This window comes from Culex pipiens, chromosome 3, assembly GCF_016801865.2.
Source record: "Culex pipiens pallens isolate TS chromosome 3, TS_CPP_V2, whole genome shotgun sequence".
In the NCBI taxonomy this organism is placed as follows: Eukaryota; Metazoa; Arthropoda; class Insecta; order Diptera; family Culicidae; genus Culex; species Culex pipiens.
This window is the reverse complement of record NC_068939.1, coordinates 105,882,133-106,146,269: the sequence shown is the minus strand read 5'-3', so window position 1 is coordinate 106,146,269 and position 264,137 is coordinate 105,882,133. Positions and strand designations below refer to the sequence as shown.

General features: G+C 38.8%; 3 protein-coding genes and 2 long non-coding RNA genes across 6 annotated transcripts; 2 read left to right on the top strand and 3 right to left on the bottom strand.

The window, feature by feature from the left end:
• Positions 1 to 57,943: 57,943 nt before the first annotated feature.
• Positions 57,944 to 58,964, bottom strand: LOC120420868 (uncharacterized). The gene is made up of 4 exons (XM_039583990.2): positions 58,712 to 58,964; positions 58,511 to 58,657; positions 58,280 to 58,450; positions 57,944 to 58,194 (listed from the first exon to the last, which is right to left on the bottom strand). The coding sequence occupies exons 1-4, from the start codon at positions 58,757 to 58,759 to the stop codon at positions 58,030 to 58,032; spliced, it is 531 nt and encodes a 176-aa protein (XP_039439924.1). The 5' UTR covers positions 58,760 to 58,964; the 3' UTR covers positions 57,944 to 58,029.
• A 2,185-nt stretch (positions 58,965 to 61,149) lies between these two features.
• Positions 61,150 to 61,796, bottom strand: LOC120421787 (uncharacterized). Its single transcript, XR_005606022.1, has 3 exons — positions 61,699 to 61,796; positions 61,481 to 61,626; positions 61,150 to 61,403 (listed from the first exon to the last, which is right to left on the bottom strand). It is a non-coding gene; the product is annotated as an uncharacterized LOC120421787 (long non-coding RNA).
• Positions 61,797 to 63,929: 2,133 nt separating this feature from the next.
• Positions 63,930 to 65,598, top strand: LOC120421793 (uncharacterized). The gene is made up of 3 exons (XR_005606024.2): positions 63,930 to 64,137; positions 64,208 to 64,581; positions 64,640 to 65,598. It is a non-coding gene; the product is annotated as an uncharacterized LOC120421793 (long non-coding RNA).
• Positions 65,599 to 78,275: 12,677 nt separating this feature from the next.
• Positions 78,276 to 258,352, top strand: LOC120421927 (hemicentin-2). Of its 2 annotated transcripts, none has more exons than XM_039585239.2 (13): positions 78,276 to 79,190; positions 96,201 to 97,148; positions 146,355 to 146,687; positions 150,709 to 150,852; positions 172,243 to 172,437; positions 172,512 to 172,772; positions 172,856 to 172,976; positions 176,509 to 176,840; positions 176,963 to 177,136; positions 187,697 to 187,813; positions 187,962 to 187,995; positions 207,629 to 207,755; positions 256,004 to 258,352. In XM_039585239.2, the coding sequence occupies exons 2-13, from the start codon at positions 97,097 to 97,099 to the stop codon at positions 257,456 to 257,458; spliced, it is 3,345 nt and encodes a 1,114-aa protein (XP_039441173.1). In that variant the 5' UTR covers positions 78,276 to 79,190; positions 96,201 to 97,096; the 3' UTR covers positions 257,459 to 258,352. The 2 variants fall into 2 exon arrangements, with proteins under 2 accessions (XP_039441173.1, XP_039441164.1); XM_039585230.2 differs by lacking the exon at positions 256,004 to 258,352 and adding an exon at positions 238,647 to 241,640.
• A 3,450-nt stretch (positions 258,353 to 261,802) lies between these two features.
• On the bottom strand, positions 261,803 to 263,891 carry LOC120421429 (acyl-coenzyme A thioesterase 9, mitochondrial-like). The gene is made up of 6 exons (XM_039584641.2): positions 263,734 to 263,891; positions 263,528 to 263,677; positions 263,369 to 263,442; positions 263,018 to 263,263; positions 262,621 to 262,959; positions 261,803 to 262,566 (listed from the first exon to the last, which is right to left on the bottom strand). Exons 2-6 carry the CDS (start codon positions 263,674 to 263,676, stop codon positions 261,938 to 261,940), a joined length of 1,437 nt encoding a protein of 478 aa, XP_039440575.1. The 5' UTR covers position 263,677; positions 263,734 to 263,891; the 3' UTR covers positions 261,803 to 261,937.
• Between the last annotated feature and the right edge of the window lie 246 nt (positions 263,892 to 264,137).

Genomic DNA, 264,137 nt, shown 5'->3' with positions numbered 1-264,137 from the left:
CCGACACAATCCCGACGGCGACCTACGAGCTGCTGCACCGCCGCAGCCCACGGCATGTTGGACATCGGGATGCACGACCCAAAGTACCGAGGAAGCCCCGACTCTCTCCGGCACAGTCGCGCAGTCCGCAGCCAGCGTTCATCTTAGTCATCCCGATCCTGCTGTCGGAAGTAGAGTCGGGGTCTTCCAGTCGTCACAGTCAGGCAAGTACGCACACCGTCTGAGCCCTTCCCCTCCTGATGCATATCCAGTTTCCAGTGCCACTCCCTTAAGGCGTCCGGGACGAGGCCAAAAGTCGCGATTGCCGTGTAACGAGTCGCTGAACATCTACTACCAGAACGTCGGTGGCATGAACACACGAGCTCTGGAGTACTGTCTCGCATGCTCCGCCGTCTCATATGATGTTATCGCAGTAACGGAGACCTGGTTAAAGGCCAGCACACTGTCTACTCAAGTTTTCGGGAACGGCTACGAGGTCTTCAGGGGTGATCGCGAGCAGTTCGTCAACAGCCAGAAGAGAGATGGCGGGGGCGTTGCTATCGCGGTTCGTCACGGACTTCGAGCGCGAATTGTTGTGTCCGATGAATGGAAGTGTGCCGAGCAAGTATGGGTCGCCATCGATCTCGATGACCATACTGTCTTCATCTGCGCTGCGTACATCCCCCCCGATCAAACCAGCAGTGCAAATGTGTTTGAAATCAACGCAGCTTCTGTTTTGGCCGTCTCTTCCATGGCCCGCCCCTACGATGAACTCATCGTCCTCGGAGATTTCAACCTGCCAGGATTGATCTGGCGTCCCAGCGGCGATGGTTTTCTGTATGCCGACTCTGCGCTTTCAACCCAGGCCGCGCACGTGACGGAGTTTCTGGACAGCTATTCCAGCTCCTTGCTTCAACAGATCAACTCTTTCCCGAACGAAAACAACGTGGTGTTGGACCTCTGCTTTGTCAGCTGCCCAGATACCGCACCCTCGCTAGTCATCGCTCCGGCACCGCTAGTTAAGGATGTCCGGCATCATCCGCCGCTGCTGCTGTCCCTGCCGGTCCGTTTGGCCACCGAGCACACGCCAGTTGTTTGTGAAGTCCGCTATGACTATCGCAATTTAGACGTTCCCAGCATGTTAGAGCTCCTGCAAAGCATTGATTGGGAGAACACACTTGACAAGGATAATCTCGACGAGGCCGTACAGACCTTTACCAACATTCTTAGCTACGCCATCGACAGGCACGTACCGAAGAAACCTGTTACGAACGCTCGTGTTCCATGGCAAACTAGCGAGCTCAGGAGAGTCAAAGCTGCAAAGAGGTCGGCACTGAAAAAATTCTCCAAACATCGGACGTTACCTTTGCACAACTATTACGTGCGACTCAACAGCTGCTACAAAAGGATGAGTAGACAGTGTCATGCCGATCACGAAGTACGTACCCAGAAGAAACTCAAGTCCAACCCGAAAGGATTTTGGAAGTACATCAACGAGCAGCGGAAAGAAATCGGGTTACCGTCATCTATGTTCCTAGGAGACGAAACAGCATCGAATACGGAGGAGATCTGCCAGCTGTTCGCCGAGAAATTTTCGAGCGTGTTTACGCTAGAGGACCTGCAACCAGAACAAGTCACCGCCGCCGCCAGCAACGTCCCAACAAACGGTCTGGGTCTGAACAGCATTAGAATCGATCGCTCCAAGATTCTGGAAGCCGTAGCCAAGCTCAAGATATCCAACACGACAGGCCCGGACGGAGTTCCATCGATTGTCCTGAAAAAATGCATCGACGGGCTCCTGGAGCCTCTCTATCTCCTCTTCAATCTATCCCTCTCTATTGGATCATTTCCGAAGCTCTGGAAGCACGCCTTCATGTTTCCGGTACACAAGAAAGGTGATAAACGGAACGTGGACAACTATCGTGGAATATCAGCACTGTGCGCCGTCTCGAAACTTTTCGAGCTAGCGGTCATGGCTCCAGTTTTCTTCTTCTGCAAAAACCTGATCAGCGAGGACCAGCACGGGTTTATGCCATCGCGGTCAACAACGACGAATCTACTCACGTTTACGACGTTCGTGACCGACAGCTTCACCGCCAGATCGCAAACCGACGCGGTGTACACCGACCTGTCGGCAGCGTTCGACAAGCTGAATCACGCTATTGCGATCGCAAAACTGGAAAGGATGGGAATCGGCGGGACTCTCCTCTGTTGGTTCCAGTCCTATCTGGCTGACCGGAAAATCAACGTCAAGATTGGAGACTGCTTGTCGGCTGCCTTGATGGCCTTTTCAGGTATCGCACAGGGAAGTCATCTCGGGCCACTCGTCTTCCTTCTATACTACAACGACTGCAACCACTCCCTCTCTGGACCGCGTCTGTCCTACGCAGACGACATGAAGATCTACTGTCAAGTGAATAATGCAGCCGACGCTCAAGCCCTCCAACAGGATCTGAACATCTTCGCGGACTGGTGTGAAACAAATCGAATGGTCGTCAACCCCACCAAGTGCTCTGTCATCACCTTCTCCAAGAAACGCAACCCAATCAAGTTTGACTACCAGATCTGCGGCACATTAATTCCCCGGGAGAACTGTGTCAAGGACCTCGGCGTGCTTCTTGACACGGAACTCACATACAAGCAGCACATATCATTCATGATTTCCAAAGCCTCGCGACAGCTCGGCTTCATCTTCCGTGCAGCAAAAGGTTTTACAGATGTCTACTGTTTGAAGGCTCTGTACTGCGCTTTGGTCCGTTCAACGCTGGAGTATTGTTCTGCCGTATGGAGCCCCTACTACGAAAACAGTGCGGGGCGGATTGAGAGTGTGCAGCGAAGATTTATCCGGTTCGCGCTCCGTCGACTCCCCTGGCGGGATCCATTTCATCTGCCTAGTTACGAAAGCCGCTGTAAACTGATCAACCTTGACACCTTAGCAGTGCGTAGAAATGTCAGCCGTGCACTCGTAATCTCCGACGCTCTGACTTCTAGATTGCAGTGCCCAGCCATTCTTCGAGGACTAGACATTATGGCCCCGCTTCGAACGCTTCGTAACACTCCGTTCTTGCGTGTTCCTGTTCGCCGGACGAACTATGCTATGCATAGCGCGTTGACGGGACTACACAGAGCATTCAATTTTGTAGCTTCTTTGTTCGATTTTAATCTGTCCCGTGACGTCATCAAAAATAAGTTTTTATTGTTTTTTAGGCGATAATTTGTGTACATGTACTTAGTTTTAAGCACACCATTTGGGCATGTGGTGCCTGTTGGTGTTAAACAAATAAACAAATAAACAAATAAACAAACAAACAATTCATGGAACGATATAACTGTTCGCCAAACGCTTAGGATTATTTGAAACAGGTATTGTATGATTGAGCCAATTGAACTACAGCAAAAAAATCCTAAGTCCGAATAATTCAAATAATACTTTAACAATTCATGGAACGATATACCTGAATTCAGCGAAAATTTTCCTAAGTCCCAACAATTCAAACCATTGTTCAACAATTCATGGAACGATATACCTGTTTGCCATATAGTTTGTATGTAAAGCTAATTTATTTTCGTGATAATTTTTATAAGTCCAAATAATTTAATCAATTGATTGACCATTATCAGAACGATAACTGTTCGCCATGTGATTGGTCTATAATTTATTTGTATGGTTCTACCATACATGTTACGATGTATTTATGATAAATTTTGAGGCCACATTTCATAATAAAATGCATTTTAAACCGCCAAACGTAATGTAACTGAGATAGCTCAATTAGATAAGGCGGCAGCACCACGGAAGAATCAACAGGAGACATCATCATCAAGCGGTAACAAATCCCGGACATTACAAAAAAAAAACGCTCACCATTAATAATCATATACTTACCATTCCCGTTAAATCCATAGTTCCCAGAACATTTGTAAAGTTTATTTTTGGCTCCTCCCTTTTCAAATGGTGTCGGTAAGTGTCGGTAAAGCAGTTCACCATTTAAAATCATATTTTATTAATTTGTGGTACGGTTCACATAAAATAAGAATTGAACAGTTTGGGGTAGGGTATGACTATGATCCACGAAAAAAATCCCTAGTAAAAATGTATTGTAACATTACCTAACGACCTATTTAATAAATTGTAGGATTGTTTGGGGAATGGAAAATGTACGGTTGCACCCTATTTGGTGTATTATTAAGATCATTTAGGAAAAATCATTCGACAAATGGTGACTGTATGGTTGTTGACTATAGTATATGCGGGAAGCCCTATGTCAATTTTTATGCACAACCTCGTTTCTAGGCCTAGTGAAAAAATATTATTGTGGACAGCAACACTGCGCTGAGTGGAGTTCAATCCGCACACTCACAACGCCGCCGGGCTCTCAGCTGACAGCAAGGCTGTCTGTTTTGTGGCGCTGTCAAGCGCATCAATAGAGCTATCTAAGCCCGATCTCACACACACTAGCACACCATTTGTTTTGCTGGCTGGTACAAAATTTAACCTCACTTTTTTTCGTGTACGTACACGCAATACATGCGCACGTAGATAACTCTATAGAGTTATCTACGTGCGCATGTATTGCGTGTACGTACATGAAGGATTTTTAGGTTAAAATTTGTACCCGCCAGCAAAAACAAATGGTAAGCTAGTGTGCGTGAGATCGGGCTTAGATAGCTCTATGTCATTTTAGGGAGCGTTCTTTTATTACGTAACGCGAAAAATTGGACTTTTAGACCCCCTCCCCCCCTCGTAACACAATTTCCATACAAATTTTAAAAATTTTGTATGGAGCGTAACACGGCCTCCGACCCCCCCTCCCCCCCTACTGCGTTACGTAATAAAAGAACGATCCCTTAATATGTTGTTCAATTTGTTTATCTTGTTCGTTTCGTCAATAAAGTAAGCCGCATGTGTTTTAGCTCGTAGTAATTATGATGTTTTTATTGTGTTTCGTGTGGAATTGTCCGTCCGATTGAGTGGGACGTGGTCCGGAGTGGACCGCACATCAGGACACAAAAGTGGCGACGATTCTGGCTGGTGAAATTGTGCGGTGAAAGGCACGATTCCGGCACCCATGCGACAAGGAGGAGGAACAGTTTGGCAATGGCGGAAAGCGGCAAACCGGAAGTCGGGCACGATGGCCACCAGCAACAGCAAATGGATGCAGCCGGTGGAGTGTCATCGCATCAGAAGTTTGTTTTTCCGGAACTGCAACGGTGGTTCTCTCCTCTCCCGGCCGTGGCACCATCTACCGACCAGGTGCTTGTGCAGATGATGGCCATAGTTCAGCAGCAAAATCAGTTGGCAGTGCAGATACAAAATCAGCAGTACGAGGCGCAGCAGCTTGATCTCACTCAACAGCAGATGGCAGTTCAAATTTCGCTGCTGTTGAAGCAGCAACATGACTTCTTCAAAGTGGATTCGTCAAGTGGAGTGGAAAAGGCCCAAGGTGACGGCGGCAAGGTCGTCGATTGCGCGGTAGACGCCTCCAGTTGTGACGACACGGTGATTGAAGAAGAAGGTGGAAAAAGGAAGATCGATTTTGAGCGGCATCTCGGTACGACGTATGACGACGAAAAGATCGTGTTTCCCTCAACCTGGATGAAAACGGCCCGCGACTGCGTTACGGGTGATCAGACGAAGAGCGGAATGGAGTCGTTTCAGGTCGAGAGGGGGAGGAAGGAGGAAAATGTAGAGTTGCTGGAGTACAAGGAATGGAGATCGACGCAGGTCGAAATCGGTAAAGGATCTCGACAACTAGCGGTGGACAACTCCTGTGAATCCCTGAAAAGCCACGAACCCGGGATGGAAATCAATTTTTCATCAATGTCGTCTTTTGCCAGAAGAAAGTCGTTGATTGAGGACGATTTTTGCAGCACCACAAGCGGAAGTACACACCAAAGCCTGTTCCTGTTGTACAGCTTCAAAGAACAGGAGATGAGGGCTAAGCAACGGAAACTATTCCGTTCCCATCGCTGTCGTCTGCGGGACTTTATTGAGCGCTGTCGTACGTCATCGGAAGGATCACCACATTACTCTTCCATAATCTGAAGAGCACCAGTTGGGTGGAACCTGTCCTCCGGAAATTTGCGGGGAGATATTGTGGACAGCAACACTGCGCTGAGTGGAGTTCAATCCGCACACTCACAACGCCGCTGGGCTCTCAGCTGACAGCAAGGCTGTCTGTTTTGTGACGCTGTCAAGCGCATCAATGTCATTTTAATATGTTGTTCAATTTGTTTATCTTGTTCGTTTTCGTCAATAAAGTAAGCCGCATGTGTTTTAGCGCGTAGTAATTATGATGTTTTTATTGTGTTCCGTGTGGAATTGTCCGTCCAAGTGAGTGGGACGTGGTCCGGAGTGGACCGCACATCAGGACACAAAAAATATAATTCAACCCGAAAATGACGAACTTCTCGGCACAGTGCACAGTGGGAAACAGTGCACAAGTGGGCCCAAAAAAATACCGCTACATGACTTCGCGCAAACCATCCATTGCTATACACCAAAAGCTTCGTTTTTGCACCAGGAACAATAATCAGGTTAAAAATCGCACTGCACGGACCGGTGGCCGGAGTACAGGCCACCGGAAGATCCGGATTTTTGGAAAAAGTATTTGGTCTATCCAATTGTGAACTGATACGCTTTCTTTTATCATAACTAGTCATGCTAAACAATCATAGAAACATATTAAACACCATAGGACCCATCGGAACCGGTTCCACCGATCTCCGGTGGCCACATTCGGAACCGCAGTGTATAACAGCATAAACTAGTCAACCGATGTATCAAACTTCTTGATTTTGGATGGGGACATGAGTTATACACTCCTCTTTTAAAAACATGATGTTTGATATGTCGCAAGAGTGGTTTATATGATCTTCGGATGTGGCCACCGAAGAACCTGGGAACCGGTCAAGGAGGCAAAAATACATCTTAAAAATACTCTCCATCCAAAATCAAGAAGTTTGATTCAAAATACAAAAATACAAAAATACAAAAATACAAAAATACAACAATACAAAAATACAAAAATACAAAAATACAAAAATACAAAAATACAAAAATACAAAAATACAAAAATACAAAAATACAAAAATACAAAAATACAAAAATACAAAAATACAAAAATACAAAAATACAAAAATACAAAAATACAAAAATACAAAAATACAAAAATACAAAAATACAAAAATACAAAAATACAAAAATACAAAAATACAAAAATACAAAAATACAAAAATACAAAAATACAAAAATACAAAAATACAAAAATACAACAATACAAAAATACAAAAATACAAAAATACAAAAATACAAAAATACAAAAATACAAAAATACAAAAATACAAAAATACAAAAATACAAAAATACAAAAATACAAAAATACAAAAATACAAAAATACAAAAATACAAAAATACAAAAATACAAAAATACAAAAATACAAAAATACAAAAATACAAAAATACAAAAATACAAAAATACAAAAATACAAAAATACAAAAATACAAAAATACAAAAATACAAAAATACAGAAATACAAAAATACAAAAATACAAAAATACAAAAATTCAAAAATACAAAAATACAAAAATACAAAAATACAAAAATACAAAAATACAAAAATACAAAAATACAAAAATACAAAAATACAAAAATACAAAAATACAAAAATACAAAAATACAAAAATACAAAAATACAAAAATACAAAAATACAAAAATACAAAAATACAAAAATACAAAAATAAATTTTGGCTGATTTTCATGTTCATAAATCAATGATTGAACTTAATGATTTGCCTTTACCTTCATTTGAAAGCTTTTCCTGTGATCTTTCGAATGCTGTATCGAACAACTTCAAATTTTAACTTTTATATCAAGTTTTTGAAAAAAAACTTTGACCTTTGAAATCCACGAATTCGGAACACTTTTTTCTTACGGATGTAAACAAACTTTGGTTCTCTCCATGAGTACATATTTTTTTACAAAATAATGACTTCAGGCACTAAGACCAACGAAACTCATGCTTAGTTATGTTTTATGAATGGTCTGATAACTTTTTTTTGTAAAAATATCAGTGAAATTCAGGTGTTCCACAATTGTGAGAGGCACAATAACATTCCACAATTATGATACTGGCAATTTGGGAGCGTTCTTTTATTACGTAACGCAGTAGGGGGGGAGGGGGGGTCGGAGGCTGTGTTACGCTCCATACAAAATTTTTAAAATTTGTATGGAAATTTTGTTACGAGGGGGGGGGAGGGGGTCTAAAAGTCCGATTTTTCGCGTTACGTAATAAAAGAACGCTCCCTTTGGAGGCAGTGTTTTGCTGCTCTGGATAAAATAGTCTTGAAAAGAGGTTATTTATTCAAAAAGTACTACTTTTACCCTTGAAATAGCAAGAGAATGTCCAAATGAAGGTGCTAAAAATAGTAGGGTCAACAGAAAAGCTGCATTTGGCATGTTATTGACAAATTACCACAAAAGTGTTCCGAATTTGTGGGTGTTCCGAATATGTGGGATGACTATCGAGAAATTAAAAGTGAGAGTGTGTGCAACATGGAGTTAAACTTTCTGTGCAGTTGCTGTGAAGGTTCCCATGGCACTTTGAAAAGTTTAACTCCATGTTGCACGCACACACTCTCACTTTTAATTTCTCGATACTCTTTTTTCAGTTTACTTTATGCGTTCAATTTTATTTGTAAATTAGGTCCTAACATTAATTTTTAATTTGTGATATTATTGTTCACAACGATAAAGCTCGTTTTTTCTGAGTACAATGACTCTTTGGAAGATTTTTTTTTTCGTCAGTGACATTTTGCCAGACCTTCGGATAATCGAGTCTGAACTGTATTAAAAACATGTATTGAAACTTCAACGGTCTCCTTTTGAAAACGATGTAGATAATTCTAGATTTTATAATAAAGAGCAAATACTGCTCGAGTCAATTCCAATTTGGTTGCCAAAATTGCCCATTAAGCTTTTTACAAATTTCCATTTTACTGCACAAACTTTTTCCATCAACTTATAAAACATTCAGCTTGTGTTTGGCTCAGGATAATGCAGTGAATAATAAGCTTGCTGGAAAAGTTGGCTGCCTTCCACCACCACCAGCAGCAGCAGCGGAGAGCATCTTTCCCAGTGCATTAAGGCGAGACATTGTGGGAGGCAGGCGCGAGTGTCGTCTCTGGTCAGAAAATTTGATCCGTGGCACAAATTGAGCGAATCTTCACGTCATCCGTCGGGGGGCACTGTTTTCCTCCCTGTTGATGGTGTGACAAACAAATGATTGCGCATTTCTCGAGAAGCAATTGTTTCTGTATTGTTGCGCGAAAGTGGCGGGAAATATCCAAAGGAAGAAGCAAAACCATAATTTGTGATTTATTTCTATTTTATGGAAATTTGAGTTTGTAGAAAGTGGTTTTCTCGTCCAGTCTGGGGAATGTTTTTGTTCTGTAGCAATTTATTTGAGTAAATGTTTATTGATGAGACCTCTTTGGTGCGGTTAGCGAGGCGCAGAGCCGTACCTAGGGTCCACGGCGCCCTTGGCGAAGCATCAATTTGGCGCCCCTCCAAATTTTTCATCATTTTGATATGTTTACTTAAATTTTCAGCGATTGCTTCAAAGAGTTTTAATAATATAATGGTAATTGATTGAATAAATATAACAGCTAAAAAATCCAACCACAATTTCATTCTTTGAAGAATATTCAAATTAATGTTTTATTATTTTTAAACCATTTCAATCGATTTATATCTTTCCAATACAGATAGGTTGTAACGAAAAGGTGCTTTAGGATTGATGTTGACTGAAAATAGCAGAGTGTTGTTTTATCGTTTTGAACAGAATTTGATCTGACCTAGCTAAACTTTCATTTTCAATTTGTTTTTTGAAAATTCATAGCTTCAAACAAAGGCAATTAGTTTTTACCTTTTTAACACATTGAAATTTTTTGTGTTTATTTTTCGACATCTAAAGTTTCTTAAAATTTTGTATAAAAACCATTACACTCAAATAGAGGGTGACGAGCGGGAATTCCCGGGAAATCGACCATTTTTGGACCTCTCGATTCCCGGGAAATTTGGTCGAAGCAAAATTATATAAACAAATAAAAAAAAAATTGAAGATTCGAAATTGTTCAGAACATTGGGTGTTCAATGTAAGATGTTCAAGTTCGAATGAACCAATGCTTCTCTTATCTTCTAATTCAGAAAGTGTAAATTTTAACTTATTTAAAATTCCAATAACTATAATTGGGAAAACTTAAAATAATGTGGACCCCAAAATTAACCTTAAAGCATACTTAGCAGTTAGCCACAAGAAGAAAGTCTAATTTTTTTATATTTTTGTTTATTATTTCTAAGAGTATAATTTTCATATCCTCTTTCAAGCATAGCAATTCTTATAATCCATTTTGTTTTATTCTTATTATTTTAATTTCGCTGTATCAAGGTAATTTCCTTTTTTGATGTCATGGAGTAATTTTGTGTTTCGCTTAAACCTCAATATTAAATTATATCTTAGAAAAAAAAACTCTGGAAATCTTTGTAAAGTCCGCCAAATGTGAACATTCGGGTTTTCCGGATCACTATTTCTTCAATGCATATTTACAGTTTTAAAAAAGAAAAAAAAATAAAAAAAAATGTTGTTTTGAGTCGCTATTTATTATATTGTAAAAATCCCGTTACTGGGAAATTATATATTAGCTATTTTGTTATTTCACAAAAATCTAATAACAAGTTCATACAACAAGTTGTATTGCAGATTCAGAAAAAAATCAAGAAGTAGATCATAGTTCCCAAAAATAATGAGGCTACTAATTAACGTTTCATTAAATAAGCATGAATAATTCGTAACTGAATTCATTGAAAAGAAACACATTTATAACTTTTCTTTATACATTACTGGCACTATTGGCATAGTTATAAACACTACCAGGTCCCGGGAATTCCCGGGAAATTTCCAAATTCAACTCTCGATTCCCGGGAAATTGAAAATCTCGAGAATAGTCACCCTCTACACACAAAGCTTTTAGAACCGTTTGTGTAAATGTGAAAATTTAGGCGAAATTACACTGGATAGCCCAACACATGGAATCCATGAAATAAAAAAAATGTATGTGAAAGATAAGCAACTTTATCCATTATAACAAAACAAAAATTTTCAAAAAAAATGTTACTAACATTCTTCAAATTATTGACCCTAGAAGCAAAATTAAGTGGAACTTTGTGTTTTCCCAAAAAATATTGCTGTTTTTGGAGTTGGAATTTTGCTTTGGTTTAAAATCTAATGGGTCCGCGATAATGGTGTTTCTGCAAAACAAAATTATACAAGAAATTGTATAATATTTTACTTTTACGACCAAAAAGTTGGTAGGCATGCCAATCTATGCAACTTTGTCGAAGACACCCAAATTTTACTTTTTCACTCTTGCTACAAGCAATTGAATACAAGCAGCAGAATATAATATATTTAGAGCAATTTATGTGCTCTTAAAAAACCAACATTTTTATGTTGAAAAAAAAATATTTTGCTAGAAATTTAACAAAAGTCAAAGCATTTTTTGTGTTAGAAATATTCAATTTAAACACTTCAGTATTTCGAAAACGTAGGCTAATCTAAACGCAACGTTTGCATTTAAAACGATAAAAATATCTCAAATGCCATTTTCTTTAAACTTGAAATGTCTTATTCTTTTTATTTCAGATTTGTGTAAATTTCAATTAAATAGCTGATTATATAAAAAAAATACTTCAAAACATAAAAAAAGCTTGATGGTTCCTGATGCTGGAAAAAATGGTGAAATTTAAATTGAATTTTATATACTGTAGTTGAAATATAAAATCTCTAGCTATTTCAAAGAATTGTTATAAAACCCTGAAATTTTTGCCACTTGAGCGCCCCCTTTGATAAATGAATTGAGAGAATTTAATTTTAAATTTAATTCTGGTACAATTATTGAAATAGTTGATTTTGGCGCCCCAAGTGTATTTGTAATATTCCGACCAAGATTATCGAGTTATTTTGTAGTCCTACTTTAAAATTTGGCGCCCCTTTTGTTCTGAATACCTTTCAAGGATTTTATAATAACATGACAAATTTGTACAATCATCGTTTTCGGCGCCCCCCAAGGGCTGGCGCCCTTGGCGGTCGCCAACTGCGCCAACCCCTAGGTACGGCGCTGGCGAGGCGTTTGTCTGGCAAAAGGTTTCAATACCGCCATCAGGAGTAACCCATGATGACATGATAGTTATAGTTATAAGATGGATTTTAAACATCAAACCATATCTATTACAGAGCATGATGCATCTTTAGTTACCATGCGCCTCCCTAAAACAATATATTGTCCCTAATTGTATGGTTGAGAATATGAGAGCACTTTAAAAAAATCTTTAATTTTTACAATATAGATGCATGTTTTCGTTTTTCTTTAACATACATAAAATATTTTATCTCGGACTCGTATGTAAATCCCAAAATCATCAATCACTTTCTGTTTAACTATGTAGAATGTAAATTAACATCAGACATGCAACAATTCAAAAATTATAAATTTCAACAGATATGTTCTTTAATGAGAAGTTTAAATTTGTTTTAAAAAGGTCAAAATAAATATTATTTCAAAATGTTGCATGAATCTATACTTTTAGTTCTAGGAGTAATTAAAGAGCAGCAAATCTTTTCAAAATAATTAATGCGAAACGAAGATCAAGTTTATTTGCACTAATTTTGACCTCGTTGTGCTCTCGGTACCACTTAGTTAGCATAACACGGGATTCCGGAGAAGCCGCACCTCCCGCGGGGTTTGATGGCTTCTTGCAAACATAGGCAAAACCGCGCAAATAAAAGTGGGGGAAGAATATGCATGAACGTAAAAATTTCATAACGGTTAAGATGATGTTTTAATGAACCGCGCGCTACGCCTGTTTGCATGCCTCTCTCCTTTGACACTTGGCGTCACGTCACGTCCTAAGCAGCCGTGAAAATTCCGATTTTACACTCACCACGATGGTTTCACCAAAATTCAAATTTCGTTCCCAGCCCGCGCACTGAGCTGGTGCAAATGTTGCCAGCAAAGGTGGAAGCTAATTTATTTCGCAAATATTAAGTTTCACGTCTCACTTACTTTGCCATAACTTTTTTTTTGCTTCAATTTGGTTATGAGCTTTTTTTTTCTCCCAGCTGGGAAACCACATTTCACTCAGCTTTCCACATTTGCCGCCCACAACCGCCACGGGGTCGTTTGGTTGGCAAGCCAATCCGTTTTCCTTATATTGTTCACGGTTCATCTGATATGGCCAGAAGCGTCATAATCTCGCAGTGCTTTCTGCTTTCTCGTTCCACGGAGCATAATCTACTCTCAAGGGATGTAGAGTGAAGTGGCGCACTTAACTTATCTCGAGAATGAACATTTGATTTCAAACCATCGTTGAGATGTTTGCTGGGTTATGCAAAAATAACTTCTGAGTACTTATTTCAAAAGTTTTAGGTAAACTTTGCACTACCAATTTCAATTGGTAAAAGTGACAATTCGTTCCTAAAGTTAAGCTTAAATTTGTGATATGTATTATTGTTTACAACGATAAAGCTTTTATTCTGAGTACAATGACTCTTTGTACGACAGCAAATGATTTAAAATGGACTTCTTGACAGAAAAGGTCCTACTTGACAGCTCGTTCCAAGGGGAGCATAGTTGATCCATTTAAAAAAAGTTGTCTTGTCAATTTATTTGTTTGTATTAAAAATGAAAAAAGTTATCAGAAATGGGTTGTAATCGTTTTTTAACCGTTGAACATTAAAATTGACATAGGGTTTAAGGAACCTATTATATTTGAAGTTAATGTCGATTCAAAGAAACTTGCATCAACTTAGGTGACAAACGAAACCTGTTGCGGCGAATAACGAGAAAAACCAAGTTTTTTTTTTGAAAATTATGCTCGAGTTTTATGAATGGTCTAATCGGTGAACATAATTTCATCAAACATTAAAAAAAAAAATCAAAAAATGTAAATTTATTTTCTTTTTCTTCAGCTTTCCAAACAATTAAAATTCGTTTCACAGTCCCCACTGTTACCGTTTCACAGTTCGCTTATCTATTTTTTTCTGTACACAAAACAACTCCATTTATCTTCGTCCTTTGGTTTTTGGGCCGTTGGCAGAGGATAAATTGTGGCTTCACATCGCATTAGCGACACCATGTGGCCAATGTGGTTTTTGTCGATCCCCACGGTAGTATGGTGACACCCTTCCGACATATTTGTCACAAAATTCAATTAAAATTTTTATTTTGTCCCAGCCGCTCCACACTATATACCAGTTTTAAGAGCTTCTTTTTTATCATCCCACCTCACTTGAAATCAAAATTTTTTGAACAAGCTCAAATTTGGCGTGACTGTTCAGCAAAAATCGGACCGCCCCCCTTTGTTGAGACAACACCCTACAGTTTCGATTTTTTTGCACAAAAATGTTAAAACCACATCCGATGGCTTTGGCAAAATGTATTTCCAGATAATCGAATAACGATAAAAAATTTCGTTGTCTTATTTTATATTGTCAAGCTTAGGTATAACCCCTAATTTAGGTAAAAAAAATAATTTAATTTTTTTTTGTTTTGAATTTTAATATCCAAGATGGCGGGGATTGCCGGGACCCGTGGTGTAGGGGTAAGCGTGGTTGCCTCTCACCCAGTCGGCCCGGGTTTGATCCCAGAAGGTCCCGGTGGCATTTTTCGAGACGAGATTTGTCTGATCACCGGATCATGTGCGTATAGCATCAGTGCATTTGGTAGACTACTATATGAATGTGTTGGGATGACCATGGTCATCCAAGGGCTCCCTGGAGTTATGATCTACGAGTCTACTGCTGTAACAAGCATAAAATAAAATTTTAGTAAACAAATAAATAAAAAAAAAAAAAGTTTTTTCAATACATTAATTATAAACTTTTAATATTTATTTTTTATAGCCGTACAAAAAATGCTAGCAGTGGACCCCCCGAGAACTTGACAACTTTTTTATGCATTTGTATTGGTTGTTTCCGTTGTGCTTAAAGGAAATGGCTATGCACCAGGCGCTTCCATATTCTTGTAGATGGCTCATATAATTGGGAGGAGACGCATGGTTTTTTCTTTAAATTGTTCGATTTTTTATGTTAAAAAAATTACCAACTTCGCGTCAGTCCGCGTGGACATAAAATCAAATTCTGTCGATTGCATCGGATTCGGGGAAGCATTTTCTCTGAGGAACCGATGAGATTTTCGGATAATTGAGTCTGGACTGTATTTTGATATAATGGTCGGTATCGGTTAGAACAAACACAGAACACGTGAAGGTGAACAAGTGAATATTTTTCCAAATAGTAAAAGTTAACAAAACTACTGTCCCTATTCAGACTGTAGTCCCGATTCACCTTAATTGACGGTACCTATGTTTCACTAAGAAAACTACTTTATTTTTTTTTAAATATTTTTTGCTTACAATATAACAGAATACAATGTAACTTTGTCAGTTTAAGTTTGCTTTTCATTTTATGATCAATATTGATATCCAAAACAGTAGTGACAGACATTTCGTTTGTGAACCCCCATACCCTTCCAGTTATATTTTGATAGTTATTTCAGCTCCTGGTTGGGTTGGGAGGTGATATCATATTTGCGTTTGATTTCCAATCCAACATCAAATAAATTTTCATCATGCAATTGCTTGCTTCCTCGAACTACGGTATTGATTGAGTATCTCAGAATAACCTGGTACAGAAAGCGGAAACAGAACGAATATGCGAGAAAATATTTATTCATTTTTCGATTTCGCTTTCAACCTTCCGACAGTTTTGTTTGTCTTGTAAATTAGAAATTTTATTTTCCTTGACTTCAGGTACGACTGGGGATGGCTGGGGAAAGTCATGAATGCAAAAATATCGGTTGTTTCGGCAACAGTAAATAATTTAAAGTTATTAAACATTGTTTGAATAAAGATAATTTATACAAATTACTAGCATATCCCTTGAAATTAGCTACCAAGTTTGAATACGTCACAGAATATTAGTCAATTATGTAACCCGAATTGATTTGCATCAGATAAATTGGTGGTACAAATAAAATGTTTCGTAGGCATTACAATGAAGCCACTTGGTTTCTTATATATTTTTAAATTTAAATCTGTCGATTGAATTCTTAACTTTCAATTTGTGCAGAGGTGTTGTTAATAAGAATAAAAAGTGTTTGTGAATCTGATGCAAAAGCAATACAAACAAGTGATGCGTTACTCAAATGATGATAAAATAATCATTAAAATAACCAAATGCTACTTCTTCATAAAAATGTCGTTATATTATTACAAGGAAGGTGCTCAGAACTTTTGCTGAGGCAAACCAACATCATAATCTGGAATCCCATCGGCTACATAAACAAACTTTCTCGGCATATCTTTGTGGTACACCACATGCAAAGCCTCGCTCTCCATTCTACCTCCCGGGGAAAAACAAACGGGCTTCGCCAAGCGATATGCCAAGTAATACACGTGTTGTGGGAGGAACATTATCACTATATGGGTAAAGCAGAATTACCACACTCGGATTTGGGCTGGCAGGGAAACATTCCATTCAGCTTACACAATAATACCGCACGTTGGAGTATGTAACTGAGGTTTCGGTGGGTTTATCATTTTGGTTTTGACTTTTGGGCTTTCGATTGAGAAACACTACCTCACACCTTTACTTTAACTGAAATCGAGTTTTTTTTAAAGAACAGCATAACTTGTGTTCAATTCTTTTAAATAAAATCTCATGAGATGGATATGAAATGAGCATAAGTAAGTACATAATAATTTCATGCTTTTATCATTCAACCCCAAAGTTTCAGTGGCACTTGATTCAACAACATAAACACGTACTTTCGTCCTGATGAAATTGGGGAATTGCGAGGGGTAAGCATCGAGTTTGTCTGCAGGAATCTACCCCGAAGTAAAAACCTCTGCGAGACGTTGCAGGAATAACTGAGGCTTGGGTTGAAGGTACCTTCATTTCAAATCATGATTTTATTGCTTTTGATGTCACTGTTGTTGCTCAGGCTCCGTCGGCATCGTTTCACTCTTCATGTGGAGTCTGCACACCGGTTTCACCAACTGAGCGACCGCAAGAGTCCTTAGGCCAAGTGGCACATAAAAGTGGTTCAGAAGGAAGCACACACGAGCACGTCTGGCTGGATCCACATTCGCCTAACAAACGGTGACTAGCGGTTAGAATCATTGAAAAAATCGTTTTCAATGAAAAGTATGGAAAATAGAAGCACATTATTCAAAAGCTCAATGATGTGAAATGATTTTTTAAATTTGCAATGCTTTCTCAAGAATTAAAAAATAAAATTGGAAAACATTAAATTCAAAATTAATCATGATTACATGATTGGATTGACCGGTTCATGCCATGGCAGTGGATTTTCCGACAGTAGTTCCATAGTTATAAAACCATTCTATCTTCTTGAAGGTCCGCAAAAAATCGGGTTTCGGTACATTAATTGAACTTGAATCACCATGCGTATCCAGCAAATGTACTTGGAACTAATTTAATGGAGAAGCATGGTACTTTAAGCTAATTTAATACACCGAAATTAGATTTTTCCCAAAAATAATATCTCAGAAACCTGATAATAGATGTATGAATCAACCTGGTCGGTACCCTTATAACCTCGAGGACCTCGAGAAGTTTGTTAGTAAACATCTATCTAGAATGCGCAGAGATCTCTACGCCACCTAGTTGTTTAGATGTTTGTAGGGAGGTTTTGGACTCAATGTTAGTAAATTGAATGTTTATTTTAATTAACACCATCACCACCAAAAACAATTCCATCACCACAAAGAACCATGCTAGATTTTAACACAAATAGATTACAAAACGTACACGACAATAAAAGTATCTTCCCGGCACTGCTGCTCACACGATACTGACGCGCAATAATATTCATTAGCAGTCAAAGGGACTTGAATTAGACGCCCAATTTATTGGCGTACTCAGAATTCTGAAAAAAACGTATTTTCATCGAAAAAAACACTAAACAAGTTTTAAAAATTCTCCCATTTTTCGTTATTCGACTGTAAAACATTTTGAAACATGCCATTTTAAGGGAAATTTAATGAACTTTTCGAATCTTCATTGACCCAGAAGGGTCATTTTTTCATTTAAAACAAAAAAAATCATTTAAGGTGAAATCGGGCCAAATCTATTTTGGGCTTCTTATTCTTATTCTTGTTTTTCTCATCCATCATTGAAATCATTAATCATTTGCAATATATTTGTGTTGGTAAAATCAGCACACACCACTACTAACAGAGTTTGTTTACTAACTGAAATCAAACATAGTTTTGATAGTAAAAATTTCTTGTAAATGTTTACTGGAAATAATTCGTTAAATATGGCACATACAACTTGTTAGAATATTTTAATCCCAGTTGGGGTGTAATCCCGACTAACAAAAACAAACCATCCACTTTAACGACCCACAGGTGGTCTCTATTGCAAGTTTCTGCTCGAACCTTGGAGTCCGAAGGCTTGATTGGGGAGGGCACCCAAACCTCTTTCTACTCCAAGGAACCATCCACCCCGGAGTTTAACTCACAACCATTGGATTGCGAGTCCAACCGCCGCCAGCGATTCCACCGGAGCAGGCTAGGTTTGGTGTGTTGATTGTCCTTATACGGGGGAGACGACTCCTACACCTGAAATGACTTAACGGCCTAACAACAACTTAGGCCGGGACGTTTTACTTCCCCATCCGATAGAAGGCTGTAACGGGCGGGAATTGGATAGGAGATTTTGGGGTACAACTTCCACTTCTGCGCTAGGCCGGAAGGGCCGTGGAAGTGCTGGTATGCGATGCCCGACCCGGTCATGAGACCTCAAGGCAGGCCATACCAAGGCAACTCGCCACCGAGTCACCGTCAGATCCCAACAACAAGAAACTTCGAGCTGGACAGGCTAAAATGCGGGATTCCCGACAAGGGTTACCCCTCTTAGTTCTCCCGCTTCTACAACGACCCTCCGACGCACTAAATCTACTTGCGGACCGATCTAAAAAGTCGCAACTATCTCTACAATGCGCCGCAGCGCTTTTAATTTTCATTTTAACGTCTAGGTGTATGTTTATATAAGAGTGTAATTGAGTTTTTACATCTAATTTTAAGTTAAAAGTAGCTTCTCACTCTTGACCGTTCGCCGACGGTTTGCGCAGCTTCCATCACGAACACGCGAGGTGCACGGCTGTGCAACGGGACTGTCAGGGTCGATCGCTCGACTCACCTGAGCTCGAATGTGGGACCAATCAGGTCGACCAGCGTTTAAGGAATCGCGCTCAGGGGTTGTCGAGGGCATTCAGGCTAACCGGAAATCGCAGGGCAAGTTCGCGGGAGCGGCCGATTGCCGAGGTAGCCATCCCCAGTCCGCGCTCACGTACGCGGGACCAACCAGGTCGACCTGCGTCTCAAGGCCAGCGCTCAAAGGGGACGTCGTCGTCGGATGTCACCGAGCTGGGTAGGGTGAACCTTAGGTGTGGCAGGGCGGATCCGAGAGGTGCTGGACACACGCAGCTAAAAGAATTCACGCCCAACCAAGGGAGGGGGGGTGTGTAGAACCGGAACACGGCCGCGGCTAACTAGCCTCCGAGCGGTTGATCGGGCGGTTTTCATCAGCGGGGCCCGTCAGGGTCAATCAGCTGGCAGAGACGTGCGTTCGTGGCAGTTGTGGGTGGCGATTTCTTGGCTCGGAGGGTTGATGGACCTCCTACAAACCGGCCACAGTTCAAGATGTCTCGATCACGGCCACAACCGGGTCCAGTGGCTCAGGAACCCGGGTTCAGGGTTCCCTACGGACCAGATGAACGGTCGTGAGCTACGCTGGAAGCCGGACCAGGATCGGGGCAGTGCCTCGTCGACCAGAGCGCTCGTGGCTTAGATTCGCGCACTTTTCTTTCTCACTCTAGGCAGCGAATGACAAATATTGTTAAAGCTGCCTGAAATAAATTAACCACCACCTTTCTCACTCTACTAACGCTTGTTGTTGTTCTCGTTGCTGCTGTGGGTTGGCTGGTGTTGTGGGTGATGCGCGGGAGTTTATGGTCGTTGCGACCCGCAGTCGCCGGCGTCGTTTTTACACCCGTCTGACTTGGTCACCTGGGGTAGATCGCGGGCCAGGCCAGGTGGTGTAGGTTGGAACTCCTTATAGATTCACTTTCTCTGACCGTCGGCAAAGATCCTCTCCCGGACCTCTTCTTCCCTCCACTATCATCTCACTCCGAATCCTGATCCGTCCGTTCCGTCCAACGCATTCTTGGTCACATACTACAAATCTGCAGGCGACGTTTTTCACGGATGACCCGGAAACGGTTCCGGCAGGCTGCACTGATACGGGAATGACACCAGTCGTCAATTGTAATTGTAATTGTAATTGTAATTGATTGTTTATTTGTGACGAGAGCCTGTTAGTTTACAACTTTTTATCAGGTTAAGGAGGTAACTTTAAGATAGAAAACGGAGATAAATAAACCAACCAAATGGTTCCAAATAAAGCTAAAAATCCAAGTTAGATGCGGAAGGCTTAAACTAGTTGTTTAACACAGCTTTTAAACGAAAATAGGGTTGTTTTTGTCTTTGCCTCGATCGGCAATCCGTTCCAGCAAGTGGCTCCGTACACCAGTACACTTTTCCCACTGGAAGTAGTGTGTCTGGGGATGATGAAACAGCGCGCTCGTTCCAGTTGTCCTCGCTGCACGTGCTGCTGGATGTACTCGGGAAGGCTGCCGTGGTACGCTTGCCGCATGAAGCAGCAGATCCTTAGGCGTTGATTGGACGGCAAATCTACTCCCAGGATGTTGTCGCGAACAGCCGCTGTTGTGTCTCGTCGTCGGAGGCCGTAGACGAACCGTACGGCCGACTTGAAGCAGCGATGCAGCTGTCCTTTCAGTGCAGCTGACAGGCCCGGAGTGTAGATGATATCGCCGTAGGAGAAGATCGGCATCACCACCGCTTGCACCAACTTGAGTCTAGTCTGCGTTGACAGTACCGAGCCAAACCGGCGGAAAGTTCGTAGCACATTGTACGTTTTCATCACCACATCGTTCACTTGAGGCTTCCACGTCAGGTTCCGATCCAATTTGAGCCCAAGGTTGACTACGGTCTCCGACAGCGGAACAGTTTGTCCACAGAAGGTGATGTTTGTTTGTGGTTCGACGATCCCGGTCTTGCAAAAAACGATCGCCTGGGTTTTTTTCGGGTTGGGCGCAAGCCAGTTTGCGTCTGCCCAGCGCGCTATCGCCTCAAGATCTTCGTTGATGGCCCGTACAAGTGTGTCGACATCAGAAGATGGACCGGAAGTGTAAACTTGTAGGTCATCGGCGTAAAGATGATAGCTGCATTTTAGGGTCGATGGGAGGCTGTTAATGTATAAGCTAAACAGCAACGCGCTGAGGCAGGAACCCTGCGGTGTGCCGTCGGGGACATCGCGCTCTCCTGACAATGTGTCTGCGAGCCGAACCGATTGTTTCCTTCGCGCAAGGAAGGACGATATCAGATCGCACGCCGCTCGAGAGAATCGGAATTCGCTTTGCAGCTTCGTTCTTATTTTTTGGTGCTTAACGCAATTGAACGCGAGGGAGAAATCCACGAGAACCATTACGGTGCAGCGACCGTTGTCAAGATTCTCGTATAGGTCGTGGGTTACCTTGGCTAGTGCGGTGGTTGTGCTGTGTCCTTTCCGGTAACCAGATTGTTGTCCAGCCAACAGAGGAGCGTTGGGGTTGTCGAGGTGTTCAGCGATCTGCGACAGCAATATTTTCTCCAACACTTTTGAAACCGCTGGCAGAACGCTGATCGGCCGGAAATCCTTCGGCTGGGCTGGGTTCGACTGCTTCGGAATGGGGGTGATGATGGCCTTTTTCCAGCACTCCGGGAACACTTTGGTCATAACAATTTCGTTGAACAGATGCGTAAGGATGGGAAGCACAAATGGACACAACAGCTTGATGAAAGAAATCGGGATATCGTCCGGGCCGGTAGCGTTTGTCTGGATTTCGTAGATTTTCCGGCAGATTTCTTCGCCGGATGTGGCTCGAAAAGTGAATTCATCTGCACCGTGGTCGATTTCTGTTCTGTGCGCGGGTTCGGCTGGATTCTCTTGGCGTGCTCCTAGCAGCTGACGATGACCGTCACTGAAGAACTTGTTCAGTTCGTCGGCGTCAGTTCCTTCGGCAGCTTGGTTCTTCTTGGCGTTGTTGTGAATACCTTCTCTCCGCAGATTACACCACAATGTTTTAGCTGGCAGGTTGGCGTCGAAATGTTGATCAGCGTAGCGTTTCTTGGCGGCAAAGATGAGGGAGTTCGCACGATCACGTTTCTGGATGTAGTCTTGCCACTGGTTATCACCTCTGACTCGGTTGGGGTTACGGGAGTAGAGCGCAAACGCCAGGTCTCGCAGTGCCACAGCTTGCTTGATGGACTCGGAGATCCAGGGGGTTCGTTTATCGCGAACAACGATGGTTCGCTCTGGGGCGTGCTGCTGCAGCAGATCCGTTAGTACACCGTTCAGCAGAACTGCTTTCGCGGACGTGTCCTCGACTTCGAGGATAGGTTGGAGATTTCTGGCTTGAAAGTCCATTTGCAGCCGCATCGGGTCGATGGCACGTAGGTTACGAGTGCGCACAGTCTGCGGGGCAGATCGCGGCATCCTGACGTTCGAAAGCAGGTACACAACCTCGTGGTCCGAGATAGCATTGCCGGTGCAGGTCTTCGATTTGATCACCGATCCGGGAGAGTCGGTTATCAACAAGTCGATAGTGGTTGATGTGGTCTCGGTGATTCGTGTCGGTCCGGTTGGGAGGACTGTGAGATTGAATGCGGCGTTGATCCGGGAAAGCGCAGCCAGATTAACGCTTTGTTGAGGTGCAGCCACATTGATATTGAAATCGCCGACTAAGAATAGTCGGTCAAATCCAAAGTCGAGAAGGTCGATAAGAAGTTTTTCGTAGGCTTGAGCAAAGTGTGGGTTCGTGCAGACGGGGTTGTACAACACCACCACGCAGATGTTGAGGTCGTTAATTTTAGCTTGTACGGCAAGAAACTCAAATCTCTGGCTGATGGGAATAGCTGGGTCATGTAAGGATCTAAGGATTGGAGTGGCTTTGATCCCTTTCTGCACGTACAGCCCAACACCACCGCACGTACGCGCACCACGCCCACGGCCAGTCGGCAGTGAGTGTTTGATAAAATTATAGGCTGGGACACGGATTGGACCAGCTGGTGAAGATTGTTTAAGTTTGGATTCCGTGACACCGAAGAAGTGGTACTGCGCCTTGTCCAGAAGCAGCTTTACTCCATCGATGCTGTGCTCAAGCCCACGGACGTTTAGGTGACCGATACGGAGATTAGGCAAATTTGTTCGAGACATTGTTCGGGGGATCGTCAGCGTCGAGTGGAAAATCAGCAACGGGAGGAAGATGACACGTCCAACGAGCGAGCGTCAAAGAACACCGATGACTCATCTGCTTGGTGGTCGTGTCCCAGGAGCTCGAGGAGATGCTCTGGACTGTTGACAGGGGTGTACCTTTGTTTACCTGGGAGCAGAACAGAGATACTGTCGTTCCGGACGAAGACTGAGCGGATGGCTTTCCGTTGCTTGTACCGCAGGGCCAGGTTTCGAATGCGGAAAGCATGCACTGACAACATCTCGTTGATTGTGAACCGGTACTCGAGGTCGGGAGCGTGCTTGAGATGACACAACTTGGCATCTTTGTGCTTTTCGAAGTACCTTCTGAGCACTCGTTCACGTGACTCCCGGTTGTCAAACACTGCTACTATCGTCGGAGTAAGTGAACGGTCCGACCACTTCGACGGTTTCACTTCGAGCCGGAAACAGCTCGTGATGTGTGACATCTCTTGAGGGACGCCAAGGAAGTTGATCACACTTTCGACGATACCGCGCAGATTCTCACCTTCCCGTGCGGGGATCTTGTTGATGGCGAGGCGGCAGCTATTGACCGATTGCGAGCACGTACTTGCGAGCCTCGCACCTGCTTCGATGATCTCCAGCTTTTGCTCGATGTTGTTGATTAGTGCGCTTTGAGCAGCGCACTGGCCATCGCGTTGATCAGCACTGTTGAGCTTGCTCTGTAGTCGGTCATGTTGTTTCTTGCTTGTCGTCCGGACGGAATCCACTTCAGCTTGAATCTTCACTAGCTGGGCAGCAAGGTCGCTAATAGTCTGCTTCAGTTGCTCGATCTCTTGGATACTAGGGCCAGCAGGACCGGCAGGGCTAGCAGGAGCAGGATGTGCAGGTTTCGATACGAGGCTTCCGCGCAGAGGGCATTTTTCGCAGAAGTAGTAATACTCGTTCATGTTACCCAACAGCGCTTCGTTAACACGGACACACACGGAGTGGTACCATGCTGAACATCCATCGCATTCGATCCAATCGATTTTTGGTTTGTTTACATTTTTGTTTTTGGCACTTTTCCTTCCCCTTTTTCCAGGTGGGTCCACCTTGTTGCACTGATTACACCTTATTTCCTCCATCGGTGATACAACCACAACGACGCTGACAGTTCCAATTTACAAACACATTTAAACAACAACACACGTCACAAACGATAAAACGATAAGTCACTTGGAGTGTAAGTTCCTTGTGTTTTTCGGAAATTTGGAAACGGATTTTCACAGGTTGGAAAGTAGGAAAGCTTTGGCAAACACCAAAAAACTGTTTTATGACCACTAGTTTGAGTTTTGCACTTTATTTTGTTTGCAGATTTGATAAAAAACAGCGTAAAAAAGCGGTTTGAGGGAGCGCGGTTTTCTTTGCTGCTGTGGCCTAGCAGTGTTGCCAATTTGTCAATTGTAATTTGCTGAAAAAAATATAATGAAAATCGAATCGAAATCGAAACCGCACCTTGGTGCGATGCAATTCTGCTTCCCCGAGGCTACCACCGACTTCGGCCAAAACTCCACCACCGATTGGCCAGATCCGGTATTTTGCCAAATTTGTGTTCCGGAAAAGAACCCAGAAAAATTCGCTCCGCCAGAACCACTTCAACAAAATCAACAAACAAAGCAACAACAACAACTTGTCAGAAAGATCACGACTACTGATTGGCTGAAATAAGCAGTGATGCCAGGTCAAGGGCGACCAAAATTATATCAAATTAGATTGTTCTGAATTTGGTTGAAATTTTTGCTCCAAGTGACTTTTTTACTCAATATATTCTGTGTTTTATTGAATAAATAAATTCTGCTGCTTTTCAGTGGATTTTAACAGAACAAATTAAATAATTTTCGTATTATTGTACATTTAAAAGCTGAACGCTGCTGGCAACCCTTTATGCCGTGATCAAAGAACGTTTGGAAATGGCTTGTACAAAGGAAATTAAAGCAGTTGACTAGGTTTTAGGTACGACTTTTCAAAATATTTGTAAAGAAATGATGATTTTCAGCTTGCTGTGCAAGAACAGAGAAGAAGAAAACGAAAATTTGCTCGGTTCGGAGGCTCGGGTTTCGGAAGTTTCGGCAAATTACGAGGAAAATAAAGTTTTTTAAGTATCCAAAATTACTGTTCCTGCAAGTTTTCGCCAAAATAGGACTTGCTTAGTGGTATGAAGTGCATTAAGTGAGAGGTTATCGGAGTTTTCAGTGAAATAATGAAAAGCCCAATTTTTGTGAAGAAGACGGCAATTTTTTTTGGGAAGAAGAAGCCAGCGATTGAAAATTTGTACTGGCCCAATATTTCAGGACTTTCCAACGTTTTTAAGTGAGTAATCTTAACAAAATATCCTGCATTCGATCATTGGTGAACATATGGTCCTGGAGTTTTCATTTGGTAAAGGTAGGTGGAAAATAGTGCTTAAAAACCCATTATTCTGGCCAAGGTTGTTCTCAGGCAGTCGAGGCTAAGGTTATGTTTGTAATCATTGATTGAAATTAAGGTCAAAAGACGGCAGCCTTTTCGGCCATTTTTCTGATCCTTTAAAATTTCACCTTAAAATACCGTGTTTTTTTTCTAATTTTGCTGGGTTATTTTTTAGAGTGTAGAGTAGTAGTTTGTTGTTTTGAAAACGATGCTTTGACGTTTAGCGTTGATTCAACAAAAGTCATGATTTTCAAATCAACAAAACGTTTTGTTGATTCTAATATGCCTTATTTTTCTGCGTGTATCAATTTTTTGTAATTGTCTGCTCTACAAATTTGTAGAACATTATTACACTATAAAAAAATAATCCTGCAAAGTTAGAAAAATCACGGAACTTTAAAATGAAAAAAAAAAAATGTTTTAAATGAAAAAATGACCCTTCTGGGTACATTAAATTTCCCTTAAAATGACATGTTCCAAATTTTTTTTCAGTCGAGTAACGGAGAATGGGAGAAGTTTTAAAACTTTTTTAAGTGTTTTTTTTTCGATGAAAAATTCGTTTTTTCGAAAATCTGAGTACGCCATCAAATCGGACGTCTAGTTTTACATAAAAGTCTCTTTGACACCAATTTTCTATCTCATCACCGTTTCAGGCTGCAAATTATTGAAAAACCCCTCTTTTTTCGCATATTCAAAAATGAAATGGGTCGTACTGCCCCTCCGTCACGAGATATCAAAAAACGGACCTCGGATTCGTGATCAGGAGCAAAAGTTACCCCTTATGACAAAGTTTCACGCAAATCGAAGAGGGGTCGGGGCAACTTTTCCCGATTTCGTGTGAGTTGGTAGAGAATTACCCAAAAAGTAAACAATCTTGGTTTTGACGATCAGGAAAAAAACAATGTTAAACAAAATTTAGCTTTTTCATTTTTTAACTGGTTATGAGTTTCAAAATAATATGTAAGCCAGAAAATGATCAAATATTTCGGCGTCACAAACTGTTAAATAAGTAGTTAGGAGCCTTATTCGTCCACTTTAGTTTTTGATCGCGTTATTGGTGATTATAAGTTATCGTGAAATCAGTTATTCGGATTTGTAATTTTCCTTCTGTGATATCTTTCCTTAGAATGGCACCCCTGATGAAGGAACGTGAAACATTCTGAAAATTCATGCAAACATATTTTCTGCTGAAGGCTTTATTTTGTGGCTAGCTTAAATTAGTTCAACAGTTTCAGAGTAAGGTTTTTTTTTGAAAAAATGCGGAAAATGTCCACCATGATCGTCAAACAAAAAAAGGTGCAGGTGGTTATGTTACACATGACCAGTATGACAAAGAACTTTGCAAGATGATTGTTGAAATTTTCGATTAGAATGTCCGGTCCAAATTCCCCCCTTATAATAACCGTCCTATCGAACTAAGGGGACGGAAATTGCAAGTGGAGCTGAAATAGAAATCGAAATGAAATCAATTTACTTTCCTTCAACGCTTGAAAGTTACCAAGATGCGGGAATGTTTTTGCAAGGCTGTTGCAAGCAATCGGCGGCGGTAAAGGAAATTTGAACAGCAGTTCGCTTTCAACGGTCCAAGCGTGCAGTCGCATTGCGACAATCAGTGCGCGAACGATCGAGTGCCTTTGTAAAGTTTAACAAAAGTAAAGTGAGTGGTGACCTTGAGTCCATGTAAGACAATGGACCCTCAAAGCGTCCACATCAACAGTGTTAGGGTCCAATTTGGGACCAACTCAAAGATGCCGACAGACAAAGAAATATTTGCCTTCTTCCGGAAGTGCAAATGGGCACCAGAGACGCTGGTCGCGATGTTCCGAGCGCCGAGGGAATATTGCGTTTACATCAAGTTTCAGACTGAGGAAATTATGAAAAATGTGCTATTGCAATGTCCCACCAGTGAAACGTTCAAGTACGACAATAACGAAACAGTCAAAGTCACATTCGCCTCAGCCCGAGGAGACTTCAAATACGTGCGACTCTTTGGTCTACCTATTGAGGTTGAGGATAAGCACGTGGCCGCGGTGTTGGGAAGGTATGGGAAAATCCATCAAACAACACGCGAGAGATACGGTCCGGACACTGGTTTCCCTATCCTGAATGGAGTACGAGGTGCCCATATAGAGTTGTCCAAAGCTATTCCGGATGTAGTACACGTGCAACACTTCCAGGCACGTGTGGCTTATGAAGGGATGCCGACAAGATGCTTTTTCTGCAGCAGTCTTGACCATGTCAAAGCTGACTGTCCAAAGCGAGCGTCAGTTCAAGGTCGCCTGAAACAAAAGAACAACAGCTCAACGTCCTACGCTGAGGCTCTAACTGGTGGGACACAGTTGTCCTCTGCATCGGGTGCAGATGAACTCAGAACGGAGCAAATCGAACAACAAGTAGCCAGTTCAGGATCTGTTTCAGCAGCAGCCGAAGAAGAAACCAACACAAGCGAAAACTCCAACCCATTTGAGGAGATGGCGTTTGGAGGTGAAAGGGAAGCAACGGAGCAGAACGAAACAACAGAAAATAATGGAGAACAGCAATCAATGGATGAAGACGCAACTTGGACAGCAGCAAGACTTCGTGACCGTGCTAAGCGACGCAAAGCACAAGCAGCAGAGTCTCCGAATGGATCGGACTCATCAGAACCAGAACGAAGAAAAGTACCTCTCCTAGGGCTGGCAGAAGCACAATCAATGGCAAACCGAGCAAGAATTGAACTTAATGCAAAGAATAGCAAAAATAGATTGAACTAGTGTAATTATAAGATAATTTTTATAAAAAAAAAAAAAAAAAAAAAAAAAAAAAAAAAAAAAAAAAAAAAAAAAAAAAAAAAAAAAAAACAGCAGACATTAAAAACTACCCTTTACAGGGCTCTTAATGATTACGAGATAGTTATTCTAAATTTCCAGAAACAGATTTTCACAGTGGCACAAAAAAAATGTGCATCGCAGTAGTCTATTTATTACTTCCTGCCTAATAAGCAATATATTTTAACTGCTTAATTTCAGATAATGGCCAAATGCAACTTTTTATGTCCAGTATCAAAAATCATTAAGTTTGATACCCATATTGCCCCAACTTTTACGGTCCAGCAAATGTCCCCTTATCGGAACATCCCCGGGGCCTCCGGCCACTCCAGGTGGTGGCCACTACTGCCAAAATGTCAAATTTCATGTCCAGTATCAAAAACCATAAAGTTTGATACCCATATTGCCCCAACTCTTACGGTTCGGCAAATGTCCCCCCATCGGAACATCCGCGGGGCCTCCGGCCACTCCGGATTGTGGCCGCTGTGGAGTCTCGGCGTACGGAGGCAGCTCGATAGCTGCCGGTCATCCTCCCAACCGCCCTCTGACCTGGTGTCCGTTGCCGATCCTCCGCCGGTCGCTCCGGATCGTCTCCCGGCGCCTCTCGAACCACTCGCGTCACTCTCCCCGACCAGACTGACTTTCTCGCTCCTCTCCATTCTCGCGCCTACCGTCGTTCCTCTCACACTGTCACACTTGTTGTGCCAAAGGGCGGAACACTCGGAAAGCGTTAGACCCTACAATCCCCCCTTGGTTTTATTTTGAAATATGTGCTTGTTGTTCATACTTTAGCAAGACAACATTTTTTCGATGGATCAACTATGGTCCCCTTGGAACGAGCTGTCAAGTAGGAGCGAGGTTAATTTCTCAAAATTGATTTAAAAATCCATTTAAAGCTCTTTATGGTCGTACAAAGGGTCATTGTACTCAGCAAAATAAGCTTTATCGCTGTGAACATATATCAGCAATCTAAGCTTCATTTTAGGATCCAATTGAAGTTGGTCTCTCCTAGATAAATTAGAACTAGAGCCTATTTACTCTATAAACAACTGATTTTTCAAAGCCTCTACATAAAGTAACTTGCTCACCTCCTACTAAGCTACTTATCAGTACATTTCAGTTCTAAACGCCTTTCAAGAGAGTCAAAGTGCTGATATGCCAAAATTAGGGCAGGATGGAATCACATGTTGTTCCCCTATACAATCTTATATAAATTGATCAAATCCTTTAACACATAAATCTCTAAAGAATAAAATAACTACTCCTCTGATCGATTATCCTTAGTCTCAAAATGATTTACAATATTGAACATAACTCGCATTGCGGTAATTTGAGACAAACTCAAAGATATCATTTTACCGATTACACTTAGCAGAACAATATTCAACAACAATATTTAGCTTCGATAACCCTTCTCCCGCTTCTTTTTTTTTTTTTTTTTTCCACATGAAACTAAGTCTAACTTCTTTTAGTTTTTTTTTTTACAAGAAATCTATCCTGTTACCTTATTTCAATATCAATTTAATATGCTCACCCGAATCTTAAATTCATCTTCTCAACTTGTTGTCTTAGAGTATTTTAAACCCAACAAATTAGCTATAAGCGACTTACTTGCTATTTACATTCAGCTACACAACAATAAAGAGAAAAAGCTAGTATAATAAGAATTCCTTTATATTGTTACAAACAAAGACACAATCTAATTGATAGCAGTTTAGATATTACTTAACAATAAAGTCAAAAAGACCTTATGCATTCCTTTTTATCTAATGTAGTGTACATAAGTGAAGTTTCAAATATATTAAAATAATTAAAACTGATCTCAAAATAAGATTGCTATAAACAGAACATTTGCATGAGTTAGTTTCACAACCCCTTAATAATTTAGTCTATAAATTAAACGTAACTTCCTGAAGCAATATACATGAATCCAACTCAAATGTAGAACGTCTATTAATTAGCTAATTTTCGACCTAACTATACGATTTATTCTGTGAACAATCTTTAAGAAAAGTAATCTAACAAAAATAAAATAAGGTAAAACTATTGCAAACTACAAGAATGTCTTACTTCCAAACTACCGCGATATAATGCAACAGAATTATGTGTAAAGCAAATCCACAACGTATAGCAGCTTCGCCCCTTAAATTTTGTAAATGGTTACTACCAAACTAAATAATACTTTCGCATTAAATGCGACGGTACAATTCAAATTACACTTTTACACCAAATCCTTTATGATTAACTCTTCTAGAAATATGGCTACCATAAACTTCTCAAAATCGTAGATGATGGCATTCACTCTTGGAGCAATAATTGTCATTATTATTGATAGTATTAAATTCAGGGTCCAGTTGTATTCTGAAACAAAATTTTAATGTTTTTCCTGATACAACGAACGAAACTATTGGCACTACGCCCCCCGGGGCATGGCCTTCCTCTAACGTGGGATTTCTGCTCCAGCGCCTCTGACGAGACAGGAGAAACCGGGACCGACAGTTTTACTTCACCATCCGATAGAAGCTCAGTGGATAAGGCGGGAATCGAACCCGCGTCTCATAGCATCATCGGGATCGGCAGCCAAAGCCGCTACCCCTGCGCCACGAGACCCACCTGATACAATATATCCGCCAAATGGTCGACTTAGATTGGTACCTTTCAGAGCTTCAAAATTCATTAATTGTTAACAAAAGGACGGATCTGCTGGATACCCAACTAGCATATTGATGTGTACCAATAATTAATAATCAAGAAAATATAGCATTGCCTAACACCAGTTTAAACTTAACATGTAAGTTGTTTAAATAAATAGCAAATTATCATAAAACATAAAAGATGCATGAATAACAGGAATTATTGACACTCTCTTCTTTTAAAACCACTATCATGCTTGCCAGTAGTAAGAATGATTACTGGATACTATTGATCCTCAGTTCAACTCAATTCGAATGAATTCAATATACATATAAAACAGCCTGCAACGACATATTTCAAATTCCATTAATTTTTACTCAATCCTACAACCTCAAATAGATCATGTATGTCAATAGACAACCAAAGACTAAACCAATCCATGATCCACCCTATCCATTTTATAAGAACCATCAAGGTATAGTCCAATCGAATATTTTACCTTCGAGAAGTTGGGTATTTGGCCAAGGTGTGTACAAAGTACACTCACACAACTGCTGGTATTTTATCCAGTGTGACTCAACATCGTCTAATAACATCCAAATAATCCAAGATAAACCAACGAACGCACTCAACCCTCTTAAGCAACAGATTCGTTTGACTAACTTGCCTTTCCAAATCTCTCACTTCGCTCCAAACTTATTTGACATATCATTCCATGTGTTACTCTACTCAACAATAAACATTCAATAACCAATTCGCTAACTACGACCACTATCTATTTATTAACATTGGCTCAAAAGAGATGCATTCACACATACTAAAATCAATCAAAACTATACGTCTGAGCCACATGATCAAATTTTAAATGAAATAATTGCTAGATAGCGATGACCCAACTGTGACTCATTCCGTCTATAAAAACTCTACTATGTCCTGTTCCGCCTGTTACGCTAAAATTCACTGCTCTTGCGACAACACTCTTAACGAGAACTAAATCAACCTTTACCCATTCACCCCTTTAACAACTGTTCAAAAGAAATATATTCTGATATATAAACACCATCCTTCACAACAACAACAAATTCTATCGGATACAAATCCAAGCCTCAAATTTTATCAAGAACTCTAGAATCGTTATCGAATCAACAGTTTCACATACACCCGAGAACAATCTCATAGTTTAAATATTTACAGAGACATTATCAATCGAACTCGTGAGCCGCTACATAACTGAACACCTTCCGTATCAACAGATGCAGGGACGGTCTATTCCATCCGTACACGGCTACAAAACTGAAAATTTAAATCTGAACTTAACCTGTTTACCATCGTTAACAACAACAACAGGAACAATTAAATCTCTATTTGTGAACAGCTAGACAATTGAACACTTTACCTGTGAACATCTCTTATTTGTTCACCACCTATAACAATAGTTACAGGGACAACTCAACAGCTCATGAACAGCTAGACAACTGAACACTCAACCCGTGAACATCTCTTATGTTTGTTCACCACCTATAACAACAGTTACAGGGACAGTACAACTTCCATTCGTGAACAGCTAGACAACTGAACACTTAACCCGTGAACATCTCTTATGTTTGTTCACCACCTATAACAATAGTTACAGGGACAGTACAACTTCCATTCGTGAACAGCTAGACAACTGAACACTTAACCCGTGAACATCTCTTATGTTTGTTCACCACCTATAACAACAGTTACAGGGACAGTACAACTTCCATTCGTGAACAGCTAGACAACTGAACAATTAACCCGTAAACACTTATTTCATCCATACCTACAACAATAGTTACAAGAACAATTTATTAGAAAAAAACAAAATAAATAAACATTTACCCATGAACATTCTTTATGTTTACCACCTGTAAAAATCACAAATTACCTCTTTCTTTTTTTTTACCTAGAGAATAAAAACTTTACCCGTGAACATTATTTTGTTCACCACCTGTAAAAACAGGGACATTAATTTGTGAACAACATTTTGTTCGCCACCTGTAACAACAGGGACAATCACCCGTGAACAACCTTTTGTTCACCACCTGTAACAACAGGGACATTAACCCGTGAACAACTTCTTGTTCACCACCTGTAACAACAGGGACATTTCACCCGTGAACAACCTCTTGTTCACCACCTGTAAAAACAGGGACATTTCACCCGTGAACAACCTCTTGTTCACCACCTGTAACAACAGGGACATTTTACCCGTGAACAACCTTTTGTCCACCACCTGTAACAACAGGGACATTTCACCCGTGAACAACCTCTCGTTCACCACCTGTAACAACAGGGACATTTCACCTGAAAACAACCCCTTGTTTACTTCTTGCATTGACATCTGTTGGAATCTGAAATATGTTAAGGTATATTAGTTTTTTTTTTAAATACACAAAAGTAGTTCTCGAAGCATCAACTAAAAAATGATTTAAGTTAATTGTAGGTCCTCCAATCAGCTCAACTTTACACAATTTAAATTCGTTTTGTAGTATTGAAGAATACAACTCAATGATGTAGATACGCAACTTGTCTTATTATCCTTCGTAACATTTTTTTTAACTCAAAAGTTGATAAATCATCCTTCAATTCAAATTATGAATTTTAAACTTGTCTTACGTCATATTGTTGAAATTCTTTGTCAAAACCGTTTGGAAACTTAACATCAAATAAATTGATTTACTACATTTCAAACTTATCCTACGTCATACGACCGAAGTCCTACGTCAACATTATTTGACTTATCGTTTTATTTTGGATCACTAAACGCACCCATGTTTTGTTTGACGTTTCGCCTTTCTCAAACGACGATCAAACGGTCGAAAGAAGACGACCAACAACTCCTCACAGTATCTCTCCTCCTCCTTTTCTGAGTGCACTCACACTCATTTGAAAACAAAAAAAAACATCTTCAAACAATGGCCTGCTTAGCCCTATATTCTATGACACAAAAAAAAAATACACTGTTACCTGTGCTTCATCCTCGTCGCCAGTTTTGTGGAGTCTCGGCGCAACGGAGGCAGCTCGATAGCTGCCGGTCATCCTCCCAACCGCCCTCTGACCTGGTGTCCGTTGCCGATCCTCCGCCGGTCGCTCCGGATCGTCTCCCGGCGCCTCTCGAACCACTCGCGTCACTCTCCCCGACCAGACTGACCTTCTCGCTCCTCTCCATTCTCGCGCCTACCGTCGTTCCTCTCACACTGTCACACTTGTTGTGCCAAAGGGCGGAACACTCGGAAAGCGTTAGACCCTACAGCCGCTACTGCCGAAATGTCAAATTTCATGCCCAGTATCAAAAACCCTAAAGTTTGATAACCATATTGCCCCAACTCTTACGGTCCGGCAAATGTCCCCCCATCGGAACATCCCCGGGGCCTCCGGACACTCCAGGTGGTGGCCACTACTGCCAAAATGTCAAATTTCATGTCCAGTATCAAAAACCATAAAGTTTGATACCCATATTGCCCCAACTCTTACGGTTCGGCAAATGTCCCCCCATCGGAACATCCGCGGGGCCTCCGGCCACTCCGGATTGTGGCCGCTACTGCCGAAATGTCAAATTTCATGCCCAGTATCAAAAACCCTAAAGTTTGATAACCATATTGCCCCAACTCTTACGGTCCGGCAAATGCCCCCCCATCGGAACATCCCCGGGGCCTCCGGACACTCCAGGTGGTGGCCACTACTGCCAAAATGTCAAATTTCATGTCCAGTATCAAAAACCATAAAGTTTGATACCCATATTGCCCCAACTCTTACGGTCCGGCAAATGTCCCCCCATCGGAACATCCCCGGGGCCTCCGGACACTCCAGGTGGTGGCCACTACTGCCAAAATGTCAAATTTCATGTCCAGTATCAAAATCCCTAAAGTTTGATACCCATATTGCCCCAACTCTTACGGTTCGGCAAATGTCCCCCCATTGGAACATCCGCGGGGCCTCCAGCCACTCCGGATTGTGGTCACTACTGCCGAAACGTCAAATTTCATGTCCAGTATCAAAATCCCTAAAGTTTGATACCCATACTACCCCAACTCTTATGGTTCCGCAAATGTCCCCTTATCGGAACATCCCCGGGGCCTCCGGCCACTCCAGGTGGTGGCCACTACTGCCAAAATGTCAAATTTCATGTCCAGTATCAAAATCCCTAAAGTTTGATACCCATATTGCCCCAACTCTTACGGTTCGGCAAATGTCCCCCCATCGGAACATCCCCGGGGCCTCCGGCCACTCCGGATTGTGGTCACTACTGCCGAAACGTCAAATTTCATGTCCAGTATCAAAATCCCTAAAGTTTGATACCCATACTACCCCAACTCTTATGGTTCCGCAAATGTCCCCTTATCGGAACATCCCCGGGGCCTCCGGCCACTCCAGGTGGTGGCCACTACTGCCAAAATGTCAAATTTCATGTCCAGTATCAAAAACCATAAAGTTTGATACCCATATTGCTCCAACTCTTACGGTCCGGCAAATGTCCCCCCATCGGAACATCCGTGGGGCCTCCGGCCACTCCGGATTGTGGCCACTACTGCCAAAATGTCAAATTTCATGTCCGGTATCAAAAACCATAAAGTTTGATAGGGACCATCCATAAACCACGTGGACACTTTAGGGGGGGGGGGGGGGGTGGGGGGGGGGTTGGCGATTGTCCACGATCCATACAAAAAAGATTTTTTTTGTATGAAAAATTGTCCACGAGAGGGGGGGGGGGGGGGGTAACAGATTCCCAGAAAAGTGTCCACGTGGTTTATGGATGGTCCCATACCCATATTGCCACAACTCTTACGGTCCGGAAAATGTCCCCCCATCGGAACATCCGCGGGGCCTCCGGCCACTCCAGGTGGTGGCCAGTTCCAATGATCGACTCCCGCGACTGGCATGTCTTAGCTGGTCCTTGCCTCCAAGCCATCTGCTCCCGGACCTCCAGGCCGTCTGCTACCGGGCCACCAGGCCATCTGCTTCTGATGTGTCCTCGTCGACGTCCAGCAATAGAATGAATTTTCGGGACCGACCGAGCCGAGTTTTGTTGGCTCGTCGACGATCCGAAAATTATGAGGTGGAGTGGGGGAGATTTTAGATACATCAATCTCACGTCTCTCGATCGACTGATTGGGAAACGTTCGTTCATCCAACCAGCGTGCACCAAAAAGAGGGGAAATTTGCCGAGAGGGGAATTCGTCACGTAACGTTTTCGCTTCGCGAAAATTTTGGATTGACACCACGTATAGAAACCTTAGGACAAAGTTCTTTGTCAAAAAAAAAAAAAAAAAAAACGGGACTTATTATTTTGGCTACGAAACTGTTATGCTAAATTTGAGCCAAATCGAATATTCATTTCAATTCCAACTCTCTTGGATGCATTAGAAAAGTATTTTGAAGCACTTTAAAATGTGCTATATACATCCCGGATTTGCTTGACATTATCTCAAAGCTTTTGCAAATTACTGCTGAAAATTGATTTTTTTTAATCTTAATAACTTTTTGCAACAGCCTCCAACACCCATTCTCTAATAGGTCAAAAGTTAGGGAATTTCATGAACTATAAACCTACGGTATTAACTTTTTGACCAATTGCAGTTTTTCTCATAGTTTTACGATTTTTCTATAACAATCATTTTACAACGGAGCAATTCTCTACGAAATCGGTATTTTTTCTTCAATTTTAATTTTTGTATTTTTTAGTCCGGCTGAAACTATTTTGGTGCCTTCGGTATGCCCAAAGAAGCCATTTTGCATCATTAGTTCGTCCATATAATTTTCCATACAAATTTGACAGCTCTCCATACAAAAATGATGTATGAAAATTCAAAAATCTGTATCTTTTGATGGAATTTTATGATCGATTTGGTGTCTTCGGCAAAGTTGTAGGTATGGATACGGACTACACTGGAGAAAATGATACACGGTAAAAAAAAATTTGGTTATTTTTTATTTAACTTTTTGTCACTTGTTCCGGAGCTATGATTTTTTAAAAAATATGCTTTTTGCGAAAATCGACGAAAAATGAAATTTTTTGGACCACCCTATTTTGGATAGGAGCAAATACGGGTCTAATGGTTTGGGTCGAAGAAATCGGAGCACTTTTGATTTGGAGATTTCCTGTTTGACGTGGAATGGCTGTATAGATAATGTTAAGAGTTATGTTTTCTTTGGACAAAAGATAAAGATAAAAGTTAATAAATCGTCGCCGTCGTGCTAACTTGTCGTTCGTGCATTTTGGACCAAATTGAGTTAAGAACGCCAACGTAGCTCTCAATGCCTCATCTGTTGACCTTCACAGATCCCCAAAATTCGATTTCAATCCTGAGATATTTAATGAAAACCACAAAAGCTTCGAAATTTTTTGTCACTTTTCATATGAAAGTTGTAACGATTCCGAGAGAGCGGAATCGGTGTGTTTATCATTACCGCAATACGTACCCTGACCAGTTTATCCGACTGCTCCTAGCACCTTTATCGGAGACAGAGACGGAGAGATCAGCGGGTGATGATGAACCAAATTTTGACCCTCACGAACCTATCCCATCCTTTGTTAGTCCTTATTACCGTCGACTCAGCCATGCTGACCTGCGGTATCGGTCACCCTATCCCACCCAATACAGCTCGCCGTAGTGGTTTGGCTCTCCGCGGACCTGACCCCTCGTTGACAGTAGGTTGGCAACAATATTCGCCCGCTGTCAAATCGGCCACGGCCGCTTCGCCCGCCTCGGCGGCGAAGGGACCGTTCCAGCTAAGGCCAAGGAATCGTTTCTTTCTTCTTGTGTGAGCTGTGAGCGAGTCAACACCGTTTCTTTTAATTTGTGCTAAAGGAGTGGTTTATTTAAGCTTGCCCGCGAGTGCCTGAACGTGTCTGGGGGACACCGGAGGACAGGGAGGCTTCAAATCCGCCGTTGACCGCAACCCGTTATAGCAGCCCACCGGAAGTGATCGTGGTCGGTCGCCGCGGATAATCGCCAAGGAGCCAGCGGTGAACCACGAGCCAGAGGCAGCATCCTGTCCGGACAAATCCTGCGCCGCCGGGAGTTGTCGGAGGAGGTGAGTCTGATCCTTGTTGTGATCCGAGTCCGCGTCTTCGCTAAACGTGCGAAGAGCGACTGGATTTGCCCAGTAGGGGGGCGTATTGTGCGAACGTATTCCATCGTTTTCTCTCTCTTTGTTTCGTTGCAGACCCACCCTAACCTCATAGCTCTACCGACGCCACGAGTCTGCCCGGTCAAAGAGAGGGCATCGCACGAACGCATGTGCATGTAGTATTAATTTTAAGATTATTGAACTTTCTGTTCCCAATAAAAGACCCGGAAGCTCCCGGGATTTACTGGTCAAAAAATCCAGTTACATTGGCGCCCAACCAGTGGGATTTTGAGAACGTTACACCGATAACGAACAACGCGGATTTCGGCAGCTCGTCACGTCTAGGCTATTGAGGTTTGGAGTGGGTTTGTGCGTGAAAACCGTAGTAAGTAGAGTTGATCGGTTTAGATGATTTGAGCTCATTTTGGTAACGTTCTTGGATCATACTGGGAGTTTGTTGGGATATTGGGTTGGGTTCAGCGATTCAGTTCAATTAGAACACCTGTAAGTGCAATTAAACTAATTAAAAGACAAGTAAAACACAAATATTTAAATTTTATTTATACCATTCATACAAATCGTTCTTTTTCGATTCTAAACCGATTTTGCCATATTTAACGTCAATCCCGCCCTAATCTGAAAATAAAATGGATCCAAATTTATTATTTGAAGATGAGTTGGCATACGAACTCGAAATTCGAAACATTGTATTATCTAAAGGTAGGAAACGTGCACTAAAGGGGGCCCTCGCGCAGGAAAGTGAAGGTACGGAAATTACCCCTACTGAATCACAACATGACCCCGCTAAGGAAATTGTTACGTGTAACGAAAAATTAGGTCAAATTGAACTTCAACTAGGTAAAACTTCTACTCACAAAAACCTAAGCGATCTTTTGACTCTAGAAACGCGGTTGAAGCACCTTCTTGGCCGACTAGAACGAATTTTCACGCGAAGCGAATCGATTCAAAAAGAAAAAAACAAATTAGTGACGCGGTGTAAAACTGTTGAAGCAATGGTTTCAACATCTAAAACGGCACTAAAACCAGGAATATCACCTAAACCTACCCCTGAACACTCTTCTACTGATTCTAGCTCAGAAGATGAAACTAAAAAGAAAGGAAAAGGCGCGATCCCCAAAATTCCCAAAATCGACGTAAACCTAATAAACAAATCAATTGAACAATCAATACACACAGCGAATTCTCTCCAAACTTTCGTTCAGCAGCAGGAGAACTTTAACAACCAACTCATGAACATGCAACAACAAATGGCGACACTTTTGTCCACCTTAACGAGTCAAGCCCAAAACAACCTGAGAATAACACCCCCTCCACCTTTTCCTAACCCACCACCCCCAATTAATCCTCAAACCCATCATCCCCCTCCTCACAAAAGAATATCACCTGTTTCAAAATGGGACCTCCAGAAATTCTCAGGTGATAGGAGATTCCCAAGTGTTAACGAGTTCATTTCTATGGTGGAGATGTTCGCCGCAGGTGACCAATTAACAAACGCAGAACTTGGACAGTCAGCCGTACACCTGTTTGAGGGAACTGCTCTCCACTGGTACAGTGGATTACACAGGGAGCTTAACAACATTCCCGTAGATGATAAGTGGAAAGAAATCAAACGCAATTTGAGGATAGATTTTCTGCCAGTGGATTACGACGATCGCCTAACAACTCAGATAGAGAACCGCCTCCAGGGACCAGACGAACCTTTCAGCGTATATTCGGCCTCGATGCAGTTTCTGTTCGCACAGAAAGCTGTACCCCTTCAGGAAGGAGAAAAACTGCAACTGATCAAGAAAAACATGAGCCCTTCATACTTATCTAAACTAACATTTGAAGAGGTCACAACGCTGGAAATTCTTAAAAGTAAGTGCCGAGAGGTTGATAAAACCGAAGCCCTAGTCAAGAGACACACCAAGATGTTCCCTGTTCCATACGCGGAACCATCGTTCCAGTACCGGAAACCACGCTCATTCACCAACCGACATGTTGATGAAGTCGAAGAATGCAGCGTTCAAACGGACCGCAGTGACATAGACGACGACGAAGCAGTTGACGCCATCTCTCCAGCTCTAAAGGACGAGGCCAGCAACGGAAGGGAGAGAAAACGAGTAAAGCCGAAGAAGAGGGAATGTTTCAACTGTTCTGAAGAGGGACATTTCTTCAAAGACTGTCCCCAGAAGCGGAAGGAGTTTTGCCAGAGATGCGGGTGCCCCGGAGTCAAAGCGGTAAATTGCCAGAAGTGTCGCACCCCTTTGGGAAACTAGATCATGGATTCGAGGACGTGAGTCAACTCGAATCCAAGTCAGCAAATAACCAGACTCCCAAACAAATCCCATCGCCACATTCCTGTTTCTGTCTTGACATATGGTCAGAGATCCCTCTTGCCCAATTTCAAACCTATTTTGACCAAATTATTTCCGAAATTGTCCATTTTCAAGATGATCCGCGCTATTTTTCTGAAGTCGTGATCAACAACAAAATTGCCCGGGGATTGGTTGATTCCGGAGCAACTTGCACACTGATCGGTAAAGGCTATGAACAGTTAGTCGGTCCACCAACGGTAATCAACCCCCTAAATAGAAGCATACGCACTGCAGATAACACATCCCACAAGATCTTAGGGTATTGCTTAATACCAGTAACTTTCAAAGATAACACTCACATTATGCCTGTACTAGTAGTCCCGTCTATCCCCAAACCACTAATACTTGGAGTAGATTTCGTCAAAAGATTTAGTTTGATGCCGAGTTTGGAGGTCTCAAGCGTGGAAATCGAAGAGAAGTGTAATGCCACCGAACACGAGCTGACCGACCAACAAAGACAACAGCTGATCGAAGCAGTCAAACTCTTCAAAGTGGCAGATGGAGCCACCCTAGAACAAACCATCGTTGATGAACATTCGATTAACACCGGAGACGCGAAGCCGGTCAAACAACGTCATCATCCGATCTCACCGTACGTCCAGAAGAAGGTTAATGCAGAACTCGACAGAATGCTCCGGCTTAGGGTAGTGGAACCGTGCCATTCACCTTGGAACTCACCAGTTGTGGCAGTGAAGAAGGACGAAGAAAGAGTTCGACTCTGTTTGGACAGCCGGAAATTGAACAGCGTCACGGTTTCTGACGCTTATCCACTCAATCACATCGGGCGCATTTTAGGCAGGTTCTCATCAACGAAATTCCTTAGCACCATTGACCTCCGCGACGCGTTTTGGCAAATTAATCTTGAATCAAGTTCAAGACCGAAAACGGCTTTTTCAATAGCTGGTCGAGGTCAATTTCAATTCCGTGTCATGCCTTTTGGACTCAACAATAGCGCACAAACACTAGTCAGAATAATGGACCAAATTCTAGGCCCGGATTTAGAACCGTCAGTATTTGTTTACCTCGATGATATCGTTGTGGCCACCGATACTTTCGAAGAGCATATCAAAGTTCTGTCTGAAGTGGCAAATAGACTTCGCGACGCCAACTTCTCAATCGGACTTTCAAAATCAAATTTCTGTAAAAAATCAATAAAATTTCTAGGGCACATTATCAGCGACAAAGGTCTTTCCGTTGACCCGGAGAAGACCCAATGCGTAAGAGATTACCCGGTTCCAAAATCCCACACCGAAATCCGCCGATTTATAGGCATGGTTTCGTGGTACTCAAGATTCATCGAAAATTTCTCAAATTACACTGCTCCTATCAATGATTTATTAAAACTCAAAAAGTTTCAATGGACACCTGAAGCAGATCAAGCTTTTGAACAGCTAAAACTAAAGTTAGTCACACCTCCTATCCTAGGAATCCCAGACTACAACAAACAGTTCATTATTCACTGTGACGCCTCAGACCGCGCGGTTGGTAGTGTACTAGTTCAAGGAGAAGACGAAGATATGGTAACTATCGCGTACTTTAGTAAGAAACTATCACCTACAGAACGGAACTACTCATCTACAGAACGAGAATGTCTAGCAGTGATCCTATCGATTGATAAATTTCGTCCGTACATCGAAGGCAGCGAGTTCAAAGTCTACACCGATCACGCGTCGTTGCTGTGGCTTAAAAACGTGAAACACTCTAATGGCAAACTAGCCCGCTGGGCGATGCGACTTCTTGAAAACAAAGCGGAACTCTTCCATCGAAAAGGAAAGTTGCATGTGGTACCTGACGCGTTATCCAGGGCGGTGGTTGAACAGCTGCAGGTGTGCACGTTGGACTCCACCGATGCTTGGTATACCGACATGGTCCAAAACATCAAAGATGTCCCCGCGCAGTTCCCGAAGTTCAAGCTCGTGGACAACAAACTGCTGAAGTTGTGCAACGTCAAGGACGACTTAAAGCAATCATCAGTCGAGTGGAGAATTGTCGTACCCCAGAATCTGGTCGAAGACGTGCTGAAGGAGCACCACGACCTTCCGGTCTCTGGTCATCTGGGAGTTCCGAAGACAACTGCAAGGATAAAAACTTTTTACTACTGGCCAAGAATGGACGCCGACATCAAACGTTACGTTTCAAACTGTGAAGTATGCAAGACCAGCAAAGACTCAAACCGGAACTCAGTTGCACCCATGACGCAGCAGATTGAAATCTCACGCAAGTGGGAAACGATCGCCATTGACTTCAGCGGTCCTTATCCCCGTACACGTTCTGGCAACACGGTTATCTTCGTCGTTGTGGACGTTTTCACGAAGTTCTGTCTCATATTCCCGATGAAACAGGCCGAAGCTTCCCGCATGGTGAAAATCTTGAAGGACGAAATCTTCCACGTGTACGGCACTCCGAAGCGCATAGTCTCCGATAACGGTACTCAATTTCTCAGCAGGGAGTACAAAAAGTTACTCGACGACTTCTCAATAGAAGCTTTCAGGACGCCCAAATATCATGCGCAGGCCAACATGGCCGAACGGTATAACCGCGTGATTGGCCAGTCTATACGGGCCTATTTAGGGGAAGACCACACCAAGTGGGACGAACTCCTGCCTGAGATCGGCTGCGCCATCCGCTCCGCCGTGAACGATTCCACGAAGTACAGCCCGTACTTCTTGAATTTCGGCGTCGAGATGATGAAGGATGGCAAGCAGTATTCGCAGCATGAAACCATTCAGGCGGCCAGTGGAAACTCGAACATCGTACAGCAAGAACCTGAAAGGAAGTTAATAGAAAACATTAATAAAATGCCAAAAATCACCGAAATCGTCAAAAGTAACCTCAAAAAAGCCTTCGAACATCAAGCAAAATATTACAACCTAAGATCATCAAACAAACTATCTGATTTCGAACCTGGCGAAACAGTGTTTACTAAAAATTTCGTCCTTTCCGACAAAGCAAAGAAGTTTAACGCTAAATTCGCGAAACGGAAAATTAAGGCTGTCGTCGTTCGAAAAGAAGGCTTGAACAACTACATTCTCAAAGACATGAATGGGAAAGAACTCGGCTTGGTGAATGCGAAGTACATCTCACGGTAAAAGCTGAACTTTCTCACCTGTTAATTTCCACAGCTATGGCTTTCGGCTCGCGAAAGTACTAAGAGTGAGTCTTTTTGATTCCTTTTCACGTAAAGCATATCCGCGCCAAACTGCCCAACACATCTCATCTACGGCAGACACAGGAGCGCCATCGGGTGATGACCCAACGAGCTATGGACCAGCCCTCACCGGCTGTTCGCTAAGAGGAAGCCTCGACGACAGTTTCCTTTGCAGAGTAAGAAGATCATCCGTCGCAGCCGCAGCAGCAGCGACCGGCGTCGTCACTAGGATTAAGAAAAACAACATTAGCATTGAATAAACACAGAACAAAAGTCAGCAGTGGCCAACAGTAACCCGGCACCAGCGACAAGGCCGGCAGCAGCCCGGCCCAAGCAGGACAACCAAGTTGGTTCTTCGCGGACTCTACAGCATTCTCATGGGATTGTTGAGCGAGCTCCAATTCATGGGACTCTCCTGTAGCCACCGCAAGAGCGAACACCATTCACCACCCCCTAAATTCATAATCACAACATAAACACAACACTTACACAACGCAGGTTTGTCGAGTTATCCAAACTGTTTACACAAACACACGGCGCAACCCTGAACACAACACACTAACACAACAGAACACAACATAAACACACACATAAACACAGTAGGTTCGTTGAGTCATCCGAGCTGCTGCGTTTCACAACATACACCACACAATCAAACAACATGGACCGTCACTCGCCAGTGCGAATGATAAGCTACACACATATGCAGCAAGAGTTCGTGTTACACACATAAATGCGAGGAAATTTTAGCAGCGATCTGCGCGTTCCCCAAGGTCATTTAAGAAATGACGAGCCGGAACCGAAAGATTTCACCGCACCGCTGGGTAAAGTCGCAGAAACGGAAACTCTAGAATCGGATCTAGATTCACGGAGGGTTCCACCAGATTCCCGGAGAACTACTTCTGGAACCAAGCTTGACAACACTCCTAGGCAGCTGAGGGATCTACTCAAGAGGCTGAAGAGTTTGGACGGCACCGTTTAGCGTTTTAACCATAATTAATAGTTTTCCCATAGCCTTATCCATTCCCCTCACTCCCACGCAATATTTGGGTTTCATTTTACCTAAAATAGAAACAAAAATTAGTTAAACCTACCTGCTGCTGACGGACGACCTCCTCGCGATTTAGAACGTGCTTTTTTTCGCGAACCAGACGAGATCGACATTGAACTGAAACCGTCCGATACGATTTCCGCGAATTGACAGTTAACCGAGGGATTCGCCGGTAGAAAAGAGCGTACTAGATTGAACGTCAAAAATGGCTGAGTACTTCGCGCGCGTTTGGAACATCGTTCTGCTAGGGTAAAAGGATCGATTCTCAACAGCGGTTGGAAAGGAATTGGAACGATTAGAATAGAATTCTTTCTCTACTGGAATCCATTAGTTTTTTTATTAAATGTAGCACCTTTAGATTATTTTCAATTATAGTTCTAATAGCATTCAGATTTGAACGAGCTTAGACCTACCTCGCTGGAGACCAGAGTCGAATAGACGGTGAAGGTCAGTAATGGGATTCGTTCCCGGAAACAGCGCTGAGTCTCTGACGATGACGCCTTATGACCCCGAGGGTTAACGAGTAATCGATGGTCGACGCTCGAACAAATCCTCCTTCATAGAAAAAAAAAATTGTTTCTTTTTCCCTTTATAAATAGCTAGCATAAGCAAAAGTTGAATTGTACCTATACAGGTAATTATTGTATTGTTTAACTGAATCACCCATATCAAACAAATTCACAGAGTGGGATTGGATTAGATTTACTTCTCTTTGACAGAAAATTTTAAAAGGCATCATAGAAACCGTTTCAAATTTTCTTACCCCGCGCCGAGGGCATGTGTAACGATTCCGAGAGAGCGGAATCGGTGTGTTTATCATTACCGCAATACGTACCCTGACCAGTTTATCCGACTGCTCCTAGCACCTTTATCGGAGACAGAGACGGAGAGATCAGCGGGTGATGATGAACCAAATTTTGACCCTCACGAACCTATCCCATCCTTTGTTAGTCCTTATTACCGTCGACTCAGCCATGCTGACCTGCGGTATCGGTCACCCTATCCCACCCAATACAGCTCGCCGTAGTGGTTTGGCTCTCCGCGGACCTGACCCCTCGTTGACAGTAGGTTGGCAACAATATTCGCCCGCTGTCAAATCGGCCACGGCCGCTTCGCCCGCCTCGGCGGCGAAGGGACCGTTCCAGCTAAGGCCAAGGAATCGTTTCTTTCTTCTTGTGTGAGCTGTGAGCGAGTCAACACCGTTTCTTTTAATTTGTGCTAAAGGAGTGGTTTATTTAAGCTTGCCCGCGAGTGCCTGAACGTGTCTGGGGGACACCGGAGGACAGGGAGGCTTCAAATCCGCCGTTGACCGCAACCCGTTATAGCAGCCCACCGGAAGTGATCGTGGTCGGTCGCCGCGGATAATCGCCAAGGAGCCAGCGGTGAACCACGAGCCAGAGGCAGCATCCTGTCCGGACAAATCCTGCGCCGCCGGGAGTTGTCGGAGGAGGTGAGTCTGATCCTTGTTGTGATCCGAGTCCGCGTCTTCGCTAAACGTGCGAAGAGCGACTGGATTTGCCCAGTAGGGGGGCGTATTGTGCGAACGTATTCCATCGTTTTCTCTCTCTTTGTTTCGTTGCAGACCCACCCTAACCTCATAGCTCTACCGACGCCACGAGTCTGCCCGGTCAAAGAGAGGGCATCGCACGAACGCATGTGCATGTAGTATTAATTTTAAGATTATTGAACTTTCTGTTCCCAATAAAAGACCCGGAAGCTCCCGGGATTTACTGGTCAAAAAATCCAGTTACAAAGTAGTTTCAATCTTGTCGTGCTATCTTGTCACTCCCTGAAAATTGATGTAAGTGCGACTACTGGCGAAAGGGATTTCAGGTCAGAACGTGTTTGACGCACGTACAGGTTAGACTACCGTAAATATTTGTAGTTTAAACTCGGGACTCCAGCAACCAACTTCAACCAAACTTCGGGACAATGCACATAATGGTCAGCCAAACAAAACGTGTTTGTTATTGTTTACATTGCGTGCTTTCGTTTTTGTTTACTCAAGGTCAAGCATTAAAACGCGTTTTTCTCGGAACGTTGAGATAGCATGACGACGTCGAAATAATCTTCTGAAGACTATAGAACTTAATTAATATTGGTCGTTTAAATATTTCTGGTGCACAAGAACCGAAAAATAACTTGGAAACCCTAAAATGCAGAAATTTGTTTACCAACACATTCCGAAAGCAATATTAGATTATACCCTCTTATGAAAAGATCACATCGCTCCTCCATCCATGAAATTTTCTTTCCGATGTTATTGAAACATCGCCACTCTCTTTTTCTTCTGATGTTTCCCCAGCACATTATGATCCTAGCGAAACGAACCGACTAAATGCCATGCAAAACAGCTGCAGCACCACACTTTGCTTACAGTAGTCTCGTGCCACCCCCGTATTGAACTTCAACCCCTGATGGTCCACAGCCATTGAAGCTTCCGCCCCAAGCACTCGGTCTGGTGTAGTAGTGAGAGAGTGGCAAATCCGAGCTTTCATTGGGTAGCATGAAATATGAATAAACACAAAAGTTTCACACAAACCAGACCAGAAAGTTAGCCAAGCCAATATTGAAAATTGAAATTTATTGATTTCGCCAGATCAAATTATTAAACTTTTGTTTCGTAAGCATCCGGGATGCAACTTTTTTTTTCACGGCGACTGGGATCGACATGATCCCTCTGTTGCACTTTTTTTTATCCTGCTGGCTCCATGCACCACCAGTAGAGAGTAAATAAATTATGATTACGTTTGCACTCTGTAGTTATGACGGGCAACTTTTTATTCGAAATCTGATTAAAAGCAGACTTGTTCTTTTTTTGCGGAATCGCAACAAATACGATTATATTTGAACTATTTCAACCCGGCAATTTCGCTGAAGCGTTCTAAACAATAAAGTAAATCAATTCAACCATCAAATATGTGTTTCCTCTTTGGAGCGATTGCATTGCCGAGCTAGAGCTGTGAGAGTTTTATAGCTTCATAAAAGCGAGGATGCTACAAACTACGATCACAATATATCAGATGTAACTGCTCAGGGACAATGATTGATTGATTGATTTTCCATCAGACTCACAACGTTCGCAATATTGGAGTGTTGCGACTAGCGATACATGGTGGAGAAAGGTTGAAGTGAGAACAAATAAATCTGACCATTGGAAGATACTGCAAAGTTGGGAAAGTGATTTAATCTTGTTAGAATTTATGTTTATGTTAAGACTTATAGCTTGTGTATGTTTTGTGTTGAGTGTATGATGTTTGCTAACAGCTTATGGATACACAATCTCACAGCTAGTTAATTTAATTTTAAACGTAAATTTGCCAGAATGGCAGCCTTGAAAAAGTTTGCCAATTATTATCCAGCCTGTCGTCGCCCATAAACTTACCAACCTCCAAATATGCATTGAAACATCATTGCTCGTACTCTCTCGTGATACATTACGTTCATAGGTTACGTCACGGTGAGGGTGATGAAAGACGAACCAAATAAAAAGCTCGCCCAGAACCGCCAGAATTTATTGCGTTATGGTTTTATGTTTTAATAAACAACATCATAAATTCATTTCAATGTGGCTGATTTTCTGCCACGAGGGAGAAAATGTCTTCCTTCCGGCGAAAGGCTTTTCAGCTCTGGATATGCGAAGCGGAAACACAGTGCAGGGAGAATGTTTTATGTCGATTTGGTGTGTAAACTTAGCATCAGACAAATGTTTCCATTACTTATGTATGGCTCTTGCTGGATTTAATGGGTTAAAACTCACTTATTAATTTTGCAATTTTTAACTGATATTTTTAAACAATTCTGTTGACATCCATTTATAGCTGCACTTTCCGGAAAATAAAGACCATAAGCGCATAAGAGCAGAGTAGTACATCTACATGCACACACCTATTGCATGTGTGTAAATAAATTGCTGGTATGTGCGGTTAATGTGGCATATAACACAGATCCATAGATATACGACAGCATCAATACAGCCGGCAAAAGGGTTTATTTGCGTTGCAGTTTTCTCCGTTTATTTACGACCAGTAAGTCGACACTTTCTCCGTACAGGACATTTTTGCTCAGCAGGGTCGTATTAGTAGTATAAAATAGTTATGCAAAGTACGTCAGATGATTTTTTTAGAAGTTATAACTTTAAAAAGCTTTGTGCCTTTGGGGTTGTTTGTACATTCAACCATTTTTCTATTGAGTGAACAACTTGGCAAAGATATTTTTTTCAAGTTGGGCTAATGATTTCCAACACGTTGGGTAGAGTGGGGAGACTTGATTTAATTTTGTATCGCGCACAACTCTCTCAATTTAGTACAAAACTTCAAGTGATGCCAAGCGTTTGAAACTATTTTTAAAATGAGTTCTACAAAGTTGTTTTTTGTATTAAAACCTCTAAGAAACCTAAAGATAGGTAAATTTAATAGGGTTTTCGAAAATTTTCTCTAAGATGTAAAGAGTTACAATTTTTCATTAGGGTGGTCCAAATCCAGGCTGTCTAGGGGCTACTCCCTGAAATCAAAAATTGACCCATTACTAGACTAAATTCCAAGTTCCCTCCCTTTAATCGCTTGAAGTTTATATGGGAAAAATTGTCAAAATGTATGGAGAAAGGCAACTGTTCCAGTTGTGGAGGGCGTAATAGTCGTCCAATCTTTATCTTCTCTGTAGATTGATGTAGAACCTTAATTAAATTTTGAACAACTTTCCTGAAGGCACCATATTTTTAAGAATGTTTCGCTGAAAATTTATTAGCTTCCGAAAAAAATGGTTTTTGCGCAGACTCAAATCTGGAATTAAGCCTATTTATGCCCCGAGAAAGCCCGGATTTGAACAACCCTACCCTAGTAAAAATTTTAAACTTACAGGTTTTATCATGGTTCTGAAAACCCTCATACGGCCTAAATAGGCTTTTATGGCCTACTTAAAACCTAAAATGCTACTAGGGTATTCTCCATAGTAAATTGATTGAAGTTTCACACTAATTCAGATCAATACTGGAGCAACCAAAGCTTAAAGAAATAAGCTCAAATTTTCAGGCTAACTTTTGGGATACATTTTTTTGGATACATAGTACTTTAAAATCCCGGTTGAAATTAAACAATTTTGCCATTTCCATATATCCGTGAACCACGCTCATAAATAATAAAAAAATAAAAAAAAATATTTTCATACCAAATGTCAACGATATAGAACCAATTAAACATGTCAGCAAAAAGTATATTTCACAAGTTTTTTTTAAAGCTAAATATGTTTTTTGTTTTGCGCTAACTACAACCTGCACGTTTTGTTTCAATGTATTTACTTCAGTGGGTTGGCAATCCTGGTTGCATGAATTATATCGGTTATAGTTCACCACAAATGTGGCCTCACCATGCACCCTCTTATGCAAACGTGTGAATTTCTGCAACCGAAACATATTATCTGTTTTGATCCATTAGCCATTATGTTGCACACAGTGACCGTATTAGCACTAGACATGGAGCATCATCGGATTGGTGTGATTTAAGAGTGGCACCAGGTAATTGCATCCCACCCAGAGATACTAATGAGAAACACTTGTTCCCGGCACAGGTTGGTAGCGGTTGGCGTTCAAAAATATTTCGCATTTGCAGCAATTACAGTCATTGCCGTCGATGGAAAATATTCGAACCGGTTCGTAAATTGGATTAAACCGAGATTGAGTTGCGCCAAATTGATGGTTCGGTTGGATTCAATTTTAATCGCACCATTTTCGCGGATGAGCTCCGTTGAGAACACTCATCCTTTCCTACGAGATGTGTGCACTCACTCACACTTTCGCACTCAGCACATATCGTGTTAGCATCTGATCCTTATGCGAGTCCTTGTCAGAGTTCAGCACCAATTAGACTTTTATTAATAGCATTTCTATGGTGGCACATTGTGTTTGAGGAAATCGCATCCCTGTCGATCTGGCCATGCAGAGGATGAGTAGCAGCAGTTGATGTTTGGCGGGATGAATCATAGATAATTATTGAAGACATTTCAAAGTTTGCTCTAATACCTTCATGGAAATCTAGCATAATAGTTTACCATATTTTATCGAAATGCTTGTTTTTTTTTTGTATTTCAGAGTTTGTGATTGAAGTGGATCTATGCATGATAGTTAGCAACATATCAAAGTGCGAAATTCGAGTCGAGAGGCATCGCGTCGTGATCATCAGAACGTGCAGCGAGAATAGGATTGAAAGTTCACAACCGCCCTGAACTAATGAGAACTCATTAAAATATGCAAATTATGTGTCAATCTTTATCAGAGCCATTATGCGTCATGTCGCTCGTAAGCGAGAACAAGTACACACTCGAGCCTTGCTGATGCATCAGACAGGACGCCGTCGTCCTGTCGTTGAAATGTGATCATGAGTGTGTGTGTGTGTATGAGTGCATCACAGTCATAACAGACATGACTTGAAGTGCCATCATTTGTGCTCCAACACTCTCCACTTTCGCATTGATTTAAACAATGTTTGTTTCTCTTGTCTTTCGCACCACCGTCACATCCATCCATAATCGGAACTCCCACATGAGTTTGAATTTAGGTTGTGGAAATTAAATCGTTCTACTCCCCTGGTGAATGAGCTGCACAGATTGAACCTTTTGTCTGAGGAACAGTCTGCCACCGGCACGTACGGTATCTTGAAGCGAGGACGACAAATTTGCATACTTTTAGGGATCGAATTGGCAGAGTCTCTGGAGGGAAGATGGTCAAATGGAAAACAATTTCAAAGATTTTCAAAGGCATAGAATGTTGTTTCATAGCAGGATTTAAATTAATCCTTCGGCATGATGTACAAAAGTATTGAAATTATCACTTCTATCGATATTTGTACAACTACCACCTCGAATGGCAAATGGTCCACTCCAACAAGGCACATGCGATGCATGTTGTGGTTTCGAAAGCGTTGATAGGAAACTGTCTTCCATAATGTTGAAAATTGAACCGCTGGCAAAACAAGAAACAATTATACACTAATGCTTTGTGCTTTCAAAGAGCAAGACGCAATTTAATTAGTCTTGTGAGATGGTCTTTGATCTTGCAGGAGATAAGTGAAAGTATTATGTTGTTTCCAATCAATTGCAGCGATTCTTGATAGTTCAATTATCTTGTACGTACTGGTGTTTAATTAAAGACGACAGAGAAAAAATAATTATCCCCTTCTTGCGGTATTGTCATCTTGGGTAAATTGAGACTACAGTCTGGATAGGGACAGCAGTGTTTAGAACACTTGAAAGTTTTAAATATGGAATTGGTTGTACACATTTTGTTGGTTTGAGTCTGGTCTTACCGAAACAAATTAGAAATTCAAAATATATTTGAAATTGCTGTCCCATTTCGTCCCATGTGTTCCTATTCGCCCCAGTTGACGGTACAACACATTAAACCAGTTTGTCGTATTTGAATATTATAAATATCGGGAAATATTTACGTGGCGGTTCAGCTGTTGACGATAAAAACATTTCACTCTTAGACAACAAAAATTTAGTTCTACTTGGTTTCTTAGACAGAAAATAATTTTTAGATATTTTAAACAAACAATCTAATTGTTTTCTCATATTGTCCATAGACTGTGAAGAACTTGAAGAATAATTGGAACAAATAATATACACCGGTACGAATACTTAAAAATAGAAACAGAAATCACGATGACTATCACGTATGACTTTGAAGAGTTTATCATCGCTCCGACCCTAATCCTTTCGATGGGTGCACTTTGCAAAACGATCGGAAATGGTGTTTACCTCTGAATGGTTGTGCTGATCCCGTGCTCAATTATCCGGGCAATTCAGATCCTTTATCAGATAGAGGTTCACCTTGTTTCAAGCCCTGATTTATTAGATCCTTACCTTAAATAAATATGTATACGGGACTGTTGGTAGTTCTAGCCTTGCCCGGATGGGCCTTTCCTGCTATTCTCCTGAGTTTCCCTTCGTTTACACGATAACCGTAAGTGGAGCTATTTCTGCCAACCAAAAGCTCCCCCATTTTGCCCGTATAGCTGTGTTAGAACAGTAAATAAGCAGTACAATACGATATCAGGTGATTCACGTTCTACGGCTTGTTCCAGAGGGCTTTCTCGTCAGGCTTTTGTTATCGGTGAGAGGTTTAACAAATTGTATAAAGGTCCATTCTTGGTTTGCAGTTTTGATTAAGCAACCAGCCGCCGTTGGCTTTTCCCCTGGTAGTTTTATTTTGGGTCGTTTCGGAGAGGAAACGAGCTCGGTACGGTCTGGATGTATTTCCATCAGTGCTTGCGTGTAAGCAAACAGTATTATGGTTTAACTAATTAACATGTTTTGGAGAAAGACAGCCCCATCAAGTAGCAACATCCTGATGAATAATTTATAAGGTTTATTTTTACCAGAGGCTACGAAATCAATTAGCTTTATACATGTCGAGTAGAATTCGTTTGTGATAATGGCACAGACTTAAATAAAACCGCATCAGCTTTACTTTTATTTCCATTCCCAAATCTGGCAAGTTCATTCATCTTGCTTGGAAAACTCTTTGATCTCTGGAAGGAATGATGCGGATACTTGCTCGTGCTGAACATAGTCGTTACGTTGATTCTGTGGAATAATCATACCTGCGAGGCGGCTTATTGTGACTCTGTTTTCCGTTTTAGTCCTTGGGCAGGCTTATCCCTGTCATTCTGCCGCTGGTACAGGACAAAACCGCGGCATGCCAGCTTCCACCGTTTGATATCACAACATTAGCATAATGAAGCATGGCTTTTGTGCAAGGTTCACTTGTTTCATGTTTGTAGTATTAGCATCTCCTTCTGGAATCTCTTCTTCTTCAGCTTTATAATCTGCTGCCTGAAAGGTTGCGTCAGTGTGACTCTAGCACCTTCTCATTTAGTAGTATACTGTCGCAGCTAATAATGTTAGAGGTTGCTACTGTTAAGTTTCATGCAGCTGAACTAGAGGTGTTTTAGAAAGGCGTTGAGAGTGAAACAGGGCGTGGCATTTGAATATAATTCAGTGACTTGTATCAGACGAACAGTTCTTTAAAATAATTCTACACATCTACATAAAACAGAAATAAAATAATCAAAAAAGTCATGAAAGATAAAAAATGAAAGATTAACAGAGCACGTCAACCAGAGTATGGTTGACTTTTTGGAGTTTGTAGTGAGAAATGCATGGATTGTTTAGAAAGATAAAACTTGAGAGCATGACGTACAGACCGTGGTCATTAGTGTTTCCGACAAATGTTAAAATAATTAATTTTTCATCACGTTCCATCATGGCACCATCTCATTTTGACATTACCCTTGGTAAAATAAATTGAACCAGTAACGATCGGAAAACAAAACAGATCCACTTCCAGCGTCACCAGCAGCAGCAGCACCAGTGGCAGTGGCCATGCCCGTGACCAAACTCTCGAACTTCCATGGTCCCGCGTGAACGGAAAAACCCGAAATGAGGCAGTGGCAAATAAATCACTCACTTCTTTTGTCCTTTCGATAGCTGCCATTTCTCGGAGCAATTTTTCTCCGGTCCTCAATTTCTTATCCTGCTTCTGGTGGGAGCAAATGTGCTTCTCTTCTGCTGTTCTGGCCGGTCCCGTCGTCCTGTGGAGCTTTACGGTTCCGTTTCCTTTTACATTTTATCCAGCGGTGGCATTTATTTTGCAATATATCTTGGGTGACGCGTGAAAAAACTGTGTAAAAATGTAATGAAAATAAATTATCGTTTGTAGAACGCCAGTGAAAAATCATGATTGTTTAATTGATTTATGGTACTAATGAGCTGGTTTTGTGTGTTGCGTTGTACTGAACTCAGCTAATTTAATGTAAAACTAGAATAACCGATGAGTTCCCAGTGGAAGTAAAGGGTTTTGTGTTCATAAATCACTGTTGTCTATCTTGTGAATTATGTCATAATTAGGCCCTAGCTACTTAGCTACGCTGGATAGGATGGTTAAAACGTATGATGCTGTGTAAATATTCGACAATTGATATTCGAAATAACAGATACTTTACACCTTAGAAAAAAGATGTTTATGGTTTACACACTTTCTTTCAGCATTATTGCTCGAACAGCTATAAATTTCATCGGCTGCGAACTGAGTGATTTATTTGTGTCTTGCTGTCTGCCGGCTTTGGGTCGCTCAACATTGGTGCGATTTTATTATGATGGATGTGCCTACTCACAGTAATTGAATTTTGCTGGAAAAGTTTTGCGCAAAATTGTGCCTCACTGCCTTGGGGGTGGATAATGAATGAACGCTTTACGTTTTAACTGAAGCACGAAGGAATGAAGCTGGAGAGAGTTTAGAAGTTGATCTGACTTTTTTGCCTTCCTCACTGAGGTAAGGCTATAATCCTGCTCTGAAAATGAACTTTTTATTAAAAGCTCCTAGACCCACCTTCATGTATACATATCTACTCAGAATCGAAAACTGAACAAATGTCTGTGTGTGTGTATGTGTGTGTGTATGTGTGTGTGTATGTATGTATGTGACCAAAATTCTCACTGAGTTTTCTCAGCACTGGCTGAACCGATTTTGATCGAACCAGTTGCATTCGACTTGGTTTAGGGTCCCATACATCGCTATTGAATTGTTTGAAGTTTCGATAAGTAGTTCAAAAGTTATGTATAAAAATGTGTTTTCACAAATACCCGGATCTCAATTATATGCATGTAAACGATGTCCGGATCCATCATCCGACCCATCGTTGATTAGGTAATTGAAAGGCCTTTCCAATGAGTCCAAAACATTGAAGATCTGGCAACCCTGTCTCGAGTTATGACCACTTAAGTGATATTTATGTACTTTTTTGAAGCCGGATCTCACTTAAATGTATGTAAACTATGTCTGGATCCATCATCCGACCCATCGTTGGTTAGGTAATTGAAAGGCCTTTCCAATGAGTCCAAGACATTAAAGATCTGGCAACCCTGTCTCGAGTTATGACCACTTAAGTGATATTTATGTACTTTTTTGAAGCCGGATCTCACTTAAATGTATGTAAACTATGTCTGGATCCATCATCCGACCCATCGTTGGTTAGATAATTGAAAGGCCTTTCCAATGAGTCCAAGACATTGAAGATCTGGCAACCCTATCTTGAGTTATGACCACTTAAAAGATATTTATGTACTTTTTTGAAGCCGGATCTCACTTAAATGTATGTAAACTATGTCCGGATCCATCATCCGACCCATCGTTGGTTAGATAATTGAAAGGCCTTTCCAATGAGTCCAAGACATTGAAGATCTGGCAACCCTGTCTCGAGTTATGACCACTTAAGTGATATTTATGTACTTTTTTGAAGCCGGATCTCACTTAAATGTATGTAAACTATGTCTGGATCCATCATCCGACCCATCGTTGGTTAGGTAATTGAAAGGCCTTTCTAATGAGTCCAAGACATTGAAGATCTGGCAACCCTGTCTCGAGTTATGACCACTTAAGTTATATTTATGTACTTTTTTGAAGCCGGATCTCACTTAAATGTATGTAAACTATGTCCGGATCCATCATCCGACCCATCGTTGGTTAGGTAATTGAAAGGCCTTTCCAAAGAGTCCAAAACATTGAAGATCTGGCAACCCTGTCTCGAGTTATGACCACATTAGTTATACATTGTGTTCTTTTTTTCTGGATCTAAAAAAATGATGAAACCACTCATATACACATTTTTGGTAAAAAGTGAGGAAGGCATCAACCACATAGGTGGATTAAGTTAGTTTTTTTTCTTGAATATGATATTGTAATGTAGAACGGCAAATCCCTAGAAAGCCTGATTTTTTTTTGATATTATTTTCTGACCTGGATTTTCATCCGTTATCAGTTCAAATTGTACGAGTAACAATACATACTTTATTACTTAAGTCACTAAATCTTTTGCTAATGGTAGAAATGTTATACCATGGTACTTATTCAATCAAGAAATCTTCATACCAAATTTTAGGCAAATCGGATCATTTTGATTTTGGTCCTTTTTGATTGATGTGGATGTTATGTATGTATGTATGACTATGTATGGTCCAGCTTTAATTTGATGAACTTTGTAAAACTTCAAAACATGTCTGACTTACTAAAACTAGCTCGTTCAGAGTTCTGTTTTGCTATAATAGTGTGACAAGTCCATTCAGTGTACCTAATACAATCAGCCCTCATCAACGCTAATAGCTATTAAAGGCTTCAGGGAATATTCCACCGGAATGCCCTTTATCATACACACATCTACACGTTGCCCCGTACAATGTATAAAGCTCCCAACGAGGGCCGTTTGAATCCTTCCTGAGCCGTCGATGGCTGACACAAGCATCAACCGAACGGAACGTAGCGATGGCCATAGCCCTGGCAGGACAGGACAGGACAGGGACGGCCCGAGAACATCCAGTCAGTAGTGTTAGCTTTCGACCGGTCGGTCGGTTCCACTCTCTTTTCCCAAACACTATTTCTCCAGGGAAGGTACACTAAAGGCGTAGCGAAAAATTGAAATTGATTGAAATGAAACAGAATTAAATTCAGTGTTTACACGTCCCAAAACAAATAAAATCAATTTAGCTTTGGACAGTATTAAATGGAAAAGTCATTAATAACAGCCGAGAGGACGGGACCCTGATGCTAATGGCATAAGAACTCTCTGAACCGGTGCAGCCCGTATACCTACCGGTTTAAAGTGGAGGAGGAGGATGCTTTCATAGAACGAGCTTCCTCCCTTGCGGGGCCAATAGTACTGATTTTCTCGGTTAAGTGAACATGGCAATCAGGCTGTAGAGTTGGGTGTGAAAGGTGCATACTGTCACAAAAGATGTTTAATTATTTAGTTTCGATGTGATTTTTTCATTCACCTTTCGGACAACTAAAGTCTATGTATTTGGTCGATTTATATTATTATCTAACGTGCGTCCCGATGAAATTTGTGCTGTTGTTTCAAAAGCACGAGTGTTCAGAAAAAAAGGGAACCAGCATTCTTCACAAAAATTTTTGAATAAATTTCACATCACTATAGATTTACACCCATGACTTTATTGCAATGTCATCTATTACCCAACCACCATCTGATCGAAATTCACCGGAAGAGGCGTTGCTCCTACTCGAAATCGGCGTAAAATGACAAGCTCATCACTTTGTTCAGGTCGTTGCTTCCGAAAGATTGATGGTGCGTATTGATGCTCACGTGGTAGCTTCCTTTGGGGATGAAGTTCATCATAGCGTTGTTGTTGTCGATGGTGAAATCATTCACTGTGTAGTGCCCCTTAAGAGAAAGTAAAGTTTATGGAATTAATGCTAAACAAAAATCTGGATCTAGAGTCACAATAATCACTACAGTTGGAACTTACGGGCTCATAAGGACACATCAATCCAAAACTAACAAACTTCTTTGCTTCTGCTGCTATCAAACGAATCACTGGATTTTCCACCAAGGTGGGATCAGTTTTACATGTGTCCAATTTCAAATCGACCAACGGAACATAGCTGTCTTTTATTTTCTTGGAGAAAACGGGCATTACCTATATGTTTGGAACAAAAGTAAGTTTGTTTGAAGTGCCACATTGAATTGTTGTATTAACCCAAAACATTCCATCAATTCGCTTTAACACGTCAGCATTCAATCCAATTGAATACACTTCCTTATCAATTTTAACATTGATTGTTCCTTTTATATATTCCGGATTCAATTCGTAGGAAAGATTGGAGAACCGTACTGTGCACGTCACCTGTAAAAAAAAGAAATTTATATAAATCCCACAACATGTTTAGTAATTAACAACCATTTCCAGAATAGAAAGAGCGATCGCAACTGCTATGTATCTAGCCATTGTTTCTGTTTCACTGTTTGATACACTACTTTTAGAAAAAGCCCTGATGTGCCGAATTTTATACTGTTCTGATTAAGATGTTATCGTACTCATAATGACCGAAATTAGAATAATTTCGGGTTTGTTAGAGCAATCACATCCGGAACCACCGTTTTGTGTTTTATAAACGAGACTGCCTTTTAACATTTGGAGGCTGATTTAAACTGGTTTGTTATTTTAAATACTTATGATGTGTACCAGGGGCGCCGACTCTGGGGGGGCACGGTACTTTTTGCCCCCCTTAAAATTGGGCAGGGGGGGCAGCTCATACATTGTGCCCCCCCAAAAATTTTGGAAGAAAAATATTCTCATTTTAAATATTTAAAAAAAAAATCACAGAAATAATTGAAAATAATATTTAAAACTGAATTGGAATTGGATAGAATTCTTGTAAGCAAATCTGTAAAATAGTTCAAAAACATTTGTTGTTTTCTAAATCGACAACGTTTTATCTACACTACTGCGCTCTCTTATGCTAACTAGGTAGGAAAACCAGCAAGCTTAGTAACGTCATGATTCGAATTCCCGGACGCTTCGAAACCCGGACACCTCATCTTGTTTTATCAATTATTTGGATATAAGTTCGCATTATAAATGTCAAAAATGGGTTATTTGATGAATTCTAACATCAACTTTCATTTAATGTTTGTTTGAACGCTGTAGTTAATGTCAAAACAATTAAATAAAATAAAATTATAAGATTACCAAAAATGCGAAACATTTCACGTGAAATATTTCATAGGCGTCCGAAGCACTGGGAAGGCAAAGCAGAAATTTATGGTTTTGATTTCCTTAAATTCAAGCAAATTTTTATATAAAATATCGATTGTTTTGATGTTAACAGCTTATTTGAGACCTAAAGAATGCCATTCACTAACATTTCAGTCCGAATTTGTGCGATTCATTAGCAAAAAAGAGTGTCCGGAATTCGAAGCAAAAGTGTCCGGATTTCGAATCAGCTTTGAACAGTGTCCGGGATTCGAAGCACAACAAGTCATTTTAATTTTCAAACTCTGATGAAAAATTGTTAGAAAAGACATATTTTGCATACATTCTCTTAAAACTGACTGTTTATACTTCATCCTGATGATATTTCTTCATTTCCAACTTAGTACATGATTTTTTGTCAGCTATTACAAAAATGATATGCTACTAAGTGTCCGGATTTCGAATCATGACGTTATACAAGAGCAAACTTACGCAAACTCTTGCCAAAACAATCATCAAGTTTTCAGACGCAACATTCTGCGATTTGCCATTGTAGATCAGGATTTAACGAAAATGAACTGAAACACTTTTCAAAATGGTCATTTGATGACAGCTTTACATTTAAAAAAATGCTGATAAATTCGATATTGAGCAATTCCATGTCAAATAGGGAATCGGTTGTACCCGACCCTCTCCGATTTCAATGAAACTTTGTAGACATGTTATCCTAGGCATATATAAGCCATTTTTGTGTATATGGAGCCAGTAACACTCGATAATGACATTTTAGAAGGGCGTACGTGTTTTCAATATTTTTGTATTTCGTAATTTAAATATTGCTGTATCTCGAAGCCGATTTTTAAGTTTAAAAGTTAAATTTGAAGGTGAGCCCAAAACAAATCGTGGACTCACCTTCAAATTTAACTTTTAAACTTAAAAATCAAAAAATCTCATAAAAGTAGAGTGTTTTTTTTCTTTCAGTGTATTTTTTTCGGAAAGCCCGTCAAATTTCCTACAAGTTTGTCTTTGACCACTTTTTGATATGATGCAACGGCTTCGAGATACAGCAATATTTAAATTACGAAATACAAAAATATTAAAAACACGTACGCCCTTCTAAAATGTCATTATCGAGTGTTACTGGCTCCATATACACAAAAATGGCTTATATATGCCTCGGATAACATGTCTACAAAGTTTCATTGAAATCGGAGAGGGTCCACGGAAAGGGGATCGATCGCCAAACCAGCGACCGATTTTTGCTGGGTTGGTTTTGCTGATATCAGCGAAATTTTTCTCTAAACCAGCGAAATTTTTCGCTGAAAAAGGTGGATGCGCGAAATCAAATCCAGCAACTTGGTTTCGCTAGTTTGTTATTTCCGAAACGGTTTCTTTTCCAGCGAAAGTTTTCGCTGGTTTGATACACATCCTTCCGACAGCCGTCATAAATGTTTGTTATTGTTCACGTTTGGAAGCGATTTGTGGCAATCGAATTGCTTTAGGGGTTTTTTCAAAACAAAAAAGCATGAAAAAGTTCTGCATCAAGTGTTCAGCATTAAAATACATACTCAACAGGTGATGGTTCTTTTCAATGAAAAGAAGCACGTTTCCATAAAGTTCTCGCAGCAGAAAAATACGGAAGCAGTTTACTGTAAAGTTATACATCTGAAGGGCATGTTTAGATGCAAATTAGTAACATTTTGAACATTGACAAATAAATCGCTATAATTAAAGGTAAGTTGTCAACTAAAAGTTGATTTGTTGCATAATAATATATTGTTAAATAGCTATTCGAAGGTGTGCCAGGTTTAACGTCCAAAAGTTTTTTGCTAGCTGATATCTGTGCTGGTGTTTTCCTTGGCCAGATTTTGAATCCTTTTTCCCGCTTCCGGCGGTTCTTGCAAAATTGCATCGAGTTGTTGGCATTAGGATGGAGAAAGGTTCTTTTAACCGGAACCGACCAGGTCAACTTACCACAGCACGATTTGCTGAGAGAGGGATGAGGCGGCTAATTTTCGTCAAATCCTTCTCCGGGGACGTATTTGATTCGTCAGATCAACATCCATTTCCATAGTCGATGTAGAAGCGATTTACGTCAATTTCTCGAAATAAGATAGTTGCTGAATAAAAAAGTTTGAGGTCAAGTTTATGCGTTAAGGAATATTTTTCTTTTTGGTTCACTTTTTACATACTTTTTAAGCTCAAAAATGCGAAAAAGAAACACAAATTAAAATATACCTAGATTGCAGAAGGAACTTTTTTGTTTACAACGTTTCAAACGCAAAATTCGACGCCAACATTTCAAAAAGCATCATGTACAAATCATGCGTTTTGAGAAAAACGCATTTGAATGTTGAGCATCTATTTTCAATTACCATTTTTATATAAAAGCAAAATAAGAAGTTCTAATGATAACGAACGATGAAAAACGTTGCTTTTATTGATACTTGATCATCCAAATTCAATAAAACAGTATTTCCGTAATTTTATTTGAGAAAAACAAACATAACTCCTTTTGAAATCACCAACGTTTATATCACCCTGCTGGCATTGAGGGGGACGCTTTGTTATGATTCGTTTTTCTTCGCCGAATGTACATGGCGCTTTTTTCATGTTGCTTTTTTTCGTCACGAGGTTTATGTAGCCTTTTGTTTGACAGGTTGACAGGGCTATTTAAACAGGTACTGCTGATGGCAGAGATTTTGTTTATGTTACTTTATTTAAAATCATTACTAAACAGACTTTACTGAAGTAACTTTTGCTCATTTTTGGTGGAGAGGTAGCTTATTAGGAGTACTTTCAGAATATGCAATAACCCAGAAAGTGTCAAAATGTACATGATGTCTTTTGAAATGTTACCGTCGAATTCGTAATCAGAACGTCAAATCATTAGGAGTGTTGTCACACGAATATCTTCAAATACTGAGAATTCGGGTTTATTACAACAGCGATAAGCAGAGTACTCTAATTTACGTTAACTATAGCTTTATGTAAAAGTGTGTATAAGGCTTTCTAGGCCCAGTGAAAAAAATATATTTTAACCCAAAAATGACGAACTTCTCGTCACAGTGTCCTGATGCAAACATTGATCGAGCTCGAGCTGTCACTGCCCTGTGAAGTATGTTTTCTGACATATCGGGCGGCCAGTCAAAAAAACCAGCTAGAAGTCGCCTGACAAAAAACTTTTGCTAGAAAGAGATAGGAAACCTGATGCAAACAAACGTCCAGCTGTAACGTAAACATACTTTGAATGTATTGGTAAATCTCTGACTAGAAAGCCTTATTATGGAACGGATAGTTACCATTGTTATCATTACAGATTGTCAAGGGAAACAAATTGGTCGATGCAAAATAAATCGACACTGGCAACGTATGTTTTTCGCTTGCAACACTGCCAGTTTTGCTGGACGTAAAAGGCGGTTGGTGACTAGCGCGTTTTAACTATCAATTATTGGTCAATCTGTTTCCCTTGACAATCTGGAGTTATCATTACTTTTAAAATTACACTGACGTCATCCGTAACCACGATTTTTTTTTTAATTTAAGGCTCACACAAAATCCAAAGTGAAGAACAGTAGCTGGGCTCCCCTTTCAAAATTTTCAGGTATTGTAAAATAGTTACCTATTGACTTTTAAAAGCACGATTGAAGTTTAAAACCATAAAGCAAAAAAAAAGCAAAAATTAAAAAAAATCCATTAAGAAGAAACAAAACTGCATTTTGCACTTATTAAAGTGATCAGTCTGCATTTGATTATTTTGAAGTTTTCTTTAACTACACGTCAATCAGCAGTTGGCATCGAATTGGGTCCTATAATTAAGCTTAAATTGCTGATATTATTGTTAATAAGGATAAAGTTTATTTTTATCATTTGAATGACATTTTGAAAGATGACATTATACCCTATGTGATTTAAGTGGAGCACCGGATTCGAATGGCAGAAATGACTGTTCTCCCATAAGGAATAAATTGTAAAAAACAAAAAACTTTTCGAATGGAAGTGTTCCATAAGTAATTTTTTTTTTTTGCTTTTTGGGTGGTTGATAGTGCCTTGAGTCAGGGGTTTTTAAATACACCCGAGAAGCAAAATAAATTAAATTTTGTTTATTAGATCTTAAAAAAGACTTTTGTTGTTTTATAATTTGTGCGTTTATTAATGACGAAAACCTGTTAGTTTACAACTTTTTTATCAAGTCAAGGAAAGTTGCTTAGACTTTTAGCGTTGATTAAAAAAAATCATGGTTTTCAAATGAAGAAAACGTTTTGTTGATTCAAATATGTCTTAACTTTCTGCGTGAACGAACTTTTGGACCATATTCAGCGTGTTAGGTTTTATACCATTTTCAATAAGGTAATATTGTTTAACAGTGTAAGATTTTAGCCGATTTTAGCTCAAACCCTCGCATCGTGTATATTTTTATGTATTTGTTTTGATTTTGTTCGCCTGCTGCGATCGCGCAATTTTTTCGTCTTTCAACAACAAAATAGTTTGCCTGAAGTGAGCCACGTCTTTTTAGTTGCCAGCAAGATAATTTCATGCCGGATGTCGTCATCGGATGCAGATGCTGGTTAGCAGGAGAACCGGCTTTCACCTTGTCGGAATTATTGCCGTAGCTGGTGCTGTCGTTATTGGTAAGCAGAAATTAAATCGTATTAATTTCTTATTTAGCATTCATAACAGTTAGCTGAATTCAATTTCTAGGATTTGAAGCACCACGCGCTGTTCGGCTGGAGCCCTAATTCCATCTGTTTTATCGCACGCCACGGGCCATTCTGACCAGGCCTTGAGCCGCAACCAGCGAGAGTCCTAAGCTTAGCTTCAAGTACCGAAGCTGAAATGGCAGCCGGAAGAAAATACCATGAAACGAGGATTTCCGCTAGTGATAACCTGGATTGGGAAATTGACGTTGGTGCGAGGGAAATGTTATTGTTGCAGTTCTCTTGTGGGTTACGTTCGCTGTATTTCCCGGCAGTGTGTCCAGGAATAGCACCGCCAATTTGTCGCAAATAGTAAACGCCGCGAGCCAGAGTTTTTGTTCGATGGTTCTGCGCCTTCACCGTTGGTGACTAAAATTGGTACGATTTCGGAACATTTGTTTTGCCGTAATGCTTCAAAAATATAATTCCTTTACAGTTTGCTGCCAAGACCAACCGAATGCAGCAGAATCGACAAACAGCCAAGAAAAGACATCAAACAAACGGGACCTTCGACTGTGACCTGCAGCCTGCACGAAGCTGTAGCAGTTTAGCAGTTCGATAGCAAAGCGGACTTCATCTTGGTGACCACGAGCGAGTGCGTGATTCCCGAGATGATCAACGCGAGCGGTAGGTTCGCGTGAGGATGTTTTCAAGCAAGCATAATTGACCATACAGGTGAGCTCCCAAAATGTAGGCAACTTCCTCTGGTCAGCGACAAGATCACCGTCAAGCTGATCTTCGCTCATTTTCACTCGGTCAGTCGATGACGTATTAAGTCAAAATGTTCAGCATTTTTGTATTACCCAATCTCACCCCAGACCTAATGTCACCCCTGATGACGGTATACAAAACCTATTCACAATTGACTCTATAAATATATTAAACAGGAAAGGTTTCGCGCTGTTTTCGCAAATTTGCAGTTACCAACTAGATTTCGAGTGGAAACATTCGCTGAACCAGCGGATTTTTCGCCGAAACCAGTAGAATAATCTCCTGGTTGATTTTGGTACGAGCTGCTGCCGCCGGAAAAAAACCCGGACGTCAGCGATAGAAAACGCTGATCCAGCGTAAAAGAACACTGGTCCAGTGAAGAAAACCGCTGGACCAGCGAATTGTTTCCCAAAACCAGTACAATAATCTCCTGGTTGATTTTGGTGCCCTGCCGCTTTTTCCAAACCAGCGAGAAAATTTTCTGATTCTAGCAAAACTGATCCCCCAAACAGCGACATTTTTCACCAAACCAGTGTTTTTTTTCACTGGTTTGGTAGAATTTCATCGGTTTCCAAACCAGCGAAAAAAAATAGCGATTCTAGGTAATTTTTGTGCAGGCTGAGAAATTAGCGACATTTTTCGCTAGTTTTAGCGAACTTTATCGCGATTTGGCGATGGATCCCCTTTCCGTGTCGAGAAAAAAGTACCTAAAAAATCCTGTTTTGGGCTGGAACTGCTCTTCTTGCTTTTTTGGGTAATTTTAGGTAATTTTTATCTTGATTTTATTTAAAAAAATTGCAAATTTTTGGTCGTATCAAATTGTCAAAATGCTTTTTTTTTATTTTATTAAAAACCGTTTGTGTATCTTTTTGGTTATTCTTAAATTCTTAAATTCTTAAATTCTTAAATTCTTAAATTCTTAAATTCTTAAATCCTTAAATTCTTAAATTCTTAAATTCTTAAATTCTTAAATTCTTAAATTCTTAAATTCTTAAATTCTTAAATTCTTAAATTCTTAAATTCTTAAATTCTTAAATTCTTAAATTCTTAAATTCTTAAATTCTTAAATTCTTAAATTCTTAAATTCTTAAATTCTTAAATTCTTAAATTCTTAAATTCTTAAATTCTTAAATTCTTAAATTCTTAAATTCTTAAATTCTTAAATTCTTAAATTCTTAAATTCTTAAATTCTTAAATTCTTAAATTCTTAAATTCTTAAATTCTTAAATTCTTAAATTCTTAAATTCTTAAATTCTTAAATTCTTAAATTCTTAAATTCTTAAATTCTTAAATTCTTAAATTCTTAAATTCTTAAATTCTTAAATTCTTAAATTCTTAAATTCTTAAATTCTTAAATTCTTAAATTCTTAAATTCTTAAATTCTTAAATTCTTAAATTCTTAAATTCTTAAATTCTTAAATTCTTAAATTCTTAAATTCTTAAATTCTTAAATTCTTAAATTCTTAAATTCTTAAATTCTTAAATTCTTAAATTCTTAAATTCTTAAATTCTTAAATTCTTAAATTCTTAAATTCTTAAATTCTTAAATTCTTAAATTCTTAAATTCTTAAATTCTTAAATTCTTAAATTCTTAAATTCTTAAATTCTTAAATTCTTAAATTCTTAAATTCTTAAATTCAAAAATTCAAAAATTCTTAAATTCTTAAATTCTTAAATTCAAAAATTCCTAAATTCTTAAATTCTTTAATTCCAAAATTCCAAAATTCTTTAATTCTTTAATTCTTAAATTCTTAAATTCTAAAATTCTAAAATTCTAAAATTCTTAAATTCTTTAAATTCTTATATTCTTAAATTCTTAACAAATAAATTGATGTTAAGTTTTCGATTTTTTTAAACATTGTTTTTTTTTGTAATTTCCAAATTTCTGATTTTTCAAATTTCTGAATTTCTACTTTTGATTTCTTTAAATTTTTAAGCCATGAGTTTTTTAGCCCTCGAGTTTTTTAAACTTTTTTTAAATTTTGGAATATTAATTTTTTTCTGTTATTTTTTTTCTAAATTGCATATTTGAAAACATGTTGTTTTTTTAATGTGTATTTTCCAATTTCTAAAGTTCTAAATTTTTGCTTTTTACTTTTGTTTTCATTTTTAGAATATTAGTGTTGTTAAATTTTAAATACCTGATCATTTTTATTATTGACTGTTACTTCTGGAAAATAAGTGAGAATATGCCAATTAGAACGAATTCGCCTTCCAAACATATAAAAAATTCCCCCAATAAACATTTCAATCACTTTTTAATAAATAATCTTTTTCAAAAAAAAAAATGGATTCCGAATGAAAAAAACTCGTATCACATCGTAATATTCATATTGGTAAAATTCGTGATATACAATAAACATAAACATCAAATGGCCACTCTCACCTAACGATTTCGGAAAACAACCGTGCCCCCCCCCCCAACATTTTGGACTAGTCGGCGCCTCTGATGTGTACCGTAAACCGGGGTGACTTTAATAGGATTTCAATTTCATTTTGGAATATTTTCCAACAGGTAAAGTTTTTCTCAAAATTATTTTTTTTAAACATTCACTTGAAAAAAAATTTTTTTTTCAATAGTGTTTAGAAAAATAGTTACGTTAAAAACTCTTAGTTTAAATTGCGGGGTGACTTTGTTAGTCATAGTTTTTCTTGTTAAAATCATATTTTAGTTGTTTAAACTTTATTTGTACGTTACATGTACCATCACTAAAGTTACTGATATAGTTTTTACAAAAAAAAAAAACAATTTTTATATTAAGTTAACTAAGTTTATAAGCTTTTTGACAAAATACATATAAATTTAAGGTAAAATTGTTTAAAAGTCGAAATTTTGCCTGAAATTTGTTAAAACTAGTTTTGTTTAGAAAAAATATCGATTTATGTTGCATTTTATACTGAATTCGAAGCACGAATCACAAGTTTTCACATTTTACATGAAATTTGTTCAACTGAAATTGCATATAAATTATAAGATATGCGTCGCACCTTGCAACGCCCGAGATGCCATTTGATTTTGCCGGGCCGATTTTTCCAAACCAAAAAAAAATGCTCAACTTTGAAGGTATTACTGAGCTCCAGAGTGCTCCAAACTTCAATGTTATATATATACAAAAAATGCGCAAGGATCTGGCCTACACGCCAGAGATTTCTTTGGATGGCCAAAGTGCCTCAAAAATAGACATTTTTGAAAAAAAGTATTTTTAAGGGTTAAACCCCTTTTAAAATTAAAGGGCGGAGCGCCAGCTCCTGTTACAGTATGTACACCCCTTGGGCACTATGCACATTTTGTGATGAAACATGTAATCAATTACGTTTTGTTCAAAAACTCATGCCGAACATTTTGCTACAAAAAGCTCATGAAAAGATGATTTCCATAAAAGGTTATATAACAAATTGTTGGGTCGCGGACCCTATAATTAGGTATTTTTAGTTACCCCCCGTCGTACGGGGGGGTGAACCAAAGAAGTAGTGTCAGAGTGACATTTTGACGTTTATTTGTTATTGTTATTGTTTTGACTACTTGTATTGTAATATTGTGAATAAACGTTCTCTTGTGTTTTGACCGCCGTGGAGATTGGATGTCTCCTCGGCAGAAGTAATCATCGTGTGTTTGATTTATTGTATCGTCCTCCGAATGGTGTTCCGTCGTCGTCTTCGCTGTTCTTCGTAGTTGCTGAGGCAACTTGTGTGCTTTCCCAGCCGGCCAGAGAGACACAACGTAGGGAGCTAGCTGATCGGGGCGAACACAAATACTATTACAAAAATCATAAAGGAGCAAAAAAAAAGTTTATACACCTTTCGAAAAATTAACATAAATAAAATTATTTTTTTTTTAAACTTCATCATCCCGGTACGAGAATCGAACTCACGACCTCTGGATTGGAAACCCAGCACGCCGTTAGTCGAAACCCATCCCCTACCGGTCAGTATTCCCAGTGAGTAGAATTACTCTTTGAAGGGATCTGACTTTGCCGAGCCAGACAGGAATCGAACCCATCACCTTCCGCTTGCAAGGCAAAACCCGTAACCTCACGGCCACGGAAGCTCGGCAAATCACCATAAATCCAGTCTTCCAACTCCAAATAGGCATCCTTGACTGATTAAAAAGATAATTTGGATTAAATATAACGTTTACTAACTACGTAGTATAAAAACTTTTCCAAACTTTTAATTGAACTAAATGTCAATATATTACCATAGAATTGCTAAACAAGCATTTTGGAGTTGGTATAACACCGTTTTGGGGGTCTTTGTATCGATAGAATACATTTTTCGTTGGAATTTCGTACCAACCCGAAATTACGTCGTCAGAAAATCCGCCGGCATCCGAACCGGTCCACTATTCACAAGTCAAACTATGTGGCATCGGAAAGGGCATAAAATTTCTGATCTTTTGATACCCATACATCTAGGTGTTCTATAAAACCCACGTTTTTAAATACCTAGGTAAGAACGTTGTTATGGTTTCGTTTGAGCAACCTGTCAAAAATGTATGGACATTCGTAATTTTTGTTCTCGTGGATCAAACTTACTTTTTGCTCAGGTATTTAAAAACGTGGGTTTTTTTAAAAACCTAGATGTATGGGTATCAAAAGATCGGAAATTTAATGCAGTTTCCGATGCCACATAGGTCGATTTGTGAATATTGGAATGGTTCGGATACCGGCGGATTTTCAAACGACGTAATTCCGGGTTGGTACGAAATTCCAACGAAAATTTTATTCTATCGATACAAAGACCCCCAAAACGGTGTTATACCCACTCCAAAATACTTGTTTAGCAATTCTATGGTAATATATTGACATTTTGTTAAATTAAAAGTTTGCAAAATTAAGTTTAGATAAGTTTTATATAGAATTTCCAGAGTAATATAAACTTTTATTTCTGTAAGTTTTTTTAATAGTTTTTTCTTACTCTTGCTAGTGCCTTAGTTAAAGAAATAATTGTTCCTAAATGGATTATGATGCAACACGCAGCTGTAAGGAACTCCAAAACTCTGTTATGCACTTCAAAATAACTCATTGTATCTTGATTATTCACTAATAAAACCGAATTGAATTGAATATAAACTTTTATACTAAATAGTTAGTAAACTTTATATTCAATTCAAATTATCTTTATAATTAGTCAAGGATGCTAATGTTATGGTGATTTGCCAACAAATAACTTTATTTTTGCAATTCCGTCGTGAAACTACTTACTTTTCCTGTCATTCTTGAACGACGAAATAGCCTACTTTTCTGTACCAAAAATAACAGAATCGAATAGCAACACTTTTCAAAATAAATGCTGAAAAGTTCTACTTTTCAGCACTCAAATGGGTGCTGAAAAGTTAAACTTTTCAGCACTTGTTTCGAAAAGTAACACTTTTCAGAATTTTTTGATTTAAACGATTTATTGACAAAATACATGAAAATTTGACATAAAATTTCACTCAGTGTGTGTTTTTTGGAATTGCAAAAAATGTTGTATGGAACTCGTTGCAAAACTTGATTTTTTCAGCACTCTTCGTATTTATCCAACTCGGTGAACCTCGTTGGATAAATGTACGACTCGTGCTGAAAAAATCCTCTTTTTGCAACTTGTTGCATAAACTACTATTATGTTAATTTTTCGAAAGGTGTACAAACTTTTTTTGCACCTTTATTGATTTTTGTAATAGTATTTGTTATATAACTTTTTATGGAAATCATCTTTTCATGAGCTTTTTGTAGCAAAATGTTCGGTTTCTGAACAAAACGTAGTACTAGGTTTCTATCAACATTCAATTGTTAAGATGTTTCATCACAATATGTGCATAGTGCCCAAGGAGTGTAAATACTTTTTTTACAAACTGTACATCCAATCAAGCTCATATTTGGGATTTTTTTTTGTTTTATTATAGAGACTTTACACCATTGTGCATTCATCTCTTCAAGGTGGATAGTGGAAGAGGAAAGGTTACAGAGTTTTAAATCACTTGTCTGGCTATATTTTAATAATTGTTACCATGCCTTTTTTTTCTAAATATTTCTGTCTATGTTTCAAATATTTAGCGGAAAATTTTGATCTTAAATTATCAAGTTCTTCAATTTTATCTTCGTCCTCTTCCTCCAGGGATTTAACAGTTATCTCATAACACTTATTCCTATAATATTTTGCTTTTATGACATCTTCGTCTTCTTCATCTGTTGATTCTTCTTCAGCCATCTCTCTTCGTTTTGTTGTCAATTATTTGGGATTTGGGCTCAGTATGCCCATCGGAACAAACCCCTGAATGCCCGCCAAAAAGTCAATTTTGTTACACTCTAATACATATCGACTCAGAATCAAATTGTGAGCAAATGTATGTGTGTCTGGATGGACGTCGATTTTTTTTTTCTCTCTCACTACTGGCTACACAGATTTTGTCCGGATCTGTGTTTCGATCCGTCTTGAGATCCCCCTTTTTAGAATATCATTAAATTGACATGTTACCATTCAGTTAAGAAATAGCCACTGAATCAATTTGTAAATGCTGCCACGTTACATTTCTTGGGTCATGAAAAATATACTTCATTTACTTTTAAATATAAACTGTTCTAACCTCAAAAGTAAGACAAATTAAACTCATTAAAAGTTTATACTCCAAAAATGAATGTTTCCCATTGTCAGCAAGGTCTCAGATTAAGGTTTTAAAAAAGACGAAGGTCTCAGATTTAGTTCGTAAAAATGATAATTCAGTAAATGTTTGATCAAGCCGTTTACCGCATCTACGATTGTGCATTCAACTTCCGCATGAAAAATGTCAACCTCGTACCGTTTAGTGACAGACTTAACATACCAAATTGGCCCGGAAAAGTTATGAATGCTGCCACTGACCTCGCCATTGAAACACAATAGCCTGCTTGCCAGCCAGTCAGCCCCGACCATTCATTGCTCACATTCCAAGTGGTCAGTTGAACAAAATAAAAATATTTGCAAAGAATGCTCTTCAGCGGCGGCAAGTCTATCCATTCCATGCTGCGATGCCATAAGTATACTTTCAAGCTCAAGTTCTCTTGGAGCACAGCAGCAGGTACCGTTTACAGGTAAATTCAGCCGTACCACGTCGTCTTCCGTCCAAAAGTTACTCACTCTACAGAGACCACGTCATAAAGCGCGTATTGCACAGATTGTTCTCCAAGTCTCTCTTTTGCTTCATCGTCCAGAGACGACCACGACTTTGGACTCTGGAAGTTCGTGAATGGAAGGACGCGACGTTGGTTGGTCGGAAATATGCCAGACAATGGAAGAGGCATTCTTCTTTGTCCATTATTTACCTATACACATGCCATAAATATCGCTGCGTTTTACATTATCTGTTTATTGTTTCCAGATAAAAGGGATTCTTTTCCCGAGGCATTAGCGTTTTGTTTGGTTCGGGAATGTTCACAATTTTAAACTTCACACCGCCTTAGTTGCCTTGCACTTGTTCTTTTTACCTGCTTCCGCCCGCCCGTCCCTCGTTAGGCTGCTGCACACTGACTGGTTGAGTTCTTATCGTATCCTACGGAAGCACGCCGAAAGCGACGAACCTAAGCGCCGGGCGCCCGCCAGGTACGATTTGGTGACAGGAGATTGTAATAAATTTTTAAACCGGTGGCGCCTCATTAAACCCAGCCGTCTGCCGTGGTGGCCTCAGGATGGCTGCCTTTTACGCCTGTGATCGTAAAGTGCGTTGTCCTGGATTGGACGGTAGTAAAGTAAGTCAGATTTTGGAGACAAACACTGCTTTGGTTAATTGCTGTTTTTGCTTGTTTTATGGAATCTTTTGCACTACCGTAATGTCAAAATAGGCAAAAAAAAATTGATTGTACACATTTTACAGATCTGATTAGAAAATTTAAAAAAAATCGTCAATATACACAACAATGTTAAAAAACAAAAAAGAATCGATTTTATGAAGTAAATCACTATCAAATATTAAAGTCGGAGCGCAATACTATGAAAAGAAATCGACTTACATACCGTATAGTATATAAGAAGTATATAAAATTATCTTTTGAAAGGCTTGAGTTGAAAAATCAGTAATTGTGATTGGACACTAGGGTGACAATAAAAAAAATCGACATCAGAGATACCCTCTGACTCGATTCCAAATGCAAACATAAGTATGTATCTGTGCCAATTTTGAGCCAAATCGGTTAAGGCTAAGGGGTCGCTTTTCATCGTTGAAGTTTATATGGGGAAAATCACGAAAATGTATGGGGAAAAACATCGTTTCAGTAATTTTCTGCTAGGTGGCGCAGGTCTTGCCCAAAATTGTCCAAGTGTGAGATTCTTGTAGGAAATTTAATTCACTACCTTCGTCGAAGGGTGCAAAACGATCCGAGTTGATTTTGATTTTTGGTGATTTTTTTAGAAAAAAATATTTTCTTATATACTTCCTATATACCCCTTGCATACTTCCAAGTATATAAGCCGATTTCATTTCATCGCATTGCTAATAACTCATCAGGATCAACTCGGCCTTAGCCTTAACCGACTTGGCTCAAAATTGGCACAGTTACTTGTTTTTGCCTAAATAATCGATTCAGGGGGTATCTCTTGCGATTTTCCGAAATTTTCAATTTTTCTTGTCACCCTATTGGGCACTCAAAAATATGTTGACTGAATGTGGAAATATGTGCAAAAGAGAATCTGAATAAATAAATATCAAAAAAAAAAAAAACCTTTTGCAAGAAATCGAGATGGGGGTGTCTCTAAGGTTGATTATATTTATTATCACCCTAATACTAATTTAAAACAGAAACCTGTTATTCAATGCATTTGAACTTTGCTGTAATAACATGTGTCCAATTCAACTAAACCACAACAAACGAAAATTGGAACGCAGTGCGTTTCATCTCCATTCTTCCGGAGTAAAACCCCCTAAAATCCAACAAAAAGTGTATCGTAATATGCATAAACCGTCAATAATCTACATAAAAATTATTTCGAATGATTTGCATTCCGTCCACGGCGCTCGCCGAAGCAATATGGAAAGTTACAAAAACGTTTAGCTGTTTATTTAGTCACTGTTTTTACCCCCTTTACTTCGCGTCATGTCTCGCTTTCGTGCACTATCTCTCTGATTTCATTGTCCACCTTTCACAATTTTTACTAGATCACATTCGTGGTAGGTACATTAACGGAAAATGGGCACATAGCAAAACAATACAAATCGCCACCGCGCGTAAAATTCGAAGCCGCAAAATGTTGCTCTCTCACCGTAGCGATCGTGCCGTGGCCACCGGTGTCAGGCCAGGCCGGTGGGCAAGGGAGGTAAGGTTGGGAAAGGGATTCCGGTGTGGGAGAGCAGAGTGGAACATGCCGCCGCCGAAGCAAACGGCTGGCAGTAAAGCCGAGTCACCGAATCGGGCACATGGTAATCAGCGAGCGTAACGAAAGTGAGTTCCTTTCCCTCTACTCTGCTCCCTTTGGATTTGTTGGTCTGTTCTGGTGTCGCTTTTTAAAACCTGGAAGCTATTACGGCCCCAGCCGGTTCGTAGATCTGGCTTTTTGGGGTATTAAACACGGGAACTATACTGGACGCTGGTTTTCGGACGGACTTGGACTAATCAATCTAAGTAAAGCAATAGCTTTTATTTGGTTTGGAAACAAGAAAAAGAAACAGATGAGGCAAGAAAATGACAACACACAACATTGTACATTTTATCAACGACATCATGCTTATTGTTAGACATGTTAATTTTAGAAAAATAATAAAATCTTTATCACTAATACAAAATCTAAAAATTATTGTTTTGATTTGATTATTTGTCTAAAATATTCATGGCTTACAATGAATATAATTATTCTGATTTCCTAGATAAATGGCAAGGGTACCTATTGACGAACAAAAATAAAACTAGAAAATTTATGTGTGTATGTTTGTGAGTGTGCCTTCCAATTTCACTATTTTGGTTGCTCTCTGGTTGGTTGGTCAAACCCCTTTCTAATAAAATGCAAGAGATCAATACAGTCCAGACTTGATTAGCCGAAGTCCGCGCACAAATTTCAGCTCAGATTACACCGAAATAATCTTTGGATGATCGAATCAAACAAAATAAGCTTATTCTTAGTCATAGTACTTTGTTTTGATCTTAAATAGTATTTTGTTATTGATCTTAAATATGACCTTGTGCAAAATTGCTTGTTAGTTATTTGGGAATATTAAAATTCTAAATGGCGGAATTTTTAAAATAATCATTTGGTACAATACCTGGGAATCCACCATATGAATTTTACTAACTTTTCGTGATTCGATTATCCGAAGCTTGTATGGGACCACCCATAAACCACGTAAACACCATAGGGAGGGGAGGGAGACTGCAATTGTCCACGCTCCATACAAAAAAGATTTGTTTGGAAAATGTCCACGAAAGGGGGAGGGAGTGGGTCGGAGCTTTCAAAAAAGTGTCCACGTGGTTTATGGATGGTCCCATACAAGCTTCAGATAATTTTGATAATTGAACTTTGGATAATTGAGGCTTCAGATAATCGAGTCTGTACTTTAAAACGCGTTTTTTCATTGTTGCGCTAACATTGGTTGTGTTCTACCAATCAACGAACATTTTCAGCTAGCTGAATTTCGATTTTTTTGAATTTATTTATTGATTTTATTAGGGGAACTTTAACCCAATGAGACATTCGCTCCCGAGTTTCAAGTTGGGCTATCTTTATTTCTGAATCAGAAAAAAGAATATGTGATTATCCAATTCAGTGACTACGAAATTCAAATCTCATCATTTTTGAAAAAGACCCTCACCCCGTGTGTCAAAATTTTCATACAAAGAATATTTCATTACAAGTTGTTTAATACAGTGGTCAACTCCCTCCCCCTAATTTAGTTACGGAATAGTTATCGAACCATTAGCGTTATAATGATATTTTTGATGTTTCTTTATGTTAAATCTTTGTAAATTGAAAATAATATGTTCAGATCCATCATGCGACCCTCGTTAGATGGGTAATAGGGTGGTTCAAATTTAACTTTACACCGATTGAATTGTATGAGTTTACTGAGACTAAATTCAAAATATGACCAGTAGGAAGGCGCCAATTAAAAATAAAAAAAAAACAATGTTAATATTAAGCATTGAAGGTCTTTACAGACTTAAAAAAAAACGAAACTATTGGCACTACGCCCCCGGGGCATGGCCTTCCTCTAACGTGGGATTTCTGCTCCAGCGCCTCTGACGAGACAGGAGAAACCGGGACCGACGTTTTACTTCACCATCCGATAGAAGCTCAGTGGATAAGGCGGGAATCGAACCCGCGTCTCATAGCATCATCGGGATCGGCAGCCGAAGCCGCTACCCCTGCGCCACGAGACCCACAGACTTATTTTGCCTCAAAAATCGTCTTCAAAAAATATAATCTATTAACTGGTCAGATCCAAATTAAAATTCAAAGGCTACTGTTATACTCAATCAAGCTCAAATTTGATATTTCAGCTCAGTTTACCCACAAATAAAAAAAGTACTAATCCAAAGGCGTGTAATAGTACACCTAAAAATATGTAACCCATCAGTATGGCAAACTTACCTGATCGAAAAGTTAAGCTTATATAGGCGTTTATCGTTCTTCACGGATCTGACGGTCGAGCTGGCTAAGGCGCACCTCCAGTCGTCCTCTCTGTAAGTGCTAACTATGAATCTCAACAGTTGCATTTTTTTGTGTGTTTTAGAAAAAACTGTACATGCAGTGCACTGGCGGTACCAGGGAGAGGAGGGCTTGGGGGTCCCGTGCCCCCCTTTCGACAGAAATTTGTTCTAAATTTGTCCGAGGGGTCATCAACAAACACCGTAATCAAAATATTTCCTATGCGTGTGCCCCCCCCCCCCTTTTAAGAGCCTGGTCACGCTTATGATACAGTGTGATTTTTCTTACTAAAGTGATGTGTATGCGATTTTACCTTCGGATCTTATGAAGTAATTTTTGTTGCGCTCTAATATTTTAGCTGTAGTGATTATGTTTTATGATAACCTTTGATGACTAAATATTTTAGCATCAGGACAGAATAAACTCGGACACATGTTTTTCGATTTACAACATTCTACAGAGTTATTTCTTCCGAGAGTTATATGGATGACTCTGTAGGAATAAGTTGTCTCTATACATTTACTGTGCGTTTAGCTTAGTACTTGTACAGAGCCAAATTAGAAGGCTAAAAGACTTGATCACACACACGTTCTTCCTCAAATGGCCCTTCGCTGACTTAGTTTTCAGTCCTTTATATCTTTTTCTATGACTCTTAGTCGACCTATCCACCTCAAATTTTGTCATCTTTCTTCTAAAATGTGTGTCAGTTTTCACCGAAAAAGTCCGATTAAAATTAAATTAGCTTCATTTCTCGGTGACCAAAACAATATGGGAATAAAAGAGTTATTTCTTATGTTATTTTGTCCATTTTGACTATATTTTGTTCATTACACTCAGCATTCAACATATTTGCTGGTGTTTTTTTTTGTAATGTGTAAAATTAAAGGCCAGTAATAACATCCAAACAAATTGTATTAAATTTTTTTTTTCAGACAGAAGGAATATATTTTCTAAAAACGAGATTTGCGGAAAAATATCATAATAATTTAAAAGGAAATTGGAATATACAACCGACAACAGTATCACTAAAAACGCGTCAAAAAAACATAGACACAAACAACAACTTTTTTTTCTCAGCACCATCAGAACCATCAGTCACAGTCGAGCGTGTAGTTACTTGGCACGAGACAAAACAATGCTCACCTTTTAATGGTACGGACGCGCACTTCCGTTGATGCAACCGTTCGTCGTCGTTGAAGAACATCGCGCGCGCCATCAGCCAGTGAACGAAGTGAATCATGAATGAATTTTCCGAGCGGAGAGCGCATTTCCGAGGAAAACAAGCTGATTTTGTTTACGTTTTCGGAGGTGGATTCGGAGGTGGGCTTGCAGAATCCACCTTTGCCGAATTGATCGTCGTCGGCGAGCCCTCTCTCTTTTAGTGGTTTGGTTATGCGTTATGCTCTGCTGAGTCGATCCAAATGTGAACGACCAAATTCGCCTGGCCCAAACACCCACCCGCCGGCGTCGTCGTAGACTGCCCAAGCTCGTGGCACAACCGTAAACGAGTCTCGCAGTATGATTCCGTTCCACATGCTTGCCTTCGCAACTCCTCTCGCAGTGGGTTCTCTCTCTCTCTCTCAGTGAGTTGTGTTGTGCTTTATGCTTTGCCCCTTTCCGTACCGAGGGAGAACATTATGGGCTATTGTTGAACTGAATCGCTCTCCAAGTTCGTATACCAACATTCTTCCACATCGTGTGATGCATTGACAATTTTCCCTGCCTTTGCCGTCGTTCGATGTTGCAGACGCGTTTCAGTTGACTTCTCACGGTCGATGTGCGTGGACGTTGGAACGTTGTCTCCAGCTAAAAACGTGGCATGGTGACATACCGCGCGTAGAGTGTTACAAGTGTGTTTCACAACATAACTCAGTGTGACTCGAAGTGATGAGATGCACGAGAGCGAGAGGAATCGTGCGCGTCCTGTGAGAAGATTTCCATGAGAGAGTAGAGGAGTCGTGCCGGATCTTCGTTAGCCGTTGCCGTTGCAGGCTGGTCGAGGCAGGTCCTTGCGATTGCATTACGTTCAGAACATCTCTGACGCTGATAAATGATAAGTGGAAAATGAGTGAAGCTGTCGTGACCCGCCAGCGTTGATATTTTATGTGCGGAATTTTGTGGATACACCACTCGAAAAGTGGATGCCTTCCTGGTAAGACACCAAGGAGAAGAAAAATTAATATGTTTAGCTGACAAAAAAAAATAATACACAAAAGCCGTTGTGAAGTGTTGCTCACGTGGCGGTACATGAGAGTAACGGAAACGGAAAATTGCTACTTGTGGCAAAGTGATGTGAGAATTTCAACGTAAATCTAAAAAAAAAGGATCTGTGCACTTGAAAGGGCCAACCAGACCCCGAAGAATAACGAGTGAAGTGCAAGCAATTTGGCGCTCGGTAATTATGAATTGGAAAAAGATAAAAAAGCTGAGCCTTTTCCGAGCGATAATTAGTGAGCATTAAAAATTGTGCAAAACGAGTGTTTGAGTGGGGAAATCAAAAGCGAGCAAAACGACACCTACAAGCAAGGAAAAAAGGAAAAAACCACCCGACGGCGGAAAGTGTAACTGAACGCGCAAAAAAAAGAAAGAAAAGAAGAACACGTGAACCAGTTGGATTTACCAAAAAGGAGCAGCATCGAATAAATCACTCGCAATGACAACGATTGTGAAAGGATAAAAGAACAAAAGTTAGTATAACTGGTGGCTATAAAACGCGAAGATTGGGATTCGTTGGAGGGAAATGATCGTAATTAACGATAATAATTGCTGTGAGTTAAAGCTATTTGCAGTGAACGGACTTGGAAATTTAAACAGAATTGAATAGTTTAAATTTAGTATTGTTGTACGTAACAAACAATAATAGAAACAAATTTCTCAAACAAATGAACACATTTCGACCATCGATCATTGCACGGTAGTGTAGATTGCAGAAACAAGTAGATTTTATTTTCAAAAATTGTGCTTTATTTTTGACATTTTATGTCTTTGAGTACTAGGGTGGTTCACATTTTGGTAATGTTTTATCACAAAACCTCTTTGTATGATTTTCAATGTCTTTGAATTAAAATTTTAGAGAAATTAAAAAAAAAATCTGAAATGGACATACACGAAAAAGTAAGAAAAAATAATCTATTTTTAGCCTGAACTAACTATCAAATTACTTTAACATGAAAATGAAGAATTTTTTAATTCAAAAATGTTTAAAGGTTATCTACATCAGGGTGGCTTGATGTGCATAAGAGCCATTTTCTGGCTATAATCAGGCCTCAAACAACCCCCTAAAATGCTCAAAACTGGTCTAAAAAGTAAAATTCATGTATTAGATCAGCTTTGTGAAAGCTTTGTTATTGCCAGAAACAAGACCTTACTTTTTTCAAAAAAGTTTTAAAATATTCACGTAATTTCAACACTATTGAGTAACTCTCTACGAAATCGGCCGATTTCAACCATTTTTATTTTTTATATTTTTTTATTTGGTTCAAACTTTGTGGAGGCCTTCCCTATGACCAAATAAGCTTTTTTTGCGTCATTGGTTCACCCATACAAGTCTCCATACAATTTTGGCTGCTGTCCATACAAAAATGGTATGTTAATGTTCAAACAGCAGTAACTTTTGAGTGAATTTTCTGATCAATTTGGTGTCTTTGGCAAAGTTTTAGGTATTGTTGAGTACTATTAAGAAAAAGTAGGTACACGAAAAAAAATAGCAGATTTTTTTTTCAAGGGCCAAACATTGAATATTACGCCCATTTAAAATATTTATTTCGAAAAGATCGAAAAATTTCACGCTTTTTTCATGTTTTAACATTAAAAATCGGACCATTAGTTGCTGAGATATCGACATTAGAAAATGGTGGGTTGTTTTGGTGAGAAACCAGCAGCCAGCAGCCATATGGTTGAACCAATGACACAAAATAGCTTCTTTGGTGATAGGGAAGGCCCCACAAAGTTTGAGCCAAATCAAAAAATACAAATAAAACCCATTTCCGGTTTTGGTAGAGAATTGCTCTATTGGGCCATTTGTGTCTTACCGGTCCAAAAAATCTTAACTGTAATTTTTAGTGCAACTAGCGTAAAACAATCGAAAGTGCATTCCTCTATGTTCATGATCATTTTTAACATTTTCAGTTAATTCAAAAATACAGGTTGTGTTCCGCCAAAACAATATATTTTGTTTTAAAACTTTTTTAAAAAATAATGTTTGCAAACCGACTCTGTTAAAAAAATATTTTTTTGTTGCTCTTAAATGAGGTATTGGGAATATTGGGATCGTTTTCAACTCCATATTTTCAAAAACCATGAAAAAACCTCGTTGACAACCAAACTTCATTAATTTGTACTAAAATGATAGCTAAGGATGTTCCTTTTTCGAAATCGACCAGGAAGCTTCAAAGAGTCAATTTTCAGACCCCTATTTTAGTTGGATTTGGTTCCATGCATCTGGGACATCGACAATTTATTTTTAAGTGTTTTTTACGTGTGGCATTGAAGCCATTAAACTGCCAGAAAGGGTAACATTTGGACGAAGAGAACTTTTACGAAGTTTAGGTTTGTAAAGTTTAGCATAAAATTAATTCTGGAAAAATCACGACTAATTGGACGAATGCTGGCCATACAAAATATAAAGGAATGGGATTTTACGGGTCCAAAATTCCAATTATTGCGTAAAATGTCGATTTTTGATCATATTTTGACATTACGTAAAATAATCATTAGTCAATGACTTTTGCCCTTTTTTCAATATTTGGCTTTAAAATTGTTTGAAGTTACAGACAATGTATCGTTTTTTGACCCATAATCACCTCCACTGACGGGATGGAATGGTGACAGATTATGTGTAAATAAGTGTAATTTTACACCAGGAACTGGTTCTGAAGAATTTCACATTTTTACACATTATTTTTAGTAAAATTACTCAAAAAAGAGGTAATATTCAACCAACCAAGTTTTTAACTGTCAACCAAAATTGCACTTTATTTTATAAAACTCATTGTTTCACGCATTCGGACACATAGTTTAGATTAGGAATCTTGATATAGAAACCGCCAAAGTTTTGCAGCTTGATATGGTTTCCATGCAATTTCTTAAATGGCCTCAATTAAACTATACCCGCTAAGCCATAACAGAAGCAGCTGAGCTTCTTCTAGGAATAGGGTAAACGTAGTTGCTACAAAGTATTATCGCCAAATTTCTAAGAATTCTAAAGCGATTTGTTTGCTTTGAATCGATATGACTTACGACCAGTACGTGGAATTAATAAATTATTTATCACGTTGCAGACTGCAAGGCACCCATCAGCTATTGCAATGCTGAATTGTCTCCCCCCCAGTCTGTGATGATAATAGCATTGTGAGTTCAGCTTTATTGCGTTTTAGTGGATTACCGTAATGGATGCTAGCTCTTTTTGCAGCTTTCGATTATAAACATATTGTGTGGTAGAGTAGTTAATAAGCCAAGCAAAACAGCTGTGGTGTAATCAATTATGTAAGCGGGGGAAAATTCAATCAAACACTGCTGTCAGCTATATAGATTGAAAGTGACAGATAGCGACGACGTGGAACCGTGTCACGTTATATCTAACCAAGAAGACAACCAGTCAGTCATCAGGGCGAAACTTTCCGAGGTGGTGGTTATAAGGATGAATGACGCTGCCAGAATTATTGTCATTTGGGAAAGTCTGGCCTGGGTTCGGGTCTGATGTCCTACGCTTTTTTGCTCCAACTTGGCAAATCTTCGACTATTCTGAGAGTTGTCCAGCGCGCTTGAGTGTAGTATGGGCAGGAATAAAAGGCAAGTTTTCTCATTAAGGCAAAGTTTTGGCGCTTTCGGAGCAAACTTTGCCAGACTATATCGGAAATCGGGAATGAGCGCGTAACGCGTTTCCATCCGAGAAAGAGAATAAAAATGGAATTAAATTAACCTACCACGTGTTTGAGGGATGCTACACCGACTGGGGTGGCATGTGCTGAGGAAAAGCTTTCCGTCGACTTGATGTAGCGGAAGACCCCGGCTGTCATGAAAAGAATCTGGGAGCTTGTGGGAGGACCGAAACTGCTAAAGAGGCTTATGCGAGTCAGGAAACACGATTCAAGCTGCGCGTCTTGTCTCGAATGAATACATGCTAAGAGGGGCAAGAAAATACATAAAACAGCACTTTGGTTTAGTCCTGGAGGATTTCCCGTATATGTTGTTCAGGACTTGCAACGTTGAGGAAATTTAATTTTCTGCAAATCATTCATAATCCCTGTCGGCTTGTTTTCGGGTCCTGTCAAGGTCGTTTATTCAAAGTGTGCTAATTTTTCTCGCGTCACTATCTTTCGGGTTTCGGAGGCAAAATTTCGTCACCCAACTTTGACCGTTGGAGCACTCAATTGCCGTAATCCGGTGCTCCAAGCGACTAGGTCATTAATCAAAATAAGCCACCGGGTAATCTTCTATCCTTCCATCCTTCCTTCCAGATTCGGTTAAAGAGCCAGGATCGGTGGAAAATTTTCGAGATTTTTGCGAGTTGGTTTGAGCTACAAGAAGTTATATTAGCTCTGGTCTACGATGTTCCCCACCAACTCGAATCAAATTTGAATTTGTGTAAAAAACGTTCAATCATTCGAAATTGAATTTCAACTTTGAGAGTACAATTCAAATTTCGTTGCGTGTCGGATAACCAGGCCAGCTGGGTGAATAACCGCGTTCGGTGAAAGAAGCTTCCTCGGGCTAGAAAACATTCACTCAATCATCCATTTTTCGCTGGTGGCGGGGAAAACATTTGCTCAGCTTTATTTCGGTTGTTTTCTGGCAGAGCCTGGTGGATTTTCGCGACGCTTTCCACCGTTTTCGTGTTGTGATTTCCCAACCGCGTTCTTCCTTTCTACCTTTAGCCTTTTTGGCTAACGGCAAAAGTGGGAAAATTAGTTTATGCTTATCATGCCATCAGGTGACAGGTTCAATTGTGTTGTTAAATACATTCTCGTTAAATTATTCGTGCCACGTCAGGCACCGCCGAGTGGGTGCCGAAGAAAGAGCTACTTGCAGCAGTCTCGCCTGCGCGTTGAAGCTCTTGCAAACATGTTTGTTTTCCAAAATTGGGGGATTCACTGCATAGCTGACGCGGTACGTACTAGGTTTGAGCAGAGTGTTTTGCCTTACTCACTAAGGAAAGGGTGTAAAATCACTTAAAAAATAAATAAAAAACTGCTTGATTGTCGTCAAGGTATGAAGATTTGGGCTCCCTGAACATGCTCTAACTGACAGATAGCATTTTACTGAATTTCCTGTCAATAAATTAAATCAAAACTAACTTAATCCACCTATGTGGTTGATGCCTTCCTCATTTTTAATATAAGTGGTTTGCCAGCTATTTTTTTTTAGATCCAGAAAAATAAGTACACAAATATAACTTAAGTGGTCATAACTCGAGACAGGGTTGCCAGATCTTCAATGTTGTGGACTCGTTGGAAAGGTCTCTCGATTACCTAACCAACGATTGGTCGGATGATGGATCCGGACATCGTTTACATACATTTAATTGAGATCCGTCTTCAAAAATGTATATGAATATCACTTAAATGATCATAACTCGAGACAGGGTTGCCAGATCTTCAATGTTGTGGACTCGTTGGAAAAGTCTCTCGATTACCTAACCAACGATGAATTGGATGATGGATCCGGACATCGTTTACATACATTTAAGTGAGATCCGGCTTCAAAAAAGTACATAAATATCACTTAAGTGGTCATAACTCGAGACAGGGTTGCCAGATCTTCAATGTTGTGGACTCGTTGGAAAGTTCTCTTGATTACCTAACCAACGATGGGTCGGATGATGGATCCGGACATCGTTTACATGCATATAAATGAGATCCGGATATATGTGAAAACACATTTTTATACATAACTTTTGAACTAGTTATCGAAACTTCAAACAATTCAATAGCGATGTATGGGACCATGAACCAATTCAAATGCAACCGGTTTGATCAAAATCGGTTCAGCCAGTGCTGAGAAAACTCAGTGAGAATTTTGGTCACATACATACATACACACACACATACACACACACATACACACACACATACATTTGTTCAGTTTTCGATTCTGAGTCGATATGTATACATGAAGGTGGGTTTTGAGCTTTTAATAAAAAGTTCATGTTTAGAGCAGGATTATAGCCTTACCTCAGTGAGGAAGACAAAAATGTTGGTTTAAATGCATAAACGGCATAAACACATTCCAGCGAAATTTTTCACTTTTTTCGAAATATGTCTCGTATGATATCAAAATCATTCCAAAACATTAATATTATTACAGATTCTGTTTAGAAATTGAATTTTCTAACACGCCAAACTAATTTTAAGTCGAACTTTGTAATTGCCTTTTTGATTACTCCGTGACGTTGCAACGGAATGCGAAATAGTAAAATTTCGACCGTTTTTGGTTTTATACAAATTATTCACTCATGGTCAGTGATGGAATAATCATCATCAAAAGAAAATCATTGGACGTTCATCAAGAGAAAAAAATCCTAGGGGAGCATGGCTCTCCTCTCTCGCGCAAGAAAGATCGGTAAATAGAATCTAAAATAATCATCATCTTGATTATTCGGCGGAACATCTTTTTCATCACTACACTTGCAGTGAGACGTCACACATCGAAAAATGTCCTGTCACATTTTGTAGATGGGCAATGTGTGTAAATAAAGTGAAATAAATATTATTAAGTGGTGCTGACAAGGAAATTCACAAAAATCATCAGCAGATTGATTTTTTTGGGGAAGTTCGGGAGCGATTTTCTTTTGCGTGATTTGCCTCCTCTCTCTTTCGTGGGTGAAGAAAGTTCGCTGGAGAAAATGATTTTTTTGCGATTATTCCATCCCTGCTCATGGTTTACTTATTTTAAACATTTGTTAACAATGACTGTGATTGATTATTGTACCAATAAGAAACCAAATAAATATTTAAAATGGTCGATCTTTCAGCGCTGAATTGTTGATACTTCGTGTTTTGGTCGTGACTGGCAAGGGAAGAATGTCACTTTTAAGCATAAATTAGAAAATTGTTCCATTTATGTGAAAATTATTTTCTCAACTAACATGAAAGAAGTTTATAAATATATGGTAACATTTCAGTAGAACGTAACGTTGCTTAAAAACAAAAAATCTGGCTTTTTGTTAGAATATCTTATTAAAAAAAACATTAAAAAATATCTGCGCTAACATAATATTGGATTTTTTTCAAATCCATCCCGATCCGAATCGGTCATGAAATCATGATATAAAACGCGTCAACATTATTTCCGCTGTGTACGTTTATGGTGAAAATGCGAGAAAAGGCAGTGGGGGAAAACACTGAAACCTCTCATCCCTATTTCCTGCCATTTTCATCCATTTCCTTTCAGCATTTATATGATTTAATGTTTTCGTCCCACGCTTCCTCTTGCCATGCTGGGAGGTTTATTTTTTCATTCGGCTTGCGGAACTAATGTGGATTGTGTGTATGTTGGTTGATATGAATCACACTGGAAGTTATGTTTGTTATTTATTTGGCCAGTTTAAATCAATCGATGTAACGATGTGATTCGATTTATGTTTTACTGTATCTTACTAGTAGCAAAAATGTCTTCAGTAGTTTAGGTAAACAAGATTAAATTCACCACATTAGAAATATACAATTCTATTGAATCAAGTGATTTAATTTGTTTTTGAATCCTCGAGAGGATTTTTCTTTGTTTGTTTTATCTGGATCGCATGTTACTCGAGAGCCTCTTCAAGCAATTTGCAAGATTGGTGAGGCGATGCGATGAAAAGGGTCTCGAAACAACACGAACATCATATACATTTATTTGCTTAGGACGAATGTATCTCCTTATCGTTCAGATTGGGAATCCTTTTTTCCTGGCAGTGTTTCTCAAGTGTTTTTGTTGTCAAACAGAGAGTTTTGCGTGTTAAGTTTAAGTATTTTTTTGTTCTCAACAAGTAGCTCGCTAAACGTAACTAATCTGAAAACTATTTTCAAAAAGCGGTTTGATTTTAATATAATTTCTATTTGGGGAACCCTGCCACTCTGGCCTGCTAGTAATGTGGTTCAAGTTATTTTTCACTCGAGCTGATAGACGTTTTCTAAAAAAAACCCCATTACTGCGATGGAAAAGGGATCCAAAAGGACTCAGTTGTTAAATAGCTCTCCATATCCTGAAAGGCAAACCTCCTCTTCGTATGTTGATTGATCACAGAGGAGATTATGGTGTGGAATGATTTTTGTTTTACAAATCAGAAAACCGACAGTGTATATCTGTGAATGCTATCTTTTTCAGTCAATTTCAATTCTGATGGGAAGAAGGGCTTCGTTTCATTTGTTTATTTAATCAAACTGTTTTGAAAACATTCAGTCAATTTTGATAAAAAAAAAGTTATACGTGGTACAATTCGAATTTTATCGATTATCTTCATCATCATTCCGAAGAGCTATACAGTATGTTTTTGAAGTCTCGTTTGCCATAATGTACGTGTTCTTATACGATACAATCAATATTCAGCGAACGTACTTTTGGCTTTCCAGATAATGGGTACGACATCCTCCCTCCAAGATACATCAGCTTCGCGTACTTTCCATTTTTTTCCTTTTCCAACATCCATGCTTTGCACGTTGTCGTTGTTCTTGTCGGCTCCAGCTTAAGAAAACATAATCAGAGAATTTATTAAAATTAAATTTAGGATATCGACTCCCAGACGGGAGACAACGGGGCAAATGATGGGGATGGCGACAAGGTCTCCTTAAGTAGCTCTTACAAAGTGGATATGCTTATGGGAAACCTGATCCAAAACATATTTCCCGCCCTACTGGTCCTCATGGCTTTGATCATGGTGGGTCTTTTCTTTTCATTTCGGCTCTGTAGTGAAATAACGAGAGGAATCGGAACAATGACCGCCGTGAAGAACCGTGGATGATGCTTGAGCTAATCGAAACAATGGACGATATCGCAAGATGTTCTGTATTGAGTGTGGTTAGTAGAAAGATCCTAGACAAATAGTCAAACGAATGTCAGTCAACTTTTAAGAGATTTTCAACAGAAAATCTCAAGCTTTGAGTTCTGATAGCTAAGTAGATGTCTTTGAACACTTTGCTCTCAGGATATATTGAGCAATTTCGTGAATATGAATGTAATTCTTTTAAGGACATTCAATGTTTGAAGGATCTGATAAATGTCTGATGAAATTGCGTTTTGGTAATAACGAACGGAACGGAATAATTATTGATTTCATAACCGAAGAGAAAAGAACACAAACCTAAATCAACAATCGCTTCAATAATGCTCTGATGGAAATCATATTATCGTCATCACCGGGACGGCAAATAAATCATCAATAACGGCTGTTTGTTTCCGTTTTCACTGAAGCAATAAGCGAAGGCTCATACGCATTTGTGACGGGCAAAGCCATCTGAAATGGACAGGATGTTGTGAAAAGCTTCCATCACCACCGCGCGCACTCCGAAACGCCGTTTCTGCACGTTTTTTTGGACGCCGTCGGTTGTGGCAACCTGCAGACCTGCCCCGGTACAACATTTTCTTTTCGCAGCAGCTCCGCCGGGTTCCAATCACGTGGTCTTACTTAAATCATCAAGCGAAACTCGATGCGAACTGAAAGTTAAAAATAACAAGCCACGTACCACCGGGTTTTCCCTGAACGAGAAAAGTGCGGAGTACGATATGATGATGGACTTTCGATGAAGGCCTTGGAAGAAGCAGCATTTGGATCCCATCCCGTCCCGGATACCCACGGAATCGGATGGCTCTAGGAAGAGTCCCTGCTCGGAACAGGGTTGGGGAAATTGATTTTTCCGTTTTGTTTGCCTCTATCATCGCGAATTATTTCGAAAGGAACATTTCTTGATGTAGTAGGTGCTGTACCGTCTGTGGCAAGACAAGAGAGTAAGGAGCCTTGGAGAAGCTCGTTTTGTCGAAGGGGATCGCACTCGAGTCAGCTTCCACAGCTCGAAAGCCTGACTTGCATTGATACTTTGACGAAGATTTATTCCGGTGTCGAGTGAGTAAACTTGTAATTTGCTTTCTGTGTTTGATTTTCCAGAATGTCGTGTCTAGTTACGAATTGAATGGAGGTAAAGCAATCTGCTGGATTAAACGGTACAGTGAATAGATAATATGAAATTCGCAGATATACCATGCCATAGAACAAACAACAGCGATGAGCCTGTCAATGTTACGGAAATAAATTAGTTGAGCGAAGAGTAGAACAAACAACCTGAAGGATTGAACTTTGTGCTTCATTTGAGAGTTTCTGTCTACTGCAAGTAAGAATCTTGGATTTCACTTTGCGGGGTTCAGATCAATAGAGCTCTGATTTGATCAAAATTTTGCATGGAAGTGCCTCGTCCAAAATAATTAAACCCGTATTGTTTTTTATTTGGTTATTTTTTTGAGTTCGATTGATAATTCTGTCCCAGAGATCCCGGGACGGACGCAATAACGTCATGATTCGAAATCCGGACACTTAGTACCATATTATTTTTGTTATAGCTGGCAAAAAATCATGTAATAAGTTGGAAATGAAGAAATTTCATCAGGATTTAGTATAAACAGTCAGTTTTAAGAGAATGCATGCAAAATATGTCTTTTCTAACAATTTTTCATCAGAATTTAAAAATAAAAATGACTTGTTGTGCTTCGAATCCCGGACACTGTTAAAACTGATTCGAAATCCGGACACTTTTGCTTCGAATTCCGGACACTCGATTTTGCTTATGAATCGCACAAATTTGGACTTAAATGTTAGTAGATGGCATTCTTCAGGTCTCAAATATGCTGTTAACATCAAAACAATCGATAGTTTATATAAAAAATGGCTAGAATTTAACAAAATCAAAAACATAAATTTCTGCTTTGCCTTCCCGGTGCTTCGGACGCCTATGAAATATTTCCGTTGAAATGTTTCGCATTTTTGGTAAACTTATACTTTTATTTTATTTAATTGTTTTGGCATTATTTACAGCGTTCAAACAAACTTTAAATGAAAGTTGATGTTAGAATTCATCAAATAACACAGTTTTGACATTCATAATGCGAACTTGTATCCAAATAATTGATAAAACAAGTTGAAGTGTCCGGGTTTCGAAGCGTCCGGGAATTCGAATCATGACGTTAACTACACCAAAGCGCGAAAGGAAGAAAGAAAGAACACTTCAACCAGACAACCAGAAAAACACAGCTTTTGTGAAAATTTGATAACCCAGTCCCAAATAAGTATCCGCTTTAGCGAAGGGACTTTACAAAATTATGGATAGGCCGTTACACATTTTTCGAAGTTCAAAAACAAGATTTTTTTACATTCTTCGTATTTATTTAACTCCACAGATGAATACTTAACTTCTATTTCACGTTTCGGTTTTTGTGCTGATTTTTTTCGTGAATGTATTTTGTCTTTAAATTTGGATTTATTGAAAAACACTAATGCAGGTTGTAGTTTAAATTTATTTTACAACGCATTTTTTTTCGTTTTTAACCATGACTTGAAATGCCAATTTTATAAGTTTTCCACCCCCAGCTTCGATTAAGTTCAAGGTTGATGAGGGACATTAACAGGACAGCTATTTGCTGGATCTTTTATTTACTAATGGTAAATACTGAAAGACTCTTTTAGCTTCTTTTAACTTTCAATCAACAACTGATTAAATTAAATTATCAAAAAGCAGAGCTTGCCTTGGAGCTGCTTTAGGGACAAAAATAATGAGGCTCTACATTAAGCTTAAATTTGTACACATCAAATAAAAACAGCACCCGGAGACAAATCATTCTCCGTTTTGCTGAGCACTCTGCTGACAAATAGATATATATTTCTCTGAGGTGAAATTAATCTAATTAGGTGCGTCATTTATTTGCTCTGTCAAGCGGGTCCACCATGGCGGAATTTGGCAGAATTAGAAATTTCTTTACTTTTGCCATTAAAGTGGATGAGCGGCCGTTTGTTGAAATGAAATATTTTTTTTTGTCGCGACTGATAACAAGTGAATTCCTTCAGCAGTTTTTTCTTCTTCAGAAAAAACAACCTTCAAGAGTTTCAAATAACTGACGATATCAAATGATGTGAAAAAGTTCTCAAAACTAAAGTGACATTTTTACTGCAAGAACTGATCGGCAAAATACCCTGGGACCAGATTTCGGCACAAAATGTTTCCCCTTCGATGGCCTAGTTTCCTTTGGTGCTGCATCACCACCGTGGGCCGGTGTCCGGTCCAAAATGGCTTGGCAAATAGTCGTTCCGAGTGCGACGTGAGGAGTCAAAATTTTCCATTTTTATCTGCATCCTTATCCATTTTCCCAGAGAGCCTTTACGCTTTAGGGGCTTTTCTGACTGCGCAAACCGCACACATCTTGGCCGGGAAAATATTGTATATAGAAACCATAAAGATAACTTTCCAGCCTGGACCAACAATGGGGCACCCCCTTTTAAGGAACGGAACATTTTCCACATAAGAATCGTTTGAATCGGAGAATAAGCACCCTGAAAGAAAGTGGTCTATAGGTCAGAAACTGCCACGTTGTCGTGTGAGGTTAGAGTTCTTCAAGATTTAAAGGAACAAACGTTGTCTTGTTGGAATGGATTTGAAGTTCCGATTTTGTGTAACTCAATTTTGATTTTCTGGATCAAGTGCTACAGCTATGCCGTGTCCAGCGGGCTGAACATATTTTGCAGCTTTTCCCGACTTTCCCGGGGCTTCAAAGTAACACCGATGAAAGCCTTTATTGTTTCATTTCCCATAGCGTCAAAGCGATAAACATGTCAAGATCGTGTATCACAATTTGGTATTTCTCACGGTACATTTTTTTATGGGAAGTAAAATCACATGCAAATTAAATGCACCCCTTTTACTTCCGCACAGACAATGGCTTTACGAGCCGGAGTCATGCAAGAGAAGTTACTCATTCTTACCTCCCTGTTCTGGCGTGCTAACCACCCTTACAGAATGGGCAGGTGCAGGTGGTGCTGGCGGGTTTGCATGGGCACGTGAGAAGGTGAAATTTCGTCATATTTCGCTTGACAAAGTCACGAAAGCCGTAAACGTATCCTGCTCCCATTCATTCTTTTCTTCTTCACCGGTGGTCGTGCTGGAGAGATGGCGCAGACTTGACCTGACTATAGCCAAGCCCTTTCCTCCCACTTTTAAGGACATTCCCACCACACAGAAATACGACCAAGTTGATCCTTGACTTGGCAGTAAAAATGTGTGAATGGAAAAGTTCATGTTGGCTCACAGTAATAATTATTCAATAAAAATTCAAATGAAGTTATTAATTATTCATACAGATATTATTTGCCATGTGATAAACGAGAGCAGAGTTGAACTGAAAAATTGGGAGGAATGGATCTGAATGAACTTGTTTTATTGGTTTATCCATTTTAGGCATAAATCTCCCTGGCAAGCTTGTACAAAAAATTACGATTGAAATGGTCGACACTGTATATACTACTTTTGCAAACTGTGCGTTGGGACCAGAAATGGATGGGGACAATCCGTTTAAAAAACATGTTTTATGATTCAAATTTTATTTTTTGTTAAATTGTACACCCAACAAAGTTTTTTTTAATTATTTTAATAGCTCTTAGGGGTAATTTTGGTCCCTGATCACGAATCCGAGGTCAATTTTTTTGATATTTAGTGACGGTGGGGCGGTACGATCCTTTCATTTTTCTGGTTTTTTACTAAGACACGTTTTTCAGTGATTTGTAGCTCGCAACCGTGAAGAGATAGAAATTTGGTGTCAAAGGGACTTTTGTGTAAAATTAGACGCCCGATTTGATGGCGTACTCAAAATTCCGAAAAAAACGTATTTTTCATCAAAAAAAAAAAACTTTAAAATAGTTTTACATTCACTGCCATTTCCCGTTACTCAACTGTCAAAATCGTGAGACATGTCATTTTATGGGAAATTTAATGTACTTTTCGATTCTGAAATAACCCAGAAGGGTCATTTTTCATTTAAAACAAAAATTTTCATGTTAAAATTACGTGTGTTTTCTAACTTTGCAGGGTTACATTTTAGAGTGTAACAATGTTCTACAAAGTTGTAGAGCAGACAAAAATTTTGATATATAAACATAAGGGGTTTGCATGTATTCTTAACGAGTTATCAGAATTTTACAGAAAAGTTTTTTGGAAAAGTTATAATTTTGACCTGGGTGCAGAATAGTTGTCCGCAAAGCGGCCTCAATTTAGAACTGTCAAAGCGGAACCAATTTACTGTTTGAAAAATGATACCAGGAAGTGGCAAGTATTGTAATCGATCTATGATTTATTTTGTCAGGAATAAAAAAGTCGAGGGCGTCGAGCTTTTGAGGTATTCGAAGTCAACAAATTTTTAGAAGAGGGTTGGAATCGAGATTGGCATAATTTGTCGCTAACATTTAAATAAGCGCTATGTCTCACGCAAAACCTATGTTTATGAGGTTTTTTGAAATGTTAGCGACGAATTATCAATAGCTATGAATGGCACCAGCTAAATAATATTGAATAAACTTACTCCGTTATTATCACTGCGCTTCAATGATACAAAATCACGGAACTTCAATTCGGTTGCTCTTCAGATTCATAAAATTCCACCCACTTCTGACGCAATTGTTCGTCACGTGGAAAACAAAGATTGACTCTTTTGGCCGCCCATCATTTAGTCTACGAACAAAAATAACGCAAAGCACTTAATTTTTCAACTTCAAAATCCACAGATCCAAAATGTTTCAAAACAAGTCACTTCAGCAGCAAAAAATATGTCACGCTTGAGATTGAACATAGCCTTCTACTTTGTTTATGTTTACAGCTGTAGTGCAGTTGTATTAGTGAAGAGCAGTAGGGATCATTCGGGAATCACGTTACGTATTCTGTCTTTTCAGCACCCAGATTTTGACCATTTTAGACCAGTTTTTCGAATTTTTATCCCCAAAAACTCAATTGTGTGCTTTTGAAAGTTTTTTTTCGGAATGTTCAGCTAATTTTGCATAAGAATGACCCCTTGAACGATTGTTGTGGCTTGTGCAGATCCAGCATCAAAAAAGTACATAAATTTCACTTAAGTGGTCATAACTCGAGACAGGGTTGCCAAATCTTCAATGTTCTGGACTCTTTGGAAAGGTCTCTTCATTACCTAACCAACGATGGGTCTGATGATGGATCCGGACATCGTTAACATGCATATAAATGAGATCCGGATGTATGTGAAAACACATTTTTATACATAACTTTTGAACTATTTATCGAAACTTCAAACAATTCAATTGCGATGTATGGGACCCTAAACCAAGTCGAATGAAACCGGTTTGATCAAAATCGGTCCAGCCAGTGCTGAGAAAACTTGGCAAGAATTTTGAACACATACATACATACACACACACATACATACACACACACATACACACACACACACACAGACATTTGTTCAGTTTTCGATTCTGAGTCGATATGTATATATGAAGGTGGGTCTCTGAGCTCTTAATAAAACAGTTCATTTTTAGAGCAGGATTATAGCCTTACCTCAGTGAGGAAGGCAAAAACGGTTAAAATAGGTCAAAATCATAACTTTTTCAAAAAACTTTTTTGTAAAATTCTGATAACTCGTTAAGAGTACATGCAAACCCTTTATGTCTATAAATCAAAACTTTTGTTTTTGTCTGCTCTACAACTTTATTGAATATTGTTACACTCTAAAATGTAACCCTGCAAAGTTAGAAAAAAACACGTAATTTTAAAATGAAAATTTTTGTTCTAAATGAAAAATTGACCCTTCTGGGTTATTTCAGATTCGAATAGTACATTAAATTTCCCATAAAATGACATGTCTCACAATTTTTGACAGTTGAGTAACAGGAAATGACAGCGATTTGAAAACTGTTTTTAAGTTTTTTTGTTGAAAAGTACGTTTATTCGGAATTTTTGAGTACGCTATCAAATCGGGCGTCTAATAACCGGCTCCGTGGCTTAATGGTTACGGCTTCTGTTTCACAAGCAGAAGGTTCAGGGATCAAATCCCGGTCGGTTCCTTTGAAATTTTGAATCATGAATTTGAACTTTGAACTTTTTTAATATGAACAAAAACGAAAATGAATTAGGCGGGATTCGAACTCACGCCTTTGGATTGGTGGTCTGGGACGTCAAGCAGTCGGCCATCAGAAGGTTTACACTCTAGCAGTGAAATGATCCGTAGTGTTGAAACGTGCTATCTTCGCTGATCCCTGATTTGCCTGACGGGATTGGAAGTCTAAAAATAGATCGAGTTTCCTTCAGATGCTTGCTTGCCCAGCGACCACGGAATTGGACCGCAAGGAGCTCTGTCATTCTGAAACGGGTCGTTGGAAGCAGCGCGAGGGCTACCACCACCTAATACCCGGGACTAAGATAAGTTGTATTAGCATTCGGCATATACAAAGTCTGATACAAACTATACTTTCCCATAATATCGCTACCGGTTAGCGGGTATTGGATTGAACCACACACACACACGCCATCAAATCGGGCGTCTAATTTTACACAAAAGTCCCTTTGACGCCAAATTTCTATCTCTTCACGGTTGCTAGCTACAAATCACTGAAAAACATGTTTTAGTAAAAAACCAGAAAAATGAAAGGGGTCGACCGCCCCACTGTCACGAAATATCGAAAAATGAACCTCGGATTCGTGATCAGGGACCAAAATTGCCCCTTAGAGCAAAGTTTCATGCAAATCGAAGAGGGGTCGGGGCAACTGCTGTGTGAGTTGGCGGAGAATGACTCAATTGATATTGACTCAATATTAACAACCAAACTTTGATTTATGGTATGTTTTTTCATGTCAGATTTATGACTTTTACGTCATCATTTTTCTGATTTAGTAAGATTTTCGTTTTGCAAACTTGTTTATATATTTTTTCATTTCAATGTTTATTTTTTAATTGTTTAATCTTAATGATCCTACAATCTCGATCATAAATCACCTCGCAAACTTCACAAACGGCAAATGTTTAAAAACACTACTGTTGGTTCTTCACAGATACCGGAGCTACACGGAACGCGATTCATTTCCATGGACCGGGACCTGGGTTAAGCTATAGCAACGGAAAATTCTCTGGAAAGAAGATGTTGAAGTGTACATAATGTTGCTTCAAGTGCCCTCGTGCAACCCTGTGAAGTGTCTACTTGACAATAAGAACACAGACTCTCTCTTTCTACTTCTAGCCCTTAAAGCGACCATTGTGAAGCACGTTTTGCATAGTGCTTTAAAAATTTTGATTTAATTTTAATTTACAACTGTATGATTTTATAGAAGACCTACCTTTTATAGCATTAAAGCCTCATTAGTATCCATTTACTATTTGACTGTCATGAATGATTCTTTGTTTGGTTTTAATTAGGAATCGTCGTAACATCATGAATTCATTAGTGGACTCTCATTCCATTAATACCAAATTTATTTTTCAATGGGGCTGGTTCCGTTTATCAACTATTTATTGATTTTTAAAAAGCTTAGAAATTGTGATCAAATGAGTAATTAAATAGTGGTGCTGGTTTAATTTCCAGACAATGCAATAACTGATTTCAAAAATCATAATATATTTTATAAATTTCCCTTTTAGGGAATAATAAATAAACAGCATAAGATTTTTATTTGTAAATCAAACAAAATGAAGTACAAACATTACTTACACTGTGTCTTTTTATTTTTCAGATTTAACGTTGCCATATGCTGTCGCCGTTTTAAGCTGATTAGTATGTAAAGACAACTGACAAAATTGTGAAGTGACTCGCATACATACGTGTACCACAGGATCTGGAAAGTATACTTGAAGAAGTAGCAGATGGAAAAATGAAAACAGCCCCATGATCCTTGTGTTCCTCCAAACGGCGGCTTTGGTGGGGTGTTTATGATGTAAAGATAAGCAAGAAAAACGAACCGAGATCGAACAGATAAGACAAGTCGCGAACGCAAATGGAACACTTCTCCGGTTGAAACTGCAAACAAGGCAAATTAAATTTCTCAAAATTATTGGATCAAACAGTTTGTGCTCAAATTTTGCTCGCTCAATAGTATTAAAGCATTAATAGTCTGTTTCGTAACGCGTGTGTGTTCAATGTGAAAAGATCGCGAGATAACTACACGAAAATCAGACTCGATACGTTTCGCGTTGACTATAAACTAGCTGCTCTATGGTGAATGTTCATCGCGACAATTTGAACAGTAAAAGCTGCTTTGCTACGTTGACATAAATTCTCGGTCTCATTCACACATACAATCACACGCACACATGCAAACAAACAGGTGTGCGGGTGGAAAACATGTTGTGGGCGAACTTCGGCACAAATTTATGGTGATGTGAAGCATTTAAAAGAAAATGTGATGCTAATTGAATTTATGAAAATTAATTAAATGTAAATGATGACGAGTGACATAAATTGAGAAATTCTGTCACGTGAAACCGTAATTTGGTTCAGCATTCGGGAGATCGATACCTCAGTCCCGCAAGAACAGGTTGTCAAAAACTCGAGTGTGTGAAGGAAAATCCGGTTGACATTGTGTGGTTCCCCCTCATCAGCAGTAGCAGCAGCAGCTGGGAACTGACGAGAATGGATTTTCGGAAAGCGATAGTCCTTTTCCTAATGGGAATCTTTGCCAAAGGTAAGTGGTATTAACTTTGTTTGAGCATGTTTTGCCTTCTTTGTAGAAGACCGAGCAGAAATCGATATAACGGGTTGTGATTTGATTACGACAGCCCTTCACGGATTTGGGCCGAATATTCGCATTTCGATTTACTTAAGTGGATTTCTTTGTATGAGCAATCGAAAAACGATTAGATGATTAGGAATCCATGGTTAGTTATAATAAGATCTGGGTAATTCTTTACCAACTCACACGAAATCGGGGAAAGTTGCTCCGATCCCTTTTCGATTTGCGTGAAACTTTGTCCTAAGGGTAACTTTTGTTCCTGATCACAAATCCCAAGTCCGTTTTTGATATCTCGTGACGGAGGGGCGAACGATCCCTTTTGTGTTTTTCATAATTTGCAGCCTGAAACGGTGATGAGATAGAAATTTGGTGTCAAAGGGACTTTTATGTAAAATTGGACGCCCGATTTGATGGCGAACTCCGAATTCCACAAAAAAAAGTATTTTTAATCGAAGAAAAACACTAAAAAAGTTTTAAAAACTCTACGATTTTTCGTTACTCAACTGTAATTTTTTTCGTAACATGTCAATTTAAGGAAAATTTAATGTACTTTTTGTCATTTTAAAATTTCGTGTTTTTTGTAACTTCACAGGGTTATTTTTAGAGTGTAACAATGTTCGACAAAGTTGTAGAGCAGACAATTACAAAAATTTTGATATATAAACATAAGGGGTTTGCTTATAAACATCATGAGTAATCGCGATGTTACGAAAAAAGCAAAAGTTACTTTTTGCGATTCTTTTTGTTTTGACGTCCGTTTTCAAAACTTTTATTTTCGCAAAATCGCTATAACTCGTTATGTTTATAAGCATACTCCTTATGTTTATATATCATTTTTTTGTAATTGTCTGCTCTACAACTTTGTTGAACCTTGTTGCACTCTAAAAAGTAACCCTGCAAAGTTACAAAAAACTCGACATTTCAAATGAAAATTTAGATTCGAAAAGTACATTAAATTTTCCTTAAATTGACATGTTCCAAAAAAATTTACAGTTGAGTAACGGAAAATGGCAAAGTTTTAAAAACTTTTTTAGTGTTTTTTTTCTTCGGTGAAAAATACGTTTTACGCCATCAAATTGATCGTCCAATTTTACATACAATTCCCTTTGACACCAAATTTCTATCTCATCACCCTTTCTGGCTGCAAATTATTGAAAAACACCTCTTTTTTCGCATGTTCAAAAATGAAAGGGGTCGTACCGCCCCTCCGTCACGAGATATCAAAAAATGGACCTCGGATTCATGATCAGGGACAAAAGTTACCGCTTAAGACAAAGTTTCACGCAAATCGAAGAGGGGTCGGGGAAACTGCTGTGTGGGTTGGCGAAGAATTACCCATCTTTTCCGTATAACCGAGACAAATTCATTTCTTGCCTTCCTCTTGAAATTAAATTCACTTCAAAATGATTTTCTTTGCGTATACCGTCAGTGGGGGTAACATTGGATGTTGGGGGTGAGAATGGGTCAAAGTGATTTTGACGGATTTTAGCATTTCTCAATGTCTAAATTCGCTTCTCAAACTAAATTCTGTTATATGGGTTGTGTAGGACATCTTTAGAGAAGTTGAAAAAATCTCGTTTCTAGAAGAAATCCTTTTGCAGCTGAGGTACGTTTTTGAGCAAAAGTGACCTCTCGAAAAGTCTTTTTGATATTTTTGTTAAAATTGCTCAAAAAGTACCCAAATTGTTTGAAAATCTCTACTTCAAACATTGTAACATGTCAATAAGATTTCCTGGAACAAGAAACACTGTTCGATGACTTGTTTTTACCATACCTTTGTTTTTGAGTACTATTTTAGTTTCACCCCCTTCTAAGGGGTGAGATTGGGTCAATATTCAAACGATTGGCATTTAAGGTAGAGCTAATCACACATTCCACGATATTTTGGGAAAATGGTGGCAAACTTTCTAAGAACAATTCTAATTTAAAATATTTGCGATGTTTTGCCTTTCTTACTAAAGAAAGGTATAGGTTTTACTTTAAGCCAGGACGTCATTTCCAGCTTCGTTAATATGTCGATTCAGCATGAATTTCAATCCGAAAAATCGCTAAAAAATCACACTGCATCGATTTTCGACGCTCTATCGATTCACCTTGATAGAACTCGTCTATCTCGAACCCTCGAATTTTGAGAAAATAAATTCCGTGGAGGTCGAGTGATGTTCGTATGTGGTAAAATTTTGCAAAATTTTGTGTCGCGCCGTTCTCAGCTCCCATAAATCCGATTTCGATTCTCCCAAATGCAGATGAAAGCTAGTGTGCTGAACCTGGGCGAGTTGCCGCGCAAATTTCGAATTATCCATCTGTTTTCGGATGCGGCCAGACTTTTCCAGAAAATACACAGTTTTCAAATGAAAATATGGTCAAAATTTTTCATTTTCATATCTTTTATTTATCTCAAAAATTGCATTTTTCGAGCTCTACAACCTCCCAAATTTTCATCCAGATTCATAATATGGTCCTGGAGTTAGAGCCGTTTGATTGACCTACCATAAGAAAAAAAATCCCTAAAAAAAGGTAAAAGCCCACCTGGTGACATTCGCCAACATTTTTCATTTCTGATTTTATCCAAAATTTCTTCCTACATTCATAGTACAGACCATGAGTGAGCATCTGAAACAAATTCGACATCGATCGACAATCTCGATCAATTTTTAGAACGATTTACTTTTTGCCTTTCTTACTAAAGAAAGGTATAGGTTTTACTTTAAGCCAGGACGTCATTTCCAGCTTCGTAAATATGTCGATTCAGCATGAATTTTAAACCGAAAAATCGCTAAAAAATCACACTGCATCGATTTTCGACGCTTCGTCGCCAAGTTGTCAAGTTGAGCTTCGAATACTGGCGCGAGAATGCTGGCGCATATGTTTCGGCTCGACTTATACTCGTTCGTAGTAGCTTGTCTACCGATGTTTCCTTCAACATGTAAGATATCGTAGCTTTTCGGTTTCTTTTGCTCTGTTCGTTTTTGCATAACTGTCCAATGTTTATGCAAAAACTTTTTTGACATAGGACATTCATCCGGGTACAAACAATTTGTTTCCCGTGTGCTCCTAAAATCGCCTTTAAGTAGGCTTCATTTTGTCGTGATTTCGTTAGTTTATTTAACAGAGTTCATTGGATTCCAATAGGAGCTTTCGAAGCTTCTAAGCTTTATATCGTTTTCAAAGTTTTCAATGCTCGCGACGCCAATGGCTATCTACCTAAGGTAATGCGATTGAGTGTGTAGTGGTGCGGTTGTAAAAATATCTATCTCTGACTCTCTCACTTTTGTAGATGCTGAATGGCAAGCTTCTCACTGTGCGGTTTACTCGGTTTTGCTTTGCGCCTGTTTTGTTCGCTTTTTGGGCTCGTACCAAAACTAGAACACCAAAACCGCGGTGTGTGTCGTCACTTGCGCATTGGAAGCTAAGAATTTGTACGATTAAAAATATTCGATTGGTGAAAATTGCGTTTTCAATTTCTTTTAGAAAACACATCATTAATAATACCTTGCTTTCATCATAAGATTTTTTGTATCAAGTCGATGTTGTGAATTGAGAAAAGTTATATTCTTTAGTAAGAAAGGCTCTATCTCACCCCTGGTGGGATTAAATCGGGTTTTTTAAAATTGTTTTTGTTATTAAGAAATTACGAAAGATATATCTTTTTTTCGGCCCATAGTCATACCCACTGTCGGTACATATCGATACTCAACCCAGTCGGCCAGGATTCGATCCCAAAAAGTTCCGGTTTTTTTTTCGAGACGAGATTTGTCTGATCACACCTTCCGCAGAACGGAGAAATAAATATTGGCCGTCAACAATAATTAATGTTTATCAACGAAATATTTTGAACATTGTTAATTTCAATAAAAACCAATCTCTTTTGATTTAAAACTATTGAAATTCCGTGGATTCATTGCAAAAATGATAAAAGTGCATTGCCGTGAAACGACAGTATGCAATTCATTAACGAAAATACAAATCATTATTTTCTTTAGAAGAAATGGCATAATTTGTCGCCGTCGTGCAACTTGTCGTAAGTGCATTTTGGGCCAAATTGAGTTAAGAACGTCATTTTGTGCAGCTCAAAATGCCTTACCTTTTGACCTTCACAGATTTTGAATTCGATTTCAATCCTGAGATATTCAACGAAATCCGAAAAAAAACTCCATGCATTTTTGTCACTTTACACATGAAAGCAGTTTCAATCTTGTCATGCTATCTTGTCACTCCCTGAAAATTGATATAAGTGCGACAATTGGCCAAAGGTATTTCAGGTCAGAACGCGTTTGACGCACGTACAAGTTAGACTACCGTAAACATTTGTAATTATAACTCGGGACTCCAGCAACCAACTTCAACCAAACTTCGGGACAATGCACATAATGGTCAACCAAACAAAACGTGTTTGTTATTGTTTACATTGCGTGCTTTCGTTTTTGTTTATTCAACGTGAAACATTAAAACGCGTTTTGCTCGGAACGTCAAAATGGCGGGTGCGACAAGATAGCACGACGACGTCGAATTGCTGCGCAATTTAACAGGAATGTGTCAATAAATTTGCATTCGATTCTTTATAATTTAAAAACAATAATATTGAAAGGATTCGAAAGCAATTGAAAACATTTTAATTCACAGTGAACACAAAGCTAAAGCTTATACCAGTTTGTCAAGTTTTACATAGAACTACATTATGTCAACGAGTCCCATATCAAACATTTTGTAACTTGATAGAAGAAAGGATTAAATGTCCCTATACTATTTCCTTCCAGTAAATACCGGCTACCACCAGCTTAAAATATGGTCCCAGTTGGTTAAAGTAAAGAGTCTTATACAAAGTATCCACAAGCACTCTTCGTAAAGCAGCCTGATGTCTAACCCTTTCCCGCCATACAATGTTGACTTTCTGCACTTAACGTGGGGATATACAGCTCGTGGAAAATGGAAAGCTGATTAAATCACTGCATTGGACCGAAAACTAATTATCTTCCTAATGATGGTTTCATAGGTCACCACAGCAGAGCTTTACTGTGTGATGATGGATTACTGGGGGAGAAGTAAAGGACGGAGATAGCAATTTCTGGCGACAGATTCCCCGGTGTTACGAAACAGTGTAACGTTTCACTCCAACGAGGACCAGAATCGTTGGGTTGGGTGCGTTGGACGGTTCTGCCATTGCCTACGGTAACTTAATTATGTAAGCTAATCCTTAAGAGCTTGTATAAATAAACATAAAGGTAATAGGATGCGGATGTTTGCCTTGTGGCACAGCCAGCAGGGATGTTGAAAGCATCCGATTTGTACCGAAAGTCCTTATCATTGGATCTATTTCGGTGCAAAATAGGATACAGCTGACAGCTGGTCTTGTGTAAGACACCATATTTTACACCTGCTTACACATGGCTTAGATATCTCCAGCTTCTGAATCTGATGTGTTGGTCAAGCCATAAAACAACAAAATTACCGGACTAGGGTCCAGTTCGAGTTGGATTGACCGGCTCCGTGGCTTAATGGTTACGGCTTCTGTCTCACAAGCAGAAGGTTCAGGGATCAAATCCCGGTCGGTACCTTTGAAATTTGGAATCATGAATTTGAACTTTGAATATGAACAAAAACGAAATTGAACCAGGTGGGATTCGAACTCACACCTTTGGATTGGTGGTCTGGGACGCTAAGCAGTCGGCCATCAAAGGTTTACACTCTAGTAGTGAATTGATCCGTAGTGTTGAAACATGCTATCTTCTCATATTAGGGGAACTATACCCTTTCTCAGCCTATTTCTATTATCGGCCTATCAGCACTTTGATCATGAATTACAGCTTAAAGAAAGTGTTTTTGACTGTTCCAAAGTAATAAATAGTTCAAATAAAAGTGAGCAAGCAACTCTCCATTGTTGAAACATCTGAAAATGTTGATTTAATAGCAGAAACGGCAAAAGTGACGAGAATTGGTCGAACGGCTTAGTGTGATTAAAATGGGTATATTTCCCCTAAATACGCGCTGATCCCTGATTTGCCTGAGGGGATTGGAAGTCTAAATATAGATCGAGTTTCCTTCAGATGCTTGCTTCTATGTTTAGGCGGGGCCGAACAATGCCCAGCGACCTCGGAATTGGACCGCAAGGAGCTCTGTCATTCTGAAACGGGTCGTTGGAAGCAGCGCGAGGGCTATCACCACCTAATACCCGGGACTGAGATAAGTTGTATCAGCATTCGGCATATACAAAGTCTGATACAAACTATACTTTCCCATAATTTGCTACCGGTTAGCGGGTATTGGATTGGACCACACACACACAGGGTCCAGTTCGAGTTGGATCGCTGAATTCGACACTATATAGTAAAAAATTGTGTAAATTTGGATGTTTTTGGCAAAAAAGTGATAAAATTACACATTTTTTCTGACATAAAAGATGTACCCCTTCCCAGATGTAATATTTCCATGATTTTTTTTCTGTGTATCTGTCTTTTGAAAATCATCAATACATTTCACGTCACCGGTTCGAATCCCGCGGCGGGCGCTCTAAAATTCTTTGTGTAAATATGGGTATTCGGTGCCGTCGCTCCGTGCTATAGGGTAAAGTAGTCATCAATGAGACACGGGGAACAATGATAAAATGGCTCTCACAAGTCGTAGTTTCAATCAATCAGGCTCATATTTGGGGGAAAGGTGTGTCTACTAGATACACATCTGCCATAATAGTGACTTCGGTTATGGAAAGTAATTCATAAATGTTTGATTCTTGGGTGTAAAAGTAAATTATGGACAAATAGTAGTTTATGCAACAAGTTGCAAAAAGAAGATTTTTTCAGCACGAGTCATACATTTATCCAACGAGGTTCATCGAGTTGGATAAACATGACAAGTGCTGAAAAAAATCAATTTTTGCAACGAGTTCCATACAACAATTTTTGCAATTCCTCAAAACACCCTTTGAGTGGAATTATAAGTCAAATGCTAATGTATTTTGTCAATTAACCGTTTAAAACAAAATAATGTTAAAAAGTATTACTTTTCGAAACAAGAGCTGAAAAGTTCAACTTTTCAGCATCCATTTCAGTGCTGAAAAGTACAACTTTTCAGCATTTATTTTGAAAAGTTTTTCTATTCGATTCTGTTGTTTTTGGTACAGAAAAGTAGGCTTTTTCATCGTTCAAGAATGAGAGGAATAATAAGTAGTTTCACGACGGGATTGCAAAAAAATACTTTTTCGCTCGTAAGCTGCCATTTGCATCAAAACTAATATTTCTTTAAATTTCTTTCGACGTTCCATAGGGATTAAGTTGGGCTACAATGTCCTTTCATTAGGTTTGACCAAAATTTAGAATATGCCCAGATTCCAGGGCTTTCATGTTGGCAAAATTGCTCTAAAATGTTCAAGGCAAGTCACCTGCTATGGAACAATACAAAAACATGATGTTTTACTAGAAAAGTATTGATTTTCATAGAGTGTCTCATTGTTCCCCAGCTGTCTCATTGTTCCTGCCAAGTGCTTCTACAATGAGACAGTTGAATAACTCTGGCTGTAGATGTCGGATTGATCTCATATTTTGGTCAATGTTAGAACACATTAAAAAGAAATAAAATGTTACAAAAAGGTCTTTAAAACATGCTGATGAAAAAATTAGACAAATCGTTGAAAGTTGAAAACCAAAAGTGTCTCATTGATTACTACCCTACCCTACTTCCATACACTTAGGAGCCAAGAGCGGTGAATTCCTTCTAGATAAAAGGAAGACACTAGTGGTTGGTACTAGCAATGGTGGCCGACAGCTATAAGGTCAACTTCGTTCAATACATTTCACGAGATACAAATGTTAGCATAGATCTGAACAAAAGTAGTACGGCGTAAATTAGAGATAATGGAATCTACAGAGATAGAGCAATCAAATAAACCGTCAAAATCATAAAAAAGTCACACGGTGACTCAGAATCTCAAACTACGGTTGATCAGAATTTGAAAACATTAATCCTGAGTCCGACTACTGGTCCTCAAAAAAAAAATCCGACACCTTCAACCTTAGCTTGGATTTCGACTTTCCCTAAGTGTACACAGTAAAAAAAAGTGTAAATTTGGAAAGTGTAATTTTGGAAGGTTGAATATTACCTCTTTTATGATGTAATTTTACCTTTATTTAGACTGAAAAAGTGACATTCGCCAGAAAAGTGGTAAAATTACCCATTGTCATCAGTAAAATCACACATTTTTTTCTGACATAAAAGATGCACCTTTTCCCAGATGTAATATAACCTTGATTTTTTTACTGTCTAATCTAATCTAATCAGACCCTAGCGCAGCCAATCTTTCGAAGGGATCCTGGAGAGTGCCTTAGGTTAGATGACGCCTAGCACTCTTCTTGTCATTTATTAACATTTGTAGTGCGCCATTGCATTGAAATGCATTGAAACATCACAAGCGTTAAAGCGGCCAGGCCTACTGCGTAAAGCCGTATCGCAGAGATGACTCGTAATTGGGTTGAGTTTGAGCACTGAGTGTTCGAACAACAACACAATTCTGAATCGACAGGGGAGGAAGAAGCGTGGGGACACACCACCATACGCTCCGAGATTTGGTTGTATTCGTTGGGAGCACCATGCTAAGAAGGTTTGGTACTCCGGGACCCTCTGGGATGGGACATTGTATTTCCACGAATGCCCTGGACACTATTTGCCGTGGTTATAGCGCCACAACTCGCTCTCTGTAACTGTATTCCTAATTCCAGTCCACGCTCACCAAGTCGTCATGGCCGAGTGGTTAGCATTTTTGCTTACCAATCCAAAGGACGGAGGATCGAACCCCGCCTCGAGCGACTTTGATTTTTCGTTCATATTCATCATTTCAAATTCATGTGTTCTTAACTTTCTCGTTGGGAGCAGATGGGCATCGAACCCAGAACCATTCGCTTACAAAGCGAACACCGTAACCAGTCAGCCACGGCCGCTCCTCTTAACCTTGATTTTTTTTACTGTGTAGTGAAAGTATTGCTGTCAATCATTGCAGGCACTAGTTTCACAGAATAATAAATCTTGCATGAAAGTTTATTGGGGAAACTCAATTATTTGTTTTGTAATTTCCTGTACAAACATGATGCATGAAACCCTACTAAATACGCATTGCGTGCACTAATCCATAATATAGGAAAAGTTGTTGTGTTTTCAAACACGCAGGGTGAAAATCAATGTATACAAATTGGTTGATACCAGTGAATGTCGGAAGTTTCTTGTTAGGTATTTCCGAGAATAAAAAAGTGTTTTGTATGATGTCTAACCCACAAGGATCAATGATTTGCAATTTTTTTTCTTTATTTATTTATTTACTTATTTATTTGTCAAACAAACGAAGACTACATTGATCATTGCTCAATTAATAATTATAGGGGAACATTATTTAACATTATATTTTTTTTGTTATTTCATAGCGGATTAGGATTAAAAACCTTGAAATAACTGGAATAGTTCAACCGTCATTTGTCACTTTACGTAAACATATTTTTATCAAACACCGTGAAACGAAGGATAATTAGCACTTCTTGTTTAATGCTAACACATGAACTGTACATGTGAATTGAGATTCCACCCTATACGATCAACTCAGCTCTTACATGGACACAAAAAGAACCTCCCTGAGTTTATACTGGTGCTGAAACAAGAACGCGATGTAACTTTCAAGAGTCATTTTTATCCTTCAACATTTTTTTACGCCCCTCCACTTCACATATAAAGCTGATTAACGATAATCATATGGGGGCGCACACCCACGACTCGAAGGCAGTTTTCTTCGCCGCCCAAGTTGTTGAGTGGCAGCGCACACGTGGCCTGTCGTTGTGCTGCGCCGCGCCAGCAGAAAGTAACGAAGGGGAAAAACTTTTGGCGTGAGCCAAAAGAGTTAAGTGAAATAACGAGCCCAAGGTAAAAAGTGAAAACCCCACATGTCTTACATAAACATGAGTTTGGTGCCTTTTTATACTTACTGTTCGAACAAAAAATTGAACATGTTATTACTGCCAATAAGAACCCCTTGTTTTTGGTTCGCTTCTGAAAAATTTAAATATTTTATAGCCCAGGAATGATTTATTTCTGTTCGGGGCAGCCATACGTCCAAATGAACCCTGCAGAGGAAAAAAAAAAGTATAGAAAACATGAATCTTCACCGAGGCGCAAGTTCGTTTTCCTTCTCCCACACGAAAATGATGTGCCACGAATAAAATGAACATTATCTCAAAGTTTTCTCCGTTTCTAGCGAACACACACAACGTGTCGACTAACAGCAGCGTGCAGTGCTGAGTATGAGCGCGTTTCCTTCTCGCTGTTTGCAGTGATGAGAATTTTTTTTTTATATTTTTTGTATCAGTATCATTTTTTCTTTTATCACTATCCTCTTTCGCCTAAACAAATATTTAATACAAATTGATTTTTGTACACAAGGAGAATAGACTAAGCGGTAATTTTTTTCACATATATTTTCATGTTTTTGATTTGAGTTCTTGTTGGATATTGGATTCTTACATAAACAGCTCATTAATGGTTAAAATTGACTGTGTGGATAATTGAGTTTTACAATAACCTGGTCAGTAAATTCCTGGCTTTTCTATCAGTTTTTAAGTCAAACGACCCATTTAATTTTTAGCATTCAAAATAGGTAAATTGCAGCTGGGTAATTCTCTTTCAATTCACACGTAATCGGGAAAAGTTGCCCCGACCCCTCTTCGATTTGCGTGAAACTTTGTCCTAAGGGATAACTTTTGTCCCTGATCACGAATCCGATGTCTGTTGTTTTTATTTCTCGTGACGAAGGGGTGATCGACTCCTTCCATTTTTGAACTTACAAAAAAGACGTGTTTTTCAATAATTTGAAGCCTAAAAGGTGATGAGAGGGAAATTTGGTGTCAAATGGACTTTTATGTAGAATTGGATGGCGTACTCAAAATTAAAAGGATTTTCATACGATACCTTTGCCATTTTTCGTTACTCAACTGAAACATCAGTTTAATGTTCCGTATACCCGGGGTGACATTGATAGCCGAGGTGAATTGGTAGGTTTGAAATTTGTACGGAATTATATGGAAGCATACTGACCTTGATAGAGCAGTGTTTAATGTACTTCAAGCAGATGTTTTCATAATATTTAGACAAGTTTAAATAGTTAATTTACAATGATTACAAAAATGTTGATTATTAGGCTTTATTAATAATCTAGTCTAGTAAAACCCCTCTTCTCTTATATGCTCTCAAAATGGTCGTTTTTACCATCACTGCCATTTGCGGAACTTCTGTCAGCACCGATCTGCCAGAGTTCTGGTGCCAAACTGAGACCGATGTTCCCTGAGCAGCAGCAGCAGTGTTCGCTCGCATACCGCCGTGTATGATGGAGCCGTCGGAAAGTCTTATAAACCATAAAGCTCAACTTTAGCCATGTTCTCACTTAAGGAGGAAAAGTTTTTCACACCACAGCACACACACACACACACAGACACTCTCTCGAATTGGTTCTTTTGCTTCGCGCACGAACTGCCAGTCCGGGTGGGTTAGAGGAGTTCTGGATCCTAGTTGGATCCGACTGTATTTCGCACAGTGGGATTGGTTGAGGACGAATTTTTGTTCAAATTCTCAGTGGTAGTTGATCACCATTTATGTGAAGTAATTAAAATTCTTGCTCGTTTTAAAATTCTTAAAAATATTACCGATTTTGAAAAATTTCAGTTTAAAACAACGTTTTCTGCTGGCTTCGATCTCTAAATGGGTGCAAGTTTCGTTTGAGTTTCTCAGCTTTTTTGTCAGCAACACTTAACTTCTCATAGTTTCCGTTTGCCATCATCATCTTGTTATTTCATTTTCCTCAAACTACCTCATTTCTGGCACGTCATCTTCTGCGCGATGTTACTATAGTCCGACAGGAATGTTTCGTCGTATACTGGCTCAAATTTAATTCAGTTCGGTGTATGATAATTAGAAAACTTTTCCTGATACCTACTCCTTCCTTCTCGAATAGTACTGGGGAGTTTCCACCATCGTTTTTTTTTCTCCTAACCGTCAACGAACCACCTACTACGGAGTCGTTTCGTGCAAGTTTTCCTTCTCCTCACCAGTCGTGCATATTAGGATTGCATAAAAAGTAACTTATGCAAACGAGCTAATATGGCGAACAAGCGAGCAAAGTCGGAAGGAAGTTTGCACCTTGGCTCGACAAAATGGATGAAGCCTACACACACCGACATTTGACTTGGTCAGAATCGTTTGTCGCCCCCCGAATTGCCCCTGAAATGAAGAGGAATTGCTTTGCTGTCTGTGCCTGGTCCAGGCTGTGTAGAGTGCTAACGAGCAAATTGCAGAGGACACACCGCAAGTTTTGTGAAAAACTCCAACTCCGGAAATGAAGGGACAACTTTATTTCATTAAATTATGTTAATTCCACAGGACATCTTTAACAGTTTGCACTGCTGAAAGTTTTGAGGTCTCGTGCTGTTTTAATTGGTTTGATAAAATAAGCATATGTTTGGAGAAATTTCTCACCAGTCCGCAGCGTTTGTTTATTAACGTTCCTGTGCGATATCGTTTTTTGTAACTTTTGTAAAATTTAAATAAGTTTCAACTCTTATCGAATCGTTTCCAGTATCATTCAGCATGAACCAGTAAATACATTGCAAGTTTTTTATTCTTTGCGTATGCCAAAGGAAATTTACACATTATTTGAGGGAAAATTCAACATTATGTCTGACAATGTAGCTACTGACCGAGCAGGTTAAAGCTGCTAGAAATAAATGAATTAACAACATTAGGCAATTTAAATATAGTGGCATGCCAATTACAGAACATTAAAATTTCACGGCACTCTAAAATCTGCCTATAATAAATGCGAAAATTGCTTATGTGTGAAAAATTGGGTACAGGAAAGTTACTGTATAAAACTGGAGTAGCCAGTTTCTTTTTTAACAAATGATAGCAAAACAACTGTACTGTACAAAAAAAACATATGTACGTGGGTGTACAGATTACTGAACATAAGATGACGATTTGTTTGATCAAGCGAACACTTGTGAACTGGACCAAGTCGCCGGCGTGTATGAGAATTATTTATTCATTCATTCATTCATGATTGCAAAACAACTGTATCCTAGGGTGCCCATAATATGGGACTTTTTTCAAAACCTCGCTCCACGAGCTGAATATTGTTCCTTGAGCTAATTTAGGACTCTGGGCCAATTATGAGCTAAATCGGTCAACATTTACCCATTGATACTCGTAGGTGAAGAACCGGGAACTGGGAACAGTGGTGTAGGGATAAGCGTGGTTGCCTCTCACCCAGTCGGCTAGGGTTCGATCCCAGACGGTCCCGGTGGCATTTTTCGAGACGAAATTTGTCTGACCACGCCTTCCGTCGGACGGGGAAGTAAATGTTGGCCCCGGTCTAACCTAAACAGGTTAGGTCGTTAGCTCAATCTAGGTGTATGAGTTGCCTCCCTGGGTCTTGCCTCGGTTTAGTCGCGCTGGTAGGCAGTTGGTCTAACAAGAGAACGCCAAGGCAATGCTGTAGAGCGAATAATTTGATTTTTACTCGTAGGTGAAGTTTGTATGGGAAAATCTAAAATAAAGGAAGGAAAACCCAAGTTTCTTACGGTTTGGTCTGTGAGAAAGTGAGATTCTTATTGAAAATTTAACACTCTACAACAGTGTTTCTCAACCGGTGAGGAATTCCCCCTGGGGGAGAATTTGGCCATTCTTGGGAGGGGATTACGATGATATAGAAATCCACTGCTTTTTTATGACAAAAAAAGCTAGACCCGCCAAACTTTGTCTTGTCTTTTTTTGCTTCTTGAGGTTTTTAGCTTGTTGCTTATTCAGCCTCTTGTGATGAAAATTTGATTTTACGTGAATTTTCCCATACAATCCGCAGATTTTCCGGAATCGGTTCCAGAGTGCTCAAAGTTGTCACTTTTTGGTGTAAGAACCTTCCTTTGACTTATACGATTCGATATTTATCGGTACATTTTTGAAACTTTACCTCTAGTTTTTTTAAACCTATTCTGAACTGAGCTGAACGTAATTTAAAAAACTAACTTAATCCACCTATGTGGTTGATGCCTTCCTCATATTGAATATAAGTGGTTTGCTAGCTATTTTTTTTTAGATCCAGAAAAATAAGTACACAGATATAACTTAAGTGGTCATCACTCGAGACATGGTTGCCAGATCATCAATGTTGTGGACTCGTTGGAAAGGTCTCTCGATTACCTAACCAACGATGGGTTGGATGATGGATCCGGACATCGTTTTCATACATTTAAGTGAGATCCGGCTTCAAAAAAGTACATAAATATCACTTAAGTGGTCATAACTCGAGACAGGGTTGCCAGATCTTCAATGTTGTGGACTTGTTGGAAAGGTCTCTCGATTACCTAACCAACGATGGGTCGAATGATGGATCCGGACAACGTTTACATACATTTAAGTGAGATCCGGCTTCAAAAAAGTACATAAATATCACTTAAGTGGTCATAACTCGAGACAGGGTTGCCAGATCTTCAATGTTGTGGACTTGTTGGAAAGGTCTCTTGATAACCTAACCAACGATGGGTCGAATGATGGATCCGGACAACGTTTACATACATTTAAGTGAGATCCGGCTTCAAAAAAGTACATAAATATCACATAAGTGGTCATAACTCGAGACAGGGTTGCCAGATCTTCAATGTTGTGGACTTGTTGGAAAGGTCTTTCGATAACCTAACCAACGATGGGTCGAATGATGGATCCGGACAACGTTTACATACATTTAAGTGAGATCCGGCTTCAAAAAAGTACATAAATATCACTTAAGTGGTCATAACTCGAGACAGGGTTGCCAGATCTTCAATGTTGTGGACTTGTTGGAAAGGTCTCTCGATCACCTAACCAACAATGGGTTGGATGATGGATCCGGACATCGTTTTCATACATTCAAGTGAGATCCGGCTTCAAAAAAGTACATAAATATCACTTAAGTGGTCATAACTCGAGACAGGGTTGCCAGATCTTCAATGTTGTGGACTTGTTGGAAAGGTCTTTCGATTACCTAACCAACTATGGGTCGAATGATGGATCCGGACAACGTTTACATACATTTAAGTGAGATCCGGCTTCAAAAAAGTACATAAATATCACTTAAGTGGTCATAACTCGAGACAGGGTTGCCAGATCTTCAATGTTGTGGACTCGTTGGAAAGGTCTCTTGGTAACCTAACCAACGATGGGTCGAATGATGGATCCGGACAACGTTTACATACATTTAAGTAAGATCCGGCTTCAAAAAAGTACATAAATATCACTTAAGTGGTCATAACTCGAGACAGGGTTGCCAGATCTTCAATGTTGTGGACTTGTTGGAAAGGTCTCTCGATTACCTAACCAACGGTGGGTCGAGTGATGGATCCGGACAACGTTTACATACATTTAAGTGAGATCCGGCTTCAAAAAAGTACATAAATATCACTTAAGTGGTCATAACTCGAGACAGGGTTGCCAGATCTTCAATGTTGTGGACTTGTTGGAAAGGTCTCTCGATTACCTAACCAACGATGGGTCGAATGATGGATCCGGACATCGTTTTCATACATTTAAGTGAGATCCGGCTTCAAAAAAGTACATAAATATCACTTAAGTGGTCATAACTCGAGACAGGGTTGCCAGATCTTCAATGTTGTGGACTCGTTGGAAAGGTCTCTCGATTACCTAACCAACAATGGGTCGAATGATGGATCCGGACAACGTTTACATACATTTAAGTGAGATCCGGCTTCAAAAAAGTACATAAATATCACTTAAGTGGTCATAACTCGAGACAGGGTTGCCAGATCTTCAATGTTGTGGACTTGTTGGAAAGGTCTCTCGATTACCTAACCAACGGTGGGTCGAGTGATGGATCCGGACAACGTTTACATACATTTAAGTGAGATCCGGCTTCAAAAAAGTACATAAATATCACTTAAGTGGTTATAACTCGAGACAGGGTTGCCAGATCTTCAATGTTGTGGACTCGTTGGAAAGGTCTCTTGATCACCTAACCAACGATGGGTTGGATGATGGATCTGGACATAGTTTTCATACATTTAAGTGAGATCCGGCTTCAAAAAAGTACATAAATTTTACTTAAGTGGTTATAACTCGAGACAGGGTTGCCAGATCTTCAATGTTGTGGACTTGTTGGAAAGGTCTCTCGATTACCTAACCAACGATGGATCGAATGATGGATCCGGACAACGTTTACATACATTTAAGTGAGATCCGGCTTCAAAAAAGTACATAAATATCACTTAAGTGGTCATAACTCGAGACAGGGTTGCCAGATCTTCAATGTTGTGGACTTGTTGGAAAGGTCTCTCGATTACCTAACCAACAATGGGTCGAATGATTAATCCGGACAACGTTTACATACATTTAAGTGAGATCCGGCTTCAAAAAAGTACATAAATATCACTTAAGTGGTCATAACTCGAGACAGGGTTGCCAGATCTTCAATGTTGTGGACTCGTTGGAAAGGTCTTTCGATAACCTAACCAACGATGGGTTGGATGATGGATCCGGACATCGTTTTCATACATTTAAGTGAGATCCGGCTTCAAAAAAGTACATAAATATCACTTAAGTGGTCATAACTCGAGACAGGGTTGCCAGATCTTCAATGTTGTGGACTCGTTGGAAAGGTCTCTCGATTACCTAACCAACGATGGGTCGGATGATGGATCCGGACAACGTTTACATACATTTAAGTGAGATCCGGCTTCAAAAAAGTACATAAATATCACTTAAGTGGTCATAACTCGAGACAGGGTTGCCAGATCTTCAATGTTGTGAACTTGTTGGAAAGGTCTCTCGATCACCTAACCAACGATGGGTCGGATGATGGATCCGGACATCGTTTACATGCATATAAATGAGATCCGGATATATGTGAAAACACATTTTTATACATAACTTTTGAACTAGTTATCGAAACTTCAAACAATTCAATAGCGATGTATGGGACCATGAACCAAGTCGAATGCAACCGGTTTGATCAAAATCGGTTCAGCCAGTGCTGAGAAAACTCAGTGAGAATTTTGGTCACATACATACATACACACACACACATACACACACACATACACACACACACAGACATTTGTTCAGTTTTCGATTCTGAGTCGATATGTATACATGAAGGTGGGTCTTTGAGCTTTTGATAAAAAGTTCATTTTTAGAGCAGGATTATAGCCTTACCTCAGTGAGGAAGGCAAAATGGCTTGTATTCATATTCTTTCAAAGCCAGCAGTTGTTTTAAATTGGAAAAAAATAAAAACTTTCTTTTTTCATTTATTGACGTTTTTGTTTGGTTGTTAGTTAACACTTGTAGCCCCAAAGGGGTCGAAAAGTTGGAAATGCAACTTCACCGGCCCTTTGATCCGTTGGAAAAAAGTTGGAAATGCCTTTTTTCATTGTAACTTAAGGTAAACGCATCTGTTTTGGATCTACCTTGTTGAAGGTAATTTTTTACATCCGTCCGGATCGAATGCAACAAGAATCATCCAAATCGGTTGAGTTTTCGCTGAAATACAGTCGGTTGATGTTGCATTTCGAACTTGTTTGACCCCCTTGGTGGTTGTATTTGATAGGTTTGCGTTGATTCTGGGATTTATTGAGCAATTTTTTATAACTTTGAAAAATAATTCAAATTATAGTATTTTTAAATATTGGACATTTCATTTTATACTTTTTTTCTTCAAAAACAAATTTATCAGTTAAAGTTTCTGTTTGTGATTGATAAAAAATGTGAGTTTTTGCATTTGCTACTAACAGGAACATTTGTAAAAAGATAATTAAATAAATAATTTTTCGGTAGGTTGCATTCCAAACATTTCAAAAATGTAAATTATTGCGAGTGAAAAAAATAATGATGTGTAAAACTTAATTGAAATTATGACATTTATGCAATAATACAAACTGGTTAGATTTCAAAGGGGGGAGGGGGGATGAAGTTCTTGAAATTCAACCAAGGGGGAAATGGATCAATAAAGGTTGGAACCACTGTTCTACAACTTTGTAAAACATATCAAAGCTGTAAAACTTGATCCTGAAAAGTTATTGGCGATTTAAAAAAGCCATTTTTTATGAAAAATATTTTTTTCACCAACTAAAGGCTCGAGTTTATCTCAACCTATTTCGCTCAAATTGCACACATGATTAAAATAACAAAAAAAAAAGCGTTTTCCGTTTGTGTAGCAGGGAGTATCTTTTTCTGGGTACCTACTGTATCCTCAACATCGGCCAGAGTCAAAACATACAAACTTCTTTGAAAAATGCAGTCTGCACTTCGTAGAACAAAGAAATCATCAATATTTTCAAAAATTCATATTTAAATATGTTCTGCTATATTTGTTTTTTACTTATTTTGAAAACTGCTTTAAAAATGCCAACTTCTTTTACACGGTGTGTTATTTAGAACAAACTAATGATAAAAAATCGGTATGTCTGATATTTGGCACCATGAAAGATGGGCTCTTTCCCGACATTTTGCGGGGTATACCGAAATATTTCGTAGGGGGGTCTTGAGCAACCTTTTTTTTGATAATTATTTTTTGATTTTATGGGATATTTGTTCAAAAAAAGTCACAGAAAATTGGTGTTTTCATGTTGATATCACTTAAATTTCTTATGAATATGCCTTGGGGACTTTAACAAATTATATTTGACCTCCACTAAAAAAATCGAACCAAATGTACCAGATTTCTAGCTTTCTTTGAAATTACTCCAAAATCCAAGCTAGAAACCCCGATACGACCGAAAATAAATCTTTTCTTTGTACAATTTGTCATAAAAATACAGCAACACATTGCCCGGATACGAATCTGAGCGATAAACCATGCAAAACATGGATTATTTAATAAATAAGCTGTTTATTACCCAACAGGTTCCGAAAATTATTTGTCAATCCTCTGCCACATCACACCATAATATTTTAAAACATTTTAGAATCAATCACACTGTAGAGAACAGTTTTCTGAACAAGTTCCATAAAAAAATTATCAGCTTTGGTCTAATATAAGCAGAGATATGCCCAATTTCCTGAAATAAATAGTTCCTTTCTCCAAAATTTCTAGATTTAATTCTCTTTCACATGATGAACACTGCCTATCCTATCAGAAAAAAGCATAAAAATCCGATTTTTCATGGTTTTCCATATCACCCAGGTATACTTTGAATAAAAAGCGAAAAATCGAATAAATAGCTGTGAAAATATGAAAAAAACTCAAAACTAGTTATAAGATGTAAAGTATAAAAATTCAAAACCTTGGTTTAAAATTACCAACTGAAAATTGAAAAAAAAAATTGTAAAATATATTAGCGAATGGAGGGTTCAGTAGATTTTTGATGAACCACAGACATCAAAAAACACACACACTTTTGTATGAAATTTAATCAGATTATTGATAACGATGCATATATTTGAAATCATAATGAAAAAATCATAACTTAAATCGTCTGATTTTGATTCGTTTTATAGGCCCTTCTAAAAAAATAAATAACTTGGGTGATTTCGAATCGATTTGAATTTCTTCTTAGGATTCAGTGTATGCCAGCTGCTTTTATTCGTATTCGATGCCTTGGTTTTCAATGGCACCATTCTCGTTCAACAATTTCGCAGAAATCTTAACGTTCTATGAATTCTGAAGCACAAGCAAATCTGGCATATTTTCGTCTAAAATTGTTGGACATACTTGTGTTAACGCTCGGAAAGATATTGCTGTTGAGCAGTGCTATTGACATGTTTCGTACCATTGCTTGAATTTTGGGTAAAGTTTCACAGGCTAGCGATCGATGGAGTGGAAAAGCGTCTTCCCAGAAGGAGAGAAAAAGAAAGTATTCCAAGGCAGTGGTGAACCCAAACAAGGCAAAGGATTGGAATTTCAGCAAACGAAAACGTGATTTCAAACAATTTACTTACGTTTTGCCTTCTTCTTTTCTTTCCGCTTTATTGGCATGATGGAGTAGCCAGGATTTTTCCGCGCCAGCAATCATTCAACAAAACAATTTGTACCGTCCCGAAGCTTTTTTCCTGAACCCCCAAAAATGCTGGCCATCAATCGTGGAGAACCCAACACTTGACGGAGCTGATGTACCAATTTCTTGTGGTAGTGCTGCTGGCGGAGGTGGTACACCGAGCGCCCCAATAACAAGCTTATTATTTGAGGATTTGGCAAATAGACTTTCATCGTTTCAATAGGCTTTCAGACGTAACTTATTTGGAAGGTACTGGAGAAGGTGTCATTATAACGACTTATTTTTGATGAGTTTTCCACGAGATTGTACATAGTAGTGGTTGCTGTATTTGTAAGAACTTTTTGATTTCATACCGAAGGCAAATATACACACCGCTCATTTCGTATTCACACAGTTGGTCGCAACGGAATAGTAGTTTCAATCCGGGATGTCCCCTAGAGATTAGCCATTTTTTACGCTCAGTCCAAGTTCTGGGAAGGAAAGTTGGTTTCAGTCTCTGGAGAAAGTTCTGCCTAACAAGCTAGATCTTTCGCAAGCCAACAAAGCTCAACAATGAACGCAACGAATAGGAAAATAATAATTGGAAGAAGCAAGAGAAAAAGTTTTCCTTTTTTTCCAGTGATGCTGAATAATTACGATGACAGAGCGAATAAGACGCATCAAAGCATAACGGGGGAGCATCAAAGAGAAAAAAGGAGGGAAGTTATAACTGAGTTTCATAACAAAACACACCAAAGAGAAACCAAGACATAAAAATATCCTTCCGCGTCATAACAGCGAACGAGAGAAATTATTAAATGATGTATTTTATTAAAAAGAAGAAGAAAAAAAAACATTTACAGTCTCGTCGCCAGGCTTCTAACGGCCACCGTTTTTCTTTCAAATAGGAAAAGTTTTCCAGCTCCCGGACTTACTGTTGACCAAATTTTTGGTGAACTTCTGCCCGGAGTAAGATACAAAGCAAGCCCTCGAATGGAATCGTAATGCCTTCAATCGTCAAAGTTTATTTTCACTTTTCGCTCGGTTAAACGAGTAATGTGGCAAACTAGTTTCTGATGCCACGCTGAAAGGCGTTGGGGAAAAAATGGGACTCAAGTAGAACTATATCACTTGAAATTGTTTCCAGAAGATTTGTGCTGAGTAATTTTTAGCAACAAGAAATTTTAAATTTGATTCGATGAATGATTTATGGGTTAATGCCTGTTAGCATACCTGTTGCTTGGAGGGTATAAAATTGTTAATGCTTTTTATAAACGAAGGTATAAGTTTCATACTCATGAAATAATAGACCTCAAAATGAGTTTGGATTCATTGGCCATTCTACTTTCATATTGCATCGTGAAAGCTACTTTGTTGGCAACAATGGATGCTAATTACATTTTGAATTTATGACCGCTGCTAAAAACAATATATTCATTTGATAAAACCTCATTTGGTTGGCTTCCAGGCAGAAAACTACAAATAAAAAAAACATTGTGACTGAACACATCGGCTGGGCGTGGGTCGCCCACGAAGTCCAGCAAGAACGAACCACGGCCAGCATCGGAAGGTTTCCCCGGGCGAGGCCCATTTATTGGCTGGTTGTTCACAGTTTTAACGAAACCGCAACCTGATAAATAATGCCCGGATTCGGGTGTTGCAAGCAGTAATAGTAGCGATGGTGGTGTAGTTAGTATAAGGGGATCATGGCAGAAAATATAGCTTGTGGCTTATGCTTCAAAATGTTTATCATATGGCTAGATTTCTCGCGTGTCTGGGTGCCTAACTACCATTAAAATGGCTGTTTGGTTTTTGTTTTTGCACTATTGGAAATTTTCCCTTTTTCTCGAGCTTGGGAATTTAGGTATTAAAAAGGTTCGAAAAAATATGTTTTAAAGTGTGAAGCTTTTCAATTTGTACCTGCTAAACCTGTTTGGAACAGAACATTTGTTGGATCTTAACATTATTTGTTTGCATGTTTATTGCTAACCTCAGATCTCAAAAAAGTTTTTTTTAACAATGTTGTTTTAGTAGAGCTATTGTCAAAAAAATGTGACAGCAAATTCAAACTTCAACATAAATAATAATTTTGTAAACTTCTTAAACGTCCGCAGCACACACTGGGGGATACCATGACATCGTGGCGGTTACCAGAAAACTCGCTGAGATCAGGGTTGAGATCAAATTAATATTAAAAGCAATTGCCACTTTGGGATAACAAACTGCGGACGGACTTTTCCCCTTCATTTTTCCCAGGTGTTTTGAATATTTAATAGGAGCGGTAACCAAAACATCGAATGGTTTTGGGGCATATCCACAGCAAACACCCACGCACAAATAGCGATTTGCCGCTGGTCGGCCGGTGGCTGCCGATTGTGTTCGAGGGGCGTTTTATTAAATCATAAACCGTACGCGCGGGGGTGAATATAATCAACGTCAATAGAAAACAAACAATGTCTAAAAATTGTCCAAACAAGTTTAAGGATGGGGTCTAGGTGTTGGGAGGCAGAGCGGTTTGTCGGCCTAAGCCTCAAGAAAGCCTAATCGGTTGCTGAGTAGATGCAGAGAGCGGGGACACAAAGGCACCATCTATAAAAATGAATATTTAATTACGTTCTTGCAACGGGTAGCGTGAAATGAATGGTAATGGGGAGATTGTTGGGAACAGTTTGTACCACTTCGCACCCAAGTGTTGAAAAGTGACAATTTAGTTTGTGAAATTGCCAGCATTAGCTTAGAGGACAATGACTGCTGTGTAATAATTTGAACATATCTTGCGAGATCACGCGTCACGTCGTGCGTTCACCCAATTTGTAAATTTAAATAACGGTTTAAATAAACACCCCATATCTGTGTCAATATAAGCGTACAATACCCGAGCAATTCACTATAATTCGTCTATATGAATGAATATGAAATTTTCGATTGTATTCCATATAAATAAAGATCTCTTGTTATCAAATTGTGTCACGATCTACGAAGTCATCTTTAATATGACAAATCGTTTTTGCCTTCCTCACCTCACTGAGGCAAGGCTATAAAATCACTCGAAAATTGAACTTCTTAAATATACCTTCTAGATATACCTTCACGTATACCTATCGACTCAGAATCAAATGTCTGTGGGGATTTGTGTAGACATGATTTTTGTCCACACGATTTTCTCAGAACTGGCTGAACCGATTTTGGCCGGGTCAGCCTAATTCGATTCGTTTTGAGGTCCCATAAGACCCTATTAAAATTTATTCTGTTTAGTAAAATTTTTAAAAAGTTATGCTAAGAAAAAGATTTTTGTATCTACAAAAAAGGGTGATTTTTTTGCATAACCTCAAAAGGCCGGGTCTTTTTGTTTACGTGCAAGAGTCGCGCCAGATGCGAAACGCCCGGTTGCCACATTGCTTCAAATCATAGTCTGCATGTTTTCTGGAAATGTCTGTATCAGGTTTATATTTTTTTCATAAACTTATTTTCATTATTTCTTTTTAAATGTGAGGAAGGCACCAACCACCTAATGGTGGATTAAGAAACGTTTTTACATTTTAAATCAAAGCTTTACTAGATCGATTGAACAATGAAAGACGCTTTGGGGTTTTTTGCCATTTTTTTAAAGACTGGTCTAGTAGAAGTGAGCTGTCCATGTTCGCATAAATGTCCCATATGCAAAAACAGCAAGCTGAGAAAAACGCAAGGCAAGTTTGTTCCACACATAAGGTTAAGGCGTCCAATTTTCCCGGGAAACGGGAAAAATATTTCCGAAATCTCTGGAATTCCTGTTTCCCGGGATTTTTTAAACAGTCATAAAATCTTTGTTTACATTATATTTGTTATGTTTTTCAATCTTAAAATCATGGAATTATCTAAATACGATAATTTACACTTCATTCTAGGGCCTCGTGGCGCGGTGGTTAGCGGCTTCGGCTGTCGATCCCTAAGTTGCTATGGGGCGCGGGTTCGATTCCCGCCTTATCCTCCTGGCCTTCTATCGGATGGGGAAGTAAAACGTCGGTCCATTTGCGTAAAAGAGGTTTTGGGTGACACACAACACAGAACCTTCCGACGCCTAGAAATGAGCAGAAACTTGCAACAGAGACCACAAAAGACCCGGGGGTCGTTAACCCTTAAAGTACCACGTGGATTTTTAAGATTCAAAAATTCATATCTTGGCTCAAACTCGACCAATTTTAGTTTTTTTGGGCTCGTTCGCTCAGGATTTTAATAAAGAACAAGATGCAATCGGAAAAATCCAGATTCCGGTTCTCTGGCCGGAGATATTCCGGATTTCTCAGGGCCAGATTGGGGCTACGCCAGACTGGTCATTTTTTTGATTACAAAAATCATTCAAAATTGATTGGATTGCTTTGCTTTTGCTTTTTTTTTCTAAATAAAGATATCAGTATTTAGATACGCTTAAATTGATAGTGTGCGTGAGCGCTGTGTAAAAAGTGACAGTTCGTCACTTTTAAGTTCGACTTTAACCAACCAACGGGGTACAAACTAAAAAAGTGTCAAACGAAAAAATGACCAACCACAGGGGGTTGAGTGTAGCTTAGGGTGTCAATAAAAAAAATCGACATCAGAGATACCCTCTGACTCGATTCCTAATGCAAAAATAAGAATCTGTGCCAATTTTGAGCCAAATCTGTTAATGCTAAGGGGTCGCTTTTCATCGTTGATGTTTATATGGGGAAAATCACGAAAATGTATGGGGAAAAACATCGTTTCAGTAATTTTCTGCTAGGTGGCCCAGGTCTGGCCCAAAATTGTCCAAGTGTGAGATTCTCGTAGGAAATTTAATTCCCTACAACTTTGTCGAAGGGTGCAACACGATCCGAGTTGATCTTGATTTTTGGTGATTTTTCTAGAAAAAAATATTTTCTTATATACTTCTTATATACCCCTTGTATACTTTCAAGTATATAAGCCGATTTCTTTTCATCGCATTGCTAATAACTCATCAGGATCAACTCGGATCGTATTGCACCCTTCTACAAAGTTGTAGGTAATTAAATTTCTTACAAGAATCTCACCTTTGGACAATTTTGGGCGAGACCTGCGCCACCTGCTGCAAAAATCCTGAAGCGATGTTTTTCCCCATACATTTTTGCGATTTTCCCCATATAAACTTCAACGATGAAAAGCGACCCCTTAGCCTTAACCGATTTGGTTCAAAATTAGCACAGTTACTTGTTTTTGCCTGAAGAATCGATCCAGGGGGTATCTCTTGCGAATTTCCGAAATTTTCAATTTTTCTTGTCACCCTCGTGTAGCTGCAATATAATAGGGACAGCATTTTTTAAAAAGACAGCAGGTTTTAGAGCTAAGTGCATAAAATTTGGAAATCGATGCACAATTTTTATTATGCGTCTGTTCTATCCGAAACCAATCAAAAATATCCTAAGACTGTACAGTAAGGAGGCTAAACCTGCTGTACTCATTCGTCACAGATGTCGGTAGCACAAATCAAATAAAATAAGGCCGTTGCAAATATTTTTCAGTTTATGTCGCCGTCCTCTTCAAAACTGGTCGAAAAAATCAAGGGACAAAAACATACGTTTTTTCAAAAAACTTGATAATTTAAATGGAAATAAAAGTCTAATCTACTGAAAACATGTAACCAGTGTGAGCGTTGTGTACAATTATTGATGTGACTCGTCGCAAATTTGGTGTTAAATTATTTAAATTGTTGTTTAAATGTAAATTATTGTGCCAAGAAGACGGGAAGTTGCCAGGACGCCGCCCAGCAAGCAAGAAACCCGAAGCTGGAAGTCCCACACCGTGCGTAGTTACCGCTAGTCACCATTGGGGGTGGTGAATGTGCGTAATCCTTGAGGATGACAGGATGAGGAGATGATGGGTTGGCGCGTAAGAGTTCAGGGGTTCGGGATTTTGACTCGACCGTTGCTCGGTCATTAAGTCCGGATATCGAGAAGTGGAAGGTTGTAGGCAAGTGCAACCGTTACCCGCGAAGACCAGTTGTTGTGGCCTGAACCACAACACGCCCTTTTTCCCATATTTACCATCTCTGTTTGGCGATATAAGACAATAAAACTTATATACGTCAACAGGTAAACGCAATGACTAAATCTAGGAGGTTAAATGAAGTTAAGTCGATAGGTAGTCAATTATAATACTAGGGAGGTAGTTGATCTACCGACATGGAAATACTTAATAAAGGTGAGCTCGTCCTTGGACGAGCAGAGTTGAAGTACAACGGAACAAGTGTACATTGTTTTATATTAAAGAAAGTCCGCGATAATAAATATTTAACATTTGGTGTCAGAAGTCAAAAATGTAGCTGAAGTAAAGTGATTAAAAAAAGGATCATCGGCCAGGAACCCTGCAGTAAACACGGACACGATTGGTAAACTATAATAAAAAATTAAAAAAAAAACATTAACAAACATGGAAAATTGGTTGAAATTTGAACACATCGAACTATTTGACGGTTCGGTGCAAAAATTAAAATCCTTTATTGAAATTGTAGATCTTTTTCACGAAATTTATAAAACAAAAAATGTAAATGAGAAACATTTTCTTACAGTGATTAAATACTGTAAACTTTCGGAAAATGTACAATATGAATTAAAAAACCAAAAAATTGATACTTGGGACCAACTTAAATCTTTTTTGCAAGATTGATTTAAACCAAGTTTAAAATTGATGTTGGAATTATTAGACGAAATGAATGCATCATCAATCAAGCAAAATGAAACCTTAACTGATTTCATTGCTAGACTTAATTATATTCTGACAAAAATAAAAAACAATTGTGGCTCCGAATTTGAATTATTCCATCAGCATGCCATGGGTAAAGCTGTATGGAAAATAAAAGATTTGTTGTCCATCGACACAATTATTATTTTAGGCCAAGCGTCTACTTTAGACGAAATCAAAATTACTTTGGAAAAATTAAATTTAGGTGACAAAAAAATGTATGGTAAATTTCTACCATTAATTGACAGAGCAGGAAATTTAGAACAATCTACAGCTCAAAACAACGGAGTTCAATATTTTAAATTCAAAAACCATTTTCAACCATGTTTAAATTCTGGGAAAACAGGTCCCCAAAACTTCAATCCCAGGTATAAGGGTAACAATTTTAATCCATTGCACAATAACAATAATGATGCAAAACAAGAAAATATTTATAGAATCCGACAACAAAATAACATGAATTACTTTCATGGTAAAAATAATTGGAAATATTTTGTTCCTAAAAGGGAAAACATTCATTATAAAGATACAAAAATTAACCCTAATTATAAGGGTAAAACTTTCGTTCCAATTTTTAAAAACAAAAGACCTTATTTTATAAACAATTACGATAACAACAATAATAATAATATGACAAATGGTAATTTTCAAAATAACAACTCTCGCAACAATGGTTATAATAACACAAATAATTGCCACAACTATAACACAAAGAATAATCATTACTGGCAAAACAGTATGCCAAAAAATAAAAATTATTTAGCGAAAAACAATTCAAATGATGAAATCTCGTATATTCAAGCTGAAAATTTCAACAATCCAAATATCAGTGAAAACCTTTGTGACAATACTGAAAATCCAATTCTACATAAAAATCAAAAAACAGCAGAATATGAAAATTATGGGGAAATCAAAAATAATTCAAAAATTTTCGAGCTTAACGAAAAACATAATGAGCAAATTAAAATTATAAAAAATGAAGATAAAAAACAATGTCAAAAACTAGATTACCAACAAAACAAATTTAAAAATTATTTCATTGAAAACGAGAAAAATATTTTCTTAAATAAAAATGATCACTTCTACCAACAATTTATAGAATACTTAGATGATCTAAGTAATCAGTATTCTTACTGATAAACAAAAAAAAAACACACACACACAATCATGATAGACATATCTTAACCATCAATTATGTTGATAGCTGGCCAATATCAATTATCAATGAATGTTAAAGATTTACTCTACCTTGATCGTAAGAACAAAATATTTAAAATGATATATATTTTTCCGGAGAATACATCTGATTTAAATATAAGTTCAGCGATAGTATAATAAAAATTCTATCTAGCAAAAATCTAAGAAAAGCATTCAGCGTACATAAAAATGAACCAAAGCAAATATTTTTGCTAAATACAAAATCATTTTCAAAACAAATTATTCGTAAAAAATAAAAATAAATGGTTCAGAACATATAACAGATTGAACAAAGAAAAATGCAATGCAAAAAGCTAAAAGTAAATCAATTCATTATATATATTATACAAATATTACAAATAATTCAAAACTAGCAAAATAGTTTCCTAATTTAAAATCATAGTATGTCGAAAAAAACAGACGAGCAATCAAAGATATCGAAATCAACCTTTTAACACTTCAAATTTAATCAATCGATATTGTAAATATGATTTAAGTTTGATTGATTTAATTTGGTTTGTAAAAATCAATTTCATATCTTAATTTTAAAACTTAAAAAAACAACCATCATATATTGAATAAATTTCAATTAAGAACACTGCAATATAATGTAATGTACTAATCAAAAAAATCACACAAGATTGATTCATATTTTCCACTTTCAAATCAGACACAAGAAATAATCTTAAAGTTAAAAAAAAATCAAGCGAACAATATACATGGAAATCTTTTCAAATAGGTTTACTAATTGCTGTCATAACACAAACATCATAATTTCACTTCATTTAGTATAATAACTAGTTTGAAGTATTTTTTATAGCAATTTCTCTTATTTTACTTATTTTACTGTAAGTTAGTTCATAACAAAATAAGGAGATTACAAATTGTGACTTTATACTCAATAAACATGATTTGAATGATAGTATTAAAAAAGGAACAACAAACAATTTCGTAGATACATATGAATATATAGATCCCTTAAAAAACGTAACCAAAAATGTATAAAAGGGAAAAATCAGTTATTATCCATGAAAATATAAACATTATAGATGTACCAACTGAATAACAAAAAAAATGTTCAAAAATAATTATTCACAAAAATACATGCATTATAAACACAATTCAACATACAACATAATTATAAAATACATAAATACACTAAAACACACAAACAAATATCTTGATTATCATTAAACATAGTTTTGAAATTTTATAAAATACATTTGTAGTTAAGTAAAATAAAAACAAAGTAGTTAAGTAAAATCTGCATAAGACAAAACATATTTTTGTAGGGGGAAGGAGATCCCCACGTTCCAACCTTCAGACCAAACAATTCTATTTGTTTGACATCTTCATCTTCATCTAATCGTCGCCGGGATCGTGGTCGTCATCAAAAGATTCACGAAAACGAAATCGTTAATAATCGAAACGGTTCCAAAACAACAACATCAAGACATCTTCAGCACCATCATCACAAAGTGTATTCACACATTTTCAACGCCTACAGTCATCCTGCACATTTCACATTTCAAATATATTTTATTGAAATCTTTCAAATTTTAGGAAATGTAATCAATGTAACTTGCATAATTTTCGCGTTTTTCAATTGTAAAACATTATTTTTGCTGTCTAGAAAAAAAAACATATTAAATTAAAAGTAAAATTAATAATAGCACAGTAAACAAAAATATGAAACGAATCCATTCAAAATCAGTAAACATAAAAATTGATTTACTACTTTTATTGTATCCTACTAATCCCGAGTAAACCGCGGGTAATCGGTTCCATCAACTAACATTAGTTTAAGTAAATTTTGTAAACAATATGTACCAAACAAAACAATACCGTATTTCTGAAAAAATCTAAAACATCATGAAAACTTATGAAACAAATGACAACAATCTACATAAAACAAAACCTCTACAAATTCAGACAACACATCTATAAATGTCACATAAATAGGTTTTAAAGTATTGTAGCACTATTGACAACATTAAATGATAAGATAAAAAAAATATCTCTTAGATAATAAAAAACCTTTTCCGAGGGGGATAGTGATGTTGTGGCCTGAACCACAACACGCCCTTTTTCCCATATTTACCATCTCTGTTTGGCGATATAAGACAATAAAACTTATATACGTCAACAGGTAAACGCAATGACTAAATCTAGGAGGTTAAATGAAGTTAAGTCGATAGGTAGTCAATTATAATACTAGGGAGGTAGTTGATCTACCGACATGGAAATACTTAATAAAGGTGAGCTCGTCCTTGGACGAGCAGAGTTGAAGTACAACGGAACAAGTGTACATTGTTTTATATTAAAGAAAGTCCGCGATAATAAATATCTAACACAGTGTTGGAAAAGTGAATCCTTGGAGGATTGGCAAGTGCCCAGAAAAGCTACATCTGTGGCCGTGACGAGAGAGCTGGAGTTTCCCGTACGAGATTTGGACATTCAGGTATGACCGGAAAACCCTCAGGAAAATCCCCGAACAAACCCCAAGCCTGACCATACCCCAACCGCCAGGACCCCTTTGTGTTCTTTTGTGTTCTTTTGTTCACTGCGTGAACACCGCTTGGTTTCACCCTGGCCGTGCGACATCCGGCCCGGTGAACCATCTGTACGAGCCGTCAGCGTCTCGCTGGACAGTGCTCAAATGACAGGCCGTTACCGTTACATCCGCGAACCTTAACCCCGGACTGTTCCGACGGAGTCCCCGGACACCGTCGAAGCCTGTTGCACGTTACCAAGCACAGGAAGGGCGCGGACGGCAGGCGAGGGTCCGTGAAGGCTGCAGCCGAAGCGTCGGAGGGTCCATCCGACTGACGAAGAAGCCACCCCCTTGGCAGAGCGCCGGAGGAGCGTCGACGACAGCAGGAAGGAGCAGCGACGACGGCAGAACGGATATTTTGTTCAATCAGGTCACATCAATCAAAAATAACCCATTAAGGATGATTGTTTGGTTATTTCAACAATATTGAAAAGATTACATAATCAATCCTAGTCATTTTATTGTCTGCCATAACTTACTACAGTAACAACTCTCCCGTAAACAATCCATTTAGCAATAGGTGGTGTTCCAATCTGGCTTCTCAGAATCTTTTAAGCAAAGTGATTATGGCAATCAAAATTGTTCCGGATTCGACAAAATTTGGACCTTAGTAAATAAAACCAGTACGCTCGGATGAACTTCTACGAAACCAACTGCTCCAAAGCATACTGAAAGCGGTCAAACCCGGTCCCGTTGACCATCTGTGTCATCTGTATGAAGGAAGAGCCCCCATAAAGACCATAGCCAATCCATAGATACGGTCAGGAGCTCTGTTATCACAACTTTCATAGCTCATAAAATTTTATTTCTTATCATCATTCGTTTACTTCTGAATGTCTGTCGTTCGGAGGCTCCTTTTCGGGTATTTTTTTCTTTTTCGTTGTTTACCGTGGCCGATGCCGATCCATTTTCCGACCGGTCAGCATAAACAAAGCGCTTTGTGTCTTTCGTCTCGGAGCCAACTCAACCGTGGCCACTCGGGCCGGCCAGCACTTATGTTATAAAAGTTGGACATTTCGAACAAACCAGTGCCATGGGGACACTACACTAACTGTCATGTTAGGCTGTGAGACAGCACGCGCCGCTTTTTATTTCACTCTCTACCCCACCGGCTACAGGTAGATAACGTTGACCGTGGCCAGGCCAATACACCGAGACCGGCGGCATTATTAGGCGCCGAGGCGGAATCAGAACGACAGTAGTCGGTGAACACCCCTGAGGCCGCACGTTGGACACCGCGGCAGGAGTATGTGTGACACTCGGGTAGCTTCTCCAACCTGTCCAGCGAAGGCCGCTGATAGCATCGAAAATAGCTTTTTAAAAAGCCCAGAATCGGAAGGACGACCGACTCCCCCCACCTTGGCGGTTGATGATGGTCGGTCGTCGTCGGTCTGGTTTGAATCGCCTGGAGGCCGTACAATTTAACGTTGCTTTATTGATCTTGGTCGTAATTTACTGCCACAGAACAGGAGATTCGAACTTTGCGGAAAGGCATAAAAACAATTTTAGAAGGAGCTGAAGTGGGAAATAACATGAAATTTTAATGAAGATTACTCTGATAACGATGCTGTTGCCGAAAACAAGAAAACATCCGAAGCCATTAACATTCGATACACGTTCTTCGACGAAACGAGCCGGAATGCTATACCGATGACCTGGAGAACATTGGTTTATTTTTATAGCATCGGGCCCGGTCTATGGCACTCGTTTGTTGGTGCAGCAGTTGTCGAGTTTTCCTGCTAAAATTAATTTTCATATCGAATACTGTTTTTGTATGTGTTCCGGTCATTATGCTACAGCATACCCAGCTCAAAGTTTAAATTAGAAGCCAACACAAAACGAGCCTTTCCTGCTTGAATGTTTCTGTTATATTATGAAAGAACAATGAAAAAGGTAATGAACTGATCCAAATAGGTAAAAAATTAAAAAAAAAAATTATTGAAAGGCAAAGCGAACAGTTTACCTTTTTCAGTAACAAAAACAAATAGGCCTGTTTTTTAAGTTTATAACTTAGATCATCAGGGTTTTAGCAGGGAAGATCGGGTAACTTATTCCAACGATTGATTAAAATTGCTTTTACGGAGTTAACAGATGTTGGTTCACCTTCTTTCAGCTCAGCAGAGCGATTAAATCTCGATCTTCTCCTCGCCTGAAAATCACTGAACCGTTTCGTATCGCGAACTGTATACGCGTGTGACAAAGGAATTATGCAAGATGAACAAATTAACCGTCCATGAAGCAAGAAGGAACACCTTTTTCCCCGCTAAACAGGGCAACAATTGTTGATCGAATTCTTCGGGGAACAGATGTTCCACCAGTTTATGAACTCATTCGAACATACGGTACCGTTTCATTTGGCAAGTATGTCATCAAAACAACGTACGGTACGAACATCGTGTCATTCCTCGGGATGTTATTATATTTTCATGCAAGCAGTGATGTATAGTTTTTTCTTGGTTTGTTATTTCTAGTCTTAGAAAAAACAACTTCATGGAAAAGGAAAATTAAGGTACGCATACCACAAAACCTCAGTGGTTAGGTCGACGAAGGTTCGCAAAAAGTGGTTACAGAAAAGCAGGAAATTGAATAAGAAAATATGTTTTCAAAATGTAATCAAATGAAGGCACTCCGCACTTAATTCCTCACGTGTGTGCGTCCCGTCGTGTCTCGGCATGGTTCCGGCGTGAAATTTATACACGTTGCTGCCGTTGAGGAATATGCTTCATCATACCTTCGCTTATCTCACTCGTCGAGTTTCCGGTTTCCTTTGCTGTGAGTAAAAAAATATACTCCGGATATGCCGGATGCTTTTATCTGTAACTCTCTGGGGTTCCTGTTTCACTTAGGATATTTGTGCTGATGGAAACTGTGGTAAAAAGGGTGCATGGAAACACAATTTGGCAAACTGGGTGTATCACACTTTCTTTCACGAAACTCAATTTGAGTAAGTACCAGCAGCATGATTATTTTCCAAATTGAATTAAACATTTTAGTGAGAATTGTTCCCTGGAAAGCATATTCCTTTTTAATCCGCAATTTGAACGGAGAAAAAAAGAGTTCCCAAAATCGTGAACAAGCGTTTATGAAAATGGGAACCACGAACAAAGTGTTCAAATTATATTGTACGTTTTTCAAAATCGTACCATGGGATTTGAACACTTTGTTCGAGGTTCTCATTTTCATTAACGCTTGTTCACGATTTTGGGAACTCTTTTTTCTCCTTCAAGTAGCAAAAAAATCACAATTTTACGAATTTTGTTTCCAATTGAGCGCTTCTTGTTGCATGTCTCTAAAAACTTTATATATGATGATCTTTCAAGATGGTAAACCTTTGGCAATCAAACAAAGTTTATTTTTTTCCAAAACATTAGTTAAAATTAACTTAAATTTTCAAATAACTCAACCTAATTAGCTTTATTAAAACAAGTACAAATTATAAATAGGCCCACCAAAATCTATGTCCTGGTTGAAACTAAAACATGTTGTATACCACTGTTTTACGTTAGCGATGTTCATATTTATTTTCAGAAACGGACAATTACCATCATGTTTCCTGTGTGTGACAAAAACAGTTTCCGCTTCCACAGAGCATAATCTGTGTGTAAAATTATTCCGGCCATTCACGAGAGTGCACGCGTGCAAAAAGTAGGATCCCAACTAATGCACAGAACAAACGAATTGGGACGGAACCAAACTGCTCTGCGACTGCGAAGCTGATGGAACTCCGTCTGAAAGCCGGTTGTTGGCTCGCCCTATAAATATTTTATTTTTCCATTCACGTTCGTGTGTTTTAAATGCCTACGATTTACTTGGCAGTAGTAATTGTTACGCTTACGAAACTTTTGCTCTCTGTGCCACGGGGTCGGCATATGGCTGGATGGCACTGAGCACTGGGTGGAACCTGGGTGGTAATGTGTGCCACATGGCAGCGATGTCATCAGCCGAATCGTCGTCGGGGAGTGCTTGTTCGATGCTCAGTAATGCGTGGCCCCGTTCAGTTGCTGCTGTACTACCAGCATCATATGTGCCGCCCAGGATGGAGGGAAAATAAAAGACAAATATAAGCGATTACAATGTTCTATATCCCACCCGTTCCAAATCCGTTGTGCAATTAATGTGGAGAGATAGAGACAGAAAGAGTTTTATGTTCGGTTATTTATAATGGAATTACATAGCCTTGACATTTGAGTTTTTCCTAGCATAAATCCGACATGCTCTACCGTACGGAGAAATGGGCGAGGAAAACCAAGTTATTGTTCCATTAGTTTATGTAATTACACATTACTGGATATCGAGATACATGTCATGGAGGGTGGGTCACACAAACTCTATTACCAGGATCAATCATTGCTGTCATATCGTCGATTGTATGCTATCTTATAACAACACAGAAAAAAATAATGTAAATTTGGAAGCTTTAATTTTGGAAGGTTGAATATTACCTCTTTTATGATATAATTTTACCTCAATTTAGACTGAAAAAATGACATTACAACAGAAAAGTGGTAAAATTACACATTTCCAGATGTAAAATTACACCTTTTTTCTGACATAAAAGATGTACCCCTTCCCAGATGTAATATTACCATGATTTTTTTTTCTGTGAAGTCTGCTGTAAAAAGAAAGAACGTGTCACAAAAAAACATACAAGCGACGATGGTACATTACGTTTCAGTAGAAATCCGTATGGATTTATTTTTTTTTTCGTGATATCGTGCTGCATTCTAACGGAATCTTTTTGTTTGTAGTTCATTGCCTTTGAAAAATCAGAATATGATCATTTAAAAAAAAATCGTAATGTCCTATCTTGTCACCAGTGCACAGTGGTCCAGATCGCAAAATTAAGTGGAAAATGGATTTTGGTGTCTTCAGAAGAGTTGTTGCATATGGAAAGGGGCAACTTTAGGTTTGGTTGAAAATTAGGGTGGTTCACTATTAGGGTGATTTTTGAAATCTAACTTTACAGGAATATTTTTGGGAATTTTATTGTCATCTAGAAAGTTGTTGGGCATGCCAATTCAAGCAACTTTATCGAAGACACCATTTTTTTCTCCTAGTCTACGCCTTCTACGACCAAATTTATAGAAAGCATCTGAGCAAACCTTCAAAAATCAGTTTTTTTAACGTGGCAATTCAGGGTTAAGTTTTAGAGAAAAGTGGTATTCGGAGCACTTTTAGAGCTCTAAAAAACAAACATTTTTATTATCTGACAAGTCAATTTGGACTTAAGGGTCAAAAGTTACAGTGATTTTAAGGTAAGAAAGATGCAAATTTAAAACTTAAATATCTCGAAAGAAGCAAGCGAAATTTTAAGCACTAGGCTGCATTTGAAAGAAGAGATCCAGCACGCACAGTGTTTCTCAACCGGTGAGGAATTCCCCCCTGGGGGGGAATTTGGTTATTCTTGTGGGGAATGAGGATGCATTAGAAAAGTAATGCCTTTAAACAAGCTTGTAAAAATAATCCATGTCTGAAACTTTCTTTGAAACTATCGAATTGGAAGAAATATTTCTACTATAAAAATAAAAGTCCGTTAAAAAAGGAATGTTTTTTTAACACATTTTTATGAGTTTTTGCTCTATTTTTCAGAGATTGATAAACTCTCCTAAAATTTAAGAGTTCTATGAAAAACTAAATTGAACTTAAAAAAATCTGGAATTTTTTGCATTGAATTTTTTTGTGAATTTTCTTATCTCTTTTCAAGTATTTTGATTATCGTCAATTTTATTTTACAAGGAAAGATTATAAGATTTTTTTTTCATGGAAACATTTGCATTAATTCAATCAGGAACAGTTAGTTTATAAAAAATACAATTTTGAAAATATCGCTTATAAGTTAATTCCAGTTTGTCAAATCATTTTTTTAACTTTTATAACATTTTTTTTGACAGCCAAATTAATTTAACTAAATTTGAAACAATATCTCTGGAAGAAAGTTCAAACAATTTTGGACTGCCAATGGTAGTTTATTTCACAAACTACATATTTTTATGTTTTGCATGATTTTTTTTTATTGAAACTTCAGTCTTATGATAACCATTAAATGGTAAATTATGAAATTTGTTTAAAATTTATTCAAAATTTAAGGGGGGAATGAAGTTTATGAAAATTAGTCAAGGGGGGAATGGAACGAAAAAGGTTGAGAAACACTGATTTAGAGCTTTGGTGTCTTGGGGGCAAATGATCAGGGTCATTTTTTGGTACGGTGGACATTAGGGTGCTCCAAATTTGAGGGTGGTTCAGAATTTTTATTTTGGCGGGATGACGAGATAACGCTTCGGTGTCCTCGAAAAAGTTATAGGGATCACAATTCTGAGCAACTTTGCTCAAGAGCACAATGCTCTATCTTCAAACGGGAAGCAATTTTTGTCATTTAGGTTAAGGTGTGAAAAAATGAGTTTTTTAATTTATTAACCCAGGCTTAAATCGTAACGAGTTGGTGTCTTACAGACATTTGTAGAGCTTATAAAAACACTCATTTATCTTCCAAGAGTGCCAAAATCGGACCATTAAAACGAAAGTTATAGATAAAATACTACGAAAAAGACGCCATTTTGAAATGTGGATAATTTTAAAAGGGTGTGGTATTTGACCTCATTCTTTAAAGCACACTCTTGGGTACATTTCCAGAAAATATCAAATATCATGTCAAATAGCTACATAGCTACAGTGATTGTAAAATTTGCACCAAAACAGTTTTTTTTCTTAGTTTGAAGTTTAGAATGCAGCTAAATGGTATCAGTATCACCATAAATGATAATTCTATAGTTAAAAAAGTAATAAAGTCATTTTTATAGGCCATGATCAAGGTATTTAGATTACTAAGATAAGGCAGGTTTTCCAGCTGTCAAAATAGTTAGTTAGCACTAATCCCGGATTTTATATGGAGATTTTCAGAATTGTGAAAATTTTACTGCAGAGTTGTTAAGCATGCCAAACTGAACCGAAATACGCTTTGAAAACAAAAAATATTTGTTCAAAAACATAAATTCAACTAAACGCTTTTTTGGTCCAGTTTGGAATGCATAACAACCCTACTGAAAAAAATCCAGTGAATTTTGCCCGTAAAATGGTCAAAATTTACCTTTTCTGAAAATCATCCTAGAAATTTCTGCCCGTTATCCCAAATCTGTAGAAGCGATTGAACAAAAATTCAAAATTTCCCATAGTAATTCCCATGTAAACTTGAACCCATTTTTAACCAAATGAGCTAAAATTTGGCGTGCTAGTCCCTATGGGTATGCTCACAATAGGAACCACACCAGAACTTGATCTGAGAACTTTTCAAAATCCGCACCTACCCTATTGTAGAAGCATGATAATTTTAAATCGATTGTTAAACCGAAATAAATTTTTTTTTCAAAATTATACCACATAATCCCGTTAATGAAGTTAACTCCTTGGCCCTTTAAATCAACAAACAAAGTTTCCGCTTGATCTTTGAGTGTAGTCTGCTATAAAATGTCTTAGCATTATTCATTCAATACCCACAAAATAACCTTTCTTTTGAAATTTGGCGAGCTGAAATTGGTTCAGCCGTTCCAAAAATATATTTATTGAAAAATGTGAAAAAATTTGATTCTGCTGGTTCGACGTCGAATCGCTGATATCTGATAAGAAAAAAATAAACTGAGAAACGAAGCAGTATTTTTTTTAACTATCTTTTTTTGGTTTAAACTGTCACAATACATGAACTTAAGGTACCGAATCCAACCAATAATATTGTTCGACTTAAAAGTGACCCGAATTTTAGTCCCAACTCTGCTTCTGACTCGAAAGCACAACATTTCTTTCGTCAGAGCACCATATAGTTCGTTAACGTGTGTACGTAAGAACGAGCTTCTAAATTTGATGAGAAATTTGTCCAAAGCATGCAAGGAACAACAAATCTCCGAACGAGAATGAACGAGTAAACGCAAAATGCTGGAACATGGACCGAGAAGAATTTGTTTTGGTTGAATTTCGATGTTGATTTTGTCTGCACAGCTGACTGCTTTTCGTGTTTGTGTGAGTGTGTGTGTGTGTCTGCTTCTATCTAGTTTCTGTTTTTCTTTTGCTCAACAGAGCTCTTTTCCGTGTGGTGGTATGGTGTGTAGTTTTTCAGTTGGCGACTTTACCCGGTGCTATGCAAGGAGCTTTTCTCTCCTCATCGACGGGAAAATTCAACTCCTGTGAAAACCGACTGCGGCTAGAGGGACAGTTGGCTGTCGGTTGCTTTCTACCCGTTCATCGGTTGTGACCCGAAACATGAGCTAAATGGAGATGCTTCAGTACATATGTTATGCTAATTTATTCATTTTGTGCGGTAAACCCAGTCTGAGACAAGTCTGGGATTGTGTGCCAAGTTGGGGCGAACTCCGCTGCGCCATCATTGACGTACGTATACCGTGACAGTGCTTAGGCAACGGGGTCACACCAGCGAAAGCGTCATAATGACTTGGTTTTTGTGTTTTTCCTTATTTTTAGAGTCACACTGTTGGAACAGTTTCCTCGGCGTAGTCACGGCAGGACGACTTTCGCACTGATGTGCCCCGAAAGGATAATAAGAGCTGTCGCGCGATGGTGGAAAGTTTATAATTGATTCCAAATTAGATTCACTAAAGTTTGACTGCGTGAATGTTTGGCAGCCTTCGAGGCTGTCAGTTCGAGTGGGAACATATTTATTGGGTAGGGTGAACTCTGTTTTGTACATGTAGTACGAACTAACTGGAACTACAACGTATGTGTTTTCACGTATTACAGCAGAGACGAACAGATTCAATTAAGACACGTTTCTCAAACTCATTAGTCGCAAACTCCTCCGACTTTAGGGAAAATTTAATTCCTCGAACGTTAATGCCCCAACCTGGTGTTTTCTGTAATTACCATAAGGAAGCAGCAGCCAACTAAATAAGCAAATTATATATACAACAGAAGTTTCTGACTCTAGGCGATGTTATCGCTTATGGAAGGCTTCCTTTTGCAACATGATGAAGAGATAAAAGACGGGAATATTCAATCAGCGAGTCTTAAACCGTAATCTTTCTCCCGGTGCACGGTTTGAATTTACCTATTCAGATAAATTATGATAATAAGTTTAGCAGTAGTGCAGCGTTGTAGAAGCTTTCTTTCTTTGGCTTCGAATTTCTTCGCTCGTTGCAACAGTTTCCCCAAGGATTTCCGTGAGCTTTATCAGTGTAGCGCACAGATAAGGAAGCCGTACATTTGTTACCATTACTCAAGCTTGCCAAGGTATTATGGCCAACGTCATATCCAGGACATTCTGCTCACCAAGTTCCGGCCCGGTGCATTTATCTTATGGCACCACTACCGAGAGCGCCAGAAGAACTCTTTCGAGGAAGGAAATTATATTTGGATTGCTTTATATTTGCATTTTTCTTCGCATCCACGTGAGCTACATTTGCAAGGGAGGTAATACTAGAGCACCACTGGAAGCAAATTGAATCCATAATCTCTTATAAGTTATCCGGTGCTGGTGAATTGATTCTTCATTTTTTTATGACAGCAGATATGGAAATATGTTATGACAGATGTGGTAATTGAATCAGGGTGTCACAACTTGTCGTGCTGAGCCATTATTAACAATTGCAGTGCCCCAATGCAATAAATTGCTTTGAAACATCACAAAAGTTAATGCGGCCAGGCCAACTGCGTAAAGTTAACCGCAAAGATGATTCATTGAATTGGATTGAGTTTGAACACGAATGTTCAAACAGCAATACAGTTCTGAATCTACAGGGGAGGAAGAAACGTGGGGATCCCCCGCTCACGTTCCTGTTTGTTTAGGCAATTGATCGTTGGGAGCCACCATGCTAAGAAGTTTTGGTGTTCCGGGACCCTCTAGGGATGGGACATTGTATTTCCACAAATGACCTGGACACTATTTGCCGTGGTTATAGCGCCACAACTCGCACTTATATGAAAATGTAGATCATTATTTTCTAATTTCTCCAAAATCAAATAAAAACACATAGCACGCTATCCAGTTAATTCTCCCAAATCACCAGTAGAAATAAAATGAAATCGTCTAAAACAACTGCGCTAAACTTCAAACCGATAATGTGACAACAGTACAGCTTACTCTCTTCCAAACTCAGCCGAAACGTCCCTCATCAGTACAGGACAAACTTTTCGCATAAACGTTATCATTAATATTGCTCTCCATTCGGTTCCAATTCAAAGTTTTCTGCCCCAGCGGGAAGGCAGCATCAGTCTTCTGTCTATGGTGCCTACACGTGTATTCAAGTGAAAGTACCCGTGTCCGAAAATTTCGACGGAGGGGAAATCACTGTGGCGAAAATCTTCAGCTGTAGCGAAGCAATAAAACATATTTCCCAAATGGCCGCCGGGTTAAAAGCGAAAAACGAAACAAAAAAAAAAACAACGAGCGGAAAACCTGGTCATGTGAGTGGAATCTTTATGATTTATGATTGAAATGGAATTTTCCCTTTCGGCGAAAAAATACACACAACGTGCCGGCAGTTCGTCTTATTCACTGTTAACCGCTGTGCGAATCTGAATTATTGAGACTCTTTATTGAATAATGTTTGCAAACGAGAAAAGGGGTTTAGAGGATATATATAAAAAAAGTTAACTTTGATTCATGAAAACCAAAACCTGGAGAAATAACTTATCAATAAGGTGAAAAGAAATATTGTAAATTTTGGAAAAAAATTCTTTATGCAATAATACGTAACTGTGCCAATTATGAGCGAAATCGGTTAAGGTTTTTATCGTTGAAGTTTATATGAGAAAATTCGCGAAAATGTATGGGGAAAATCATTGCTTGAGAATTTTGGCAGCAGGTGGCGCAGGTCTCGCCCAAAATTGCCCAAGTGTGAGATTCCTGTAGGAAATTCAATTTACTACAACTTTGTCGAAGGATGCAAGAAGATCCGAGTTGATCCTGATGAGATATCGCATTGCTAGATGAAAAGAAATCGGTTTATACACTTGAAAAACAATGGATTTTTTAATTGTCTTCAGTCTTGAAAATTACAATTTTCTTTAATGATTATTGCTGTATTTTCAAACTAAATATCCTAATAAATTCTTTTTGCTTTGTACATAGCAAAAAATCCGATGGTAAAATCGCATGCAAAAGCATGCACACCACCTTCGTCAAAATAAACACTTAATATTACACACTGCATGTACATTTTTTGCAAACACAAAAAAAAAGTTGCAACCGACGGGATTCAAACCCAGCACCAACAGTAAGGACTGGCGCCTTAGCCCACTCGGCCACCAGACCGATGAAAAGCTTTAAAGATAAACGCATATATGAGCTTCACATTTCGGTCAAGTAGGTTTCCCATTGTGGTTTGGTTGAGCGTTTTAGCAGAATGCATTACTGTGAATACAAAGAGACGAGTTGTTCCTTTTAATTCCGCTATATATTTTAATATCTTGACAGATACGTATTTCGTCTACTACTTGCAGACTTCATCAGTGTTCTGTTCTCGACTAAAGGTTCATCGCTGGTGTATCCATATTTGTAGTTACTGTAGGTACTACCTCCTCGTTCTTCTTTTGTGCCTGTATAGGTAACAGCTTAAACAGCCACGTTGAGCCGTTACCTGAATCCTTGTTGAGTAAACGTTTGTTGCCTGCCTTGAAGATTTCCAAACTTTCAGCGACAGCCAGCTTCGATGGGTTAGTGATGTGTCTTAAGATGACCGCGTCGCTAGCTGTGATGTTATGTTTTTCCTCGATGATGTGTTCGGTTACTGCTGATTTGAAATGGGGGACAAATCCTTTCCGTTTTTCCTCCATGGCAATTTTGACATATGTGTGTATATGCTCATCCAACCTGGTTTGCAGCAATCTCTTAGTTTGTCCAATGTAGCTCATATCACAGTGGCCGCAGGATACCTCATAGATGCCGGGTTTGCCTAAAGTCGGTATGGGGTCTTTCGTTGAACCTAAGATGAATTCCAACTGGCTGTTTCTACTGCTGAACACTAAATCGATGCCAAATTTAGCCAGTTTTTGTCGTAATGGGCGTGTTATCCTGTAGTCGAATTCTACTGCTGCTCTTCGCAGTGGCTCTGCTGATGGCGTAAGGGTTGTGAGTGAAGTTCTGTGCAGTTTTCTTTCCTTCTTATCGATGATTGCTTGGATAGTTGTTCTGCTGTAACCGTTGATTTCCGCTGTTTCAAATATGTACTCCAATTCTTTCTGTTTTCCTGCTTCGCTGAGGGGTAAAGTTGTCATCCTACACCCAAAGGAAAAATATATCTCAAAATCTGCAACATTGGATTTGCTGCAGAAAATGTCATATTTTATAACATTTTTTGCAGCAAGCCCGTAGATCATTTTTGCCCGCGTGTAAAAATTTCAGCGATCTGCAGTTCTCACCAACACATATAAAGCTGGCCCATCCCGAGCAACACTCCAAAGAGAAGCATATGTTGGTGCTCTTTCACTCACTTTTCATCAAGCGTCCATGGCGCGGTGGTAGCGTGTCGGATCAATAACCAAGAAGTTGGTGGTTCAATCCTCGTTCTGCTAAGTGTTTTTTTTTATGAAATACAACCAAAAAGCCGTCGGTAATGTCGATAATTGTCGGTAACGGGCAAAAATGTCATACTCCTATATCGCAAAAAATGCATGAGGACAGATTTCATGCAGATTCTGATATATTTTCATGCCGCCATGCATCACAATCATGCGACTGCCAGTTGGGTGTATGTATAAAATAATGATATGCTGCCATCTTATGTTGGAATGAATGGTTTGACGTGGCTGGGATTGTTCTTCTGGTGTTTGTTGGCTTCCTGTAGATCTCGAAAGAAAACGAAGATGGGCAACCTGGTTCTCTTAGGATCAGGATGTCTAAGAAAGGTAACTTTCCTTCGACTTCCATTTCATAAGTGAACTTGATGCTCCTGCGTGCACTGTTTATGGTGTCCAGTACCGTTGTTAGTGAGTGACAAGCAGAAGAAAATCAGTTCAATTAGTTAGGTGGTGACGCGCGGTCAATTATGTGGCATTGTGTGTGTGAAAAGAAAAGAATTTTATTTCGTGTTTCATCCTGGTTGGCTTGCCCTCAAGCAGAAGAAAATCAGTTCAATTAGTTGGGTGGTGACGCGCGGTCAATTATGTGGCATTGTGTGTGAAAAGAAAAGAATTTTATTTCGTGTTTCATCCTGGTTGGCTTGCCCACAAGCAGAAGAAAATCAGTTCAATTAGTTAGGTGGTGACGCGCGGTCAATTATGTGGCATTGTGTGTGTGAAAAGAAAAGAATTTTATTTCGTGTTTCATCCTGGTTGGCTTGCCCACAAGCAGAAGAAAATCAGTTCAATTAGTTAGGTGGTGACGCGCGGTCAATTATGTGGCATTGTGTGTGTGAAAAGAAAAGAATTTTATTTCGTGTTTCATCCTGGTTGGCTTGCCCTCAAGCAGAAGAAAATCAGTTCAATTAGTTGGGTGGTGACGTGCGGTCAATTATGTGGCATTGTGTGTGAAAAGAAAAGAATTTTATTTCGTGTTTCATCCTGGTTGGCTTGCCCACAAGCAGAAGAAAATCAGTTCAATTAGTTGGGTGGTGACGCGCGGTCAATTATGTGGCATTGTGTGTGAAAAGAAAAGAATTTTATTTCGTGTTTCATCCTGATTGGCTTGCTCAAGTCCTTCCTACATCATCGTTGATCGGGAGGCACGACGTCGTGTGAATTGTTGCATTAAAATAAGTTTAAGTATTACTGTAAATGACTGTAAAAAAGTCCTTCCTATATCATCAATGTCGTCTGGGTAATCGTGATGAAAAATTACATTTATTCAGTATTTAAATACCTGTGCCGAGTGTTTTGGTGTGCTAATTAGAAAGACCTTCCTATAGCATCGTTGCTCGGAAGGCTCGCCGACGGGTTTGTTATGAAAGTCCTCCCCATAGCATCGTAGCTCGGGAGGCATCGAATAGCCAATACCTTATCCTACTAACCCAAAAAAAAATAATCACGTGATGCTTGAAGGAGATGCTGTGGATTCAACGGTCTCAAGCGGTATCAACAAGTATATAGCGAAAAACTATGTGCTCGATGAGTCTGCAACTTCAACTATCGGACTAACATTCTTCCCTTTTGTTGAACTGCAGGCTTCTTGGGAGGGCGCCGGTATTGACTAATAAAGTCGGGGTCTTCAGGGGTTAAACAGTGAACGGATGGTTGGCTCCCACTGATCATTTTTGATTCATTGTTTAACTTCAGCTGATCTGTCAATAACGGAGTAGCAGCTCATTGGCAGTCAACCATGCTCATGCTCATGCTCATGCTCCAGTACCGTTGTTAGTGAGTCCCTTTTGATGATGCAGAAGATGTCATCTACGTATCTCCACCAACGTTCTGGTAGTAGGTTTTTGGTTTGTAGTTCGTGTTCCAAAGCTGCCATATAAACATCGCTCATGAACGGTGACAGTGGGTTACCCATCGATGCTCCCATCCTCTGTTGGTAGATGCAATCCCTGAACTGGAAGTAGCTCTGTTCCATGCATAATTTGACGAATGTTATATACTGGATCGTTTTTTGTCTCCATGGTTCTCCCTCGTATTGTGATTGCAGCCAATCCCGTAGAGTTCCTATTGCGTTTTTTACTGGTATGCTTGGGAACAGTGCTGTTACGTCGAAGGAAACCATTATTTCATCCTCAGCTATCGGTCCCGACTCTAAGAGCTCCTTTGTGAACACCTGCGAACTGATGATCGAACGGCTCGGGAAGGGTTTCGGCATACTCTTGAATTCCTCGACAAGCCACTTTGCGATCCGACTGGTTGGGGCATCCACTGCTGAAATGATTTCTCGCATCTCGTTGCCTGGTTTATGCACTTTAGGTAGTGCTTTAATCCTTGGTAGAGTTGGGTTCGGTACTCTCAACGATTTTGCAGTTTTCCCAACCGATTTCAAAAGGCCTGCACATTCTTTGATGGTGTTCTCTACTTTTTTGACCATATCGATTAGCGTGTATCCTCGTTGTAGTGAATATTTTTCCCTGTTTCCGAGTTTCTCAAGAAGTTCCTTGTCGTATTCGTCCCGGTCCATGATTACTACCCGTTTTCCCTTGTCCGCTTTTAGGTAGTACACGGGTTTCTCCTTGAGTTCCTTCACTACTCGTACTTCGGCGTTGTCCTGGTGTTTTGTTGTTGCTTCTCGTATTAATTTGGATACCGTCATCCTGACGCTGTTGATTTGTGCTGGAGGGAGCGGGGGAGGTTTTGTCTGTTTTTCGTCGATGCTGTTAGCATTGATAACAGTTTCGATGTCGATAACAATGTTTTCCAGGTTTGGTTTTGATGATACCGCGTACTTAAGACCTTTGTTGAGTAAAGTTAACTGTTCTTCTGAAAAAGTTTCAGAAGAACGATTAACAACGAACTCTTCTAAGGGTTTAACTACTGGTTTCATTGTAGGGGCAATGTGGGAAATCAGTTGTCGGAATTTGTTGTCCAGTATCTTGCGTTTCCTTTCTGATTCGCACTTCTCGGCTACCTTAACCTTCGTCAAAAAGGCTTCGAATTCGATGGGGAATTCTTTGGCTAGTTTCAGATGGAGTGAATAGCATTCGAGAGTTTTGATACTCAGTCTACCGTAGAGTTTTTTGATGCTCTCTTTGACAAGCTCTAACTCCACCCTCCGGATGATTTTGCTGTCCGTATGACCCTTCGTCCTAATCTTGTGGCTAGTTGGTGTAACTTGGTGTTCGACGCATTTTTTCAAGAAGGCGATGTCTTTGTGGATACCTGCGATGATTTTCTTCAGTCCGATGAACTTGTTGTGCTCCGAAGGCTTGGTTGCCATGGTAATTGTGGTTTGGTTGAGCGTTTTAGCAGAATGCATTACTGTGAATACAAAGAGACGAGTTGTTCCTTTTACTGATGGGCTACATATATTAGAGTGTAAAATCACATAAAATTGTAAAAACAATGCAATATTTATTTTATATCCAGGCCTTTTACACACAGCTGTATTACTACTTTTTTAGCTGTGTAAGATAATAAATAAAAACATGGGTTTTGGCAAGTTGTAAACAAAATTTTCATTGCTGGGCACAACATTTTTCAAGCAGTGTTTGGTGAGCTCGTTTCGAGAAAATGCATTTTTTACATAAAGTGGTTTTTGGTTGATATTGAATATTTGTATTGAAACAAACTTTGATTCAGCGTAATCAATTACATGAGAGTACATTGGAAGGATCATAATCGTTTAGGTTTTATTTTGTCTCATTATTGAAATCGTGGTGTTTTCCTAACCAAATTAAGCCCAAAAAGTTCATATCATAATCGCACCAAAATAAAAGAAAATTTCACAAACTCAGTTCAAATATCATACCAAATTTACCCAAATTAATCACAATTGTCTATCGACTGGTGCTCTTGTTTCCCAACCAAAACCTCTGAACCGGTCACCAACAAACGAAACAGTGCGAATAGTTTCGCACAAATCAAATGTATTTTCAGTTTGGGGAAGCAAAACGAGATTCACGCCTCGGGTAATCGGACACGCTCACTGTTGCAGCAGCAGCAGCAGAACGGAATAACAAGTTGCTGAGCCAACACGAGGCTGCCTGTGGCAACAAATCAATAACGAGTCAGGCGTTATGTTTCGTAGTGATTTAACTTTTCCAACTCCCGTTGTTGTTATCACGCTCTAAATTCACTGTTAGAATGCAAACGAGAGTTCTCTGTTTTGGGGTTGGATTTTTCCTATGAATTTTCCAATCTTAAAAAAATCAACAATAGTTTGTCAATTTAAGGCGACACTGGACAAACAGATTTTTTGCTTTCGGCTTATTTTGAAAATCAATTATTAGTAAAATAATCTTGAAATCTTAAGCTAAATAACAAAAACAAAATAACAAGTTTTTTTTATATTTCTAATGAACCCCAATCTAGCGCAATGTCGTTTAAAAAATTAGCGTCAGCAAGTGAAAAGAAACCGCTTATTATCATTATCACATCATTTATCCCGTCCTGAGTCATCATTCCTTGGATGGCGGGCTCACTCAACTCTGTTTACCAAGATTTTCATCGCGAAATTAAATCTGGCAGAAATCTAGCGCAGCAAAAAAAAAGGAAAACGCGTCCCTCTCTGCTTGGGGGCATGGGACTGAGTGTTATTTTTTCTGTTGTAGCCCTTGACAGAAGAAAAATGCTCCTTCGCCAGCAGCCCCGGCCATGTCCAATGTAAATAGCTTTGAACCGTGAAAATGATGACGGAAAAAGTGTACGAAGGACCGCTAACGTGTTGGGTTTTTCGCTACAATATCTGAAGGTCCCCCTCCTGTGGCCTGGTAACGAGACGTAGGGTGAGGAAGAAGAGGCGTGGTTTTGGAGATGCCAGCGAACACTTTTCAAATACTTGACATTTTCCCAGCCAAAGGTCACAATTTCACGCGGTATAAATTCCGGATCCCTACTTTTGCTGCAAGTCACCCGCTTCTGAAAAAGTCAGAATTTTGATAAAGTATGAGCATTGTTGCTGTCAGAAATAATACATTGGGTTACGTTGGTTTTATCTTAAACAACCCTGAGTCAACAGATTTTTATGAAATAGGTATCGTACTAACAACGGATCTGCAACATTGTTATGTAAGGCAAATAATTGTTATAATATAGCTCTAAGGAGAAATGGATTTCAGTAGTTCAAACTTATTTATGGTGTAGGAAATAAAAACAAGTTTTGATCAAACAATACAATCTGATTTCAGTTTCCGACACCCAATTTCATACATAAAGTCCATGCAAAAATTGGAATCATAACGAGAAATTTCATTCCATATCCTAATCAAATTTGGCCACTGAGAAGCACTTTGCTATTGTCTGCAGAGCCGAAAATGGCTTCTGCCAATCGCTCTCCAAATTCAGGTTCCGTCGAAAATTTTGCCTTCATGCATCAATGAACCGGAAAAAAGCTAAGCTCGTTCTAACGGAGTGTGAAAAAAGAACCGAAAATATTTTTATCCCCAATTCTTCTTGATGTGCGCGGTCTCGGTGGTCGTGATAATTTTCACTTTCCACTTATAAACGATAAGTGGCTTTTATTTCGGTCAGATTTTGGTCGCGTCGTGGTTTTCGGTTTCATTTGAAATTATTATTTTTTTTTTACTTTTTTCAAATTAGTAGTGTTTGAACAAAATACATACTAGACAAAGCTGCTACGGCAGATATTGAATTGTATAATTAGGCCGTTGCAAATATTTTTCAATGTTTAGGTCAAAAAATATTTACAATGGCCTTATGTAATAGTACTACATATAAATTGAATAGATTTTTTTTTAGATTATGTTCACCTCCAACGATAAAACCTAGCAACAGTATTTAGTATTTCACACTCAAAACCGAGCAATAATGGAGCATGAATTAAACATGTTTTGAAACTTTAATGTGCAAGAATTCTCTTAAAAAAATAAGAACATTTACAACCGTCGTTTGCACTCATCGGGTATTCTCATATGATCCCCCAAACTCCATGAGTCAACAGCACAGGTCACATAGAGCAAATGCTTCCTCGCAATGAGATCGCTGCCATAAATTTTAAATTGTCTCGGTTATCTTGGTTTGCTGTATTTGAGTCCGAGCCAAAAAAAAGAACTTCTCCCCAGTCTTGAGCCAAGAAAACCCCTCGGAGCATATGCATTTCTGACTCGCATTAAATAATTATTCTGCTAATTGTGTTCTGTCATCCAATCTAACAAGTTGTGACTTTTTCTATATCCTTGCAGCTTCCCTGGGGCTCCAGAGGTTCGCCGAGCAGCCAAAGTACACCGAGGTGAACCCCGGCCAGGATGCACTGCTGGTGTGCAAAGTGATTGACAAACGTGGCGTTTGCTCGTGGCAAAAGGACAACAAACCGGTGGGGATCTACCCAAAGAAGTACGAATGGGCCAGCCAGTACGGGCTTGGCCAGACGACGCACGTGGGCGGGGACTGCTCGCTGTGGGTCCGAGCCGCCCAGCTCGAGTTTGACGACGGGCTGTGGGAGTGTCAAGTCACGGCGAGTGACTTTACGACGCAGGATGCGCTCACGAGTCAGCCTGTGCGATTAGTTGTAAGAGGTAAGCTAGAAGCAAAACATTTCCCCCCTCTATCCATGCAAAATCGGCTGAAATGATTTGTTTATCTAGAATTTCATTTAGAAAGGTCCTATATAAGGGAATCCCATACACGGTGTGTTTTTTAGAACAAACTAATGATAAAAAAAATTCGATATGTCTGATATTTGGCACCGTGAAAGAAGGGCTCTTTCCCGACATTTTGCGGGGTATGCCGAAATATTTCGTCGGGGGGTCTAGAGCATTTTTTTTGAAGATTATTTTTCGATTTTATGGGATATTTGTTCAAAAAAGTCACAGAAATTCGGTGCATTCATGTTGATATCACTCAAACTTCTTATGAATATGCCTTGGGGACTCTAACTAATCATATTTGACCCATATTTGACCTCCACCAAAAAAAAATCGAACCAAATTTACCAGATTTCTAGCATTCTTTGAAATTACTCCAAAATCCAAGCTGGAAACCCCGATACGACCGAAAATAAATCTTTTCTTTGTACAATTTGTCATTAAAATACAGTAACACATTGCCTTGATACGAATTTGAGCATTAAACAATACAAAACATGGATTATTCAATAAATATGCTGTTTATTACGCAATAGGTTTCGAAAAAATACACATTTAAGAATCAATCCCATTGTGGAGAACAGTTTTCTGGACAAGTTCCATAAAAAAGCATCAGTTTTGGTTCATTATAAGCAGAGATATGCCCAATTTTCTGAAATAATTTGGGACTTTCTCAGATATTTCTTAATTAAATTACCTTTCACATGACACTGCCTACTGAGTTTTGTAATTAATGCTATAGAATAATTTTCATGAATTTCGTCAAAACTTGTTATAATTATTATATTAAAAAAAAATATCATCATAAAAAATATCTTAGTAGGCAGTGCCGATCATGTGAAAGGTAATCAAATTAAGAAATATTTGAGAAAAACACAAATTATTTCAGGAAATTGGGCATATCTCTGCTTATAATGAACCAAAACTGATGCTTTTTTATGGAACTTGTCCAGAAAACTGTTCTCCACAATGTGATTGATTCTTAAATGTGTATTTCAAGCAAAACAATGTAAATGGGCCAATGTGGATTTGTAAACAAGCAGGTTGTCCTGCTCATGTCAAATGTAAACAACCACTGACATGAGCAGGACAGACTGATTGTTTACAAATCCACATTGGCCCATTTACATTGTTTGACTTGATTTTTTCGAAACCAATTGGGTAATAAACAGCATATTTATTAAATAATCCATGTTTTGCATTGTATCGAGAATTTAAAAGTGAGAGTGTGTGCAACATGGAGTTAAACTTTCTGTGAAGTTTACCACGGCACTTTGAAAAGTTTAACTCCGTGTTGCACGCACACACTCTCACTTTTAATTTCTCGATAATGCTCAAATTCGTATCCGGGCAATGTGTTGCTGTATTTTAATGACAAATTGTACAAAGAAAAGATTTATTTTCGGTCGTATCTGGGTTTCCAGCTTGGATTTTGGAGTATTTCAAAGAATGCTAGAAATCTGGTTAATTTGGTTCGATTTTTTTGCGGAGGTCAAATATGGGTCAAATATGATTAGTTAGAGTCCCCAAGGCATATTCATAAGAAGTTTGAGTGAAATCAACATGAATGCACCGAATTTCTGTGACTTTTTTGAACAAATATCCCATAAAATCGAAAAATAATCTTCAAAAAAAAAATGCTCTAGACCCCCCGACGAAATATTTCGGTATACCCCGCAAAATGTCGGGAAAGATCCCTTTTTTCACGGTGCCAAATATCAGGCATACCGATTTTTTTTATCTTTGGGGTCTCGTAAAAATACACCGTACATAGCTAATGAAACATTGGAAAAAAAACTCTAGATAGTAGGGTAGAGTAGTCATCAATGAGAAAATGCCTCTCACAAGTCGTAGTTTCAACCAATCAGGCTCATATTTGGGGGAATGGTGTGTCTACTGGATACACGTCTGCCATATAAGTGGCTTTGGTCATGGACGCTCCCTTGAAAAGTAATTCATAAATGTTTGATTCTGGGGTGTAAAAGTAAATTATGGACAAATAATACTTTTTCGCTCGTAGGCTGCCATTAACACCAAAACTAATATTTCTTCAAATGTCTTTCGACGTTCCATAGGGATTAAGTTGGGCTACAATGTCCTTTCATTAGATTTGGCCAAAATTTAGAATACACCCAGAATCCAGGGCAGTCTCATTGTACCCCACTCATTTCAGCCCATGGGTAACAATGAGACACTTTGATTTTTCTTCAATAAACTTTTCAAAATCGATGGAAATCCTTCAAAACATGAATTAAAAGTGATTTTTGGCATATTTCTAGAGTTTAAACTTCATTTAACCAAAAATACTAAGTTATTTGGTATTAATATATGGATTTTACAAAATTTAAATACTTTTTAGTGTAACTTTTGTTATTAAAAGTTTCATCTTGGCAAAAATTGCTCTAAAATGTTCAAGGCAAGTCACCTGCAATGGAACAATTCAAAAACATGATGTTTTGCTAGAAAAATGTTGATTTTCGTAGAGCTTCCTGCCAAGTGCGTCTACAATGAGACAGTTGAATAACTCTGGCTGTAGATGTCGGATCGATCTCATATTTTGGTCAATGATAGAACAAATTAAAAGAAAAATAATGCAACTAAAAGCTCACTAAGACATGCTGATGAAAAAATTAGAAAAATCGTTGTAAGTTGAAAACCAAAAGTGTCTCGTTGATGACTACCCTACCCTACTGATCCTCTATCATAGTGACACTTAAAGAGCTTGTATGAAAACAACAAATACAAATTTAAGTTCGTCAAATTACCAAAAAATTACAACGAGATTTAAAGTACAGATGTTTTAAAGTTAGACAAATCTAGTGATATATTTTCAAAAATCATCAGAAAAACTCAATGCCAAGAAACCAAATGGTTTAAGTAAAAGTTTTTTTAGATAGCTCAGAGTTTTTACGCAACTTATTGAAAATTCATTATCAGGGTCAGATTAAAAAAAACTTATAAAGATGCATGAAACAAAAGAGCAAGCATCAATAGTTTTGATCTCTCTTCTTATTCTTACCTTATATGCTTGCCTTAATATCCGAACAGTTACATCAATTTTAAAATGTAGCAATCTCAACTCGTTATACTGGTTTGATGAAACCAACCTAACACACACTTTTATAAGTTAAGCTCTAAAAAAAATTAATCCAAATTTGTTGTGGCTTGACCCTGGTCGTGGACGAAAAAATCACATACACATACATTACTTTACATATTGTTCAGTTACAGTCAAATCTCTGGTTGTCGATCATCGTGATCGAAATCTTCAGTCACTTCAAACTGCATATTTTTTTAGGTGAGTTTTTATTTTGCATCGTCCCGTAAACTGATGTTTCTTTTCTTCGATTGTCCCTTGGACATAGACAACCAGCGCGTCGACTGTACTGCAAATACTTCAAAAATATAAACAAAGAGATCAATGTATTTTTTAATAGTTCACAATCGATTGTACAATTAACGTGAACTTTAATTGAAATTGGCAAAGGCTTCCAAATAATAACAACTCAAATCGCCAACCAATAATTTTAAAATTTATGATTATTAAGGATGAGTTTTTCCCAAGTCTATGCTTTTATTTTTCTTTGATAATTTTATCCTTTGTATTTTTTCCCAAAATCCATAATATTTAAAATATTTGTGATGCTGTTAACAATTAATTTACAAAGGAGAAGACCAATTTTTTGGTATCTGTTTTAAGTCATCAATCTGAAGTGTAATTCTTCAGAACGAATAAACACATAGTTTTTTTTTTATTTAAATCAGAGTGATTTTTCCACAATGAAGCATAATTTATTAAACGCGTCCTACCACCTGGTTTCGATACGAAATCGATAGATTTGTTCATCCTCTGCTTAACTGATTTAGCAAAACTAGTGCTCTCTCGTGTTCGAAAACTCACAGTGCAGAACAAACCAATCTAACTTTTATCGTCTGCCGTTTTTATTTGCAGTTCCACCACAACGACCCAGATTGGAACACGAAGGTGTTCATGTCCCTCCCGGGCACAACGTTACCGTAGATTCCGGTGCGATGGCCACCGTGAAATGTGTCTCGCACTACGGAAACCCTCCAGCGCAGCTGAAGTGGTTTCTAGGTAAGCATTTTATCCGATTAAATCTAGCACTCTCAACATCCGTATCCGAAATTTTTCTGGCAGTTTTTTTTTTTTATTTCGTTGCATTCGTTTGTTTCGTCCGGTTCCAAACTATGCATCCAGCAAGAGCGGCGGTGTCTGCTGCCAACATTTGCAGAATCCGGCTGCACCGGTTCCATGCCAAGCCAAAAGCCATGCCACTCACGTGGCACTGTGATTTCCCAAAGCTCAAGAGTTTCCCAAATTTGCTGCATCATATGCAGCGTATATTCGTAAATAAGCTTAAAATTTAAATCGCCCGTGCCAGAACTTCACTCCAACTGTATTTAACGAGGGCTCTGATCCCGCTTTAGCAATATGCAAATTACACTTATGAAATAATTCACAAAAAGCTCGCGCCGCCGCGCGTTTCACGATGAAACAGCAAACAAAAACAGTCGCGCACTCTATCTCACTTGTAGTTTCAGTCTCGCACACATATACATCCACCCACTCAGCATCGTCGTGCGCCATGCCGTTCGTTCCGGTGAAGGAAAAGATGCAAAAACGTTGTTGGATTTGATTTAACCCAACATATTTTCCCACATTCTCATCGGCCCTGTGCCAAACCTCCACCAGCGATGCCGCCGAGAACTTTCGTGGGACAGTCTCCCTTCCTCCCTTGACGTTTTGAAATATTTCCGAGTCTCTATAAAATTTGAGTTCAAAGAATACTAGACATTTCTTATTAATTATAAAAATAAAAACAAATGTTTCCAGGCAATGAGTTTGGAAACAAATAGTTTGAATCATTACAATTCAATATTTTTGATACATAAACTGTTTAACACTGGAACGCTCAACGCATGTCGAACTTACACGGACGCCCAAGCCTCCCAAAAAAGGTGGAACGGTAACTTCAACTCGCTGGTTCTCGGGCATTACTCAACCAATCGGGACGATTCTTATTTCCAGTGATTTGTAAGAATGTCTAGATGATCCTAGAATTTTGCAGAACTTGATTTGATCAAATCTGTAATTTCTGCGACCAAAAACATCGTTCCACCGGTGTGTGTTATAAAGTCAACAATTTAAGGCTCTGTAAGGCATCATTCCATTTGGCCATTTGGCAGCCATGTTTGTTTTAGAAAAACATTCAAATCTTGTTTCAGAATGTATCAATCAAAAAATGTTTTTTTTTGTGTTTTTTTTTTGTAGAAGCGTTATACATATCAACGCTGTCGTGCTATCATGTCGCATCCGCCATTTCGACGTTCCGAGAAAAACGCATTTTAATGTTTGACCTTGAATAAACAAAAACGAGAGCACGCAATGTAAACAATAGAGGTGGGCAAAAAAAGAGCGAACCGCTCAAAAAGCCGGTTCACTGAAAAGAGCGAACGAACCATGGCTCGGTTCTTTTTCAAATTCCGGTCTTTTGAAAGAACCGGCTCAAGCTGGAATGATTTTTGTTATAAATATAAGTTATTGAATTTCCAAAAAATGTAGTATTAAATTTGTTTTTGAAACTTGAAAATGCAATTTCAAAAAATTCAAAGCTTATAAAAATTAATCCCAAAAGTCATTTTTCTAAACAAAATGAAGTAAACTTTTCATTGTACAACTAAGGCTGGTACAAATTTTATGTTAAGTTTTTGTCCTCCCCCCTTCAAAGTTGGCTCAAAAAATCAGGGGGCAAAATTTTTTTTTTTTTAAACTCTAATATTTCAATGAAAATTTAAGTGCAATCAGTTGAAATTAATTTTGAATGCATTCCCCTGCACTTAGAATCATTTTTAGCATGTTTCGGTTGATTTAAAAATCATTTGAATTTTTGAAAATTTTCGATGTTTATTATCCCAAAAAGTTTTTTTTTCGCAAAAATTTTGGTTTTCGTCAAATTTTAAATTTTTTGAAAACTAATGATTGCAAAACAACTGAACTAGTGTAAAATGCATTTTAAAACAACTTTTCCGTGCAAATGTTGAAACTATGGCTTGTTATTTCAATATTTTTATTTTTTTATTTTTTTTTCTGATCAATTTGGTGTCTTCGGCAAAGTTGTAGGTATTGTTGAGGACTATTGAGAAAAAATAGGTACACGGAAAAAAAATTTGAGGATTTTTTTATCAACTTTTTTTTTACTAAAACTCAATTTCACAAAATACGTATTTTTGATTTTCGAGATTTTTTTATATGTTTTAGGGGACAAAAATCCGCAACTTTTGAGCCATAGAGAAACATGGTCAAAAAATCTGCCGCCGAGTTATGAATTTTTGAAAAAATAGTGATTTTTGGAAAAAATCGAAGTTTCATGCAAAAACAAGTTTGACATTATTTTTTAATGCAAAATTGAATTTACAATCGAAAAGTACTTTACATATTTTTTGATAAAGGGCTCCGTTTTCTAGATATAGCCACCGAAAGTTTGATTTTAGCGAAATATTTGCAGTTTTTCAATTTTTAAAAATAGTGACCATGAGTGACCATTTCTAAAAATATTTTTTTTTGAAAAGTTCAGAAAATTTGCTATAAAATTGTCTAAGAGACATTGAAGATTGGACCTCTGGTTGCTGAGATACAGCGGCTTAAAGAAAAAGAAACACGAAAATTGAAGTTTTCTAAGTCTCACCCAAACAGCCCACCATTTTCTAATGACGATATCTCAACAACTAATGGTCCGATTTTCAATGTTAATATATGAAACATTCGTGAAATTTTCCGATCTTTTCGAAAAAAATATTATGAAATTTTTTAAATCAAGACTAGCATTTTAAAATCAATATCATTTTTTTTCCAACATCCTAGATTTCAGTTTGGATGCCATTCAATTACTCGATTGTTTTGAGTAGAAATTTTGACATAGAGACCACCAAAACCTATGGTTTTCAAGGGCATCTTCTAGTTTTCAGATTTATTTATTTTATTCATCAAATATGGCCGTTACAAACATTTTTCAAAGTTTATGTCACACCTCCCCTTCAAAATCGGTCCAAAAAATCAGGGGGCAAAACAATATTTTTTTCAAAACACTTCCAAATTTTAAAGTCTTACAACTGAAAACAAATTAGAAAGCATTTTGGGATCGATCAAAAATATTTTGAATTTTTGTGAAATTCCGTTTGCACAGTAATGCAAAAAGTTTTTTTCGGCTTAAAAAAACGGTTCATCAATACTTCGATATTTTGAAATCTAATGATTGCAATGCTACAGGGTATGTGTAAAATGCATTTTAAAACTCTTTTTTATTAAAATGTTTATACCATGGCTTGTTATTTTTTTGCTACTTTGGCCAGAGTTGAGGGACATAATAAACTTCAAAAAATGTGACCTGAAATCCCTTTGGCCAATTGTCAGGGAGTGACAAGATAGCACGACAAGATTGAAACTTCTTTCATATGAAAAGTGACAAAAATCCGCGGAGCTTTTTTGGTTTTTATTGAATATCTCAGGATTGAAATCGAATTTTGGGGATCTGTGAAGGTCAAAATGTGAGGCATTGTGAGCTGCACAAATGGCGTTCTTAACTCATTTTGGCCTTAAATGCACGTACGACAAGTTAGCATGACGGAGACGATAAAGTGATTATTTTTTTCATTTCAATTTACTATTTCTGGACCATGAAATCAAAACTATCATTGACACCTAAGGTTAAGATTTTTTGTTTTACCCTAAGCAAATGGCAACGCGATTTCTTAATTTATCATGCTAATTCTTCAAGCCGAATGAGTACAGAAATTAACAGTGCGAGGAAAAAGCTACCGCACATCTGGCGCGCCGGGGAATCGAACCCCGCTCTTTCGCATACCGTGCGAGCGCGTACACCACTTCGCCAACGCGCCGTGCTTGCCGAGGCAAGTTCAGCTAGTTGTTTTGTGATCTACCGTTCTCCACCGATCGTACCAGTGTACGGTTGCTTCTTCCACAACACTATTATTCTGTTCTCAAAGGCTTCTTTAGAATACTGACACACGGATCAAGTATATTTTTAGACGCATTGTTATTGTCAAGTTCACAGACAAATGGACACCTACTTAGTGACACGTAGTCAAATTGTGAGACAAATTTTAGCTGATTGCCTACTTGAATCTATGGCAATGTTTGGCAGGTTAGAGCCACCAAGCTCGGAAAACCTAAGGTTAAGATTTTTTGTTTTACCCTAAGCAAAGGGCAACGCGATTTCTTAATTTATCATGCTAATTCTTCAAGCCGAATGAGTACAGAAATTAACAGTGCGAGGAAAAAGCTACCGCACATCTGGCGCGCCGGGGAATCGAACCCCGCTCTTTCGCATACCGTGCGAGCGCGTACACCACTTCGCCAACGCGCCGTGCTTGCCGAGGCAAGTTCAGCTAGTTGTTTTGTGATCTACCGTTCTCCACCGATCGTACCAGTGTACGGTTGCTTCTTCCACAACACTATTATTCTGTTCTCAAAGGCTTCTTTAGAATACTGACACACGGATCAAGTATATTTTTAGACGCATTGTTATTGTCAAGTTCACAGACAAATGGACACCTACTTAGTGACACGTAGTCAAATTGTGAGACAAATTTTAGCTGATTGCCTACTTGAATCTATGGCAATGTTTGGCAGGTTAGAGCCACCAAGCTCGGAAAACCTAAGGTTAAGATTTTTTGTTTTACCCTAAGCAAAGGGCAACGCGATTTCTTAATTTATCATGCTAATTCTTCAAGCCGAATGAGTACAGAAATTAACAGTGCGAGGAAAAAGCTACCGCACATCTGGCGCGCCGGGGAATCGAACCCCGCTCTTTCGCATACCGTGCGAGCGCGTACACCACTTCGCCAACGCGCCGTGCTTGCCGAGGCAAGTTCAGCTAGTTGTTTTGTGATCTACCGTTCTCCACCGATCGTACCAGTGTACGGTTGCTTCTTCCACAACACTATTATTCTGTTCTCAAAGGCTTCTTTAGAATACTGACACACGGATCAAGTATATTTTTAGACGCATTGTTATTGTCAAGTTCACAGACAAATGGACACCTACTTAGTGACACGTAGTCAAATTGTGAGACAAATTTTAGCTGATTGCCTACTTGAATCTATGGCAATGTTTGGCAGGTTAGAGCCACCAAGCTCGGAAAACCTAAGGTTAAGATTTTTTGTTTTACCCTAAGCAAAGGGCAACGCGATTTCTTAATTTATCATGCTAATTCTTCAAGCCGAATGAGTACAGAAATTAACAGTGCGAGGAAAAAGCTACCGCACATCTGGCGCGCCGGGGAATCGAACCCCGCTCTTTCGCATACCGTGCGAGCGCGTACACCACTTCGCCAACGCGCCGTGCTTGCCGAGGCAAGTTCAGCTAGTTGTTTTGTGATCTACCGTTCTCCACCGATCGTACCAGTGTACGGTTGCTTCTTCCACAACACTATTATTCTGTTCTCAAAGGCTTCTTTAGAATACTGACACACGGATCAAGTATATTTTTAGACGCATTGTTATTGTCAAGTTCACAGACAAATGGACACCTACTTAGTGACACGTAGTCAAATTGTGAGACAAATTTTAGCTGATTGCCTACTTGAATCTATGGCAATGTTTGGCAGGTTAGAGCCACCAAGCTCGGAAAACCTAAGGTTAAGATTTTTTGTTTTACCCTAAGCAAAGGGCAACGCGATTTCTTAATTTATCATGCTAATTCTTCAAGCCGAATGAGTACAGAAATTAACAGTGCGAGGAAAAAGCTACCGCACATCTGGCGCGCCGGGGAATCGAACCCCGCTCTTTCGCATACCGTGCGAGCGCGTACACCACTTCGCCAACGCGCCGTGCTTGCCGAGGCAAGTTCAGCTAGTTGTTTTGTGATCTACCGTTCTCCACCGATCGTACCAGTGTACGGTTGCTTCTTCCACAACACTATTATTCTGTTCTCAAAGGCTTCTTTAGAATAGGGTATTTTAACCATTAGTGGACCCCCTAGTAGAGCCGAAGCACATTTTTCACGAATTTTCAATATTTTAAGCACTTTTTCGTAACCCTTTGTACAAAACAATGAAAACTGAAGTCTTTCGAACAATTTTGACTATTTGTTTCATCAGTTATTTGTTTTTGAGCAGAAAAATAGCCAATTGAAAAAAAAGTTTTTTTTGCCTGTTGTGGACCCCTTTTTCCTATAGTGGACCCGGGTCCATAATCCGATTGTGGACCCGGGTCCACTATAGGCAAACTGTTATTTTTATACCAAATTTAACCAATATTTGATGTTTTGATGCATGGTGTAGGTCTAATGATAGATATAATGAATAAAAGATGGATTTTGCTCACTTTTCATCATAAACAAATATTTTTTGTTAACAAATTTGGCTTTAAACAACAAAAAACCAAACAGACATTTAAACACATTTATTTCCGAAAAAGATCAGAGAAAACGTCTCAAAAACCACTGTAAACATAAAAATAATTTAAAAAAAGTAATCTTGATGCATTTTTTTCCATACTAATTAAATAAATGGTTGACCGATACTTAACAATAGAATTGTTTACAGTTGCTGATAAAACCACGCATGTTTATTGGAAAAAAAGTTTTGTTATTGATTTATTATTATAAAATATCATTTCAAACTGCAATTATGGTGCTTCAGTTAAGTACAATTAACTATAGTTTTGATTAATTATAAATTCTTACGGCTTCAGCATTATTGGTACTTTTAACATGAAAACAGCTATATTTATACTCATAATTGAAAAAATATGCGTTTAACTTGATAACAACAAGCATTTATTGTATGTTTTAGAGAAACTTTTGCTTTAATACACCGTTTTCATCATTTTTGAAGGTTTAATTAACAGGGGTCCACTTTTGGAAAAGTTTGGATTTTCGTTGTCCTATATTGGACCCTCATATTTTTTGCTAGAAAATTGCATTTCTTCGCTTTATTTTAGTAAATATCCTTAAACTTACATTACTTCGACTTGCTGAAGTTAAATAATCAGTCAAAAAATGATTAGATGGTTAATTCAATCATAAAATATAAATGCAGTTTTGTTGTGAAAATGCTAGTGGCCATGGCTGATTTCAGATGTCCAAATCAAAACACTTATTTTGGTGAAAAGGACAATTCAATGTCAGTCAACATTGTTCTAAATGATGCTGAACATGCCAAATAAAAGATTTGTAGACAACAACACGCTTGAAATTGTGATTTTATTGAATTTTCCATTAAAAACCCTTCAGAGGGTCCACTATAGGAAAGGGGTCCACTAATGGATAACGTACCCTACTGACACACGGATCAAGTATATTTTTAGACGCATTGTTATTGTCGAGTTCACAGACAAATGGACCTTAGGTTTTCCGAGCTTGGTGGCTCTAACCTGCCAAACATTGCCATAGATTCAAGTAGGCAATCAGCTAAAATTTGTCTCACAATTTGACTACGTGTCACTAAGTAGGTGTCCATTTGTCTGTGAACTTGACAATAACAATGCGTCTAAAAATATACTTGATCCGTGTGTCAGTATTCTAAAGAAGCCTTTGAGAACAGAATAATAGTGTTGTGGAAGAAGCAACCGTACACTGGTACGATCGGTGGAGAACGGTAGATCACAAAACAACTAGCTGAACTTGCCTCGGCAAGCACGGCGCGTTGGCGAAGTGGTGTACGCGCTCGCACGGTATGCGAAAGAGCGGGGTTCGATTCCCCGGCGCGCCAGATGTGCGGTAGCTTTTTCCTCGCACTGTTAATTTCTGTACTCATTCGGCTTGAAGAATTAGCATGATAAATTAAGATGTCACTGACAGTCATTGACCCAAGAACCTTCTACGACCTTAAACAAAATAAAGTTTCTCATTCATTGCTGGTTGTTCAATGATGGACCATCAGTGATGATGATGATCAGAGATGGTTTTCTGGTTTGGTGCAGGCCAAACGCTGGGGTTTGAGCTTGGCTAATGATTGAGTTTGCTCTTATGTGAGTGTCACCGACAAGTTAAGCAGTGAGCATTCAATCTCTAGCTGATTTCGCTCACGATCGACTTCGGGGCAACGATTCACCTTTATTTTTCTTTTGTGATGTTCAAATTGCTGTTTATAAAAATCTCGCATTCGCAAAGAACTGTTCAACTGTTCTGTAGTCCTCATCCCAAGCTTCAAGGTACTATGTTTAGCAGAACCGAAACGAAAGCATCCTTTCCACTCGTCTAGATGAGCTTTTCGACGAGGATGAGGGGAAATACACACACACAAAATTAAATTTTCAGCAGCTGCCAAAAAATCATCCTCAGGCCGACACCAGCACCACTCTGTGGAATCTGATGCATTGAAAACAAAAAAAAAAAGCTAAGAAAAAGCATCACACCCAACACAGGATATGGGAAATGGGAAGCCACCATCCGTGGCCCCAGTAGCAGCGTTGGCAAAAACAGAGCGGTATAGAAAAAAAAATAGTTGCCTCTTTTGGAAGTGTACTTTAGGCGAGATGTAATGCTGAGAAAGCTCGAAAAAAATATTTTTTTTCGAATGAGGCAAGGGACCTCGCGGAAAAGTGCTGCACTAAAGTGTTTACTCTTCAGCGGGGGCCACTCAAAGAAAATTAAAATGCATATTAATAAAATTGCACTAAAGCAACGATTTGAAGCGGAAAGGCAGCACAGAACGTGCTTGAGTGAATTTTTAGACAGCGTTGTTTTCATCCGATTAATGGAAAAAAAAAACTAGCGAAGCACTAATTGAATACAGTTTTTCAAACACATGCATGGCAGCAGATGGTGGACTGTTCTCAGCCCGAAAAGAAGCATAATTCAATGTAGATAGAAAGGAAAAACTTTTTTTTTTCTAATAAGTATGATTGTTAATTATATGGCCTTCCTAATTTCGTTTTTTATTTAGATTTTATTTTATTTTTGAATTAAATATACTTTATTGAATCTTTCTTATAATAATTACATTTGGTTTACATTATAAGTGGTCAGCTGTGGCTCTTCAGCTTATGTTTGCTTTTCGTGATTTAATCACTGTTCATTTTTATAACTTTAAAGTACATATATGATTTATCATTTTTGTAACCCTAGGTACAATGAGGATTTTTTTTTAAGAAAACATAACCTTACCTAAAACTAACTTAAACTTACCACAAACTAAACCAATCCTTGAATCAAAAGGTATTCAGATATAGCACATTTTTCCCTGAATTTCAAACATTTTTTCTTGAATCTTCTGATCCAACAGATTTTAAAGGTGCGCAGCAACCAAGGAAGTTGTTGTCTTTTAATTCCAAAATAGTAAAATTTACGGAACCAATCCTGCAACAATCTGATTGTAAAAGCAATCAAACTTTGTTGTCAATTGTTTTGTAAATAGTACTTTAGGGGATGAATCAAAAATGATATCGATAGTGCCCAACCTTTTGGCCCTTCCGGCCAGATCTGGTTTCCCAGAAGCAATAACGGGCTAGATATCCTGATATCAATTCACTTAAAAAACATTCAAATTTCATTGGTCGTTGCAAGTTTTTTAAGTTTAATTCCTCAATACAATCATAAATATATAAAATATTGAGGCATGATAAAATTTATTGAAATTTGGATTCTTATCATCTGTACAAAAAAAAGACTTCTTGCGTTGTTGTGCATCTTTATTCTAATATTTTACAAAATATTTTTGAATAATTTCAAACACACACACACACACACACCCGTGAACCGTGGGGACAGGTGAGGGTCCCTGCGGAGCTTAGCTGCCAGCTACCGGGTGGGTTGCAGTAGGCGGATAGCTGTCGGCGATTGCATACATTCATTGCATCGCCCCCGGACCAGCAGCGGGAGGATGTCTAGGACGTGGCGGAATTGAACAAGGGCACTGTTTAATTTCTTCGAAAAAAACCACATGGGTCCGTAAACACCTCTGTCAAGCGATCGAACGCCGCTATAAGTGTTTTAGCCCAAAACCTCACCAAACCCCGAATCCAAGATGTGACGCGACCCGTGTCGAGGGATGCATGGCTGGGGGGGTTCAACAAATTCCCAGTCGATAACGGAGCCTGTGGGGCACAGGGGCGAACCCCACACGTAATTTGCCCTTACTGCGTCACGGCAGGGCACTGGCGCAGCGGACCGTATTTCCCTAGCGACTCGTGGGATTCAAAATGAAGACAAGTGAAACAAACCAACAAAAGGGTCCCGATGCGCCCCAAGCATCGGAAAACACGGAGGTAGAAGAGGACGCAAACGTCGAAATGGCAGGAGGCGAGTCAAACGGCGGCGACACAGCAGGCGGAGTGGCGAGCGCGTTCCGTGGAAGCGGGAAGGTGTTGAGATCCCCAGTGTTGAACCAGGCGGCTGCTTCGAGTCAGCAGATAGGAGTAATTGGAGAGGAGACTCCCAAGTCATCCTTGTTGAACTTCGCCGGCAGTACCCCTCAGGACGGAGTCATGCTTGGAAGGACCGCGTTACAGGAGGTCAGGAGGAGGGTCAACGAACTCTTTGATTTCATCAAGGACAAAAACAACGTCCACACCAGAATCAAGCAGATGGTGAATGGAGTCAAGGCAGCCATGAATGCCGCAGAGCGCGAAAACAACTCCCTGGTGGTGACACGGAATTCACTGAAGCTCAGAGCTGAAAGAGCCGAAGAAACGCTGAATGCAAAACTGGAGGAGGAAGCGCTATGGGAGAAAGAACCGAAAACGCCGCCCGGCCCAAGCTCTAAAAGGGACAGGGAAACGCCTGGAGAGGAGGAGGACGCAAAGAAGCAGAAGCAGGGGAATGGAGACAGTCCGGACCCAGCGAAGGAGCCAGAATCAACCTCAGGGAAGGAGAAGGAATGGGAGAAGGTCAAGAAAAAGAAGCGGAAGAAAAAAGGGAAGCAGAACGAGGACACCCAAAAACCCAAGTTTCGCAGGGAGCGTAACAAAGGCGAGGCTTTGGTGGTCGAGGTGAAGGAAGGTGTTTCGTACGCAGACCTCCTCCGGAAAGTACGAACCGATCCGGAACTCAAGGAGCTTGGCGAGAACGTGGTTAAAACCAGGCGCACCCAAACCGGAGCGATGCTTTTTGAGCTGAAGAAGGATCCCGCGGTCAAGAGCTCAGCTTTTAAGTCCCTCGTCGAGAAAGCCGTAGGCTACGAGTCGAAGGTAAGAGCGCTATCGCCGGAGACAACGATCGAGTGCAGGAACCTGGACGAGATCACGACGGAGGAAGAGCTAAAAGATGCGCTGATCGTTCTTCTGGATGACCGTACGACACCGATGGCAATCCGGTTGAGGAAAGCCTACGGCGGCACGCAAATTGCCTTCGGCGTCTAAGCTGCTGGAAACCGGCAAGGTCAAAGTAGGGTGGTCGGTGTGCCCACTGAGGCCTGTTCCTCGAGTGACCCAGCAGATGACGAGGTGTTTCCGCTGTATGGGTTTCGGCCACCAGGCGAGAAATTGCGACGGTCCCGATCGAACCAACAGTTGCAGAAGGTGTGGTAGAGAAGGCCACGTGGCAAGAGACTGCAAAAATCAGCCGAAGTGCGTGCTCTGTAAAGAAGGCGACGGCAATAGCCATGCGACGGGTGGCTTTAATTGCCCGGTGTACAAGAAGCTGGCCTCGGGCAAAAAGTAATGGAGGTGTCCCAGGTGAACCTCAATCACTGCGACACTGCACAGCAACTGCTGTGGCAGTCGACCGCGGAGACGGGGTGTGACGTGGCAATTATTGCAGAACCGTACCGAGTTCCACACGACAACGGAAACTGGGCCGCGGATACAGCAAGAATGGCGGCGATACACGTGATGGGGCGGTACCCCATACAGGAAGTGGTCTCGAGGGCGTTTGAAGGATTCGTGATCGCCAAAGTAAACGGGACCTTCTTCTGTAGCTGCTATGCTCCCCCAAGATGGACCTTGGAGCAGTTTCGGCAGATGCTGGATAGTCTGACCGATGAACTGATCGGACGAAGCCCGATCGTTATCGGAGGTGACTTCAACGCGTGGGCGGTCGAGTGGGGTAGCAGATGCACCAATGCTAGGGGGCATAGCCTAATGGAAGCTCTGGCAAAGCTAGACGTTAGGCTGGCGAATCGCGGAACCAGCAGTACCTTCCGCAAAGACGGTCGTGAGTCCATCATCGACGTTACGTTCTGTAGCCCGCGACTGGCGGCCGACATGAACTGGAGGGTGAGTGAGGACTATACCCATAGCGATCACTAAGCGATCCGGTACAGCATCGGGAGACGAGCCCCTGTACCAGATAGGAGCAGCCGGTCCTACGGAAGGAAATGGAAGCTGCAGTACTTCGACGAGGGTCTCTTCGTGGAAGCGCTCCATTGGTGTGATGGTCCCCAAGACTTGAGTGCCGACGTGCTAACAGCACAACTGGTGACAGCATGCGACACAACCATGCCGCGGAGACTGGAGCCAAGGAACTGTCGTCGTCCAGCCTACTGGTGGAATGAAGAACTCGGTACCCTTCGGGCAAGTTGCCTCAGCGCCAGAAGACGAGTCCAGAGAGCAAGATCCGAAGCAACTAGAGAGGAGTGCAGAGAGGAGTACCGGTCTGCAAAGGCCGCGCTCAAGAAAGCGATCAAATGCAGCAAGACAAACTGCTTCAAGGAGTTATGCCAAGACGCTGATGCAAACCCTTAGGGGAGCGCATATCGTGTCGCGATGGCAAAGATCAGAGGCCCATCGATGGTGGCTGAAACGTGTCCCGACAAGCTGAAGGTCATTGTGGAAGGGCTCTTCCCAAGACATGACCCAACGACATGGCCTCCTACACCGTACAACGACGAAGGGGGTAGCAACGCCGAAGGTCATCTGATCACCAACGAAGAACTTGTGGCAGTAGCGAAGAGATTGAAGGTGAAGAAAGCTCCCGGCCCGGATGGAATCCCGAATTTCGCCCTGAAATCGGCGGTTCTAGCATTCCCGGACAGGTTTCGAACAGTCCTGCAGACATGCCTGGACGAAGGACACTTCCCCGACCCGTGGAAGGTTCAAAAGCTCGTGTTGCTGCCGAAGCCAGGCAAACCACCGGGGGACCCATCATCGTATAGGCCTATATGTTTGCTGGACACCCTCGGAAAGCTTCTGGAACGGATCATCCTTAACCGGCTGACCAAGTACACGGAGAGCGAGCATGGCTTAGCAGCGAGGCAGTTCGGCTTCCGTAAAGGGAGATCCACGGTGGACGCCATCCGGAAAGTGGTCGAGAAAGCCGACGAAGCGCGGAGGAAAAAACGCAGGGGGAACCGTTGCTGCGCAATAGTCACGATTGACGTCAAGAACGCGTTCAACAGTGTGAGCTGGGCGGCCATAGCAGCAGCGCTGCACAAAATGGAGGTGCCTGACTATTTGTGCATGATCTTAAAGAGCTACTTCGAGAACCGCGTGCTGGTCTACGACACTGCCGATGGACAAAAAACCGTTGTTGTTACCGCGGGAGTTCCGCAGGGATCCATTCTGGGTTCAGCACTGTGGAACGGAATGTATGACGGAGTGTTGACACTGGGACTACCCAACGGCGTAGAGATTGTTGGCTTGCAGACGACATAGTGCTGACGGTAACCGGCGAAAATGTCGAGGAGGTCGAAGTGCTGGCTATGGAGGCAATCGCAATGATCGAGAACTGGATGCTCGAGGTGAAGCTGCGGATCGCTCACCACAAGACGGAGATGGTGCTGGTTAGTAACCACAAGAAGGTGCAGCAGGCCCAGATACACGTTGGAGAACACGTCGTGCACTCGAAGAGAGCGCTCAAGTACCTCGGGGTGATGGTGGATGACCGGCTGAACTTCAACAGCCACGTCGATTACGCCTGCGAGAAGGCGGCTAAGACGATCATGGCACTGTCGAGGATGATGCCGAACAACGCTGGACCCAGAAGCAGTAGGCGCCGCCTCTTGGCAAGTGTCGCGACGTCCATACTTAGGTACGGCGGACCGGTATGGTGGACGGCGCTGGGGACGAAGCGAAATCGAGCGCTGCTCGACAGAACGCAGAGACTGATGGCCATGCGGGTTGCAAGCGCGTACATGACCATTTCGTCGGAAGCAGTTGGCGTCATAGCCGGAATGATCCCCATCGGCATCACACTGGAGGAGGACACCGTGCGCTACACCCGGAGAGGCACGAGAGGTATCCGGGAAGCTGCGAAAGCCGAATCGCTGGCAAGGTGGCAACGTGAGTGGGACACCGCGGAGAAAGGCAGATGGACGCATCGGCTTATCCCGTCCGTATCCACGTGGGTTAGCAGAAGGCATGGAGAGGTCACCTTCCACCTCACACAGTTCCTGTCGGGCCATGGCTGCTTCAGGAAGTACCTGCACAGGTTTGGACATGCAGAGTCCCCTCTCTGTCCGGACTGCGTCGATTGCGAGGAAACATCGGAGCACGTGGTGTTCGCCTGCCCTCGCTTCGAGGCAGCGCGAAGCGAAATGCTGGCCATTATCGGAGCGGACACCAGCCCGGATAATGTGGTGCGAAGAATGTGCAGCGACATCGCCAAGTGGAATGCGGTCGTCGGAGCGGTGACGCAGATCACTTCGGCTCTCCAGCGGAAATGGAGAGACGATCAGAGGAGGAACGACTAGGAGCCTAGTCGAAAACCCACGAGTGTGGCTGTGAAGGAGAACACGTTATGATGGTCGGCTCTACCAAATCGGTACACGTCTCGATGGTCACAGGAGTCGAGAACCCACGAGTGTGGCTGTGAAGGAGAGCACGTTATGACGGTTGGCTCTACCAAATCGGTACACGTCTCGATGGTCCAAGGAGAGGGCTGCATATGACTAGCCGATCAAAAGCAACGCGATTCTTGGGCGCGGTTAAACCCTCGCATGGACTCATATGTATGTAGAACAGGAAATGGTTCTAGCACCCGGCATGGATCCTGTAAGTAGACTAGTGCAGAAAATGCAACGCCTCCCCCCGAAGTTATACCGAAAGGTGGTCCCGGGGGGACAAGGGCACGGCGTTCAAGGGCTGGTTTAGTGGGTCGGGAAAACTCTTTTTTGTTTTCCCAACCCCACACTACCTGAGAAATGAATTCTCAGGTGTCTGGTAGCAGATTCCGACCTTGTAAAAAAAAAACACACACACACACACACACACACACACACACACACACACACACACACACACACACACACACACACACACTCAATTCAGAAATATTGAATAGTTTTCAATTCGTTGTTCTTCGATTTTCTTTAAACTAATGAAGTTAATGAACATGTTTTGCTCCCTGATTTCTTGACTCATTTTGAGACATGTTTTCATTATTTTAAATTTTTATGCAACTTTATTTTCAGTATAATTAATTTGCATTTAAAGTTTTTTTTAAACTAATGTTTATCATTGAAAAGTTGTCCTGAAAAATATATATTTTTTTGCTTTCTCAGTTATGAAAAAACATTATTAAGTTCCACAAAAAAGAAAAAAAACTTTTCGTAGTAAACATGAAGAAGCAAACACAGTGGAAATTATACGAAATTTTAATTTAGAGTCTTTTTCTACATTTTTAGACAAAAAATCATATTTTTTCATGTTTCTCCAATTTTTATGACATGGATAATTTCGTTTTCTTGTGCCATTGTCAGTTTAATAATTGCTTCAAAACATATCAATAAAGAAATGATAAAAATTAGATTCAAACAGGGCCGTAGCCAGGATTTTTGTTCGGGGGGGGCTTGGGTGCAAAAATTCAAGGAGTATAAAAATCAGCAAATCATTTATACCGTCACTTGGTTTGTGGTATAATTATTGAGATGAATTGTAAAATTTTAATGTAATGTATGCAAAAAAGTTTTCGAAGATTTTCATATTAAGTTATCAATGTATTTATTGAAGAAACTCGTTCGTCATTTTTTTCTTTATTTTAACAGCTAGTTTGTATTAAAGGAGTAGAGAAAGTGTTTTTTTAACATTTTCTTGAATTGTTTAATTGTAATCCAATTTCGTGATAAACGTCGCTAAATTTAAAATATACTTAACTTGAATCAAATTTTTGAAAGCATAATTTTTTTTCAAAAGAAATATCGATTTATCTAACCATAAGTATTATGTTTTCTGTATTTTATACTGAGATAAATTTTAAACCGTCTGGATTTACATTTTCAGCTGTGTGATAATTGTGATGGTTTATCTAACATTTTTCATTTTTTCTAGCACAACATAAAACTCATAACTGGAATATTTGTTTTTCTTAAAACTTTATAAACTAACTTAAACAATGTTTTATTTTAATTGTTCTAAGCTATTGAAGCCATTTTATATTTTGCGAAGCTCCTGGTGCTCTCGAAAATAAATAATTTTAATGAAATACAAAAAATATAATCGTTGAAATTTCAGCTTCTGAAGTGTCTCCATGGCAACAAAAAAAAATTACGTCGAATCTCAAGTTTACATCACCTGAGTTTACATGTGATTCATTTTTTCCGTGTCGAGTAAATTCACATTTTTTTTCTGTGTAGGCCTATAATAAATATATATTTGAAGAAAAAAAATCAGTGCCTGTGTTTAATTTTAATGTGTTAAAAAATTTAGATAAAATGTATTAAATTAATTTTTAACCCCAAAATATTCACTGGAAAAGTTGTTAATAATGCATATGTAACCATTTTTAAATGCATATGTAACCGTTAAAATTTTCCTCGATTGCATCAAACATCAAAACGAATCATGTTTAACTTTAATATTCCGACTAAACGCCATTTTCAAATTCATTACTCATTGTATTCTGAAAATTGGTCTAGAATTTGAGCAAAAATAAAATTTTAAAACATGACAAAAAAATTTAATCAGATCTCAATTCTAAAGATAATTTTTTAATAAAATTTTAATCTATATACATGTTTAATAATTTAGGATTGTAACCATTTATTAAAATCGATGTTTGTTCAAGCAATATCTTGACTCTAGGAACAAAATCCTGCACATTTTATGGTTTAGAAATTTTATATTTACGAAACGTTGCTAAATTAAAAATAAAGAAAACTTTATGTAAGAATTCATAAATTGATTAGTTTTATCCTGTAAATCTAATCTTAGTCTGCACTTGAATTCAAACATATCAATATTCGAAGCATAAAAAAATAAGATTATTAAAACATAATTTATTGAAATGATTTAAAATTATTTTTTGAATATCTTTATTTAAAAATGATAAATTTTTTTTTTCATAATTTAAGGATTTTTTTAGCTGTAATTATTTTATATTTTTTATGTATTTGATTTTTTTCATTTTTGGAATTTCTGATTTTTTTGAAATTATCATGTGTAATTATTATCTTAAATTTTTGTTTTAAAAGTAAAGAATACTTTATGTAAGAATTCTTAAATCAATTACATTTTTCCTGTAAATCAAATCTTAGTCTGAATTTTGCTACAAGAACTATATTTTACTTTCAAACGAAAATTTTAAAAAATGTCCTGTAGTACGGAGACTCTTAAAACTCCATACAAAAAAATCTCAAGGAACGGTCAAGAAAAGGTTTACGAAAAGACTTCTCTTAAGCGGTACGCAGCTGAAAAGGAACAGAAACAAAAAGCGTCGTTTGATATTTCTTCGGGAGCAATATGTGTTTATGAGATTTTGATTTGTTTATTTGGATGCGACTGAAAATAACGTTTGAAAATAATGTATTCGCTTAAATAATATTGAAGAATTGCCTCATGAAGCTGACTATCAAAACGCTGAATCTAAAAATGCTGAAATAAGGGAAAAGCCATTACAAAAATTACTTAATTTTCTGGTAAATATAAATTAATTTAGGAATACTAGAATTCAAACATAAAAATATTTAAAGCATCCAAAAATTAAGATTGAAAAAACATAATTTATTGGATTTTGAATAACTTAATTTTAAAATGATATTTTTTTTAGTTTAGGATTTCTTAAGTATCAATTATTTTATTAATTTTTCAGTTATAGATTTTTTAATTTTTGGAATTTCAGATTTTTTGATATTATTCTGTTGAATTGCTATCTTAAATTTTTTATGTTTTTAATATTTTTATTTTTGATTTCTGGCATTTCTTTGTCTTATACCAAAAAAATTTAAATCAAAAATTATGAAAATTTTGAAATTTGAAAGTGAAAATTTTTTAAATCTTCAATTAGCCGTTGCGAATATTATTCTGAAGTTTATGTCACTAAACTCTGACCAAAGTTGAGAGGGTTACAAATCAAAACTACAAGCTATGGTTTTCTTCTTTAAAAGTGTTCAAAACACACTTTAAATCAGTACAGTTGTTTTGCATCATTAGTTTTCAAAATATCTAGCTGATGGCGAAATGCTTTTTTCGTGAGAAAAAACTTTCCGCGGTTCCGCGACATGTTACAAAAATTCAAAATATTTTTAAACGAGCCCAAACATGTCGTATATGATTGTCAAAGCAGGAAAAACATTTCAAATTTGTTTTCCGGACCGACCTGGTTGCTGGTCCTAAAAAGACTTAATCGAAATAAGTTAATTCCATTAAAATTGTGAAGCTATTTTTTTTTTAAATAATGTATTTGTTCTCTGTTTTTTGGTCCATTTTGAAAAGGTGGCAACATAAACTTTGGAAAATATTTACAATTGATATTCAAAAATAAGAAATTATAAAAAAAATAATAAAGAAATTTTAAAATTTTCAAAATGCAAATTCTAATCTGTAAAATCCAAAAAATAGAAATTAAATAGTTTAAAAATGAATTATTGATCAGAAATTATATAATTTGAAAGTGATGTTTAATTAATTTAATTTCAGAGTTTTTGAATCCAAGCTTAATTTTTTTTAACGTTTTGAATATTTTTATCATTTTATTTCTTCCTTTAAAAATCGCAAGCTCATGCACAAAGTGAAAATTAGTTGATAATAAGTATTCACTTAGTTGATCTTCCGATTTTTGATATATTAAATAAAAATTGGAGATTGGCCACGGTGGAAACTAAAAAATGTGACCAAAAGAAAGCATTTTGGACGAGTGGTTTCGGAAAAAAGGTTTACGAAAAAGTAATAAAAAAATACACAAGGATATTTCTCAAGCATTTTTCTCTAAGGTCTTAGATATGTAACTAACCATATTCTTAAAACCAAAACGATAAAATTAGAATTGTATTTCTGATAATAGTCAAAATTCACTCAAATGTTTTTCATATTAAATGCTTTCGTTTTTGAAAACAAAATCTAAATATTTTTGAGAAATTATGATAAATTTTGAAAAATGTAGAGAAAAAACATGTATTAACAGTTTAAAGGTTTTAATGCAAATAAAGGAGGGCTATTAATTTTACAATCCAAATTCGACTAGCCGAAGCCTCGATTATCCAAAGTTTCGATTATCCGAAGTTCGAAGGACTTCGGATAACCAAATCAGGAACAAATGAAATCGGCATGTTTTATTTGCTTGTTTTTAACATCAAATTCGGCATCTGTTTTTTAATGGTCCAATACACCAAGTTTTTGCATTTTGGGTGTTTTTTAATACCCCTGACGGTTTCAAAAGCACCCAAAAAGCAAAATCTGGAAATTTGGTTTATTAGACCTTTAAAAAAACACCAGAAATATTTCTTGACCTCCATTTTGACCGCCACATTGAATCCAAAAATTCTAAATTATTTTATGGTTCTTCAGGGGTCATACTTAAGTTCTACAATCAAAAATAAGACAACAAGATCTAAGGATTTTTGCTGTCCCTATTCAGACTGTAGTCCCGATTCGCCCCAGATGACGGTAATTATTTCTATGTAGCCCCTTAGAGCAGTCCGCTAGGAAATTGCTATTTTCGAAGGTTAATAACTTTTTAGCAAAAAACCCAAAAAGATAAGGTGTCTTCGGGAAAGTTTTTTCCAAATTTAAAGAAGATATTAGTTCTGAAAATTGATAAGAACTGGATAGTTATTGCGCCTTCCATTGGTCAAAAACTGAAACAGTTGCTTTTCTCCATACAATTTGACGATTTTGCCCAAACTTGGTGGTCAGTGGTCAGAAAAAGCTCAAATTTTGGAACTTAGGCTAGTGATGCGTAAATCTTTGATTTCAGGGGATAGCCCCAAGTAAGCCCAGATTTGGACCATCCTAACCAATGTAATGCTAAAACTACAAGATAAATGAGATGTTACTGAATGGAACAATGTTCAAATCTGCAGCTCAATTTTTTAATATCCAAATTTTGGATCCATAATCTACAAAAACTGAGCCCGGCAATGGACAGGCAAATTACTTAGTTTGATCAATCAATTCTTGATTCTCTATCTTACAAATTATTTCTGGGAAGAGAACACACAATCATTGATTTAAGATTTTTTTAAGGTAGTTCAATTTTAAAAAAAATTGGAAAAAATTTCGGGGGGGGCTGCAGCCCGGAAGCCCCCCCCCTGGCTACGGGCCTGTCAAACAAAATGATCAAATCCAAACATTACGATTAATTGGTAACATTTTGTTGCAAAAGCATAAAATAATCAACCATTAATATAACAACAATTGTAATAAATATGAAAATTTGATCAATAGCTTTATTTTTTAAATTTAGACACTCAATTTATTTATTGAATATTTCATAGACAGCCGGGCCGGTCAAAGAACTATTTTGAAAAGCTGTTGCGGGCCGGATGAAATGGCTTCACGGGCCGGACGTTGGGCAGGCCTGTACTAAAATGTCTGTAACTAAAACCTTGGTGCAAAAGCTCTGCTTGATGTGTACCATTAAATATTTTGTTGGTGCCTTTCACACATTATTTTTCATAACTTTTCGAGAATATTCGGCTATCTAGTCGCACCAATGTCCATGTTTTTCCATTTTCATAATTTTCATAAAATACCTGTATGTAAAGCATGAGGTAAAAAATGACTAAATAGCTTATTTTTGGCTTATTGTTATTTGAAGACAAAAAAATGTAAATTAATTTGCAATGCGACATTTAATTTGGTCCAAAAATACAAAATTGAGGAAAGATTAAGTTACACAACATTGAAAAGTCTCCGACAAGAACACATCTCTTCAGTACTTTAAAACTTGCTAATCGATATTCCAATAGATTTCCTCCTTCTTTCCGATTTGTATTTTACCTCGGGAGGGTAACGGAAGATGCTGTAGCTAATTAACAAATTCAATTTTACGGAAACTTTTAATTCACCGATTCAGATTCACAACTCGTCCTTCCCATCAGTTTCCGTTGTATTGAGGGAGAAGTTTATCGAAGAGCTAAGCTTTTTATCCAGCGTTTTGTAAGTCGTTAAAGAAGAAACGTGGGAGGGGGCGTTTCCACCACAACGACTGAAATGAATGCCAGTGAAGCGGAGATACCGATTGTCTTCAGTTAATTATAAATTTTCAGCTTCACGAACTTGATAAGGTACTCGTAAGTGGGGGTATTTACGGCATTTTGAACTAAATGGTTTCTGGCTTTAATTAACTTTATTGAAGATTCATTCGAGCAACATCCAACCATTAACATTGTTTTCTGTTTCTATCTTGCAGGTGACCAAGAAATCACCCCGCTGCACCCGCAGACAAACTCGACTGAGCCGGATAACCCTAGGACCTGGTCAGCGGCAACAGTGGTGCAGATTCCTGCCAACAAGGACCGACATGGTGCTATTCTGAAGTGTCTGTCCATCCACGAGTCCTATTCCGCACGATCGGTAGCAGTTGAAGCACGATTAGATGTTAAATGTAAGTTTACTTTTTTGTCCTTGTAATATCTATCTCTTGTAAAACAATTTGCTTCGATTTCATTCTTCCTGAAGATGCACCCACGATAAGAATGCTGGGAGCTCCCCAGATCGACCTGGAGGAGGGTAAGGATTCCCTCATCCTACGATGCACCGCTGATGCCAACCCTACCGCCAGTATCGTGTGGCGTCGGGCGGGTCGCTCGGAAATAGCTAGTTTACAAGAATCACTCCAGCTGAGGCCTGTGGGCAGACGCGATGCCGGTCTGTACACGTGTCAGGCCCAGAACTCCGTTGGAACCTCGGATACGTTATCCGTTCAGTTAGATGTTAAATGTGAGTAAAATGGCGCATTCATCCAGCTAACCAACACAATTAATTACGTTGGTTGACTCTAATGGCTGATTATGAAATTTCAGTTGCTCCTAAGATACTGTCTGCCGGGCCGGATCGATTAACCACGGCGCCGCTGTTCAGTCCTGCTGCCTTCGAGTGTGTGGCGGAAGGAAACCCACAGCCCACGTACAAGTGGGTACAGAGGTAATTTATTTCACTGAGGGAAAACTTAGTCGTAAGATACTACACAGGAAATTTTAAAATTTATTGTTAAGTAACTTTAAAAACTACAAGTAGAGGGTGACGATTCTCGAGATTTTCAATTTCCCGGGAATCGAGAGTTTTTTTTAACTATGCCAATAGTGCCAATCATTTATAAAGAAAAGTAATAAATGTGTTTCTTTTCAATGAATTTAGATACAATTAATTTATACTTATTCAATAAAACGTTAATTAGTAGCCTCGTTATTTTCGGGAACTGTCTACCTTTTGAATCTGCAAATACAAGATCGCTTCTTGAATTTTTTTGGACTCATAATTGTAGTTTAAAATGTTTACGAATCTTAATTCGTACTAAGTGATTTTTCAAAAGTTGCACAAACTTGTTTATAGATTTTTGTGATGTAAAAATAGTTAATATATAATTTTCCAGTATCGGGATTTTTGCAATATGATAAATAACGACTCAAAACAACAATTTAAAATTGTTTTTTTTTCTTTTTAATGTCAACTGTAAATATTAATTGACGAAATAGTTATTAGGAAAATCCGAATGTTCAAATGTGGCGGATCTTAACTTTATAAAGATTGTCAGAGTTTTTTTTAATTAAAAATGAGCTTGATGCGAAACACAAAACAACTTATTGACATCGAAATAGAAAAAAAAACCGTACCATTACCAAAAAAAACTAGATTAAGAGGATTGCTAGATATCTGGAGGATGGAGGATATCTGGAGTTTTTTTTTGAAAAGGTCCAATAAACCATTTTTTTCAGTTTTTGCTTTTTGGGTGTTTTGAAACCGCCTTGAGTCAGGGGTATTAAAAAACACCCAAAATGCTATATCTGAAAATTTGGTTTATTGGACCTTTCAGAAAAAAACTCCAGATATGTAAATTATACTTATCTTGAAAAGGCTTTTCCTCTTTGAAATAATAATTAGAAACAATAACTGCTAAGTATGCTTAAGTTAAAATTTAAACTTTCTGAATAGGAAGAATAGAGATACATTGGTTTATTCAAACTTGAACACCGAATATTAAATTTAGCACCCAATGACAAAAACAATTTCGAATTAGTTGATTAGCTGATTGGTTTATATAATTTTGCTTCGATATTCATACGCATAAAATTTCCCGGGAGTCTCGACCAAATTTCCCGGGAATCGAGAGGTCCAAAAATGGTCGATTTCCCGGGAATATAAGTATTCTTTTGTGCAACACTGCTATCTTGGTGAGCTGATGATCACGTTCATTCGGACACGATCAATGAGTGGACTAAAGAAATGCACTCATCAACCGACAGACTGATAAATAGAATGGAAAAAATCTTCCTCGAGGAATAATCATGAAAATACAGCTTGTGAAAGTGATAGTTAAATGTTTGAAAAGGAAATTTAATTTATTGACGACTCAAACAAAAACGCTTGTTTTGAATGTTTATGTTTCTAGCTGGATTGCTTTTGTTTACACACCACGAAAAAATCGTGTAAAATTCTGTCTTTTTGATGCACATAACTGGAGCGTCAAATAAGACAGAAAATTACATCAAATTTTAAAATTACACGATCCGACCGTCAGGATTTGTTAGATGTAAAATTACAGCAGACGCAATTTTGTAGGCTGTATTTCTTATTGGATTTTGGGGATGGTTCTTGTTGGAATAAAAAACGACGCATTCATGAAACATTTTTAATTGCTCATCAAATATCTTACACATTATCACTTATCACAACGGTTTATTTTATTAATTTTTCACTCGTGTTTTCTTTTTCTGCTCCCAAAAACTACGGATTTCATTCGACTTCCTTCAACGTCGGATGAACTGACCATCTTCCGCCAGGCCATCAACGCAATGTGGGCCGCCGCACTGGAGGTTCTGGGCCTTGACCTTTAAATGGTTCCGTACTGAGGAATCTGGTCCAGTTCGCTCCGTATTTGTCAATCAAACTCCGCTCCTAATCCGAGTCACTTCCAGCGGGATTTTGCCAACTACGGATGGCACGTAGACTTGCCGGGAAACCTTTTCCGGAATCCAGATACATTTTGACCGCTGAAGCTTGGACCGGATAGTGGTTGCAGTGCTGGTAACCGTTCCTAAGCCAACACAGCTTTATTCGGAACATGTACCATGCCGGAATCCACCAAGATTTTTTCACCATACTAAAATGAAAAGAAACAACATAAACTGTGTTGATTTTTCTTTAGATTCATTGGCAAACAGATGACACTTACGTTTACAGAAGTTTTTGTCGTATTTTCCTTACATTTTAGTTGATTTGAGACCTGCTGCTAAACGATTAAAAGTTAAGAAAAACTGCCACGGCACCAATTTGCACAGCTAAACATGGCTGACGTTTCTGATTTGCTTCTACACTGTCAAACGAATCCACGCGAAGTTCGGTTAAATGTAACACAAAATTACATCAATAACACGCTCCAGCTATGTGCATTATAAATGACCGAAAATTGAGTTACAAATAACTGAATTTTACGTAGTCATTAATGTGAAGCTACGTTTCAACATATACACGATAATTTTGGTAAGCTACGTCGAAACAATCATAATTTTACATCTCTTTTCTCATTACATGACTTCAATTTGCGTTAAATTCATGATTACGTTTGATGTAAAATTCATGATTTTTTGGTGTGTATTGCTCATGACAATTTTTAAACCTCTGATCAAATATGCGTTGATCTATCAGCTTTGTTCGACTCCCTTTTCTATATTGATAAAATGTTTAATTGAATTCAATTTACATAAATAATCCTAACTTTCATGATTTATGATTGGAATATTCCGAATTGCAATGAATTTTTTACATCTTCAAATTATCTCATGTAGGACGTTGATTTCACATTTTTCTAGATTTTGATACGAATCACACCACTCGAAATTGACCTTTTCTGATCAAGCACAAATTTGGTGGGACTATTGATACTTTCAAAACATTTTGGAAAATTTTGCTGAACTTTTCATGTTTCAATAGTAGTAACAGCTCCTCTTAATTTAATCATAATTCGAAAAAGTCAATTGCAAATTTGTAGTTGGCGCGAAATGACCCATATGTTCTACAAATAAAACAAATTTTAATACAAAGAATCACCCTAACCCCGCAGGCTGTCCGTGTGACTTTTTATTGCGCATACGTCCATTTAGCTGATCCCGGTGGAAGCCCTCTGAGAGTACGGGTGTCCCTTTTTGTGCCACCGGCTGAATTAATTACAGCCCCCTTTTGGCCTATGCTCGCGCCCCTTGGTTGCAACTTGAATAAAAAGAGCCACCACCCAGATAATTATTTATTTAGGAGAACGGGTGCAGCATATTTTTAATTAAAATTCATTAACGCTTTTCAAGACGCCCGAGGCCGAGGGTTGACCTGTTTCTGTGAACCTCTCCCATTAATTTGTGACAGGTTTTTCATTAAGTTTGTACTTGTTGTGTAGTGTTTCCAGCTACAACGTGTGTTTTTATGTTTTTTTTCTATCTTTGCGCTCGTTTTTTTTCTGTCACAGAATCTCAACACAGGGAAAACCATTCCTCGACCGAGGACGAGAATCAAGACTGGTAATAGATAACGTAACATACGACTATCAGGGCGAGTACGAGTGTCGTGCGACGAACTACATCAACGGCCAGGAAAGAACGGCCACGTCCGACCCCATCGCACTACAGGTGGTGGGCGCACCGCAGGTTCTGCGAACGTCATCATCGGCCACCGGCCATTCCGTATCGGTTCGGAAGGGCGATTCGGCCACACTTTCGCTGATTGTGTGCGCCGACCCTCGACCACGGCATGTCGCCTGGGAATGGGGCTCGTTGCGACTGGAAGCAGGTTCCGGCATAGGTAAATGTTCCCTCATTGACCACTCCTCTCTCTCCGCACTTCATCTCTCAAAGCATCCGAAGCTTTCTAATCACAATTCCGTATAATTGAAATCCCGTTCGCGCTCTCTCTCTCACTTGAAGGTCGCTACAGAGTGGACGACGTAACGCAAGACTCCCGGGAGGACTGCTACCTGGTGACGTTGCACATCGACGATGCTGATTTGCAGGACCAGCGGCCGTACTATCTGGTGGTCGAGAACGAACGTGGCACCGACCGGCACGCAGTGAATCTGCGCGTGGAGGGAATGTTTTCCGGTAAGTGCAGTTTTGGATCATTCATCATCCCGAAGCGTGGGAAAATGATGCAATCATAGAGCGACTTAAAGATAAAAAAAACAAGTTACTGTATCCACCTGCAAAGGTTGCTGCTGCCTTCCTGAATTTTTTTTTTTTTTTGAATTAAATATACTTTATTGAATCTTTCTTATAATAATTACATTTGGTTTACATAATAAGTGGTCAGCTGTGGCTCTTCAGCTTTAGTTTGCTTTTCGTGATTTAAACACTGTTCATTTTCTTAACTTTAAAAGTATATGATTTATCATTTTTGTAACATTAGGTACAATGAGGAAAAAAAAATTTAAGAAAACATAACCTAGCCTAAAACTAACTTAATCTTACCATAAACTAAACCAATCCTTGAATCAAGGGGTATTCAGATATAGCACATTTTTCCCTGAATTTCAAACATTTTTCTTGAATCTTCTGATCCAACATTTTAACTTCTGCTAATTCATGAACCTCACTTGATCTTGTCCAGCCAGGAACATTCAAAACCATTTTGAGTACCTTGTTTTGGACACGCTGGAGCTTCAATTTATGAGTTCTAGCGCAACACTCCCAAACAGGTACTGCATACTCAATAACGGGGTAAATTATTTGTTTGTAAACTGCTAGCTTATTTTTCAAAGATAGCTTTGATTTTCTGTTAATCAAAGGATACAAACACCTGATGAGAATGCTGCACTTGTTCAATATTTTGTCAACATGCTGTCGAAACAAAAGTTTCGAGTCAAGTATGAGACCTAAATAGACAACTTCTTTTGACCAGGGTATCGAAACATCATTCATTTTAATCAAAACATCATCCTTTGGGGCAAATCTGGCCGATTTGGAAAGTGGAAAAATGATGGTTTGAGTTTTGGCTGCATTAATGCGAATTTTCCAGTCGCCAAAGTATTCGGAAAGAACGTCAAGACCCTTCTGAAGGCGGCCAACTAAATATCTGGTTATTTTACCTTTATAAATAACGGCAGTGTCATCAGCAAAAAGTGACAACACACCATTACCAGGAAGAGTAGGCAAATCAGATGTAAAAATATTGTACAGAAGTGGGCCAAGAATACTTCCTTGGGGAACCCCAGCATCAATGTTGAATAATCCAGAAGCAATCCCATTCAGAAAAACCCTGAACGATCTCTCCGAAAGATAGTGCTGGATAATTTTGATAAGATACATTGGAAAACCGTACAAATACAGTTTATGTATCAAACCATCATGCCAAACATTGTCAAAAGCCTTCTCAACATCCAACAAAGCCATAGCAGTTGATTTAGACTCAAGCTTGTTCTGCTTGATGATTTTGGTTACTCTCGTAAGCTGATGAGCAGTATTATGCCCCTTTCGGAAGCCAAACTGCTCATTCAAAATTATATTATTATCGTTGGTAAAATCCAAAAGCCTTGAATAGATGACCTTCTCAAAGAGTTTGGACAGACTACTCAAAAGACTAATGGGACGATAACTTGTTGGCGATGTTGGATCTTTTTGAGGCTTCAAAATTGGTATGACTTTGCCCAGTTTCCAATTGGTGGGGAAGTAACCAAGTTGCAAACATTTATTGAAAATATTGGCTAGATGTTGAAAGAACTGATCACTCTGTTTTTTCAACACTAGATTAAAAATGTTATCAAAGCCTGGAGCTTTCATATTTTTCATTTGTTTAACTGCAACTTTGACTTCCTCACCAGAAACATGGGAATCTGCAGGAAATTCAAAGGTAGAGTCATTGATTGTTGAAATACTATTGGCAACTGATGTTTCTTTACGGCTGGTCATGGAAGCGCCAAGATTATGTGAACTAACAAAATGAAGCCCAAGTGCATTTGCTTTTTCCTCGGATGTAATCAAAGGAGAATCCTCAACAATAAGAGGAGGAATAGGCTTTGGTTTATTTTTAAGAACTTTTGAAAGTTTCCAAAATGGTTTTGAATAATTCCCAAGCTGGCTTACATGTTTTGAAAATTCTTGATTTCTGATATTGTCAAGTCGGTCTTGTATGATTTTGTTCAAATTGTTCACTGAAATCTTTTTGTCATAGTCCCCAGTCCGTTGATATTGTCTCCTATAAACATTCCTAAGTCTAATCAAGTGTTTAGTATCTACGTCAATATCAGTTACCTTAAAATTAACAGGAACCTCCCGAACGTTGGCAGCCTCTGCTTGGTTGATAGCCTGCTGGATCACCTCCAGCGAACGATCAATATCAGCAGAAGTTTCCGGGTGTTGATCATAGTCGATGTTGCTGTCTACCACTTGCTGAAACTGCTGCCAGTCAACGTTGTGGTAATCTTTCCGGGTTGGTTGCCGCTGCGGAGTAACGGAAGCTCCAACCTCCACAACCACCGGATAGTGATCAGAACTCAACTCTTCAAACACCTCAGGATGAGCCACGTTCTCAGCCATATTGGTAATGAAGAAGTCGATGATTGAGTGATTCCCAGACCGAGCCACCCTCGTTGGACGATCCGGACTCACAACGTTGTAGTATCCGTTTTGCAGATCGTTGTGCAGAATCACTCCGTTCCGATTCCTCCTGCTGTTGCCCCAAACTTCATGCTTCGCGTTGAGGTCACCAGCGATGATGTACTTTGCGCTCCGCCGTGTCAGCTTCTGGATATCGCTCTTCAGTTTTGCTGCTGAACCATCTCTGGCATTCACCTGACGTGGGCAGTATGCAGCAATGAAGAGTACTGGGCCAACCGAAGTGGGAATTTCCACTCCAACGGCCTCGATGATGTCCAGCTTAACCCTTTCAGGCCTGATGGGTCATATATGACCCATACCGAAATTCGGTTGTATAAAATCACACAGTGCTCAAAACATATAACATTGTTTAGCAAAGTTGTAATTTATGAGTATCTCTACCTAGGAAAAAATGTTTGAGAGGTTGTTAATGGCCTTTTTGACGACCTAGAACATCCTGAAAACCTGAAATTTGGAAACTTCAGAAAATGTTGAAGATAATTCAGGTTTACAACGATTTTTCAAGGCAAATGAACTTTAGTTATTACCAGTCACATCCTCACGACCATTTGGGACCACTTCGATCCCTTTGGATCTCTTTTGGGATGATCTAGGTCCTCCAAAGTGTCCTGGAATACAGATCTTGGAGTCTACCGCCGTAACAACACGATTCTACCAAGTTTCCGATTATGGTTCATATTCAGTGATGTTCCTGGGACCCTTTGGCAACACTATGAGCTATGTGGATCACTTTTGGGATGTTCTGGGTCTTCCAAAGTGTCCTGGAATACAGATCTTGGAGTCTACCACCGTAACAACACGATTGTACCAAGTTTCCGATTATGGTTCGTATTCAGTGATGTCCCTGTGACCCTTTGGCAACACTCGGAGCTATTTGGATCACTTTTGGGATGTTCTGGGTCCTCCAAAGTGTCCTGGAATACAGATCTTGGAGTCTACCGCCGTAACAACACGATTCTACCAAGTTTCCGATTATGGTTCATATTCAGTGATGTCCCTGGGACCCATTGGCAACACTATGAGCTATGTGGGTCACTTTTGGGATGATCTGGGTCCTCCAAAGTGTCCTGGAATACAGATCCTGGAGTCTACCGCCGTAACAACACGATTCTATCAAGTTTCCGATTATGGTTCATATTCAGTGATGTCCCTGGGACCCTTTGGCAACACTCTGAGCTATGTGGATCACTTTTGGGATGTTCTGGGTCCTCCAAAGTGTCCTGGAATACAGATCTTGGAGTCTACCGCCGTAACAACAAGATTCTACCAAGTTTCCGATTATGGTTCATATTCAGTGATGTCCCTGGGACCCTTTGGCAACACCATGAGCTATGTGGATCACTTTTGGGATGATCTGGGTCCTCCAAAGTGTCCTAGAATACAGATCTTGGAGTCTACCGCCGTAACAACACGATTGTACCAAGTTTCCGATTATGGTTCGTATTCAGTGATGTCCCTGTGACCCTTTGGCAACACTCTGAGCTATTTGGATCACTTTTGGGATGTTCTGGGTCCTCCAAAGTGTCCTGGAATACAGATCTTGGAGTCTACCGCCGTAACAACAAGATTCTACCAAGTTTCCGATTATGGTTCATATTCAGTGATGTCCCTGGGACCCTTTGGCAACACTATGAGCTATGTGGATCACTTTTGGGATGATCTGGGTCCTCCAAAGTGTCCTAGAATACAGATCTTGGAGTCTACCGCCGTAACAACAAGATTCTACCAAGTTTCCGATTATGGTTCATATTCAGTGGTGTCCCTGGGACCCGTTGGAAACACTATGAGCTATGTGGATCACTTTTGGGATGTTCTGGGTCCTCAAAAGTGTCCTGGAATATAGATCTTGAAGTATACCTCCGTAACAACACGATTGTACCAAGTTTCCGATCATGGTTCATATTCAGTGATGTCCCTAGAACCCTTTGGAAACACTCTGAGCTATGTGGATCACTTTTGGGATGTTCTGGGTCATCCAAAGTGTCCAGGAATACAGATCTTGGATTTTCCCACCGTAACAACATGATTCTACCAAGTTTCCGATTATGGTTCATATTCAGTGATGTCCCTGAGACCCTTTGACGAACACGAGAAACCAATCCGCGGACGTGGAGATAAGTGAGATTGAGGGGAAACCTCGTATATTTTTGACCCATATATAGTTCGATACCGATCATATAGCCCAATTTTCAGCTCGAATTTTGCCTGAGACTATGTTAGCGAGAAGAAAGTTGCAGTTGAGGCATTTCTCCGTGTATTGCTACAGAGTTTTTCAATGCTCAGATTCAGCCGCCCACAGATCGTTCGAGAGATTGAATGTGTTGGGTTTTGGGAGGTTTATGACTTGAACAAATTCAACTAACGCTGCAGTCAAAATCCTCCCTCGACCGCCACCTACCCCTTTTGCCTCGACAAATGGGATTCAAGCCATCCTTTCGCTTACAAAGCGAAACCCGCCAGGAGCTGGCACCCTTTAGCATTACTAGACTCCAAGAACTGTATTCCAGGACACTTTGGAGGACCCAGATCATCCCAAAAGTGATCCACATAGCTCAGAGTGTTTCCAAAGGGTTCTAGGGACATCACTGAATATGAACCATGATCGGAAACTTGGTAGAATCGTGTTGTTACGGCGGTAGACTCCAAGATCTGTATTCCAGGACACTTTGGAGGACCCAGACCATCCCAGTGATCCACATAGCTCATGGTGTTGCGAAAGGGTCCCAGGGACATCACTGAATATGAACCATAATCGGAAACTTGGTAGAATCGTGTTGTTACGGCGGTAGACTCCAAGATCTGTATTCTAGGACACTTTGGAGGACCCAGAACATCCCAAAAGTGATCCACATAGCTCAGAGTGTTTCCAAAGGGTTCTAGGGACATCACTGAATATGAACCATGATCGGAAACTTGGTAGAATCGTGTTGTTACGGCGGTAGACTCCAAGATCTGTATTCCAGGACACTTTGGAGGACCCAGAACATCCCAAAAGTGATCCACATAGCTCATAGTGTTTCCAATGGGTCCCAGGGACATCACTGAATATGAACCAAAATTGGAAACTTGGTATAATCGTGTTGTTACGGAGGTATATTCCAAGATCTGAATTCCAGGACACTTTGGAGGACCCAGATCATCCCAAAAGTGATCCACATAGCTCATAGTGTTGCCAAAGGGTCCCAGGGACATCACTGAATATGAACCATGATCGGAAACTTGGTAGAATCGTGTTGTTACGGCGGTAGACTCCAAGATCTGTATTCCAGGACACTTTGGAGGACCCAGACCATCCCAGTGATCCACATAGCTCATGGTGTTGCCAAAGGGTCCCAGGGACATCACTGAATATGAACCATAATCGGAAACTTGGTAGAATCCTGTTGTTACGGCGGTAGACTCCAAAATCTGTATTCTAGGACACTTTGGAGGACCCAGAACATCCCAAAAGTGATCCACATAGCTCAGAGTGTTTCCAAAGGGTTCTAGGGACATCACTGAATATGAACCATGATCGGAAACTTGGTACAATCATGTTGTTACGGAGGTATACTCCAAGATCTGAATTCCAGGACACTTTGGAGGACCCAGAACATCCCAAAAGTGATTCACGTAGCTCATTGTGTTGCCAAAGGGTCCCAGGGATATCACTGAATATGAATCATAATCGGAAACTTGGTAGAATCGTGTTGTTACGGCGATAGACTCCAAGATCTGTATTCTAGGACACTTTGGAAGACCCAGAACATCCCAAAAGAGATCCACATAGCTCATAGTGTTGCCAAAGGGTCCCAGGGACATCACTGAATATGAACCATGATCGGAAACTTGGTACAATCGTGTTGTTACGGAGGTATACTCCAAGATCTGAATTCCAGGACACTTTGGAGGACCCAGAACATCCCAAAAGTGATCCACATAGCTCATAGTGTTGCCAAAGGGTCCCAGGGACATCACTGAATATGAACCATGATCGGAAACTTGGTAGAATCGTGTTGTTACGGCGGTAGACTCCAAGATCTGTATTCCAGGACACTTTGGAGGACCCAGACCATCCCAAAAGTGATCCACATAGCTCATGGTGTTGCCAAAGGGTCCCAGGGACATCACTGAATATGAACCATAATCGGAAACTTGGTAGAATCGTGTTGTTACGGCGGTAGACTCCAAGATCTGTATTCTAGGACACTTTGGAAGACCCAGAACATCCCAAAAGAGATCCACATAGCTCATAGTGTTGCCAAAGGGTCCCAGGGACATCACTGAATATGAACCATGATCGGAAACTTGGTACAATCGTGTTGTTACGGAGGTATACTCCAAGATCTGAATTCCAGGACACTTTGGAGGACCCAGACCATCCCAAAAGTGATCCACATAGCTCATGGTGTTGCCAAAGGGTCCCAGGGACATCACTGAATATGAACCATAATCGGAAACTTGGTAGAATCGTGTTGTTACGGCGGTAGACTCCAAGATCTGTATTCTAGGACACTTTGGAGGACCCAGAACATCCCAAAAGTGATCCACATAGCTCAGAGTGTTTCCAAAGGGTTCTAGGGACATCACTGAATATGAACCATGATCGGAAACTTGGTACAATCGTGTTGTTACGGAGGTATACTCCAAGATCTGAATTCCAGGACACTTTGGAGGACCCAGAACATCCCAAAAGTGATCCACATAGCTCATAGTGTTGCCAAAGGGTCCCAGGGACATCACTGCATATGAACCATGATCGGAAACTTGGTACCATCGTGTTGTTACGGAGGTATACTTCAAGATCTGTATTCCAGGACACTTTGGAGGACCCAGAACATCCCAAAAGTGATCCACATAGCTCATGGTGTTGCCAAAGGGTCCCAGGGACATCACTGAATATGAACCATAATCGGAAACTTGGTAGAATCGTGTTGTTACGGCGGTAGACTCCAAGATCTGTATTCCAGGACACTTTGGAGGACCCAGAACATCCCAAAAGTGATCCACACGGAGGTATACTCCAAGATCTGAATTCCAGGACACTTTGGAGGACCCAGAACATCCCAAAAGTGATCCACATAGCTCATAGTGTTGCCAAAGGGTCCCAGGGACATCACTGCATATGAACCATGATCGGAAACTTGGTACCATCGTGTTGTTACGGAGGTATACTTCAAGATCTGTATTCCAGGACACTTTGGAGGACCCAGAACATCCCAAAAGTGATCCACATAGCTCATAGTGTTGCCAAAGGGTCCCAGGGACATCACTGAATATGAACCATAATCGGAAACTTGGTACCATCATGTTGTTACGGCGGTAGACTCCAAGATCTGTATTCTAGGACACTTTGGAGGACCCAGAACATCCCAAAAGTGATCCACATAGCTCATAGTGTTGCCAAAGGGTCCCAGGGACATCACTGCATATGAACCATGATCGGAAACTTGGTAGAATCGTGTTGTTACGGAGGTATACTTCAAGATCTGTATTCCAGGACACTTTGGAGGACCCAGAACATCCCAAAAGTGATCCACATAGCTCATAGTGTTGCCAAAGGGTCCCAGGGACATCACTGAATATGAACCATGATCGGAAACTTGGTAGAATCGTGTTGTTACGGCGGTAGACTCCAAGATCTATATTCCAGGACACTTTGGAGGACCCAGAACGTCCAATAATGAAATGTAACTTTTTTTTGCCTGTTTCTGTTTACTCATGGAAAAAATGAACTACTGGTACCAAAATTGTAGATTAACACAGCTCAGAAAAATTCAGGCCTGAAAGGGTTAAAGTGTGGCAGCCGGCGTGGCTTGAGATCACGATGAACAGCGACAAGCACACCTCCTCCTCCAGAGGTGGTCCTATCGAGCTGCGTCGCGATCTTGAAGTTTTGCAGATAAACTTTTTCACCGGGCTTCAGATGAGTTTCCGTGATGGCAGCTACGTCGATCTCCTTCTCGCGAAGAAAATCCACCAGCTCTAAGTTCTTCCTCCTAATGGAGCAAGCGTTCCAATTCAGCAGCTTGAGGGACCTACGATCCATACTGGATGACGAACGAGGTCAGCACTTCAATCTGCTGGGTCTTGGTTTTGCATCCACGCAGTGCAGCGGACATCTGTTTGAAAATATTGAGGAGTTCGGTTGAGGTGTAAAGATCATTACCATTTTCCTCAACTGCTGGTTCTTGGGTTGGTCTTGGCTCCTGGCTGAAGCCCGGTGGTGGCGGTCTCGGCTCCTGGCTGGAACCCGGCCGTGGATGATTCATCTCAGCTCTCTTCCTGGGATCCAACGGCAACGGTGCCAAGTTCGGGACCTGGCGTCGCGGTTGAAGAGGTGGAAAATTTTGCTCCACCAGGGCTGGAGGAGTTCTACGACGCTGAGGCTGATTCTTCGTCGATGCTTGTTGCCGAATTTTCACGAACTCAGCTCTCTTGGGGCACTTTCGGTCGGTTGACGAATGCTCACCGTTGCAGTTGAGGCACTTCACCAGCGAATCTTGGATGCACTGGGATGTGATGTGCGCATCGGTACCACATTTGGCGCAACGACGCTTTAGGTGGCAGTTCTTACCTCCGTGCCCGAAGCCCAGGCAGTTGAAGCATTGTGTGACGTCACGATGCACTGGTCGGTATCGCTCCCACGACACGATTATGTTGAAAACCGCTCGAATCGCCTTCAGCTCAGGAAGCGTCGTCGATCCCTTAGCCAAATGTAGCAGGTAGAGCTGGTCACGGTACTTGATGTCTTTGTTGCGTCGGCTCATTTTGTGCACGGCCAACACATCCAGTTTCAAAACTTCTAGCTCGGCAGCTAATTCCTCCACTGGCATGTCGTACAGACCTCTGACGACGATTTTGAACGGCTTATCCATGACGACATCATGGGTAAAGTACTCCGCCTCGTTTTCGGTCAAGTAATCCTTGACCAGTTGATAGTGCTGCCTGGATTGCACCAGCACCTTAAATCCGTCCTGACACAGACGAATGTTGCCTTGGACTTTCCCAGACTTGATGAGTTCAACCAGCCCCGCACGAAAGTCGATCGTTGCTGCTGATTGCCTCACATAAAAAGGAGGCAGTTTCTCCTTTCGCTGTTTCACTTCATTCTCCTTTGCTTCCGCTACCTGGTCCTCGTCAGGCAGTCCAGCAAACTTGTTGCTCTTCAATAGCTGCTCCTCGTGCGACGAAGAGTTCTCCTCCTCCTCGTCCATCGGTACAGTACCGTCGCTCTTTTTCGTCTTTTTGCTGTTCGATGTCACTTCCAAAAGCACCTTCCTTTTGGAAATTCCCGGTTTTTGGCCATCAGTTGAGGCCTCAACCTTCCTTTTGGAAATTCCCACTTTTTTGCCTGCTTGAGCCGCAGGTAGGGCAATATTGCCGGCGTTTTGCGCCGGGACGCGACGAGTCATGTTGATTCAGACAACCTTCACCAACGAATGCTCGGATAACAATGCTGCCTTCCTGACAATTTTGTTACTATATTGAAACTGTTTGGCAGATTGCTAAAATATCTTTTGAATATCCATTTACTCAAATGAGATGGAGATTCTGTAATGTTTGTATGCAATGAGGGCAGCGAATAATCAAAAAGGTTAAAGCTGCTAGAAATAAATGAATTAACAACAACAAACTAACCAGAAATATGTTCTGTTCTAATGAATCCATTTATTATTTTCCTCAAAGATGATATTCTGTATGTTGCTGCTCAAGCTTTAAAAAAATCTAAAAAAAATCGTTGAAAGAAACGATTAACCCGAGCGAGGTGGGTTTTGGATTACCACTGAACAACGTTTTCTTAAGTTGAAAATACATGGATTCAGAGCATTCATCAATATCAAGAAAGGGATAAACGGTCACAATCCAAACTGCCCCTCTGGGAATACGTATCGAAGCGGATTTCAGATAGGGAAGGAAAAAAGAATCAAATCAGCCTAACCTTTTATCGCTATCGCTAACGGAGAAATGTTTTTCTTTGCATATTTAAATCCTGCCTTACGGACCGCAATCCTTCAACTCTACCGTGCCGTGCTACCCACCTACCGATCCGGATCCCAAAATAAACAGTGGAGCCACTAGAATTGAGTTACCTGCTCGGAATCGCCGGAGGCTGTCTGGCGGCTTTTCTCATCCTTATTTGCCTCTGTATCTATGCGATACGGACGAGAAAGTGTTGTTTCAGAAGTAAGTATCACCTCCCATGTATGCGAGATCCCCTCATCCATATTATAATAACACCCAACGAGTACGGCACTTGCCACCAGATTTTCCCGTGTAAACATCAGCGCACATATACTCAACGGCAGCATCCGGTTTTTTTTATCTTCCACAGATCGGAACAACTACAAAACGTCGGAAAAGGACAGGTGAGTGTGCGAACCATTCACGTTCGGGGACGCATCGTAAAATATGCTAATTATACTTTCTAACGAGCTTAACTTGGTCCGCTCGGTGACTTGTTCCGTATGTACCGCGGGTTTACCAGCGCAAGCACTCGTGTCCCAGTTGCGAAATGGAATATGTACCCTCCGGAGTGGCAAAAAAATCCACTATGTTCGATCTTATGTATGCAGAAAAATATGAGCTGTCTTAGCACCTGCTTCTGGGTCTGTGCGCGCTGATGATACAAGTGGCACTACCCAAACCCTGGTCCAATACCAAGTTGTCAGATCGGTGCACGGAAATCGTCCCTTTTCATACCTTTTATGCTCGGCAAACTTGGCCTTGGTTTGTCTTTGGCAGCATCGACAGAAACGACGATAAAAGTTGATAAAATATTCAGACCGAGAAGAAATATTAAAATACTTTTTTTATCCTCTCCCTGGAAAACCTCGTCGAGCAGTTTTCTTCCGGTTCTGGCAACTGGCCTTTCTGGTTTTGAGGCTTGAGGCTTTTGATTCGAAAAACGGTCGGATTAGGCGGCAAGTTTCTTGTTTCCTTTCCCGACCGTTGGCCTCCAGTTACAATCTTGTGTATTATCTCGATCGGATCAGTATTGGGTTCCCTAGATTGTCAAGTATGTCTCCACTGATTCCATTAAACGTGTTGTTCCCGGAGGTGGCTTATGAAGTGCTCAAATGGCTTGAAAATTGGGATTTGCGCCTTTGATTTTCTTTGTTTTCTAATAGTGATATTAGCCAAAATATGATTAATCATCCGGGGGTTCAAGATTTACGAATGTTTGATTTCAGCAAGTGATCCTGATACTGAGAATTGTCATCAATTCTCACATGTGTACGCATGTGACCAACAACGGTGTAACATACGCTAGTGGCCATAAATCACTCGAACGACATAGAAAATTGAAAATATCAGATGACAAATAGTGTGCCCCGGTAAGGATGCTGGCGTCCACCGCCAGATGCTGTAACAAAGCCAACGTAATCCACCTTGAGGAAGCCACGTGTGAATGGGGATTACGTGGACGGAATTGAACGGACACCGGATATCGCTTTTGATGGCTTAACGTACATCTCGATTCTACAAAGATGATTGAAAATAAGAATTCGAGTTTGGATGTTGCAAAAATGTTCATCCACTGGATTAAATTACATCCATTTTTTTGAGAAATGTTTTTTAATCATCTTACTTCTCACATTCTCCCGAAAGCACGACAGCCTCACATCCAAATTTCGTAAAGAGATATACATTATTCAAAAGCAGCATAACGAAAGCTTTAATGTAGCCCTCCTGTATGCATACTCCAGCGAATCTTAAATGACCGAAAAGCACTTCCGAAGCACAAGAGATATTTGGAAAGGCGGAAGTCGATTGCAGGTTATATTTTGTAGATGAGTTCAAAAAAAATCCCAGAGATTCGCATCCGATTTAGAGTGCGCAAACAGCCTCACCAAATTATCCCACCAGCACTTCCCGACCCTTGCATTAACCCTGTACAACCCAACCCCGCCATCGATTAAAAAAAATCACCAAAAATCCATTTTTCAACCAACCACAAAAAAAAAATATAAAATGAAAAAGTGACTATAAAAACATGAAAAAATTAGTTTGGCAAAATGTAATGAAAGGAGGTGGTAGAATAGGCCAAATACTATCAAATACAAACATAAACTAAACAGGATAAATGCAAAATAAAATACTAAAAATGAAACAAGTAAAACATAAAAAAGAGAAGTAAACAAAAGTTGCTCAAAATGACACGGGAAAAATAAAAATTTTCGAAAAAAAAATTGGGCGGAAGAGGGTTAAGTGTACACTTCCTCGTTGAAGCGCGTATTCAACGTGCTGGTGGAGGATGAGAACATCCCTACAATACACAACAGCAAAAAATAAAAAACGGTACTATATACGTGTACGGTACTTGTTCAAAACTTTAGTCAACACAAGCGAAGTCGACGCGCATAACAAGGGCCTCATTTTTATTTAAAATATACGGCACGTGATCGGAAGAGCCTCCTTTTTGCGCGGGATTCTTGTACCTTTCTGGTGGGAATTTACATGCAGCCAGGCAAGCACAATAAGTTTAAGCATGTTTCAACGCAGGATCACGTGTTGTTGTAATTTTTACAGATTTAATTCGCATAACTCTGTAACAGCAAAAACCCGACCTTTGAAGTACAAGTATGATTAGAGCTTTCAAAAACTGTTCACACCAATGTCATGCCACTGGAATCGATGCCTACAGCTTTCTCGGCTCATCATCAAATCACAAAAACTGGACAGATAAGATAGCCCAACTCTGATCGGAATTGGCTTCTTCCTTGCGGACATAACACTTGGAAGGTGAAGCCACATGGAATCGCTACAAGGGCTTAACTGGGACAAATGCAAAACACAAAAAAAAACGGAAATGGACACACAAATGGGGAAAAAGGAAAAATATTCAAATTCATACTGCGGCATCATGACATTCTGACTGGGCAGGCCCTCTGGCCGGCGTCAAATCCCTTACCTATTACGAAAGAGTTACATTACGGCGTTACGATGTGCGCGCCATGGTGGGACACACAACGAATGTCACCCAGCCTGGCGACCGCCCAGACAGGCATGATTCCTCGGAGGCTGTGACCATCTGTGGTGGGACAGAACACAGGAGTGGGATGTGCCGTTTGTTGTCGTGTCGTCGCGGGACCAAAAGTAGAATGGGATAAAATCGCTTCTGAAAATGGAATAAAATTTTCCTTTCCCTCAAATCCAGAACGGGGGGGGACCACCACAGACGGCAAGCAACAGGGAGCGGCACCAGCAGACAACAATGTACATTTCAATTTGAAAGCTTTTTTGCGCGACGTTTTACATGAAATATACATGAATGTTACACCTATGGACCACCATCCACCGGTTGAGACGGGCGTCAGGTAGCAAAGAGCTAAAACACGACCGGAGGCTGTTTATTTACACAAAGAAATGTGATAAAGCAAGTTAAGTGGGATTTTATTGCTCCGGGGTACAAACGCTCCGGAAAATACGTGTGTAAATATGTCAGAAATTTGATACCTGCTCAACCAGACAGACAGTCATTGATTGCATGAGAAATTGCGTTCTGATTTGAAGGAGATTTGATTTTGGTAGATTTAAATGACCCTTTCAAAAATATGTTTCTTTTTTAAGGGTTATAAAGTTTAAAATCTCATGTCTGTATAACAGTCATTTTAAAGAATAGAAAAGTGAGACATTGTGGACGAAGTAGGTTGAGTCGGTACTTTTTCAAGTCTTGGATTCACATTCAAAGTCTGCTGAATCAAAATCGAATCATCAAAATTTTCTTTTTTTTTCTTTCTAAAGTTACTTATTGTTATTACATGAATCAATGTAAGAAAACAAAACCGTCCGCATCAATATTAGATCTTGGCATCTCTAGGTTATGGAATATCCTATCCACAAATATCAAGTAAAACAAGGACCAAAATTTATTCCCCACTACAAAAAAAAAAACAAGTTTAACGAAAAATTATCATCGTGTTACTCATTTAACTTTTATAGATTATTTCAATCTTCTTAAAATGTATTGACTCAGATTCCGGTTTGATATTCAGTGATCCGACACCGACTCCATATCCACAAAAAAACTTGTCTTTAGTGACTACGGCTCCAACAACAACACCCATACAAAGTTATTAAAAATAAGTCGACCCCGTTTCCGGCTTCTGATGATTTTTCGAATTCAACTCTGGGATCTGAAAAAAACCGACTCCACCGCCTCCAGCTCCAACTATGACTCAGACCTAGCATATATACTAGGGTGGGTACGTTTTTCAAAAAGTTCTCGGATCAAGTTTTAGTATGGTTCCCCTTGTAGGGCATCCCCATAGGGACTCTCATGCCAAATATCAGCGCATTTGGTTGTAAACTGGCTGCGCGCATCAGGGTTAAAGTTTACATGGGAATTACTATGGGAAATTGGAACTTTTTGTTCAAACGCTCCTACAGGTCTGGGAAAATCACGCGCCAACTTCTGGTATGGTCAGGCCTATGGGGAATGGTCTGGAGAACACTTTTCCCGAAGAGAGCATATGGATTCGTTGTCCCTAGACCTGGCGCATCGGCAAACAATCCGATGTCTCCGGAATCAACGGTTTTCTCTCAAAAAGCATCAAATTTTCCTTAGCATGCTATGAAAGCTCAATGAACACCGCGACGCCATACGTCAGGCAGCTACCACGTGGTTAAAATATTTGCAAAAAAAATACAAATTTGCTATGCAAAGATTCTGAATTCGATTAATTATATCAGGATTACTCGAAATGATCATTTTCTAGTTAAAAGGAGGTTTGCAATTGAATATTCCAGCCGTTTCTCACCCACGTGGTAGCTGCCTGACGTATGGCGTCGCGGTGTTCATCGAGCTTTCATAGCATGCTAAGGAAAATTTGATGCTTTTTGAGGGAAAACCGTTGATTCCGGAGACATCGAATAGTTGGCCGATGCGCCAGGTCTAGGGACAACGAATCCATATGCTCTCTTCGGGAAAAGTGTTCTCCAGACCATTCCCCATAGGCCTGACCATACCAGAAGTTGGCGCGTGATTTTCCCAGACCTGTAGGAGCGTTTGAACAAAAAGTTCCAATTTCCCATAGTAATTCCCATGTAAACTTTAACCCTGATGCGCGCAGCCAGTTTACAACCAAATGCGCTGATATTTGGCATGAGAGTCCCTATGGGGATGCCCTACAAGGGGAACCATACTAAAACTTGATCCGAGAACTTTTTGAAAAACGTACCCACCCTAATATATACATATATATAAACTCACAAAAAAAAACAAATAAACAGCCATTTGTCTAAATATCACGAAAGTATCGAATTACCATATCAAAATTCACTTGATGCGTAACCCGAACATGGGTAAATAACAAGGGAAATGCGTAATAATACCTTTCTCTGGTATCAATACCAAATTTTGGTATTCCTGGACCCTATAAAATTTGTCTTGAGGATTATGCAAGAGCAAAATGTGGTATCATACCAATTTAAGGTATTGTTTTGATATTGCAAAATTGCAGAATTTGTCAATGGTCGAACACCACATATTGGTATTCTTTTGGTATTACAGTGTTTTATCAAATTCCTCTGAAACTATGGGAAAATGTTGACCAATTTTGACAAAATAATTAATTCTGCGCTAAAATTATGTCTCAAAGCGAATGGATTAGTGCGCTGACCACGCGGACGCGCTGTCTTGTTTTTGCATGCTCATTTTCATTTCTTTTATGTCGCTGTTTGTGTGCATGGGGTGATTGGTTATTATAACTTATTGGACATCATAAGTGCAGTGCTTCAGGGGACGCGCAGTCCTGTTCTTTTCGCGATAATTTTCATCGTAAATGATCGTAAAAATTTATTCCAACTGGCATCGATCGATTTTATGAAGAGTAAAGCGTCATTTATTTACTATTTTTGAAATTTGCTCGCGTTATCTAAATTGTAAAAATATACTGATAAGTCCAGCCCATAGCACTACTGCTCGGCTGGCACGCGTTCGATAAAAAAAAACTTTTTAAATGATCAATTACCTATCTTTCCGCAGCCGGCTGCCTAAGATTTAAAATTTTCAACCGATAAACAAAATGCTCATGGTCACATCACTGCCACTCGTGAATCCTGACCTCATACCCATCTACTAACCCCCTCAAAACTCATGTGATACTTTGTCGGAGATGCAGTCGATTGGGCGGTCTCTATCACTCAAGTATCGGACTAACATTCCCATCCACTTCCCCGTGACCCTACCACTGGTCGTGGCCGGCGCCGGTATTGATCAGCATGATAGGGGCCTTTGAGAAGTTGCGAAGCGAGGAAAGATAGCTCCCACTTATCTTCCACGGCTCGTGGATGTAACTTCTGGAGGTCCTGGTCAATAACGGAGTAGCAACTGCGGGTGGGCACCTATGCTTATGCTTATGCTTTTGCTTAAAATTATGTCTCAAAGCGAATGCTTTAATTGAAAACCGGAAATTTCAAACTTGATTTTAAACATTTTTGATATACCCCCTAAAGAAATGACTTGAAATTGTGGAAAATTTTCTAAGTCAGGATGGCACATTTTGGTATTATTTTGGTATTGAAAGGTTTCATCAATTTTCTCTGAAACTATGGGATTTTTTTTTACCAATTTGGACAAGATAATAAATTTTGCGCTAAAATGACTTGAAAAAAAAACCAAATACTTTGAAAAACGAGTCAATCGAAAGATTATTTAATTTTGGTGAATTTCAATCCAGTTTTATTTTAATAACACTTATTTTTCAATCTTGTTATTTTTCAGAATCTTCAAGAACTTCATGCACAGGCCGTTCATCAATGACAAATGCATTCGGTGTGGTGAAGAATATCACTAAGAACAACATGGAATCATCAGGTGAGTAGATTTGGCTGTTGCATATGGATCATTTCCGTTTTTTCACTAACTGCAACTGCTGCACTAAAAATGGTATGAAAATACCAAATTTTGGTATTACTTGTGCAAATATCAGCGACCAAAATGTGATCTTGGTTGCCCAGTAATAGATGGTAAAATACCATCAAATCATACCAAAATCATGTATGTGGAAGACCACAGGAATACCAAAATATGATTTTCCAAGGGCGCGGGAATACCTAAATATTAAACCATGGCAATACCAAGTTTTGGTGTTCAAGCAATGTTCAAAAATTCAGAAGACCTCAACTTGGTATTGAAATGGTTTTAATAAATAACATGGTTTGGTATTGTTGTGCCCTTCCACATACTAGACTTTGGTATGATTTCATGGTATTTTACCATCTATTACTGGGCAACCAAGGGCACATTTTGGTCGCTGTTATTTGCTCAAGTAATACCAAAATTTGGTATTCCCGTGTTATTTACCCCTGCTCGGGAAAGTTTGTATAGTTTCAGCAGTGTTTAGAGCACTTAAAGGTCTTAAATTTGGAAATGGATATACACATTTTGTTGGTCTGAGTATGTTCTATCCGAAACCAACCAGAGAAATCAAAATATTGTGGTTTAAACTGTTGTCCCAATTCGCCCCATGTGTCCCAATTCACCCCAGTTGACGGTAGCATTCGTCGCAACCGTTCATGAAATGCTCTAAAATAGAGTTGTTCACCAACTATCTGTCAGAATGAAAAATAATGTAAAGATAAGCTTTTGTAACTGTTTGTTCAGCACAAGTAATATGTGATAAATACTTTTAAAAATCATGCGTATTTATTTAAATCCAATGAGATGCGTAACGCCTTAAATTATCTACTCAATCTATCCTCAGAGGCTCAAGAGCCACACTTGCACATTAGAATAAATTTCATTTTATGGCCGTATGCGATCTATGTCCTCTCAGAACGTATATACGGTTTTCCATTATTTGCCTCAATAAACATCACATCTGGGTGCCACAAAATATGGAAGCAGGAGCAAAATGTCAGACACTAAGCGAGGATTAAGTTTTAACCCATCTGTATCGAGAGGCCAAAATTGGAACCATATATCTCCCGGATTCTTGTCCGGGTCCGGTTTCGTTGTACAGTCATTTTTCACGTTCTGGGAGCTTTGGCCCGTACGCCACCCTGGCTTTGATGGATGTGCCGAATTAAAGATAGCAACAAAAATCTAAACAAATTTTGTACCATATTTTATTTTCGCAATTTTCCACACATCGTCGTCGTCGCCCCATGTGAGGGTTCGGTCCGGGGTCGTCGGTCTGCTAGACTGATACTGATGGCCGTAGACACATCAGCTATACGGCATGGCAGGGAGAGGAAAGGACTCATTCGACGAGTGTTTACTGACACAAACTTTTGTGCCCTCATCCATGTGTGTGACGACGATGTTTAGTGTTCGAAGGGGAGGGTAGTTTTGCCTCCGAGTTAGTTCCGAGGGGGAAAATAAAGCTCTCACATATAAACCCTGCGAATACGGTTTAAGTGGAATGAAATGTTTCCTTAATCGTCATCATAAATTATGCTGCCACTGATGTTGATGGGGGGATATTCTGACTGGTCTGCGCGCATCAGTCCTGGCCAGGGATGAGTTTTTCGGAACATGGCCACAGTGAGTGAGTGATGCTACCGGGCCACACGAAGAAAGAATAACAACATAAAAGTTTTTTTTCGGACACTTTTCTCTGCTATAAACACTTTGGTATAATAACTCCGTTGACGGTTATATTGTGGCGAATACAGTGCTGTCATTTGCCAGTTGCCAGCTCTCAATTACCCGCACGAGGAGTGGACAGAAGGGCGGGAAGGTGGCAAAAAACCTTTACTTTGTTTTATGGCTGAGATTACCCCAATTTGGAAGGTATACCCAGATGAGCTGTGATGGTGTAATCTTGTGGATAAATCTATGTCAATAATGCACTAAACTCATTTGAGATTGCTATCCTTGCTTTTCTGACGTATTAATTTAATTTTCAAGGTTTGTTGCATTTTTCTAAGTAGCTGTTTTCTAGAACCAGGGCTGCGGAGTCGGGTCAAGTGACTCCGACTCCGGCTTTATTTATTTATTTATTTATTTATTTATTTATTTATTTATGTATTTATTTATTCATGTAACGTAAGATAAAATCTTTTTAATTGTTACAATTTGTGTGCTTGCTTTCTCGGATTAGCAGACTCCGACTCCGACTCCGGCTCCGGATTTCAGATCCAACCGACTCCGATTCCGACTCCAACTCCGGCCCACCAACTCTAGCTGACTCTGACTCCGACACATTTTTTTTAAATATTTCAAAAACTAGTTTACTATTATTTCGAAAACATTGATAAGTAGGATTATTTAAAAACTCTTTAAGTGAAAAACCGGAAAAAAGTTTCTAGTTTTACAAGTTTTAGACGTTATTGAAACAGAAATAAAAAAACGCCAGTTTTGAAGGCATTTTCAGAAGAACAGTTTGGTAAGTAAATTTGGATTTATTTACTTAACCTCAAATTTTCATTAAATTGATTAAAAGCTAAAACATTAAAATGTTACTTTTTTAATGATCATTAAAAGAAAGCTGACCTTATTGATTGATTTAACATATAAATTCAATTTGCTCACTTTTAACTTGACATTTATAAGAAGCACAGTGTCTATCATAGTCACCTTGCATTTTTAAATAACAATTTTAAACGAAACTATTTTTTAAAGCTCCATTGAAATTATTAAGACGTACATGGATATCACGCCAAGGCTAAAGAAGTTTATTATTACAAATCAATGTATCTAAATAAATCTTCGTGGTAAGAACGCTTAAGGGGTCATTTTCAAATATCCGTGAGTTAGAAAATATTTTACCAGAATTTTGGATTTATTTGAATTTTGGATTTTTTTATATATTTAAAAGGAGGCGCACGATACTTCTTGCATCTTCACCTAAAACGAAGCTTTATGAATGGTCGTGCGCCTCCATGAAAATATATGAAAAAACTTTTAATTTTTTGAACAAAGTTATAAAAAAATACGCATGTTGAATTCCAAGTAATAGATTGTTATAATCGTTGAATATTTGTTGGAAGAGTTATCCTGTCAGTGATTTTTTTGTTTGCGATTTCCATAAATAGTGATTATTATTTATATTTTTTGATGTACCTCGTAACTTTTTTCTTGAACATTGATTTACTTAAAACCACCAAGACATTTTCTATCGGGGTATAAGGTGACTGTGTGTCAGGGATGCCAGGTCAGAATTTGAAAAGTCTGAATTACTGCGTGAAAAAGTCTGTGCATGTCTGTGCACATACTTTGACTTTCAAATATCGAATTTTCGAAAATCCTGACTTTCAAAATTCGAATGAACTGAAAATTACTGTTGCAAGCTTCAAAAGTCATATTTTTCGTGAGCAATAAATATAGACAATGTTTTATAAAATGTTTTGCTGTTGAATATGCGTTGAAAAGGAGCAATAAAATTCGTGTCACCTATTTAAATCACGAATGTTTAAAACACCGTCACATTTTTTTATGGTTCACACAACATTATAGTACTGGGTAATTCTCCGCCAACTCACACGAAATCGGGAAAAGTTGCCCCGACCCCTCTTCGATTTGCGTGAAACTTTGTCCTAAGGGGTAACTTTTGTCCCTGATCACGAATCCGAGGTCCGTTTTTTGATATCTCGTGACGGAGGGGCGGTACGACCCCTTCCATTTTTGAACATGTGAAAAAAGAGGTGTTTTTCAATAATTTGCAGCCTGAAACGGTGATGAGATAGAAATTTGGTGTCAAAGGGACTTTTGTGTAAAATTAGACGCCCGATTTGATGGCGTACTCAGAATTCCGAATAAACGTATTTTTCATCGAAAAAAACACTAAAAAAGTTTTAAAAATTCTCCCATTTTCCGTTACTTGACTGTAAAAAATTTTGGAACATGTCATTTTATGGGAAATTTAATGTACTTTTTGAATCTACATTGTCCCAGAAGAGTCATTTTTTCATTTAGAACAAAATTTTTCATTTTAAAATTTCGTATTTTTTCTAACTTTGCAGGGTTATTTTTTAGAGTGTAACAATGTTCTACAAAGTTGTAGAGCAGACAATTACAAAAAATTTGATATATAGACATAAGGGGTTTGCTTATAAACATCACGAGTTATCGCTATTTAACGAATAAAAGTTTTGAAAAAGTTGGTCGTCATCGATCATGGCCGTTCATAGTCACCCGCGACAGACACGGACGACGAAACGAAGAAAAACGCAAAAAGTAACTTTTTCAAAACTTTTTTTCGTAAAATCGCGATAACTCGTGATGTTTATAAGCAAACCCCTTATGTCTATATATCAAAATTTTTGTAATTGTCTGCTCTACAACTTTGTAGAACATTGTTACACTCTAAAAAATAACCCTGCAAAGTTAGAAAAAAACACGAAATTTTAAAATGAAAAATTTTGTTCTAAATGAAAAAATTTGCAATTTGCAATTTGCAAATGTAGATTCGAAAAGTACATTAAATTTCCCATAAAATGACATGTTCCAAAATTTTTTACAGTCGAGTAACGGAAAATGGGAGAATTTTTAAAACTTTTTTAGTGTTTTTTTCGATGAAAAATACGTTTGTTTGGAATTCTGAGTACGCCATCAAATCGGGCGTCTAATTTTACACAAAAGTCCCTTTGACACCAAATTTCTATCTCATCACCGTTTCAGGCTGCAAATTATTGAAAAACACCTCTTTTTTCACATGTTCAAAAATGGAAGGGGTCGTACCGCCCCTCCGTCACGAGATATCAAAAAACGGACCTCGGATTCGTGATCAGGGACAAAAGTTACCCCTTAGGACAAAGTTTCACGCAAATCGAAGAGGGGTCGGGGCAACTGCTGTGTGAGTTGGTAGAGAATTACCCTACTACTTTCAATATTTTTACAAAAAACTTATTTTCCAAACTATTTTACAAAAACAAAAAAAAGGTATTTGAATTACGTTTCTAGAAAGATGAGATTTATAAGACTGCTATAATCTAGCTGATTCTTTGATAATTTCATACTAAAAAACAAAAAAAAAATGACTCCAAAAACTTGCATCAGTAATTTGTAGTTTAATTTCGATTGTAAAAAAGGTGTATCTGTTGCATCTGTATGCATCTGTTTAACGTTTGGTTAAGGAAATATCAAATTGATTTAAAATTACAAAAATACCCTTAAAAATGCCAAACCTGCAAAATTGTCGATTGAATCAATTAAATCAGAACCGACAGGTGATTTGTACACCAAAATTATGTACACCAAAATTATGTAATAATCCCATATATTTTAAAATTGCGTTAAAACTAAATGGTAAAAATGTTCAGCGATTCACAACCTTCTAAAAAGTGCACATTTTAATGAGTAAATGACACATAAAACAAATCATTTGGCAAGTTTCCTGAACCGTCACTAGAAAGTTTCCAATAAATAATTAAGGAAATGATATCGAGAAGAATTACTGCATTCGATTCTACAAAAACCCAAAAAGTTCTTTTCGTTTTAAAATTTCGTGTTTTTGTAAATGGCAGGGTATTTTTTTACAGTGTAGCAATGTTCTATAAAATTGTAGAGCAACCAATTTCAAAAATGTTGATACTTATAAGTCGACGTCGTCGTGCTATCTTGTCGCACCCGCCATTTCAACGTTTCGAGAAAAACGCGTTTTAATGTTTGACCTTGAATGAACAAAAACGAAAGCACGCAATGTAAACAATAACAAACACGTTTTGTTTGGTTGACCATTCTGTGCATTGCCCCGAAGTTTGGTTGTATTTGGTTTCCGGAGTCCCGAGTTATAATTATAATTGTTTACGGTAGTCTAACTTGTCCGTGCGTCAAACGCGTTCTGACCTGAAATCACTTTGACCTTTTGTCGCACTTACATCGATTTCCAAGGAAGTGACAAGATAGCACGACAAGATTGAAACTTTTTTCATATGAAAAGTGACAAAAATTTTCGGAGCTTTTTTGGTTTTCATTGAATATCTCAGGACTGAAATCGAATTTTGGGGATCTGTGAAGGTCAAAAGAGGAGGCATTGTATTCTTAACTCAATTTGGCCCAAAATGCACGTACGACTAGTTAGCACGACGGCGACTAAGTATGGAGATTTCCTATAACCATCATAAAATATTGCGATTCTACAGAAATTAACTAACTTTGTTTATTAATCATGTATATTAGGGTGGGTACGGATTTTGAAAAGTTCTCAGATCAAGTTCTGGTGTGGTTCCCCTTGTAGGGCATACCCAAAGGGACTCTCACACCAAATTTCAGCTCATTTGGTTGAAAACTGGCTTGTTTCAAGCGGGTTCAAGTTTACATGGAAATTACTATGGGAAATTTTGAATTTTCGTTCATTCGCTCCTACAGGCCTGGGGAAAACATGTAGAAACTTCTAGGAAGGCCAGAAATGAGCGGAATCGTGTGGAGAACAACTTTCCCTAAGGAACCAGGTCGATTCGTTCAACCCCCATCGAGCTCAACGGCAATACATCCGGGGTTTTCGGAATCACCCGTTTTCCCCAGCAGAGCATCAAATTTTCCTTAGCATGCTATGAATGCTTGATGAACACCGCGACGCCACATGTCAAACAGCTACCACGTGATTGTAAAATTTTCACCATAACAATTTTTTTCTTATTTGGAGGTTAAGAATACAGCTAAATAGTATCAGGATCACCATAAATGATAATTCTATAGTTCAAAAAGTAATAAAAAGTTATTTTTATAGGCGATGCTAGTCCACGTGGTAGCTGTTTGATATGTGGCGTCGCGGTGTTCATCAAGCATGCATAGCATGCTAAGGAAAATTTGATGCTCAGCTGGGGAAAACGGGTGGTTCCGAAAACCTCGGATGTATTGCCGTTGAGCTCGATGGGGGTTGAACGAATCGATCTGGTTCCTTAGGGAAAGTTGTTCTCCACACGATTCCGCTCATTTCTGGCCATCCTAGAAGTTTCTACATGTTTTCCCCAGGCCTGTAGGAGCGAATGAACGAAAATTCAAAATTTCCCATAGTAATTTCCATGTAAACTTGAACCCGCTTGAGACAAGCCAGTTTTCAACCAAATGAGCTGAAATTTGGCGTGAGAGTCCCTATGGGTATGCCCTACAAGGGGAACCACACCAGAACTTGATCTGAGAACTTTTCAAAATCCGTACCCACCCTAATGTATATGTATATAAAAGGTATAAACCTACTTTGGTAGATCCGCTTGTCGGCAGTTGGACTAATGATCCAAAGGTCGTCAGTTCGAATCCCGGGGTGGATGTTGAAATTATCAATAAGTTCAATAAGTCAAAGTTTGCTGCTATTTGAGCAAATTTTCAATTACTGAAAACATAAGCAGTGCAAGTTTCAGTAATTTTTACTGAATCAAGTAAGATGAGTTTGGTGTGAAAGTTTCAAGCAAGTTTCAAGGTAGGTTTCAAGCCTTCGGACATCCAGTTTCGAGTAGAATCATGATCGTCAAGACCATGTTGTATAACGAACAATTTAATTTGATTGTTTTGACAATAAATGTGGTAGGTTGTCCCCTTATTTTTTCAAGATATTCTAAAAAATGAAACCTTCAGATCTCGTAACTCAAGTATTTTTTTTTTAAATCTGTCATTTTTATCATAATCGTCGGATTTTTAGCACTGGTCATATACAGCAATTCCCCAGGAAACAGCATGATTCGGAAAAAAGTTGTCCGATCAGGCTTGCGAAGGCGGCAAAATTGGACTGAGTGTTCCTTGGCTAAAATAGCTAGACCCATTTTTTTTTTGTTTGGCCATTAGGGTGACTTACGCTGTGTTTTCAAAAAATCATAGCTCCGTGTCGTTACCACCGATTTAAGCTGTCTTGAATGCAAGATGATTAGATTAGGTTTTCAAGGAAAAATACTTTAAAGTTTCATTAATCTGACCTTATATCTGAAAAGATCGCATGAAAACTTGAAATGCGGTTTAGAAGGTCTCGAGCCAAAGAGAAAATAAAAACTGGGGTTGTCGCTTACGGAATGGGAAAAACTCTACTTTTTTTCTAAAACTGCGATAATTTAAAAATTTAACATGTTTGTCTGTGCGCCGGGATTGTCACCACCCGTTAACACTAACTTGACAGTGCGCGCCGCGACCGGAGTTGCCGCGCTACCAAACGTTGTTCTCGCTACAACCACAAGCAGAGCAACAACGTGCGAACTTCTTTAAACTTAAAACCTAGTTTAATAAACGTGTTAGTAAATAATTACACCCAATTGCCTCGAGACGAGACAATAGTGGTACCATTTACGGACACAGAGAACACAGCTCGAGATGGGCGAAAGAATAATTCTCTCGAGGTTCATTTGCAAAAAAGTTCATCCGTCAAAACAAAAAACCAAAAGTGACAACTACGGGAATCGAACGATTGACCTTTGACATACTAACCCAATGACTTAACGCCTCGGCCGCTCCAGCTTAGTGTCTAAGGAGTGTTCAGATGTCGATGTATGCCACTTGTAGAAGATTTATTGTATCAATCCACGAATGAACTCATTTTCATGGTGGTGTGAGTTGGTAGAACTATTCTCTCGATTTTGGCGCTGAGCCCTCAATAAATTTTGAGGGAACGATTCTCTTGACTCGGAATTTTGGGTGTAGTTGCTTGATAATCTTTGCTGCTATCCGCCCCGCCTTGCCTCCGCCACCCTCGGATATAACAGTTTAGGTACCGAAATTTTCGTGATTGAAAAACGATTGCTTCAAAACTATACTTACTAGATGAAATTAAACCTGTAAGGTCGTTTAAGTTCATTTTACAAGGTTGCTACATGTGTAATCATTTAGCTTCTCATCATCCAAAGCCATCAATGAAAAAGCCCTATATGAAAATGTCACCTCTATCAGTATGGTAGAATGACTGTTCAGAATGATAACGGCAGGTGAGGAAAGCATTCACCAGTGATTTTTTGTTCATTTTTCGCCCACACATAACTGCTTCTAGTCATTCTTGAGAGCGAATGTATATGAATATCATTATTACAAACTCAGCACGAAGGGCCCGTTACTACAGCCTTATGGTACGCCACTGCGGGTTGGCCGAGGGGAAGGAAATCACTCCGAAGGACACACGAGGTGCATGTGTCAGGATAACGTACTACCGAAGCGAACGAGCAGATTTTACGACGGTTGCCTGCATACCCTGGCATACCAAGGCTAAAAAACATGAATGGCAACAAGAAAGGATTTTTATCATAAGTATCATCAACATCACCATCAACAGCTTCATCGCTATCATATACCCACTCGAAAAAAAAGTAGAAAAAATAGAAGATAGAAGAAGCAAGAATAGCACAACCGAGCAGCGAGCATAAGCATAAGCATATGTATGTGCTTTTGCACTGGGGCTCTCTTTTTTATGAAAATGATCTAGCCACGAGATTCAGGGAGCCACAATATTTTCGCCACTCTACACCACAAAACCAAACAACCACCGTGGTGCAATGACAGCCCACTGAAATAAACCTCTGATTGAAGTGATAACGTCGCGTACATTGCTTATTGTGCTCATTCACATAAAATGGGCATAAACGTGTCATAATTAGAGCTTTGGGTTTTTTTTTCTCTCTACCTGACACCTCCGGTTTTATGATGATATAGCTTTGTGAGGTCGATACACGGGCCTCATGGGCGCTAATATTTTTGGTCATGATAACGAGGGTGGTGTAACGTGGACCGGTTCTTTTCATGATAGGCCTGAACGATATTGAGGTTTATTGATGCTAGTTACACCTTTGAATATATTTATTTAGCGAAGTTGGAGGGTCAAAGCAGTGTTCGCTCCATAATTTTTTAAAATCTGCATGGATTTTTTTTTGGATCGGATGTTAAAAGTGCAATCTATTGATACATAATAAAAAAACTGGTCCCTTACGAGATGCCAAACAGGTGAAATGAGTTCACAGTACTATGCGTTTGTGTCATTGATAGTGATCAACATTCCAACTCCCAAGCCCGAGCCACGTAGCCCAGTGGAAACGCTTTCGCCTCGTAAGCGGTAGATCGGGGTTCAAATCCCGGCTCGGACCAACACAACTGGTGATCTTTTCCCTTCTGGAATCGATTACTTAGTAAAGGGAAGGTAGTGTATCGTCACAAACTGGACCTTATCACGACACCATAGGGAGGCGACCTATGGAATGCTAACATTAACCTTAACATGTTAACATTAAGTTGAGAATGAAACTGCCACTGAATCCGCTTTGTAAATGCCGGCCCCGATACTCTTCAAGGGTGTTCCCTTCAGGAACTAGGAAAGATTTATTTTTTTTTACTTTTCCCAAGCCCTCAAAAAAGTTGGAACGGTAAATTCAATTCGCTGGTTCTCGGGCATAACTTATGCAACAAAGACAAGTCTTTTTTTTAATCATTTGTAAGGATGTCTACACACCAAAAAATCATGAATTTTACATCAAACGTAATCATGAATTTAACGCAAATTGAAGTCATGTAATGAGAAAAGAGATGTAAAATTATGATTGTTTCGACGTAGCTTACCAAAATTATCGTGTATATGTTGAAACGTAGCTTCACATTAATGACTACGTAAAATTCAGTTATTTGTAACTCAATTTTCGGTCATTTATAATGCACATAGCTGGAGCGTGTTATTGATGTAATTTTGTGTTACATTTAACCGAACTTCGCGTGGATTCGTTTGACAGTGTAGAAGCAAATCAGAAACGTCAGCCATGTTTAGCTGTGCAAATTGGTGCCGTGGCAGTTTTTCTTAACTTTTAATCGTTTAGCAGCAGGTCTCAAATCAACTAAAATGTAAGGAAAATACGACAAAAACTTCTGTAAACGTAAGTTTCATCTGTTTGCCAATGAATCTAAAGAAAAATCAACACAGTTTATGTTGTTTCTTTTCATTTTAGTATGGTGAAAAAATCTTTGTGGATTCCGGCATGGTACATGTTCCGAATAAAGCTGTGTTGGCTTAGGAACGGTTACCAGCACTGCAACCACTATCCGGTCCAAGCTTCAGCGGTCAAAATGTATCTGGATTCCGGAAAAGGTTTCCCGGCAAGTCTACGTGCCATCCGTAGTTGGCAAAATCCCGCTGGAAGTGACTCGGATTAGGAGCGGAGTTTGATTGACAAATACGGAGCGAACTGGACCAGATTCCTCAGTACGGAACCATTTAAAGGTCAAGGCCCAGAACCTCCAGTGCGGCGGCCCACATTGCGTTGATGGCCTGGCGGAAGATGGTCAGTTCATCCGACGTTGAAGGAAGTCGAATGAAATCCGTAGTTTTTGGGAGCAGAAAAAGAAAACACGAGTGAAAAATTAATAAAATAAACCGTTGTGATAAGTGATAATGTGTAAGATATTTGATGAGCAATTAAAAATGTTTCATGAATGCGTCGTTTTTTATTCCAACAAGAACCATCCCCAAAATCCAATAAGAAATACAGCCTACAAAATTGCGTCTGCTGTAATTTTACATCTAACAAATCCTGACGGTCGGATCGTGTAATTTTAAAATTTGATGTAATTTTCTGTCTTATTTGACGCTCCAGTTATGTGCATCAAAAAGACAGAATTTTACACGATTTTTTCGTGGTGTGTAGATGATCCTAGAATTTTGCGTATTCGAAGGCTTGCAACATGTGTACACTTTCCAAAAATTTTCATTGAAACATAGTTTTTCTTGTGTATAAGAAATCGATACGAGATTTTGATTTTGAACACTGCTGAATACTTCCGGATTTTTCTGCAATGGAACCATCCACAAACTACGTGGACACTTTTTTTTTGGAAATCTCAACACATCGATTGTCGATTTTCCACGATCCATACAAAAAAGATTTTATTTGTATGGAAATTGTGCACGATGGGGGGATTACTTCTGAAAGTTTCAGGAAGATAATACATGATTAAGCTGAGTTAGAATCGATTTTAAACTCAACATTTTGCCGTGCGCAAAGCGGACTCTCAAACTTTCTGAGGCGTTTTTCTTTGAAAAACGAGTTGATTTTCGGGTGCCACGATATCTCGAAACTGACGATTTTTTATATGAGAAACACAAAAGTATTTTTATCTTTTTTTAAAAATATATTTTTTTAAATCGGCCTTAGTCATGCACACAGCACCGGTTTAACGAGTATTCATCAACATTTTGAGCCGAATTGGTCAAGGTTGTGTTGAGATATCGTGGCTCCCGTTTTTTGAAACTGCTAAGCTCCAATAACTATATCTCGGCAATGATACAACCAAACGTCTTCAAATTTGTTTTGATAATAGATGAAAATGTATATTTTAATGTCCTGAAAACGGATTTAAAATAAAATTTTGTGTGTATTCACACCAACCTCAGACTTTTCTTTATCGATTTACATGTATGAAACCCCTTAATAAGGTTTATACTCTATTTCAAATTATTTCCATCACTTCGATAATCGACTTCCTCCAACACTTGATATGTAACGCTAAACTTGGAGTACGATGAAATGCAAATTCAAACTCCACCAACAACGATTTCGTCTGCATAATGGCACAAGTATTAACTCTTTTAATAGGTTTTCAAGAGTGCAGCACATCTCGGGGAATAATTAACATAAATATATCGAATTGTAAAAGTTGGTCCTGAAAGTGCTCGGTACTCGCATTTAACCATTTTTCTCACATTAGGAAATCCATTTCCTCGTGCCGTTTCTTTTGCACTCCCGCTTGGAGCTGATACTTCCATGAAGTGGGAAAAATGGAACGGTAGCAGGAGAGTTTTGTCGAGTACTCGAGTACATGCCGTTTGCACCCCGCTCCATTGCTGCCTCTCACTCAGAACTTGCTCGGCAAGCCACTTTCTGGGGACACTTTTCCATGCTTTTTCCAAACCACCCCCCAGCAGCAGTAGCAGTTCACAATTCGACACGAGTTGTGCTTATTTCGTTTCAACTTTCCATTATTTCCCCACATTCCAGTTTTCCAATTGCAATACTCAGACTTGGTCCTTTGCGTCTGCCGGGTACATACGTAGCAGAACAGTAGCAGAAATGTGCGATTGCATGGGAAGGAAGAAAAAAACTCAAGTGAAAACACATTAGAAAGTTGTTGTTTATGCCTTTTCTCTGTTCATCTCGTTGCAGCGAAAAAGCGGATCTGAAATCTCGATCCGACAGTACGAGCGTTCCGCCGCTCGATTCCATCTATACGACGCCGACCGGATTCCATCATCATCACAACGGAACTCCCGGATCGCCGGAAGCAATGAAGGTACGAATGGCTGCAATGATATTACAACCACCGACAAGGGTTTAGCAGACATCCCCAAGTGAGACTGATTGTACGGTAAAAGAACCCTTGGCGGACGCCAGCACTAGTCCGGAAAATGATACCGCCCCGGACGCCGACGGTTCGGTTCAGTGCCAACGTGACCCGGTTGGGGGTGCCTCCAGCCGGACAGCCACGGAGCAGGAACCAACCGTCGGCGGCAGCCGGCACCAGTCTCAGACGATGAAAACCAACGAAAATAACAATGAAACTAGTGGCGGTAGCAAACGAATGTTCAAAGTAAGTGATTATAGCGTGGAGAAGTTCAATCGATTCATCGATAAGCTAGATAAGGGCAATTTTTTAATTAAAACTAACTTTAAGAAATCTTACTCACTGATTCTAACCCGGTCGTACGGTGGAACCGAAACTCAAAGTTCCACTGTTGCGTCTCCAACCAAAGATTCAAACAGTGATAGTAACAATAATTGCAGCACAAGTGGAGGGGTCGAAGAGGGAAGCGGGTTGACGGCGGGTGCAGAGCGGAAGAAAAAGGGAAATTTAATTAAGGCAAACTCTAGTACGGCCATCTATCATCAGAAGGGAAGCAGAAGCATTGACCAGTCACCACCAACACCACCAGAGCAGCAAACGGACAAGAAACGGAAGCCAACGGTGACACATGATTTGAATTCTATCGGTGACACCGGAAACCGACACCAACCCGAAGTGCTGTGCTCCAATGGCGAGCCAGCGGAAGTCGAAAGGGTAAACGGAAAGACGACGGAAACTTGCAATAATTACAATAGCAAAAGTTTATCGTTTTCATACTGTGATGGTGTTGCTGTTGAAGATAACAACAACGATAGCGATGAGTTTTGTCGGTCGGAAATATTCGATAACGACTCAATGGTCCCCGAGAGCCGGCCAGAGTTTGTAGTAAATGATCTGAGAGGAGATGCTGCCATCGAAGTTGGGATTGGGAAGCAAATCCGTGCGAAGAAGATGGAAAACAATTACGAGAATATTCGTCCGTTCAGCAGCAGCACACTGAGCCACTACTCGAGGAAGCACATCCGGAGAAAATCCAATATCTCCTACCGGAATTGTCACCAGGAGGACAATAACGACCGGGCAGGCCTACCGAAGGAGGAGCACGGTATCGTCAGTACCAGCAGCAGCAACAGCAACACTGACGCAAGAAGTAAAAGTGCCATACCTACACGCTTTTTCAAACGTCAAGACTATGCACAACCGGAGCTTGATTTCCCCTCGGACTACTCAGAGTCCGGGGGTGAGGTAAGGCAACCGGCCGGCAGTAAGAAGCGCACTCCCAAACTCGGCACCGATTTGTTCCACTTTTCGTTTAGCTCGCGAAAAAAGCCGGAAAAGGTGCCCCAGTTGAAAAATATAAATCTTAATTTCCCCAATAAAACCACCCACTTTGAGGAGCAGCAATCATCGAGGCCACAGCCTCAGTTTGTGTTGGCTACGGCGCAGTGCAACAAACAGGAGCGTCGATATCTCAGCAAAGCCAAAACGCAAATCTTAAAGCTGGGCCAAAAGTGTCGACTGCTTGGTGGCAGCGGTTCGAGGGATAAAAGAAATCATTATATTAGCTCGTACAATCTGGATGATTTAATAAAAGCCACCCACAAGTATGAGGAAAACGAAAAATCCAATCTCAGCAATAAAATTGTCTACAAAAGCTACAAATCCGAGCTGGATCTAACCAAGAACCTAACCTATCTGGATACGTTCCTGAACGAAACGTTCGACAACGAGCCAGAGCGGCCGGGAGAGGCGGTGCGAAAACCGTCGCGCTTCCGCCACGGTCATAAACGCGCAAAATCCTGCTCGAAAACTCTTGACCAGATGTTGATGACAGCAGCAACCACAACCGCACCGCTGATGATGCCACCGCAGCCAAATACGAATAACGCCCGGACGACCCGGACCCGGAACCTCATCCAGCTGGATGACGCATGGGGTGGGCATAAAATGGCCAACAGCATCATCACTAGTAAAACTAATAAAACAAAATTAGCTAGTCTTATTAAAATGGAAAATGACTTTAGCACGGTCGTGGGCCTGGACCCGGACATCCGGCTAGCAGCAGCGGTGGGCGAAAAAAGTGCCAAGAGTAATACCACTTCCAGCTCACTCAGCAGTAGTGACTACGCTTCCGTTTACAGTGCACCCTCTTCTAGTGCCGGCGGTGGCAACACCACCAACTCGGGTGGCGGTAATAAAATGCAAAATTTGAAACTGATTTGTACGCCGGAGGGAATGTTGGAAAACCACGTCGAGTACTCCCCCTCTCGGCACCGTTCCAAGGCGGCTAAGCTAAGCAACAGAAGAGCAGCAGCAGCAGCAGCAGCTGAAGAAGACGACAATCTGAAGCTGTTGGCAGTAGACGACAGCAGCAGCTACTATTCGTTACGAGCCAATAAATTTCACCAGATTCATAACGATTTCTCCGACGGTTCGATTGGTTTGCACCACCAAGACCAGCTCCAAGACGCAGAATTTCATCCAAACGATTTTCATAACGCATCGACTCTCCAGCTGCACGGCAGCTACCATGCGGAAGCTTCCTCTCACCGTCGGCAGCAGCAGCATCAGCCAGTGTTTCGCAAGCAACAAAACAATCAACATCATCACCGTCAGCGACACCACCAACACCACCATCGCCGACAGTCACCACTTGAGGCTGATTTAACATATCAAGAGGATTATCTGAAGCACTATCAAAACACAAGAACCGCAGCACTAGTGGGATACAATACGGCACTCGGCTGCGGAGCTTCTGCCACCAACGAGGGCAGCAATTGTGATTCCTCGCTGGGATACTTTTCGAATCAATCATATCATTACGGAACCGCGGCTGTTATCGATAACGAGTCTCTCAGAAGCAACATCCTCGCCGCTAACGAACTAGAAACCGAAGACGACGACGACGACGACGATGATGATGATGACGATTCCGTTGCGCCTGTAGATAATGACGACGGTGATGACGATGATAGTTCCACCGTGGATGGGGGCCGCCACCCCCAGAACCTGGGGGTGGTGCCGGCTGCGACTGCCCGGAGTAGAGCCCACAGCTTCACCAATGATTTCAATCAGAAAGATTTACTGACAAGCTCGCGGTCGTTTAGCAGAACCGCCGTTAAGCTGTCCCAGGCGGACAGCAATGGCAGTGGAACCGTTAATCCTGGCTTCCTGGGCCCACACCGGGTAATCGTTTCCAAATCGCACAAACAGCGTGGCGAACTCGTGCTCGAGTACGAATGTTAGCAGGACGCCCCCCAACTCAACGGCAACGTTATCATTTATCATCCCAAATACATATCGCTAAGGATCCACTGCTCAACGCTGCACTAGTGGGTGGATTTTAATGGTGCAACATCCGCGTCGCGTTTTCCCACCTCGATCCGCGTCCACGACGGCGCGTGACAAATGCGTGTAAATCGATTTTAACAAACGTGGAACATTATGTGGTAACGACAATAACTAGCACGTAAGAGAGAAGATTAATTAGCGGCAAGGCGGCATTATGTAGACTACTACTGTACTGTACTAGAGTGTAAGGCTATAGTTAATCCCAAAGAGAAGAGGGCAGATAGAAGGTGCGAGGATACGTATCTAGTTCAATGACGGCGCGTACTGCCCACTATAAGTATGTGTGTAATATTTGTAAATAAGCTCCTTCCGGGTTGTTTATCTTTTCGTATGACGGAAAATTTGCTGTTGCTTAAGATGTGAGTTTTATCGCTACGATGAAGTTTGTTTGTAAAGTTTAATTAATTACTTTGGCGTAAGCATTAAAAGCCGAGCAGCCGGTCCTAATGGTGCACTCAGCTTTAATGGCTCCGGCAGCGTAAACTGACCAGGGAAATTAAATTTTGTCCACTGCCAGTATTCATTCCATCCCAGCCGTGCGCGCGATAAAAGCTTCGCCATGTTCACCTCCCAAATTAAAGCACAACAAATGGCACTTTACGACTGGCAATCAATAAAGATTTCGTACACAAATGTCGTCAAACAGACGAGCAAAACCAAAATAGAGAGATCTCATCTCACTATAGCAGGAAGTATTTTGTAATTGAAAATAACTTTTCGTTCGAGTTATTCTTGATGCTTTTTTTTGGTTCCCACATGCTGCGCAACATATCATGGAACTATCGCTCCCTATGTGTTTGAGCATTGAAGTTTGTGTGCCATGAAGAAAGGATAGCGCTTGCATAAACATGTTTTATGTTCTGCCAGGAATTTACTAACGAAGAAGATGTAAAATATTCAAGTTGTAAGAATCTAACCAATTATTGGTTTTGCATTCAGATCAGTTGATGTGCGAATCTCTTCACAGAGTTGTTTGTTCTTGTCGAATCTTGTTTCTTTCAGATTGGTTATTTCAAGAATGTGGCCGTTGAAATTGGCTCACAACAGATTTGAAAAAAGGCGAAGAACATCATTTCAGTGCATAACATTGAAATACCATGCGTCTCCACCAAAATCAATAATCAAGAGATTTTGAACGAGTTGCTCGATTCCCATTCAACTCAACCTCTGACGGAGCAAATTTGTCGATTACAGGGCTAAACTGCATGGGTGTATTACGGACAAACAGCCGTAAATTTCTTTTAGAATCCATCAATCAGCAAGTTGCAAGTGATCATGGCTTATTTGAACTCGACCCAGCTAATTAACACGCATTTTACAAATCGTTAAAACTGCTCGCACTCAAACTACCATGCATTTCGTATGGTGCGATAGTTCACAACTAAGATTGATATCTTTTTAGTACAAATGTTCAATGATATCTGTTTGTCTGTGGGTGTACTAAACTTTCTAATCCAAGTACATTTTCCGTACGAATTGTATGGGGAATGTCATGTTTTAAGTAATGACCAATTTTGAGCAAATGAGCCATTTTTGCCTTTTATTTCAACATCATAGGCGATTTTCAAATTGATTTTGATCTTTGAGTAGGCAATTCTGGCGAAACCAGAACAACTTATCGCTCAGCAAAAACCAACAGTGAACTGAAGAGAAAAACAAAACAAAATACCTAACCGAATCTAACAATTGTGACCTTTTGTAGCAAACCGGGTTTCGGATTAGGAGGAAAAATTTCAAACCTTTGATTTTGGGAGCACAAGAAGAAAACTGTTGGTTTGTCTTAAAAATACCATGCGTCTCCTCCAAAACTGTCAAGTACACTTAACTTTGGAAGAAATGAAAAGTCAGCATAAAATTGAACGTTTAAATGGTCATCTTCTTGAAAAATCGATTAATACTAGCCCACTGTTGCATTTGTGCAACCCGTAATCAATCAATGGAATGAATACTGACAGCTCATTCAACGAAAACAAAAGCAAATGTTCCTACCCTTTATAAAAAGTTAAACTCATCTTGAGAACATGGTCAGATAGAGCTGAGAGCACCCTTGGCACGAAGGACAAATCGCAGTGATCAATTAATTAGTACTCTTTTATAACCACAGTCTGAATTTAACGAGCATCAATCAGCTATTCGTGGCCAAGATTTCCAATCGGCGTCGAAGAAGCGGAAAACTGAGCAAAGAAGTGTCGAGAAGAAGAAGAAAAAAAGTGTGCCAAGAAAGAACCATAAAAAATAATGATGAAAAGGCCATTAATCAACCGACCACACCACGGAGCTACCGAAACGGTTCTGCGGCCACGGCACGCGATATTCATCTTCACCGGCGAATAAAAGCTCACACCCCAAAGCTCCTCCAGCGAAACGAACGGAGGCGCCAACGAGGGGGTGATTTCATCCCAAGCGGGAGCTTTTATGCCACTTACCACCCTCCCCTCCTTCACGAGCTGAATGGGAAAAACGCACCACACAGGAAGCATGCGAATATAGCCGTATCTGGGCCAATAAAAAGAAAACGAGACGAGAATAACAGCGGCCACATCATTAGCCGCTCCGGAGTAACTCAGAATTAAATTAGGTATTCTTGAGCGTCCACTGAGGAGCTGAAATTCAGCCGACCTGACTACCCTCGCCGTGAGACGGCACAACTTGCCGATTGAGAGATCTTGGTACGCAAATTTAGAGTGCACACATAATCTGAGCTTCCACAGAGGATTAAGAGATTTCATGTTGAATTGTAGTTATGGTGTAAATACTAACGAAGAAATCATTTTAAAGCGCTTCTCCATCTAGAATTGCTTACTTTGAACGGACCGACCGCAGTTAATTATTGTTTTAAATCTCGAGTCAAGGATTACGATTAAAATGCCTGCAATTTCATTACGTCAATCTAGATTTCAAAAAAAGAGACAACATTTAATCGAATCCTATCAAAGCTGAAATACAGGTTTTAATTTATAGCATTTAAGAGTATTGAGATCTTGTTTATTTATTGTTATTTATGATTTGTTTAAGTTAGCGGTATCAACTCTTATTTTCAAAGAAAAAAACCTCGTACATCACATCTTTACAATATGACAATTAATCAGATTGTACTTCAGCATCAAAATTTCCATCTCAACTTCTGAATGTGACTTTTGCTAAGCTCAATTGAAGAAAAAAAAAGAAAGCTTACTAATCCATCCATCCACGTCTACTAACCAATTAAAACAAACTGTCACAGCCGAGTTAAACAGTACCGTACACCTGTATAAGAGTGCAATGCAATCATACTAATAAAAAGGCGAAGTGTTTTTCTCATGTGTTGTTTTTGTTTTTCTTTTATTTATCATTTCCATCATTTTTTCTGAAGCTCTCTTTTATGCAACTCTTTTTTCCGATTTGGATTCACTTTGCTGCCAATTTCCTCGATATCCGTCACTGCATCATGCCCACTGTGTATCCTTCTTTCGTTCGTGTCATGAAATCGATAAATCTTGCCTTTCCTACCTTTGAATACCCACTTTGTCACACAAACTCTTCTTTCCGACCGATCCTGGATTGTACCCTTTTTCCTTTTTTCTTTCTTTTTCCTCTTCCGTTCCAAACCCGCTCGAGTTTGCTCTCTGGTTATCCTCGAATACACGACTTTTTTTATTCATTTCGATTCGTTCTATATCTGATTTCACGTGTGTTGTGTCACCATTCTCACGTTTGCTCACTTTAGTTTTCCGTTTGTAGCCGAAAGAGTGCGCTAGTGTTTTTGTGCAGTGCAAGGAAATCTCCTCTTGTGTTTGTGATGTTACTCTCCTGTTTTCCTTACCTCCTACACCCACTTTAACCCACCACGCCACCACCACCACCGTCTAGTTCATTAGTTTATTACCCTCTTCCCTGTGTGTGAGTGTCATGGAAAAAAATGAAACACGTACTGCATGCTGGAGAAATAAGAAATGCAATCAAAAATCGATTGGTTTTGTATTTCCCCTCACCTCACAGACAAGTTACGGGTCAGCTGCATCAGAGTACTAATTGTTTTGCTTCGAGAAAAAACTTGACCCACGAATAGCTAGGAAATATGGGATTGGCATTTTCAATTATGAAATCTTCAGTCAGTCAAAAGCTGTTCTATTCTTCTTAAATAATTCGTTTATAAAGAGTCTTTAAACCGCGTCTCCATTGATAATACAATTCATTTAAAAAGGGAGGGGGGTGCATACAAATTTTACATTAAAAAAAAAAACAAACCGAATTTTACACTACGTACCACGCGCTCTTCGAATTTACTTGATTCTCTAGAGGACCGAATGGTTTATTTTTATGTTTGCATTAAGAGTTAGAATTTTCCTAAATAATATTCTTGCGGCCCAAACGTTGGTAATGTTATACACGCACTTAATTTTCGGCTTAGGCTTCTTCGGCATGTTGAAGATAAAGTTGATGTTAAATTAAAGTTGGACTAAAAAAAATCAAGAATATGAATTATGAGTTTTGTTTTTGTATAAACTCACTGCAACCAAAATTTTAACCCTCTAACGCCCATGGTTACTCCAGAGCACCACTAATTTTTGTGTTCAAAATTAAATTTCTCTGCAACCATGCATTTTTTCAACCTGGTTCAACCTGCATTAGTTTATATAGAATGTTAACTTATAACCATTAAAATTTCATCCAATTTGGTCGATTCAGTTACGAGTAATGGTGAAAAACGTAAAAAATCTCGATTTTGCTCTGGGCGGGAAGGGGTTAAGCTCTGTGTCTCATGGAAAATAATGGTAATATCGAACCAAAAAAAAAAACATATTGTTCCTCCATGCAGAAATAATGGAACACGTTTCAAGGCAATAAAGAAGCCAGCACTGCGACAGGATTGAATGGGATTATTGAAAACACTTCCTTGTAGGGGTCGTGCTCCTCCGTTCGATTTTATGGTGCATTTTTAATTTCCTCCAGCGCAGCTCAACGTTGACGAACCCGTTTTTTTTGTGTATGGATCGTTTAAAGCTTTAAGCCTGTGTTGGGTGAGGCATTTGTTCTTGTTTACTACCACTATAAAAACAAAAATAACATGAAGCGTTACTGACGAGTTATGCTTGATTTTGTGATGTTAAATAAAACTCATGAGAAAATCTTGTTAGCAATCATGTTGAATTTTGTAAAACAATTTTCGAGCACATATAAAAAGATCATGCTGCTGGGAAAACACTTATGTTACATGAGATTTTTGTGGCTTCAATCCTGTGCAACAAAATTACAACAAAGCTTTTATTTGTAATATTAATATGAAAATTATCAATCTATTTAAAAACGCAATTCATTGTTTGCTTCAAACTATATTCATGACAATGCATGTTTTGGCTCTCTATACTGTCTATATAACCTTTCAGAAGTCGCTTGTTTTGGCGTTCTATACAAGTTCCCTTACAAAGTGTGTACAAAGTACACGTATGCGATTTTCGTCTTTGTATTCTCTGCCAACTCACACAGCATTTGCCCCGGCCCCTCTTCGATTTGCGTGAAACTAAGACGTAATTTGGGTCCCTGACCACGAATCCGAGGTCCATTTTTAGATATTTGGTTGGTACCCTCTTTCAATTTTTTATTATTCGAAATATATCTGTGTTTTCAGCATGAAATGGTGATGATTTGGAAATTTGGTTTCCCGAAAACACGTATTGTTCATCGAAAATACAAAAAAGGTTTTTTTTTTCGAAACTCAACTGTTAAAAAAATGGGATATGCCACTAGATGGGAAATTAAATGTACTTTTGGAATCTGCGATTACCCAGAATCATCAGTTTAAAAAAAGTTTTGACGAAACAAGAAATATTTGCCAGAGAAAAGGTGTTGCGGTGCTGAACAACGAAAATTCACTAAAATTGAAAATATGTTCAATCGAACTTAAACATGTAAAACATTATTATGAACGCAGGGATTTGCTTGTTAAATTGTTTTCAGCTGATTGCACTCAAAATTTCGTTGAAATAATGACACATTAAAACGTTTTATAATTGGTAATATTTAAATTGGACAAAATTCATAAGATTGATTTTATTAAGATTGAAGGTTATTTTAGCAATTTTTTGCCTTCTCTGTCCAATTCGTTTTCCTTATTACTAAACTTTCTCCCCATTGCAAAAAATCAGCTGTTGAAAGGTAAACCATTTCACAGCTCAGGATAACAACTGCTCCAATATAATTGTTAAAGCAATCTTATAAATGAAATGAGATTTCATTAAGAAAATTATTCAAGTATTTTAAAAACTTGAACACAAACAAAAACAAGTCATTCCCGGTATTTTTTGTGTGTAACGAAAAATCCCCAAATATTTTTTTTAACAATACATGATATAGGGGAAATTCTCGTATGTTTGGCAGGTTAAGCACTCGCTCCTAATTCCACCCAATTTGCTGATATTCATTATTTAAACAACTAATTCTGCAAAACTTTTGATAGAAACTTGCTTGCACACTTCTTATTGAGCTATTTATCATTATCATTTCAGTTGAAAACGCTTTTAATTAGCTTTAATTGAATGTCAAAGTTCTGACCTGCCAACATTAGAGGCACGCTGGAATTAGATGCTGTTTCCCTAGCATGATTTGAGGAGCGGCCTCAATTCTCAAAAAAATGTCCCGGTTGGCGGCAACAAAACATTTTTTGTTTTTCAATGAATAAAGATTTGAAAAAATGCTTGCGAATCCAACTGTCTTTTCGTTGTGAGCTCAATGAACTTAGATTTGCAGTGAAATTTCAATTTTAATCCATTATTAATCCCTTGATACTTTAGGTAACTTACAAAACAATTCCTGCGCTCTGTTATGAGAGTCAAACTTGAAAATGTAAATGAACTACTAAATTAGGCAAACTATTTCGAAGAACATGAATAGGAAATTCAAGTTTTTATTTTTGAAAGTCTTTTTTTGGTTTGGCTTAGTTTGATATATGCATTGATTCTTATGTAAAATTGTCCGAGGAACACGATGGTGATCAAATAGAATATATTTATATATATATATATATATAAATATAAGCAACGGGTGAAATCACGTTTTTAACCATAAACTGCAAAGAAACAACATTGGATGAAATTTGAGGGTTGATCTTTTATTTTTAATTTCCTATAAAATGCAATCTGAAGAAAATCTTTTGGTCTAATAGTTGAAAAGTTACGAATAAAAGAATAAAAAGGTTTTTGGAAAATTGTCAAAAAATAGGGCGGTGCCAAAGAAAGAATGATGGTCCAAGCGGCACCAAATGAACGTTCCCTTCAAGTTTGGTCTAAACCGGTGAAGGTCGAGTCCAAAAATGTGCCCAGTTGGCACGGAATGACCCATATATGACGTCTGAAAATTATTCCTAAATCATTAAGTATAAATTCATGGAAAACAATGCGTCCCAGATTCAGTGCAAAATTAACAAAATCACAGTTATGTATCATAAATCAAATTGCGGTTTGCCGGATACAGTCATCATTTCAGATGCACCAGCTGAAATTTGCTTATCAAGGCACAAAGCTGTGTGGAAACATTTCGCAATTTATTTCTGCCACTTAAATAAACTGGATTTGCGAAAGACATCGCGGTGCTATTTCGGCCGACAGCAATCTGTGGTGAACCCCAGTTTATCAAACATTCCTCTGCTTAAATCTGCGAGCACCTAAAGGCGTTTATGTGAAGTCCCGTGAACAACAACATCACATATCATATCATATGCTTGTGCAAGTCTTGACAGATTTAAATTTTTATTACTTTTCATGACAGATGTTAACTGTAAACTGCACAAAGTATGAAAATATAAAATACGACCTCGTTGTACCGCGAACCAATGGAATGGCCCGGCCAGAGGGTGTTCCACCGAGACTCTGACGACAACGTTGTTGCGAAGCTGAGCTGCTCTCGTTGGCAATATCAAAGGAATATGAGAAAACCTTCACCGGTGCCGGTGCTTTTTCGGAAAACACACATTCCAATATGTAAAAAGCCAAGTCGGGGGGCGGACGACCTCCGTGCAAACATACACTCTACTCCCCTGTTCATCCTTGGTGGGCCAGTAACTGCCACTCTTTTTTTTTTACTCGCGGCAACGCCAACAGGAGCGTGCTTGAGAAAGACTCACACATCCTACCCTTAAAACCCGTCCAAAGCTGTGTGAAAGCTCCCCGAGACTGCGAGCTTCTGCCGCCACCCGAAGGAGAAGCCACCGACCGACGGAGGATTCACTTGGTGAGCTTCTGCTAAGACTTAAATTTATGACATCGAGTGTCAGCATAAATAAAGTAAGATTATAACGCGAACGATTTCCACCCCGTTCGGCGGCGCGCTTTCTCTCAAGGGGGAGGGTCGCCGAGAGTACGGTAAGAGGGCGGGGGTTTGCTTTATCATTTTGCGATGGAATGGCCACCCTAGCCCGAGCCCGCTGGAGCTGAAGTTCATTCAAAGCCTCTCTATACAGATGCTATTTGGGTTTATCCGGGGCGGCTGGAGAGTCACACAGTTCAAGTGGGTAGCAGCCAATATACACATAGACAAACCCACGTGTGTGTGTGTTTCTGTTTGTGTGCTGCATAGGCCCACGTGCCCAGTCCTAGCGCCACGACCGGAAGAAGGCAGCTTTCATTCTCCGCAGCAGCGCTCTGTCGTTGGATTGTCTTGGCTCTGTTGCTTCGGCTTTGGGCGAAAAGTGAATTAACTGTCTGCATCAAGGACAGAAATCTCGCATAAATCACAACTCTCCGCAGGGAGGGCACAAGGGGGCGGACACTAGGATGTGTTCGCCACTCTCCGGGCTCTTCCGTAAGCTAGCGAATGCGAATACTAATGATTATTGGGAAAAGTTTTCGGGGCCAGGATTGAAGGCAAACTTTGCGGAACGGGACTGTGAAGGAAGATTTAATATCCAGCTCAGTTTGATAAAGGAATCGATTGTTTGACACTTTTAAAATTTGTTCGATAAGGGTCCAAAGTTTCCCACGAGACCCACGCGAACGGGCCACGGCTGAAACCAGCAGCAGCGGTTCAACCTTATTTACATTAGCGAAGCAGTGCGTTCAACTGGATCAATCCTTTGGGCTTCATCGATCGTTTATACCGTGGATTGAGGGTGGTCCAAATGCAAAAATAACAATGTAATCCAATATGAAATATACCATGTGACAAACGATGATGAAGATTTTATCTAAACACAGTTGAATTTGAATCATAAAATAGAAGTGGAACTACAATATTTGAAAAAAAAAACACCTGAATAACTAATACCGCTAAATAGAAGGCAACTTATTCAGAAATGGATTCTTAACGTTTTGAAATTTCGATCAAAAAAAGGTGCAGGTGGTTATGTTACACATGACCAGTATGACAAAGAACTTTGCACAAAGCTCTCGAAATAAAATCTTTTTGCCTTCCTCAGATTACTGAGGAAAGGCTATAAAATCACTCGAAAAACGAAATTCTTAATTTAACCACCTAGATCAACCTTCACGTATACATATCGACTCAGAATCAAATTCTAAGCAAATGTCTGTGTGTGTGGCGAGATGTTGATCAAAAAAATTTGCACTGGATTATCTCGGCATAGGCTGAACCGATTTGGACCGTTTTAGTCTCATTCGATCCGTCTTATGGTCCCATAAGTCGCTATTGAAAATTATAAAGTTTAGTTAAGTACTTCAAAAGTTATGCTAAAAAAACTATTTTAGCAAAAGTTCGGAGATTGTAAAAAAGGGTGGTTTTTGTAAGAAACCCCGTCATGTTATACATTTTTTTTCAATAAAGTCAAAAGAAAGAAGATCTGAAGACCCTATCAAAAGTTATACGCACTTAAGTGTTATTTATGAACTTTTTAGAGGCCGGATCTCATATATTTCGATGAAAACGTTGTCCGGATCTATCATGCGACCTGTCGTTGGATAGGTAATTAGAACACCTTTTCATCGAGTTCAAAAAATTGAAGATCTGACAATCCTACCAAAAGTTATAAGCACATAGGTGCCCTGAATTATGAAGATCTGACTACCCAATCTGATGGTATGAATAATGAATACTAGTAATGAAAATGGCCATTTCGATAGTGGTGGCCACAACCTAGAGTGGCCATACCATGTTTTGGCAATTTATTTCCACCGAGGTGCCAATGATTGAAAACATTAAATTAGATTAAATTATTAAGGAATCAATAAATAGGCAATGATTTTAAAAAATAAATAAAAATAATAATATTTTTTTAAGGAGTTTTTTACAAAGTTCTTTGTCATATTAATAATTTCGAGAAAAATTAGAATCCTGCGCTTCAATTAATCGCCGCAGAAAGATATCGTCGCAATGGGAAAGCCCTGGAAAACCTAGAGATGGCAGGAAAGTAGGCTTAGACAAATTTTTAAAATAATTGTTGACTGTCAATCTGAGATGTTCGTAGGGACTTTTTCTACTGGCTGACGGTTGCTGGTTGGTTTTGGCTGCGGTTGTCTGATTTCCGGTGGCGGAATCTACGGTTCTGAGACCTTTCGGACATAAAGCGGGTACCGGGTCGGATGGACGCACAGCGGACATTGTTGGCTCCGTCGGGCAGGTTTCCCCATCGTTGCAAAACTTGGTGCCCACTCATACGCTAATCCGGGCATGCTTAGAAGGGACACTTCCTGACGGTTAAGGTCAGCGGCCTGAGAGATGTCGACCTAGATTTTGATGACGCTAAATGGCGCAAGAAGATGGGTAAATGTGAGAAAATGACCAAAAATTTACCGAAACATTCTACCAAAGTGTGCGTCTCTCTGGTTCCACGTAAACCATCAAAAACTATCAAAAGCAGAATCTGATGAAAAATCACCACACAGACCGGTGGCCGGGAGACGGTCCACCAAATGGTCCAGATTTGTCAAGAATTTTGACTTCATTTTTATATCTTTTAACATGAAATCTCATGCAAAACTATCCTAGAATAGCAAAAATAAATCCATGAGATTGAGCATCGGAACCGGTTCCACGGTCTTCGGTGGTCACATCCAGAACCTTATCTAAGAAACAGCGTTAACTCGTCGGTTAACTGGCTATGCGACGTATAAAACTTGTTGATTTTGAATTCTTTAGTGTATAAATTCGGCTCCTGGCCGGTTCCCATATTCCCAGTGGTCACATTCGGAATCCGTTTTTGGCAAACAAAAAAGTAACAAAGTCTAACTGCGTTTCATAATAAAAAGAACGCTATTGTGATGAAGCCTCTAGATGGAAATACAATTTCATATCAAGAATGATCCCTGCAATAAAAGGAAAAAGTTATATTTTTATATAAAATATTTTTTATTTCCATTAAAAACGCTCACCATATTTGAAAAAAAAATCTAAACGAAAAAATAGCATAAACAGTTGAGCTGAACTGACAACGATATAAAGCGAAAATCAAAACGATTGCTGCGATTAATTGAAAAACTCTTTGCGCTCCTATATTTGAAACCCCCTCAAGATAATCACCAAAACTGATTATTTCTCAATACGCGCAATATTGGTCATGTAGAACATAACCACCTGCACCTTTTTTTGTTTTTGAATAGGTCCAATAAACTAAATTTCCAGTTTTTGCTTTTTGGGTGTTTTTGAAACCGCCTTGAGTCAGGGGTATTACAAAACACCCTAAAAGCAAATATTGGAAATTAAGTTTATTGGACCTTTTCAAATTAAACTCCAGATTTTTTTTATCTTGCAGCCGCAAAAGAAATAAATCTCTCACGGCTTCCAAAAAAGACTGGATTTCTTAGGGGTCCAGACTCCCACCAGAAGCATTGCTAGTAGCGAACTAGCAAACAATTTGAAATGAAGATCAACTCTTTCGTGAGAATGGTGGTTCTGAAAAGGACCATATTATTTTGCTGATGCGCTCCTTTGCTTCTCCTGATCGATCCTTGACTGGCTGCTCCGGATGGTCCTCCAAACTGCTTCCTCAATGTGGCCAGTACGATGTCCAAATTAAACTAATTTTACTTAAAACCCAGGCCACTTTAAGATATTGAGGCCATAGTGCGTTAGCGATGGCTAAAACGTCACGAAGAAAATGACGTACATATATGAAGAGCTGACTGGAGAAAAATGGGAGAAGAGAGGACATTGAATGTATTGTGGTTTTTGAAATAAATCGAAATAACAGCGCGAGTGTTTTTCATCTCGCGAAGCAATTTTCTGTTGTTTCTTTTCTGAGTGTACCTCAAATGTCACACGCGAAACCAAAACAAAATTTCGCCGCGGCACCAAACTGAAATGTCGCCAGTTGAGTTGCGACAAGACTCGCGCCGCGTCTTACACGGAGCATGGAATCGATCACGAAAATTTACCGGAAATCGTTCTGTGAGCGTGGATTCGATCATCCAGATGGACCATTTCATGATGTCTAGCTTGGAGAGTACAATTACGGCGCTTTTGATTTTCAAATTGGTGGCTGGGTCTTTCCATTTTGACGCTATATAGCTTATTCAATCGACACCCGCAACATCCCGCATCGGCAAAACTCTCCCGGTGAGAGGACACAACGGACCGGATTGAGGTCCTTCGACAATGAGGCCACTTATTTTTGTTTTATTCAAACGGTAATCGATCCGTAATCAGCAACTTAACCAAGACTTTTTTCCCTTTTGCGTCTTTTCCTGGAGCTGGAAACTGACTGAACTTCATAAATTACCCCAAATGAAACAGTTCTAGTGGTAGTAGAACTAAAAACCAAGTTTTGAAACAATAATTTAATCTAAAGCATTCCATTTCCTTGGCAGACCAGAAAAGATCAGCCACGTTTTTCTCATCATCCAAAGCCGTCAAAACAAAAAAAAGCAAACACACTGATTCAAAATCACTTAAACATGCTTGACAGATATTTCGCGACAGAAAATCGTCGCGAGAGTTAAACTTGCTCAATTCGGTTTAGTGCCGCGGCGACAATAGAGAGTCGCCAGCGCATCAAGCATCTCTCTTTCACTCCCTCCGTTATCTGCCGTGGCTCAGGAGTTACGATGTGCCCTCTTCCACAGCCAGAGATATTCTGAACTTGAGTTTGTAGCTAAACCAATATTTATAATTTTTGTGTCGGCAATAGCACCCAAAATGGCGGAGCATAGCTTTCCTAAAGAAAAGAGGAATGCCAAGAAGAATGTGAAGAATGTTGGTTGGCTTCCAAAAAGGCGGGGAATAGCTCTCAAAGTAATGCGAAGAAGAAGACCGTCACGTAACGTTTCCGCTTCGCGAAAATTTTGGATTGACACCGCAGATAGAGCCCTTAGAGCAAAGTTCTTTGTCAAAATTCTATTTCGCACCATTTGCGCAATTTATTTAATCATTTCTTTTCACAGCGAAAATATTCTTCAAGAGCAGCAGACCGCCATTTTGTTTTGAGGTGACGCTCTTGCAGAGCAAAATTCATCGCGCCATGTGTTCTCCCTCTCTCTCTCACACACACACGCGCAATGGCAAACGAAAAATGCGCGACCGACGCCCTCTCGCTGGGTCGAGGTTCAGTTGCGATTGACAAATTGGACGAACAACATCGACGAGGACGAAACGGCCGGCACGTTTGGACGAAACCCGACAGAGAGGACCATTTCCGCGGAGGATTTGATTGGCTACCAGAAATCCGTGGCCAACGTGACAGTTCCGGATCAAAACCCCCAGGAGAGGACCAACACCACCAAAAAAACCCAAAAACCAAATAGTCTTTTTCAAGACTCACGAATTCTCACGAAAGAGTTATTCTTTTCAAATTAAAAAATTCTATTTCGCGCCATTTGCGCAATTTATTTAATCATTTCTTTTCACAGCGAAAATTTTCATTACCAGTATTGAAACCCATATTGCCCAAAATCTTATGGTTCGGTAAATGTCATCCCCGGAGAACCTCCCTGAGGGCACCGGCCACTCCAGGTTGTGGCCAATACTGTCAAAATGGCCGTTCTGTTTACGAGTACTAAAAACCAAGAAGTTTAATACCCATATTGCCCAAAATCGTATGGTTCGGTAAATGTCCTCCCGGGACAACCTTCCTGAGGGCACCGGCACTCCTGGCTGTGGCCAATACTGTCAAAATGGCCATTTTCATCACCAGTATCAAAATCCAAGAAGTTTGATACCCATATTGCCCAGTCTCGTATGGCCTTCCATCGGAACACCCCTGAGGGTTCTGGCCACTCCGTGTCTTGTGGCCAGAATATTCCGGCTGGCCTGCCTCCGCTTGGGCTGCTCCTTGCTCCAGGCCAGGTGCTTTTCGGCCAACTGCTTCTTGGCCTCCAGGCCATCTGCTTCCAGGTCCAGGTTGTTGTTCACTTCTCGGCGTCCAGCGATAGTGTGATTTTCTTGGGCGGATCGAGCGGGGTTTATATTGGCTCGAAATGGTGACGCAACAGTGCCTTGTTGCGTCGCAGACCTCTTCCCCAGTACCAAGCATGCAACATTTTCGTAACGCGCGACATTTTTCGGTTTTCTGGATTGACACCTCACCAGAATAGAGCCCTTAGGACAAAGTTCTTTGTCAAAAAATCAAATGAGCCGAATTGCCCATGTCCGTATAAACTCAGATGCAAAAACTGCATGCTGAGATAAAAGTATTTTTTGAATTTTTTTTTGGTTCAAGTGAAACTATAATTGATCAAATCAGAAATTATGTGGAATTCAAGCTATAACAAAAGAAATCCCAAGATTTTTAGCTTTTAAACCTCTACGACATAATCAATTGAAAATTAATTTGTTTATCAATTTTCCAATACCTTGCTCTGACGCTACGCAAAAACAAAAATGTCCTTCTCACTTTAAACGCGACGTCAATACACCGTCATCTGCCAATATTAACTTTATCTTCAACACTTGGCCGTAAATCTTACACCGATGGAGCAAGTTATTAAATTAAATTGATTGATTGGCAGTGAGTGCCGGCGACGGACTTTGTCTAGACTACGAGCCAGCTGAGTCTCGGCTCCAATACAGGAGAAGAAACACTACTAGCTAAGAGATGGAAACGGAACCAGTTGGTAGTGAGGAGTTTTCTGTGGTGTGAACTTTACAGTCGTGATCAATTCCATGCGAAGCGGTTTCCGGTTTTGTGCATCATCGAGGATATTTCCAAAAAGCAAAGTGTTTTGAAACTAAATTTAAGAATTGTGAAAAGTGAGTCCACAATTACATTTTTGCGTAAAACATAATAAAAATAATTGTTATATTAAACCTTCTGAAAACTATTTCCGACAACTAGATTCGCATGGAATTGTTGCTCACGTTATGCTGAAGATGAAAACTTTTAATTAGAAAATGCATCGTACAAACCTTTCAGAACTGGACGCTAAAGTAAGTTGAAGTCGATTTTCCTTGCGCTCACTCGCAGAGTACTTGGTAGTGCACTTTCCTCAACTATCGAGGATAATTGAAGTGCTGTGGATTAATTGGAGTGTGGTTACAATCGTCATTACACACTTCAATGGCCATTAACTTATTACAGAACTCATTGGAAACCTGGTGGGGATGCCTGGTGGTAAAACGCATCTGCCTCTATCCCCAATCCTTTCTTTTATTACATTCCACTGAAGAGATACTTATTATGTGTTTCACTCTCCATTCTCACATTACTTTTCCACCCTCTCCTCTTCCTTTGTTATCAGTGTTGCATCTGCGGTCATGACTCTTTCATCAACTGTATTGATTTCATTATCTTATGTTCACCCTGCCAGTGGCGATGATTTCAATGAACGGTGATGGCTCACAGTTAATTTTGTTGTTTTGTTTAGTGGAATGTTTACGGCTGTTTTTCAATTACTGAAAGCATTTTTAATAAGCATTATTTTGATTTTTGTTTCGTTCAAAGTTGCTGCCCTGATTCTCCTACTGTTAGATAATTCAATGGATTTTTATTAATAGTGAACATAAATATATCAATTTTTGTAACACAATGATTGTAAAATAGTTTTGCTACAAACCAACTGTTGAGTTTACAGATATTTGATACTTTATATAAAATGAAACGAAACGAATGAACGAACGAACACGTAGTCTTTATTAAGTATGGTAATGAATATAAAAATTTATATATAGTTTAAATACGGAAGACTGTGAAAATTAAAGTACACTGCATTAGAATGGCCTCTCTTTTATTTGTGAACTGTTGTCCTGTTGGTTCTTTAGTTAAAATACTTCAGTTGAATGGATAATTTCATTTTGATCTCGATATAATGCATCATACCGCAAGGTACAATCTGATCGATAGTGTTTGAGTTTATTATTTTCTCTCTGCTGTTTGGTTTGTTCTTTTCTCCTGGATTGTCGAGTTTGAATGGGCGTTTGTTTTAGAATGGAATCTCTCACCATATTTACTTAACATTTGTTTAGCGAAGGTTGAACTGTGTGGTTATGTTTTCAGTTATGAAGAAAAAAAAACAGTTTGCGTTACAGTAATATGTTCCACAATCTTAAATCTTCGTTTTCCTAACGGAACGCTATTATGGTTCGATGATTGAGCAATGATGACTACTTTTACTAACATCTTACCAACGAATGATGGACCTGTTTGTGTGTGTTGTTGACTGCACTATTTTGCACTGATCTTTTTATTTAGACTTGGTTTCAATCTACATGATTTTACAGAATGGCGATCAAAAAACATGTTTTTGATATCTTAGGTTTTTTTTAGTGAATGTTATTAGTTTTATTAATTCCTAAGCCGATTCCGTCCGCATATAATTGAAAAGCGTTATGAACTACAAATTTGCAGCAAAGAAGTTTGTTTTGAACGTGTTTATGGCAATGGTGTACATCAAACTTTTGCATCTCGCTACCAAAGGAAATGTAGACGTTTCAGTTTTTATTTTCATCTCAAACGATAACTATTCTAAACGAATGTTAATTTTCTTTGTTTTCAACGCTCTTCGTTTGAGGAATGAATGTAACTATTCAGCAAAAAAAACATATACATAGATAGAAAACTCGCATCGTTGTAACATAGCACAAATCTTCCCAGTTCATATATAAATACACATAAACACATACTCACATACATTTCAGTGCAAACACATGCCCGGCAGCTGCAAATGCAACACGCTAATAACCATTCCACGTCATTCCAAAAAGGAAGCAATTCACCTTGGTGAAATATTAAAACCTTATGCTATGCTCATTTTGAGTTTGTCTTTATTGTTTCGTTCTAGCTCAATAGACTGGTCCAAATCCTGCATCTGTTAAAAACTAAAATATGTTTTGATTTAAGAGAATGTTAAAAAAATCAAAATCCAAATAAAACACCTTGAGTAAACTCATCAATTTGGACCAGTCTAGAAGCCTACCCTCTTAGCACAATCATCACACACACGAAATTGCTCACTGCTCACCGCATCCCGCGCACTCCCCGTTCGCTCTCGTTCGCCGCATTCATTCAAGTGTTCCGTGGCGTATTCCGCAAAATACCAGCACCATTCGCCGACTGCAATTCACCGTTTGTAAACTTGACACAATATGAACAATGTGCTTATTTTTGTTTTTGTTACCAAACCACCACCGTTACATGCCTCACCCGCTCACCTTCATTTAATCTAACGGTCTGTCCAAGTGGAATGAAGGATGTGCATCTCTGCACCTGCTACTTTTAAGGCATTCCGATTTTGAACCGTAACTTTCAAGTTTGCTAATGCTTTTTTATATATAATTATTATCGTAATTGTTTGTCTCACAACTTGGTTTAACCTTTTTACACTGTTACATTTTGCTACTCTTTCCTCACTCACTATATTTAAGCACTACTTTCAGTTAAGTTTCCACTTTATTATTTCATTGCACTTCAGCACTTTCTATTTCGTCCAGCTTTCCATTGCACTTTTCTCCACAGGACCTAACCAACTGTGAAAAAAGAGTAACGACTCTTTTGTCTGAAACAACCATCAACCAATCTCCCCACACCAATTAACATAAACGCCCTGTGGGTGCCTTGATGAGCAATAATGTTATGTGCCTGCGGTTTTACTTCCCACCACAAAATAAAAATAGTCAAACCAGCAGTTCTGGAGGCATGCGGGGTTTTATTTGCTTTGTACTTGTTTCAACAAGTGCGATAAAAGATTATCTTAACATTCACACCTCGTCATAATTTCTACTATGTAGGTATTTAGCAAAAAAGTTTAATACATAGGGCAAATGCTTCATTGGTTCGATTGATGTATGAAAATGTCAGAAAAATATTTACTACGCATTTCTCGAGTTGGTGCGAAAATAAAAGTTAGGAAAATGAACAAAATAAACCAGAAAGGTGAGTCACTATGCGTCTCCACCAATCTCTGAAGCATTCCAGGCACAGACTAATGATTTTATTTTGCGGGGTTGTGTGAGGGAACTTGATCCCCTTTTTTGTATCGCACATAACTCTCTTAATTTCTCACAAATAGGGGAACGTGTTGCATGAATTGAAAGCTTTTTTATAAAAAGATTAAAGGTATTTAAGATGAACTCTTCATGCGTTTTATAAAAAAAAAAATATTTCAACCTGCATTTTCAAAATGTTAGAGGTTACTTAATCCCCCTTTCAATATTTTGAAGAAATCTTAAGCAATTTTTTTCTCAGCATTTTCACACAAAGCCTGAACGTGTGTGTTCAAAACACAAGAAGTTTAGTATGTAAAATATTTAAAAACTTAAAATATTCTTCTTAGAACAAAATTGAGCATGTTTACATAACCATACCCATTTGTTCTCTTGTACTATCTAGATAGGAATCCCAGCAAGCTTAGTACAAGAGAGCACACCGGCATCGATAAGCTGATAATTTGTGTTTACAAAACATTTGAATATAGTTCTTACTACAATAAGTCACCTACAACTATACTAAAAGAAACCATTCACGAAAGACCAACCATTCATTAAGCTTAAGGCTGATTCCAGTGGCTTTGAAAATGCATGGATCAAGTCTCCCTAATTGCACTTATAAAACAATTCATTATTTAAAAAAAAGTATGACGATAAATTTAGCATCAAATGCTTGAGGGTTTTGTAGTAGATTATTTTAGGAAAATTTATCGAAACAAAGAAAAAAGATCTCTTGGAGGTTTTTTGCAGCACTTTTGAGAAAAATGTTTGAAACTCATTTCGAACATTTTTTTTCTTTGTTCAATGAGTTTGAGTCGTTTTCGCTCAACTTTCTAGAACAAAGCTATTTTTTTAACCACATGCTGACGAGATACAGGCTCCCCACTTTCCCCTACTTAATTTTCTTTCTTAAAAAGAATGAGACCATAGTGTGTGAATCTGTACTGGACGATATCTGATTTGACACGATTTTTGAATAATTGTCCAATGGTCGTATCGTCTGTTGCGTGCTATCTTGTTACATCGACCAATCAGTACTTTTCGAGAAAAATGCTTTTAATGTTTTTAATCAGAAAAGCACGTGTCACGTGCCTTTATGATGAAAAATGTGCTAAGTGTCACAAGTGTGCACAGAATTCCCATAAAAAAATCTGTATAAGCAAAGCATACATCAATAGTTTAATGAATAGTCAGTATACTTTCAAAAACAAAGTATGCACGGCATGGAAGTAGCAAATTATTATAAATCGTATCATAAACATTATAACTACATACAGCAATTCCATTTGAAAAGAGCCTAAACCAAAAAAAAGTTCTCCGATCGGGCTCAAAATTTTTCTGGGGGTTCCTTGGCCAAAATAATTAGACCCGTATTTTTTTGTTTGGCCATTAGGGTGGCCTACATCGTGCTAGGGTGGTTCAAAAAATGGCAATTTTCGTCATTTTTCGCAAAAACCACTTTTTTCTAAAAATCATATCTCCGCGCCATTTCATCCGATTTTAGCTGTCTTAGACGCAAAAGAAAGGTGATGAGTTTGGCTATTTGGGAAAAATAGTAAAAAGTTCCAAAAATCTAGCTTAACTATTGAAAAAGTCGTATGAAAACTTAAAATGGCGTTTTGACCGTGTCTGGACCAAAGAGCCTATGTCTGAAAATATTTTTATCGGATTCCTCGGAAAATTTCACATAACATATCAAAAAATTGGCGATGTCGAACCGTACGTTTTGGAGATACGATTTTTTGAAAATAAAAACTGCGTTTTTCGACGCGCCACGCGCAAAAACGGGAAAATGACGAAATCGGCAAAAAATCAACTTTTTTCACTAAAACTGCGATAACTTTAAAATTTCAGCGATGACCTATACATGTCTGGGTACCAAAATTTTCGTAATTGAGAGACGCAACTTTTGGTACCATAACATCTATAGGTCATCGCTGAAATTTTAAAGTTATCGCAGTTTTAGTGGAAAAAGTTGATTTTTTGCCGATTTCGTCATTTTCCCGTTTTTGCGCGTGGCGCGTCGAAAAACGCAGTTTTTTTTTTCAAAAAATCATATCTCGGAAACGTACGGTTCGACATCGCCAATTTTTTGATATGTTATGTGAAATTTTCCGAGGAATCCGATAAAAATATTTTCAGACATAGGCTCTTTGGTCCAGACACGGTCAAAACGCCATTTTAAGTTTTCATACGACTTTTTCAATAGTTAAGCTAGATTTTTGGAACTTTTTACTATTTTTCCCAAATAGCCAAACTCATCACCTTTCTTTTGCGTCTAAGACAGCTAAAATCGGATGAAATGGCGCGGAGATATGATTTTTAGAAAAAAGTGGTTTTTGCGAAAAATGACGAAAATTGCCATTTTTTGAACCACCCTAGCACGATGTAGGCCACCCTAATGGCCAAACAAAAAAATACGGGTCTAATTATTTTGGCCAAGGAACCCCCAGAAAAATTTTGAGCCCGATCGGAGAACTTTTTTTTTGGTTTAGGCTCTTTTCAAATGGAATTGCTGCATAGAAAGTTGTTTTCCACCTTCCTGATAAAGAATATATTGGATTCAATTCAATTCAATTAGTTTTTATTAGTAAATAATCAATTCACAATTTCGTAATTCTTATAACCTAATAGAGTTTTGGAGTACCTTTCAACTATGATTTGTACTATAGTTCATTTTGATGTAATTGGATATTCTAACAATGGATTTGCCAACAGAAGGAAAAATTATTTTAAAAAAACTTCGAAATACAAACCTTTGAAATATATATTGGATTCAAAATATTGTATCAGTGAAAATTGTGGTTTTCAGAAAAAATATGTTTTTTATACTTATTGAGAAACCTGGTACAGTCATCCCACATATTCGGAACACCCACAAATTTTGTCAATAGCATGCCAAAAGTAGCTTTTCTGTCGACCTTACTATTTTTAGAACCTTCATTTGGACATTATCTTGCTATTTCACTAGTAAAAGTAGTACTTTTTGAACAAAAAACATCACCGTAAACTGGGGTCAATCGGGACACTTGGGGCGAATTGGGACAGCAGTTTTATCCATATTGGAGCACAATATTTTGATTCTTCTGGTTGGTTTCCGTTAGAACAGACTCAGACCAACATAATGTGTACATCCATTTCCAAATTTAAAAGCTTTAAGTGCCCTAAAAACTGCTGTCCCTATTCAGACTGTAGTCCCGATTCGCCCCAGATTACGGCACTCCAAGACTATTTTGTCCAGAGCAGCAAAACACTGCCTCCAAATGGCCTGTTTCATAATTGTGGGATGTTATTGTGCCTCCCACAATTGTGGAACACCTGAATTTAACTGATATTTTCACAAAAAAAAAATTTATTAAACCATGTATAAAACATCCCTAAGCTTGAGTTTCATTGGTTTCAGTGTGTGAAGTCATTATTTGGTAATAAATATGTACTCCTGGAGAGATCCAAAGTTTGTTTACATTTGTAAGAAAAAAGTGTTCCAAATTTGTGGATTTCAAGGGTCAAAGTAATTCTTCAAAAACTTCATATAAAAGTTAAAATTTGCAGATGTTCGATACAGCATTCGAAAGATCGCAAGAAAAGCTTTAAAGTGAATTTAAAAACGAATCATTAAGTTCAATTATCGATTTGCTATGATTTTTTAAACATTGGCCAATCGGAAAACCGTTCCGAATATGTGAGATGACTGTACCGTAAAACGGGGTGACTTTGATAGCAGGGGTGACTTTGATAGGTTTGCGATTTTTCCGCAAAATGAAGAGTGCATTTTATACGTATTTTATACGTACGGAATTGTTAAGAATCATACTGACCGTGGTAGATAAGCGTTCAAAGTACCTCAAAAAGAACTTTTCATAAAATTTTGAATAGTTTAAAAAGTTAATTAACTATAGTTAAGAAAATGTTGATGAAAGCCATGATTTTAAACTTCTCAAAGTGTCATGATTGTCTCAATGAACATGATTTAAACTGTAAAATGTGAAAACTTTTGATTCGTGCTTCGAATTCAGTATAGATTAAAATATAAATCAATAATTTTATAAACAAAACCAGTTTAAACAAATTTCACGTCAAATTCCGTCTTTTCAACTATTTTACCTAAAATTTATATGTATGTTGTAAAAAGCTTATAAACTTAGTCAACTAAATACAAACAATGATTTTTTTTTCTTAAAAAACTATATCAGCCACTTTAGTGATGGTACATTTAACGTAACTATTTTTCTAAACACTATTGAAAAAACTTTTTTCCAAAAAAGTGCATGGACTTTGTGTGGCCTACCTCAGTACATGTTATAAAAAAAATAATCTTGAGAAAACCCTTACCTGTTGGAAAATATTCCAAAAACAATGTGAAATCCTATCAAAATCACCCCGGTTTACTGTACTAAATAAATAATGCCACCGAAACAGACCGTGTTACTGAATTTACTATTGGATAATACACAGATAAAAAACTATGGCAACATAACTTCTGCCAATGGTGACAGTTTTTGTGTAAAAAAAAATGTATTCTCTGCCTTCCAAAATTCAACTTTTACTCAAGCAATTCCCCACGAAAACAGCATGATTCGAAAACAAAGTTGCCCGATCGGGCTCAAAATATGTCTGGTTGTTCCCTGGCCGAAATAATTAGACCCGTATTGTTTTGGTTGGTCAAATTTTTGTAATTGAAAGACGCAACTTCTGGTACCCGAACATCGCTTAAATTTCAAAGTTATCGCAGTTTTAGTAAATTAAAGTAGTTTTTCCCCCGTTTTCGTTATTATTCCGTGTTACCGCGAGGCGTTTCCAGACATTTGGTCCCGATACCTTCAAAACAGCATTTTATGTTTTCATTCGATCATTTCAAATGTTTGGCTAGATACTTGAAACATCTAACTATTTTTTTTTTTCATAATAGCCTATCTAATACTCTTTCGTTTGCATCAAAGACAGCTGAAATCGGTTGAAATGGCTGGGAGTTATGATTTTCAGAAAAAAGTGGTTTTTGCGAAAATCGACGAAAATGGCAATTTTTCGGACCACCCTAACACGGCTTAGGTCACCCTAATGGCCAAACAAAAAATACGGGTCTTATTATTTCGGCTAAGGAATCTCCAGAAAAATTTTGTATATGTGTTTGTCGTTCAGGATGTGCTGCGTTATGGATATATTTATTAAATTTTTAATTCCGCCAGTTCGGGTGTGATTGGGGTTGTGACTGACCCAACATATTTTTTATGCAATTCAACAGCTAGTTAACATTTGAGGAATCTTTTATTATGTATTTTTCCAAAAATGACATATCTGAAGTCATTTTCTGTAAATACTTTCAAAGTTCTAAAAGGTTTCAAATACATAATTTCCTTACTTTAATTCTTAACCGTTGTAATGGTAACTATTAGTTAGAAAATATCAGAGGCTAACCACGCTTTTGGCACATAATCTGCTAAACTGACGATTTTAAGTCGAAAAAAATAATAACTCGTAAAAGTATGTTGTGTAAGGGAACATAAAATATGTGACCAGCAATTTTTTAGTGTAGTTTTCTCTTACGCACTTTTTCCAAATTTAACATATTTTCAAGCCAATGTGTATAGGACCTTTAAAATAAAACTGTAGTTGGGTCATTCTTTGCCAAATCACACATCAGTTGCCGTAACCCATCTCCGATTTTCGTGAAACTTTGTCCGAAGGGGTATGACATTTTTTATGAAAAATGCATATTCTCGGTTTTTGAGTACGCCAACAAATCGGGCTCCAAATTTTACATAAAAGTCTCTTTGGTACCAAATTTCCAAAGTTCAGGCTGCAAATTATTGAAAACACAATTTTTGTCGAATGTTCAAAGATGAATGAGTTGGCAGAGAATGACTCAGATATATTCTGTCTCAAGTGATGTGCAACTTTAAAATCATTGCGGGAAAAGATCTCTCGACGGCAATGCATATTTCTGCTTTTCGTTGAAATGGTGCATCAAAGTATAATTTCCTTGCGCTTTCAGTGTAGCAGTCAAACTTGAAATGTAATACGTGCCATGCGATTGAAGTTATATGTGCAATAGAAATCGTGTAAATCGGAAAATAAAAATGCGAGCGAGCTCCATGAATGGGAAATGGAGCATTTATATTTTGTGTACACACATATTCAATACAAGCCAATCGACTATTGTGTGCTAGGGTGTCTCTCCAATTGAAATGTTTCTAATCTTTATGCTGCCTTCTTGCCAACAAAATCTGCTGATCCAAAGTGTTTGTACACATGCGTGTGAACAGCACAAAAAAAATACACTCCAACATTCCACGCAAGGATAACGACAACAACAACCCTGGTCTCACAGGGTGGTGGGTGGGAGTTTATGTCGAATGAGAAGCCAAATGTTCTTCTTATCGAACCCCTGAAACATCTTTCCCTACCGAGCTTTACCGGCATCGCTTTGTACCTCGACAAGTCAATTCAGGATGCTCGTTTAACTGTACATATTTCAATTGGTAAAATGCTGTTCGAAACGTGCGATCAACTTTAAATTGATTCGTCACGCGTATTTCCGTATTTCGATGCAGCAATAAAAATAAACTTGTCACTTGTATGGAACGTAGACTCAAAACAATCTTGTCAACTTTTTAAACTGTTTGAGATTGTTATTTTTAAAGAAATGAAAAACCTTTCGAATGCTGATTCATTCTTAGGGGGGGAAAGTATACTGGTGCTTTATGGATCCAGTAAATTATGTGAACAATTTTTGATACTTTCGAAATGGTATTCTCAAAATCGGACAACCACATGATAGACAAAATTTAATGTAAAGTTACGACAAGATTTATCACGATGAGTCCTTTCAATATCTCCAGACACATGTTCACTCACTGTGTAATTTATTTATATTCAGTGGATTTTAAATTGTATTTTGGATAGCACGGAGCTAGGAAAAAAACACTTACATGATTACAGTGCGCTGCAAAATTTCTAATGTGGATCCTGAACATCACTAGTGGGGTTTGACAAGTTTTTGGGATATAAAGCTACTGCAACGGTGTGGCCTCACTAGTTTGAACATGAAAAAAACTAGTTCAAGAATCAGTGAAAATATCGCCCTGTAATATGTTAGAAAGTTTAAAATGATTTGGGATGATGATTTTGCAAGGCCGTGTACTTGACGCATTTTACACGTTGGTTTTCTACTGTAATAGTTGTTTTGAAATGTCTGAAAAAATAAATCGGGATGAGTTTGGCAACTGGGGGTGCATAATACCTCCTTTTCTTTTACTGTAAATCAAAGGCGCCCAACCTTTCCCTGGTAACATTTTAGGTTTTAAGTAGGCCATAAAAGCCTATTGAGGCCGTATGAGGGTTTCCAGAACCATGATAAAACCGGTAAGTTTAAAAATTTTACTAGGGTTTGGCCTTGCGGGCCAGATATTATTTTTCTGAAGTTGTGTCGGGCCGGAAAAAAAAAATGTAAGCAATTTTTCTCATAAAATTATTGAAATTATTTTTGAAGTAAACAAATTAATAAATAGTGATACAAATATGCAAGTTTCTTGAAGTTTAATTTCATTTATCAATGAGGCATGATGATTGAAATGATTGAATGATTGAAACAAAATTTGGATGCAAATCCTCTTTACAAGAAACACTTTTGTGTTGTTGTGCATCTTTACTTAAATATTTTATAATATATTTTAAAGTTATTTTAAAACACAAAAATTTAAACGGTGTAGAGAAATATGCATTGATTAGTTCAATTCGTTTTCTTTGAATTTCAAAGTTTATAAAAAAATACTATGTTGCCATTAAATTTCTTCACTCATTTTGGGATTATTTTAATTGTTCAAAAATATGCAATCTTAGTTTTAAGTATGATCAATTTGCTTTTTTAAATTTGTAATTTATTGGAAACAATAGCCTGTAACTATAACACTTTGTATCAGGTTAAGGAAGGACCCTTTTTAAAGAGAAACTATATGATTGAAAAATTGTTTCTAAAAATACATAATTTCTTTCTCACTCATTTATTTAAAAAATCAATATTTATCAAGCTCCTCAGGTAAAAACAGCAAAAAACTGATTGTAGTTAAGTGTATTTCTGTACATTTTTAAACAACAATCCAAGTTTTTTTTTCATATAGATATTTCACATTTTAACATTTGTTTTCTTGCGCAATTTTTCTGATTAAAAATTGATTCTGAAAATATCAATATAGAAATGATGAGAATTTTATTCAAACATAAACAATGCATTGCAATGTTTGAATTGAAAAATAAAAAAAACAATTTTAAAACTACAAAAGCAAAATCCAAATAATAAGTTGAACAAGCAACATTTTATTTCTGAAGCAAAAATCAAACTTAATGTTTTTAATTGAAATTTGATCTCAAACCTTTTTTTTTTATTTTGACTCTGAACTTATTTATTCAATATTTCATGAACAGCCTTAAGGGCCAGTCATAGAACTATTTTGAAAAGCCGTCGCGGGCCGGATCAAATGACTTCACGAGCCGGACGTTGGGCAGGCCTGCTATAAATTATTGGCTTTGAATGACACAAAAGAAAGGACTAACATACCAAATTGTCATTGAGGACTGGGCTTATTTTACGTCGAACTGGGGTTTATTTATATAAAAAAAAAATACTAACAGCAGAGGCACCCACGGGCACGCCCTGATTTTTCGTCCAAACAAATAATTAAACATACACTACTCTTTTTTTTCCCTCTGTTTGTTACTTCACTACCCCCGGAAAATCCAAACAATATGCAATTCAGACGCACCGCATGTAACCAGACGCCATCATTGTGCAGGGAAAATTTGCATGTCACTGTATAAAGCAAAAAAAAGAGGATAAACAATTCATGAGTCAAAAACAATGCTTCTCCATTTCAATCAAGCTTAAATAAGTTGATGCAAAAATTCCCTCCCATTACTGACTGAATAAAACTTTTATAATGCACCAGATGTGATTTTTTGTTTGCTTTCTCTTGTTGGTTGTGTAAAGTATTACTTTTTTAATTTTTTATTTCCTTTGTCTGTATGTTATTTTTTTTTAAAAGATAAATTGTAATTAAAATTAAAAAGCAAAACAATATGAGGTTGTTTCTACAGCGAACTCTTTTACTTTTTTTTCTTAACTCGAGATCATTTTTCTAAGATCTATTCTAAAGTGTAACAATTTGTGTAATATTCCATTGTCTTTTCTTATGCTTTTTTATTCCACTTATATAGACAATGCCCGTTCTTCGGACATTCGGCAATCATGTAGCATAGCGGGATCGAAACCTGCCAGTCACGAGTGGTTGTAGTAGCAGTGATAGTAATCCTCACGATATCTACTACTATCACCATCAACAACACGATCTTCACTTCCAACACAGTCTCGATAGTGAACATAAACACAAACACAATCACTACGCCACCTATCACTATTCCTCTAAATCTGGAGCCTCGAACCATTCGAAAAAGTCAAAAGCCAAAAATGAAAACCGAAATGAGTACGAGTCTGCTCAGTACCACCACAACAATAATGCCAAATCTAACCACAAGAGCAGAAAATTGAGCTGCGAACTAACACCGGCCGAGATTCAGAATGTGCAAAATTATGAGATAAAAAAGCATAACAAAAGTAAATCACAGTCACAAATGCTGCTACTGCAAACACCTCCGCCCCCCTCGTTGCCCCCAATCGAGTCCATTCCCACCCAAAAGGCCCCCTCCCCGTCTTCCGGTTCCCGCCCACCAGCAGATCCTTCGCCACCTCCTTTACCGCCACTGCTAGCCACAGCCAATGCAAATAAATCACAACAACCACAGCAGCAACATGCTAAAAAACACAGTCAGAAACAGCAGCAGCAACTTCAACCACCATTAAATAACACTGCTTTCAGTAATAATAACAACAGCAGCAGCAACAATAAAAATAGTTAGCTTCAAAACAAGCAGCAACAATCATGCAGCACTAGGAAAAATGAAAAACAGAAACAGAAAAAGTAAACGAGAGAGAAAAAAAAATACCACCACAGAAAAGGAAAGCATTCCGACACTGCACACACAAAGCATTGGTTTACACAGATATGCTAGGAGAGGCGAAAAGGCACAATCACTTCCGTGTAACTAAAAATTAAAAGCGTCAAAAATGTGTATGAAATTTATTTTTGTACCACTTTCTCTCCATTTGAAAAGGACAAACATTTTCACAGGAAAGCACAGAACACCCACCCAGTCAGACACACACAAACACAAAACAGTTTCACACAACGTTACACCGGTAAAGCACCCAGACTAGTGTAACAACAGGCGCTCAGATTTCATGCACTTTTTATTACAACTTCGCCACCGAGTTTCACAGAGTTTTGATTTCGTTTTCAAGCTAATTTGTTTAACCTCAACTGAAAACACATTAGCCGCGCAGTGTTCCTTTTTTTTCACACCACTTTTCATCTATCCCACCATCACCAACCACCACTGCTTCTTTTTTCGTAGACTCGTGTAGAGAGGTAAAATGTGTCGCTAAACATGAAACCATTCAACAGCGCGAGCTTTGGCACTTTTTCGTTTTGAAGCTGCTCAAACATTTGAACACACGAATACCTACAACACATACCGTTTACATTGCCACTTTACGAGTAATTCATGCTGGCGAGGCGAAGTTGACTTTATAGCTGTCGGCCGCCATTGCTAGTACCAACCACTAGTGTCTTCCTTTTATCTACAAGGACTTCGCCGCCCTGGGCTCCTAAGTGTATGAAAGTATGGCACTCATTCATGCTGGGTTCAGTCAATAAGTTGCGGCTCATTTTAAGCCATACTAATAAATGGGCTAGAGTGATTTTCTTGTATTATTTAACATTACACTACTTTACTCCTTCTTAAAATATGTTTTTGTCTGTGTTCTATTAGTTAAGTGTTATTCAGATAAATTAACTGCTTTGAAGGAATTTGTTAACAAATATAACACAGCTCTTACGAATTGAACACCCGGTGAAAATGAATCCTGACCATGATTCATGCCTTTTAAAGAAAGATTCAAATTATTCGCTCTACGACTCCTGCACCTGGACTGAGCTAACGACCCAACCCTCTAGGTTAGACCGGGGCCAACATGTACTTCCCCGTCCGACGGAAGGCGTGGTCAGACAAATCTCGTCTCGAAAAATGCCACCGGGACCGTCTGGGATCGAACCCAAGCCGACTGGGTGAGAGGCAACCACGCTTACCCCTACACCACGGTTTCCCGGATAAAGAAAGATTGTGGGGTCAAATAACGAGCAGCCATGCGTCTCCGCCGAAACGCAGAGCACATTAGAGTTTAAAATGTATAATATGTGAGCAATTCTCTACAAAACCGGCCGATTTCGACCATTTTTATTTTTTATATTTTTTGATTTGGCTCAAAATTTGTGGGGGCCTTCCCTATGACCAAAGAAGCCATTTTGCATCATTAGTTTGTCCATATAAATTTCCATACAAATTTGGCAGCTGTTCATACAAAAATGGTACGTAAATATTCGAAAATCTGTAACTTTTGAAGGATTTTTTTTATCAATTTGGTGTCTTCGGCAAAGTTGTAGGTATTGTTAAGGACTATTTAGAAAAAAATAGGTACACGGAAAAAAAAATTCCCGATTTTTTTTATTAACTTTTTTTTCACAAAAACTCAAATTCCCAAAATACGTATTTTTTGATTTTCGAGATTTTTTATATGTTTTAGGGGACGAAAATCCATAACTTTTGAGCTATAGAGAAACATGGTCAAAAAATCTGCCGCCGAGTTATGATTTTTTGAAAAACTGGTGATTTTTGGAAAAAATCGAAATTTCATACATAAAATTTTTTGACCTCATTTTTTTATGCAAAATTGAATTTGCAATCGAAAATTACTTTACAGATTTTTTGATAAAGGGCCCCGTTTTCAAGATATAGCCACCGAGAGATTGATTTCAGCGAAATATTTGCAGTTTTTCGATTTTAAAAAATAGTGACCATGAGTGATCATTTCTGAAAATATTTTTTTTTGAAAAGTTCAGAAAATTTGCTATAAAATTGTCTAAGAGACATCGAAGATTGGACCTCTGGTTGCTGAGATACAGCGGCTTAAAGAAAAAGAAACAAGAAAATTGAAATTTTCTAATTCTCACTCAAACAACCCTCCATTTTCTAATATCTCAGCAACTAATGGTACGATTTTCAATGTTAGTACATGAAACATTCGTGAAATTTTCCGATCTTTTCGAAAAAAATATTTTGAATTTTTAAATCAATACTAGCATTTTAAATGGGCATAATATTCAATGTTTGGCCCTTTTAAAATGTTAGTCTTGATTTAATTTTTTTCAAAATATTTTTTTCGAAAAGATCGGAAAATTTCACGAATGTTTCATGTATTAACATTGAAAATTGAACCATTAATTGCTGAGATATCATCATTAGAAAATCGTGGGCTGTTTGGGTGAGACTTAGAAAACTTCAATTTTCGTGTTACTTTTTCTTTAAGCCGCTGTATCTCAGCAACCAGAGGTCCAATCTTCAATGTCTCTTAGACAATTTTATAGCAAATTTTCTGAACTTTTCAAAAAAAATATTTTCAGAAATGATCACTCATGGTCACTATTTTTAAAAATCGAAAAACTGCAAATATTTCGCTGAAATCAATCTCTCGGTGGCTATATCTTGAAAACGGGGCCCTTTATCAAAAAATCTGTAAAGTAATTTTCGATTGCAAATTCAATTTTGCATTAAAAAATGAGGTAAAAAAATTTTATGTATGAAACTTCGATTTTTTCCAAAAATCACCAGTTTTTCAAAAAATCATAACTCGGCGGCAGATTTTTTGACCATGTTTCTCTATAGCTCAAAAGTTGCGGATTTTCGTCCCCTAAAACATATAAAAAATCTCGAAAATCAAAAAATACGTATTTTGAGAATTTGAGTTTTTGTGAAAAAAAAATTAATAAAAAAAAATCGTGAATTTTTTTTTCCGTGTACCTATTTTTTTCTAAATAGTCCTTTACAATAACTACAACTTTGCCGAAGACACCAAATTGATCAAAAAGTTCCTTCAAAAGTTATAGATTTTCGAATATTTACGTACCATTTTTGTATGAGCAGCTGCCAAATTTGTATGGAAATTTATATGGACAAACTAATGATGCAAAATGGCTTCTTTGGTCATAGGGAAGGCCCCCACAAAGTTTGAGCCAAATCAAAAAATACAAATAAAATCCATTTCCGGTTTTGGTAGAGAATTGCTCATGTGCAACAGGTTCTTTGCTTTAGCGCAATTCAAATAAAAAAAACTCAATTTATTTCAAAACTGAGTTAGAACCAAAAAAAGTAACCAATCACAATTGGAAAAAAAATTTAAAGAAACGTACGTGGCCTGCCTCACACAGCAAAAAAATAGTAACCCACCTGCGTGTCAAAGGCCTGGGTGTAATATATATATATTGCGTTATTGTATGAATTTTCGGTAATATTACACCCAGAAATATGTAGATCATCAGTATAGGAAACCTACCTGACCGAAATATCCATTCCACCCTTCATCGGTCTACTAGCCGAGCGTGTTAAGGCGTCAATTTTCTCTATGAGTGCTGGGTTTGAATCCCGAGTGTTTAAACTTTTTTACGTAGAAAACATAACATGCGGAGAGCAATATTAAGTGACTTTCCTCACAAAGCTGATGTTAAAGTACATGTTTTGAAAATGTATAATTTCGAGAAAAGTCTTACCAGTTGAATAATATTTGAAAAATAAACACATTGAAAATCCTATCACTGTTACCCCGGTATACGGTATCGACAGCTCCAACGAATTCGAGATATAGCTGAAAACATGATTTCGAGTACGGATATGTTCGAGGTGGAATGACCCATTGAGTGGATTCTTCTTGATCCAATCAGCAGTTCTTTTTTGTTATTTTGAAGTTCCAAATTAACCCATTAGTGGACCCTCTAGTAGAGCCGACGCGCATTTTTCACAATTTTTCAATATTTTAAGCACTTTTTCATAACCCTTTGTACAAAACAATGAAATCCGAAGTCTTTTGAACAATTTTGACTATTTGTTTCATCAGTTATTTGTTTTTGATCAGAAAAATAGCCATTTGAAAAAAAAGTTTTTTTGCCTTGTTATGGACCCCATTTTCCTATAGTGGACCCGGGTCCATAATCCGATTGTGGACCCGGGTCCACTATAGGAAAACTATTATTTTTATACCAAATTTAACCGATATTTGGTGTTTTGATGCATGGTGGAGGTCTTATGATAGATATAATGAATAAAAGATGGATTTTCCATCATAAACAAATATGTTTTGTTAACAAATTTGGCTTAAAACAACAAAAAACCTAACAGACATTTAAACAAATTTATTTCCGAAAAAGATCAAAGAAAACGTTTCAAAAACAACTGTAAACATTAAAATGATAAAAAAAAGTAATTTAAATGCACATTTTTCCATATGAATTACATAAATCGTAAACAAAACAATAGTTTTGTTTACATAAAACTACGCATGTTTATTTTCAAAAAATGTTTTGTTATTGATTTATTATTATAAAATATCATTTCAAACTTTGATTATGATGCTTCAGTTAAGAACAATTAACTATAGTTTTTTATTAATTATAAATTCTTACGGCTTCAGCATTTTTGATACTTTTAACATGAAAACATATTTATACTCTATATTTATACTCATAATTGAAAAATATGCAATTAGGTTGATTACAACAAGCATTTATTGTATGTTTAGGAAAAACTTTTGCTTAAATACACAATTTTCTTCATTTTTGAAGGTTAAATTAACAGGGGTCCACTTTTGGAAAAGTTAGGATTTTCGTTGTCCTATATTGGACCCCCCTAATTTTTGCTTGAAAATGAGCAGTTCTTCGCTTTATTTTAGTATAGTTAATTAAACTTACATTATTTCGACTTACTGTAGTTAAATAACCAGTCAAAAAATTATTGGTTAGCTAATTCAATCATAAAATAGAACTGCTGTTTTGTTGTGAAAATGCTAGTGGCCATGGCTGATTCCAGAAGTCGAACTCAAAACACTTATTTTGGCAAAAAGGACAATTCAATGTCAGTCAACATTGTTTCAAATGATGCTAAACATGCAAAATAAAAGATTTGCTGACAAAACACGCTTAAAATTGGGATTTTATTAATTTTTTTTAATCAAAAACCCTTCAGAGGGTCCACTATAGGAAAGGGGTCCACTAATGGATAACGTACCCTATTTATTACATTTATTTTGAATTATTTTTAGAACCAAAATAACGTCGTTGTAGTTGAGAAAATGTTTGAAAACCTTCCCGAAGAAAGTATGTAAATTGCTCTTGGCAAAAGCTACTGCGTGCTCAAAACTTGGTTTCAGAAAAAAAGGGAAGTTTTCCATTACAAATCGATGCCTCTGTGCTCTCTTGAACTTAGCTTGCTAGGACTCCTATCTAGTTAGTATAAGAGAGCACAGAGGCATCGAAATGCCAAATTATAATTCAATCACTTGTGCCATTTTTTTTATTCACCCAAATGATCAAACCGCATAACATTGAAATTTGAGCTTTTAGATTACGTTAAAATTAACTGAAATTTATATTAACGAAAATGTGGTTGAAAATATAATTTTGTTTATGTTTCGCTGTTTTGTCCAATGATTTTTCGTTGTAAACCACACAGCACATTTTACTTTTTCTTGCGATAAAGCCTTTCAAAATAGACGAAAAAAAGCTCCGGTGGGACTTCATAATACATCCTGTCTGCTTTTCAAGTGTAAGAAAACGTCGGTAAAAGTTATGCTTCTTTGTTTTACGGCTTTTGTCTCGAGAAGTCTACCTTCTTACCAACGAGCGTTCAAAGCTTGGGCTACCATTAAAGTGTCCACACGTTCACTAATAAGCGGTACTTTGTGCGATTTTCTGAAAGGAGACGTCGTGAGTGTGAAAAGAATAATTGCTTACATTTCAAGACGGTACGCACGCAGCCATACGAATAACTGCTAATGACTTTAAAAAAAAAATGTTGCTTTGCAAATCTTTGACTCCGACTTTCTATTGAATCATTTATTTGAATTTTAATTCAATCTTCTTATAAGCAAAGCATAAAAATGTTTTGAACAAATTGCAATTTGTGGCAAAATGTGATCATTAAATCTTTGCTACTGTTGACAGTGTTTATTTGTTGATGATTATGATGGAATGATAGCTTTAATTGGGTTTTAATATTAATCATACACAGTAGACGGGCGGCACGTAACCGAGCAACGCTGAAACCCATTTTCAGGCCATTGCAATGCCGTTCCGTTGATCCTCCCGTCCCCAACTGGTAATTGAAATTTAATTACTGATGGTCTACAAAATGTGCAAGCCTGTTTGCGGCAAATACACTACTTTTTCGGCTTGACATTATTGCCACAATTTTGGCCGACGAATCTAATTAAATGATAAAATCTATTGAAATGTACACAAAACTTGGCCGGGCGTAAATACCATGCTGGCACTTTTCCACTTCCGCGCTTTTTTTGTGGTCCCCAAAAGTGCCAAACTTCAAAGCGCTTTCCGAAGTGGAATCATTTCTTTTCGTCGCCGGCCGCCCCCGTCGCTGCTTGGGTACTGTGCTGGTCAAGAGACAACGGCGGGGAAGTATTTTCTTCGACGGGTCTTCCACGAATGATGCCATCGTGCCATTTGAAGGGGGGGAAACCCCCTTTTTCTGCAACCAACCACTCGCCCACAGTTGGCTCGTCACAGTTTGTGTGGCTTTGATGATAATTTTCAATTATTTACCCGGTTGACGATGGCGGGGCAATTAAGAGGAAATTGGCTGAAAACGCGATAATTTGCTGGCGAAAGAGTGAAGAAAAATACAAGTCGAAAGCGATTCGTTGAAGTGTCGCCTGAACTGGGCACTTTAAGTCAACCCTAAATCCGGATGCTGTTGGGTTAAATTAAGGCCGAAGTAAAGATTTTTTCCTTTATAATATTGTTTGATCAAGATTGATAATGTTTCATTTAATTCAAAATAGAAAAAAAAACAAACGATAGGATATGTTAACATTTTTTGAAACTAATTTTTAGTTAATTTTTGAAATATATTCTTAAACTGTTATGGTTTTACTCAAGATATACGTTTTTAAAACATGTACTTGGGAAGGCCACACAATGTCGATGTACAATTTTTACAACAAGTTTTTATTTTTAAATACAGTCCAGACTCGATTATCCGAAGGTTTTTCTCTTTCTTGTTTTAAACATCAAATTCAAGTTCTGAGACCACATTTTAGTCAAATTTAAGTAGTTGATTGCCTATTAAATAATAAAATGCATTTTCCAATATTTCGTCACTGCCATACTGGCCACCATCGTGGATTTGAAATTTGGTGGATTTGAAGACATTTGGTAGTATCATTGCCGAGAGCTATTTGAATTTATCAGTTTCAAAAAACGGGTGCCACGATATCTTAACACTACCTTGACCAAATCGGCTAAAATTTTTGAAGAAGACTCGTTAAACCGGTCCTGTGTGCATGACGAAGGCCAATTTAAAAAAAAAAAACATATTTTAAGAAAAGATAAAAATATTTTTGTGTTTTTCATATAAAAATTCGTCAGTTTATGATTTTCGTATTTTTAAAAAAGCAAAATTTCAAAATCGGACTTCGTCATGCACACAGAATATGTCTTGAGAGTCTTTACCCCAATTTTTAGCTTATTCGAGATGTCGTGGCACCCGTAAATCAACTCGGTGTTTCGAGAAAACGCTCAGGAAGTTAAACAGTCCGCTTTGCGCACAGCAAAATGTTGAGCTTAAAATCGTCTCTAAATCAGTTTAATCATGTAATATCTTCATGAAACTATCAGGACTGATTAAAAATCATCTTTTAAAAAAAGAGTGGATTCAATAAATTTTCTGTAATATATGGCAATATCTCAGCAACTACAGGTCGTATCAACAAAGTTCAAAAAAGCAAAATATAGAGCTTTTCAAAAATATTTTTTTCAAAAGTGGGCAAACATGTACACCAATTAAAAAAAATGAAAAAGTGCGACTATTTTCAAAAAAGTTACCAAAAACTGGCCTTAACTTGAAAACGGTGCACTTTATCAAAATTTCACTGAAGTAGTTTTTGATTGCAAATTTGATTTTACATCGAAAAATGAAGTTCAAACATTTTTGCGACCGATATTTCGATTTTTTTTAAATTAGTATTGATTCAAAAATTCATAACTCAGTCAAAGTTTTTTTTTGCACAACCTGGAAATTTTTGAATAGTTGGCATTTGATGTCCTCTAAAACATATCAACAAATAAAAAAAAATAAAAATAGTGTTTTTTTTGCAAATCCAGTTTTAGTGACGAAAAATTTGATAAAAAATCACCAAAAAAGATTTTACCGTGTATCATTTTTTTTTCAGTGTAGTCCATATCCATACCTACAACTTTGCCGAAGATACCAAATCGATCAAAAAATTCCTTCAAAAGATACAGATTTTTGAATTTTCATACATCATTTTTGTATGGACAGCTGCCAAATTTATATGGAAAATTATATGGACAAACTAATGATGCAAAATGGCTTCTTTGGGCATACCGAAGGCACCAAAAAAGTTTCAGTCGGATTAGAAAATACAAAAAATAATCGAATGACCGAAATCTGAGAGAACTGCTCAATAGAGCAATTCTCTACCAAAACCGGAAATGGATTTTATTTGTATTTTTTGATTTGGCTCAAACTTTGTGGGGGCCTTCCATGTGACCAAATAAGCTATTTTGCGTCCTTGGTTCACCCATACAAGTCTCCATACAATTTTGGCTGCTGTCGATACAATAATTGTATGTAAATATTCAAACAACTGTAACTTTTCAGTGAATTTTCTGATCAATTTGGTGTCTTCGGCAAAGTTGTAGGTATTGTTAAGGACTTTTGAGAAAAAATAGCTACACGGAAAAAAATTGCAGATTTTTTTATCAACTTTTTTTTACTAAAACTCAATTTCCCAAAATGCGTATTTTTTGATTTTCGAGATTTTTTTATATGTTTTAGGGGACAAAAATCCGCAACTTTTGAGCCATAGAGAAACATGGTCAAAAAATCTGCCGCCGAGTTATGAATTTTTGAAAAAATAGTGATTTTTAGAAAAAAATCGAAGTTTCATGCAAAAACAAATTTGACATTATTTTTCAATGCAAAATTGAATTTTCAATCGAAAAGAACTCTACACATTTTTTGATAAAGGGCTCCGTTTTCAAGATTTAGCCACCGAAAGTTTGATTTTAGCGAAATATTTGTAGTTTTTCGATTTTTAAAAATAGTGACCATGAGTGACCATTTCTAATTTTTTTTTAAAGTTCAGAAAATTTGCTATAAAATTGTCTAAGAGACATTGAGATAGTTGCTGAGATAGAGCCGCTTTAAGAAAAAGAAACACGAAAATTGAAGTTTTCTAAATCTCACCAAAACAACCCACCATTTTCTAATGACGATATCTCAGCAACTAAGGCCGATGCAAATATTTAAAAAAGTTTTTGTCCCTCGGCCTTGGCCAAAAAATAAAAAAAAATAAAAATTTAAATAACAAGCCATAGTCTTCACATTTAAATGAAAAAAAAAGTGTTTTAAAATGCATTTTACACTAGTTCAGTTGTTTTGCAATCGTTAGTTTTCAAAAAATCTAAGATCTGACAAAAACAAAAATTGTATTGAAAAAAAAGATTTTGCATCGAAAATTTTCAAAAAATCTTAAGATGTTTTAATAAACCCAAACATGCTAAAAATGATTTTAAACGCAGGAGAATGTATTTTAATTTGATTTCAGTTGGTTGCACTTGAATTTTCATTGAAATTTTGAAGTTTATTGCAAAAATATTTTTTTTGCCCCCTGATTTTTCGGGCCAATTTTGGGGTGGGGGGTGACAAAAACTTTTAAAAATGTTTGTACCAGCCTAATGGTCCGATTTTCAAAGTTAATGCATGAAACATTCGTAAAATTTCCCGATCTCTTCGAAAAAATTATTTAGATGTAATTTAATTAAATCAAGACTAGCATTTTAAATGGTAATATTCAATGTTTGGCCCTTTTAAAATGTTAGAAAAAATAAAAATGGTCGAAATCAGCCGATTTCATAGAGAGTTGCTCAATAACGAAATTTTGGTAACCAAAAATGATTTCCGAGCAACATCGCGTTTTAGTCAAGTTTTGAGGGCGCTTTATCTTTTGAGAGGAGCTAGATACACAGAAAAAAAATCATGGTAATATTACATCTGGGAAGGGGTACATCTTTTATGTCAGAAAAAAGGTTTAATTTTACCTCTTGAAATGTGTAACTTTACAACTTTTCTGGTGTAATGCAACTTTTTCAGTCTAAATTGAGGTAAAATTACATCATAAAAGAGGTAATGTTCAACCTGTCAAAATAACAGCTTCCAAACTTACATTATTTTTTACTGTGTAGCACAATACTTTCATGGGGAAAGTTTTAGGGAACTTTCTATTTTTTAACACTATTGTTTTGGTTGAAAAATTAAGTGAAAATCGAAGCGTGAAAGGAGGGGTTTTTTCATACTTATTACCATACAAAATTGAAATGCAATGCGCAAAGTGTGGACGTAACTTATCGCAACGCAACGCAATCGAGACCAAAAAATGCATAAAAAAAACATAGTTTTGGTTTGATTTGATCATTTTTTTTATTTTTCCATATAACGACGGGCCAGTCAATTCATAAGTTATCGCTAAAATTTTAGCGTTAACGCAGTTTTAGTGAAAATAGTTATTTTTTACCGATTTGATTGTTTTTTCCGTCCTTCGTGCGGCGTGCCAAAAAATCCAGTTTAAAAAAAATCTTGGAATCCTGCTAATGAACACCTCCCATTTTTGAGTACCGTCATCTGGGGCAAATCGGGACACATGGGGAACAAAGAGCAAATTATGCCATTGGAACCGAGTTGGAATTATTTACACAATTTTTACTCTGTTTTTCTTAAAATTTGTTCAAATTAACCTGCTTGAAAATTTGCCGACAACACTTTTATTCAAAATAAATTGTATGTACTCGAAAAAGAATTGTCTGAAGAATTAAAAAAATCTTATTATTGCGTTTTGATCAACCTCTAAATGTTCTGATCGATCCGTGATTCTTTAAAAAAAATGGATGTTTAAATCATTGAAGCTTGTAAAAATATGCATTTATCCTGAGGCAAAAAACAAAATAACCATTCTAGCTCGCAGAGCATTTGCTTATTGATTTTCTCCCCGTATTCAATGGCAATTCCGTTAACGATGAAGAAAAAAATAAATCGTTTGGTGAACGTCATGACTGTGTCATCGTGTATACACTAAATGATCACCGGGAAAATGCAAACACTTAGCTGAGCATAGATTTTCCCAACACTACTGTGATGGGTTTAGTTCAAAAAGTACCAATTCACATGAGTACAAGAAACGAATGAGATGGGGGAAAATGTTCCTTTCCTTTTGACAACATTGCTCCTCGGCCACCCGAGCAGCACGGCACGGCACTCCTAAGTACATTTTCATCATCTTCGCCGGGAAGTATCCGGTGAAATCGCTATTTAACTAGCACCGGGACGACACATCTCGTCGAACCCGAGACCTTCTGCTGCTCACCTTGATTTCGGTCCCACAGAGTGTCAGGCTCTGGACTGGTTTTGGTTGTCGTCGTCGCCACCGCTGAGGGACATCAGGGCAGTGCTTTTGAAAATTTGCTCAGCGGAAATTGATTTCGATATTATAGATAGACTAGACAATTCAATTTCGTCGGAACACCCAGAGGATAGGAAAACAGATTTCTTCGGGGAAATGGTATGTATCGTGGAAGAAAAATACAGTTTAATAGTATCGTTTACGGTGCATGGTTGATATCACCTGCGCCAGAATCCAGCAGGGGGGACATCTCTCTTGATGGTATTCCATTCTGAACGGACGACAAGAAGGAGCAGGATTGCTGAAAAAATAGCTCCAAATACTGGGCATGTGAGAGTGTACAAAATACACATACATCGTATACCTTTGACCAGAGGGTGGTCCAGCCCCGGCACGGCAGTCAGCATCTTTGCCGGGTTATAGTGCCATACACAAAATGGAATGTCCCAAAATAAGAGTACCCTTTGTGCTTGTGCGCTCCGTTGGGATCAGCAGGGAAACATTGAAAGAGGAAATCAAGCGAATTTATCGTTCATAAGCCGGGAGTCAGATTTATGATGAGTTTCTTTTGTTCTGACTTTGAGCATGACGTTAATGGAGCAACTCGGCTTTGATTCTGCAAATACTCCTACCGAAACAGAATGTTCACCAAAATCTCCAGAGTGGCTTCAACATCAAAGGTTAATTGGCCTTCGTAAAATGAGAGAACATTTGCACTCAATCAGTGTCCCTTAAAGCGGATTTGATTCATTGTGAACTCAATGGTATTATTCTCAAATCAGAATACCTCATAATTTGTTCTAGTAATTTTCAAGTAACTGCTTTATCAAACTAACTTCAATAGATGCAGTTCATCTCATCTAATTTGATGCGCATACACACCGATGAACCTTTTCTTATGAGCTTCATATCCAACGTACCTACGTAGCTAATTTGTATTCAAAATGAGTAAATTTTCACACCTGTCGAAAAACTTTCAGTGCACCGAGATAGGAAAAATAATGTACTAAGCGCGCACAGCGTACAAAACACGCAGCGTGCGCTTGTAGAAGGTATGTGCATAAGGTCACCAAACTGGTATCAGAGAACCAAGCCAAACAAAGTGGCACCCAACATGCCGGCGGAACTCATGAAACTTTTCATTTCGTTTATACGACGGATTTGGATTGCCATAAACTGGCGTGCCTTTGCTTACATTATGAGCACCAACGCCGGAAGGATTCTAATCAGCGCACACGTACACATGCCTCGTTCAAAACTTGTCAATCCCTCGGAAGGAAAACAAACCGGTACAACCTTCCAGGAAGGCACCAGAACCACTTTATGACAACACGTCGGTTTTCATGCGTGGATGTTACAAATACGATCCTGATCCTTTTCAATCAATAAAAAAGTTTACCTCACTAAAAGGTTTCAAAAAGCAATACCTGGAAACAACAGGCCCGGGTTGTTACATACAATCCGTTTCGTACTGAAGATAATCGTTAAAAACTCAATATTCGTTTTGAATCTGAATTTAACGTATGTTCACATGCATCAAGATAGCATGACAGTGACAATTTAGTGAGGATGAGGTGCACAATATTAGGATTTTCCATGAGAAGAATAATGTTAATATTCTCTTAAAGACGTTTAAAATTTGTTCACTTTTAAAAATCTACTTTTCGTCTTACTAACCTGAGTGCAAAAAATCAAAAAAAAATCATACACTCAAACCCTGATGGTTTGACACCAACTGTTGTCAAACGAACGGGGTCACTTTTTAGTTTGACACCCCTTTTACACGGAGTTCACTCACACTATCAAAAGTTTGTTTGGATAGTGTGCGTGAGCGCCGTGTGAAAAGTGACAGTTTGTCACTTTTTAGTTTGACTTTGACCAACCAACGGGGTACAAACTAAACAAGTGCAAACGAAAAAGTGACCAACCACCGGGGGTTGAGTGTATTACATTAATATTCTTATTATTTCATATAAAGGCACTAAAAAGATTATTTTCAATCACTCCTAAAAAATCCATTAGAATATTTCATGATTAAACTGAGCTAGAGACGATTTAAGATCAAAATGTTGCCATGCGCAAAGCGAACTGTCAAACTTTGCGAGCGTTTTTCTTTTAACAACGAGTTGATTTACGGGTGCCACGATACCTCGAGATTGGATGGACCATATTGACTGAAAGCAGAAGAGGAGACTCTCGAGACATATTCCGTTTGAATGATGAAGCCCTACTTTAAAATTTAGCTTTTTTTAATAAATACAAAAAAATACGCTTTTCGATTAAAAAAAAAACACTTAATATTTTTTTTAAATAAACTTGTTGAAAATTGGGCACACGGAACCATTTTAACAAGTCTCCACCAAAATTATTGTGCCGATTTGGTCAAAGCAGTGTCGAGATATGGTGGCACCCGTTATAAGAACCTTATAATTTCGAATATCTCCTCGAATACACCTCGGCAATGATACATGCAGCCATCTAGCCTTTGCAGCTTAAAATAGTCAACTATTTATATTTTTGACAGTTAAAATATATGTTTAGTAATTATTCAAGAACATTGATTGTGAGACTCATAGTGAGTATCATAGTTCATTAAACAAGTATAAAAATCATCTTCACATTATGATAAAATCTGTGACTATTACTATTAGTCTTGCATGAAAATCGATAACACAATTCTTCCGTGTTTCTAACTATGGGTCAATGGCAAGCATGAAAATTAAAAAAGACTCTAAAATTATATGGTCTTGTTTTTTTGCCATGTTAGAGGGGTCAGAAGAGTTAACTTTGATCAATAAACTGGAGAATGTGACAATTTTCACCGTAGGCTTGAAAAACATTAGCTTCGTAAATTAATTGATCCCTCTACAATTTCGGTCAGCGTTTTATTTTTGAATAAATTCCCATTATTTTGCATAGGGCACGTTTATAACGTCATGATTCGAAATCCGGACACTTAGTACCATATTATTTTTGTTATAGCTGGCAAAAAATCATGTAATGAGTTGGAAATGTAGAAATATCATCAGGATTTAGTATAAACAGTCAGTTTTAAGAGAATGCATGCAACATATGTCTTTTCTAACATTTTTTAATCATAATTTGAAAATTAAAATGCCTTGTTGTGCTTCGAATCCCGGACACTGTTAAAAGCTGATTCGAAATCCGGACACTTTTGCTTCGAATTCCGGACACTCGATTTTGTTTATGAATCTCACAAATTTGTACTGAAATGTTAGTGAATGGCATTCTTTAGGTCACAAATAAGCTGTTAACATCAAAACAATCGATAGTTTATATGAAAATTTGCTAGAATTTAACAAAATCAAAAACATAAATTTCTGCTTTGCCTTCCCGGTGCCTCGGACGCCTGTGAAATATTTCCGTTGAAATGTTTCGCATTTCTGGTAAACTTATAATTTTATATTATTTGATTGTTTTGGCATTAACTACAGCGTTCAAACAAACTTTAAATGAAAGTTGATGTTAGAATTCATCAAATAACACAGTTTTGACATTCATAATGCGAACTTATATCCAAATAATTGATAAAACAAGTTGAAGTGTCCGGGTTTCGAAGCGTCCGGGAATTCGAATCATGACGTTATGTCAACTCAGTCAACTAATGTTGGTTTCAAGAATAAATTTTGCTTCCTGATCAAGGATCCAGAGACCGTTTTCGATATCTGGAAAGTACTTTACCCTTAATCAGAAATAATGTCTCCGATTTAATTGTGTACCACAATTAAAAAAATTAATAAAAATATAAGTTTTACATCTCTTTTACTAAACATCTAAAAAGCTTATAATATGATTTTTTTGTAAATTTTTCTGTACATTATGTTTCTCGAATTACTCAGTTGGGTAACAATTGAATCATAAAAAAATATTTATTTTTGTCATTTTAACCTTCTATGTTTGTTTCTAGAGTATAACATTAATTTGTAGCGAAGACAATTACCAAAATTATTTTCAGAAAAGTTTTCAGCAATTTACTTCTTACTTACTTTACTTCATTATTCCCAATTTTAGGATCTTAGAATTTTTTTCAAAGTTTCAACTTAAGAAGCAAATCAAATGTGTTTATTTTTTATTCAAAGTTCAGTACGCTGATTTAGGTTTAAAAAAAAACCTTAGAATGTTGAATTAAAAACAGCCAACAAAAATGTTAACGGAAATATTCCCTATTCCAGCAATACTTGCTGCTAAATAAACATTCAAGGAGCCAACATCTGAATCGTAAACATAATATTTTTTTCTATTTTTTTTTCCTTATCGAATGTATTTGGAAAATACTTTTAATTTTCATTTTTAACCACACTGATTTACTGCAAATGACAGAAATTACTAAGCTATGTTGTATCTTTTTGATAATTTTCTTTATTTTAGTACGCCTTTCAATCGGGCATAAAGAGAAACTCCAGGCGTCCAAACCAATTGAATTTCTGGATCTGCTAATCGTAGCCTGTCCTGTGAATATAACTAATCACGCTACAGTTTTTGAACAGTCCAATATTTATTTAGTGGTTTGGTTTGCATTCCCATTGGTTTATGCTCAATTTATCAAGAAGCCCAACATGATGTTTTGCCGTGTAATTCATAATAGTGAGGGTTTATATAGGCTCGAGCAAACTTTTGAGCCCAAGCCATACAATCATAGTTCCGTCAAAGAACATCAAAGTATTCAGTGGTTTTGTGGTGTGTGGAATTAAGAAACATTAAAAACCTACCTAATAAGAGTTTGTATATTGACAATGAAGCACAACTTTTTCATCTAACATTCTGGTTGCACTTTACGTCTAGTCCGATACTATTGTTGTATGTTTTGTTTAGTATTTATGTGTTACTTTAGTTCGAAACATTTGTTTTCTTTTTCTTTCTTGTTTCGGTCCATCTCAAACCTGTAAAATATGTGCAGTCAACAACAGCGCCCAACACATCCTTCACCACACAAACCAATCAACTGCTCTTACGAGAATCTGTAAATAGTAGCAGCAACGCCGACCTGGTCTTGGGTGCGCTACGCCATCAACGTGATCTGTTCAGTGGCCCGTTGGGCATTCCCGATGTCACAACGCGTGTCGGCTCTGTGATCCACGCGTTCGAAACGATGGCCCGCCAGAGGCAAGCCCTAGAACGAAGTGGCAGCGGTGGCGAAAAACCGTACGACTCGACAGTCGGTCCACGGTTCCGCTCCCACAGGGCCAATGTAAAAAGAGTAAATGATAATCGCCATAAAATCATATTACCCTCTCCCAAGATATCCCCCTCCTCGTCGGCGGCAACCGACACCGTTCCGACCTTTGTACAGCAATCCTATCCGAATCCGAACCCGAGTTTCCTCAGCAGCATCATCAACGGCAGCGTCAAACACAATAATAGCACTAACAGTAATAATCTACATATTAATAACAATAATTTAGGACAGTATTTTCTTCAATCAAATAATCATAATAATCATAACCAGACGATACCAAGAACGACTTTCCAGTCGAACGCCGGCACCGAAATCCATTATAATCTGGCTAACGATAATGAATCAAGCAATTTCGATTCGCTGAATCTGGACGATGATTACCGTAAAAGCTCTTTTGGCAAACAATCAAAACTCCAGCCAAGCGGTGCTAGCGCTGCTCCTGCTGGCGGTGGTACGCTCAGTCGTAATCAACATTTAAATGACGCTACTAGTAGTGCACAAGCCACGACTAACTTCCACGCCGCAAGAGATACCGAAGGCACCATCATCAGCCACAGCAGAAACAATCCGAACGTATTTTTCAACGCGACGCCACCACCACCACCACGTGGTGGCGTCGCGACGCCATCCTTGCAGCAAGTTCCAGAAAAAGACACACCGGCGTCGCCACAGACGACGACGACAACGATGCGCTATTACAACAATCATCTTGAGAATGACGGTGACAACAACAATAACCCTAACTACAACCCCGGCAATGACAAATTCCTTCGCGGTTCCACCGTCAGTCAATCATTCATCAAGAACGTAAAGAACATGCGAAGAAAGTCCTCGTCGTACGATCTGCAGAGTGCCAGCGGTGCCGCCGGTCTTGGGACGGGACGGGGTGGAACCACAAATTCTTCACCACCCACCACCACCTCGTCATCGTCGAACGGCTTCAAGCAGCGGACTGGAGCGTTAATGACGACCGCTGCTAGACACCTGTACCGGCGGAAGGCGAAAGGTCCCGGCTCTGATAATGACACTGATGAATTAACCACCCCGCGGCCACAAGATTCCGCACACGTGGTGGAAGGCGACGACGGCCGCCGCACCTCATCTTCCTTCACCAACACCACCACCGGCAGGCGGAAAACATTCCAACCCCGAACGTTAGATAGGGCGGAAATTTGATGATTAAGTAAAAAACGCAGCCATTAGTCTAGAAATTGCGGTCATAAGAAATTTCCTCCAAGAACCCTACTTGAGGGAGGTTACCCTGTAATTGCACTCTTGTTTCTCTCTTTCAATTGCAATTTGTACAAACGATTTAACAATGCTCGAGCTATACAACTCTAAGATGGTAGGTAATTTACTTTTAAGTGAACGAAACCCAAGTGTCATAAAGCGAGCCGAAAAAAAAATATCGGAAGAAAAGGACAATGAACAAAGAAAATGGAAGAGTACTTCTTTTAACCCACAGCATATAGCCAAATTGTAGATTCTAAGCATTTATTAAATCCCCGCCCAGGCCCTGGTCAATCACGCGGAGACCCAAGGGTGGGCAGAATGTACAGAAATGAAAAATGAAAATCGTTACGTTGGATATAAAAATTGATTCACGCTAGACTCCGTTATTACGTTACCCGTTCCAGTTGAATTTATTGGCCAATTTTTGAGAGAGAATGAAAGCAAAAGTTGAAAAATTTACTATCGTCCCCTTACTCACTAAACTGCAGGACTGCAGCGCGAGAACGCGGAAGCGGAAACGGCACAAAATCAAACATGAAAGTACTTCCAAGCTGTCATCAAAAAGACTTTATTACATATACAACACTCTCTCGACTGAGAGGAATCTGTTTTTTTATGTTTCACTGTATCTGCAAACCGAAAAATGCAGGAACAAAGTACACTGTTGTAGAAAGCATTTACAGAAATTACGTATTTTAAACAAACGCATTCGATTAACAAAATGATTGAGCATGCCAATATTCACCGAAGGAATATAATTTTATAACACTGTTGAACTTATTACTAAATGTATGTACCATGAGAATGTAATCTTGTCAGAAACAACATTAACCATAAGCCACACATCACAGCATGAGTTGAATTTAAACAAAAATGTGAGAAACTGCAAATCAGACATTGAACTAACAATCAAAATGCAGAAATAAAGTAAATGATTCGAAACTCCGATGTAGTTTTTGTTTGCGTTTGAGAAAGTTTGCCGACATTTAATGACCTGTGGTAGAAGAAGGTAGGTACTATATAATTACCTAGCATTATTGAATGAACAAAAATACAGCAAGCTGAGAATGGATGTGTGACTCTAAGAGCTTATTTAGAGGTTTTTTGACAAGGTCCAATAAACAAAGCTTATATAATTTGCTTTTTGGGTGATTTTTCAACCGCCTTGAATCAAGGGTATTCAAAAACACCCAATAAGCAAAAATAAAAATTGTGTTTATTGGACCTTTTTTAAAAAATATATATAAAAAAGATGATCCCCTCATATCACACCTCTAGGCCGAATAAATTACGTTTCTTAGAAATACGCCAAGTGGCATTCCATTCGAAATTGACTTTCTCTGATCAAGCTCAAATTTGGTGGAGCTATTGATACTATCAAAACATGTAAGAATCCCGATTTTGAACCAAATTGGACCACCCCTTCTTTTTTGGCACCGCCCCAAAGTTTTGCGATGTTTGACAATTTTCCAAAAATCTTCTTTTTTCAAATGGCAATAACTTTAAATTTAAAAAGTTGCCAAATCTAGCCTATAATTTCATCAACTAAAAAAAAATCAAAAGGTCAGTCAAGGTTTGCTCAATTATTTTTTGTTTCAAAGCTATGGCCATTTGAAAACAGATGTTTTTTTGGAAAATTAGCGAAAATCGCAAAACTTTGGGGCGGTGCCAAAAATGAATGGGTGTTCAAATTTGGTTCAACATCGGAATTCTTACATGTTTTGGATCAATAGCTCGACCAAATGAGCTTGATCAGAAAAAGACGATTTCTACTACCGTAAAACGGGGTGACTTTGATAGCCGGGGTGACTTTGATAGGTTTGCGATTTTTCCGCAAAATGAAGAGTACAATTAAAATACGTAAGGAATGGTTCAGAAACATACTGACCGTGGTAGAGAAGTGTTCAAAGTACCTCAAGATGAACTTTTCATAAATTTTTGAAAGGTTTATAAAGTTAGTTAACTATAGTTAAGAAAATGTTGATGGAAGTCATTATTTTAAACTTCTCAAAGTGTCATGATTTTCTCAATGATCATGATTTTTAATCGGAAAACGAAATGCATTTTCGGATTCTTTGGACAATTTTCCACTAGGAGAAGGTTTAATAAGTTTGTAAATAATAAATATTATCTGTTTTTGAAACACAGTTTAAAAAAAAACTTCAAATTTATAGGCATTTTTAGTTGAACAAATTTCATGTAAAATGTGAAAACTTGTGATTCGTGCTTCGAATTCAGTATAAAATGCAATATAAATCGATAATTTTATAAACAAAACTAGTTTTAACAAATTTCAGGCAAATTCCGACTTTTTAACAATTTTACCTAAAATTTATATGTATTTAGTTAAAAAGCTTATAAACATAGTTAACTTAACATAAACATTGATTTTTTTTTCTTGCAAACTATATCAGCTACTTTAGTGATGGTACATTTAACGTACAAATAAAGTTTGAACATCTTAAATATGATTTTAACAAGAAAAACTATGACTATCAAAGTCACCCCGGAATTAAAACTAAGAATTTTTAACATAACTATTTTTCTAAACACAATTGAAAAAACTTTTTTTCCAAAATTGTGCATGGACTTTGTGTGGCCTGCCCCAGTACATGTTTTAAAAATAATAATCTTGAGAAAAACCTTACCTGTTGAAAAATATTCTAAAAACAAATTGAAATCCTATCAAAGTCACCCCGGTTTACGGTACATATGTACTTTTTTGTGTACTGTTGGGGCGAAATGACTCATATAAGGCTACCAGCTGTACGGATTTTTTCCTTACCATACGGATTTTCGAACCTCTTCGCAGATTTTTAACAGGCCGGAATTTTTGTAGGGAATTTTACGCATAATACGGATTTGTACGGGATTTTGACAACTTTTTAATCATTGAATTGCTAATGAGCGGCTCCTAAAAAGAGCGGTTTTGCCCACCTCTGCTTTGAAGTGTTACTCAGGGACACGCTAGCATTATATGTGTTGGTGAGAACTGCAGATCGCTGAAATGTTTACACACGGACAAAAATGATCTACGGACTTGCTGTAAATGCTTCCAAATGCTTTTAAATGCCATAGAGCTATCTACGTGCGCATGTATTGCGTGTACGTACACGATGGATTTTTAGGTTAAAATTTGTGGTCGCCAGCAAAAATTAATGGTAAGCTAGTGTGCGTGAGATCGGGCTTAGATAACTCTATGGATACTGATCAAAGGGATCGTCCATGAAATATTTCACAATATTTAAAGCCCCAATCAATCTTGCAACTCATTTGGGGCCTTAAATATTGTGAAATATTTTATGGACAAACGGATCAGCATCCATTGCATTTAAAAGCATTTGGGAGGTGTTGTGCAGCCCCAATAACCAAAAGCACCGTGCGCCTCCATTTATACAGTTAAAAAACTGAAAAATGACAAAAATCCCTCGGTTAAATATTTTCTAGGTCACAGATATCGAAAAGGGACCACCACCTTAGCTACCTTTCCACGAAAAAACTATTTAGGTATATTCAATTTCAATAATAATTGCCTTCCGCCATGGCGTGCGATAATTTTATAAACAAAACTACCTTTAACAAATTTCAGGCAAAATTCTGACTTTTTAACAATTTTACCTAAAAATTATATGTATTTTGTAAAAAGCTTAGTTAACTAAATATAAACATACAATTTACCCCAGTACATGAATTAAAAATATTAATCTTGGGAAAAACTTTACCTGTTGGAAATATTCCAAAAACAAATTGAAATCCTACCAATGTCACCCCGGTTTATGCACCTACAACTTCTTCACCACCAGTTGAACAACGACACACGAAACACTAGTTTTTTTTTTAAATTTGTTCAATAACACTGAAATTGACCTCTTTTAAAAAACTCGAGGAAACTTCATTTCCCAGCCTTCAAATAATAGGGGAACTATACCCTTTCTCAGCCTATTTCTATTATCGGCCTATCAGCACTTTGATCATGAATTACAGCTTAAATAAAATGTTTTTGACTGTTCCAAAGTAATAAATAGCTCAAATAAAAGTGAGCAAGCAACTCATCATTGTTGATACATCTGAAAATGTTGATTTAATAGCGGAAAACGGCAAAAGTGATGAGAATTGGTCGAACGGTTTAGTGTGATTAAAATGGGTATATTTCCCCTATAATCCAATCAAGGCAGTAACAGACCTTTAAAAATTTTGCAAATTGTACCAAAACTAATTGAACTACTCCATATTTTTTAGGATAAATTTGAGGCAGAAATATTTGAGATAAAAGAAACGACTAAGTGATGTTTTAGCATTATAATATCAACTTTCTCGTATTTATTTTTCATTCTTTGAATAAATAAAGCACCAATAATACATTGTAACAATCAAATGGTTTGAACTGAAAACGACAGTTGCAGCATGAATCACATTCACATCTTACAATTTGCTTTTAGCATCACCCGCGGCAGCATTCCGCGGCGTGTCAATTCCCATTGCGTAACGGAACTTGCGGCGTCCGTCTAAGTAATACATTGCTTCGTGATAAGTTTTTGGCATAATGCTCGGCAGACGTTCCGCTACCGAATAAGTATAGTAGAATGAGTTAGTGGTTGTTTGTTGACCCGTCATTGCGTCGTACACATCGGCTAGAACTACAATTTCCATGTAGTGTAAATCGGTGTAGATTACGTGCGCCTGCATGTTGAGCATCGAGGAAACATCCACCGGATGGTGGAAGCTAATATCCGAAATGTGTTCCAGTTTTGGTCTGCGCTTTCCGAAATTGTACGCGAGTGCCCAGCTCAGCTCCAAGGCGTTGCGCATGAGAAAGCCTCCGAACACTTTGTTGTGCGCATTACGGTCTTCCGGATGGGAAAACACAATGTTGGCCATCGTCGCGTCCTCCATCCAGACGTAACCGGGCGGTAGAATGCGCTTGTTGAAGGCGCGACTCTTTGTATCAATCGATTTTACAAACAGTTCGTGCACCAGCCCTTGCTCGAAGTCGTTCGGTTCCGTTTTGAGCAGATCCTCTTTTTGCAGCTGAATTCTTCGCTTTTTTCGAGCTGAAAATTGTATACAGTTAGATTGGAAATTGAATACAAGAAAAGCATTCTTACATTCTCCGCCATCGAAAATGGCCTTCTCTTCGTCGTTCGCCGGCACCAGCGGGTTGATCAGCGAGGCCTTGGTGTTGGTGGCGTCTCGCGCTACCATCAGGAACAGCGCACGAGTCAGCTTGCGCCATTTGCCGTGCAGCTTTTGCTCCATCCACACGACGATCTCAATCGAAGTTCGGCCAACCCAGCTGACGTGCCCGGACAGGCGAATGTCCGCGTCATGCGTTGGGACCACGTCGGTAAAATCAATCTTGTCGACCAGAGCGGTCACGAAGGTGTACGGAAGAGCGACACCCTCGGGCAGATTCGGCAACAGCAAGTGCTTGTGGACGACCCACACTGAGATTGAATTTTGTTTCATTCATGAGCTTAGAAAACATTCAACCTCGTTACTTACCAGCAAACATGTCCATATCTTCCATGAGACGACCCAGTCGAACGTTTCCCATAAATCCAACATACTTGTCCTTTAGGATCTTGTCGGTCGTGAGCGGGATAATCGCCGACGTAAACGAATCCTGCATCGACCGAGGTGGCAACTGGTCCAGCGAAGTTGGTGCGTACTGCGTCAGATGTTCACGAGTGCTCACGAACGGCGTGTAACCGACCTCGATGCCGAGCTTTTTGATGATGACTTGCTTGACTGGGAAAAAAAGAATATAAATAAAGTTCATTCTATGATTCACACGCTGATCTTACAGCGTTTGATGACCTCGAGTTAGATATATTCATGACATCATGCTCTTACCGTCGTTCATGGTTCCGGCAGTGCACTCCAGATTGTTGTCGCCTCTCAGGTAACCGATGGTGGACATTTTGCAGCTGCAAATGTGAAAACGAAACTAACTTAATCAGCAAACCCAGAATAATGAGCTTAGACCTTTGTAATCAACACCATTATACGCACCTTTGGCCATAAACGGACTCATTACTAATACCATCGCGGTTGATAAGGAGAGAGCGACTCAGCGTCGGAAGTCGAGTTAAATTCCGAGCCAGCTGCTCTTTCGGAACGAGTGCGCCAAATGCACGAGCGTGTCTCCACAGTCGGAACATCCTACTAAATTCACGATTTCTTGAGCGATGAAATTTTACGAGGCAATTTTTACTCACGAAATCTGCTGCTTCTGCGAATTGCGTGAAAGGCGTTGTGTAAACAGCGTTGTGGCTTGAGCTACGTTATGAATGAATCACGTCAGAAATCGCACTGTTTACCTTTTTTAACCAATCCGTTTAAAACAAGACTACGTTATTATGTTGACGTAACAACCACATTTAAAAAAATCTTTAATTTTACATCAAATTAAGCTTTTCCTTAAATTTACGATTTATTGCTTAGTTTCATGAAACATTTTTGCAAAAATAAAAATACGCCTAATTGAAAGGGTAATCTAGCATACCTACTCGCGTTCGCGTTCCCGATCTCTGACGTCCAAAGGCACAAGTGCGTTCTCGATATCTGAATTGAACGGTACTTTCGCGGTTGGCTGTCAGCAGTGTCAGCATTCAAAACAGAA

What these genes read in the sequence shown, in the direction of transcription:
- LOC120420868 (XM_039583990.2), bottom strand. Translation starts at nt 58,759, where the DNA reads ATGGCTAGATACATAGCAGTTGCGATCGCTCTTTCTATTCTGGAAATG. An exon ending in GAATTGATGGAATGTTTTGG is followed by an intron (nt 58,451 to 58,510) that starts GTTAATACAACA and finishes CCAAACATATAG; the next exon opens with GTAATGCCCGTTTTCTCCAA. An exon ending in TGATGTGTCCTTATGAGCCC is followed by an intron (nt 58,195 to 58,279) that starts GTAAGTTCCAAC and finishes CTTTCTCTTAAG; the next exon opens with GGGCACTACACAGTGAATGA.
- LOC120421429 (XM_039584641.2), bottom strand. Translation starts at nt 263,676, where the DNA reads ATGTTCCGACTGTGGAGACACGCTCGTGCATTTGGCGCACTCGTTCCG. An exon ending in GAGTCCGTTTATGGCCAAAG is followed by an intron (nt 263,443 to 263,527) that starts GTGCGTATAATG and finishes TCACATTTGCAG; the next exon opens with CTGCAAAATGTCCACCATCG. An exon ending in TGCCGGAACCATGAACGACG is followed by an intron (nt 263,264 to 263,368) that starts GTAAGAGCATGA and finishes TTTTTTTCCCAG; the next exon opens with TCAAGCAAGTCATCATCAAA.
- LOC120421927 (XM_039585239.2), top strand. Translation starts at nt 97,097, where the DNA reads ATGGATTTTCGGAAAGCGATAGTCCTTTTCCTAATGGGAATCTTTGCC. An exon ending in GGAAGCAGGTTCCGGCATAG is followed by an intron (nt 176,841 to 176,962) that starts GTAAATGTTCCC and finishes TCTCACTTGAAG; the next exon opens with GTCGCTACAGAGTGGACGAC. An exon ending in CGTGGAGGGAATGTTTTCCG is followed by an intron (nt 177,137 to 187,696) that starts GTAAGTGCAGTT and finishes CAAAATAAACAG; the next exon opens with TGGAGCCACTAGAATTGAGT.